The 246,707-nt window shown below is 47.8% G+C and overlaps 7 protein-coding genes and 1 long non-coding RNA gene across 17 annotated transcripts; 3 read left to right on the top strand and 5 right to left on the bottom strand.

Annotated features, from left to right (window-relative positions):
• The first annotated feature begins 3,884 nt into the window (after positions 1 to 3,884).
• LOC144159442 (uncharacterized) lies at positions 3,885 to 7,276 on the top strand. Its single transcript, XM_077690933.1, has 3 exons — positions 3,885 to 4,079; positions 5,079 to 5,103; positions 5,805 to 7,276. The coding sequence occupies exons 1-3, from the start codon at positions 4,041 to 4,043 to the stop codon at positions 7,037 to 7,039; spliced, it is 1,299 nt and encodes a 432-aa protein (XP_077547059.1). The 5' UTR covers positions 3,885 to 4,040; the 3' UTR covers positions 7,040 to 7,276.
• A 3,506-nt stretch (positions 7,277 to 10,782) lies between these two features.
• LOC144159441 (uncharacterized) lies at positions 10,783 to 27,893 on the bottom strand. The gene is made up of 8 exons (XM_077690932.1): positions 27,722 to 27,893; positions 26,983 to 27,072; positions 26,815 to 26,877; positions 25,387 to 25,527; positions 23,410 to 23,475; positions 18,498 to 18,575; positions 17,556 to 17,624; positions 10,783 to 10,979 (listed from the first exon to the last, which is right to left on the bottom strand). Exons 2-8 carry the CDS (start codon positions 26,987 to 26,989, stop codon positions 10,828 to 10,830), a joined length of 576 nt encoding a protein of 191 aa, XP_077547058.1. The 5' UTR covers positions 26,990 to 27,072; positions 27,722 to 27,893; the 3' UTR covers positions 10,783 to 10,827.
• Positions 27,894 to 36,918: 9,025 nt separating this feature from the next.
• LOC144159439 (uncharacterized) lies at positions 36,919 to 76,840 on the bottom strand. 5 transcript variants are annotated; one of them, XR_013320295.1, is made up of 11 exons: positions 76,693 to 76,832; positions 76,423 to 76,464; positions 75,695 to 75,729; positions 75,491 to 75,535; positions 72,050 to 72,081; positions 71,837 to 71,879; positions 71,616 to 71,661; positions 71,411 to 71,447; positions 71,212 to 71,248; positions 70,677 to 70,713; positions 70,192 to 70,507 (listed from the first exon to the last, which is right to left on the bottom strand). XR_013320295.1 is itself a non-coding variant. In XM_077690930.1 (10 exons), the coding sequence occupies exon 10, from the start codon at positions 38,728 to 38,730 to the stop codon at positions 37,900 to 37,902; it is 831 nt and encodes a 276-aa protein (XP_077547056.1). In that variant the 5' UTR covers positions 38,731 to 38,845; positions 53,023 to 53,218; positions 71,411 to 71,447; positions 71,616 to 71,661; positions 71,837 to 71,879; positions 72,050 to 72,081; positions 75,491 to 75,535; positions 75,695 to 75,729; positions 76,423 to 76,464; positions 76,693 to 76,840; the 3' UTR covers positions 36,919 to 37,899. The 5 variants fall into 5 exon arrangements, 2 of the variants coding, with proteins under 2 accessions (XP_077547056.1, XP_077547055.1); XM_077690930.1 differs by lacking the exons at positions 70,192 to 70,507; positions 70,677 to 70,713; positions 71,212 to 71,248 and adding exons at positions 36,919 to 38,845; positions 53,023 to 53,218 and having other exon boundaries at positions 76,693 to 76,840; XR_013320296.1 differs by lacking the exon at positions 71,212 to 71,248 and having other exon boundaries at positions 76,693 to 76,833.
• On the top strand, positions 47,170 to 56,312 carry LOC144159440 (uncharacterized). Its single transcript, XM_077690931.1, has 5 exons — positions 47,170 to 47,285; positions 50,184 to 50,229; positions 51,855 to 52,048; positions 54,655 to 54,868; positions 56,012 to 56,312. The coding sequence occupies exons 2-5, from the start codon at positions 50,193 to 50,195 to the stop codon at positions 56,224 to 56,226; spliced, it is 660 nt and encodes a 219-aa protein (XP_077547057.1). The 5' UTR covers positions 47,170 to 47,285; positions 50,184 to 50,192; the 3' UTR covers positions 56,227 to 56,312.
• A 2,539-nt stretch (positions 76,841 to 79,379) lies between the features above and the next one.
• Lana (laminin subunit alpha) lies at positions 79,380 to 170,696 on the bottom strand. Its single transcript, XM_077690927.1, has 66 exons — positions 170,541 to 170,696; positions 169,078 to 169,342; positions 168,466 to 168,612; positions 158,156 to 158,392; positions 156,764 to 156,934; positions 156,329 to 156,542; positions 155,024 to 155,233; positions 154,350 to 154,528; positions 151,441 to 151,534; positions 148,829 to 148,966; positions 147,792 to 147,929; positions 146,628 to 146,762; positions 145,902 to 146,036; positions 143,058 to 143,222; positions 142,094 to 142,252; positions 141,407 to 141,663; positions 140,829 to 140,952; positions 140,168 to 140,319; positions 139,500 to 139,727; positions 139,030 to 139,254; positions 137,208 to 137,438; positions 134,360 to 134,527; positions 133,658 to 133,870; positions 131,949 to 132,078; positions 131,170 to 131,498; positions 129,425 to 129,495; positions 129,105 to 129,249; positions 128,782 to 128,922; positions 128,209 to 128,388; positions 127,676 to 127,774; positions 127,505 to 127,588; positions 126,896 to 127,014; positions 126,414 to 126,528; positions 125,217 to 125,330; positions 124,840 to 124,967; positions 124,431 to 124,517; positions 123,863 to 124,074; positions 122,267 to 122,367; positions 121,681 to 121,861; positions 121,312 to 121,455; positions 120,343 to 120,494; positions 118,085 to 118,189; positions 117,580 to 117,691; positions 116,407 to 116,574; positions 115,583 to 115,773; positions 115,185 to 115,301; positions 114,539 to 114,696; positions 113,837 to 113,963; positions 113,288 to 113,381; positions 111,891 to 112,007; positions 111,272 to 111,457; positions 110,738 to 110,892; positions 109,599 to 109,784; positions 107,271 to 107,401; positions 103,520 to 103,667; positions 102,016 to 102,312; positions 98,423 to 98,578; positions 97,743 to 97,849; positions 96,976 to 97,093; positions 94,667 to 94,978; positions 93,563 to 93,839; positions 92,675 to 92,952; positions 92,356 to 92,601; positions 84,085 to 84,238; positions 81,332 to 81,556; positions 79,380 to 80,702 (listed from the first exon to the last, which is right to left on the bottom strand). The coding sequence occupies exons 2-66, from the start codon at positions 169,318 to 169,320 to the stop codon at positions 80,440 to 80,442; spliced, it is 10,923 nt and encodes a 3,640-aa protein (XP_077547053.1). The 5' UTR covers positions 169,321 to 169,342; positions 170,541 to 170,696; the 3' UTR covers positions 79,380 to 80,439.
• Positions 84,848 to 90,531, top strand: LOC144159438 (uncharacterized). Its single transcript, XR_013320294.1, has 2 exons — positions 84,848 to 86,351; positions 90,360 to 90,531. It is a non-coding gene; the product is annotated as an uncharacterized LOC144159438 (long non-coding RNA).
• A 4,490-nt stretch (positions 170,697 to 175,186) lies between the features above and the next one.
• Positions 175,187 to 187,868, bottom strand: LOC144159435 (tRNA selenocysteine 1-associated protein 1-like). Of its 3 annotated transcripts, none has more exons than XM_077690925.1 (10): positions 187,612 to 187,781; positions 187,239 to 187,336; positions 187,057 to 187,156; positions 186,735 to 186,790; positions 186,152 to 186,255; positions 183,403 to 183,550; positions 181,930 to 182,197; positions 177,756 to 177,876; positions 176,865 to 176,926; positions 175,187 to 175,298 (listed from the first exon to the last, which is right to left on the bottom strand). In XM_077690925.1, exons 1-10 carry the CDS (start codon positions 187,639 to 187,641, stop codon positions 175,221 to 175,223), a joined length of 1,065 nt encoding a protein of 354 aa, XP_077547051.1. In that variant the 5' UTR covers positions 187,642 to 187,781; the 3' UTR covers positions 175,187 to 175,220. The 3 variants fall into 3 exon arrangements, with proteins under 3 accessions (XP_077547051.1, XP_077547052.1, XP_077547050.1); XM_077690926.1 differs by having other exon boundaries at positions 187,239 to 187,362; positions 187,612 to 187,751; XM_077690924.1 differs by lacking the exon at positions 187,239 to 187,336 and having other exon boundaries at positions 187,612 to 187,868.
• Positions 187,869 to 198,711: 10,843 nt separating this feature from the next.
• Cno (adherens junction formation factor afadin) lies at positions 198,712 to 244,649 on the bottom strand. 4 transcript variants are annotated; one of them, XM_077690920.1, is made up of 24 exons: positions 244,290 to 244,649; positions 242,154 to 242,346; positions 240,456 to 240,491; positions 237,736 to 237,845; positions 236,925 to 237,008; positions 235,787 to 235,955; positions 232,996 to 233,153; positions 232,786 to 232,906; positions 231,476 to 231,708; positions 229,495 to 229,775; positions 228,922 to 229,043; positions 222,473 to 223,284; positions 222,005 to 222,232; positions 221,588 to 221,907; positions 221,091 to 221,320; positions 218,891 to 218,991; positions 218,033 to 218,178; positions 217,042 to 217,333; positions 215,487 to 215,617; positions 214,461 to 214,524; positions 211,087 to 211,266; positions 208,366 to 208,461; positions 206,477 to 206,926; positions 198,712 to 200,043 (listed from the first exon to the last, which is right to left on the bottom strand). In XM_077690920.1, the coding sequence occupies exons 1-24, from the start codon at positions 244,398 to 244,400 to the stop codon at positions 199,702 to 199,704; spliced, it is 5,010 nt and encodes a 1,669-aa protein (XP_077547046.1). In that variant the 5' UTR covers positions 244,401 to 244,649; the 3' UTR covers positions 198,712 to 199,701. The 4 variants fall into 4 exon arrangements, with proteins under 4 accessions (XP_077547046.1, XP_077547047.1, XP_077547048.1 ...); XM_077690921.1 differs by having other exon boundaries at positions 231,476 to 231,696; XM_077690922.1 differs by lacking the exon at positions 240,456 to 240,491 and having other exon boundaries at positions 244,290 to 244,648.
• Between the last annotated feature and the right edge of the window lie 2,058 nt (positions 244,650 to 246,707).

Below are 246,707 nucleotides of genomic sequence, written 5' to 3'. Positions count from 1 at the left end.
CCGTCAGAGGGTCATTCAGCTAATCGGCTAGGAAATATGCTCCATCGCAAATTACGACAAACGTGTTTTGTTTCGTGCGCACCGTGGACTGCGTCCAGCTTTGCAGGTCATCCTTCTTCACATGTAGAGTGGAACGGCACTAATTTTTTAGGTACATTTATAACTTGTACGGTCCCACTTCGATTACAACCCTTCTTTTTAAGAGCAAATTCCGAACAATTTCGGACCGAAATCGTATATTGCGCTTAAAATTTCTCTTCCGGTTGATAAAAGGTCATGGTGCAGTTGACACATCGCATATTTCTTTTTTTGTGGTTACGCGACAAGACAGACACAATCTGACCTTAGCCCCCCTACAGCAACGAACCAATTGTTTAAAATATTCCTTTTTTCCTTGGACAACCGCTGAATTGGGTAACCTATATAACGACGATGTTACGCAAAGTGCACTGCCTGCTTTTAAAGATTCACTGCGGTAATGAATGCTATTTATTTTCGCACTTCGTGTGCTTTTGATTGTTGTTAATTACTTACCATAGGTGTTTGTTTATTTGTACCAGCCCTGCCATGATTTCGTAAAAGATCGCAGTGTCAATAAATAAACAAACAAATAAATAGATAGATAAATAAATAAAACCTGTGTACTTATTCCTTGTGCATTCATTTAAAGGATCATAAAGATTGATTGATTGACTGATTGATTGATTGATTGATTGATTGATTGATTGATTGATTGATTGATTGATTGATTGATTGATTGATTGATTGATTGGTTGATTGATTGATTGATTGATTGATTGATTGATTGTGCAGTTTAACGCGTCGAAGTTTCACCTAGGCTATGAGGCGCGCCGTAGTGGAGGGCTCAAGATTAACTTTGACCGCCAGGAGATCTCTAACGTGCGCCGAAATCTCGACACACGTGCGTCTTCCCATTTCGCCGCCATCAGAAAACAGCCACCGGGGCCGGGATCGAACCCACGCCGCTGCCACGATGGCAAAATATGTGTTGACTCATTTAAAAAACTGCTTTTCCCAATGACTTGAAACATATATGGTCTCGGTAATGGAGGGGGAAAATTGGCGCAGCTTGCACTACTAGTGCAAGGCTGGGGAAACAGCAGAGCTGGATTCGTCCCACGCGCGAGCCTGGACGACGCCGCTGTACACGAGCCTTTATACCATGTGTTGCGCAGTGACGTCACGGGTTGACGGCCGCCGGTGTGGCTTGGCCGAGCCATACCGAGGCTAGTGAAGCGAGCGCGAAGCTATGCACAGCTGCGCCAAGGGTTGCCGGGAACCGCGAGGTGACGTCATCGCTCCGCCAGGTTTTTCGGTGCGACAAATGAATATCGCTCGGCTTAAACACGTCTGCTGTTAAAAATAAAGCAGTGGCGACTTTCCAGCCACTTTTGTATGCAGTCCCTATGACGTCACAGGGACTTCAAGCGATTGGCGACCGCCGACATAAGTCACCGCGAAGGAACGTGACTGCATGTTTGTGATAGGATCTCGAGTGCTGTTTGTTGGCATCGCTTGAATGGTAACGGAGAGATAGCACACTCACAAATGTGTTTTGAATATTGCTCCTACCCTGTCAATGCCCACATTGTGTAATGGGAAGTCGTTCGCCATTTTTACCATTTTTACCATTTTTTGGCGAAAACAACGCCCTTCGCATTCGGAATTGAGTTAGTGAGATACCGAAGTACAGTTCTTTCTGAATAAACAAGCGTGTATTTTGTCTTAATGCTGACTTTAACATCTCCTGGAATTGTCGGTTACAACTGCTAGTGAGACTTGAGTCTGAGTTTGAGTTTGAAGTTTTTTCAACATCATTTCAAACATACACCACTTATTCAGTGATTGAATGGAAAGGGGTGGTGAAAAGGCAACTTAATGCCCGACAATGCACCGATCCCCGCCCAAACCACAATAATGCACAACAGTATGTTTGTCTAAAGCATAAATACATAAATTCAATACAGTGAAAATACAATAAGTGTATCATATATATAGCGAGGAAACGAAAAGAAATAATTATAACCTATAAATGCACTCTTTACACCTAAAAGCCCTAAAAAGGTCCTCTAAAAACAAAACCATAGTTGTGAACAGTAGTGAGGAAGTGAAAATTTGCAAACAAGTGAACAGGATTATGCCTGGTTTGAAAAAATTTAAGGCCCAGTGCGTTTCCGTGAAGGTACACGAGATGCACAAATCTTAAAAAAACAGCATGTTTGAAGCATAAATTCACAATCCCTCTTTCTTAAACAAGTATAGAATGAGGTGAGTTATAGTATTGTAACAAATGGATGGTTAGAAACGTTTAGAAACGTACTGGATGGTTAGAGACGGCATTTTCGTATCAGCAGGTAGATAATGTGTCCGTTTAAGGAGACCAAGAGCTCCACTAAAAAATTACAGGGGATGCCTAGAACTTTCCCAGAATGTGAAGGTGAAAGCCTGGACCTCCTGTTCATCTCCGCTTTCTGTTGAACTTTGCGGCCGCGTCTGCTACCACTTGACCAGCCCCCTAAGACCACCGCCACCACTCGCTAGACATCGCCAAGAGTAACCTAAGCATCCAGCATTTAACATTTTCATCTCCATTAGAAAAACAAGCGTCGCCCCCGCCGCTGCTGCTGGGAATCAAACCCGACGCCTTGTGCTCGGTAGCGCAGCCCCTTGGCCGCCTCAATCGTTTGTTTGGAATTACAAAATCTTACTGTTATTATGCACCTCGCATGCATGCAGTGCTGCTGGAGGACACTTATAGGTTAACAAATGTATACTGCTTAAGTCTGCGATAGGTATCGGCATAGAGTATTTGCTGTAAGCGCGTGCCACTGTATGCGCTGATTTATCAACCACTGCCACCATATTCTGCTTTTAGCTGTTTCTTCCAACGAGGAATAAGCCCTAATTTTGCATAAAATGAAAGTTTTGCCGAGTAGGCTATTACAAGCGGGGTATCTCCGGCGACCTCGAAAAATTAAGCTCGGGGGACCAACTAACGCACGTGAGTATCGCATTACACGTGAAGGCCATTTTGTTGAAAACGATGTCCCCTGTTTCAACCAAAAGTGAATTACTGTGGTGGCTCACCAACTAAGGCATTGCGCCGCGTGAGCACGAAGTCACTGTTCTGATTTTCAACCCCGGCGGCCATTTTTTCCCTGGTCCAACAACAGCAACGCCCGTTAGACGGGACTCCGGCACATGGTAAACTACCCCAGGGGTTCTAAATTCTTTCGTAGCCCCCACTACAGCACGCCTCGTGGGCCAGTGTTGGATCGGCGCATAAAACTCCAATTTAGTTTGTCGGCTCATCCAAACAGTCCACTGGCCCCAAAAAATAAAGTATCAGAAAAACCAGTCATGAACCTAAAAACTCGTTTTCTTTTAGAGATTTTAGTTTAGAACGCGTAAACCAATCATACGTACCAAGGGTGTTGAAAGCAGCGTACACGACTAAAAATTCCTTTAAATGTTGAGGTTGTCTGTTTCACATCCAAATCTTCAGAACCTGTGGTATACATCTAATGGCCAGTGAAAGGTCTACCTTGGTTCACCCCTCACGTGTCTTGAGGGTCATAGCTACCTACGGAGGCTCATCAATCATTCTACAAACGTAAACAACAAGAAAAAAAGAAAGGAGAGTCATGTTCCAACGCTACCCTGCTCACATGCGCTGTCATAAATGACGAGCGCGAAGTGGGCAAGGATTTGGCCGCTTGATTTTTCTTTTTCACGGAACCGCATTAAATGCCGATACGCTATTAATAGCAGGCGCGTACCCGTGATCCAACAGCTTGCTATCAGACGATTTATGACGCGCCGGGCAGTAAGTTTATGGCCAGAAGCTCCCGGGGGACATCTGCCCAGTGCAGTCGGAAAGCCGTAAAACGGCGGCCACGAATCAAACAGCGGCTGCGTCTCGATCACGCCTTACGAGCGCCGCAGAGGGTATATCTTAGCCGGGACACTGGGACCGGGGCATCACTAGGCGGCAGGTAGAAAGCGGCACAGTGACCAAGATGCGGACCAACGCCCTTCCCTTGGCGGTCGCCGTTGCGGTAAGCTTGGACAGCACGCTCGCTCCGTGTCTTGCAGCTTCTCGGAGTTGTCGAGAATGTGGCCAAGCAGGGCGAGGTGCAGGCAAAGGATACGTTTCGAAGCTAATCTCCCACGTCGGGAGAGGAAACGCCGATCAAGGACTCCGATTAGTATGGTTCCAAGCCAACTGCTGTTTTCACCTTGCAATGGTGGTATAACTTGAGGCTGTGTGCTTGGGGACTACGGCTGTGGCGAAGGATGTGAATGCGAACAGTAGGGATGAAGCAGAAATCTCGCACGCCATCAACAGAAAAATTCATGGGCATTTTGTAGTTGCTTTTCATGTTGGCGTTGAAAGCGCTCTCAAAAAAGTGGACGGGAACAGAACAAAAAGAGACGTCGCTGCCATCGCCCCTGTGTTGAGAGCGCTTTCAACACCAATATAAACATCTACTAACTAGCCCAATTGTCCGTTCTATTGTACTGGCTTTCCTTATAGCAAGTGGCAACGTACCCTCAAAGCAGCTCCATGTGAGCTCTGTAATGATTAGGTTTCATAGATAGGCGATTCCTTGGGAAAAAAACAGACCTAGGGTCTCTTGCATAGATGAAAAATGGGGGAGCAACTTTAAAGAGCCTCGATTGGCTCGTTAACCAATTAAACACTTAATAAAGAGTAAGATGCACTGGAATGACAACAGTGATAGCTATCTTTGCAGATTCTTGTTTGTGAGTTTGGGCGCTACTATGAAAGAAAAATTAGTTGGAACGCGAGGGTTTGTTAGACGTGCGTCAACACTATACGGGGATACGTTCAGGTTATGCGGTAGTGAATACAAAGTCTTTGCTAAGGGAAACGGCAAACTGCGCAGTATATGTAGGGATCCCGCTAACTAATAAGTGATCACCCTTTACAACCTTGGACAGAGTCAAGGCGTAGCTAAATCAGATGTCGCATTGACGTTCGAACGTGTGACATATTGCTTGTACGACCTCAATTTTAATTTGTTTCATTGCAGGTTTTCGCCTGTCTGCTTGTAGAAGGTAAGACATGCCTTTGATAATTATAGTTGAAATTATCCTCGCCATAGCTTGTTTGCCGCATTGACGTGTTCGAAAGTTCTACCGCCTATATACAATTAAATCCAGGTGCGGGTGGATCAAGCGTTGACTACAGCAGAATGTATAAGAGAAAAGAAGGGCCATTCGCTTTACGACGTAGAAGAAACGTGATTAGAAAGTTCATGCTGTTAAGCAAGCCTATGCATTTTAGCCCAATGAGATCAACCACGAGCTGCAGCACAAAACAGGGCAGAGAAAACGAAACATCCCTTGTAAATTGTGCCAGTCCGCGCATGATCAACTGTCTGAGCATGCAATGACTTGCCCAACGCCACGAACAATTAAGTTTAACTCTAGTAGAATACATTATTAATCTTGGCAGTGTAAAGTTGAAAGCACGTTAGCTCAACATTGGTGCTGTACAAAGTGATAATTATAAACGAGTTTTAATGACGCCATGCTTCTTTAAAACAGCCCAACATCTATTTTAGCCAGGGCTTCTACCCAGCAATATTCAACAGTGGATTTGGGAGAAACAGTTTTTCACACACTTACGTAACTGTTCAAAAAGTAGCAAACTTTTTATAGTTAGGTGCAATTCGCGAACATAATTTCAAAGGGACAGAATAGGTAAGCTTGTTCAAAACGTCCTTGCAACGAAGCTGGTTTTTGCCCCCAAACAGGACGACAGCTTAACGAAGAAGCCCGGGAAGAAGAAAGGCAGTTCCAGCAGCAACAATTCCAAACTAAGGGGGCCATCAAGGGCGGACTCCTTCAGCAGCAGCAGCAGGCATCCCAAGTTAAGGGAGCTATCAAGGGAGCCATCAAGGGCGGACTCCTCCAGCAGCAGCAGGCAGCTCAAGTTAAGGGAGCAATCAAGGGAGCTATCAAGGGTGGTCTCCTCCAACAGCAACAAGCTCAACAAGCCGGCTTCAAGGGGGCCATCAAGGGCGGACTCCTCCAGCAGCAGCAGCAGTCAGCTCAAGTTAAGGGAGCTATCAAGGGAGCCATCAAGGGCGGACTTCTCCAGCAGCAGCAGGCATCTCAAGTTAAGGGAGCAATCAAGGGAGCTATCAAGGGTGGACTCCTCCAGCAACAGCAGGCATCTCAAGTTAAGGGAGCTATCAAGGGTGCGATTAAGGGTGGACTCCTTCAGCAGCAGCAGCAGTCAGCTCAAGTTAAGGGAGCTATCAAGGGAGCTATCAAGGGCGGACTCCTCCAGCAGCAGCAGGCGGCTCAAGTTAAGGGAGCAATCAAGGGTGCGATAAAGGGTGGCCTCCTCCAACAGCAACAAGCTCAACAAGCCGGCTTCAAGGGGGCCATCAAGGGCGGACTCCTCCAGCAGCAGCAGCAGTCAGCTCAAGTTAAGGGAGCTATCAAGGGAGCCATCAAGGGCGGACTTCTCCAGCAGCAGCAGGCATCTCAAGTTAAGGGAGCAATCAAGGGGGCTATCAAGGGTGGACTCCTCCAGCAGCAGCAGTCAGCTCAAGTTAAGGGGGCTATCAAGGGAGCCATCAAGGGTGGACTTCTCCAGCAGCAGCAGCAGTCAGCTCAAGTTAAGGGAGCTATCAAGGGAGCCATCAAGGGTGGACTCCTCCAGCAACAGCAGGCATCTCAAGTTAAGGGAGCTATCAAGGGAGCAATCAAGGGTGGACTCCTCCAGCAGCAGCAGCAGTCAGCTCAAGTTAAGGGAGCTATCAAGGGAGCCATCAAGGGTGGACTCCTCCAGCAGCAGCAACAGTCAGCTCAAGTTAAGGGAGCTATCAAGGGTGCGATTAAGGGTGGTCTTCTCCAACAGCAACAGGCAGCTCAAGTTAAGGGTGCCATCAAGGGGGCTGTGAAGGGCGGTCTCGTCCAGCAGGCTGTTGCACAGCAGTCATACCAACAAGCTCAAGCTCAACAATTCGCTGGTCGTTAAGCCATAAGTAATTTCCATATGGTTGTTTGTTATTAAAAATAGTGAAAGGACGCGTTTAGGTGTTGAAATAAATTTTTGGCCATGAAATAGGCATACTTTTTGTGATGTTTGTATCTAAAATAAACCAGGTGTTTTGGCTTGCTTAGCTCTATTCAAAGTGGCATGACCTCAGTTTTCTTTGGTATTACCTGCCGTTCCTTTTTTATACTGTAGTACTGTTTACAAAACCACCTAATTATCTCAATTTATTGCTTACTTATGCATTTTCATGATCTGTCGTTCATCTCAGAATCAACTTTCTCTTTTCTCTCGTCATACAGTGTCAGTGCTAAAGTTTGACAATACATCTCCGCAATGAAAACTCGCGACTCAAGTCTCAAGAATCGCGTAGGAGCTGTCAATACACACCGTTCTTCAATTATATTTAGTTTGTCTTCAAGGGGAATCAATTGTCTCCGCATCAAGCCGCAATCAGAAGTTTTTGATTAATCAAGAATGAGTGATGACGATTCCTAAAGGAAGACTACCCGCATCAGGCGGAGCCTCAAGTTCGCGGGAGAAAGAGACGGGATGCTAACGCATTCTTAAAGATCCACCGATGGATCTTCAATTAATTTCTATTTTATAGGAGGTACGTGAAGTAGTCGGTTAGAATATCAAAAGAAAAAAACTCTACAAGCTAGTGTATATGCATCACGGGTAGGCAGTACGAATAATAACAGCGCCTGCACAGTTTCTTGTCTTTCCTTCTGCTATTCCTAGTTCTGCCTTTTCCTAGAATAAGGTACTTCTGCACGAATTTCGGAACTAATATTATTCCTTGTTAAAAGTGAGCTCTAAAGGACAGAATAATTGCTCAAATCTGCAGTGCATTAAGATGATGACGAAATGCTAAATCCAAAACCTCTGCGCATTCAGAAACCAGGTACAGTGAGTATATGTCGAAGAATAAGGAAACGCTTAAACAATGAAAGGGAAGTTTTGCTTTTCTTGCACTGGCTTCCCCACACTTGAGATAAAGAGCAAAGAAATTTATCAATGGAGAAAGCGTGGGACTATTTTCAGTTTCGGGTTCGAAGGTGCAAGTTTGGGCGAGTTGGTGAATCATGACGGGAAGAAGCAGCGCAAAGACCAAGGACGAGAGAGGCACTACACCGCAACGCTGACTTCTACTAAATGTTTATTATTCGAATCTGCAGCCTACATACCACAGTGATCACAAAGATACTAACAAATTGACAACAACGAATACAAACAAATACACAAATATAATGTGCTCCTTCCCGTTTGTCTCTCTCTCTTGGCGCGTCACTAAAAGAAATCTCTGCGATGAAGTTGGGATTAGGCTCAGCAATTGCTTGTGCTTCAGCCTTCAAGTATCTTTCGCGCCATCTGTTGGCTACTCCTGGCTAAGTCTTGCACAATAAAAATTCGCTTGTGCAGCCGCAGGCCCGGCAGCGAATGCCGAGATGTCATTCTGAGGCTGACGTTCTGAGCCAGAAGATGACCAGCATTTCCAAGACTGTTAATGTTTTTCTCCTCTGTAAGCCCTCAAGTAGCAGCTTGCTCGCGAAGCAGGTTGTCCAGTAGTTTAAAGAGAATTTCTTAGTTTTGCGCTTTGCAGACCAGGAGGATAGCTTCGTAGTATTGGCGCGCAATCTGTACGGTCGATCCCCCCCCCCTGCTGTTCAAGCTGTGTTAATTAAATTTAATTAAAAATTAAATCACAAGCGACGATGCTTTGTGTAGGACTGAATATGGGTCACCTACATCTGTATAGAAAGTAAGACAGCATTAAAAATCTTGATGCCCATAGATCTTGAGGATTAATATCTTGAGGACGGAGTTCGTAGAAGTTTCGGACTGCGACACAAAATAATTTTAACCAACCTCTGAGACAGTTTCCATATTTTTCTATGCTTGAGCCCACTTGTGGTAAGAGGCCAGGAGACATGTTTAATATACCGTACTTACACGATTCTAACGAGCCCCCGATTCTAACGCGCACCCGATTTTCCTGGCACAAAAACCGAAAAAACGTGCACCTCCGATTGTAACGCGCACGGAACTTTGTGACCCAGACAAACGAATGCGGGAGAAATGGACGATTTATTTCCCGAAGTAATCTCACTCATCTCACTCCTCGTCGCTTTCCGCTGGCCACAACATCTCGTCCTCGGTGCCGTCAAGAGCGTTCGCGATGCCACACTTCTGAACGAACGTTCAACAATGGTTGATGGGATCGTGGCCCACGCCTCGCACGCCCATCCCGCGAGCTTCTCCAGAGGCGCACGCTTCAGATGACCGCTCGTTTTGAACGCGTGAGAGCCGCTGCTGCCTTGCTGTTATCAAGTGCGCAAGTGGAACGATTTGACAATTTGTGTGAACGCCGATAGAAAAGCCTAGGCGCTTATGCTTCCTCCGTTCGAAAAATTGTTGCTAAAGGCTTTGGCGCCATCTTGAGATGGTGATGGCGATGGGTGGGACGAAATTTCCGCTGTTTCGGCAGTTTCGGTTTCGTATGCGATTCTAACGCGCATGCGATTTTGCGGCCTATTTTTCCGGAAAAAAGGTGCGCGTTAGAATCGGGTAATTACGGTATCTGTAAACGGAAAAGGCAGAACCTAAAGCGCCTCTTGATGTTTGTTCCGTACTCCGGCTTACAAAAAAAATTCACATTCGCCTCAAATGCAGTCATTACGGGTAAAAAGCAAGGATGCAAAGCTTTAAGTCTGAAGTTGAATAACAATTCATCGTGGCCCGGGATTCAAACCCGCGAACACCACCTGTCCGATCACTCTACCAACCAAGCTAATGGCTATTCGCGCGCGATGCGAATTAATCGGCGACGCGAAGTGACACGCAGGTTACCTAACCAGTTTAGGGCGCTCAAGGGCTCCGAAAGAAGGTAATGACGTCAAAGTCGTATTTGCAGAAAATTCCTTCTAGTCTCCCACATGGAGAGCGGATATCCTCTTGAGTGAACCCAATCATCAGCAGTGAGCAACCAGTGAGGCACAATGTATTCGCGGGTCACCGGGACGTCTGTGTCCTACTACCAGACGGGAAAACTGAGCAGAATACAACTTCTGAACAATTTTAGTAAACAAGCCGAAATCTCTTACACAGTGGAGTTATTTTTATCTTCCCCCCACCCTCCCCACCATCAAAAAGCAGGGAGAGGGAGTCACACCCGTGACCTCCTGCTCAAAAGCCAAAAAACTTAGCCACAGAGCCGAGACGGCTTGTCGAAGGCGTGATCTCGACAGTGCTTATATACGGACCAGTGCTACCGAGGCAGCGAAATTGCGCCCGTGTCGCGGCTAAACCCATTCCTTGCCGGAGTGCGGCCGCGACGTCGCTTTTTGCGGAGGGAGCAGTTATTTTGACCATGAAAGCGTGAAACACGAAGAGTGTTTATTCTACTTTCAAGCTGTCTCGTACATAAGTTTGTTTTTGGGAGAGCGGGAAACTAAGTATTATTCTCCTGCTGCTCATCATCATCACTGGGCCAGCCAACACTAGCTGATTTAAATCCGCACCTCAAATGCTCGCAAAGGCATCTGCATGATTTGTAGTTTTTACAATTACTGTTTCAAACAAATCTTTGGGGCGGGTTCAGTGAGACGATAAGAAATTTGGCCTTGTGTTAGCCGTATTTTGAGTAGAGTATGTGCAAACCCGTTCCTTGTGAAAGAATAGGCTGCAAACCGAAATAAACGGGCACCAAAAAAAAAGCTGCATTTAACATTTTTATTTGGTGTTATGCTAGTGGTAACGTTGCAACATCAAAATAGAAAAAATTTTTCAATCATTTCCATGAGCTTGTTGTAGTCACCGAAGAAAACAACCTTGATAAATCCTTCCACAACCTTCATGAGCTCGTTTTCCAGGTTACACTTGTAGACGATGTAGTCGTGTAGCGACGAATGTACTGACTCTGAAACATGTAGTGTGAATAAATATAGCGGGGAAAGGAGGAAAAATAGAAAAGGTTACTCAGAGTAATCCAGACTGCTTCCAAAATTAGGAAAGGAAAACGGGATGTAAGTGCGGGAAAAATGGCTATATACGGTATTGGTAGGTAAATCAACATTCACGTCTGCGCCAAATATTAAAAACCATGTGCTGTTTAACGAAGATCGTGTGGCTGATAATACAGGGTGCTTAGTTCTTGTTTGTAGTTCTTGTTTGTAGCTTGTTGTTTCCTGATATCTCGCTATCTCTTTATTTATTTTTGCTTTTTCATCCTTCGGCACAGAAAATAGGATTAGTATAGGCTGCTCAATATGTAAAACACAAGGGACTAGAGACACGAGCTACACGTTACCTGCAAGCACGCGATTTCCACAGCACTAGCCGATGGACTGCGTGAAACTTGTATTGCGATGCACCACGAAAAAAGATAAAACAACAAGTCGTAACAAAAGTTTTCAAAGTCGGCCTTTTCTGCTTCTTATTCCGAACACTGCAAACTTCCCGTCAGTGCCTAAAATGTCTTTAGCGCTGACGTGAAGGGCTACAAACAACGTCGAAGACCCTTTTTTATACGTAAGAGTACCCGGCCGGGCTGGTCATAATCTTTATATTCATCTTAAAAATAACCGCGCGCTAATTAACGGGGACAAGAACACGTGAGGACAACAGAAGCGCAGGGCGCAGGTTGCTTGTGTTGTCCTCATGTTTTCCTGCCCTCGCTAATTTGCGCGCGGTTGTTATTTTTAACATGAACCACTACTAACTCGCCGAACTTTCAAGCCTTTTAGAAGTTTTATGTTGCCTCTATTTGAGAGAAAATAAACCTTGACTGAAACATAAATAGTGCCCATTGAATGGCTTTTCCTACACTTTTTCACCCCACATCACCGCTCGGGTAATAAGAGGCACGCAGCCCGTCAGCTCGACTGCGTTCTACTTATGCATACAGTTCTTCAGCAGGTCATTTGGAAAAATTACCCAGGCCGTTGCTATTCGTCGTCTTTAGTATACACGGGCTTTTTCGTATTTTGCCTCCTCCAGAAAAACTGCCTCCGCGGCAGGGCATGGAACTCCTCAATAGCGCTTCAGCCAATCCAAAGTGCGCAACTGTCTAACACCAGCACTTTTATGGCAAACGGACGTAACTACGCAACAACATTCTTGCAGTCACACGTCCCCTGAATGGCAGTGTAGAGTCATCATCGTCATCAGCCTATCTACGCCCACTGCAGGAAAAGGGCCTTTCTTCTCCAATAACCCTGGTCCTGTGCTAATGGCGACAAATTTATCCCTTCAAACTTCTTTATCTCATCTGCCCATCTAACTTTCTGCCCCCCTGCCGCGCTTGCCTTCTCTAGGGATCCCCTCTGTTACCCTCAATGACCAACGGTTATCTTACCTTCGCATTACATGCCCTGCCGACACCCATTTCTTCTTCTTAATTTCTACTATGTCCTAAACACGCGCTTGTTCCCTGACCCACTCCGCTCTATTCTTGTCCCTTAATGTTACACCTCTCATCTTCCCGTTCCATTGCTCGCTGAACCATCCTCAACTTAAGTTGAATCCTTTTAGTGAGCCTCCAAGTTTCTGGAAATAGGTGAGTACCGGTAAGATGCAGCTGTCATACATTTTCTTCTTCAACGACAATGGTAGGCTGCCATTCATTAACTGAGAATCCCTGCCGGATGCACTCAGCCCCATTCTCATCCTTTTAATTACCTCTGCCTTATGGTTGTGATCCGGGGTCACAACTTGGCCCAAGTAGATATATTCGCTTACCAGTTCCACTGCCTCGCCACCTAACTTAAACCGCTGTGCTCTCCGGAGGTTATTGATCACTTTAGTTTTCTACGTGTTGATTTCAGGCCCACGGTTCTACTCTGCTTGTCCAGTGTGGTAAGCTGGTAAGCACGTTCTTCAATTCGTCCCCCGAGTTACTTAGCAAGGCAACGTCATCAGCAAATCTGAGGTTACTGAGGTATTCTCCATTAACCCTTACTCCCACTTGTTCCCAATCCAACGTTCTGAATACTTCTTGTAAACATGCTGTGAATAACATTGGAGAGATTGTGTCTTCTTGTCTGACACCCTTCCTTATAGGTATTTTACTGCTCTCCCTATGCAGGATGATGGTAGCTGTAGACCCATTGTAGATATCCTCTAGTATTCTTACGTTATGCTCGCCTACACCCCGATTTCGCGATGCTTGAATGATTGCTGATGTTTCGACCGGGTTCGAATGCTTTTCATAATCTATGAAGGCTATACACAGGAGTTGAGTATACTCTTCACACTTCTTTATCACCTGTCTGACCATGTGAATATGGTCCATTGTTGAACAGCCTTTACGAAACCCTTCTTCTTCCTTACGTTGACATAAATCCAGGGTTGCAGAAATTTTGTTAGCGATTACCTTGCTAAAAACCTTGTAGACGGCTTACAGTAAGCTCATCGGCCTGCAATTTTTCAAGTCCTTCATGTCACCTTTCTTATGAATTAGGATGATTTTCGCGTTCTTCCAAGATTCCGGTACACTTGCGGTCATTAGGCATTGCATGTACAGGTTTGCCAGTTTTTCAAGTACAATTTGCCGCCATCCTTCAGGAGGTCTGCTGTTATCTGATCTTCACCAGCTGCTTTGCCCCCTTTCATTTCTCTCAAAGCCTTCTTTACTTCTTCTATCGTTACTGGTGGATGTCTATCTCCCCTGAACTACTTCCTTGTTTGGTATTATCCTGGATGTCGCGGCTACTGTACAGATCTCTATAGAACTCCTCGGCTACTTTAACTATTTTATCCCTATTTTTGATGACATTGCCTCGCTTGTCCTTTTAAGTGCATACATCTGATTTTTTCTATACCTGGACGGCTATTCACTGCTTTCAGGCTGCCTCCGTTCTTCACAGCATGCTCGATCTTCTCCATATTATACTCCCGTATATCAGCTGTCTTAGGCTTATTAACTTTAACTTCGCAAGCTGCGCCAGTTCTATTCTGTCAGCTGGGGTGGAGATTGTCATGCTTTGCCGTTTCCTAATTAAATATTTCACCTCCTGGGAAAGTTCACCAGTATCCTGTCTAGCTATCGTACCTCCGACTTCCTCTGCACACCCCGTGATAATGCGCGTAAGATTGTCGCTGGCTTCTGTGTCGTAAACTCCGCTTCCTCAGTAGGAGCTGAATATCGGTTCTGCAGCGCGAACCTGAGTGCTGTAACTTTACGTGTTACTGTTAGCTCATTGATCGGCTTCTTTCGTACTAGCTTGTTACGGTCCCCCCTCAAATCTAGCCTAATTCGAGATTCTACCACACCGTGGTCGCTACACCTCACTCTTCCGAGCAGTTCCACATCCTGCACGACACCGGCGTTATCGAACAGTATGAATTCAATTTCATTTTTATGCTCCCCATTCAAGCTCCCCCACGTCCACTTCCGGCTCTCCCGTTTGCAGAAGAAGGTATTCATGATGCGTAGATGATTTCGTTTTGCGAACACGAATAATAAGTCTCCTCTGGTATTTCTACAATTCAGACCATAGTTCCCGGCTGCCTTGTCTCCAGCCTGCTTTTTGCCTACTTTACCATTAAAGTCTCCCATAAATATGGTACACTGGGTTTTTACTTTAGCCATTGGCGATTACACATCTTCATAGGAGCGTTCAACTATCTGGTCGTCGTGGCTGGATGTAGGCGCGTAGCCCTGTACCACCTTGATCTTGTATCTCTTATTAAGCCTAATTACAAGGCCGGCTACCCTTTCTTTAATGCTACAGTATTCGTCTATGTTGCCAGTTATGTTTTTATTGACTAGAAATCTCACTCCCAGTTCTCTTTCGTCCACTAGACCACGGTAACATAGGACGTGTCCATTATTTAACACTGTAAAGGCTTTACCTGTCCTCCTAACCTCGCTAAGCCCTATTACATCCTATTAATTGCCCTCTAATGCCTCGAACAACACCTCTAGACTCGCCTCGCTAGATAAAGTTCTCGTGTTAAACGTTCCCAGGTTCAGATTCCGATGGCCCCCTCTGGTGCACCACAATTCTGACTGCCGCCGTGGTAAGTTGCTTGGCAGCCACTGGAGACTGAGGGCCGAGGGTTAATTAGCGTAATCTTGGGAGGTTGTGGCCATTACTAGACCAGGGTGGCCAATCCTGCTCTGGTGAGGGAGTGCGTTACCGACAATCGTCACCGGATCAGGCCAGACCCCAAGCCCCCTTTCGCAATTCCAGCAACACGCGGATTTTTTTTTAATCCGGTGGGAATTGTGCGGCACCGGAATTTGAACCACGGTCCTTCTGCATGCGAGGCCATTGCTCTACCTTTACGCCACCGCTGCGTCGTCACTGTAGTGTGCCCAGTTAAAAGATGTAACCACTCAAATAAGTCACTTGTATTTTTACCGATGCTTCACGACTACTCTATCTTCAGTAAAGCGTAGCGTAAAGGAAGTACAGTATTAAGATGCTTGAAAAGAAATGAAAGAATGGTAAAAAACAAATAAATGAAAGGGTGGCACAATATCTACTCATCACTTCTTAGTCGTAAAGTCTGCCACCAGGAAGCGGTTAATTTCAAGAGACCCAGAAACATGTTCCCCTTCGGTGTTTTTTGTGACATTGCTGAAGCGCTAAAAATTAACGGACATAACAAAGATGACAGGACAGGCGCTATCCTAGAATAAGCTTTCTTGTGTCCGTCTCTTTTCTAGTGCTTCAACCATGCCACAAAGTTCATACCAGCTCCCGAACAGCAAGTTCTTCTTAACTACCTTTCAGTGCTCACTGCACACGTTACTGAGGGACAGTTTTCAAGGTTTCTGAAGCTTCGTTCTGTTGCTTGCTGAACCGCGGTTCGCCGTCCTCAGATGACGGGGTCATACGCAAAGGACACCAAGGAACAGTGGTGCGCATGTGGAGTGTGGTTTAGCACAAGCAACTCTTACAACTTGCAAATCTCCCATTTAAAGTACCCGGAAGCGACATCAAATATACTCTTTATCGGAGAGCCTGTTGTCATTTTGCGCATTTCATTTCCAAGCATTCAAGTGCAGCAAAAATATTCGGACGTTCCTGTGTCTGCGTTAAAGATTTCAGTAGAGATATTATTTCAGGTGCGAGCATGCTTGGTGTACAGTGCAACGTTTGGTAGACGGTTCTACCAGGTTTCCGAGAGATCGGAGCCATTTCGTATACCCCTATGGAATTTTGGAAGATATAGCAGCTTTTGATAACAAAATAAACGAAATTCTAGAGATATCTACAAAGCGGTATTCGTATTTGAAGTGAAAGCTTGCAGCATTCCAAATATCGCGTTTCTTAAATGGTTCGGATAAGTCCCCCACTTAGCGCGCCCATTTAACCGAATAACGTTCGAGTAACGATTGCGGGTTGAAAAAAACTCGGAGTATACGCAGCGGCGTTCTGAGAGAAGCGGAAAATACTACTCCCATTCTTTATGTATGCGCACAAATTTTTTCCCTAAAATGGACAGCGTGAATTCCATCGTTTTTATTGCTCACGTGTCGAAGTACAGGAAATTAAATACCGAGATCGCTTCTGTTTTGAGCAAAGGTCCGCTGCTTTTTCTCTCCTTTTTCCTCTTTGCAAAATATTTTAGCTTCAATTCTGCGGACGGCCCTTCCGATGCGGAACTCGTCCCAATGTCAGGCAGGGACAGGCTGTTGTCGTACACTGATATCATCGGTCATTACCGTTTAGGCCGGGCCCGCTTTCCACCCGCGCACCCATCCCTCAGTAAACGGCATTCGGTGGTCTGGCGACTGCTACAGACCCACTCGTACCCAAATCCCCTAGTGTATAGCTATTGCTACCCAGGGCGCTACTCCCCCCAGTGTCATATATGTCAGGAACGAGCGGACCGGGCGCACATGTTATGGCAGTGTCCGCAGGCGATCACAAATGGCCGCAAAATCACTAACAGTGCGCAATGGGAGACCGTGCTGCTCAGCTCCAGCCCGGAAGATCAAGTCTGGGCCGTCCAGCTGGCTGAGGACGCTGCTAGAGCCCAAGGGCTCACGGCCGACGACTAAGCAACATAGCTGTCAAATTGAATAAAGTTTACTCTTTCTCTCTCTCCATTCTCCACGATCCAAATATAAATTTTAAAAAGGGTTGTTAGATTGATTTTGTTTTGCTCCTCCACTCAAACTTAACCCAGTAGGGAGGCAATTATGCGGTTGATGTTGCGGGACGTTCCCACTTTTTTAGACAAATTACCCCACAAAAGGTATCCCACTACAGCCTCTCTTAGAATACACCATAACCTGATTTTGAGCCATTTGTAAACATTTTGCTCTTATATCGTTCGGTTTCGAATCATATTTCCTAATGTGAGACCGCGTTCGCCGTACAAGGGCACAATGTGAGCTAACAAAACCAGTTTCTTGATATTTTGTGGTATTAACACCTTTTTAGTCGTGACAAAGCATGCCACAGCCAATTCACGCGGTCCGTGTTAACTGTGAGAACACAACTCGGGTCCAGTTGAGGTATCTACTGTCCCATCTTACCTAGTTTCTGAGCTGCTCTCAGGAACGTCGATACAGAGATTTCGGAACGGCCATCTGGGAGGAGGTCTTCTAAAGTAGAGAAGTTCAAAAAGGCGAATGACAGTTAACTTTTGTATTTCTCATCTGGGGCAAGAAAGGCGAAACAGCTGTCAATTTTATGCTTCTCGAGGTCGCGGGAAAATTCGAGGAAAAAGCCGCTGTTTCGGGTAAAATACAACTTGAGCTGACGGTGAAACACGGTTGGAGAAGATGGGAGGACGCAACACTAAGAACTAAATATTTCGTCTTTCACCCCCAATCTCTACATGGATCTTTTGATAACGTTCGATTAGTTATGTCTAACTTGGCTACACGTATACACTTTAGGTTTCACTAATGGATACACAAGGCATTCATTTTTGTTAACAACAAGGGGTGCTAGCCTTGTACCAATCCTACCGTCTTCACCTAAAATCTTTTCTGTCTGTATGCGTGCAGGAAACGCTCTCGAATAGCGACGCCCTCTTCGGAACATAAACATCCTACAAATTTTCTACAAAGCGTTTTTAGCGGATGAACGCATGTCCACTAAGATGAAATTTTGAAGCGCCAAAGGATTTTTAAAGCCGAAGATAATTGTTATCTCGAAGATGCAGCTGAGCGTGTTGACTTCTCGTGATAAGTATCCTTCCATATTCAACCTCTCATTGCAACTTTTTTGTGCCACATAGGACAATGTGCGTCAAAAAATTACAGAGCCAGGATAATAGTGCTGAAAAGTATGTCCTTTGGCATTCAAAGCCCCCAGGGGGCTTTGCATTTATAACCGCTGTGAATCATAAACACTTGCCATTTCTAACTTCTAGCGGTTTACTGCTGAACACGCGTTTCTAACAGCAGCAATAAAACTTGGTTTCATAGCAAGATATGTATAATTTAATAGAAACTTGTTATCTAACTCACCTTCTTCGTGTACAAGTGTCTGGTTGGCGTATGCCTGCGACGCTGCTGGCACCTCCTGAGTTGTTACACTTGACGAACCTGGTCAGAGTGACACCTCATTTTTTTTAATGTATACAGACGTCTCTTGTGCACCCTCCCCGAAAGCTTAAGCGCTACAAAAGGTAATTAATGCATTTCACACCACTACGGCGTACAGTGGCTTTCTATGTGGATGGCTTACAACGCCTGTTATCGTCAATTAGCTTTTTGTGATCCGAGGATAAACCTAAGCCTCCCACAGATGTAACGAAGATGCGCTGCTCGTTTTCTTCGTAGGTTTTACCCGTTCTCCCCGGCGTGAGTGTATTTACACTAAATATGGTTGTAGGTAATATGAGCGAGGCTATGCATCACTGCTGTGCGTAGTGACTGTCGTAACCTCGTAAAATCGTCAGAACTTATGCACGAGAGTCGGCAGAATTTTTTTCTTCTTGAGTTGGGCAAACCCGTTGAACAGCGGGGGAAAGGGAGAGGGCTGGAGGAAGGGGCAGGTGCCGGCGTGGCTTGTGGGAAAGGGGGGCAAGTTCCCCTTCTGCACCCTTCCTGCCGACGCCCACGAACATCTGTTAAGGTAAGGCGTAATTTGTTCATTAAAATCTAATTCATTTCGTAGCGTCCAGACAGCTAGCAAGATGAGCGCTAATGTTTAGTGTAGCCCGGTGGCTCGCCATAGATGCTTTTCCCGGCGCTTTCTTATAACAGCGTGCCGCCTAGCAAGACGGAAGGACATGCTGATCGTTCTCTGAGTATATGACGAGCCAAGTATATCTATAGTTTACGCTGCAGCTTCCGGTTTATGTGCTCTGTTTACTCAAAACAACGCTAGATGCGTCACACCACCAAGATAGACCATTTTGACAAATCATGGTGAAAGATATGGAGCCGCCGCAGCCACGACTGCCCCCTCCCCCTTTTCGGATTTCAAAAGTGCTGGGAGACTCCAAGATGAAGTCTCCGCGATGAAGTCTCCACGATGATATTGCCAAACAATTACCCTCGCAGCCGAAGTCGCGCATACGCATGTTTCGATGCGCATCATTTGTGTGTGTGGCTTTCTCGCACAATTTAAGTAATGTGCAAAAAGCTGACTTTATATGCGTGCTACGGGAAGCCAGATGGGCGTGTCATGCGGTAGAGACACTTTTTTTGCGTTGACGGCAAAGTTTGACAAAAAAAGAAAAGAGGGTGTGTCATTAAGGGACTCGCGGACTCCCTGAAGTGCCCTCACGGATCCATTGGGGCTCATGGACATCCATTGGGAAACCACTACTGTATTTTAAAGGGGTATACGACGGCATCACCTATAAGCTGCAAGCTGGAGAGCGCCGCGGTAGCCAGGGAGCAGAACCGCTCCCGCGTAACCGTTACAGCGCCCTCTTCATTTCCCTACCTAACGACGATTCCCATTGTGCACCCTCTTTTAATTGGACGTCATAAGTGTCCCAAAAGAGTGGCCTATACTTTAATACTCTAATACTTACAAAATATGCTTATATACTTCAATGGTGTGAAGTTTTGTACACCTTCTGCAGGCGTCTTCCCGAGGGTTGAGCTGAACTTTTGGTAGATAACCTTGGCCTTCTCAGACAGTCGTCAGGTAAAAGTGACACTAAAGTGTGGACGCAGGTTGGCCTATATAGGTTGATTACAGCATCGTGAATACAAATATAAAACTTGCAGCAGTAGCAGTTGCTTATGAACGCAGAAAATTCAAAAAGCATGAAAACAAGTATCACCGCCTCATACACTTTCCCGCACTGCTTTTTGTGACATCACGAAACTTGAATGGCGAGGCACTCGATTGGTGGAGCTTGCCTAAGCGTTTTTTCTTCTTAAGCAGACACTGAGGCAGCAAGGACATGCCGTTGTAAAATAAATGTATGCGGGAACTTTTTCGCACCATGTGCTTTTTAGGGGACACAAACATCAGCTAGCAAGCACTCTAAACTAGCATGCCTCTCCCCAGTGGGTAGGCTTTGTTTCAGTTTCGATTTCTTTTAAATGTTTTGCTTTGCGTACGAGTGTTGTTGGTGAGGTTAGGTACGTTTCAGAAGCCTCTTTCTCCTCCTTACTATTTCCTACAAGCACAATCAAAAGATACGTGCGTGCGGATGAACGCGAAAGCCTACCGTACCTTCTCACCACTATCGCATATATATGCAATAGCCAGTGACAAGATCAGAAATTATTAGCCCAATCATCTTGAAACTGGAAGCCGACAGCTGCATTTAGCCATTACGCGTGTATTTTCGACACCTTTTACCAGAAGGCAGCATCTCCTTGGCAAGCTTCACCGGGGTCATCAAGCCCCCCTCCCCCCCTCAATCGGCGGGGCTTGATGACCAACTTCACCAGGTCGTCGACATACCAAGATGGCGTCAAAACACTTCTTCCATATTTGCTGCCTTTGTTTGCGACAGAAGTGAAAGCCAATGAGAACAGGCACTCAGAAGATAGCGGCAATCGAGTGAAATTGAAAATTGGAGCTCTACTTGTTCTGGGCACTGTGTGACGTGCTCTTCAATGACACAAAAATTGGAAGGTAAATGGTAAAGAGAAATTCCAGCTTGAATGATTTATTTCTAATCAAACGAGGCATCGTTGGTCGTCGAACAAGAGCCAATAGAGCTATGAAACGCATTATCTTTAGGGTAAAACAAAAATCTGTTCACTCCTAAATCAGTCGCACCACAAACCCGACATAAAAGAAGTTAGTAATGGCGCGAATGTTTTCAGCAACCCTACCGAAATAGCTAATGCTCTTAATGACCCTTTCTGTAATTGCAGCTCTAGCACATCAGATTTTGGACCTTGAACTCGCTGTCCCCATTAATTCTACTTGCAGCCCACATCAACCGAAGAAATAGTGCGAGTGATCACAGCCTTAAAAAGCTGTGGGGCTGGCTTTGACGGAATCCATGCTGCCAGTGTAAAACTTGTCGCCAATAAACTTTCCCCTCTAAGCGCTCACGTCATAAACAATATTTTTAGGTCTGGCATTTTTCCGTTAGAAAAGTAGTTTCTTCCATAAGAAAAGTGCTCGTGGTGGCCCAAAAAACTATCGCCCTATAGTTGCCCTTTTTTAGCAAGTTAAGAGAAAAACTTATTGTAATGAGGTGTGGAAATATCTCTCCAATTTTAAACTGCTGACACCCTTTTAGTTTGGCGTTCGGCCTAATTTCTCCGATGGGGTTGCTCTTATTGAGGTAACTGATTTCATAAAACGGTCAATTAATTGCTGCCTATTTGCAGGGGCCATATTTGTCGACCTCACAAAAGCGTTTGATTACATTACTCCCGAAATTCTTTTTTCGAAAGTAGAATCATTGGGTGTCTGTGGGCCAACATTAGCGCTCCTACGTTCATACCTGTCAGGTACACTTCAGGCTGTAGAATACAGTGGCATACTTTTTGAGCACAAGGCAATAAATATAGGCGTCCCACAGGGTTCCATATTGGGACCACTATTGTTCTCGTTATTTATTAATAATCTCCCATTTTATTTAAAACCCTCAAAATGCATCCTTTACGCAGATGACACCACGGTTTCTTTGGCTGATAGTGGCCTCTCAAACCTAACTAAAAAAATAAACGACAATTTAATTGCATTATCTCATTGGTACCGAAACAATGGGTTGTCTATAAACCCTAGTAAAACCAGTTTCATAAGTTTTCACTCCCATCATATGCAAATTACCTCAATTTCCTATGTCCGCCTTGGCCCCCATTTTATCTACCCCACAGATAACACCACATTCCTAGGAGTGGTGCTCGATAAACATTTAAAATTTCACTTGCACTTTAAGTCACTCATTGGCAAATATGCATTTGGTATTCATGTTTCATTAGAACTCGCGCATACTTTTTTTGCTCTGTCCATTCTTCGTTCTCTTTACAATATTTTACACACAGACATATAACATATTGCCTAGGTTCGTGGGAAAGCAGTTATAATAATCATCTATCATAGCTTGTTTCTTTTCAGAACCGAGCCATCCGCATCATTCATTTCAGCCATCCGAGAGATTCTGCTCAACATTTAAATTTTGACCTTCAAATCCCACCCATTCTTTATGAAAATGAAATAAAAATATGCACTTTGTTCTTCCGCACCAGAAATAATGAATTGATACGCAACTGGTTCGACCATTCGCTACTGTTTAGCTCCAGCAGCACCCATTTTTTTTAGAACAGAATAACCTAATTCTACCGACTACGGCAAACAAACTACCGTATTCTCAGCCATTTAAATATGGAATGAACTACCCGCCCCCTTTAAATCGATTCGCTCTGCCCATTTATTGCGAAACCAAGTGAAATGTTTTCTACTTTGGCATAATACAGAAACCTGCTTGCATTGTTATTTCTAAGCTTTTATATTATTTGCTTTAGTGTTTGATGTGCATTCGTTTCTATTGCTCCCATTAGATTTGTATATATACTGTTGCCTGCCCACCCCTGCTCGTTCCCTGTTGATGTAGAGTTTACTCGCTGCCTCCTCTAACGCTGTTTGCTTACGTACTCGCTCATAGGAGGTCCCCCCCACAGCTTTTTTTAACTACAAGGTCTCCTTCTGCATTAGCATTTGTACGCACATTTTGAACATGTGAAATAAACATCCACTTCCACTGTACTCTTTATGCGTCTCTTTAAGACAATGAGCAACGCGCTCGAAGTCTCAGATGTGCATTTCGAGATGCTCTCCCGTAAATGTACCTCTGCCAGGCGACCACTTGGGACTGATGTACTTCACATCTGTGCAGCGTTGAGGTTGTAAGGAATATAAATCGTGCCAATTAATTTATTTATCTAAAGAACTAACACGACAAGAACTAGTCGCACGACGCCGAATCGTAACAAAACAAAACATTACCCATTTCATTTCGCTTCCAACGCATTTGAGTCTGAGCGCAGTGTTCCTCCGGGTACAACAAAGCACCTGCGCGATCAAGAGCGGAAAATGTATTGGGCGAATAGTAACTGTACAGCAGGTTTTTTTTTTTTTTGAAGGTAAGTGAGCGCATTTAAATGAATTATATATTTTCGTTGTGATTTTTACGAAGCTGCGGAATGAGAGTGAGTGTGCGTGGCGCCCTCATAAATTGTTTTGCACGCATTCTTGTAATGCGCGAGGCATGAGTGGAAAGAGCGATTACAACATCAACGGCAACGCGACGAGGGCGAGCGACAACGTTATAGCCTTCCTGGCATATGTTTTATTACGGTTCTGTGACCAGAGTCTGCGGCGTTGTAGAGAAATCGCCAGAAAGTTGCTGGGAATTTGCTACAGCTTCATCCGTTTTCCTTGTAATCGCGATTATTTGTCTAAAGTTTGCGATGAAATTAGTATTAATGTTATCGGGAGAAGGCAGCCTTTTGAATGAATCAAACCTGCACATTTTTGTCTCCATGGCCCATTTAATAACGTGTATTAAACTCCCGGGTAATCTCTCAGCATGACTTACGTATTCCATACTTCAAGCTGGCAGGGTTATAAAAAAATAATTAAAACTCACTTCAGCATCCCTTTGAAGTAAATCGCGACAAAAGCAAAGAAGAGAATAGAAGAGGTTTCTGGTGCGCTGAAGAAAGCACGCAATGCCACCCTGCAGTCGAGATAACTAAGTACAGCTTTCGAGGTGTTTCAGGCGAGACGAAAGAAGCGAAAGCGCTAATGCGCTCTGCCGTAGGGTCCCTTTTATTTTAGGCGAAGCACACGGCGTGCACCGCACTGTCAGGCGTCTTAGGAATACAGTTAAACCTGGATATAAGGAAGTTGACAAAGTTTCGCAATTTTTCGTTACATACAAGTTTTCATTACATGCAGGTTTCCATTTAAGGCTCACGTGAATGAAGCAGAAACGAAACCTAAATGCTAGACATCAGTGACGATTAACTCTCCCTTCAAGGATTCATTTCACATAAAAAACTGCGTGATTTCCGCGTGCTGCTTTCCCACGAGCTTAGTCACTACACGGCCCTCCAGTGAAGCAAGGGCACTTACACCAGTATTCACAAACATAACTGAAATATCACTTCTGTCTCCACTTTTGCATTTGGCCCTTTTCGGTGCCTTAAAAGACGTTTCAAGGACCAAACGTATGCTGAAAGGACGCATCTTCGCTAACTTGATGCTATTTTCCGCACTCAAAATTGGGGAGGGTGCTAGCCTGGATACTGTACTGGGCGGCGATGTCATTCTTTCTCGTCGGCGGAGGCGGCATTTAAAACTGCGAGCTTGCCTTAAAAAGGCAAAAGTTTCCGTTTTCTGGCAGCAGAAATCATCACCGAAGAACCGACACCACCGAAAGCAGTGGAGACGCGCGACCACAAGTCGACTCGAAGGCCTAGCACCTAACCGGCTCCGCATTCACACGTGGAAACGCACGGTAGTTTGCTGTGCGGGCGTAGTTCGCTAAATTAGTGCATTTCTCCAGCAGATTTTTTCAAAAAAAGTGCAAAAAACAATGGCTCATCAGCGTAGCGAATTCGTTATATCAAGGTTAGCCGTCGCAACACCTTAGTTACACAGAGGACGCAAAAACATGGGTTTCAATGGGGTTGGCAATGGGGAATTGAAAAAAATTGTTAAATCCAGGAATTCGTTACACAGAGGTTCGTTACATCCAGGTTTAACTGTAAATCCCACGTCATCGAAACCTACTATTTCCTGCGAATAATTGGTTAAAATGATTCGTTTAGTCCACTAATCGAATAACCGGTAGGTCGTTCGTGTACTTGACCCCAGTAACTATGCAGGTAACCTCATGTTCTTGCCTAATCGTAAATACGTACTATCGACAGGTGCTGGCGCTGCCGTCTATATTAAACAGTCTGTTTACACACGAACCGATGGCTCCGATGATTCTGTTGGCCGCCCTTGCCCGGTCTTCGTCTTTTATCGCTGACATTTTCCTCGCAATCTTGGGAGATATTTTGCGGATAAACTTGCAGACGGCTTCCCCGAAGCGAAGGTAGCGGTTTCGGGAATCTGTGAGGAGGAGGAGAATGTGCAGCCGATGTAACTTCGACATTCAGCTTCAAAATCACCTTCAGACATCGTCCCCGCCAATGATGCTTTGTATACAAATTGCTTTAGAAGAAGCAGCGTGGACCAGCGCGGGATTTCTCTGTCAACAACATAATTATTTCAATATACAGTCAAATCTCGTTACTACGAATTTTAATAAAGCGCATATTTTATAATAACGCACGTAAGTCATTTCCCCATAACATCCAGGAACATCAGTATTACGCATTCGGCTAAAAGTAACAGTGCCGCAACTCTCGCGTGAAACAGAAACCGCCATTTCTCTGTGTATTCCTCGAGTGCAGCAGCTATCATCATCACCATGTCGAGTGCGAACAGATAGCGCCACCACAAAGCTGTGGTTCATAGCGCAGTAACCTTGCAGGCCTAGCCGCGTTTGCCTCCTTTCTCCCTCGTTGTGTTGGGTGTTGGGGGCCGGTCGGTCGTTCTTCACGCTAATCACGTGTACAGGCAGGTATTTCTTTGTTGTGGGTGATTTCGCTGCGAAGTTCGCGCGAGATCCAAAGATGAATGCAGCTAGTCACAAAACAAAGAAACAAAACGCGAAACAAGACGACTGAATGAGGTTCACCGAACAGAAAAGATGAGATCGTGTCGAACGTTGATGTTTTAGTGCACATGAACAAATTCCGCACTTTCATTACTCGGTGCAATGGCGTACCCGATGAGGTATTGTACAAGGTGAAATATGTAGAGGCATTCCTAACCGGTCGTGCGTGCTGCACGCGCCAGAAGAAAATAGCTGATTTCTCCAAATAAATCAGCTTTGAAGTGAGCGCAACATATTTATTTGAGAGTTTACCCTCTACTGCTAACGTACGTCATTTTCATTCCTATAGGTTCGAGCACTGGCTTATAACCGCCGGTTTTTTATTACAACGATATTTCAAAATAAAGAAAGATTTTCGACGTTCCACCGTGATTTGTTATATCGAGATTTAACTGTAGCAACAAACAAAAAAGACCCCTCTAAGGTAGCCTTTGGTTGCGGCATAACGTAAAGGTTTGAATTCTGAAAAATGAGTTTTCAGAAATGCCCGCTTACTGTAAAGCTTTCTTGTGGGGAGCACATATACTAACTTTCTCTTATTGAACTTATTTCTGATCTGAAGGCCAAATAGCAATGACGAGGTATTATGACGCCAGCTTAAGCTCCACTTTAGTTCTACTTAAGTGGGGCTATTAGCTATTAGCTCATTTATGCATTCACAGAAAGTCAACGCTCACTCATCCTGACGATGTGAAGCCTCCGAAGCTTGGCCATGCTTGAAATCCCTTTCCAAGCTTCCGCTGAAATTCTCAAGGTTGAAGAAAACATTGGAAAACATAATTACACATTGTTAGGAATGCAACGATCAAGCGCCACCATTTGTGAAACTAATGTGCACAGCTTACCTTTCATTATTTGCGATTCGACTCTCCGCGGAACTTCTTGATCAATCAAAATTTTTTGAACTTTGTCCAGGTAAGCCCTCCCTCTGGAAACTTGAGAAATACAACTTACAATCGCAGCTTACACATACTCTCCAAGCAGGCTTCTTGTTTCTACTAATATGACACCTATCTTAACATTGACTCGAACGTTACTTGGAACATTGCTTTATTTTTAACGTTCTGTGCACCGACTAATCTTTAGAGAACTGGTAGAGGCCTTTGTGATCAAGAAAGGAGATAAATGCATCAGTGAGCCTTCACTGGCTTTAACTGATAAAGAGATAGCATTCCTAATTGAGCCTGAGATGACAAGTGTGCCAGAAGGAGTTCTGTGGCGATCACGGGTTTTTGAGAGGGTGAGGGGTGACCCATCTGCGCCTGCTCCGTTTAGGGTGAAAAGGTATATTTACGAGAGTTCTTTCAATAAAATTCTGTTGTAAGTCCAGTGACTGTCCTTGTACCTTGTCTCTCCCTTGCGCAGCGTGCCTCTTGACTGATTTTTTTTTTTCTGAACATCATAAACCAACAGGCCCAGACTACCACTTTACTAACCTACTGAACGTAAATTTATTAAACGGTTCAATAGGCATAAAGATGAAGTTTCGTATGATACATTCGACTAAAACTCAACTGTTTCAGACCCACCGACTAACTGAATGAGGGCTTAAAGAATTCCAGAAAATAATTGTGTTCAACGCACCGAAGGGGGAAGCTCTACTTCCATGGCCAGCCAAAATTTGGATAGTTTTTTCTGGAACAAAAAAGTTGTTTGTTGCATCTGCTGAAGCGAATACCTTGCAGGAGGGCGCATCGCTATTGTGTAACTGTTGCTTTTTTGCCCTGAGGCTTGTTCTGCTCTTAAAGCGAAAGCGTTACCCGTCGCCCGCGACGCGCTCACTCAGCACGTGCGTCAGAATAGAAATAAAACACAAGGAAAAGCACGTGCATCAAAAATCTCGCGTGCGGTCTCGGCTGGCCTTTAGCTTCTGTGGAGGCAGTGCCACAGCAGCATTAATCCTGCAACAAGCAACTGCAATGCGTCTAATGTCTACGTTGTATACGCTTAGCGTCGACATCAGCAGAAGAATCGTCGACGAATCTAGCCAGAAGGGACGCTTTCGGGCTTTCATGTTATACCAATGAGCTTGGGCATCCTCAGCAACTCATCTCAAGTAGACGGCTCAGAAAGTTATCCTGGAATATCTGACCATAGGTTAAAAGCATGGCCGATCAGCACAAATCCTTTGATCCGCCATGCTGCCGACTGTAAACTTCAACGCCCTTATGACAATTTCAGCGCACTGAAAGACATATTGTCACTCTTTTCAAGTAACTAGACTCCTTGACACAGCGAAGGACCAAACTTCGAGCAGATCAAATGAAGTGTTGTGTTGTTACCCTAATCATATCATCCATGCATGGTATCACTTGCGTAGATTATGTGTCCATAATCTTAAATGACAGCAGCCTCTTCGTACGTGCTAGGATTTCACAGGACCGCTGCTTGTACACATACTGCCCGTACAAAAATAAGGACACTTTCTTTTTATGCCTGCTCACATTTTCGTTAATGCTGCACGTTGTCAAAAACAGTTAAGACATACCACACTGTGTTACGTAATCCAATATAGGTGAACAAAACTCATTGCAGTCGCGAAGTTATCGTAACCCTGGCTCTTGTTAAATTGCTCTCTGAATTTAAAATTCTATACAAGAAAACAATCAATGTACCCCAAGCAACCTCCAGCATTTGGGGTCACCAACAATTTCTATTGTTACGGAAAAGATTCTAATTCTTAAATAAACACAAAATGTATCACGTGATTAAACTTCGTCCACTATCTGTGGAGACACGGCATAGATTCTAATTCCTAAATAAACACAAAATGTATCACGTGATTAAACTTCGTCAACTATCTGTGGAGACATTTCAGAAGCAAATATCCTTACCATCGGACAAGTCATCAAAATCTGAAAAAATGATGTGTTTGTTACCATCAGTGATGCAGCATAAATTCAAAAAATTGCTTCAGATACGTGTTAAAAACATCATACGTGGTTACCATCTGGCACAATGTCTTCTTCTGAAACAAAAAAGGCAAATTATTGTTTTAAAAAGCCGTTTCGGCAAAGCAATTTTTATCGTGCTTGTTTAAAATCGTTATGGGGTAGCTTCAACACAAGGTGACCACCAGCTGAACATACATTTCTGTCCTCGCATTTAGAAAGTGGCATCTCGGCAGAGCACAAGACCGCGAAATGGGAGTACTTCTAAAAGGACGTCCATGTAGCTAAATTCCACAAAATTAACCTCCCTTAACTCATTGCTCGCCTGAAGACTCGAACGCATTAGCTGTGTAATTCGTGATAACGTATGAAATAAATGAGAGAAACGAGAAAACAAATAACTAAAAAGAAACAATATTCTAAAGCAGTTGCTACAGAAATAACACATAAGAGTGGTCACACGTTGCCGACTAAGATAAATTCTTATGTGTAGACACATCGTGCAAACACAACAAAAAGGAAACAAATAAAAATCTCTTTGTTCACCGACCAAATTGGAGGCAAATCGAACGAACAGGACAGGAGCTCACCCGTGAATCCGCGTGACCTTGTGCACACGCACAAAGCAGCCAGCCATGGCAGGAACGAGAACAAGTGACGATAAATCCAGCACATCTCTTCACGGAAACGACGGCCTCTTGCTGTTGAATGAAAGGTCGCGATTATTACGAAACACATTCCCAGCGGTGAAGCGACTAGTGAGTTATGTCCTCTCGATCAACAAATCACGTCTCCGCTGTTTTCAGAGCCTTAGTGTCAAGCACTGTGCACTGATTACACGCCTAGATTAATTCTTAGTTGTGTTGTGTGCCCACGAAACATGTAATAGCGTGGTGCCTAATTTATGAGCTCAGTAACTGGTTATATAAAGGTTTATTCACGCACAATTCCCCTTCGCCATAGATCAATTAATGTGTTCCAGCTACTGTACTTGCATGCTCAAATTTTGCGGCACCCATTCAAACTCGCGGAGTCCATAAGACAACAGTGTGCCATTCATAGTACGGCCACGTCCTCCACTTGTTCACACACAACCAATATGGCGGCTTGGCCCAAGAGAAAACCACGGAAGACATTAACAAGACTTACCTTCAGCAGGTGTCAAGCGTGACGTTCCGTTTTCTTGGGGCACCTCGGCGCTACTACGAGATGAATTAGATCCAGTTCAGCTCTCAATCACTACGAGTTAGCTCGTTAATTCCTGTAGAAACTTTCCAAAGTTGATCCCCGTACGTGGGGCGAAACAAATTGAAAAACAGAAACAAAAAAAAGGAAAGGGGTAACGGGAGAAGGTGGGCCGGCCAAACGGAAAGGCCACGTCGATATTTCTGGGAACAAGCTCGTGTCGGCTACAGCTGTTGCTTGCGACGAGTACATCACGAACGCAGCTTGACCAGCCATGGGAGAAATACGACTTGTGGCCGGCTCCGAACACGTGTGACTCGCATCGAACTGCCGCCGAGGAAGCAGCCGGTAGCTGTGAAGCCGCTGCCTGCGGGCCAGGGGACGCGCTGTGCACAGCCAACAGATAACAAGACCTGCACACCGGCAATAGCTTCTACGAGTGGCCACCAGGGACGATTTGCAGAGCAGCCGAAGCCTGCAAACGTCTTCAGTGCAGGCCCTAGTTTTAGCCTAAGACTGGACGTAAAGAGACTGGTACAAAGCAAGTCCTGTGCGGGCCTTACTATCCAGACAGCTTGTAATTGCCGGAGACTAGAGCGAGCAGGCGATTGATGGAAAGCTGCAACGTGAAGCGCTCATAATGGTCAATGCTCACGGCCTGATTGATTCAAAACTCTCGTAGTTTGCGCCTCGTGCGTGCACATGGATACGGAAAGATGAATCGGTGGGAAGCGGCTTTGATCTCTGCGTGCTGCTTATGTGGTCACCTGTAAAAAAGACGCCTGCTGGGGAAGTAGAAAAAATGATTCACAGGGAATCGAGCAGCAAGCGAGGTAGGCATAATTGCTCGTGTGAAGGGGGATAAGCGTCTCGCTGACATTTGTGCTACCGTTAGCTCAAATACGGCGAAATAAATGCAACACCTTCACGGGATAGAGAACTGTGGGGCCACAGAAACTATAGAATTTATTCAGCGGTAGGCCGACAACCAAGTGCAAACATGATTGCGGCCAAATTGAGCGTCAAAACTCTAACGCGATATGTTTGAGTGATGCAGTTGCCTACACTGGGCAATGCTGTAGTAATTAGTACAATCCCCATCATCACCACCACCAGCCTACTTAAGTCCACTGCAGGACGAATGCCTCTCCCAACCTCCATTCGCTGCTTTCCTGCGCTGCTCGAGTCCATTCATTCCCTCCAAGCTTCGTTATTTCAGCCCTCCATCGAATTATTGGCCTTCCCCCTCTTCTAGACCCGTATCACAGTTGTACCCGTTTTATAACGTGAGAAATGCAAATAAACAGAAGAGCGATTTACTTGCTAGTTACTGCAGAAGTGTTCGGCGTCAGAACCTTATGGTAAATCAGAGCTGGGAATAAAGAAAGGTGCAAGATTCGATCCACCCCTACACAGGCGTCGAGCATCGCATCAAAGATCATGACCACCACGCCCCCTACCCGCGCACTCGTGCTGTAATGCAAACATCCTCCGGATATTAACTTCGGCAAAAGTCAGTCAATTTATGTCTACCAACCGCTCCCATCCCCCGCAACCAAGGGGGAAATGATCACAGTGGTGTCGGTCGTGTACAAGACTTTCAGGGAACGAGCGCTTGCGACATTGGTTTTGTGGAGGGCTGTACACTTGCGAAAGGGTTAACCGAATGGTTGGGATTGAGTGAGATGATCGCGATAAAGCCAGAAAAAGTAGCCTCCTGCAGACACTTCGTTTTCACTCTGGAATGGATGCACGCGTGAATGTGCAACGAATGAACATGACTGTACTGCTCTACGCGTCGGAGACTACACCGTGTACCCAAACAGCACCCATTAAAAGAGTGTACTACTTGTCCCCTTTTCTCCACGAAAAGTTCTTTTCCTACCGGCGCAGGGAATTCCAACACTGCGCACATAGATGTGCGTGGCATGGTATGTAACCGCATGCGCTAGCGGTGTTTTTGTGCCTTCGAACTGAGATAACTCTCTGCTCTTCCTCAAAGCGTCAAACCTTACAAAAAATCAAATTATGCAAGCTTCTTATTCGTGGTTCGGAACAGCTAAGGACGCGGGAGTTCGGCAGAGACCGATTTATTCGGACCCAAACCGAAGAAACCTGTTGGTACGTGGTAGCTTCGTAATCGGTTGCCGCTAGCATAGGACGTGGACATTGATGCCAAGTCGGTATGCGTTCCGTGATATGTCGCTGATTTAACCCACAAATGGCCCGTCGCGGACATCTGACTGGGCAACTTCATTCACTTGCTAATAAAACACCACAGAAAAACAAATAATGTCCTGTAGGATGCTGCAAAGTTTATTTATCCAGTAATGCCTCAACGAACTGTTACCGTTGTGTCGCCCACAGCTTGCTTATCTGAAATGGGTGTAAAACAAACATGGCGGCAAAGTTTTCGAAGTAACCACTAAATCAATAAATTTCATGAAGGATACGAGGGAGAGCTTACTTTTCCGCTTAAAAACCTTTAGATTGGAGATAGTTTGCCAAGCTTTAGCCAAGGCGTCTTTAACTGAAAAGGCAAGAAAAAATCATTACCACATTTTTTTCTTATAATCGACCAAGTCGATTAAGAAAATGTAGTCCAATCAGCTGGTGACACATCTGGCGGAACATCCCGTGCCAAGAAAATGAAACTGGGAAAGTCGTCTACCGTAACACTCACACACAGCAAATATTTGCATCAAGGATTAGCCCAAAACTAAACAAAGCCTGCGCGCACCAGGACTATACGTTTCCATGTTTGCCTGCTCGCTCGCTCGCTCGCTCGCTCGCTCGATCGATCGATCGATCGATCGATCGATTGATTGATTGATTGATTGATTGATTGATTGATTGATTGATTGACTGACTGACTGACTGATTGATTGATTGATTGATTGATTGATTGATTGATTGATTGATTGATTGATTGATCGATCGATCGATCGATCGATCGATTGGTCGATTGATTGATTGATTGATTGATTGATTGATTGATTGATTGATTGATTGATTGATTGATTGATTGATTGATTGATTGATTGATCGATCGATCGATCGATCGATTGATTGATTGATTGATTGATTGATTGATTGATTGATTGATTGATTGATTGATTGATTGATTGATTGATTGATTGATTGATTGATTCCTTTCTTGCTCAGTCAGATTGTCGCTTTCCACATTCCATGCACTCTACGACTCTCTAAAGGGAAGGTCAAGTGCTATTTATTGCCAAAGCAATAAAGGCGCCAAGTGTCTATATTTTATATTTGTGAGCACACTGTGCGAGATTGAGTCTCTAGATTACGTACCAGTTTTTCCAGCTGCTGCGATATCGGAAAGCAGCTTCGACACCTTGTTGACATCAATAATAGACGAAGCGGTGTCCGCTGTGAGAAGATGACAAGAAAAGAAGCCTGTATAACTTGGCTCGCACGACGCCCCACGTGGCCACGGCAATCACAAAATCTCGGTAGTGAATGAAATCAAGGTATGTTCGCCACTTTCCCTCATCTCTTGCCGAGGAAAAATTTCCGTAAGCAAGTTGAATGAATCAAAGTTATTATGTAATTCAAATTCTGTGGTTTTACGCGCCGAGGCCACACCTCAGCTACGAGGCACGCCGTAGTCGAGGGCACTGGATTAATTGTAACCACCCGGGTATTTTGAACGCGAGCCAAATTCTCGGTCACAGGGCGGTTTTCTGTTTTGTTTTTTGCCTCCATCAGAAAAAATTCAGTAAAGCAACCGCAGAAAAGGCGGAAACATCGTTCGCTATGAAAGTCGTATATATTACTTTTCTTGGTTTTGAGAACAAGTAAGTCATCGAAAAAAAAAAGTTGTAAAGCACTCACCAACATTCCGTTTTTCCCGGTCTTCCGCTAAACATGATGCTATAACTGAAAACCAAGATGATAAAACAACAAATCACTTATAGCGACGCTTGTACTTCTTGCTAATGCTTAAGCCTAAGATGCAGTAGTCTTCTTCCATCCCGCAAAAGGTTTTAGCACTTACCTTTATGGGGCACGCTGGTGTGTCAAGTTATAAACAGAGCATATATTTTAATTTTTATCGCTTTTGTTCAACACATGCCGCTCAGAAGGCACAGAGGGCGCAGAAAAAAGTCCGGAGCTAACAAGAATTTTTGTTGTTTTTTTGTATGCGTGCGTAAATATTGGTAACAAGAGATTTTTGTTGTTTTGTACGTGTGCATGGGTACTGGTAACAAGAAATTTCTGTCGTTGTTTTGTACGTGTGTGCGACTACTGGTAATAAGAGATTAATGTTGTCGTTTTGTGTGTACGTGTGAGTATTTTGTGCGGCGTTTCAATTCATGCTCTCAGTGAAGCCTGAACGCACTTTGTCTGCGCATAAGTTTGAGTTTGGAAGGAAATGTGATTTGTTTTGCCTTGCTGCAAAGTTGTCATGTGGCTTCACTGCCTAAAAGAAATGCTTCTGTCGGTAAAACTTCGTCCGTCTTGGACTGAAAAAAACATCTATTTATAGGTATTTCTTGCGTGGTTGGGTGGCACTCCACCGGAGTCTTGTGCAGTAGTGTGCTACAGCCCCCGACGGGGTTCAGCACGAGTGGCACCCTTGTGCAACAAACGAACATTCCTGTGCTTCTCTGCTGCCTCGCGTGGCCGCTGGACCAGACCGATCTGATCTTCACAGCGGACGCTTGCCAGCAGTGCCTCCCATCGCTCCGCATAACGGCTTTTGCTCTTTCCCGAATTTTCGTTAGGCAGAAGATAAGGACACATCTATCGGCCTGTTCAGCGCTTGTTCAGCATTTCCGTCGTTTGCGCTGGCGGTAATCCTCCAGTACCAATGTTGCAGAGGTTTTTATCAGGTACACTGAAGGCAAGGAATAAATTGACTTGTGTTGACCCAGTTCAGATATATTACAGTAATCGACCTGTTACACGACATCGGCATCGCAGAGACAATTTAGGAATAAATATAGTCATTCTGCCAGACCATCTGGACAAGCGCGAGCACGCACAGCTTCATGTTAACTTTTTTTGCTTCTTCCTTTTTCCCCCTCTCTCTCTCCTGCCCTACTTCCTTTGGGGCCTTTATTCCTTCCTCCCCATCCCTGCAGAGTAGCATGTAAGCGACAACATGCCGGCAAACCTATCTGCTTTCATCTAATAATATTGGGCCGAAAATATTTTATAGGCCAGAAATCGATGAAAACCTAGATGGGTGACCTCGCTCCATCCCATTGATTGCTCGAAGACCATTCGTGTCGTCACAAATCGTCGTACGGTTGTATATGACTATGAGAGCCATGCTTTATGCAGCATCTAGTTTTGCAGAAAGGCTTTACCGAAATTATTGACATCCTGGTAGAAGCTAGGACTTGTTGCGTACATTTAGCTTGAACAATTTTGCTTGCTGTGGCTGTCCACTATGTATATTTTCTGCTTCATTAAGAATTAGCTTTAAACATTTGGTTTGATGGCGCATCTGAACACATAAAAATGTAAGTTCCAGAAAGTTAAGGGCGCTTTAAAGGAATATGAAACTAATGTTTCTGTTAATGATTACTTCTTTAGTTCAAACATTGAGCCGACCAGCTCTGTTGCCATAAACGCTAGTGAAAGGAAGCGGGAAGTCATCAGCTGCAGCATTAACAGAGACAACAGGCAAACTACCCACGATGGCTGCATCACAAAAACGACAAATCCGCCTAAAAGCTTCGAAGTCTGTCTCATGTCCTCTACTTTCTAATCAGATGTGCTTCTTCCAAATATCCATACCAAACACATAGGCCCTCGATTCTGCTGTATTCTGCCATCTGCTGATTTTCTTATTTGTTCTCCGAGACACCTGTCTGAACATTCTATGGGCATTCTTAGCATAAATATAATGAAAGAACACCTCACGTAATTGCTTCAATAATAGGACGCACTGGCCCCGACGCCTGGTTGACCGAAGTGGCTGCGGTAAAGCTTGACGATGCCACCAACAGCGCACGTATACAGCGAACAGCGTTGTCTACGATGCAGCGCAAGCTCCATACCCCCTCGTTTCCCCTCATTCTTACTTCCCACCATGACTTATGGTCTTTCGTTTTAATAAAACGTTTCCCTCACCCACCTAATATTTGCAGCATTTAAGGTGAAGTAGCCACCAATGCAAAGAGGAAATTCGACACCTCGGCGAAGAGGTTTTGCAGGCTAACCAATTAACGCTCACCATGCAGGCAGATGACGACGACAACGAAGTACCAACACTGCACGCGACGCCAGCCGGTGCGAGTCATGGTGCGAAGCTGTGGATATCAAGATGCCGAAACAAGGTCACGCTTGTTAGTCAGGGGTTAGCCGGCCGTCAGAGGCTGGACACGCCGGGTCGGCTTGGATCGGGGAGGGAGAAATGCGCGAGCAGGGGGACGTTCGTTTACGACTCGCCAGCGAGCAGGAATAAATATCGGGAGAGAATGGATAAAAGAAGAGAAAAAGAAAGAGGTCGCTGCTCAACGGGTCTCGTTCCTGGCCGGCTCATATAAATGCGAATATCCCACCTGTGTCATCACGATAAGGTCGTCAAAGTGCCTCCCCTCGCGCTATGCGCGCAACGAGACGATTGCCTTGGATCATGCGTGTTGCACTTGGCCATCCAAGTTCAATGGGTGACGGCCACGACGACACAACGGGGCGGCCACCGCATGCTTTGTTCCCAGCTGCACACAGAAATGACAGTGAAGTACGATAACGTCAGACTCGCAATGGACAGATCTAGGCCTTCCAAGACGCGCTTTTCGTTTTTAAGAGGAATTAAGTGTTAGGTAGCTGAGTTCCAAACAGCGCGCAAAAACGGGACGAGGGGCGACAACACACGATAGCAACTGGTGGTTTTATTCCGCGGCCTGCCAAATATTCCGAAGGAGAAGAGGCAGAGGAGGCGAGGAGGAATCATTACAGGAAAATTAAACACAAACACAATACAAAAACACCGGAACTATATACGTGCGATGAACACTTCCTGAGCACTGCAGAAAGAGCGCAACTATCAGCGCGTGGCAAGAGGCGATGGGCAAGGCAAGGCAATCACGTATAGTGCAGCTAGTTTTTTTGTTGTTGTTGTTTATTTAAGAATACATATAGCGGATTTCCTTACATTGTAAATCTACAGATGCCTTGCTAACGTAATCGTTTCCTGCCTTGTGAATGAGGTATGCTTCGTAGACTTCACGCTCGTGCTGCCTTTGATATGTTCTTGCAACCCGTGTGTCTTGGCATCTGGGCGAGCATCCATTTATTGCCTTTGTTAGGTTGTCATTTAACCTGTCTTAACTAGAATTAACTAAATTAAATTAACTAGATTAACTAGAGGTACGGAAGAAATAAGAAAATTTCGACACAGAAATTGAACTCCAAGGCCAGGATAGGAGCGGTTGGAGGTCAATGGGAGAGGCCTTCTCCCCGAAGTAGACCCAAATAGGCTGTTGATGGTGGTCATGATTAATGTTCGTTACAACGAGTCACATGAGATGAACTCTTCATAGATTATCTTACAACACACTACATAATTTTTACGTACATTAATAGCATTTACGCCGTAATAAAAGTCGAATTAAATCAACCTTGCGTCGCAAGCGTTTATGTTACTGGCTCACTTTATTTCAGAACTAGGCTCCTGGGGACGGAAGCTGTCCAACACTTATAAAGTCAGCGGGCAAGGACATCCGACACCTTCAGGTGTTTCGCTATGGCAAGCAAGCATTCGTAATTCAGCGAGTCTATCTGTGTGCCGCTACCCGCGAAGCACTGCAGCGTGCGGCAGAACAGTCCGGTAATGGAGAAGAAGTGAAGGCGGATGAATCGCTTCGCCGAACGCACAGCGCCCTGCGCCTCTTCCTCCGTCATCCCGGTAGCGGACATAAGGCGTGACAGCAAGCAAGCCTTCGACTCGATCTGCTCGAACACCTCGGCTTCCGACCTCTCGAGGCTCGGCTTGAGCACAAACCAGACGGCCCGGTGGAGACGCGACACGTTTCGTTGAAGGGCCACCCCGATGTTCGGATGCCAGCACTCGTTGTCTTTCCAGCGAACGACGGAAAAGTCTATTATGCTCCTGTTCCGCAGCAGTCCGCGACCCAGTGCCGCCAAACACCCCGGCTGGGGATCAAAGTAGCACGTTATGCTAATTTGGTTCAATGTCTTATTCTTCTCCATCAGCTGAGCCAGCAGCAACCCCGCCGAAGTCTTGAAGTGGCAGAAATTGAGCGTCAGGTCCGTGACGCTAGTGTTCGAGCGCAGGCCAAGCGACACCTGGGCAGAACTGTCGGGGTTGAAGTCGTTGCTGGTCAGCGTGACACGCTTCAGCGACTTGTTCTTCTTCAGCATGTCCCGCACGCTAGTCAAGCTCGCCCGGTCCGCGTTCAGCAGTTCCACCGTCAGGCCCTGGACGTGATGGCTCGAGCTCAGCGCGCTGCAGAGCTCGGAGAAGGACTCGGCGGACGCGTCCACGGGGCAGAGCTGCAGCTCGACGGGGCACATCGACTGCCCGTCCGACAGGGCGGCGCACAGGCCGGAGACGTCGCTGTTCAGCCACTGCGCCAGCCTCACTCGCCCGTAGCACCTGTCGCTGGCCAGCTGCGCCGACAGGGCTTCCCTGTGAAGGTCCGCACGAAGGCTGATCAGTTAAGCGTATAGCGCGCCGGCGTATCCATGCACAAATAATTGTATGCCGAAATTATTCATATTCTCTACCAATGCATAAGCATTCTTTGTGGTTGTCCTGGAGTAGACCGAGCCTCGCTAAAGTCGGCTTCACTACTCTACGCGATGCGTTGCTGGGAAAACACTTGTAGAAGTATGTAGGCCCCATGTACTGCACGCCGACTATTCTCAAGGTCGGTTTCACTAACATGCTAATGCATTTTGTCACGCGTTTTTGTTTTGTTTTATTTTAATTTTAAATCGAAGCATTCTACGGTTAGGGTAACGCATAGGGTAAAAGTGCTTTCGCAATAAATAAAAGTGGGGTTTCGGTGATGGTCTGAGTCTGCTAAGTGATATACGAGAAAACCAAGGCGGTTGAAGAGAACCGTTAACGCTGTCGCGTCATACCCTTAGAGTAACCCCCCCCCCCTCCACATACACACACACACATACACACTAACCCCTTAAAGCTTCTTTTGTCGCGCGTTTTGTCGAAAAGAAAGCGCGACGAAACAGCTTCATTATGAATGTCATACATTTTGTATAACAACTCTTTAATGAAGAGTTTCGACCCCAACCCATTTTTTATGGAGCACGTGATTTTTTTTTTTGTTTCTGAGCAGCGATAAGAAATCGGGCAGGTAAAGGAAGTGAGTTAGATAAGTTTACGACATCATACTGTGTTACCTGTACCTTCGCCGCCAGACAACAGAAAAGGCCACGTTTTGTTCGTTCAAGCGACGGCATTAAAATGCAATACCGGAATGTGAACAATCAGGTGCGTTACAAACAGTGTTGCGGAATGGGCGTCCCCATTCCATTCCAATTCCATTCCGGGGAATTACAAGTTGCCTAAATTCCATTCCTTTCAATTCCTCGGAATGCCGGAACATCGCCCATTCCCACTCCGGGAATGGCCGGGCAGTTCAATTCCATTCCTCTAATTCCTCAACGTTTTATCGGGTGATTATCAAGTTACCAATGAACCCACCGTTAAGCTGATGTTATTATACGCGTTAAAAACAGCTAAAATACGCAAAACACATAACAAAGGTCGAAAGATAGTGGCTTTGTGGCATATCTCGTTCAGTGCAATCACCCTAATAATTCCCACAGGGACCGTTCTCCAGGTAGTTATTATAGTATTTGCATGGTCAGCACGTCTTTACGAGTTGTGATGCTTTAATATTGTTTAAGTGTGAATGTGTTAAAGCTAACTTGACGACATGTTCTATTTTTGTGCTGACAAAAGAAGGGTTGAAGAAGACATTATATTCCTTAAGCAGTTAACACGCGTATGGAGCGGTCGTGAGCATGGTTAGAACTATAATTTTGTTAACGAGGAACACAACCTTCTGATCTGGTGGTATCAGTTGGAAGAATTACCGCTCGAGCACCTTGTCCTGCCTTTGCACCAAATACGGATCACGGGCCGCACAGGTCCTCAGCACTCACGCATGTCAAGCGCGCCTTGAAAGCACAGATAGGTTCAGAACTTCCTGTGTTTGCGTGTGCGCAGGTATGCAATGTCGCCCTTGCCGGAAAGCTTAGTTACGTGCGTCAGGTATCATCCACTGCGCACGAGCGAAAGTTCAGGCTGTGGTTAGAGTATGCGTGACCTTTGTATGGGTGTCTCAATGAGAACCAAGGCGCAGGGAGAATGGAGAATTGTTTTTCTCTCGTTAGTGTATACTGGGATACTAATACTAATCTGCGTCTTGTTTTTTTTTTCTTTTAAAAATTTGGAGATTGTTCACACCTTAGCACCACGCAACCTTTGGCTCTAGCTAACTGAAGAAGAACTTAGAGAATGCGTTGCGGCCTTGGACTCAGCAAAACTGAGTCCAAGGCCGGCGTAACTAATTGTATAACTGAGGCCTGTATAACTAATTTGAGGTGTTGCATGCAGTGGAGTAGCAATGAAGGTTCCCTCAAGTGTCCTCTGGTCTGGGCGATCAACCGAAAGAAAAGATGTAAAGAAAAATGATAACGATAATAATAGGACACATTCGGTAGCCGGTAAGTCTAGTGTTGTGGAACTCTCTACGCCAGAAAAAAGTGCGTAGGTGTGCTCGTTGATATGTTGTAGGGTTTAACGCGCCGACGCAACGCAGGCATGAGGCGCGCCGTAGTGGAGGGCTCCGGATTAATTTTGACCACCTTAGGCCGAGATCTCGTACACACGGGTGTTTTTGCTTTTCGCCTCCATCAGGAAAGCGGCCGCCGCGGCTGGGAATCGAACCGTGACCTCGTGCTCAGCAGCACAATTAGGTCTTCTCGTGAGTTTTATATGCTGCAATAAAGGTCTCACGCTACCGTGAAAAGTAAAAAAAAAAAGTTTATTTTGGTTTCATTCATCAAAATTACGTAACAAAATGGTGTGAGCCAAATGGGCGCTTCGCCGTTCAGTTCTCAAAACACGAAGTGTAAATGATAGCTGCTTCAACGATCAGTTCTAAGAACAAAAAAAGTAAACTAATACAGTTGCCTTCTGCCTGTGTGTTGCGCTTGACAATCGAGCTGCTTAAAAGAGGTGTTTGAGAGCCGGTTTCGCTTCGCTGTCTGTCATTAAAAGAGATGCCGTGGAAAGCACGCGTTCCACGCCAGCTGACGTCACATTTACAACGGAAACTGCCCTTGCGAGTCGGGAAAGCAAGGGAAAGTGGCTAGCGTTCACTTTCCGTTAGGTCGGAACCGTTTAGGAACAAAGCTTGCAGCGTGCAGCTTGCAGGCGCAGGCGTGACCGCAGTTCCAATCACATGGGCTCTCCTGTTTCGGGTGGATTCTCGAACCAATATTTTAGGCCTTCGTAGACGCTGCTTCGGGCAAAGGCGTCCGAGTGTCTAGACAGGAGGGCCAGTATTGCAAAACGTCCTGGAGGAGGAGGGGGGAGCGCGAAGGAAGATGAGGTGTAAGTTGATATGCGAAATTTCGCAGTGAACACAAGCACCGAGCCAGCGTCCCGATGACGGTGAGGCGAAATGCGATCACAGAAGGTTCCGGACGCAAAAAACAAAGGTGAAGCGTGGGGAGACAGCTCGCAGCCGCACCGCCAAGGTAAAAAATCACAAAGCGAAGTTGGTGGGAGAGATAGGGGGGGGGGGATGCCACCGCGATAGTTCCCCACGACGAATACCAACGGCTTAGAGCCGCGGTTATTATTCGCAGAATCGTGATGAACTTCGTAGCAGCGCTGTATTTAAGGACATAATTGTAGTAGAATCGCTGCTTATAAATATACCGTGCTTGTAATCAGCCAATCGATTTTAACAGTACTGAGTTATTGTTAAATTCAAGGCTCCGGCTTACTAATGTTTGAACTTGGGCTGGTGGGAACTTTTGCGTATTTTTACATTTTTTGGCAAAAACAGCGAGTAGAAGGAAAAGTGCGCTTTATTTCGGGAAAAACACATGTAATTCCATTCCCATTCCATTCCGGGCAAAAGGAGCTTAATTCCATTCCCATTCCATTCCTTCAAGTATTGTCGCCATTCCATTCCCATTCCATTCCGGGGTCGCGAAAATGTGGAATGATTCCGGATTCATTCCAATTCCGGACTGGTAACTCCGCAACACTGGTTACAAATGATTGTAGAAAATTGCGCGCAGGCTACAAAAATGACATCGTCTGTGTAGTGAAAGTAGACTTATGGTTCAAGCAGATACGAGTTTACACGAGTTCGTTCTCAGCTACGAGTGAGATGTTCGGTTTTGTCGTTGCGATTGTGAATTTGTGGTTTCCATCGCAATGTGGAAAGTTAGTGGATAAGGTGAGCCAAATTCGAAATAATTCATCCAGAACTATATCGATGACTTTAAACTGACCCTTTGGGGTGTGTTGAGGAAAAGGGAGCGGCCGCCCACACGCGTGATCAGTGTTTACCGCGAGACGGGAACGCGACCGTCATTCGCCGCAACCCCACTCGTCACTGGAAACTTGTCATATGGCGACCTGTCGTCTTCATCGAAAAACAAGAAGCTTCGGAAGGGGCATTTTATCGTCATCATGATTTTCGTCGCGCAGTGGCCTTGAACCAAACGCGGATGCAGACCGGCCTTTCAGTGGGTATGAAATAGAGGGCGGGTGGTTGGAGCCATTTTACAGCGAAGCTGTTAGCCTCTCTTTGAGCGGAAAATTTCGTGTCGTAAATAAAAAACCCAGCCGGAACCCTGCAGTTCTCGCCTAACACGCCGAGGGCATGCGTCCGGCTAATCAGCATCAACATACAGCTTAGAGCTCGGAATTCGTCTACGGAAACCACAAAACAAGCATCGAAACCGCATTAAGGCTGATAAGGCGCCTGTGACCAATGGACCCCTCCCCCCCCCCCCTCCCCCCATGTGTTCCTGGTGAAGATTATGTTAGCAGATTATGTTTGAAGGCTAGGCAGGACTAGTGTCACTAAATAGAGCGGTTCTTGCCCAAGACTCCGAGCGTCAGGCTAGGCAGGACCCAAAATTCGCCGCCAGAGAAGCCGAGAGAAAGCGACAAGCCCGCCGAGACGACAATAAATATTTCATACCCTCCGCCATCAGCATTTTTTGTGGTTTACAACAGCTTCGCTGGACATCCACTTTCGCAGGGCGGGATGGCGACCATTTATTTATGCAACGCAGGTACAACAACGCTAACCCTAAACTCCGAAACAGGTGCGTGGTGCCAGCGTGGTGCCGGCACCGCCTTGAGAAAAAAATGCCATTATTGTATTGATTTTAAGCCTGTTTCTGAGCTATATACAATGAATACATAGAGAGAGTGCATACGGTCCTTATGTTCATTTAACATTTCTATGTTTTAGTTCAGCGGCAAACGGACTAATTAATGCGTACCTGTGGACTCATGAGTCCACAGTACTGCTAGTACACGGAAAACTACACTGAAAACAAAGATGCAAAGAGCAAACTTACCGTTCAGGTATCGTCGCTTCAAAGAGGCCAAACTGCAGAAACCGAAGCGTCGTGTTGCCCTTGAGGGATTCACATAAGGTTCGAACTGCCTGGACGTCGACGACGCAGAAATGCAAAAACTCGAGGCGTTGAAGTGAAGCATTCTTTCTCAGACCCTCGGAGATTAACTTAGCACCGTCGGAATTGATATCGCAACCGTCAAAGCTCAGAGAGCGCAGTCCCCTGTTCTTTTCCAGCATAGACTTGAAAATGGCGCCAGTTTCAAGTTCCGTGAGTCGCAGATCGTCCTGAAGCACAATCATCGCCAGAGACTGGAGCCGGTTGTTTGCTTCGAGAGCGTTCACAATGCCTCGGAAGGCGCTCTGAGAAACTTTGCAGCGAAGTTCTGTCAGGGAAGCGTTCATCCTCAGGAGGTCGCTAATGGCCGTCGCTATTCTTTCGCAGTCGCAGAGCACGGAGAGCTTTTGCAGGCTCTCGGCGGATCGCAGTAGCTTGGCGAGATCGTGCCGCGCAGAAAGCCCCATCCTCGGCTCAAATGCCAGCTCTTCGAGCCTCGTGCAGTTTGATATGGCGCCCATGAGGATGTCCGCACTCCTGTACGGAACACCTCGCTTCGAGACGCCCACCCTCCTGACGGAGTAGGCATTCTCGAGAAGCGTTCGAGCGACCACCATAGCGAGGCCTTCGTCCACGCCAACGTCCAAGAGGACGAGGCTTTCAAGCTTGTCGCGGGCCACCACGGCGTCGAAGACAGGGATCCACCCGAACGGTATGTTCCCTGCGAGGGAAACGCTGGAGACATTAGACGAACGCGCGGCCACGGAATCGGAAACTCTTGAGCCGTGTGCGTACAAGTGGCCTTTTCTGAAGTCGACCGCCACAACACAGTGGTGCTTTCTTGGCAGCCACAGGGTGAAGTAGTGCGCGGTCTGGCAGGTGAGCGTGTCTGTAACGGCTTCTCTCACCCGCGTTACCAAGCACAGTCTTCCAGGCTGTTGCTCGACCAGCTCTAGTCGCAGGAGATTGAGAAGGCCGTTCCATTCCTCTAGGTCTTTGCACAACCAGCAGCCATCATCGGACACAAGCGCGGTGCAGTCGCGGTCCATATCCAGCCTGGACAGCCTGACGACCATTGGATCTCCCATGCTGAACCGCTTCTTGGTCCACTGAACGCTTGTGCGTTTCTACCCCTCAGGTGAACAACCGGGAAGGATTCCGCGACTTCCGCACCAGCTACGAACCAGCGCGGCTGCCCCGAACGAGGCCTCAGCTGAAGACGATGAAAACAGTGTTGGTTATAATTTCAGCGATGACGATGGTGATTTTTCATGTGAACCATTTCTTTGCGAACGCGCTCCTCCCTGTAATTCTTGGGCCTGGTTAGGCGCGGGATGGTTACTCACTCCTCATTCACCGGGCACTAAAAGTTGCATTTTAATCGACATATGATACCCATTTGAGTCCCTGCGTATTCTTGTTTTCGGTAGCGAAAGGTGTTTTGTCTGTTGAACCCTTCCTTTCTCAGTGATTCCAAATGGAATCACATTGTTTTGGTCTCTCTAGCGCATAGAGAACAAAACCAAAACTGCTAGATTTTTTTAATAACCTTTCAAAGATGAGTTTTGCGATATACATCATCATTATTGTAGCGTATTAGCGGAGCCGGATGCTACAAAGAAGAAAAAAGCTAAGTGAACACAAAATTATGACGTCGAAGCTAAAAGAAGCAGATGTCCTAGTTGTATTCCCAGGCTTGTAAATCCGTAAATATTTGCACTGCGGAGTTCATATTTTGCTTGTAGGCTCATTTGGTCATAAAATTTAGGAAAACGGACAACTTTTTTCCGCTCGAAATAACATTTTTTCATTGCCAGATGTCTTCATATATTGTCCTCATTATTAAATAAGTAATTGCTTGCACTAACAGCTCTATTTTTCTTTTATGGGCTTGGGGGAGCTGTAGAATTTAGTAGAACACAGAGAAAACGTTTTTTTTTTGCTTGAAAAATAAATGTCCGGACTGAACGCAAAAATATCGGGTGCAGCTTATGAATTGTCTACACAATAGGCAGAGCCAGGGATGTGCGCCACCTGAGAGAATGCGTAGAAAATGACCGCACCCGCGGTACTGGCCAACACGGCGATCAGTAAGGTGACGGTGTAACTTCTGCTCTGTCCTGTTCTTGTGTCGTGTTTTAGCACAATGATTAGGTACGAGCGTAGATCTGATGATCATACGCCACGGCAAAACATTTGACCGAATTTGAAACTAAGTTTACCGTTTGGTTAGTAGTACAGCCTATTTTAGTATAAACAAAAAAAATTCCTCGGAACATTTCAGTCTGCGTACGTGCTTTGAAAGCGAAAGTCTGGCGATACCCAGAGTTCTCTGGGGCGGCTGTGCACCTCCTCTTCTCACGTGCCGTCACGTTCAGGCGTCACGTGGCAACGCACTTCTCTTTATGGCAGGCAAAACGCATCTTGCCGTCCTTCCAAGCCGGGCAGTGCGAAAAGTAAATTTGCACGGGTGGCACGTTAAGCATACAGTTGGCTAGCGACTACTTAGCTGTTTGATGCTGATAAAACTCGTTCTCCAAAGAACAAAACTGGGGAAGTTAACGTCATCGACGCACGGCCATAGCTCGATGTGGACGTCCTATAGAGTAAGCCTAGGCTTGGTACCGATCATGGCTCGACGAGATTGCAGGGTGAGTGTCTTTGACGTCACTTGGGCTTTGCACCGTTCTGCATTCCGCATTTGTTCAGCGTCCCAGCCCAGGGTGCTTACCAACAAGGTGTCGGCAGTGATCAAGCCAAAGAAATTTGTCGTGTGGTTTTTTATTAGTGGACAGTCATGTGCAGTCACAAGGGAAAGTTCCATGCACTTGCGAAAAAAGCCATTATGAGCCATCCAACCACTTTTTCTTGGGGCTTCAAGGGCGCAGGAGCGAGGGAGGCGGGTAGACGACCGCTTTGAAAACACTGACATCTGTGCATATCTGTAGTTTTCGCTCTCTCAAGATTTCTTATTTTCTTTGTCTTGTTTTGTTTTGTTTTTTTCGGGTGGAGCTTAGTGTCTCATTCGCAAAAAAAAATGCCAACAAGGTTTCATTAAATTTTTAAAATGCGCTTAACGAGGCAGCGCGAAGAAAGAGCAGTAACGCGCCATCGGAGACTTTCCTCCAACGAGTGTGCTTAAGGCACTTGCACAGCACAATCAGCGGAGATAACTCGAGAGCCTCCCTGTTACCGCAATGTTAGCCCGCGCGTTTTAAGTGACGTGTACTGCCCGAGATAGAGATACAAGTCCCCAAAAGCGTCGCCGACGTCTCCGAGAAGCGATGCAATCGACTTTTGAGACGTCGCGGTTGGATTTCGAGTAGGCGGGGAAAGTTGGCAGGGAAAGTGGCGGCGCCAGAGGAGAGCGCAACTCTCGAGGCGGCTGACCAGAAGATAATACTCCGGCCGACGCTCCGCATCACGTAAGTAAGACGCTGACTTGACTCACGACTATCCTCAACGCAGAGTGAAACGGGTCATTTCATTAAAAGTCAATTGTAATACGCGAGTAAGCGTCAGAAAATACCCGTGCTTTTTTAGGCTGAAACCACCTTCATAATTTTTCCTCAAAACCTTCCTGAAAACCTTCGCTCAGCGGTTCTTCACGCTGTAAAGGCAACCAACGCAAAAAATCATGCCATGCACTTTTGTTTTCTCATTATTTTTGCAAACAGTCAGAAATAATATGTGCTAGCACTCTTATTTGGTTTCGACAGGGCATTGATCTTGGCATAAGCTGCGCCTCCCGCAGACAAGGACGAGTGCGTAGATGATCGCAGGGCCGTAGCCAGAATTTTTTTTCGGCTGGGGGGGGTATGGATTTTGGGAAGGGAATAGTTTTGCTGAAAGCAATAGTAAGTATTGCTTACGTGCTGCCTGGAAAATATTTCGGGAGGGATTCGAACCCCCAAACCCCCCCCCCCCCCCCTTTGGGTACGGCCCTGGATGATCGCTCCTTTGAGATAGCGTCCAAGGGGCAGAGAGGGTTCGAATTTTTGGTACGTGTGTGGTTCCTGCGTGCCTCCATGTTTGAGCAGTAATTGAAAGAAGTATAGGCAGATACAATATTTTTCTCCTCGGGGGATTACTACAGCATGAAATCCGTGCCCGCAGCCCAAGATATACGGCCATGTGCTTACACAGGATCACCGAGCATAATACGGTCAGGATAATAATTGATTGATTGTGGGGTTTCACGCGCCGACGCAACGCAGGCGATGAGGCGCGCCGTAGTGGAGGGCTCCGGATTAATTTTGACCACCTGGGGATCTTTAACGTGCGCCGAAATCTCGAACACACGAGCGTTTTTGCTTTTCGCCTCCATCAGAAAAGCGGCCGCCGCGGCCGGGAATCGAACCCGCGACCTCGTGCTCAGCAGCTCAACGCCTTAGCCACTGAGCCACCGCGGCGGGTCAGGATAATAATGAGTGTGCCATATCCGCAATGCAATGGCTACGCAACATGCCTTTTAGCGCGCTGCTGCGGAACACTATCAGGAATTTGTTCTTTCCACGTATCTCATTCCTTGCTGTAATTGTCCGAGGAATATCTCGATTGATTGTAGGGTTTAACGCGCCGACGCAACGCAGGCGAGGAGGCGCGCAGTAGGGAGGCTCCACATTAATTTTGGCCACCTGGGGATCTTTAACGTGCGCCGAAATCTCGTACACACGGGCATTTTCGCTTTTCGCCTCCATCGGAAAAGCGGCCGCCGCGGCCGGGAATCTAACCCGCGTCCTCGTGCTTAGCAGCAGAACGCCTTAGCCAATGAGCCACCGCGGCGGGTCCGTAGAATATCTTGATCTGTTAAATGGGCCTAGTGACTGTGTTTTCTGGTAGCGATATGCAAGAGCACCGCGCCCCTTCCCAAACCTGCATTTAGTATTTTCCCAGCGCTACAAAGCCACTCGTTATTTCAGCTCCGTTCTTCGGCTTCAATAAGTACCGTCACCTGTTAGCCGCTTTTTCTACCCTTATTGTCAGCAAACCGCAAGCAACTATACAGCCTTTCACACCAGAATTTTCCCCCTGAACTGTTATCGTAGAACACAATTTGTGTCCGGTTCTTATCGAAAACTCATGCCCGCACCGCCATCACCCCCGCTACCCACTCCTTACTATAGGCTACTGTCGACATGGGAAACGATTAGCGGGACGCCATCCTTTGCACGTGGTATCAACAACATGTGCACGCGGCATTCGAAGATCACCACGTGTTCCGTTCAGGAGTGACACTAGATTTCTTTCGCCAGGTTTTGCACCTGCACGTCAGCTTTCAAAAACAAAAAAAAACTGTAAAGAAATTATGAGAACTGTCTACAAATGCCTAAGCACTGTTAGGCCGCTTCGCCCTTTCCGTTTCCCCAACCTTACTTTTCTCGGTGACTGTGAAGAAATGCGTGTCGCCCTATCCGGCGCCTTCGATGTCATCGTATCAACTGAGACGGAACGCCGGCCGGATCGCTGCTTCTGGTTTTTCCGGGACGAAGCTGCTTCCTAGAGCCAGTCGCTTGTTATTTATTACTTTTTATTGTTCCCCTTTTAGTAACTGCCTCGTCGCAGCGGCGTCACACTTTTTTGACACCCTAAATTATATACTATTATCCTGTCTATCAAAAAGTAAATTTTATTCACAGCAGCCACACAGAAGGCTTCTCTGCACACACTCCAGCAATGAGGGAAAGTAAGCTTTCACGGCTGCCGGACGAGAGAGAGAGATATATACATCAGTTTCTTGTTGTTGTTGCAAATGTTTCTTATAGATTGTAAAACTACCAATCGTCTGTATTCACAGTATTACAAGAAATGAATGCCTTAACTTCGCCAATTACACGTTTTTGTGCAGACGCAAACCGCTGTACTCTTCGCTTTTCAGGCGGATTTCGCTGGGGTACTTGGCAAAGAGTGCTTACACATTACAAAAGTAATCTCAACAGCACCCGGTCAAGATCAGCCCTGAAGAGCAGTCGCTTACTGTAATCTCAGCGCTATCAGCGCGAGGAAGATCTCATTTCGCTGTGGCTTTTCCCCCTTTTCGCTGTCTTCGTCCAAGTGCTAGCCAAGAGCAAGAAGAAAAAAAAATTCAGCGTGAGGGAAGAAAATTTCCAGCAGTTGTCACATGAGCATGCGGGTGTTCCCCTTCAATCTCTATTTTTTTTTTAGTTTGAGATGGTCCAGTTATTGACTTGCTTCAGATATTTCCATGGAAGTATTCCTAGCAGAGAGACCTGCTCCCTGCGCTTTATTAATATACCAGTAAATTGTTTATGAGACATGCTAGTTATTTGCCAAACAGCCATTTCATCGTGTTTCAATTCCAGACGCCAAGAATGTTCGCGCACGTTGCGGCAACGTTTTTGTTCACAGGTAAGATTACGCACTTTCCACTAACAAGTGCTGTGCTCCAGGTTGCCTTGCTAAAATTACCGTTTCTGTTGTTCGAACACGTGACATCTCGTCGCAATCCCAACCTAATCTAGGTACTTATCAGCCAAATGTGCGCTTTCCAAGCAAATGAGTAGCTCAGTCTGAGTCTTAATGATTGTCGAAGCTCGATACTGGTGCCGAAAACATCCATACTACCTTCGTGCTAGACGGTACGGAATAGGCAGATTCGGGGTAAAGCGCATCATTCATCATCATTCATATCATATCTATTTTAACCGCCTAATTAATTGCACAGGGCAGCGCAACAGCTGTCGCCATTGCGGAGATGCTGCAACAGGTCTCAGCGTTTTAGTCAATCTATGAAGCAGGCGCCTCATTGCAGCCAGTGGTCGCACTGTATATTGTCGAGGGACCCATATAGTACGTGCACGATGTTCCACGACGAGAACGACGATGAGGACGACAACGACAAAATAGCCGGCGCGTGTCTTGCGCGGGATGTCTTTCCACCCCCATGTACAGTCATGGACAAGTTAAATGCGAACATTAAAATATGACCCATAACACGCAATATTGAAAAACACTGTTCGCGGAGGTCCAATAGTGGCGAGCTGTTGGTATATTTGGAAAGCCCAATCCCCAACTTTGTTACTGTTATTAACCCACGCGTCAATTTGACCTGCATGGAAAGAAATCGCACTATTTGTGCGTTCTGTTTCGTATTTCCGTGATCGCGTTTCATTTGCCCATGAGTGTACACTGCGTGAGTACAACTCATCCTTCTCAACCACGGTTCCTGTCCCTTCCGTCCTGCGGCCACGTGACACGCCTTTCCCAGTGTTTTGCCGCCCCCTAGCTCCACTACAGAGACAAACAGTAGAACCGTGGGTCTGAAAATTAATATACAGAAAGCTAAAGTAATGATGACCAATAACCTCGAGACAGCCCAACAGTTTGGGATAGGCGGCGAGGTATACCTCGCGTATAGTGGAAGTGGTAAAAGAATATATCTACTTAGGCCAAGTTGTGACCCCGGATTCCAACCATGAGGCAGAGATAATTAGAAGGATCAGAATGGGGTGGAGTGCATACGGCAGACATTCTCAGATAATGAATAGCAGCCTACCATTGTCCCTGAAGAAGAAAGTGTATGACAGCTCCATCTTACCGGTACTCACCTACTGGGCAGAAACTTGGAAGCTCACTAAGAGGGTTCAACTTAAATTCAGAATGACTCAGCGGGCAATGGAGCGGAAAATGATAGGTGTAACATTAAGGGACAAGAAGAGAGCGGAGTTGGTCAGGGAACAAACGCGTGTTAAGGACATATTCGCAGAAATTAAGAAAAATTAATGGACGTGGGCCGGGCATGTAATGCGAAGGCAAGATAACCGTGGGTCATTAAGGGTAACAGAGTGGATCCCTAGAGAAGGAAAGCGTGGCAGGCGGCGGCAAAAAGTTAGATGGCCAGATAAGATCAATAAGTTTGCGGGGATAAATTGGTCGCAGTTCGGTAGTGCAGGAACGGGATAATTGGAGATCTATGGATGATGATGATGATGATTATGATCTCCACTACATTGCTTCCTCAATGTGGGTTGCAGCGGTGTGGTGGTGTGCCGGCGCGAGCCCCGCGCACGTGGACTTCGCGGTCGACCAGCTGCTGGGCGCCACCAGCGTGGACGTTCTCTCGCTGCCCGACATTTCGTTCGACGTGGACAACCAGCGCAACTGGACCTTCTCGGGATACGTAGAGTTCCACCTGTACAACGGCACCCTGGTCAACCTGAGACGAAGGGTATGTTGTGTGCACGCGAGCTGCTTCGCTACGCGTGTGCGCCCGTTCTTCTTAGTCCGGGAGACGGAATTGTACACCGCAATAAAAATTCCAGGAATATTTTTTTTTCTCCAAAAAGAGCGGAATCGCTTGCCCGTCTCAATTATGACAAGCACGAGTGTTGCTACCTCTGAAAGTGTTTTGTCGAGTCACCTTTTGTAAACCTCCCCTGCTTGGCCAGCGATGCCGCAGCAGTATTTCTAAAAAAAATAAAATTTAACGCAGAGGCCATCTTTGCATGTTTCCTTTCTTTTTTTCTTTTGTGCTGCCCCTTTCATAAAGAATTAGCCGCTACAGACACTTGGTGGCACTGTGCTGCTGAGCAGGAGGATGCGGGTTCGATTCCCTGCCGCGGAGGCCGTTTTTGCGAGGGAAGCGTAAAACAAAAAAAAATGAAGGAAGTTCACAACTAACGCGTAAGACTTGAAGGTAGCGAAGCTGTAGGCAACCTTCACGACCATCACGATGGCTTTAAGTCTACGATTGCAGCCGATTTGCTTCTTCACTGCCGATACGGCCTTTACTCCATTATCGTTGCCACAAGTGTGAGCTTCCTTCATTTTAGGCCGCAGCCCTTTGGCGCCCGTTCGTGGGCTGAGCCGCGTCGCCGTCGTCGTGACCGAGAGAACGATGGCAAGACCGACAAGTGAAAGAAAGCGAAGGAGCACAGTGTCGCGAAACTGGGAGGGGAGGGCGGTTCACCGTGGCGGCACGAGCGCTCTCCGAAAGCGTGCGGTGGCGGAGGGGGGCTGTTCCCGCAGTATGCTGTGCCCACAGGAGACGCTCTACTGCGCAACGCTTGGCGAAAACGTGAGAAGGGCGTGCGCGTGATGATGATGTGCGTTCGTTTAAGACGCAGTTCGCGGCCCCTACATGAGACGCAGTTCGCGCCGCCGATGCAGAGCCTCGCTATAGTTGCCGTCGAGAGAACCCACCAGTGAGTGCTGTCTCAGCATGCTTCAGCCTCCAAGAGTGAGTGCTGTACTGCGAGTGAGGCAACCGGTCGTGTGCTTCGTCAGTCGCTGTAGCTAAGCGAGCTGCTAGGGCGGAAGCCCAGCACCACCGACGTCAGAACCCTGAGTGAGTGCTGAACCATGAGCGAGGCAACCGGTGCATGTGCGTCGTCAGCCACTGCAAATGCAAGTTTTCTATAACCATACAAATATGTCCGTCTGAAATTCCTTGCCTCAACATATTTTGCACAGTCAAAACACCTAACCAGTTCCGTCCAAATATCGCATTAGGGAGTATCGTAATCGCCAGCCATTTTTTTTATGAAATAAACATTGCACATGACCTTGGAGAGGCGTACGCTACGAAGTGTCTTTCTCGTTACGAGCAAGTGTTGCCACGATTACGGCGAACGCTGGAGATTGTTTTTGCTTTTATTTTTTGGCCAATCTTGGCCAATCTCCCTAGTGGATATATGCTTGGCTTGACGAACGTGCGCCGGGGACGCTGGGCGGTCGCCGCGAGGCCCGCACACACGAGCGCTCGGCATTTTCTTGGTATATTTTTAACTGCCGGGCGGTCGCCGCGAGGCATGCGCTCACGTGCGCTGGGAATTTTCTTGGTATTTTTAACTGCGGACACCAAACCCTAAAGATTTCCTAAACAGCTTTGCTGTTACCACCCGTGCGTACGAGATTCTGGGGCACGTCAACATTACCATGCGGTCTAAATTATTCCGTAGCCGCTGTCCCTCAATGCGTAAAGATATGCTCTGACTTTTTGACATATCATTTTCGAAGCGTGCCGGTGGGGACAAGTAAGCGGGGCGGGGAGGCAGCAGGATGAGCGAATTTAAACATCAAATATTTACAGCGCAGTGCCCACAAGGACGAAGAAATAACGACACATTACGAGCGCTGCGCTACACTTTTACACACAGTGGTACACAGCGCTTGCCGTGAGTCGCGTTTCGATTGAGTGTGAGGTTTAACGCGCCGACGCTACACAGGCGATGACGCGCGCCGTAGTGGATGGCTCCGGATTAATTTTGACCATTTGGGGATCTTTAACGTGCGCCGAAATCTCGAATACATGGGCGTTTTCGCCCCCATCAGAAAAGCGGCCAGCGCGGCCTCGGGTCGTGCTTCCTTCATCCTTGTGTGTATACTGCGCTGTCACTGTAACATGAATTACCGCTAGCCCAGCACGTTATTCGTAGAATTCAAAAGCCCCATGCAGCCAGGCAGGTAACCTGCCATCGGTTGGACCCAACGCAGGACTCCTTGTTCTGTTTTGTTTTTCCGTTATATATCTGTTATTCGCGAGTTATTTAACATGTCCTATGGGAATGTCCTTAAAATACCCTCACCCGCCGTTGATTCTAAATACAGTTCTCTCTCTCTCTTTCTCTCCCTCTCTCTCCACCCCCACCCCCTTCCCACCCAGTAACGTAGATTTCCTAATTTCCTTCTGTTTATAAAGTACTTCATTTTTTGTTTTTTTGTTTTTGTCATTTAGCTCCGTATTCCACTGCTTCTTATCGTTCGTCCCTTGTGCTGCCTTCGTGTTAACCAGCTGGTCCTTGCTCAATCAACGGAGCTGCCTCGCTGCCGCAGGTGCGCCGGGTTGGAGAGTGCGGCGTCCGGGGCTCGGACATCGGCACGCCCACGGTGGAGCTCTGGTGCAACCTGAACCTCCGCGGCGTGGTCGCAAAATACGACGTAGAGGTGATCGTCGACGACAACGCCAGCACGGTCGTTGCCGACCTGCTCGTGGACACCGGCAACATCTTCCTGAAGATCGAATCGCGACAGGAGAACTGCACCGAATGTACGTTCACGCGAACACGCTTCCACATCACAATCGCCAAGCATGTTTATTTACTCAGCTTGCCGATTTCATGCCCGGCGACTGCAGCAATCATATAGTGTTTGAAGGTCGTATACATACCAGCATAAAGAATCTTTTTTTGTTTTTGATCTTTTATTAATATCGGTTTAATTGCAAACTGAGCCATGTTTTCATAAGTAAATGAGCCTAAGTGTTGCAGTTGGATACTGCAAAGACGCGAGCGTCATCCGGAGTGGAAAGCAGCCGAAGAGGGGCGTTTCGTGTCTCGCGTTCAGGTGTGGTTTTTCGGTGCTGCGACGTCCAGGAGTTCGCTTTTAAATCTTTGTTTCAACAGAACAGACGCATGGTTGAATTTCACTATGAGTTGTACGGCACTGAGTGGTGTCAATATTCTTCACGCTACGTCGGTATAAAATCATTCCTATAGCGGCGGACGACTGCCTGCTGCTTTACACTTCGATAATATCGTCCGGTTGCGCGCCACGCGCTCTTCCTTTTTCTTTTTTTACGGTGAAGCTGGTATTGGTACGTTGGTAGGAATTTTTCGGGTCGTTCGTTCGTGAAAAGAACACACGCTGTGTTGCAATCTAACTTTATTATTCAAGAGTCGATAGCTCTTAATCTAATCTTGTGCCGTTGCTCTCGCACCGTGCTCTCGCCGATCTGCTGACAACAGCTCTGCCGACCGCCCCCACCCCGGCAGGTCTGCAGGGCAAAATGCAGTGTACTGTTCACGCGTCTTACCTACGCAGCTGTGCTTGAACAAAGTCGCCGATATCATTAAAAATAAAAAAGTTTTCCACCCATTACAGATGCGCTAAGGATCCAGGCCGGCTAAAAAGTCCAATAGTTGGTGGTTAGATGGGTTAAGCTACGCTACGTATCCACAAATTCACTTCAATTTCCCTTTTAAAAAATATTACACAGCAATTAATGTTAACAAAAACGGCGATAGGCGACAACTCGCGCGCCTCCGGAACTTTGGGCATTTTGGTATACGTAGGCATTCCGCATTTTCCTTATGCACAAAGTATAGGGCGCAACAAAATTTTCACGGTGCCCTTCTGTCGTTTACTATCGATGCCACTGATTCCTGCGCCGTTGCCCCTGTCGACTTCACAGGCTCGCAGTTCACGGACTTCCAGGTGACCGATGTGACCGCCAGACTGAAGCCTTTTGGAAAGACCCTGAACCACCCCTCAGACGTCCTGGAGAGGTTTGGAACCGAAGTGGTCGCGAGAGCGCCGAAGCACATCGCATACGCCTTCAGCACCGCTTACAAGCGCGCGCTGGCCGAGAAGATAACGCCGCTGAGAGCAACAGACTTCACCGATTAGAGCCACAACTTATCGCCATTTAAACGAACAAATGCAGCCCACAAGTACAAACACAAAGGAATAATAAAAGACGTACGATATGTACAGTTGATGCGGTGTTCTTTCAACAGCGGAGCTGTTTAGATCGACCGTTGTGCATTGTCCGCCCGTCGCACCAAAAAACCTCGAAGCCTAAAAAAAAATGTGGCCAGGGCGGTCCCGGGAATTGAACTCGGGACCTTAAAGCCGTGAAACCGGAAACCTAACCACTGGGGCACCTCAATGTACTATGGAGTTAGCAGTGTCGAGGAACAATAACATGTGAGCCAATCGGAAAGGAAAAAATTAGCAGTGGCTTAGCTCGGCTATGCCAGGATATAGGTAACGTGAGCTACGGTTCAGCAATCCAATCCAATCCAGTCCAGTCCAGTCACTGCTCCTCGCGCATGCGCAACACGTACGGCTCTCCAGGAGCCACGCGAAACGGCTATCAAGCGGCTCCGGCGCAGCGTCAGACTTTGCTACTGCGCAGCGGAGGCACACAGCTGGACACGCGCCGGCGCCAGTGCGTCTGTCGCAACTATGACGTCACTCCTCTGGAATGCCAGGACCGGCGAATGTGCAGACCCAATTCTCTACACACCCGTACTCCAATGGGATTGGATTTCCAATCCAATACAATACAATTTAATCAAATCCAATGCAATCCAAATTAATCCAATCAAAATCCAATCCAATGCTTCTCGCGTTTGCGCAGCACGGTCCTTAACTGCTCAACCTCGGCCAGTGTAGCTTACGCTACAAAAATGCATCCTGTGATCTGTATCGAACATACGTCTCTCCAATTATAACACCGGCGTCTATCCGATTGAGCTATCATCGCATTCCGGGCGCACAGCATTTCATCTGGGTTTGTAGCGCGGGCGTTGGCTTGGGACTTGGCCGCCGGTCCTAGAGCGTGCTGACGCGGTCCACTTTGGGGAGATGTGAAAGGCTGCGGACGAAACGATCCGGGCCTGCCAGTCATGGAGAGCAGCGGCAAGTTCGGAAATAAATGCGAGACGCAACAGCCGGGTCTACGACGAGGGGAGAGGGGCCGCCAGCTCATGCTGTTTCTCCAGCCTTGCACCACTAGTGCAACCTACGAAATTCTTTTTTTTTTTTTTTGCTATGCATTTCTTAACGGTGTAGAGATAAAAAAGAGCGTCAAACGGACACCAAAGGCTGGTTAAGTTTTAACATCAATATGAAACCCTTCGTTGCTCATCGCCTTTTAGAAGTTAAACGACAAAGAGTGCTGTTTGTGAATAATTGAATTTAGTAATTCTACCTCCCAAGTACCGCTTTTTCGCGACGTAAAATATATATAGTGCGCCACAAAGCGAGCGCAGCGACCGACCCTGTAGCTTGTAAAAGGTGCTGAAAATACCTGCACAGCTAGTCGAAGTGGTGACTAGTATAGTTGGTGAGCAGCAGTCGATCGCGCTATATGCTTACGTTTTCCGGCGGCAAAATTGTACACCAAGGCAAAACAAACAACGCCCAGCGTTGTATTAGTGGAACAGCCTGCTTTAAAGCCAAAAAAGTACTCGGCAGAGGATACACGTTTAACATTTGCATGAGTCGAGCCCCCACCCATATTTCTCAGTTCAGAAAAACGCTTGAAGAAGCTCCACCAACGCCGTCGCACGAGTCTCAATTTGTGCCGGTTGCCGTTTCCATGCTTTTGGCATTTTCTGCTTCAAACTGCTGTTAAGCCAGCAATGCATTTCTGTTCCTGTTCCTCTGAATAATCACCAAGAACTGTGTAGGGTGTATTCACAGGGATTTGGACCACGCGACGGCGCTACCTGCGCGACGGCGACGACGCCATATTTGAGGTCGCACTCCGCCGCGCGGGCAGTGCGTTTCCCCACGATAAACGTGGTTTGTGGCGTGGTGCTGGCAAGAACGTTCGTGTGGACGGTGTTTTTTCTGCGTGTTTCGTGGTTTGGAGAATGCCTTGTCGCAATGAGTAGCTAGCATTGTTTTCGCTTCGAAATTCCGGACTGTGCTTGTCTCCTACAACCGCAGACCCGAAGCAGGCGCCGCACGACAAAATCAAGCGGGCCGTTTTTGTTTTGTTTTTTACTTTCGCTGTTTCGAAGCGATGTGTAGGGCAGTGCTTGAAGACGGTCTGTCTTCCTTCGACGAATTCTCAAAGAAGCTATCGATACTATGGCTAATCGGTACCGAATCTGTTGGAGCTCGTTTCATTCAGGTGGGCCCCGGGACGATGGGCATCGGAGCTTTCACCTCGTCACATGTTTGAAACATTACGCAGTGCTTAAAATGTTCGCAAAGTAAGGTAGCCGGCGTACTTTGTGGATGAGACGAACCATACTGGGCGCCCAGCCTCAACATGGGCTACTTCGAGTGTTGAGGTGAACGCCCGTATACATGCAATGTCGCTTCCCAGGTAATTGCGGGCACCCAATTCTTCGTCACCTCCGACTGTTCTCTAATGACCAAGCGTGTTACGTGATCAGATACTAAAGCTTGACCGTGGGTACAGAGTTTGACTGCTTCAAAAACAGCGCAGAGACGAAAACGTGTGCAGGGACTAACTAGAGCACTCTTTGTCACTTGTTTCAGCGCTGCTTTCGAAGTAGCCAAAGCGTGTTTCATAATCTTGTTCTGCTTATAATTTCCGATTTGTCTTTACCGAAAGGAAAACACTTGAAAATCATCGGTGGGATCTTAGTCGTCGCCACCAATTTTATCACGTACTTACCTCGCGACGGTTTCCACCCAGACCCTGTGCGTAAATTGTTCCGCTTCATCAGGAGCTCAAATGGACGACCTTCGTGCGTTCAACGCACAGAACACTGTCCCCAGAGCCCCTCACCGTCTCTCATATTCCTCAATAAGTGCGCAACGCCTGGGTGGCACGGTAAAACCAGCTCCTCATCTCACACGCCACCACCACATCAAATATCCTCGCCGCTTTTGGAGAAGAAAATTTCTCAACTCGAGCCATGGTCCCTTCAAGCAATGCAGGAAATAAGAAAATCGGCGCAGGGGGGGCGACATCGAGACAGCGCGAAATCGCCGAAACGGACCGGATTATGCACGCCGCTGTCCGCGCTGTCAAACCGTCGCACAGTTGCATTCGTCGCGCGAAATCATACCGTTTCCAAGCGCTGCCCTGGCCTCGTTTCGAAACAGCAAAAAAAAAAAAAAAAAAAAAAAAAACCGGCGCACTTGCTTTCGCCGTTCGGCCGGCTACTTGGCGAACTTGGCGAAAAGTTGGCGTAGAAGATTTTTTTTTTTTTTTCATGGCGATTTCTGGGCCACATGGGACCTAGCCGCCCAGAGGACCGTCCAGAGTAGACGCGGGCCGCACCTGCGCGGAAGAAGTGTGGTGCACTCGCCACAAAGGTACTGGGACCAACGTTTCGAGATGAGCTCTTGAAAGACATGTCTGACTGGCGCACCATATTGACCAATTGTGGACGACAGCACCGACGTCTCATGCACAATAGAACAATGTGTCGTGGCGCGTTTTTTTTTTTTTTTTTTTCTAGCAGCAAAAATTACTTTCTTACAGCCTTTCTTCGCCTGGTGCCTGTGACTGATGCATGTGCGGAGTGTCTACTTTTTCAATTGAAGGCGCTGCTAGCTAAACGCAAACTTGACATCAAATTTTGTATACGCCTCGAGCGCTGCTTGTAGGGGCACCACTGAAATCCCCCTAGCGGCCCGTTTCGAAAGTCGTCGCAGGAGGCTTCGGCCCGCTCACCACTGTCGCCGCTGCTTTTGCGACACGTTCACGACTGGGGTGAACCGTTTGTATGCGTTGGAATTACATATTATGTGGAGCAGACACTCTGTTCGCAAAGGTGGTGTATTCACGAGAGTGTAACTGTTTCTGACGCGATCTTAGTGCGGTACATTCGGTCCGTATAAGCGCCAAGCGTGTTTCACCGCGGCCGGCGTCGCGAAACCTGCATATACATGGAACTGATTGTAATTCCACTGCCCGGATATTTCCTAACAGTATCTCCGTAAGCAGTGTTTCTTCAGGTGGTCATGCTACGGCTACACACTACGATGTAAATCGGTTTTGTGCGTTTGCATAATCTATCAGAGCACTGATACCTGACCACGCCAGTTACGCTTCATACCTCAGGTATTGATAACTACCCTTGACAAGCCAGTGCGGCATAAATTTCACGAACATTCTACGAAATAAGTGTGACGGATAACGCAAAATTCTACGCGGGTATTAGCACACAACAAATTTAATGCTGGGTCGCCTTGTCGCAAGGACAGCGCTCGCAATCGATCATCTGCTACATATATCTTCCGCGAGCAGCACGGAGACGGGCTTATAGAGTAATTCGCGTCCGCGGTTAAACGCTCCTTCAAACTGTCATCATACGACACAGTGAGCCTGCAGAATTGATTTGCTCTTTCTCTCTGTTGAAATTAGGGGTTTATTTATTGAAAATAAATAGTAAATTTTTTTTAGATGCCGCCGATGCCTCTGCCCTCGAACTTCTTGAGAGGATTGCGGCAAATGAAGACAATTCGGACTTGGACTTGTCAGACTCCGAAGATCCGGCGGATGGCGCGGAAGCGAATGAGCAGTGCGATGGAGTTATAGGTAAACCTTTGTGGACGTTGTTCGCTTGAAAACTTTACTGCACCCCCTTCTGTCCCCTCAGATAAATTTTTATATTTATTGAAGATGAAGAGGAGCAGGATTGCCACTACGACTCGGACACCGATGTCAATGACGGTGATGACGGTGTTTCCAACGCAGCCATGCCTTCTCGCGAAAGGTGGCCTCGGAAGCAAGTCTACGCATCCGTCCTTCCCGACCTACCTGACGCACCGTCGTCTACGGCCGACGAAAGAGATGGCTGGTATGCAAATCAGTACTGCACAAGATACATGGATGAGCAGGCATTTGAACGTCTCCACGAAATGACAGAAGTTTCGTACCTCCAGCGCACAGGACGGTCGTTAAACTCATCTCCTGGTGAAATGAAGGTAGTCCTGGAGCTGCATTGCTCATGAGCTGCTTAGGTTATCCTCGAGCGAGAATGTATTGGAGCCAAGGAACGCGTGTCGCCGCTGTAGCCGATAAAATAACAGGGGATCGGTTTTTTCTCGTACGATCGAACCTCAAGGTCGTCAATGACCTCGCTGTTTCAGACGAAGATAAAAAAAGCTGATCGGCTATGGAAAGTCCATCCTCTTCTTGACATCAGAAACGCCTGCCTCACTCTGCCACGCTCCCCAAACATCTGCGTTGACGAGCAAATTATTCCCTACACCGGCAAGTGCCCAGTGAAGCAGTTCGTTCCTGGGAAGCCCAACCCAACAGGCCTGAAGAACTTTATCTTGGCAAGCCCTGAAGGCCTTGTCTTAGATTTTGAAATCTTTCAGGGGAAAGGAAGCCTCGCACAAAATAAACATGGAATCGGCGCTGCCGTTGTGCTGAAGCTTGCAGACACTTTACCGTGTGGAAGCTCGCTGTATTTCGACCGATATTTTACAGGAACGCATCTTTTTTATTTATTTACTCTTGTACCCACAGCGCCTTTCAGGCATTACAGCGGGGGTCATTGACTTCTTCTTGAGTCATTGGCTGAAACGAAAATTAGAGGGACAGGGACAATCATGAAATCACGGCTTCCGAAAGGGCTCAAACTAAAAGGTGACCAGGAATTGCGTACGGAAGGTCGTGGGGCAATGTCTCAGTGTGTCAGCACTGTCTCTAACATATGCATCACGAACTGGTATGACAACAAACCGATCGTGTTGGCCTCCACCCACGTGGGGATGGAGCCTGTGGATGATTGCACACGATTTTCAAAGAAAGACCGAAAGAAAGTTGCTGTCAAGAGACCAGCAGTCGTCGCAGAGTACAACACTTACAAGGGGGGTGTTGACCTGTGTGACAGAATGCTGAGTTACTACCCCACTACCATGCGCACAAAGAAGTGGACGATTCGGACTCTCGTCTTCATGATGGACCTCGGAATTGTGAACTCTTGGCTGCTTTACAAGCAAGACCATCGAGAGCTGGGCACACCGAGAAAAAACATCATCAAACTGCTGGACTTTAAAGGGACACTGAAGTGAATTTGTCAAGCTCCGGTTTTCACTTTATAAGCGACCCCAAACCATCCACCCCCGGCGGCGTCGGCGTCCGCAGTGCTCCTCTATATTTAAGAAAGAAACAGCATCCGGCGCCAGGTTTCGATCCGAGGACTTTGCGGGCCGCAGCCCGACGCTCTACCGAATAAGCCACGGACGCGACGCTGATATCGGTGTCAGAACGCGCCTTATATCTTTAACGCATTCAAACTACGTCGTCAGCGGCGTGCGTTGGCGACTCAGCGGCGTTATAGCGGCTTGATAACTGCGTGGTGTACACGTGATACTACAAACCCGATGGAAGAGATGGAAGAGAAGGCGGCGAGGCGGTGGGCTGCGGGGGCCGAGCGCAAACGCCGCAAGCGGGCCGACAACCGTGCATTCGCACTTTCACATTCTCCCCCTCGGGGAAATGCGGGGGATTTTTTCATCGCGCGTAGTTTCAGTGATACTAAACGGATTTTCATAATTCTTGCGGGAGGAGATTGCTGGGACGATAGACTTTACTTTAAAATGCATTCCGAGTAGTCGACGGTAAGTGTTGCAGGGTCCCTTAAAGGGGCCCTGAAAGGCATTTTGAGCACACTAAATGAAGTAGCGCAATCGTTAGATTGGGTCGTCAAGGTCATCTGGGCCAAGTATTATTCTTTTACGCGCAGCGGAAAGCTCACACTTTTGTTGCAAAGTTTGTCGCTTTTTTCTCACCCTTTCCTTCGTGTTTTTGGACGCCGCCATCTTCACATGTCTACATCATCGATTCCCAGATGTTCGTCATGAGCTAGACATCCTGCTATTGGGCGGCTTTTTCACGCACTTCCGGCAAAGAGATGAGTCGTCTGCTCAGCGTCGACTCGCCGGCTGATCTGCCAGCGTAGTGCCGGAGTGCTTGGACATTTTACGACAAACGAAACAAGTGTAAACAAACGCTTAACCGTTCGTATTGAATGCAACACGGCCATAACACGACATGGATATTCTCTTACCGGAGTACGTTCCATAAAGAAAGCGTTGAAGCCCCGTGGCACTTCTTTCGTGCAATCGCAGAGAACGCCCTGAGCCGAATGCCCGGGCTTGACGGATACATTTTTTTCCACTTCAAAACAATCCAGAGATGCGTTTCGAACGAACACAACGTCACAACATGCGTTGCAAGTCTGAACCGCGATTGACAGACGATGGGTTGCCTCCTCCTGCGATGCGATGCGATGAGGCTTTGAGGGGGGGGGGGGGGGGGGGAGGGAGGTAGGAGGAAAGGGCCCGAAACTGTCTGGCGAAGGGTGCCGACACCTTATCAGGCCTGTGGGGGAGGGGGGGGGATATGAAAGGAGGGTATAGCGGGGGAAACTAGTAGAAGAGATGTTGATGATGCCCGTCGTGAATTCGGCACTCACCTCGCGCGCGGTTTGCGGGGACGAACAGCAAGTCACTTAACTCTGGCGCGCAAGCCGAGATGGCTTTTAGCCACGCACACTGCACATACCCCATGCGAGGTTGAGTCGTACGTCGCTCGAGAAAGATAATCCAGATCATGGGAAGCACTACCCACCCGCAGAAGCACAACGTCGCATTTCATCGCGAAACAAAGGCGTCCACAACACACACATCATCGCCTCCTGTAATGCCAAACGCATCTCAAACTTCCTAATGAGAGTGAGTGGTACGTCTGCAGTGCCCACATGTCGCGAGGTGGGGCCCCGAGCTGAACCGGGATCACGCAACCGTAACTGACCTCTGGGGCGGTTTCTGCCTTGTTGCCAAGGCAACCGATGTTTGCGATCGTCAAAGAAAGGCGCTCGCTCCAGCGCTAGAAAGCTCAGAGCCGCGCCGGAGCATGTTTTGCCAACGTTGCCGCTCTCCACCACGCGTCGCCCCAAGCTGAACTGGTCACATGATTGAAGCGTTTTGTGCACGGGTTCTGTATCGGCTTAAAATGTCTTTTTCACATGGCGCCGGCAGGAATTACCACCACCGCAAAATAAGACCCGGCACCAGCGGGGCCACATCTGATACGGCGCTTTAACAGTGCTCGGTGCATGAAAGGGACCGAGCGCAAGATCCTCCCCCGCGGCTGCGAGTTCGCCGCCGATGAAAAGTCACGTGCTGCACTGCAGCAACGCACACCGCGAAAGGGCAAGGCCAGGCCACCGCACACATGCGGCCAGCTTTTTCGTTCGCTTATCCATCCTTGAGCGGAGTGCGGAATTCATGGTGTCAACAAAACTTGCCCGTAGCAGACGGCAGTCGGAGGAGCGTAATGCGGAAGTACGTCACCGCTGACTAGCGCAGCATCATGGGAGGGAGTGCTCGCGCGCCGTCAACAGTTGAAAAGAGGAGGAAACGCGGCGCGACGATAATGCGCGGTTTTTGATTTACGATTTCTCAGCTAATACTCATCGCTTTAACAAAATTCTTGCGGGAGGAGATTGCTAATACATTGTCTTATTTGGTTACATGTACATCCATGCATCGGCGGAAGGTATTTCAGGACCCCTTTAAAGGTATTGGTTGTGTTTCATAAGTTATGGGCTTCGACGTAGCCTAGTCAGTGTGTGTATGCAGCTGTATAGATTGTAAATAGATGTTCTGTGTGCTGTTCTTCTGTCGAAGTTTTGTGTTGCCTCAAGTGACTATACGAAGCCTTGCCGGTTTCTGTTTGTATGTGTACATATTGTACATAAATGTTCTGTGCTGTCTTTTTTTTTCTGAAGTTTTGTTTGTGTTGAGTCAAATGACAACAAACTTTTTTTCTAAATCGTATAGTCATCGCTCGATCTTTTTCTGCGGCAGATATGTAAACCATGTGACGCAATACAGCTGTTTCTGCTTCGGAGTTCTTCTGACATGCGTACAGCAAAAATGTCGAAACATCGTACAGTTGGGCGGCCAGTAACGCCCCCTGCTTTCCGACCCCGGTGACCTTCCTGTGGCGCACGGCCTTCGTGCTGGTATTATGCCTACATTAAACACACAACCACGCCGTTCTAACCTGAAATGTCATGACTGTAAAAAATGTCCACGCGGGAAAGTAATTCTATATTCGCAACACATAATTTCCACACACAAAAAAAGTAATTTTGGGCTACTTAAAATTTACCATCGGGCTATTGCGGACGTGATTTGGCAGTTTGTGGCTTGAACGATCTGTCAACCCTGTATCCACAAAAGCGCGCGCATGGCTAACTGCGGCGTAAAAGCTGCTTCGCTCCGGTGTTTTTTTTCATAAATTCTAGTCAACCCAGAGCTTTAACCTCGAACTTACTGTTCAATGCTTCTGCAGTACGCCAAATCGCCGCATACCCAATCAACGAAACAACAGCATTGTTTTTTTAGGAAACAGGAAAGCAATCGAACTGCGCGATGGTGGGACTCTCGCTGTATCACTGCTTTTCGCTAGTTACTCTAAGTGGTCTTCGATAATTGCGTGTAGGTACTAATTCCCATTTTTAAGTTATCGGTCATTGACCTCGTCAGGTCAGATGTGTCATGTTCGACTTCACAGGGTACGCGAGACAGACGCCGGCAAGGAGAACGATAGTTTAAAGGAGCCATGAAGAGAAAACACAAGTTTGGTTCATTCAAAAGATTGTCTCGTTAGAATCATACTGACACCACTTTTAACGTAAACTTCGCTCAAATAAGCTACATAATTGGGAAAAACGGGAATGGTCATGCGACCCACCAGCTCATTTCCCCCAACAGAACCTATGATGTCACATGAGCTAAGCTCTGCGATTGGCGGAGGCTGGCAGAAGCAGACGCAAATTAGGTAGAGCTTACAAACTAGACGAACGAGCGATTTGCGCTTAAATTTAGGGCACATTCTTTACAAAGCAATAAGAATGATGGGACAAACAGTGGAAGTTACGAAAGCACATGTAAACGTAGAAGTACTGATGCGTTCTGCTGTTCGTACTGCGCACAGCATGCTTGGTTTAGCTGCACAGCATACGGGGATTGGGGTTGTCTCAGACGACACTGGCCGATTGACGCAAGCAACGGTGTCTTACGTGACCCCATTTGTCGAGCGAGCACTGTTTCAGGGAACGAATATTTTCTCCCAGAACAAAAACAAGCCAGGTTTAAATGCGGGCAAAAACAAACCAAACGCTTGCCACGGTATGGTGGCGCCATCTAGGTTCGGGTAACGTAAAGAAACGCGGGAACAAACCAACACCGCTGTACAGGGTGGAGACAACCTTTGAACGGTCCCGTGCCACCGCAATTGGGCCAACGGGCTCAACGCGTTATTCTTTTCGTTTCCCACGAGACCTAGCAACGCGAAACAGACAATATGATTCAAACGTCTTCAGTAAACCGCGTTGCGGCGATAATTTTAGCGCGTTTTTGACACAATGACTTGCTTCGGCGGCGAGCGAGCAACCCAAAATGGCGGCGCCAGTGTAAACGTGTCTCTACCCTGTACGGCGGATGCGTGAATGAAGGGATTCTAGGCTGCAGAGCGGTCGGTTCCTGTGATGTCATTGCAGACCCCGAAGACAAACGATTTAGCGGGAAAATCAAAATTTTGACTTACATTGTTTAATTTCTGTGTATAAAGCATCGTTTGTATCCGGACAAGCGCTGGGACACTATAAAACACGAAATCTTTCGAATAAAACCAACTTGCATTTTCTCTTCATGACTCCTTTAAGACTCGTGCGAAGCAGCGTTAACAGTTTCGAAATACTCAAGTTCAAGCGTGGTTACTTCTGCCAGCGCCACTCGCCCGCGTTGTGGAGTGAAAGCTCGACCTTTGATCAGTTGTATCAGAGAGCAGACATCTCCCGTTCAGTTGCAGGGAGGGCGTCGTCATGGCGCCGTTGTGTAGCTGTATCCACGGCCGGAGTCGAGTCAGGCCGTGCGTTATGACCAGGGTGTCTAGCAAATTGCCTAATTCAATTTCCCTGACTTTTCCAGATTTTCTATTACCATTTTAGTTAAAATTCCCCGACCGATACAACACGCGCCATTTTGTGGAAATGGTCCGTGAAGCATATAAAAAGCGTAGAGAAAACATTCTATATCATAGGGAAAAACACATTTGTTGCAAGTGCCCTAATTCACAAAATGCACTTTGATTAACTTTAGTTTGAGGTTTGCTTGGCTTCAGTTACGGCTTCAGTTTATTTCATCTTGCGGGATAGAAGCTTCAAGTTGCGCTTCAGCGGGCACCTTTTGCTTTTTTTCTTTATTGTTCTGGATTGACATGCAGCGTGAACCGCAAGTAGCGTTTTTGCACGCGATTCGGGCGCGTCGGCGTTGCGCGTGCGATTTTTTGACGCCCGCGTCGACGATTCGCGCGCGCGGCAGCTTGCCTGGCTACTTGCACCAATGGGGAGCCGCGAGCCTCATGGCGGCAGTTTCGAACCTCTCGAGATTATAGGATTATAGTGCCAGTACATTCTAGGCACTATATCGAGACAGCCGGCTGGCTCCGCCAGAGATGTTTAGGCTCACCACCCCGGCAGGTATTGCATGCATAGGCGCTTTCAGTAGCGGCACGGATGATGTTTTATGGTACCGTTTTCGCCCACATTAGGCAGTTTTAGCATATCGTTACCGTGTTTGCGTTACCGTTTACCGTGTTACCGGAAGCGCTGGTGACGGTGAAGCCTGTGCTGGCAAGTTACCGTTCGCGGTAACTCTCACGCTGCGCAGTCTACTCCCGCTAACACGGTAAACGGTAACGTAACGATATGCTAAAACTGCCTATTATAAAAGCTCGTTTACCTCACAAGCAACTTCGTGCGTGCCTTGTGCGGCATTTTAGAGAGCGCTTAGAAGCGGTCGCTCGAGCTCCCGTAACCACTTCGCGGTTGAAGCCGCCGCCAAGTTGCCGCCGACGGCAGCAGCACGCGCAGCGTGCGGGTGGCTCCGCGGCAGCGTCAGCGCGCCTGTGACGTGCGCGGCGCGTTTTCACGAGCAGAAAACGCCCCAGGCGGTTCACTGGGTTCGCGCTTTGATTTTGTAATTCTGGCTCCTGCATAAGTTCTTTCAAGATTAGCTCCCAAAAAGCGCAGCATTTTAAAATTCGCCGAAAAAAAAGCCCGTTGTGCGTGCGAGCCCACCCAGCAACCCAGAGAGAATATAGCAACCCAAGCCAGCTGCGAGCTGCGTGAACCGCACGGCAAGCTTCTGTACGAGATTCGTGCGCGGTATTTTCACGGCCGCGTAGACGATTCCGTGCCTGCGGTGGCTCCTTTCCTGCACAAGCAAGTGCGTTTGAGCCTTGAGTAGCATTTTAAAGGGCGGTTAGAAGCGGTCGTTAAACTACTCCGCGGCCGGTGCTGCCGCCATTTTGCCGGCGCCTGCCGCTCGGCACGCATCTTGCAGCAGGTGGTTTCCGCGGCGGCGTCAGCCAGCGCGCATGCGTGCGCGCCGCGACTTCGCTTGCAGAAAAACCAGAAAATGTTTCATGCGGTTCACGCTTTAGTCGGGCGCGAACGTGTTGCGTTCGATAACTTCTTGGGGGCCTCCAATACTGGTTTCCCCTATTCTAAAACTGTGGGCAGACCCCGAAGTAGAAATTTCCTGACAATTTCCCGACTTCCCTGTCGCTAGACATCCTGATGACCCTTTGCGAGGGGAACTGATTGCCTGCCTAGCAAGACGTCACGATTTCATGAGTTGAGGAAAGCTTAGGTGAAACCGGAACCGCACTTTTTCGCATTTTCCGATATCCAACAACGAAACTGGTATGCAGTTCAAGGTCCCCCAGTTAAAATCCACACAACACATTTTCACGACCCCTTTGACAAAGTTGATGCTGCTGCTTAAAAGGTGCCCATTAGTGTCTCCCAATCACGAGCCAGAAAAAAAAAATTGACGCAAGAACTGCTACAAGAGCCCCACTCAGATAGCCAACCTCCGGTACTGACACTTTGGGATACGCTGCAGAAACGTCGCAAGCTTAAAGGAGCACTGACACCAATTTTCGGCGTTAATATTATTGCACAGTTCGCTTCCTTCACTCAACATAATACCCTGGCTGAAATATGAGCGGCCTGCAAAGCGAACGTAGTTCAATTGGATCTCATTTATCGCGCCGACGGAGCAGCGCGCGGAGCGGCACTTACAAAGCAAATGGACATGAGCGTGACGTCAATCCAAGAGCGGAAAAGAAGTGACGCGAAAGCGCTCGTCAAAAACTCGTGACGTCCCTTCACGCGCGCGACCCCACGAGCGGCGAGCGGGCGCAACACCCTCTCAAGCGGGCGCCGGTGACGTCCGCACAAAGCGGTGAGGTCTGTCCGGGAGTCTGTCATATGCGCCGTTCGGGATGAAAGCGTGGGAATTTGAAACAAACGATTTTCAGGCCGTTCAATGTAATTAACTATCGCGCGCTGAAGTATTTGAAGGGCTGTTTCGGGTTCGCCAGACCATTAAGCATCGATAAAAACAATAAAAGTGCAACATGAAATTTTCGTGTCAGTGCTCCTTTAAGATTTGTAATTTTTGAACCTGCAACGTCTACGATTCTCACTAAACGCACAAACCACCCACAACGAAGCGCAATTTCCCTACCACTGCAGCGGCGGCCCACTTACCCCTGCCATCACTTCCTAGTGGTATTCACAGCAACATGTCGCTCGTCGCAGAAAGGCATAAGCGAGGCCTGCTTCGGCGTGCTTATCGGCATCTGGTGCTAGGCAAATTAATCCTTTAAATCGGGTGGACATCTACAGCAGTGTTGCACATGTACTATGCAAAACCGGCACGAAGTTCTGGTGTAGCACTCCCTGAAGCATCACGAGTTAAGACATCAAGACATGTCAGCAACTGCTGAACAGCCAGTTGGCCATAGCCAGGCAGCACCGACATAAGAACGAGAACAGATTCAGTCTAAAAATATTTATTCCCATCAAGGAAATGGAGCAATCAGTGGGCCAGGCCACCATCAAGGTTGCAGCAAATCTTGCACCAGTCAGACCCCGTTCAAAAGAGAAGTAGGTTTTATTGAATTTTGCAGAATAACTGCAAGCACACATTCAGTAATCCAGCTTTTAGTTTAACTCCAGGCTTTTAATCAGGCAGCTAACATGCAAATACTCGCACGACTTCAGCAGCACTAAAAGAATGTGAAGTTACTTTAGCAATTATCGCCCTGTCGAATACTTACACATGAAGAAACGAAGTCCTAGAGAAGATCAACCTGCAAAAAAAAAAAAAAAAAAAACTAATGAGCAACTCCCAAGAACAATACAGCTGGCAGTGCAACACAGTAAGTCAGAACAACCGAATCCTCACATTACTAGGACTGGGGCGGTAAGGAACATCATTGCAAATTAGGTACAGTGAGCATGAAGCATGGCAACACTTACCCATGAATAGCGCATATGCACAAGGAAGCACACCAACCTGCAAGAAAGATTTCATAATGAGCAACCGCAAAAAAGTAAACAACTGGAGCTTCCACATGTGTCGTCAGAATAACCGAATCCTCACATTACTAGGACTGGGGCGGTAAGGAAACATCATTGCAAATTAGGTACAGTGGGGTCCACTGTTAAAGGGAAACTGCGAGCGCGTGGCCGCTGCACTACGTGTGCCGGTGCCGTGAAGTGGCGAGAATATGAGACAGCCGGCACATGCACATTGACCGCATGAGGCGGGAGAAGCCCCTCTGTCATGTTGGAAAGAAAAGGCTTCGCCCAGCAGCTCACATCCTACGATTGCGAAAGCGGAGCGCTGTAGCAGACGACAGAGAGGCTTCTCCCGCCTCATGCGGTCAATGCGCATGTGCCGGCTGTCTCAGATTCTCGCCACTTCATGGCGCCAGCACTTCGCAGGGCGCAGTGGCCATGCGCTCGCCGTTTCCTTTTCTGTACAGTGAGCATGAAGCATGGCAACACTTACCCATGAATAGCGCATATGCACAAGGAAGCACACCTACCTGCAAGAAAGATTTCATAATGAGCAACCGCAAAGAAGTAATTGACTGGAGCTTCCACATGTGTCGTCAGAATAACCGAATCCTCACATTACTAGGACTGGGGCGGTAAGGAAACATCATTGCAATTCACGTACAGCGAACATCAAGCATGCCAACACTTACCGGTGAATAGCTGAAATGCACAGCCAAGGGCTCCAACCTGCAAGCGAATTTTGTAATGAGCAACTGCCAAGAACAATGCAGCTGGCAGTGAGAGACAACACTCAGAACATCGAATCCTCACTTTATTAGGACTGGGACGGTAAAGTAACATCACTGCAACAGAGTAGTTTCCGTTATAAAAGATTACAGACATGGAAGCACGCACCTGGCACCATGAGAAACCACCGCAGGCTGCCAGCTTAAAGATAACCCTGAAAACAAGCCAAAAGGCACATTTAACAAAGAATGCTACTACAATTGAACAAATCAGAGCAGACCATAAACATCAGAGAGGGCAAGTACATTTCCACATGCAAACAGTATGGATAATACTCAATCATCACAGTAACTTGAACAAGATAATTCACCAAGGAAAATAATCCTCACCCCAGGCTTGTTGCACACTTCCGAGTAAAGACCTAGCCAGGACCTGAAACACCAAACAGGGACGAGTTAGGCAAGTGGCAGAAACAAAGCAAGAAAATGCACACAGCACAAAATCAGGAAACACCGAAAAGTTGGAATCACTTTTGATTCATACGAACGAGACAAGAAGTCATCATAAACACAAAGCAAGCAAAGACAGGCAGCGACCTTTACCTCAGGATGCCTGAAGTTCTCGATGCTTGCCACTGCGAACAAAAAAAGAAAAAGGTTAGAAACTATGCAAGGAACTGTTTCACTGCATAACGGGAGTGCACGTTCAGTATATCCAAGTGTCCGCACAGAAATCAGACATATGCTTGTCATTACTCATCACGTTGCTAGTTCACATGTAGGCAGCAGAATTTGTAGGTCTCAGACAGCTTGCAAATGCCAATGAAGCACTGAGCCAACTGAAATGCGAAGTGTTCAGTTATTTCTCAGTCCACCTTATTTTTGTATAGATCAGTTTGCAGCCTCTCATATGCAATGGACCTTTTTCCAGTAGTAACCGACGAATCTGCAGGCTCCTGGTCTGCCATTCGTCTGTAGTCCGCTTGGGCAACAAACACTGATGCAGCCTCAGCTTGTTGCTCTGAGGGCAGCTATGCTTGTTAGCGCTTATTTTTTCATTTTCAACACAGAGAGTAGATGCGAAAAAAAAAAAAAAAAGCCATGCAAACCTTGCACATAGCAGAGGATAAACCAGCAGAATTGACCTGTGTGCAAGTGCTTCGAAGCAGGAGCAAGCTGCCATTAATTTTAACCCTATACTGCCACACCCAGAGACAAGATGAAGGTAACGGAATAAAGCTAACATGGCTATAACTTGCCCACGTGACAAACAAAAAAATGTATTTAGTGCAGGGAATTCAGCAAGTAAACAGCAAATCTACCCAAGTTCATGTAACACGCGCATGGACGCCACATTGTTTACAAAGCCACCCCTAAGCATGCTTAACCAACCACAAAGAAATCAACAACAGGGGTGAGACAGCTGAACCAGATTTGGGAGCAGCGAAATTACGATTCTGGAGCAGAAGAACCTTGATTTGGAGCAGAAGAACGAGTTATTATGTCACCTCAGAAGCCTAAAAATTTTCGGCCACTCGGGTGGGGGGCGGGGAGAAGTGCACTTTTTAATCGGTTTTGAAACAGCCTTTCAGTTTTCTACCCGAGTACACAAGGAACAAACTACACTACCTTTTTCAAACCATTTTTACATTCTTGGGCTCTATGCACAGATAACGCGGAGTTCGGTTGAAAATATCGAATTAATAAACTAAGCAATTTTAAGGAATTTTTATTTTCCCGTGAATGCCGAAGTTGTCATTTTTGTAATCCCAGACTCGGCGTTACGCACAAAAGAGCCTCAGCAAAAGTTGCGCAAAGCAAGGTGACAGTCGTTGCACCCCACGAGCCCTTCCATTTCAAGCCCCAACATAGGCGTTCACTACGATCGTAATTGAAGTATTGGTATGTCTTGGTATTAAATTTCTTATGGCATTAAACTTCTTGCGGCATTAAATTTCAATTCAAATAGATGAACCATTATTACTAGCCTGCGATAATAGCCCGTCCCGCCATCGAACACTGCTTGAACATTTGGCGGTGATGCAGCCTGCGCCGCCACTTCTGCAGTGTCCATAGTCGCAAGCTCACTGTCAATAGCAGCGATAACTCGGCGTAATAACGCCGTAATGAGTCCCGAATTTCACTTCAAGCACGCACCGCGCCTCACACTCGAGGCCGAAACACGGTGATATCGCGGGTACCCCGCTGTTTTTGATGAACCCTTGTCTTTCCAGTCGCGTAACTTCCCGGAATAGGTGAAACGACTAAATGTAAACCCAGCCACCCCCATAACCAAAACCGCTGTAGAAATCGGCAAAGAGCACTCTGCCTGAACCACGAGATGCTGCTTCGCCCAGCGGCCATGTTTTCCAATCTTCACCACACCAAGATGACGGCGCCCAGTAATGTCGTTTGTAGATGTGGCGCTCCCAATATTGCAGTTTTAAAATCAACTTGCACAAGTAGTTCGTGAAAACTTTATATGGGAAAACTTAAAAAATTCGCACAATATAACATGTGTAACCTGACACTGACTTTCGAAAAAAACTATCCCGTGGGCAATTTTATGCGGGTTTTTTTTTAATTATCAATCAATTAAACCTTTGCAAACAGCATCACCTTAAAGGTGCTGGAAAATTATGCCGTCAGTAAGCATTTTCTCCGACTGAAATTGACGGGAGCGTTAAAATCCTTGGCTCTCATACTCTTTCGGAGCAGTTTGGCGCAATTTTTGCAATTTTCAAGCTTTTGGAGCATCCTGGTGCAGGAAAACGAATTTGTATCAAATCTGCGCAATATGCGCAGCTGTCTCACCCCTGCAACAATAAACTTTGGAGCTTCGAAGAGGGCATTTTTGTGGAATCACCCCACCCCTTCAGTAGACATGAATGGGTATCAAAGCAGGCGGACTTGCGCTCAGAATCCACAATATCCGGGTAACTGAAGAGTTAAATGCGAAGTGTTTAAATTAGTGATCATGAAGTCCTCACACCTACTCTGCTCTCCGCAAATTACGTGCTCAGCGACCATGTCAACAGCATCAAAATTACAGGGGACGCTTAAAAAGTTTTGAGAATGCCATGGCAAAAGCAAAGTTGGAACTTGTTTTGATCTGCTGTTGAGCTTACTGATGAACTTTGACGCAACGCAATCAGTCAAGTCACCACTGGACCAGCCCCCTCCCAATATCATTTTGCTTGCCATCACCCAAGACCAACCCGTTTGCCTCCACCAGCACCTTTGCCCCTCAAGGTGGTTCGTTTTTAGCCTGCACTAGCAGCAGCCTACCCTACACCCAGCTGCGGTGTCGCCCTTCCACGAAACCTTCAGACTTTCCTCAGACAGCACTGTTTTAAGTGCGAATGCACTTTATAAGCGACCCTGAATTCCGGCGACGGCCGTCTGTCCACATAGCAACAGCTGCGGGTGCGCACGCTCCTCGTCTTCCTTGGCAACGGGGGGAGATGGGCGCGCGCTGCCTGGCCGCTGACATGGCACATACCCACGTGGGGGATTGGCCAGGAATCTCCTCGTCTTCCTTGCCAACGGGGGGAGATGGGCGTGCGCTGCCTGGGCATTGACATGGCACATACCCACGTGGGGGATTGGCCAGGAATCGGGCGTGAGAAGGGCTAATGCACCCGCTTAAAGGAGTACTGACACGAAATTTCAAAGCTGAGATCCGCTCTAGCAATCAAGTACAACGACAACACAAATAGGTGTCTGTGAATAAATGCATCTTTCTTTCTTTGTAGTTGTGTGTGTGTGTGTGATCTCTCTTTCGCGAACATTACCGAACCGCGCGACTCGTGCATTCGCACTTTCACATTCTTCCCCTCGGGGAAATGCGGGGAAATTTTTTAGTGCATGATCACACCCCACACAATTCAGTGCACCTCGCGATTACTTGGATCTCGCGCGTTCTATGAAACACCTGGAATTGCACCTGCAAAATGCTGCAACCCCAACCAAATTTACTGGTCAACCAGACCCTAAATCGACTAAACACTACCTACTTCACAACATTGATCAATACTGACTTACCTAATCACAAGCATCAGCTCTCGCCAGGATGGTACCAGCACTGACCTGCAAACAAAAAACAAGCGGTTAGCGACGAAGCGGCTGTGCCAACACTAGCAAGTACAACATGTACGGTCAGAAAATTTCACGTCGTCAGTTTCTTTCAGTGTGAGCTAGGAAAATCATCACTCAGTTGCACAGAAAACGAATGAGAAAGTCACTCACCCTTGAATGGCTGCCAAGCGCAGGCACCACAGCACCTGCAAACAATTTCACCGTGATCAGAACCTCGTGAAGGCAAGCATGCGAACACGCAACTTAAAGCGTGCATCAGACGTTCGTTCTCCCCACGTGCATTCGTCGGACAGGGATAACAAGTCGCATCATGTGCAGAATAGCAGCTAAAAAAAGATCGCGTCAACACAAAATTTAAAACGTGCGAAAAGAGACGTTGCAACATGGTACCCAGTTGCCACGTGCTTCGCAAAAATACATTACAAAAAGCGCCTAGCGACTTTTCCAAGTTAACAATGGCCCTTGCAACCAGGAAAAATTTTATGCACGCCTTGAGCAGACCGTCACTACAGATCCGCTCCAAAGCACTAATCGTGAACGTAAAAATAAGCTCGCACGCCTCGTCCTTTGTGTGCACATCCAGTTAGGCAACACGTGGGCCGTTACAACAAACGAACTATCGTACAATATATGCCAAAGGACTGCACTGGACATCGCGCCACAGTTAATGCTTTATTCTCTTTGTCGGAGCAATTAGCAGATCGGGCGCGGTCGTGGCCAGGCATTTTCAGTTTTTCTTAGACGCTTACAATGTGTGGACGGATAAAATAAAATAGCCTTCGCAATTTAGGTAATCCTCTTAAGTACGAATTATTAAACAGAAGTTACAAAACGCGTGCCGTTCCACACTTGTTGCACAATGAGCATTGCCTGCTTACCCACGTGGTGGCCTCTCGATGTGTTCACAAGCAACTGTACACCTGGAATTTGAAAAACGGCACTTTTAAGAATTGGTTACGCGTGGTAGATACCATTGTAAGTAGATGCGGACTTCAGTGTAACACATTCCTTCAAAATAATTAGGAACAGGTCTGTGGAAAATCATCACTGTCAAGCTACAAAACCGATATAGATAAACCGGTAATAACAAAGTATTGCGTATTAAAGTATGCAGCATTACCAATGACGAGGCTTGAAAACGTTCTTACCTAATCATATTTCAAGGATGCCAACGGATTTCAAAAGGTCCAGTTCCCCGGCAAGCCAGGTTCACCGCCATAACCGCACACAACCCCTGCGGCAACCGCAGCCGTGCAAGAAAAGAACGAACGACGGAACAGGAAAGAGTATTTATACTAAAATGGCCGAGTAGCATCTCGGGAAGGCTAAGTACGTCACATTTTGTCACGTGGGTTTTGTTACTGACGATGAGGATAGTATAGGAATAAAATTGTATGCAGTTTTTTATAGCTTATTTAAATTAAAGTAACTGCCAGAACTATAAAATTTTTTTAGCTTTATATTAAAAATAGTGAGGGCGCGGACGCAGACGTTAGCAAGAACTGACCATACAAGCGCCAGATTTAAAACTGAGTTTATTTAAAGAGATGGTGAAGCTGCTTGCGGCCTGTGGGATCTTACACACTGGCGCGTTTTCTGGCGTGTGCAAGCTATTTCACATTGCGGATGAAACCTGCAGTTCTTGAAAATCGTTGGTTGGGGCACGCCAGTTTCATTTCTGTTATGGGTCGAACTGTCCGCCCCAAACATCCTCCATGGCCCCAAACTACAAACAACCCCCTCTCCCCCTTGTACTCCCACTTCCCCCACTTGACGTAGAGTCTTCCGAACACAATAAAGGTTATACCCGTGCCACACGTACACGAAAATTACATTAAATGCTTAAGGCCTTAAAAAACCGAATGACATTATTTCCTCTAATCATGCTTGCATGCGCGGGAATCCGTGCACACCCGTTTCGCACATACATAGCTAATCAGGCCGCAGCTCTGTCCCCTCTTTTTAAAATAAGGGGAAGCATAATTAAACGGAGCCAGAAAAAAAATAAAACCACACAGTAATAATTTAAAAAAACATAGGGACATGAAAATTTCAAGCGGAGGTGCAAACCGAATCGGGAGTTTTTAAAATTAAAGACACCATGATGAATGAGATAACGAAAGTATCAGAAAGGTCCTGCGGCGAGTTCTAATATACATTGCCAGCATCATTAAGACAGGAAACAGTACTGAAAGAGCAACAACTTGATTTGCAAGGCTCGAACAGTAACTGCACTTGAAGTGGAACTTGCGCTCTTAGTGATGAGGGGTAGAGATGACGGAATAACCGTAGATCACCTTAAACATTGAGGAGACGAACTAGAACTGCTTGCAGAATTATTCCCATAATTCCTCAGTACCTTAAATTTAGCCTGCAAAACTGCCAACATATATTTTACGAGAAGGTTATGCCCAAGAGCACAATTATTACAGACCCATCAGCCTACTCTTCACCCTATCTCACTCATATTGTGTGCTGGGAAACTAGTACACAAATTTAAGAGTTAACACATAACTGTTTGGCAGCATGCATCAAGGAAGATGACCTGCTCAAAAAACCACTTTGGCTTCTGTCCACACAGGATGTAAAACATGCACCACCTCATGTCCTCTCACAAGCACTGCATCCCACTCTGGACATCACGGGCATTTTCAACGTCTCACACTCTGCAATACTTACACGACTCACGTCTATTGAATGTGGACAGCACATGTATGCCTACGCGAGGGCCTCCCTAAGGGACTGAACAGCAACAACTGGCCTTGGCCATCTGTGATTGCCCACTTTCAGGATACAAGCGAAAGGTATGTACCCCACAAGATTCGATCATCTCGCCGCTATTTAACATTCCTACGAAGGACCTCCCCATAAATTTCAGTCAGTACCACATATTAAACACACTTTATATGCGGATGGCCTTACCACCTGGATATCCAGTGGCTCCATTGCAAAGCTGCACGATGCCATGCAGCAAGTCGTCCATTGCAGAACAGCCAGTCCACTTGCAGGTGTTGGGTCTTGCAGTACCCCAAAACAGCTCTGAACAGTACACAGTTCTACCCCCCCCCCCCACATAAAACGTTCTCAACTGATGCGCCTTCTTCAATGCATTTCCCACCGCCGTCGAGGCCTTCAAGAACCGGGACATGCTGCGATGCTCGGCAATGAAATGGCTCACACCGTGACTTGTGATATTGCATACTGGGCCGTTGTTGAAGATGACCCATCTACTCTTCCACCACACCAACCCTATCCACTGAGTGGCTATACAGAGATCTTAGCATGCTAGCGAAAAACTCACTGCAGCCCCGTGTCAGCACACTGGCATCTCTTTTTAACAAAAACGTTGGGGCTGAGGTGATCAAATAAGACTTAACAGTGGTGTGGTAGTTCTCATTAACTCACCTTAGGCCAAGGCAGAAGAAGGCCACAAGTAATAGAAGCCGTGACATAGACAAGTGTGTTGACCTCTGTACATATTACTTTCCATGCACATTTGCAACCAATCTTTATGCAACTTCTTTGGCAATAAGAGTGGTTAAATGTTTTTCTAAAATACAGCTTAATCTAGCCTGTAATTGCTCTTGGTAAAATCGATTTTCAGTCTTACACGAAAGAGCACTGTATGCCTAGAATATTTGGAACTAAGCAGACTTTTAAAGAGCACGACACATATTTCACAAGAATAATAAAAAAAAGGTAAAATGAATGTAAATTCAGGACCTGCATAATTTTACAGCAGAATTAAGCTACATGCCTTCATCTTCCATACACACCAAACCATAGGAACACAGCCACACACAGCTGTCTGCATCATACATAACCTGGATTCCCATTTTCTTCAATTTCAAGACCAATCTTTATTCAAATGATTCTTCATGTTACAACAGCAGCCAACAGGTTTCCTGATCCAAAAGCAATCCAAATGTCCACAGCTGTTCAGTGCACACAAATCAAGGTCTCCTCCCATCTCCCCATTTCAAAAAACAAATGTAAACTTCTCAAATCATTGCACTTGTAAAATTTTGTAGTAAACATTAAAAAAAAAAGGAATGACAACAAACAAAACTCCAATTTTGCAAGAGTGTTCATGTGTACATTTTGCAGCGGCAGATTTGTTCAATAGGTGCATGCTATTTGCACAAAGTAATCCTTATTCATGTCTTTTTTATTACAAGAACAGCCAATAAGATGTCTAACAGGAAAACAAGTTAGTCACATTTAGTGGTTGGTCTGATTCATTCTAATTATGTCCTGAGCCAGTAAGATAATCAACAAGGCAAAGCATACTGAACTTTCACTCTTCCTAGTCAAGAAGAGGAAAGTCAGTTTTAAAAATGAGCCAATTTATAAAGGTTCTTAACAACATATAGAAAAGAAACAGCGACACTAGACTGAGTATAAATCTAGCACACATGCATGCACGCTAATCTACATGGGACCAGAATTGCATGTACTCTACACTATCTGCAGGCACTTTTTACGACTATTCCAGAGCTGTGTAGGGTGTTGTCTGGATCTCAACTGTCTTGGCCCAGACTTAGTCAACTTTTTGTATGGTTAATTTAAGTAGCCTCTACGTTTGAAAAGGGGGTGGTTCGGTTTTGACAACATAAAATCCAATTTGCAAAAGCAATGGTACAAGACGGAGCAACACTACACTCCATCCCGTGAACTCTGTGCAGTGCTTTGAGAGGTGCAGCTAGCATCGAGCCAATGACGGCAGCGCGAAAGCACCAGACAATGCTGCTCCTCTGTGCTGCCTCCGTTATCTCTTCCCGTCATAATTAAGCAGATGACGCGCCTCGGTCTGCTTTCTTCTGCCCATTGCCAGCAGCCCACTTTCACACCTCGCAGCCTCCAATGCACCGCACAGAGCTAGTTCCCCCTCCCCCTCAGATGGTGGGGCAGGAGTTGAGCTGGACGTTCCCGGAGACGGTGCTCTCGGCCATGCTCTGCAGCTTGCCGTTGATCTGCAGGTAGCGGATGCAGCCCACGTACTGCTCCTTGGTGGCGACCGCCCGCGTACTGCCCGGATCGGGCACCCCTCCGATGTACAGGGGGTTCATCGTGTCGGTGGACGTGACCCCGCCGCGGCCGATCGACAGGTTGCTCGCAGATCCCACGGCCAGGGACACCATGTTCTTGTTCTTCACGGCTGCGTGGTGGGGAGAGAGAGAATGCTGTGGAGCACGTCTCTGAACAAGGAGGAGGGGGCATCTGGTTGCGCTCACATATTCGTGTATTAGGCCAGGTATCCATGAACAGCAATGGAATGTCATTGCAGCACTCGTAATGGTTTTTACCAAATGCAAGTGGCACAGGAAGGTACCAAAGCATCTGCTGCGATGACCGCACCTCTGACAGGCGTGCACATACACTGCAGCTTGGCACTGCTTCTTTGAGGCAGCCATCACACGCATCCCGTGCGGAAGTATAAAAATGGGCAAGTAAGTGAGCACTTCTTTGGTGTACTGCCCATGTGTCAACTAACAACATTTTGATTTGTTTATAGGGGGAACACGTTTTCCAGAAATACACGTCCCAACCAACGTCAACATTAAATCAGTGTGGCTAGCCTTACGAGAATGCCAGGAACAGGCACAAACGCGATACACATTAAAATCACCTTGGCTAAAACAGACGAGCACAGCTCTGCTTTCGTTGTACAGGTGCTCCTCAAAATTTCCCATTGGCACTCGACAATAACTCAGCATGGCCGGGCGTTGGATCTGGAGCCTCGCATTCACAGGAGGAGGGCAATACACAACAGGGGGGCAGGCTTGCCTTTGATTGTGTGCCATTCACCGTCACAGAGGTTGCCTGCGGTGACCGAGACCTTGATGATGCCAGCACCGTTGTCAGTGCTGAATATGACGTTGCCGTCGACCATCTGCAGCAGCACAAAGTCCTTCTGGTCGTTGCTGTGCACCGCAAACAGAATGCCGGATGTGCGTCGCGGCTTTATGTCCATCTCCACCGTCATCTCCTTGCCCACGTTGTAGCTGTCGTCTGCACAGAACGGTCGCCGAACACTCGTCAAGCTTGGCCAACACAATTCCGACAGGCTACAAAGGCTCCTCAGCCCAGCTCACTAAGTCTTTAAGGGTGCACCTTTCGCAATCCTCTTCCATTTCTGACCAAGACCACTTCCCCTTTTTCACCCCCTTTTGCCCAATGACAACTGCACGATTGTGCCGCATGACAAATCACCAGCATGGTACGCACAACATCTCTTTACTTGTCAATCTCAAATGCAGTTACAGTCAAATCCCGTTACAACGAAACTGACGGGACATGCAAAAAATTTCGTTGAAGCAAAAATTCGTTGAGGCGAAATCTGCCCTAACACGCCACGGAAAGGCCAGAAAAATAGCCCCGTATATGTCCGCATCATTGGCAGCATAATACAACATTTAGAAAAAGGAGTGACACGCAATGTCTTGTTTATTCAGATAACAAACATACCAATGGTTATGTTTTTTACCTGCACGCAAATATGAGGGGGGGGTGAAGAAATGCAGGCACAAAACGTATCGCTGTACAACTAGGTGTGTCCACCGAGCTGATTACTTGCAGATAGCTGCTAGGCCGTCGGAAGCTTTCCTCTCGCTTGTGGCAGGAGCAGTGCCGTTATTTTATCCTCTCACAGGGCACGGCAGCTCCTGACCTTGGCAGGCAAGATACGCGCGCTTGCATTTAACGCAACCGCGCACTCGCGACTAAGGTAGGATGACTTGGCTTCAAGACAAAACACGCAAACATGATTTTTGCTCTTGGCTATGAAAAATGGTAGAAGGAAAACCGCAAGGACAGCTGCTCACAATGCATACATGACGGCGCCACGCCAGCTGCGGAGCACATTCGCGCGATTTCAACTGGATACGGATTGGCTGTTGCTCCGGCTGGACGAACCGGGCCTGCACCTCGTGTAAAGACGGCCAGCCGCATCGTTATCACCAGCAAGCAATGGCGTTTGCCTATGAGTTTGTTTTGTTTTGGGCATAGAGTTTCTTACAGTATACACTAGAGAGGAATGTGGCGCTAGCGTCTATGCGGCTCCCATCAAGGTCGTCTGTGTCGTCATGGACAGCCATTATACATCGCGTTTGCCTTAGTTTCATCATTGGCTTGGATTGAAACGTTTTAGTGACCACAAATTTAAACAAAGTGCCACAAAAACGAGAAGAATAGTGTTCAATTAGGTAAGTGGAAAATAAAAACAGACTGTTTAAAAACTAAGAAAAAAAGAAGTAAAGCGTATTTTTGCCGGAACGGTTGTGCCTGCTATTCCGCAGGCCAATTAGTTACGAACAATGTTATTATTTGGGAGGTAACTCATTAGAGACTGTGATTTTATTAATTTTACCATTATTTCAAAAAAATAATTTGTTTGAAGAGTTTCGAAAGTTTTTTGAGCGTGCCTATGAAAACGTTGCCTTCGTGCTGAACCGGTGCACCGCGACCGCCAGCTAGTTTAACAAGAAAAATGAAAACATGGCGTTAAACAGTCATGGACGATGACAAGATAGGACGCATACAAGCGCCCGTATCTGTCGTATCTTGTTTTCGTCGAAGTACGTTTTGTTTCTTCGTTTCGTCGGCTGCAAATTTTGCAGTGGCATATTGCCCGCTCAGTCATACATCCTTCAACTGCGGCATGAGCAACGTCAGGTGTGATCACGCATTGCCTGCTGTTTCTCTGAACACGGCTACCACAAAAACGGGAGGATTTCGGCTTCCTTGTAGCTCGTAAACGTGTGAATGCATAGTGAAGAAAGCAAATCCCAAAAACCGCTTAAGAATCCAGTTGTCATGCCAAGCCCAAGCCAAAAAGGATGTATTCCCATGAACTCCCATGACGACATGGCTTACGAGGCGCAGTTTCCTCTCTAGTATACTTACTAAGAAACTCTATGGTTTTGGGTGGTGGTGTGCGTGCGGCGCACGTTTTCGGTGAAACTATCGTCCTGAACGTATAGAAAGTTACAGATAGCTGGCATTATGCTTATTTTATTGTAAAACAAATGTTCAAACCCAGCCCCAATGGGCGTAAATTTCGTTGAAGCGAAAGCAAGCCAGACAAATGGTTCGTTGTGGCGAGGACTTAGTTACATTGACTTCTATGGCTAACTGACAGGGAATTGGAAATATTTCTTTGAAGCGGAGTACGTTGTAGCGGAATTAGACTGTATACAACTTCATGGCTGCACATGTGAGAAGTGGTTGCTAGACGACGCATGAAGCATTCTGCAATCAGTCAAGAACTTGGTTCTTGGTGAATCGCCCCTGATTCAATTTCCTGAGCACATGTGACACATGGCATTTTATCAGTGTGATTCCAAGCGCTGGTGCTTAGAGGATGGCCTGGTGCAAAAGGGCAAAGCAAATGCAATGCTTAATAAATGATATCAAGGAACGTAAAGCATGTGCAGTAAACCCTGAAGGATGACAATTTAAACCGTGGTGCCACCGTGTCACATAAGCGTGCCCAGCAGTGCGACATGCAGTAGACACGCTGAGTGCCCAGACCTACTTACAGAGGATGAGGTAGCTCTGGTTGGTGCCAAAGAAAGTGCCGCTCTCCACTTTCTGTGAGCAGCCTGTGACTCCAACGCTGACCCTTGGTCGCACCATCTGCCGGTCCTGCACCTCCAGCTTGCGGATGCATCCCGGGAAGGAACTGGTCACTCCCTGCCAAGCCAAGCCAAGCACACTCCGTCAGAAATCATGCCACTGGCGACTCAAAAGTGATAAACTTGCACAGATGCAAAACCAGTCTAGGAACTGGAATCGAATTACTAAAGCTAGCTAGAGATAAAAATCTGTTGGAACAGCCTGTCCTTAATTATTAACAATTTTATACCTGCTGTGCCACAACAATTGTTTTTCCTAGCACAGTAATGAACCAAAGAAGACGTCCGTGTAAATCAAAGTGAAATTCATGCATGTGGTAGAATTCTGTACACTAACTCAAAAGAATGTAACAAATAACTGCATTTCAGACTTGCTCATGACAGAAATGGAACAAACGTGTGATGGCGTGCACGCCTGTCTAATGCCAATGGGGCTCATACAGTCACATATCTTTCTAAAACCCCGATTCACCCAGCAAAAACGGTTAGAACTCTGGAAAATGGACATGGATGGGGCATGGATGGACCAATACTTCAGTTGTTTAATAAGAACCAAATTGGGTGCTTCTTTGTTTTGTCTTCCTTCCAACTCAAATATAGTAGCATTGTGCAGCTAGTACCTAAACATCTAACATTGCCAAAGGGACTGGCTCAACTATCTAAGATCATGCCCCTAGTGAAAATCTTTCAGCTGGTCTTAACTGGGATCAACTGGTCCCAGTGGGGAATTAACTGGTCCCAGTTGGGAATTAACTGGTCCCAGTGGGGAACTAACTGGTCCCAGTTGGGATGCAATTGGTCCCAGTTGGTAGGCGACTGGTCCCAGTAGGGTAGGTGAAAAGGGGCAACTGGTCCCAGTTGGGAGGCGACTGGTCCTAGTTGGGCAGTTGAAATGGGACAACTGGTCCCAGTTGGGAGGCATGGTCCCAACTGGGAATCTGAAAGGGGCCAACTTGTCCCAGTTGGGCTTAAGCTGGTCTCATGTGGTAGGCATGCTTATCGAATGTAGAATCAATGTATAATGTTACAGATCATTGTTTCCTCTGAATTTGCGCAAGCTTTTACAAAGCAGCTTTTAACCCGAGGTACCCTTATTTAACAAAATCAGACGTCGTAAAATTGCCGTTCTCGCGCACCGGCGGGTGGCCCAAACTCTCACCGTTTCCTGCCGTTGCATATTGTTTTCTCCTCCCTCGGCTTTGTAAATTATCATCCCTCTTAACTTCTCCTCCTGTGTCCTCATCCATTTATACTTTTCTTCCAGCACAACTCCGCAATACCCAGTCGACGCGTATGATGTAGGGGCGCGCTGGCGATCGAGACGGCCGTCGTAGGGCCGCGAGAGGGACGGTCGCGACGGCGAAGGACGGTCTCGCGAGCACGGTAGCCGAGATGCGCGCTGCAGGGAATTAGAGTTTCGGATAGGGGGGAGATTTCACGACGCTTGCGACGCGCCAGAAAATTTTTTTTCTTGATGTGCGGGAAAACAAATTAGACAAGAGCGCTTTTACCGGGCATACAAGCAAATACAAGCATAATCGCGAGGAACGCCAGCTGGAAGCAGGTAGCAGACAAAAGTGCAGATGTCGCGGCCACAATTGCCGTGGCAGAAAAACCCCGTCATTAAGACTGCCTTCAACGTGTGATTTTTATGAACTCCGTTTATGAGCATGGAGGAAAAGCTTTTCTTTCCGTCATGTTTATGAGCCACAGTAGCGTCCATTTTGATACGCCACTACGATGTTAAGTTAGCCGTTTTAGAGGCGTTCAATCATCGTGTATCCAAGTAACAAACTGGTGTACAATTTATATTTTAAACAAACCTAAAAAATATTGCATTCTGTAATTTTTGACATTTTGTTGGGCTAATTAAATGTTAAATGACATATTTATTCAAAATTTTAGTCGTGCGGTTTCTGTAGTTTCGTACAAAGGCAAATGGCGCCGTACAGGTAAAACGTGATCGCAGTAATCATGGTAACGCTACTGTTCTCTGATAGCCTACGTTTAAATATTTCGTGGGAGCACTATAGATTATATGCATAAGCTCTATAACAAGCAAGTTGTGCTTGAGGTCTCAAGGATTTTTCCCCAGCAAGGTGCAGCTATCGCAAGTTGAATAAGACTGAGGGACAAAGGATTTTGCCTCGGCTGGACTCTTGACATTGCAGGTACAGGTCCGCGCAGAAGTAAACGGAGCACGGGAGCGGTGGCCGAACTGCATCGCTGCGCCGCGTATGGGCGCCGACGGGAACCATGAAGCGCCGGTCAAAGAGTGTGTTCGCACTGCCCCCGCCGCCCTATCTGATATGTTTAATCGCCGCTCTGCTGGCGTGTCATGCTCGGCGAGACTGTCTTCAAAAGGCAGCGCTGGGCTATAGAGGGGCGCTGGTTGCATTGCCGCTCGCAAGCATCAGCGGCGACTGAATCCGCTGCTCACGAGCTGGACGAAGCTGCGCGCGCCCGGAAACGTTTGTTGTTGCGCGCTGTAAAGGGTGGCATAAAATTGTAGGCCGCTGCGGTTTGGCACAGCGTGTCATTGCGATGTAATTAATAGTAAGCCGGCAACAAAATTGCCCTGGACAAAATAGAGAGCACATTCACAGGCATTTTCGTTGTTCGGAAAAAAAAATCTCTCATCCGACACTGTTTTTTAAATTTTGAGTTCGTCCCAAGTTATTGCTGCCGCTCAGTCCAGGTCTGTTCTGAAGAAAGAGGAAAACAATCACTGCCTGCTATTATAGCGGGCCTCATAGGGCGCATATTTTGTTTTCGCATTAAAACCGAAGTTGTTATTTTTAACGAGCACCATATATCAGTTCAGACAGTGTTGTCAGATTTAAATTAAACTCCGCATTGAATTGAAAGATGGCTTTACCGCATGACCCCAATGTCTTGCAAAAAAAGCACCGCCAGGGCCCTAAATGACCGAAGACGAGTACAGCGAAACCTCGATATATCGAACAGCGTGGTGCCCGCGAAATAGTTCGATATAACCAGAATTCGATATATATAATCACGAAGAAAACGCGTCATAAACTGGTACAAATCAATAAATGAACGAATTGTGCAGTAAATACTACCTTGGTGCTTCAAAGTATTTATTCTTTTGGCTTAAAGTACCGCAGCAGGGTAGCTGGCGTGTTATACACGACTTCCTCAACGTAGTCCAAACGTTCCACAAGCAACATGCCGGTGCCTTTTATAGCGCTGCAGTAGCGGTGCGGTAGGGCCACAACCGCTGAAGCCTCGGTCGAAGTCGGGAGCGGTGCACTATCAGCGCTTGCGGGTACAACCTCGGCAGCGCCTTCGTTTGTGCGCTCAGTAGTAACCTCTGCTAGGATCTCCACACCCGTCAACTCTGCCGTCGTACCGGTGCTGTCGTCACCGCCAACTAAGTCATCAATGCACATGCTTCGTGGCTCAGCCCCAACAAAGCGCTCCAGCTGGTCCAGGTTTCTTCAAGTTCGCATTCTTCTTTTGCACCGTCTAATTCAGCTTCGGTGCTACCGATGCGAAGCAGTCGGGAATGCCCATCGCGCCACCGCTATCCTCGATGGTACTGCGGGATAGCCCGCCGCCTGTCAACAGAGCGCGAGCAGCCTGGCAGTCTGGGGTGGCGGAGTTCGATATATTCATTTCATGTCCGTCCCAGTTCGAAATAAAAAATTAAAAATGCATGTGATTTCCCGCGGGATATACAGTTAAACCTCGTTATAACGAAATTGAAGGGGTGCCGCGATTTGCTCGTTATAGCCAATATTTCGTTATAGCCATAGCCGACATTTACTGCAAATATTATGCATTGTAGTTACCTAAAACCATCCTAAAACAAAAAGCGGGCGAAATAGCATCTCGCCGCACGGCGGTAGTCAGTAAAATAAACACATTCCCGAGGTAAAAAGGAAAAGTCACGAACCTACTTTATTGCAGTTCAAAACTCGTATTTCAAACAGACTTGGCTACGAAGAAGTCCGTAATTGGACGTTGATGTACCCTCCTGATGCGAGCGATGGCTCGCTCAGCTGCGGCCGCTATGTTCACGCCATCTTCGCCGCCCTCGTGCGGGCCGAAGTAGCGGCGCAGCACGTCCACCGCATCTAGTGCCTCCGACGCCGTCCTTAGTGCTTCCTTTCACGCCACGTGCAACAGCGCTGACGATGGACTCTCGGTTGCTCCCGATGGTGGACAGCGTACTCGTCCACACGTCAGTCTCTTGCCACCTTACCACGGAGTGCACCTTACCTTCCTTCGCGCCCGATGCGACGGCTTTTATCATAGCCGTCTTCTGTTCAAGCGTGATAGTCTTTCGCTTTCGCTTCCCGCCTGTTGCACTCGCGTTGTTGTAATCACGCGGGCAGTACGACGATAAAGACTGCCAAAACCCACGCACCCTCAACTACGCAGCGATGTCGGCGATACGAACAGGGGAGGAGGGGGGACAGGAAGGCGACGCAACCGCGCGCGCCGTGTGCATTGGGGCTCTTCTCGTACTCACCGCAGATAGTCCGCGGGTAGTCCGAGGATTCCCCGAAGCCATAGGGATACATGGGAAAATCGAACGTCGGACTGTTTCTCGGGGAGCCCGCGGTGAGTCCGAGACTGTAGATCGAAGGGCCCCATTGTCTGCAAGCCGTGAGCAGCGAGAGGAGGGTGGGAATGGCTTCGCGGGCGCAGCGTCCGCACGGCGCGCCATCCAGCTTCGCGCGCGTGGCGGGAGTTTTGAACTGCTAATACAGTTGCCGCGTCGCGCACTGTCTCAAATCCGCGTTGCGCACTGTTGTAAAATTAGCTCAAAATTTGATTTCTCGACGAAATTTGTCCGTTGTATCCCGTAACGGGCAAATTTTACCTCGTTAAAACGAGGTTTTAAATACATTGGCTTCTATGGGGACTTTCAAGGGGAATTACGATTTGCTCGTTATATCCATTATTTCGTTATAGCCCGTCTCGTTATAACGAGGTTTAACTGTAGAAAATGTTCGATATAGGCAATAATTCGATTTACCCGTGTTCGATATATCGAGGTTTGACTGTATAGTCGTCATGACCGATGATGACCATACTCGTCATCGGTTAATTTTGGTACAAAATCTGATGACGGCTATCCTCGTCAACAGGAGCGAAAGGATTAATGCGACAACAAAATATGCGCCCTATGAGGCCCGCTGTAATAGCAGGCAGTGATTGTACCTATGCTTTACGGCGTTCTCTATCACAGAATTTCCACCACATGGACATCTTTTCCCCCTTTCTTCAGAACATACCTGGACTCAGCGGCAGCAATAACTTGGGACAAACTCAAAATTTAAAAAACAATGTCGGAGGCGAGATTTTTTTCCGAACAACGAAAATGACTGGGAATGTGCTCTCTATATTGTACAGGGCAATTTTTTTGCCGGCTTACAATAAGTTACATCGCAATGACATGCTGTGCCAAACCGCAGTGGCCTACAATTTTATTGCCGCCCTTTACAGCGCGCAACAACGAACGTTCCCGGGCGCGCGCAGCTTCGTCCAGCTCGTGAGCAGCGGATTCAGTCACCGCTGATGCTCGCGAGCGGCAGTGCAACCAGCGCCCCTGTATAGCCCAGCGCTGCCTTTTGAAGACCGCCTCGCCGAGCATGACACGCCAGCAGAGCGGCGAATAAACATATCAGATAGGGCGGCGGGGGCAAGTGCGAACACACTCTTTGACCGGCGCTCCATGGTTCCCGTCGGCGCCCATACACGGCGCAGCGATGCAGTTCGGCCACCGCTCCCGTGCTCCGTTTACTTCTGCGCGGACCTGTACGTGTCTCTGTTTTTTCTTTTTTTGTGTGCGTGACTATCATGAACTGGTCATTTAAGTGGTGCTTGAACTTTAGTTCTACAAATATACTGTGCTCAACAAACGTGTTTTCTACGCGCTTTCGTTCTTAATTGCACCGGCGACCGCTCATGAAGGAAGTTGACTTAAATTTTACTTTATTTTGATTTTATTTTCACAAACCACACGTCCTAGGTATGTTTTTTTGACGCTGTGTCTAAAGGTACGTCGAACGTACGCCGATCCTAGAATCTAACGATATGTCGGACGTACGCCGATCCTAGAATCTAACGATACGTCGGACGTACGCTGACCCATAAAATCTGGTTGTCGTGCTGCATATCTAAATTGCCATATTACACATTTTCAGAGACCGGAGCCTAGGGGGCGGATGCTGAGAACAAGTGCAAGCCATTCTTCCACCTCACCCTCGCCTGCTGATACGGGGACACCATCGAAGCAGAGTGAAAAAATCGTTGTGAGCCAAGCAAGCAATGAGGAGGAACTATATTGATGCAGTTTTAATAAATGACACCAAAGAAGCTCTGCTGCCTTGTGCTATTTGTTGGTGCTACCTGCTTGCGCAGTCAAGTGCAGTTGGGAGAAACGTCCCGCTGCAGATGATTGTGGAACGGGGAGTGCCAGAGATCAGCTGCAAGTGGAGTAGGTGAGAATGGCCGCAACTGGTCCCAGTTGGGACCAGTTGCGGCCATTCCCAGCTATTCCACTTGCAGCTGGTCCCAACTGGGACCAGTTTCAACTGGTCCCAACTGGAATTTATTGCAACTGGGACCAGCTGTAACTGGTCCCAACTGAGATTCCCAGCTGGTCCCAGTTGGGACCAGTTGCAACTGGTTCCAACTGGGAATTGTTCCATAACCCAGTTTAACTGGGACCAGTTGGGACCAGTTGGATTCCCAGTTGAACATTTTCACTAGGGGCAGCCATTACCTTGCCATGACAACTATCAAAACTGCATCCATGAAATGTGAGGAACAGAGAGCTGGCAACAAATCCAAGTGCAACTCCTAGTTTTGCATACTGGGCCCAACTGAAACTCTATTTCTAATCATAAAAATCAAGTAAAAAAAATTGAGCAACACCCATAATACACTGTGTTTTGTGGCCATGCCACTTAGTCTTAAAACATATTTTCTTTATTGAATGGCCTGGTTCCTGTATGTGTGGGGATTGCAATGTTTCCCACGCCAACACTTCTGTGCATCTTACCCTTTCTGCTTGGTTATGCATGCTTATGTGGTTGTACGTGCATACGTATGTTGGGTGCCGATGACCATGCGTGGGGACCACGAATATGAATGCCCACACCTGTTAGAAATCGGACATACACTTGCCTCTCCCTCCCCTCTGTTCTATCACCCTGCTCTCCAATCAGATTACATGAAGCTTGATGTCAAAGCCTTGAAGCAACGGCACACAGACTTCTATGTAGAAACGGAGCAGTATCCGGAAATATTTCCTGTGGCCAGAAGGGTAGAAAGCAGTAAGGTGTTTGAGGTGCAAGAAAACTCCTTACATAGGAACCTCTGCGATGGTCAATCCTCACAGTTTTCTTTTTGTTTGTTTTTACATAGGGAAGCAGGTACTGAAAAATTGTGTGACTACGCACAATTCAAACGAACTATTCAAACGAACGACCATTCAAACAAACTTCCAGTGCGTCATTATACAGGCCTTGCAGCCTTGCTTACCGTCACTCCTCCCAGATGGCACTACCATATTCAGCCGTGAACTGTTGTCCGCTGGTTGTTTGTTTTATGACTGTATCTGCACCTGTCCTGTTTTTGTTATGGTAGAAAGAAATCGTTTCGTGAAACATGGGGTATGCTTGACAAACAGGGTCCCGCAAGACAACGTCGCTTATGCCAATCGGTCAGTGTCGTGTAAAACAACTCCAAAGCGGCGGACTGCTGTGCAGCAAAACAAGCATAATGCGCCCAGTACCAACAGCAGTGCACATCGGTACTTCTACGTTTACGCGTATTTTTGTAACTTCCACTGTTTACCCCACCATTCTTACTGCTGTCAGATGAATATGCATTATTAGCACAAATAGCTCGCTCGACAAGCTTATAAGCCGTGCCTAATTTGCGCTTGGTTTCGCCAGCCTCAGCCAAACGCACAGCTGGGTACATATGACATCATAGGTTCTGTTCCGCGACACGAGCTTGTAAGTCGCACGGCCATTCCCTTTTTCCTAGTTATATAGCTTATTTGAGTGAAGTTTGCATCAAAAGTGGTGTCAGTATGATTTTAACGAGGCAATCTTTTGAACGAACCAAACCTGCGTTTTGTGTGCATGGCGGGCCCTGTAACGAAGAATGCACTGGGGGTCCCCTGCTCACCCGGAGGTTGTTCTTGACGAGGGCCGAGACGTTGCGGGGCAGGCCGCCCAGGTAGATGGGGCTCTTGGCGTTGATGGAGCTGGTGGAACCCTGGGAGCTGCCCTGGGCAGCCGTCGTGTTGTCCACGTACAGCACGCCCATCTGGCCCCGCCGGCTGAACTCGAGCGAGTGCCACTCGCCCAGGTTGTACACCTCGCTGGTTGTCAGCAGGCCCGGCCCCGTGCCGCAGTTGAACATCACGTTCACCTGCGAGCTCAGCAATGAGCCCCTGCAGTCGACTGCGGCGGCTGAGAGGGAGGAGGGGGGAGGTGGCACTCACCCGGCCCTGCTTCATGAAGATGGCGATGAAGTCGACCTTGTTGGCGTTGGTGATGTAGAAGAGGATGCCGTCCTCGTGGCGGGTGCGGAACTCCAGGGAGACGGTCGAGTGCTCCATCAGGCTCTGGGCCAGGTCCTGGGAGACGCGGAACTCCAGGCGGCTCTCGGGGCTGTTGCCGAACCGCAGGCCCGACTCGGGGCTCACGTCCACGTCCCGCGCGGGCTCCAGCGGCAGAACGCAGCCGGGCAGCGGGCCGCTCCCGGGGCTTTTGCCGGAGCCTGGTTAATTGAACGGGGGGCAGGGCATCACATGTGACAGCCAGTGTCCGTGAAATGATGCACGGGTCACTCCAGCCTACTCCTCCAGCCTCCCTTTTAAACGTCCCAGGGTGAACAGACTGAGGAGGTCATAACGTGTAACCAATGTACTCCTGCAACAGGTGCAAACATGAAATACCCGCCTCCATTGCTGCATGAAACTCTCCATTCACACCGTAACTGCCACACAGAAAGATGTACTCTGGGGCAAAATGAAGCCACCTGGGCCACCAAATTGCCACTCCTTCAATTCTTACAGCCCCGTCCCTGAACCCAAGAATATTGCATGCAGCACTGTGGTTTGTATTATGTCTCTGAGCTGTTTAGTCAGGTATGTTGCTACAAAGATGTGTTCCAGAACCCTCACCCCAGCAAAGGCCACGCAGGAAGCAGATTTATACGGCAGAGGAAAAGTAACTTCACGCATGTAATCAGTGGGCATAAAAAGATGAGCCCGGGGCAAATAACTGGGCTTGCATCAACCTTGAACGTGAATGTGGGGAACCTCAGGAAAGTTTCAAGTTGGGCAGGTTGGCAGAGCAGAATAAGCCCATTGTAGAAGCCAGTGTACCGTCAAAGAAGCTCGTCGGGTCCTCGGTGGAGGCCCCATCCTCGCCACTGTCCTCGGCCGCCAGGGGACAGCTGGTGAGGCCAGCGTTGAGCCTGTTGGCAGTGGCAGCAAAATTCTGGAGGGTGCCTCGGACAGTGGCGTCCCCTATGCAGCCCACAAAGAAGGTGCGGCCATCGAGCTGGAGCTCTGGGTTGGCCCTCTCTCCGGGTGGAAGGCCTCCGAAGTAGACCGGGCTGGTGGTCAGGATGTACACACGCTCCGCCACATTCTCTTGCACCTGGGGGCCATTGAGGGAACAGAACAGGGTGCGAGGTGTTTCAAAGGGAGCGTGAACAGTTCCTACAAAAGAAAAATTGGCTTTGGCAATCCTATGCCCCCCTCCCCCCCTCCCCCCCCCCCTCCCTTTACCTATTCCCTGTGTATGAGTTTAATAAAAAAGCTTATATGAAAAACATTATTGGATTCAGCAGGGGCTTGTTGCCTACGATTCGTTGCCCCTTGCCTTGCGTCTCGCTAGTATTGCATTTCCAAGCTGTAAACTACAACAAACATGGCCTTACTTACCACCCTGAAGACGTAAACACATGCATTCTCAAATGTAGTCAACAGTAAAAGCAGTATGTAAAAAAAAAAAAGAACAAACTTGGCTTTTTTGGATCGCTAGTGTGACAGCCTTTCTTCAAGACACAGCCGAATTTTCTTTTTTTTTTTTTTCCCCCTGTGATTGTCAATGGTTAGGGCTTCAGGTGAACACCAAGAGGGTTGGTATGCAACCCCATCGTCTGATAAACTGCAGGATACATCCCAATGGAGTTTGTATCCCTTGCGCCGTTCCCTGTTGCTGTTTTTTCTACTTGCACTATTTTATTTTACATTCGTTTTTTTTTTACTTGTTGCACTTGCTGCACTGGTGCAAGCAGTGCGGCATATGTTCATCTGTTTTATTAGAACACAGCTCCAGTAGCACTCTGCACTGGTCTGGACCAGTTCAGGCAAAAAAAAAGTCTTCGGTATAGCATGCAGCCTCGAAGAACAGCCAACTCTTCTTCCTCTCAGCAACGTCCCCGGCGACAGAGAAGAGGAGGAGGAGAACAACGCCCTCACCACGACGGTATCGTCAATGTCCAGCCGGAGGCGCGTGGAGTAGCTGCTGGCGATGACGTAGTGCCAGCGGCCGTCGTCGTAGGTGCCCTCCGTCTCCACCCTGCCGCCCGGCCGTGCCTGCAGGAAGAGCCTGCCGCCACGCAGTCCGACGGCCAGGAAGGTCGAGTGGTCCTCGTTGGCGGCGTACAGGATGAGGCCATTGGGCCGCTTGGTCCGGAACTTGAAGGTCAGCTGTGCGTCCTCTGCCAGGTCCGTGAACGGCATGGCCACATAGCCTGGGGACTCCGCAGTGAAGGACACCACCCGGGCCACCTACGGGGTCGGAATACGGTGGTTGTCAGATCTCTGCCCTGCTCGTTGCTCACTTGGTCTCTGAGCTCGGTCAAAAAGAAAGTAGACTAAACGCCGTAAGCTATTTTCCCACGAAAAATAACATTAAGTGTTTAAGGCCTTAAGATACTGAATGACATTATTTGGGCGGACAGTGCTACATGTGAAAACGCAAAGGCAATAAATGTGTGAGGCATGATGGTGATAATGACAAAAAAGAGAAATGCACTCATATTTTAGAAAAATGGCTTCCAAGGTTTAAAAATGTTTTTTGTGAAAGAAAATGCTGTGAGAAATAGTGTTTTCTTAAAAAAATGGTGTGAGCCGTTTCTAAAAGTAGCTGCAGCAGCTGCCGTCACCTGCCAGTGGTAGCCAAAGCGGAAAACTTCAAAACGACGAGTAATTTAGGTGTTTTGTGTTTTGCCGCTGTTTTAGTGAACTTCGTCTTCTTCAGAACTTCGCCACCAACAGTGCACAAAAAATCGTCTTATTTCAATGCTGAGCTACATTTCGTGAATACCCTGGTGCTTAGAGTTATGTTGGTTTCATTTGGTGCTCATCGCGTTCGAGAGTGGGCAGATTTAAGGCGTTTGTGAGGGCGAATGAGTTGTGCGGAACTCCTTAAGCCAAAAATGACACTAGAGCAAATGGCATTAGATGTTTGCATGTAGCAGCGAATTAATGGCATTGAAACTTAAGGCATTACGTACTTACAGTAGCCGACTGTTTTTTTGGACTTTAAACGCACGAGCTTTTGTCTCTTGTTTTGTGAGAAATTATAGTTGGCATTATAGTTGGCATAGAGAAATTAGTCGAGTGGCATAGCACATTACCTGACTTTTTCGGCTAATTCCCCGGGTAAACGTGCTACAGACTTGCTCAGTGCATCAGCTACTCCTAAATGAAATAAGAAAAGCTGGTTCATCTTCCTTACTTGCTGCCATAAAGGCAGCTTGCATTCCCCCCTTCTGATTCCTGGCTAGTTGTTGGTCTGGTATTCCGGAATTTAAAGCACAGCTGTTGGCCAGGCACACCTGCCTAGGAGCCTCCCCTCCCTTCCACCACGTATCCTAAAGAAGGAAAACTTCCAATGTACAATGGGAAAGCTAAATTAAAAGTGGGAAGGATGAAAGGGATGGGGGGGTAGAATAATTAGGGCCATAACAGGACTGATAGGTACAACACAGAGAGAAAAAGTTAAATCCCTTCCATCTATAATGACAACGATAATTTAAATGCGAAACTTTCTTGTGTGCAAAAATCGAATCACAAAGTGCCAAAGTCAAAGCTGTTAAAGTCGGAGTCAGAGTCGGAAATTCAAAGTCACAGCATCAACGATCAAAGCACGAACTGCCTGCGAGTCCAAGTCCAAGCCCAGGCAAGAGCGAATGAATGCCTCATGAGAGAGCCCCCTTCCACCACTCATAGTCGTCGTTATACCATTGCCGTTGTTAGAGAGAGAGGATTGGAACTTTGTTTGAAGAGAGAATGTGCTAAAGGCTCGGAACAAATGCTGAGCGACCCGAATGCGATGGTGGTACAATTGGATAGACATCGGCTCTGCGCATACTGTCCCTAACAGGGCTTGCTTTACCAAGTGGCATGGGCATGCCAACGCACCCCAGATATGCCCCTCCCCCCCCCCCGCCCCCTTCCTTCGAGCAGCGGAGTGCTTCCCTGGCCAGCCCACACCCGGATACCCAGCTCAACCTGGTGGCCCGAGCAAGGACAGCCAGTCGAAGCCAAGGAATCCCGGACTAGGAACGCCTTTCACGGGGCAAGGCCCATAACATCAGCCTCCCCCGGGCAAACCCAGGTTCGAATCCAACCACAGGAAGATTTGTTCCTGTTCTATCACCAGCACCATCATCATCACCATTGTGTAAAGTTGGCTTTCCTGCAGTGCATTCTGGTTACGCCACCAGAGAGACCACGAAAGGTTCACTTGAAAAGAGAGGGTGCTCGCAAGCTGTGCTCACATCCTCGGGGCAGCCGGTGGTCACCCCCAAGGCCTCCTTGGTCTTGTGCAGGTCCACACGCCGGGTGTCCAGCTCCAGCTCCTGGATGCACCCTTCGAAGCTCGCACGGGTCACCTCCCTGAGAACACAACAGTCTTATATACAGAGCGGAACTTTTCCATGCTGCTTGTGATCTCTAATCTGAAACTCCCCTTGCCGAGCACATGCCCTCTTATACGACAACTTTTCTTGCCTACCTAGTTGCATTTGCCAATGGTTTTAATAATGGGCAGTCATATTTATTAGAAAAGCAGGAGCAAATGCCTGCTATTTTTACTCACCAACAGCTACAGCTACGCAGGAAGTTGGCTTCCCTGCAGAGCAACATATCCTTTTTGGTTTTTCGCATGGAACCTTATTCTTAGGTTGGCCTTTCTAAGCAAAGTAAAAGTTGTGGCAACAACCTGACACAGGAAATTGTGTGCTACCCAAGATAGCCATAAGGGCATGCGTGCTTAACAGCAAACCCAACTTCATGCATAGCTGCAAATCTGCAAGAAGTCAAACAACTGGCATACACAACACATTATGTGCACAAAAAAGGCATTTTGCCATCATATGTTGACATCCCTTGTAAAGTCTGATGCATCATGGGCCCTTTTGCAGGCTACAAATTGAGTAGAAGGTAAAAGGGGCATTCATGCGCAATTCCACAACTTTTACCACTAATAACTTTGAATAACCATTTTGCAGTTGCGTTGCAATTGAAATGCATAAATATAACTCACTGGTGGCCATGGAAAGTTCGGTGGCCCCCAACAAAGATTTCGTCAACGGAGCCAATGCCCGCCTCAGTTCCTCGGTAACTTGTCGTTTGCGAATCATTGCCACCAACCTATTGTGGAAAAGATGGGACACAATAACGACATCAAACGATAAGACCAGGACATAAGCACAGTAGCTGTGTTTTCGGAACATGCCAAAATAAGAAGCCGAGAAAACATGCTGGAACTACGACACTGCACTGCCCGAGACAACACGCAGAGAACTAATACTGAGCAGTTTCAAGGAAACTGCTCCTATATTATGCCACAGAATCACAATTTATGCATTGGGCACACTTCTGCATTGGCTGGCCAGGTGGCAGCAGTGGCTGCTGTTACCACAAGCTCATACTGCCCCGAGTCATCCCTTTCGCTTTGGATGCTAACACAGAGTCCCTGTCATCTGCAGCCCCCGCTAAAAATCTGTGCAGTGCAGACTTGGCTTACAGTTGGCACTGTAAGCTCCTACAAGGCTGTTTTGCTTATCACAGCTTTTATGACTCTGTAAAGGGTAAAAAAAAAAGTTTTCCAGTTCAAAACTATGAACTCAACCGGTGGATGCTCAGGTTCTAACACGCTACAAAAGAGCAGGCCCAGACTAGGATGCGCATGAAGAAGGGTCCCCTTGTGAAACAGGAGCTCACCGTGAGGTCGGCATCTCCGCGGAACTGGGCGGCCCGCAGCTGGTGCCATTTGCCGTTGTTGTAGGCCGCGTTCGACTTCACTTGCGTCAGGCCGCTTCCCAGGTCAAACTTGTACACCACGTGGCCATCACGCAACTCCAGGGCCATGAACTTGGGCTGCGAGAAAAAGCCCGTTCGATTGCTACATGCCCGTCAAGGTTCCTTTATCTTTTTTTTTTACCCGGCTCAGAAGCTGTCGATAAATTTAGATGATGAACTGATTCCCGCTGGTGCAGCGAGTTCTCATGCACATTAAATAAATTCAGCTCTCTCTCTGCGCTTTGCATTCGGACCACACTGAATTCTCCCCCGAGAACAAAACCTCCATTTTTATCATAAAATTCGACAAAAAATACTTTACATGTCAATTCGTACATCACGATGCATCGCTGCCACTGTCATTACCTATTCTTCACCACAGAGGGAATGGCTCTATGTTAGTAACGAGGTGAATGAGCATTTCACTCCACTTAAAGGGCTGCTGAAGAGCTTTTCAGAAAAAAAATTACTTGGGGGCATTACCAAGCTTATAGTTTTATTGATGCTGAATTCGAGAAACACATTGATTTTATACACCCAAACCATCTTTTTTCATCAAAACAAAGGACCCCTGCCCGGAGGCGTGGTCATAGCTCTGGCTTCCTTTCACAATTGGCTGGCAGTAGATGAAGTGATATTTGGAAGTGCCGGCCGTATGGGCATGCACGGCTGGTATGTGTGCGGAGCACTTCCACGTGCAGAAAACGCTTCATGCTTTCCAGCTTGCTTGATTTCTTGTTAACAACCCACGAAATCTACATACTTAGCTAAGCTGTCGTCATAGCCCACAGTGTTGATCGGGAAAACGAGCAAGACGTTTGGGAAACCCAGGGCACTGCGGTAGCCTAAATCTTCTTGTCCCCTTATAATAACGGATCAGGAACTTTGGGCACCTTCGTGTTTAATTGAGCCCGTTGCTTCGTGCATGAAAAATAGAGCACCCGACAACAAGGTCGGCACCGACTACTCGTGAAACCGCTCAGGTAGGAAATCTCTAGCATCTAGGAGTCGTTTTAGGGAATCACTAAAAACACAGCAGCATTATGGCTAAAAATTCACGTGGAGGCAACTCAAGACAATAAAGGTTAATAAAGGTCAGATTACACACACGCTAATTTGGAATTTCACCCTTAAAACTGGGAAACAACGAAGCGGCAACGCATGTCGCTGGTCATCGGTTTTTCGCTCGTCTGGCAGTGCGTGAGTAAGCAGTGGGCCAACTTAAGTGTAGGGTCAATTTTATTGACACATACCACAGTCCCCAAGCTATAAATGCCGAAAAATGCTTACAGGCATAAACTGACCAATGTATTAATTGTAAACAAATAGATTTTTACCCTATTTTGAAAGCACTTCAGTAGCCTTTTAAAGCAGTGGTTCTCAGCCATGACTCCCCCGGGGACCCCTTTCGGGCTTGCGGTAGGGATGGGGGACCCCACGATGGAGCGTATGTTGATCGGGTCCATAATGTTAAACAAGTTGTACTGGAATCTATAAGCCTTATAGACACCCATACGCTGCCTTTTGTGGGTCTGTTTTTTTTTGTCTTCTCATAGCTGGCGTGTTGTGCACAAATCAGATGTTAAAATATGTGCTACGCGGAGAAGCTAAACGTACAAGTAATGCGGCAGAGTCAGCTTTTTGTGTTGCAAGGAAATGCTGGCAAAATCGAGAAAAAAATGGCGGGGGAAAAGTTTTGAGGGAAGCTTCGCGGACCCCTGAAATGCTCTCGCGGACCCCCTGGGGTCCACGAAACCCCATTTGAGAACCACTGCTTTAAAGGAATACTGACACTAAATTTCTCGCTTTCGGTTTTTATGCTGCAAGGGATACCTAGTGGTCCAGCAATTACAAAAGTCGAATTAAAAACGGTCAGCCGCCAGCATAGAATTAATTATAACGCATTTATTCCAATCAGTTTCAAATTCGGTCGTCGCGCGCCAAACGTCCATTCAAATGCAAGACGCAGAATGTGACGTCTCGGAAACCGTGACGTCAGGGACTTTTGCCGCATCGTCTGCTACGATTGTACATGGTCCGCACTCGCCCGCGCAGTCGACATGTCGTCTGAATCGTCAGACTCTGATGAGTCACTGCCACCCGACAGGCAGACAGACAGAACAACTTTATTTGGCCAGGCGATTAGGCCGGCGACATCTTCGCCGTTGTCCGTTTTTTAACATCATTGCGGTTCGAACCGGTGCAGACCGTGATAGCAACAGCTTGTCGCCACTCTTCTAATCAATCTGATCGCGAAAAAGAAGTTGCACATGGGAGAAAATAGATGTTAGTGTGGTGAAAAATTGTGCTAGGGGTTGTTATCAGCGCTGAATTTAAAAGCGGCGTTCAGATATTTGCCGCGATGGTAAGCCTACGCTGACCGGCAGCGGAGGTTCGGCGCTCCGACCCAGCACTGCCGGCACCGCGGTGCGACGAGTGGCCGAAAGATGGCGCCACCTGCGCGCTAGAATCAAAACAGGCCACGGCAGATGTCTTGGTCACCGATCGCTGAAACGGCAATTATCGCCAAAATAAAGCTCCATATGTGAAAAAGGGGATGACAGTGTGGTGAAAAGTTGTGTAAGGGATGGTCATTCGCAGTTGTGCAGATAGCGGCGATCAAATATTCACCACGATACTAAGCCTAAAATTCCCAGCACCCAAGCTGACCCGAGCAACGCCAAACTCGCTGGCTTGGGCGACAGTTCTTGCTCCCGCCACCGCGCACAAACTCAGTCCACGTTTAGCACTGCATGTCATCGCGTGGAAAATAATGCACCTTGGCGTCGTCATCAATTTGCTCGGACAGGCTACCACCAGCAGTACTTCGCATTCCGCGAGCTTGCCATAGCACAACTTGGGTGAGCTCAGTGACCGCCGCGTCGCCGCAGTGCGCATCGACACTGCGCAGTTTTCGGCACCAGTGCAAGGGAACAACATGCGCCGGCCACGAACTGAAAAGCAAAGACGTCGAACACACAAAGTTTACAAGCATTGGTCACACAGCTACGCCCACGTCTCCTGCCCAAACGAATACCACTGACAACAGCAGCGCAGGATATCGTTTCCGGTTGCAAAAACGACCATATGACGTCACCCTGAACCGGCGAGACACGCCGGCCAATGTTTTGTCACGTCGAAAGCGATTTCGCTAGTGCTGCCGATTTGTGGAAGCTCGCGGCCGGGACAATCAAAATCGATTTTAGATGTGATTCTGGCCTCGGATCGCTGCAAAAATTTCTGTGAGTCATCTGTACAAACTACTGAAGCCAATTATATCATTTTTTAGGCGTCAAAATTTGGTTTCAGTACTCCTTTAACACACAGGGGTGGCCAGGTAATCCCAGTTCAAAGTGGAATCAGGTTGCCCCAGACAAACGACACCAGATGAGTAGACAGCAGAGTAGAATGACCCCTCGCCTCACGAAGGGGAGTGATGTGTCATGCTCTTTCCCCCCCATGTGGGCTCCTCCTTTGAGAGAGAGGAAGCTGCCCCTCCCGAGTGGCTTGCTCACCCCGTTGTGTATGAGGAAGAGCAGGCCCTCGCGGGCATAGGTGCGGAAGGTGAGGCTGATGCTGATGCCGTCGGCGAAGTCCCGGGGCTCCCCGCCCAGCAGCGCGTAGCCCGTGCCGTCAAAGCGCAGGCCCCCGTCCACGGGCAGGTCGGTCAGGGTGTCCCGCTCCTGGCAGCCCTCGAGGGAGCCGTGGCGCTGCTGGAAGTTCCACAGGCCGATGGGCAGGCCCCCCCACAGCAGGTCCTCCAGGGCGCCCTCGAAGCGACGCACCTCCTCGTCCTCCCACCCCACGTACCCCTGCACCCAGCACAGGCGGACAGGGGCACACCCGTCACTGAACCGCCCGAGGGACGATGCGCAGACACTGACTGGTGCACAGATGGGCTCATGTTTGGGCCGCATCACTGCCGCCAATGGCATGCGCACCGCTCGGGGAAACAGGAACGAGACAAAGGAGTGTGCAACCGCTCCCCACATGCGCACACAGTCTGTTTTTTGTTTGCTTTAGTTGTTGTTCCTGTGTCCCCGAGCAGCACACTGCCATTCGCGATTACATGCAGTGCAAAAGAACAACTTGTTGCTGGGCGACTGGGTGCATACTTGATGACGCGGTTTCGTTCAAGCACTAAGAAAGGCGGACACAAGAAAGGTGACAGGACAAGCGCTCCTGTAGACTTTTCTGTGTCCCTTTTTTAGTGCCACCTAAACCGCGTTGCTAAGCAGTACAGACTAGCAGACATCCACACAATCTGTATAAAAATTGCCCTCGGCAAAGGGCAGCATATTTCTGCATAGACTGCAATAGTTACACACCATCAGATGGTCACACAATGGGCTTATGTCGGGTAAGAAGTACAGCAGTCAAGCTGGTGAGCTTACGGGGAAAGTTAACGGGAAGGCCACATTCTGCGGCACTAGGGGTGCTTAACATTGGTGAACTGCCAGAAAATGCCTACAGGGATTACAGAAAATTTGTCACCCAAACAAGTAGAATGCTTGTAGGGTGTGTGTAGGGTGCAAAGAAGTAGTGCATGAAGGGCCAGCATTGTCCCTGTCAGTTTTTGTTACCATTTAGTCCTTTGTTTCCATGTTGAGCTGGTTCCTTCTAAACTTAATATGCCCCAACTAGCCCAGCAACAAACTCGCTTGAGAAAAATTTCAAGGGCTAAGTGTTGACGGTCAGGGCAGGCAAAAATTTCATGTGACAAACACTTGGTGCACCAAGGTAGTGTTGTTCAAAGTGAAACAGCAGCATGACTTCATTCGAGCATCTAGACTGTTCTTGGCAGCAACGTAATGTCATTGTTGATCTGGCTTACTTTGTAATCCCGACTGTTCCTGCCTTTAAGTGTAAGCAAATTACGAGGAATGTTTAACCTGGAAGACTGAGGAGCTGACATTTCGTAAATCAGAGATGCAAGGCCACCAAAGAAGCACAAGCTTAAAATCAGCATGCACGGCGGTAAGTAACAGGCGAGCGTGGCACATGTAGCATGGCACGTACTTGTGCACTCGCAGGCACACCTCCCAGGTAAAACTGGGACCGCGCCTGGTCCAGGTTGAACACACTGGTGGCGCCCTGGAGGTACTTGGTGTTCTCCGCGTCGGGCTCCCCTTCTGTCCGCACGTGCAGGGTCACAGTCTTACCCGTCCTGAAACAAAACGCCACACAAGCCCAAACTTACACCTTGACTGGATCCCTGACTATAATCTTCGAGGACAACTGATGACAGCACGTACCTAAAAACACACTGCAAAAAAGCAAGTTTTTTTTTTTTTGAATTATACTATGTGAAATCTCTGCCTCACATTATTTGTGGATCCCTAATACTTCAGCCCAAAATTTGCAGCTACATTTTCGTTGTTGCTTGGTGCTATCATCACCAAATCCATAGTGGAGAAAGCATCATCTTGCGGTGGCGTGGGTAGGCTGCTTCCTACTTTAACGGGTGCCATTTTGGTCACGCCAACTTCATGGCATTCTTGTATTCGGAATTGGCTTATTTGCCAGTAGTGTATCTCGCATGATGTCAGGAGCATGAAGGCAGTGCCAGCTGCTTTTCAGAGGAAAGTTATAACAGCTGCTGAGAACATCGGGTATGCCCCAGCGTGACAGTTTGGTGTCACCGAGCGCAGTACTCACAGGTGGAGGAAGCAAAAGGAGCAAATATTTTAAGTGCAGAACACTTTAGCGGCTCGCCTTGTCGTCGTAGCTCGCTCGCTGGACCCAAGTAGAGCCACACCACGTTTCGTCGTAGTGGCTATCGTCGCGGCATAACCCAGAGGCTTCGAAAGCCAAGTGGTTTATTTAGTCATAAGCGTGTGAAACTCGTGAAATGCGGGCGCTTGTCATACATCTCCCCGTTGTTTAGCACAAAGAAAAGTACAGGTACATTTGAGGCAAAATATATGTAATTAACTGGCAGCCCCTGTGTTCATTTAGTTAGGAACGCTCGTTGGGTTGGTTTTTATGACAGTAAGCGAAAAAAAGTGGCAGTGCAACGCCGGCATGAGCGGGAAGAAAAGCAAGCACAAAAAGAACAGAACTCCCACTGGCGCAGTTTTAGGCAGGGGGCACGCGAGCACTGTGAAGGCGGGAAATTTGAATTGCATTGAGCGGTAGCAGTGAGCGGATAATGGCGCTACAGTCCATTATGGCGAATCACTGCTCTGCACTTCCGAAAGCGTTCACATTGAGTGGAACGGCTTTGATTTTTTTAAGCAACATCCTGGGAAGTTTCCATAAGCTGAAGAACACTGGAATCCTTCCTCAGATCGGATAGGAGCTGATTGTGTTCATGCAATGTCAACGGGCTGCACACCTGCCTGTGAATATCGAGCTGCTGCAAGCGAAGGCAAGAGAAAAGACTACTGTGTGAAGCTTGCACTTCACTTCTGGAGGGAAGACATCCCAGTTGCAACCGCTGGACATTCACATTAACAAGCCTTTTAAAGACCGTATCAAGCGCTACTACTTAGACTGGGCGAGATCAGGAGACATGGATGTAATGGCTACCGGACGGCAGAAACGGGCCTCTCCAGTGGTGCGTTGTAGCTGGATCAGAATGCTTGGGTTAGCATTCCCAAACCTCTCGTCAGTCACAGCTACAGCTTTAACAAATGCAACACCTCAAAGGCACTTGACGGCACCGAAGATGACTTTCCGTGGGAAGAGATCTCTCACAAGAAACTTTCTGAAGACAGCGCCAGTGAAGCGGACGACATTTTGTCAGCACCCCTCTCTCATGCACACACAAAACTGGCTAAAACAGCTTTGAATGACAGATCTGCTCCTCTGCTTTTCTTTATACCTCACTTCACACTCTGTTTCCCACCTGCCAGCGGCTACAGACCTATAATGTCATTGCTTTGAAGCATATTCTATACTCGGGGACAGCTTTCTGTGGCAATGCAGTCAAGGTGCAGCTGGAAGTGGTTCAACGAAAATAATTTGCCAAGTGTAGCCTAAGCAATTTAAAATATGTAGTTCTTGTTTTTTTAGTTCTGGGTTGATAATGGCACTAAATTATTAACCAAAATATGTGAAACAGAGAGCAGTATTTTTAGACTTTTGGGTTATTTGGTTGTGGCGTTAGCCACTGGCATCACATAGGTTCTTTTGAGGAAAAAAAAGGGGGGGGCGTCCTTGTTGATGGCAGCTTCCTTTCTCTACGGTAGGTCGCCAATTCATTCACACATAGGATTGTCAAGTTGCTTGAGAACCGAAAGCTCTCAAAACAAACGAAGCAACTTATATGCCCAACATGTATGCCTAAGTAACAATAGTGCAATCAGGACTATCCATCGTTTCCGCATTTCTTTCGGTCAGCCGGCTTGCTAGCGTAAATGAATGTACCGTACTTACCCGATTCTAACACGCCCCCGATTCTAAAGCGCACCCGATTTTTCTGGCAGAGAAACCTAAAAAACTTGCACCTCCGATTGTAACGTGCACAGAACTTTGTGACCTAGAAAAACGAATTTGTGACCTAGAAACGGGCGATTTATTTCCCGAAGTAATCTCACTCATCTCACTCCTCGTCGCTCTCCGAGAGCTCCTTGTCACCTTCCGGTGACTACAACACCTCGTCCTCAGTGCCGTCAAGCGCGTTCGCGATGCCACACTTCTGAACGAATGTTCAACCAGGGTCGATGAGACCGTGGCTCACGCCCCGCACGCCCATCCTGCGAGCTTCTCCAAAGGCGCACGCTTCAGCCAACTGCTCGTTTTGAACGCCTGAGAGCCGCTCGTAAGCCACTCGTGGAAGCGGCGCACCGTCGTTGCCACTGCTGCCATTGCTGTTATCAAGCACGCAAGTGGAATGATTTAAAGATTTGTGAGAACGCCGATAGAAAAATCCAGGCTCCTGGGCTTCCTGTGTCCGAAAAATCGTTGCCAAAAGCTTTGGCGCCATCTTGAGATGGCGATGAGTGGGACGAAATTTCCGCTGTTTCGGCAGTTTTGGTTTCGTATCCGATTCTAACGCACATGCGATTTTTCGGCCTATTTTTCCAGAAAAAAAGTGTGCGTTAGAATCGGGTAAATACGGCACTGTCGCATGGCTCAAGGCAGAGGCTTTGCGTTATGCCCTGAAGTTCCCAAAGCGTAAAACGGCTTCGTTTGGAGACTGGAAGACCACCCAGAGCTACGGAAAGACAAGAGTGCAGCGGTACAATAGTTCCACCCTTCAACGCACTTAACACGATCCAAACAGGATTTGAATTCGTGCTGTAGCGTGTGTGTGCTGCTCTTTCGGTATGCTGCACGTGCGCTATGTAAGCACGCTATACATGGCCCTGGTGCTGCCCAGTTTTCAGCTCCAGAAGAGTTTACATATCAGTGCATTCCCCCAAACCTACAGCACTGGGAAAATTCCTATAATTTCTGGATGCTACAGAGTTGGATGCTATTGTCCATGGTATAATTTATCAAGTCTGTCCAAGTTCTCCAGTCAAAGATTTGGCTTGCGTTGAGAAACAAATGAAGCGTAGGGAAGGAGATGCCAATATTCCTGCGTGCTAGATGATCGTGGTTCAGCGCACTTAACCACGGAGGTCACGCAAAGAAACGAACTGTAGCAAAGGCGTATCTGTCACACCGAAACTGAAACTGAAGGCAGTTTATCGGGAACTACTTTGGCGCAGTAACACAATGCAGTTTGCTGCCTGCAGTTTTCTTTTCCATTGCCACAGAAAGTTGTCCCCAAGTATAGCTGTGTTCCCCGTTCCACGAAGCAAAGAACGTGTCACTTTACCTGTCAGCGATGACTTGATGCCACTGGTTATCAGCGACATATTTGCTGCTGCGAATCTCCTCTGTTCCATCACCAAGATTCACCAGCAACGTGGGGTAACCACCTTGCAGCAGGAGGGCCATGAAGTCGTTCTGAAAGCAGATTTTTTTTTTTTTCTCTTTCAACGCTTACCGAGCTCCAAAACAATTTGACTGCAGAAGTTGTTGCTATTGCACATTGACTGCGGTGCCACTTTAAAAAGCCAGCCTTTTCGTTTAACAAATGGCAGCCTTCCTGTGCAGCAAAGTCACCTAAAATTTCCTCTACCAAAGCTTGCAGACTGAGGTGCAAGTCACTTGGACCTACCACATGCCTGTCGCAACTTCTGAGCACGAAAAAGAATACTAGAATAGAAAGTATATTCTGCATTCTTTCGCTACTGAGTGCGGTACTTTCCTCACAAATAGGGGCGCCTCCTCAACTTTCTGACCGCATGCACTCAAACTACTGCAGGGATCAGTCCAATCCTGTTGTGTGCCAAGAAATGTCATTAACCCTGCCTTACGCTTTGTCTCATCCTTTTCTTATTGTTGTTCCATCTGTCGTTTCCTCCAGTCATTTTTTTAACGCTTAGCGAACATACATGAGCTACAATGTCCACCCCCTTTCTCCATTTACGTAATCCTCTTGTTATTGCTGTCACCGTGTTGTTTTTCTTCCGCAGCAATTACAGTTAAACCTGGATATAACGAAGTTGCGAAAATTTGCAATTTTTCATTACATGCAGGTTTTCGTCATGTGCAGGTTTCAGGTTAAGGCTCGCATGAATGAAGTAGAATCAAAACCGAAATGCTAGATATTCCTTACGGCAAACTCACCATTCCAGAATTTATCTCGCTTATACCCGTGCCACACGTACACGAAAAATGACATTAATTTGCTGCTACATGCAAAAATCTAATGTCATTCGCTTTAATGTCATTTTGGTTTAAGGAGTTCCGCACAACTCATTTACCTTCGCGAACACCTTAAATCTGCCTACTTTCGAACGCGATGAGCACCAAATGAAGCCACCGAAGCTCTCCGCACCAGAGTGTTGACGCGGAAATGTAGCTAAACTTCGAAATATGGCGATTTTTTGTGCACAATTGGTGGCGAAGTTTTGAAGAAGACGAAGTTCACTAGAACAGAGGCAAAAGTAAGAACATCGCGTTACTCTTCGTGTTAAATTTTTCAGATTTGGCTACCGCCGGCCGGCGACGGCATGCTGAAGCCACTTTTAGAAACGGCTCCCACCATTTTTAAGCAAACACCATTTCTCATTATATTTTCTTTCCCAAAAAAACAGTTTTAACGCTTCTAAGGCGTTTTTCTCTACATTAAAGACTTCTAAAATATGAGTGAATTTCTCTCTTTGGTCATGATCACCACCATGCCTAACACATTTAATGCCTTTGCGTTTTCGCGTGTAGCACGGCCCGCCCAATTAATGACATTTGTTATCTTAAGGCCTTAAACACTTAATGTCATTTTTTGTGTACGTGTGGCACGAGTATTAGTCACTACACGCATCACTCCAAAGAAGCAAGCTCACTTACTCCCGTATTCACAAACGTAACTTAAGTATCGCTTTTGCCTTTTCGACACTTTCCAGTGCCTTGACGCATTTCAAGGGCCAAACTTGTGTGGAAAGGACGCCTTTTCACGAACTCAGTGCCCTTTTACGCACTCAAAATTGTGAGAGTGTGCTAGCTGGAGGGATACTGTACCAGGAGGCGACGTCCTTGTGTTTCCCCGGTGGACACGCGGCATTTACAATTGCGAGCTTGTCTTGGAAAAGACAAAACGTTTCGGTTTCTGCAGCAGATATCACCACCAACGAACCGACACCACACAGCAGTGGAGACGCACAACTGCAAGCCAAAGGCAGGCCTATAGCACCTAACTGACACCGCACTCACACCTGGAAACACACGGTATACTTTGCGGTGCACGCAAAATTCGCTAATTTGGTACGCTTCACCAGCCAATTTTTCAGAAAAAGTGCAAAAAACAACGGCTCATCAGCGTAGTGAATTCGTAACATCAAGGTTAATCATTGCACAGCCTTAGTTACATAGAGGTCACAAACCCATGGGTTTCAATGGTGCTCGCAAAGGGGAATTGAAAAACTTCGTTAAATCCAGGAATTCCTTACATACAGGTTCGTTACAATCAGGTTTAACTGTATGACCACTTGCAAGCTGCTGTGTCTGCAACACCCCCTTTCCTTTATGCAGTGCCTTTGATAGGACCCTCGAGGGAAAATGATGAAGGTGAGAGGTGAGTAGGTCGACAGCAGGCACTGACCTCGCGTGCGCGCTTGGCCCGCGCCTGGGGGGGCTGCTGGGTGTTGCCCAGGAACCAGACCGTGCTGTCGGGCTTCTGGGTCTTCAGGTACACGGAGAGGTGCGTGTAGGTGGCCGCCTCCTGCAGCTCCTCGGGGTTCTTCAGCTGCAGCCACTGGTCACCCTTGAACTCCATGCCAATCTTCACCTGTGTGGGGAGTGCACGGCAGCATTTAGTACATAGTACCACACGGGCCTCCCGTTAGCTCTGACCTTCAAGAGAACCGTTCTGCTTCACCCAACTGCGCTCACAAGACTTTTTTGAGAAAGGAGCAGCCTTGTAACGTCCTCTGGTTTGCCACCTCAGTGTGCAGGATGCCGTAAGATGTTACAATGCAAAAATGCTCCAGCTGCTCACAAAAAATACTATGAGTGCCAAACAGGAGAAGTCAACAAGTCTGCAGCAGTCACAGTAATCACAAGGGACATTCAGAATAGTTGGCCGTTACACAGTGAATATCAAATAGGTAAAGACTGCTTTTCCAATGCTAGCATAAATGTGTGAGATCTTATCTTTCTTTCTTTTTTGCACTGGTCCCACCAGCACTCATGATGCAGACTTTGCGCACTATGATGCAGACTTTGCGCACTATGCCACCTCAGTGTGCAGGATGCCGTAAGATGTTACAATGCAAAAATGCTCCAGCTGCTCACAAAAAATACTATGAGTGCCAAACAGGAGAAGTCAACAAGTCTGCAGCAGTCACAGTAATCACAAGGGACATTCAGAATAGTTGGCCGTTACACAGTGAATATCAAATAGGTAAAGACTGCTTTTCCAATGCTAGCATAAATGTGTGAGATCTTATCTTTCTTTCTTTTTTGCACTGGTCCCACCAGCACTCATGATACAGACTTTGTGCACTATGAGTTGTTCTTCGCATTGAGCTCTTGTGAGCTCAGCTGGTGCGCACATGCTGCACACAAGGTCAACCCGTAGAAGTGGTGAAGGCTGTTACTTGGGCTGCCTGGTGTCTACAATGAACTAGAGTGCGACATGTGGAAGGCAAGTGCACCCAAACATGTCTTCCTGGGTGAAGATACTGTGCGCAATACGGAGTTGGACAGCCGCCCTTTCTAGTCAATGGCACACGCACTGACCCTGTTGGCGTTGTCCCTGGCCAGGGCCACCTTGCGGCGCACTTCTTCCAGCATGTTCTGGATGTCGGCAGCCTGGTCCTTCATGGCCTTGTGCCGTTGCAGCATCCGGTTTGCCAGCCGACTGAGGTCCGGCTCGGGGGCTGCAGCTCGGTCGACTGCGCAGGACAGGAAAGCAGAGTTGGTGATCACAAGGCAAGTCAAAGGGGACTGGAGTCAACCACCCTGGTGCCAACATATGGCCTTGGCTTAGCACTGCGATGTGCGTTCATAAAACTTTTCTTTCGGAGCGCCGAAGCCTGGTAACATCGAAAGCATATACAATTAAATGCAAGTATTTGCAGCTAAAGCAACAACTGCAGAAAATGCTAAAAAAAGGGACACCAAAGAGTGACAGTTGTGCTCCTTTCAAGACACCAGCCCAATTCAGTTTCAAAAGCATCCCTCGTGCATTAGACTATCGCACTTACAGACACACAGCCTTTCCCACGAGGCATATATCAGGCATTATTGGGCAGAGAAAGAAGCACGACCCACTGTAGTTGCTGGCAGCCAGCAGGGCCTGCTGGTAGCCAACATTGTCGCTGGACAGCGTCTGGGCGTGGGTGTTCTCGCCAGGCAGCCGCTCCAGGATGGCGTCCACCTTGTCGGCTGTCTCCTGCACCTGGTTGGCCGCCGTGCGCGCCTCATCCACCGATCCCCGCAGTGCCTGCTGGCTCTCGTCTGGGTAGGAAAAGGATGAGGAAGAGGAGGAGGAGGAGGAGGAGGGAACCACGGCATCCTCTGACACACCGGAATCGTAATGCACCATTCGCACTGCTCTCTGACTTGGTTGAACGACACCACCTGTGGCACTGGTGGCTATTTTCCCAAGGTTGCGTGGCCTTGCCCGAGCAACTGATCACCATCAGCACTTTGCCTAGGCAGCTCGCACTCACTTTTTGTCAGATAAAGCAAACAAACACACTGCAGCTGGCTGAGTGTCAAATTGCTGCTGTTAGCTGAGGGAGGGCAGAAAACGGTCTCAGAACTAGAAGTAGAATGGTTGCTAAAGGCAGACAGGACAAGATACAGGAAGCCCTATAGACAACCCCCAGTGCTTTGAAACCAAGGCAACAGCAGGAACAGAAGCTAATGGCGAGTTCAAGAGGCTTACCAGTCTGCAGTTTGTCCATGTCGCGTGCCAAATCTGCGAGGTCCTTTGCATTCATCTTGTTGTGAATCTCGATGGTAGCCAGCTTTTCCGCAGCATCTGTCACCCTCGACTTCATCTCTAGAGGGAGCAGAACGTCTAATAGGTTTTCAAGTCACACTGCACAAGCACACGAAATAATTTTAAACATTGCTGGCACTCCAAAGTCCTGTTTCAATTATTTCTTTTTTCTTCCTCTCTAACTTTTTCTCATTCCCCACTAGCTGTTTGTGTGTCATCAAAAGTAATTACAACACGAGCTCGCAAATTTTTGCCTCCTAGTGTGTGCATATAAGTACTTTCAAATTCAAGAACCACTTCCAGGATCACAGTAGCTGCCACACAGCCATTTTGTGGGAGAATGAATTCACTTATAAATTATTTCACAAATCCTTATTCTCATTATTTACTACGGCAGGGGTTTGCAACCCGTAACCTACAGGGCAGTACAGACCCTGGCATGACGTCAGAACCCCCGATCCCCCTGTTACTTCCTATCTGAAAGCCGACATGGCAGTTTTGACCTGAAATGGGATTAGACTGGAACAAAGAAAGATAGCCTCCAGTTAGCATTGTCCCCATCTTCACACTTTGCCAGATAACGTCTTCACTATCTTTCTCGGCACAGGTCCAAAAAATCCCCCCCCAAATTGCCGTCTGGCCCCGGTGTGTCGGCTTCAATGCAACTTGGCCCTCCGCCTTAAAAGGTCCGGACCTTTGCACAGTCGAACCTCGTTAATTCAAACTCACGTAATTCGAAATTCTGATTTATTTGAACTGACAGTGCACTCCCGGCAAAGTTATGTGTATTTAAACGGCTTTCGTTAATTCCAACTTATTTTATTTCGAGCAATCGGGCACCTTCGAGTTCGAATTAATGGAGTTCAGCTGTACTAAGGCATCCCTATGGCCATAGCGCTCCTTGTCTGTAGTTACTGTATCAGTGGTGCGGGCCAGAGAGACATGCCAGCATGATGCTCACAGTGTGTGGGTGATGCGTCATTTTTTTTCGGCACTTAACTAGCAAAAGTTACTGTGAAAACTCAAAAAATTGTGCAACAATATCCGGAAAGCATGACTGATGGCACTGCACCACAGGAACACGTGCAACATGCTGTGTTTTGGCTTTACGCCATGTGTTTGTGATTGCCTCCGGAAGTTCTTTTACTTCCGTATCTCTCCTTTTTGCTGGTCAAACGGGAGCTACTTAACTTAAGGGGTGACATAGGTACTCTGTCTCAACACTAATTAGGGGATTCTAAATATTTGTCGCACGACAAAAACAAAAACAAAAAAAAAGAAGGAAAGAGAGAAAGGAAGAGACTTCTTGAGGCTGAGTGCACGGTAATGCAGCCACCCACCGTTGTCGACATGCTCTTCCAGATCCATTGCCTCCTGACGGAGCTCCCTACTCCGCTCAAGAGAGTTGGAAGCCCTGTCGATGATGCCAGCCGACTGCGACACAGAAAATTCGTCAGGCCGTTTAGGAATTCGCTAGGTATCAAGCATACAGACTGCAAAAAGACTAGCAGCCACACAAATTCTGGAATGAGATGAGCGCTACTTTTAATGCAATGAACGCTAATCTAATAAGCAATGATTTTAATACCGAACAGTTCCCCTGCCCTCTTCTTGCAGGTCATCCTTATTGACAAGAATGAGAGGAAACTGTACAGCAATACCCTGACAGGGCTTGATATACGTAAAGCTGAGGCTGGATAATTGCAGCACAGACTAAATGCTTACAATGTGGATTACCAAAAGAAAAATTTAAGTCTGGAACATCCTGAAATTCATGATACCGCAAGATTTCACGACTGCAACATTCTGTGCATATATGACACCCCCAAGGCATCAAATTAAGAGTGCAACAGGAAAAAATGCAAATAAGGTGCAAAAAAGATTTATACCTTGGACTGGGCATCGTCTGAAGCAGTCCTCGCAGTGAGTGAATAATTCTGGGCCTCGTCAATTATCTTGGCAATCTCATCGTAGGCCAGTGCTGACTCAGAGAGCTGCTGTGTGTCATACAGGATGCTGCAAAGTGAACAAAGTGCCAATTGAAAGTTACTCTGGAAAAAAAAGAAAAAAAGATAGCTCTACAGCTAAGAGGAGATACTACACCTGATGGCATTCAGGAAAATTTAGGAACAGAATTAGTGCAAATTACAGATCTGCAAAGTCCTATCAGTTTTAGTCCCCATTCAAACATATCGTTTAGCATGCCCATTCCAAGTTGCAAACTATATCGAGAGAATCTTGTCCACAAAAGGCAACTTGCTTTACAAAGGTTTAAATAGTGTGTTCAAAGCATGAATGTTATGAATAATACACAACTATTCTCATTGCTTGCAACTTCCAGTGGGGTTTTCCGATTTACAGCCTCAAACTTGCGGCGGACAGCCCGCGAGTAGTCTGAGGATTCCCCACGCCATAGAAATATAGGTGAAAAAGTAATGCTGGACTGCTTCTCAGGGAGCCCGCAGTGAGCCCAAGACTGGTAAATCGAAGCTCCCCTGTGTCTGCTAACCAAATTCTTGCGACACGGTCAATCCCAACTGACGTTGGCCTTCGTGGCCCGCCAAGGGGTGCCCGCCTCCCCGGGTGCTCACTTCCTGCACTCCTGTGCCTGGTCCTGCAGCCGCATGGAGTGGTCAACCGCGTCGCGCACCAGGGGCTCCACGTCGTCCGTCTGCCGCTTCAGATTGGACAGGGTGTCCCGCAGGCTGTCCACCTCGTCCCGCAGCCTCTTCTCGTTGTCTGCCAGGGCCTGCAGTCCGAGGGCCTCCCCACTCAGCACACACGCACCACTCCCAGTCTAAGGTGTCAGCTCTCTCCCTCATATGTTCAGTGGCTCCGCCTATCTACCTTTCAAATGCCTGTTACAGTGCCTTTTGCGATTGTTTAGAACATTTACAAGCACTGCAACGTCACTGTCAGGGACTGTGACATAGTTATGCCTTTCTATGGAGCATCTAGTATGTATGCCTTTTGTCTAATGCACCACATGGAAGTTTTTTTTATGTTTTTAGTTACTAAATGAACAGTTTTTGTCAAATAACAACAAAAGCAACAAACACACTAGTAAGGACAGCTCAAGATGCAGGAGTGACCCTGCATTGATTGTCCTTGCATGGTTGCTCTTGTGAAAAATAAGCCACGGGTCACTGTTACACTAGCGTGGAATCCATTTACAATGCCCGAGCACAGTGGCTGCACTCGAATCTGCCTCAGCAGCAGGCAAGTGCGCGCACTCACGTCCAGTGCCCCGTCGGCGTCCAGGTTGAAGCTGGGGCACTGGCGCAGCAGCGCCTCCGCCTCCCTCAGCAGGTCCTCGGCCCTCGAGTGGAGCTCCTCACTCTGGGCGACGAGGCCCTGGAACGACAAGGGGGACAGCTCAGGGCACGGGCAGGACCACTGCGGGCAAGTCAACCAAGCACTGGGAAGCTTTTGTGCCGACAATCTCGGCTCCACATTTTAGCCCCCAACTGTTGAATGAGAACAGCGACAGGCCCCTCCTTCGAAGTTATTGCAGGAGTCACAGGAAGGGAAGCACGTAAAGACCCCCACGTTTCCATCTTGGAGAGCTCTGATGTGAGCAAGCGGAAACGTGAACCTCTCCCCCCCCCCTTCTGAAAGAGCCCCTTTCCACGCACCCTGACAGGTGAGCTGTTGGCCTTGTGCAGGAGGCCGGCGACCTTGCGCAACATGGTGTTGACCCTGGCCGTGTGGTTGGACAGCTCGTGCAGCCGGTCTTCCAGGTCCTGCTTCATGCTGCGCTTCAGGTCGGCCAGGGTCGCGTTGTTCTGCGCCGCCGGCAGCGAGAACTGCTCCGCACGCTCGTAGGCTGCGTTGGGATGGGAGGGAGCAACATGTCGGGCACCGAGATCACGCAAAGGAAACTTGCGCCGACAGGCTTGTCGCAAGCATTCCTGTTCTGTGCCAGTTAACCACGTGGTGGGTGAAAGAAAATTGTTAATTGGGGTTTTGCAGCCCTGAAGCTGGGGCTACATATCCCACATTGATCTGGGACACTAGGTAATCCTCATGCGGGGCACCAAATATCCTTTACGTACAAAATAATTCGTTTTTGACCCATCCATCAGAAATACAGTCACTGCTGCTGTGGATCAGATTATTGCCTCGTGCTTCTTGGTGCAAGGTTCACATACCGTCTTCCCCCTCCTCTCCACTCTGGTGCGCCTGACAAACGGCTTCCATTGGTCCCATCCCTTTCCTTTCCCTTGCCTCTTCCTCTGGCTCGTCATGCCATCTCTCAGTAGCTGCCCTGTTAGTCGGGTGACCTTCCCTGTTCTGCACTTCCCATGACATGTCCTGCTTCTTAACACTCCACTTCTCCTTTCTGCTTTAGGCTACAGCAACCTCCTGTTTCCTCCTAATCCCAGACCACTGACCAGCTGCGCTCATCCCCCGATGATGTCACCCGGACCGTAACAACAAGAGCGAGTGCAGCCCCTACCCAGGCGTGCCTCGTCGAGCTCGTCCTCGGCCTCGCGGAAGTGCGGGGTGAAGGAGGTCTGGTTGAGGCGCTCGGCAATCAGCCTGGCCTCACGTAGCAGGGGCTCCAGGTTGGTGGCCGACGACGTGCTCAGGCCCTCCGAGAAGGCCATCAGGTTCGACAGGATGTCTGCGTGCACCCAAAGGGGGAAGGGGGACGAGATTACACCACCTCACACAACAGGCGGCACACGCAACTCACACAGCCACTCAGGGCAAGCAGCATGCCTTCCTTTATCTTCAGAGGACGTGCACCACTCTGTGCATGCTCACCACAGAAGTAAAGTGGCCCAATCTATGTCAGCCACTTGGCCCAAGAGAAATTATTTTACCAACATGCTTTCTAAAGGCAGTATGCCTTTTTACCTTCTACCACCTCGAGTTTTTGTGCTGTCTTTGTAGCCAACAGCAGAGAAGATGATGTGCAGTACACACGCAAAAAAAAAAAAAAGTTTTTCTATTAATTTGTAATGGCATAAATTGGGCTTTAATTGCTGGAATAAAGTTTGCTATATTTCTTTTGTAGTACACCCATTTTCTTCACATATGTGAAGAAAATGTATGTGCTAAAGAACAAATGTAGCAAACTTTACATGCTTCGGTTGCTTCACCAGAGCACATGAGTAATGCCCTACCTCAGTGAGGAGCCTTTTTCACGGGCATGGCTGATTTGCACCACAATCGTTCATTTCACCAGTTCCCTTCGTCATGAATGCATGCATGCACGTAAGTGCGCATGTATGTCTGTGTGTAGTGTGTGGGATGTACATTAGCAAGGCAGAAGTTCACCTCATCTTCACATGTGCACACTATGACATCACAGCTCCTTCACGTCATTTTCAACCGTGGTCCGCTCCTCATCTAGGAAAATAACTTTGCCAACCTTTCTGATGGCAGCCAAGGGTTGCCAAACAATCAAGTGCAAAACAGAACGAGTCTCACACATGCACAGCAGGTACCAGTCCCAATTGGCCAAAGCTTCCGCCGAGCTGCGACTTCATCTGTTCATTTTACGTCCTCAAGTTATCGCTTCATATAAGTGAACAGTAACAGTTGAATTGGCATTCACAGTAGCTGACAGGCCTCACACTTTGAAGCTCTCAATTGAAATAAACACCAACGAGCGACTGCTCACCATGCATCTCCTTGATGGTCTTGTTCACACTGGACTCCTCCTCCATGGCAGCCATCTTCATTGCAAATGCGGCATTGTCATTGGTCTTGGTCGAGGACAGGGTCACCGATGTCTGCGCACCAGAGGATAGCAATTGACACCTGGTCAGCTTGTACGATACCGCAGCAATAATCTCGTGAACACTCTTTTGTAGAACTTCAAAATGCTGTGCTCCCCTGACTTTATCTCCTGTGTGGTTATGTCACATAAAGACAAAGTGCAACTCGTTGCCTACAACTTAATAAATGACATGGCCGAAACATTTTAACTGAAATTCTATTTAATTAGTCCAACTTTCATTGCAGAAAAATAATGTTAGGCAAAGAACATTGGTGGGAAGTGATTGCACAAGGCGAACCGTCCGCAGATCATAGAATTCTGCTGCTTCAGAGTAGGTGCACTGAAGACGGCAATGATCGGACTGAATTGACAGTAAGCAGAGGATATGGAATGAAAGCGTGCTTACACTCTTGCGAATGCTGTTGCCAAATAACTCCAGGTCGCTGACGTTCTGTCCAAGCGGGCTGACGTCCTGATTCCCAGGTTCCATTCTGAACGCGTCCAGCTGAAGCTGCAGAAAGGTTTCACAGCCTTTACAAACAGTTATAACCCATATTGAACACATTGTGCTAGCATACAATGAATTTCCCCTCAGTTACAGTTTTTCAGTCTAAACACTGCATAACCTTAGGGACCTGAAAATGCTCCAAAGTAAATCACATATTCAAGAATTCATTTCTCCCAGCACAAATCACTTGTAAAAGGAAGTGGATCCACCAGGGTCCTCTTACCTAAAGGCCAACTGCACTCAAATTTTTCTTTGTCCAAGTTTGATCCAAATAAGTTGTTGATGCTCTAAAAATCCCCTTGGCGAAGTTCTAACCCCGATACCTACATAGCACAATAACTGCAAACGTTCGAAGTAGCTTTGAGCAGACGATGTTTGCACCTAGTGGAGAGTCGCCGAAACAAGTTCCGAGTGGCCTGTGATGGGGAAGAGGAACCTGTCCCGTGGAGCTCGCACTTCTCCTGAATTGTCACCGTGAATTGCAGTGCGCAGGGATGCGTTCACTGGGGGTTCATCTGCTACACTGTTGCGCTGTACCGCCGTCGGCATCGCATGTTTTAAAACTAAGCGCATAGGTAGCAATACCTGAATTTTTCAATGCAATAAAAGAAAATAAAAGACAACAAACTACACAAGCACTTGCGATGCTTTGGGAGTTAGCAGAGCTTGTTGTTTTGAAAATATAATTTTTGCTCATAAAAAATAGCGCGAAACGCGCACTTATCTGTTAATTTATCATTCCTATTGCATATGTCACAGAAAAAAATTATTTCATAAATCCTTGACCCCTTGCACTCCCGCAGGCAATATTTGCTGTATCTGGGCTGTCTTCACGCCACCTCCACCTTAGACATCTTTAAAAGTTGGACGACCTAAGTTGAGTTGTTCTATGCGCCGGTATACACATTTGTGCTACTTTTAAGTGCAGAGCACTTTAGGCGCTCACCTTGTCGTCCTAGCTCGCTCACTCAACCCAAATATATAGAGCACCAAGGCAGCATCCCGTGGTAACGCTGTTGTTCGCGGCGTACCCCAGAGGCTTTGAAAGCCAAGCGGTTTATATAGTCATAAGCGTTCGAAACTCGTGAAACGCTGGAGCTTGTCATACATCTTCCTGCTGTTTAGCGCAAAAAAAAACTATAGGTACCTTTGAGGATAAATATACGTAATTAACTGGCAGTGCCCGCGTTCCCTTAGTTAAGGACGACTGTTGGGTTGGTTTTTACGATAGTAAATGCAAAATGTGGCAGTGCAACGCCGGGACATGTGGAGGGAAAAGCACAAAGAGAACAGAACTCCCTCCTGCTGGCGCAGTTTCAGGCAGGAGGCGCACGAGCACTGAAGGCGGGAAATTTGAATAGCATGGGGTGGTAGCAGTAAGCGGAGAACGGCGCTACAGCCCATTATGGCGAATCACTGCTCTGCACTTCCGACAGCTTTCACATGGAGTGGAACGGCTTTAATTTCTTTCCTCCCTCGCCAAGTGAACTAAAACCAGCCTTGCTCGTGTTAAGAACTTGGGAAGATGTATAGTGCAAAAAAAGACCAAAAAAAAAAAAAAAGCAGTCGTCTGATGACATTTCAGACAACCCTAATAAGTAATCTGAGACAAAAGAAGTTGTAGCCTCAATAAAACGATGTTGTGTACCAAATTACTTTTTTACATTTTTCGGCTACAAGGTAAAGGGGTCGGCCAATATTCCGGCTGACCTATATTCCGCATTATACGGTAGCACTGGGCAGCAGTGGTTCCTTTGGTGTGCTTAAAATGTGGTTGTAACTGATCTCCTCAAATAAGAACTGGGAATGATAGTGCTCAAGTACGATGTTTACTGCACTCAGGTACAAATTAAGAACGAATAGCTCATGTAGCGCATCACTCCTTTGAAACGACAAACTCATGACATCAACGCCCGCGTGTTTTGAAAGGAGAGTGTGCTTAATGCATGATATTGTCTGCTTTTTCGCACAGATTCAGAGCAAAAAATCCTGAAAGCGACTTGTGTCACCTTCTAAATACTCGCAGTAACGCACTCGTTGTGCCATGTGGAGAAACAGCCGGCTGTGGGAATGAGGCCCAGGGGCAATTTCCATTGCAATCCTGAGTTGTGGGGAACTATGGAAACTGAAGCTCCATTATTTTTTAAAGTACAGACCTGCAGGTCCTGTGCCGACTGGTTGACCACCTGCAGCCTCTGGTTGGCCAGATAGGTGGCCGAGAGGCCCTCGACCTCCAGCTGGATGCTGTCAATGATGCTCGCCAGCTGGTCCGTGTCGTCCAGCAGGGCGTGCACGCATTCGCCACACTCTGCACCAGAGTCAGAAGAAAGCGACGCCACAGCTGAGCTGAAAAGCCCAATACGTGTTCCTTGCGCAAAACAAACCTAAACCAACCTTGGGGCATGTCTGCTCATATGGAACGCTATATGGCACACAGTATTGAGAAGCCGAAATGGGGCATTCCTGTCAGTAGTGACACGAGCGACTCAACCAAGAGTGCCTGCCTGTCAGCTATCCTTGGAAAGTCATAATACAGATTTTTTTCAGTGACTGTAGGTGTTGCAAGCAGTCAAAGATACTCCTGCATTGCAAACAAGCTGCCAAACGTGATAATGTCTGCCAAATTTTCTGTTCCACTGCTCTGCCATCTTGTCTCAATAAAATTATCCATAATTTTTGTTTCAATTTGTGCACTAGTACATGAATGCACAGGTGCTTGAAACATGGACTGTCTAAATAATCTTTCCTTTTTTCTCTCCCACACAGATATGTTTAGAGGCTCCATGTACATTGATGCAAAGATACTAGTACTTGACGCTACTCCATTCCATTCACAGCCAGTGTTACATTTCATAATTCATTCACAGTCAAGAAGTAAACGTATTTCCCTGCCTTTTCAAAAAAATAATTAAGACATCATACGTGAAGTTCCTGATCAATGCAAGAAGTAAGGGGGCTGTGTGGCCTATCTCAATTTGGTGCAAGCAGGGCTCAAAGTCTACCAGTACAAGGTGCCCCAAAAACCATTCATTTTCACTCATACTCGAGCTGATCCTTTCATGCAGCCACTGATCGACGGAAACAACAAGGGGCCCAGTTCCCGCCAGTGCCGCACCCACACTCACCCTGGCAGCCCTGGCGCTCCACGAAGACCCATCGGTGTGGGCAGCTGTCGCACTTCTCTCCAATGACACCGGGAAGGCACTGGCACTGGCCCGTCTGCTGGTTGCACACGGCACCCGCCGAGAACTTGGCCGCACAGTTGCACGCTGGGCAGGGCAAGAGATGGAGACAACACGATAAGAGCTCACTCTGCTAGCGATTCCCCAGTACATAGTCACTCACAAAAGGGCCGACAAGCAAAACAAACGCTCAGCTTCTTTTATTTTCCTCCTCCCACTCTCCCAGACCCGAAGGCTGTGTATCGACAGGACCCCAGCGTCACGTTTTTCGCACCAGCAATGAGCTGCTCCCATTCTTCACCCCGCACTCACAGATGCAGCCGCTGGTGGAGTAGCGCCAGAATCCCGGCTCGCAGGCCTCGCAGCGCAGGCCCCCGGCCCCCGGCTGGCAGGGGCACTGGCCCGTCTGCAGGTCGCACTGCTTGGACTGCGAGGCCAGGCCGCAGTCGCACGCCCGGCAGCCCTGGCAGCTGTCGAAGCCAAAGTGGTTGGGCTGCGCAGGGGAGGGGAAGACGTCGGGCAGCGGATTAGCTTGCGACACAGTACGTCACACCTTCTTTCTCGTCACTGTTTCAGCAAGTGTGATAAAAGTTCAAACAGTCTATTGAAAACACATAGCGATCGCCACAGTGCCCACTGGCGATGTGGCTGGCTAGGCAGTGTACAGAAGCACTCACAGTACGTCTTGGCATGCCAAGACATATATCGCAGCTGGGCCACTGAAACTCAAACACTTACTAAGAAACAAGGTGCGTATTGATCGAACTTTTACAAGAAGAGATTTACAAGGTCCCAGATGAGCGTCCATAATGGAGCCCACCCAAAAGGTGGAGCAGCCAGCAGAAAGAAGAAGGTGTTTGTTGGGGGTTGGGGATGGGGATATACAGCTACAACTTACAGCGCACTGGTCACAGAGCTGGCCAATGACGTTGTTGTGGCAATTGCAGGTTCCCACAGCCGGGTCGCACGAGTAGGTCCCACACTTGTTGCAGGAGCACTCTGCAACCGGGGGTGGGGAGAAGCAACGAAAGAGAGTGCTGATTCATTTGAAAAGTGGATTGTCAGCTTGTGAAATCCTCAAACATGCATTGCCAAACATCATTAAAAAACCCAACACTGCACAGCAGAGGACTGAGTTTCCTTATGCTCCAGTTTTCAGTGTCTTCAAAACACCCGGTGACAGAATCAGGGACTGAGTTGCTGGTACTAGACCACAGCGCTTGGAGAGGACAGAAGAAGTGACAGATTGGGTGCTGACTAACAACAACGAGTTTATTTTTCCGTGGCAGAATGTTACCCTCTGAAAGAAACACAAAAGAGGAAAGGAGAAGGCAAAGATAAGGAGATTCAAAGAGCACTCATATCTACACAGAGGGAAGATGCGCGAAGATGGGGTCATAGCTTAAGATACTAAGTGTGCTCTTTTTGAAGCCAGCCAATAGATAGTCAATAGCGCAAGTCAATAGGGGCATGCTGACAGACGATTCCTTTCACTCGTGGATTATATAAGCTTTGAAGGTCTCTTTTGCACACTGGTCTTTGTACTTTTGAAGAACACATGTCTGGTCAAATTTGGTCGTGCGCTTGTACTCTGCACAATGTAGGGTGAGATTGCGGCCTGTTTCTTTCTTCAATGTTCCCGCAGCCGGCCATTCAGACAAACGCCCTGTTTGGCCCGTATTGGACTTTCTGCACGTCAGCAGAATGTCATAGACAATGCCTGACATGCATTCAGCAAATGGCCGTTTGCATTTCTTTCAGTAGGATCTCAGGACGTTTCCTTTCTCGTTCACTCTGCTGCAAAGCTTGCTTAATTTGTTGGGAGCACTAAATGCGCGGGAGACTCCGGCTCGAGCTGCGACTTTTTGACGCCGGTGAGAAACACCACGAACATACGGGGTGACTGCTAGCTTCCTTTTTTCCGTCCCTTTGCATTCTTTCACACGTTTGTGGCAGCGTGTTTTCCTTCAGGTGTCTCAGACAACCTGAAGAGCGTGAGTGTGGGGAATCCTGCCCTTGTCAGCCTTTGTGCCTGAACAGCTGGAGTGACTGGTTTGCTGACATAATTTGTCTGTTGCTTTTTGTGCACACATTATCATTATTGCCCACAGCCGGTGACAAAGGTCCAAAGAGTGCAATTCAGGTACAACTCATGCAGAATTGAGCACCCTGTTTTAGGCAATCTTCATTCGGCAGCTCTTTTGACCACACAAAGCAGGACAATTTCCAAGCTGAACGTTTTGCATTGGTACACGCCAAGATCGTTCTTTAGATTGACTCTGTTTTTTGTACTGCAAGTCGTGTTTTCTATCATGCCGATTTCACACCAATTACACGCAGTCACTGCCACTGGGTGCACAGCATGCAAACGTGCCTCATAATTTTCTACTTTTGTCACTTTTGCTATTCCACTGCTTCTTGTGTTTCGCTCGTTCAGTGCACATGCCTCCCGAATGCCCACAAGACTGCCCCTATGAAGAAGAGCGGCACTCACGGCGGCAGTCCTTGACCGAGATGGCGTCGCCAAAGAAGCCCGGTGCACACAGCTCGCAGGCGGGACCGAAGGTGTTGTTCAGGCAGAGCACGCACTCGCCCGTCACGGAGTCGCATGACGCCGGATTCTCGGGGTCGATGTTGCCACTGCACTGGCACGGCTCACAGCTGCTGCCGATCACGTCCGGCTGGCCAAAGTAGCCAGCATCACACCTGAGCAAACACATGTTGGACAGTGGTTCAGCGACTGATCAGTAGCTCACTCAATTTCGTGAGAGCTTGGAAAGACGTCTCACGATTATTTGAAAAGTTTCATGAAGTGTGGGCACTGAGAATTTAATCACAGCATGCATGAGCTCCCTCCTTTTATGACACACATAATGTAGCCATTTGATTGCGAACGAGGGAGAGGCAGGTGTAATCATTGGATAGGTTAGGTACACCCAGAAGTGCTGCTCCATATAAAGGAAAGCCCGGTAGCTCCTTGTGCAAAGGCAAAGCACAAAGGAGCTTAAAAAAATGATCTGCAGAAAATTTGAGATGACTTCTGCTTGGTGCAGCACACTTACACGTCACACCGAGCTCCGTAGTACCCCTTCTTGCAGTTGCAGCTGATCTCCTGTCCACTTGGAGACACCTCACAGCTTTCGGCAAAGCTGCGCACGCCCAGAAAAGAGCAACTAGTAAGTGCGAATGCAGTACAAAAGCATTAAGAAAGGACCACAAGTGCTAGAATCTTAAGAATGCCAGTAGAAAACACTCGCACTGTTCTAAAAGCAGGAGATTATGCCCCATAAAAAAGGGCTAATATATATTAACATAGCTTGAATGTAAGCAGGCCGCGCTCCTGACGGGACTGATCAACTATAACCCTACATCACCCCATGTGTGCAGGCTCTCCATCGTATCGTCCTGTTCTCTGCTTAGTTCTTTAGCCTAGATTCCATGCATGTCCTGTTGTGCAAGCAGTGGACCCACTTGTTCGATGGGAGCGGAATGGGGCAGGCGCAGATGAGGCAGTCGTCAGGGTTGCCCCTGGTGGCATCGCCGTGATAGCCGGGCAGGCACTTTTCACAGTGGTCACCATAGGTGTTGTCTCGGCAGCTCTGCACGGAGGAAATTGAAACGCCCAGCGAGCTGACTTCATTGCACCGACACCAAGCAACAGGTAGGAAGAGAGATGTCCTAATTAGCCAATGACCAACGAGGTCAGCCTGTGCAGTTCACTTTTTCAAATAGAGACCGAAAGCAGCAACTGGCCCTTTTCTTCGATGCTTCGTTTTCTTGGCAATTTTGGCTACCACTTAGAACAAGCATTTCAAACTACTGCCCAGCTGATAACGAAAAGGACTCACGTGGCATTTTCCAGTGACGACATCGCACGTGTCACCATGATTGTTGCACTGGCAGGGAACGCAGAATCCAAGGTAGGGGCCCGTCCTTGAGCGGTAGAACCCAGGTGCGCATTCCTGCAGGGGGAAGTGTACGTAGCACTCAAGTCATGACTATTCAAATAAATCAGGTATTGTGCAGAGAGATCAGAGGCCAAACTCACTTCATGAGCACAGAGGATTTTCCACAAACTTTTTCAAATTTAAAGTTTGAAGTAAATAAAATACATTAGGCATAGAAAAGGCAAAAATTTCAGTTTCTTTACAAGATGCGAATGATGTAACATATATATATATATATATATATATATATAAACAAAACTTCGAACAACGGCCCTGACGAAGGCAGATCTCTTTGCTGAAACGTTGCCATTAATTGTGGTATCTACCTTGATTGAAGTTTTCTGTTCTTGTGTTTTCTACCATCTTCCAAGTTTTATTGCTCCCTATATATATATATATATATATATATATATATATATATATATATATATATATATATATATATATATATATATATATATATATATATATATATATATCCACACACACATAACACATACACACATGCACATGTATATTTTTGTAGGCAGGTTGTTCCAAAATATGCCCAAAAAGCAGGTTTTTCATGAAGGGTATAGGCATGATATAATATTTATGATGAAAAACTTTGCCTCGGCCATCAAATCTTGCCAACTCACCCACTTATATAGTGCAACTGCTTTTGGGCATTTATACTCTTTGTTATTTCTGCAACAACATCTAGTTGCAAATTACAACCTTCCAACGAAAAAGGAAATATTAGAAAATGCAAAATTAAAGTCATAAGCTTCACTGAAGCACTTGGCAGCCAACTGGGATATTTTGTTGGTTTTTAAGAGTATATTCTAGCATTATTCTTGTATGTTTCCATGTGAATTACTAGTATCCTGCCTTTAATTTTAGAATGAACACTGGCAACACAGGTGAATAAATAAGCAGCTATCCTTATTTGTGCAAGGCTGCAGTCTGCTTCAGAAAGAAACTGCATCTGTCTGGCGCGTATAACTCAAATACCCTCCGACAACACCTTTTGAACTCGTAGCCCCAACATGAGCATCACAACGTCAGCTCATGACGCCAATGAGCGGAGCCCGAAACAAAGCAAGGCGAAGTGCTCACCTCGCAGGAGGTTCCCTTGTAGTTTGGCGGGCAGTGGCACTGCTCTACGGTCAAGGCTTGGGCAGCATCGGCAATGTAGGACGACAGGGCGGTGTCCAGCGCCACGTTGCTCAGCCTGCGGATGAAAGAGCAGGGCACAAGACTCGCAACTCCCTCGCGCACAACACTTCCTGACGGGTAAGCTCGCAATTCCACTTTTATTCCGTAGTCTATAACCGACTTTTTGCAGATAGCACTCAAACTTCTTTTTGTATCTAGTTCAATACGAAGGCCTGCGCAGACACTGTGAAATCATCGAGGCTAATTTGCAAATAAATATAAACTTCACAGGTGTCATTGCCTGGCCTTTCCTATTCCTTTCCGTACACTACGAAAATGACCCACTGTGTTCTGGTTCGAGATTTATGACAGACTCTGAGCAAATTGTGGGCATGTGTCACATGCGAATGGCGAACAGGCAGCAAGTGGTGCTGAGCCCGTACCTGACTTGCAAGGAAGGCTGGAAGTAGGAGGCCCGGATGTAGAGGCCGTCCAGGTTGACAAGGGCCACCATGAGTTGCTCGCGTGTGACCTTGCGCCCGCCGAGCTGGTGGAACTCACCCTGTTGGAAAAAGGGCGCGGAATGGTTAGACACACATGCACTCTGCAAATCAAATCGTTACTGTCAATCATCCATCATAATATGGGTAGGCACGTGTAAGGGCTAGCTATAACGAACTACTTATTAACACCAACTGGTCAAAAAATTAGCATGTGTGGGACAGAAACCTGCTTAGTTCACTTTAGTCTTCGCACTTGCCTTGACAGGAGAACACATACAAATGAATTTGAGGGCTTCAGATAATCCCGAATGAACATTCACAACTGGCTAAACTTGCATCCTTTTCAACCGTACTATGCGACAAAGTTTTCCGGCACGTTGGCCTTGTCAGTTTACTTGAACTTCAGGGTCACACTACCGTGCCCCATTTCAATACTAAATGACAAGAACCAACTGTGCTAAGCATTTTCTTCACAAACCTTCGGCGTAACACTGTGGTAATAGTAGCACAAACTGCAGGTGGCAGATGGTGAGAGTGACGCGGGCTTACCTCAACCAACTTGATGCTGAAGTCGAGCGGAATGCCGGCAGCGGGCTGTTCCAAGTGCTCGTGCACCAGTGTGAAGTTGCTGCCCTGTGGAAGAGAGAGACGCGCCAGGCTGCTGAATCAAGCCACACGTCCACAACAACACCAGTTGCTGGTGTGGGCAAAGAAACTCACAGAGAGGATGATGTCGGGGCCAATCACACTGCCGAAGTCCACCGAGTTGTCCACAGTGGTCAGAAGACTGAAGGACAACATGCCACCATAGGATGTGACCTGCAAAGGGCGTTGCATCCACGTTAGAGTAACAGCGTCGCCCTGTGCCTGTAATGCGAGTGGCTTCCTTTGTGGTGTCAACCGCACTACTAAAAGAGGCACTCCAATAAGAAGACATTATCCAATTTTTTGAAAAAGTGGGGTTGCAGCTTGTCAATTAGAAGAAGCATTTTTTGCACACCTTTTTCTATGGCCTCATTTCACTTCGTACCACGTAGTCATTGACATCTATTGTCATACATTTCAAGTGTAAAAGTTGTTGCATCTACAAACTTGTGCAAACCTGCCACTGTCCTTTTGTGGCAAATTGATTCCAAGTCATCGTTGCCACATTTTTGACAGGATCAAACCATCAAAACGTGAGCACACATGTTTAGTAGATGCTAAAAAGAGTCACAGGCAATCTGATGGGCACGGGAGGAAGAGCACATCACCTTGTTTCCCAGGTAAGGAGCGGGTGCAGCAAAGTAGACCAGGGAGCCCACGGAAAGCGTTGCGGGCGGAGTGACCTCCACGCTGCTGTGGGAAGCGGACACACGGGCATTCACTTCTTCCCGGGTCAAGTCTCCCACCACGTTGATGCCCACGGCCGTCCAATCGTCCATCTCCACAATCTGCACCCAGTGCATGAAAGTTAAGACGCCATGCTCAGGACTGGCATCACCTACTCTCCCGTTTGCACATACAAGGCTGAAGCAGAGCCCTGTGAGCTAACCGCAATTCTATACATTTGCATCAAATGTCGGCTGATTTGAGGCATGCTGTTCGCATTACAGATGTGAAATTTTGTGTGGAGATCCCACCCGCACGGCTACCATGTAACTTTTGTACCTCCCAAGTGTTTTTGGTTAGCAGAAGGCACAATATAGCACAAGACCTGATAATAACAACAACCAAATGTCAGTATCTTTTCTTTTTTCTAAAGCAGTTTTGGGTATGACGCAATGAAGACTGTTCCGTCTCATGTTAGCAACCTGATGAGCCGTCACATGCAGATCAAAGCCCACCTGGCTTCGGAAGAGCAGCGCACTGTTGCAGCGATCGGTGGTGCCAAAGCAGAAGCACTTGGTGCAGCCCACAGGGTTGCTCTCCTCCAGGAAGAAGGTGCCCGGCTTGCAGGTGTCGCACGACTCTCCTTCCACATTTTCCTGAAAGCAGAGCACACAGAACACCCTCAGGCATAAGACTGCAGTGAAAAAAAAAACGCACAAAAGCATACGCCAAGCTGGCCAACCTTGCTACAAAGCAATAACAGGCGTGGATTTACCATGCATTCTCTGCTTAGTATGGTACAAAAGCCAAGGTAAAAGTAGCGTGAAGACCAAGGCACCTTGCAGAAGCACTCGGCAGTGTCCTGGCTGCAGATGTCCTCAACGGTTCCGCGCAGGTCGCAGTTGCAGAGGCGGCAGCGAGGGAAGTCCCAGTAACCCCACTTGCACTCGTCGCATGTTCGGCCTACTATGCTGTTCTTGCACCTGGATGCATGCACCCCGGGAAGAAGGGGTCACTATACAGATTTGCGAGCACACCAAAGTAAGAACACCAACGCCTTGCTCTTTTCAGCTGTTGCAGTTATCCGACATGAGGACAAACTTTTATGCGTTGATACACGTAAACGGAATCCTTAATGATAATGAGCAGCCCACAAACCTGCACTGTCCCGTCTGGAGGTCGCACTGCAGGTTGCCTCCCTGGACACCTTGAGGGTGGCAGTTGCACTCCTGCAGGGCACATCATATAAAGTACATGATGCACATGGAAGAACCTCGCACAGTGAGAACCTTACCCCAAGTATAAATACTTTTCAAATAAGCACATACACACACCATTCAGCCACTTATATAGAACATGCACCTTTATTTGTGTAAAACGTGCCAACTACTCGCTTTCCATAAAACGCTTTCCTCCTTTGAAGTTTTACGTGCTGGAGAGCAGCACCCGTTACAATCAAAAACCCAAAATGAACAATTTGATGGCGTGTGTTTGATAATACCATAGTGGAATGCACACATTTGATCATATTTCAACTTGTGCTCCAATAAGTGTGGCTTATGTGATTAGGTCTCCCCTATGTGAGTACAAATCTCTCAGAGTCAGAAAAGCACAATATAAAGTATGTTTTCCTTTTTTTTTGTGCCGAAATAACTGAGCATCCTAGAGGGACAGACAACAAACGAATTTTTGTGGAGTGCATGTCCTCGAGCTCATACAAAAGCCAGCGTTTTATTTATTGCGGTAAACAAAGGGAATTTCTAAATAAGTTGGCACAAATCGTTTTAATTCGCCACCAAACTTTCTGAAACCTGAAAGGTGGTGCCATGTAGTGTCTATAAAGGTGACATTACCGTATGCACACAAGTAACCCTGTCAGTTTCAATGTGTGATTCAAAGACCGCATAAAGGAATAGGAAAGACAGCCATTGTGTAAGCTGCAGGGACAAGTTTTAAAATACCTTCTTCATCTCACGTACAGTTAGAAGTATGTTGCTGCACTGCTCACTGTCACGGTTGGCATAAGGCTGGCAGACGTAGAAAATCCACTTTCAAAGTTCTAGGGGCTTCAGTGAAATATGCTGTCACACTAGTTGGTGCATATCACTTGAAGAAAAAGAAGGCTAAAAAAATCTGCAGAAATTCAGAGAAATGTCTACTAATGCATTCTTATGCCGCTTGTCTTGAGTGTGAGTTCTTTACAGCCAAGTTTTGGGGTTTTTCTAGATCCTGTCCAAACAATTATGTCCATTTACACTATTTTAACAATTACACGAGGAACTTCCATGAAATCTGCATCATTGTGGAAATGCAGCACGTTACACATTTCCACATTTTCTGTATTTTTCTTATTTTTTAAGTTTTTCAAAATTTTTGTTTGACCAATTATCTTCATTTACGCTATTATAACGATTACAGGTGGAACTTTTACAAAATGTGCATTATTTTGGAAATGCAGGGTGTTACACGGTTTGTCATTTTCTGTATTTTTTTTCTTATTTTTCAGTGTTTCAAAATTCTGTTTGACCAATGATCTACATTTACGCTATCGTAATGGTTACAGGTGGAACTTCCGCAAAATCTGCATTATAGTGGAAATAAAGGCCGTTACACAGTCCTGGCTGTGGGGGGGTACTTGGCAAAGAATGCTACGCATTAAAACATGACACAAAAACGAAGAATGACGACGCAGTCTGTGTCGTCATTCTTTGTTTTTGTGTCGTGTTTTTAGCACTCTTTTTGTTCAGCAAGCCTATGAGGAAAGCTGTTTCGGTTTGAGGTGTTTCAAGTGATGCCCTTTCGTTGGGGACAGAGACCGCACACTCCCCGAAAGTCCCGTAAAAGTCTGTGCCCGTAAAGGTCGAGTCGGTGCCAGTTCCATCGGGTGTGCCCCACGCACGCACCTCGCAGCCCACGATGCGGGTGTAGCCGAAGGTGAGGGGCACGCAGGTGTCGCACTTTTCGCCCGTGACGCGTGGTGGGCAGATGCACTGGCCCGTGACGGGGTGGCAGACGGCCGTGTTGGGGCAGTCGCAGGGCTGGCACGCGGGGAAGCCGAAGTAGCCCGTGCGGCACTGGGAGCAGGTGCGCCCGATCACGTTCTCCTTGCACCGGCACTGGCCCCCAAAGCGCTCGCACTCGAAGGACAGCGAGCCGTCGATGTTGCACTGGCAGGGCAGGGCCCCGTTGTTGTACTCGGACGTCAGCGAGAACACGGCCTCCTTGCAGAAGTCTGTTGTCGGGCCCGCCACAGGGCAGAGAGGGGGAGTAAAAACACGCGGGCACGTCAAAAGTGAATGGCAATGGCACTGAAAGGGTTAGAAAAGAAAAGAAAGCAAACTGCTTCAGTGTGCTACCAGCTACGGGCAGGTATAACAAACAGCAGAGCTATTTAAGCTTTTAGTTCTGCCCTATAGCATTACCAGATAAAAATACAAAGGAAAAAGACAGAGTGCACGTGAACATGTGCTTCGTGAGGTGCGCCCGCCATTGGCCAGCTCTACCTTCGAGAACCCTATACCCAGCGTTTGTGGCATGAGCTCTTGTCAACTATCGCTGCATATAGTCGATAACTTTCACTTTCATGAACATGCAGTGGCTGCAAGGTAAAAGTGCACACCATCCATGTGTGTTTGATGTAAGAACAACAATGCAGGTTAGTAATGCCAGCAGAAGCACCCACCACTGGTGTCGGTGGGGATGTGGAAGCTGTTCTGGCCGCACTGCTTGATAAACTCGACGGCTTTGTCGAGGGGGAGAGGCCGCAGCATCGACTTGTCAAACTGGTCCTCTCGGATCAGCATCAAGTTGTCCTGCACACAACATGAGAAAGGACATCCGTTCACATCCAGTGAAATGGTGGGTCAGAAAGGCTGCTAATATGTCACTCCAGCAGTGGACACCATTCACATTAGCAATGACTACAATCACATCTCAGCCTGACTGTTTTCTACACAGGAAGAATCACTTCAACCTACATTTGCACAGTTTCCCCTAAACTGAATGTGCTGAGTAAACTGCTATGCCCTCACTTGAAGGACAGTCCTTGCTGTTATGATAGCTAGGCTACTGTTATGATAGCTAGGCTAGGCTAGGCTAGGAAGTACTTTGCCATGACGGAATGTTTGACTCGGCGCATACCGTATTTTCCGGTCTATAAGTCGCACCTTTGTATAAGTCGCACCCCCTCAAAATGACAGTTTTTCCGAAAAAAAAAAAACGTATATAAGTCGCACCGGTGTATAAGACGCACCTGTTGATTAGTTAAACTGATAGTGAATCAGATCATTAGAAAGTGCGGCGAACGTACATGGTTGCGGCAGCCGCCGCCTATGAACGCATCCCCCAGTAAGGTGGGCTAGATACGTGCATATATCGTCCAAAGTCTAGACAGAACTAACTTCTCAGAAATGGTTTATTGGTACACACAGATGGCATGTACTTACAGATGGCGTTTAGGCAAAACCATCGAAGTCTTCTCCTCCGACTCGCTAACAAATAATTCAGTATCTTCAGTGGGAGTTCCGCCGGCGCATCACTGTCGTCCTCCCACTCTCTGATGTCTTCGCCAACATCGTTACCACTCGCGGACTGGATTACTCTGGCCTTTATCAACCCGGCTACAACTGTTTTGGTAGAAATGGAGTCCCAAGAGTCGGAGACCCATTTGGCCACCTTTCCAAACGTCGTGCGTCTCTTGCGTGCTGTCGTAAATCAGCGCAATAAAGGTGTCATGGCGGACGGAAGTGACGCGAACGGAAGCAGCCCGAAAATCGAAACTTATCAGCAAGCTGTCATTTTAAAAATTGGCAGCACGTTCACCTTCTTTAGAGTAACACTAATAATTTATAAACTGCATTTTGTTTTTGCAACCCTTAATGTTACTTTGAATTTATTCTGAACTGTAGTTACTGCGCATGGCATAAAGTCAATAAAGTGGCGCGTAGTTGTCGCAGGCCATTATCATTGTTTTTGACTAGAAAAGGCTGCAAATTCTTTGGTTCAACGTCCCGAACCGACATATGGGCTATGAGAAATGCTGTAGCGGTGGGCTTTGGATTCATTTAGACCATAGAGCTGTGTCTCAACGTGCGCTGGCCACGCACGGCCGCCGCGAACCGGGTTTATTCCATACATAAGTCGTACCTGTGGATAAGACGCACTAACGAAAATTTCAGAAAAAAAACGCGACTTATACACCGGAAAATACGGTAACTTCAACATATTCACTTCAGGAAGACCGTAATATTGAAATTTATAGGGTGCCAGAACACAAACAAATGAGGGTGACGGAGAGAGTGCAGCAGCTAGACCTCACTCTTTTGTTAGGCCTGATTACAAGCACGAGCAAATGGCAGAGCATGGTGCCGTGCGTCGTATGGCCTGACCCACCAGCCAGACGGACTTCTGGTCGTCGGGCACTTCCAGGTTCAGGGTGAAGTTGTCGGCCAGGTAGAAGGTGGACGCTCCCCCGGCCTGCGGGTTGAGCAGCACCGCCCGGCAGCCCGAGGTCCAGGGGCAGTGCTCCAGGGGGAGCCGGGCCTCTTGGTAGTGGGCGGCCGAGCTGTTCAGCTCCGCCTCCAGCTCGAAGGCAGGGTGCTCGGGCTGGGCGACAGTTAGGGGGCACCGCAGTCATGCACTCCAGCTCAGGAGTTCAAAGGGAAGCAGCTGGAGAAGGTATAAGCTTGGGAGTGTTGGTACGACATTCCTGGAACAGCGCAAAAAGGACGTGGATGAGACGTATGTCTTGTGTCTTATCCACGTCCCTTTTGCACTGTTCCAAGGAGAGAAATCCATTCCGGTTTAAGATTTTGATGTGCCGCTGGCCTAGTCCACTGATGCTATGATCTTTTTTAATCTTCTTCCGTGTTTACTCCACACATTAGAAGCACTCTGCCTGAATGACCCAATCACCAATGCTCCTGTCTCGCACAACAGACTTGGGTTTTAACTTTGATTCCATCGCAGGCTCTAATTTGCTTTGTTTTTTTTATCGGTGTACACACTATCTTTTTCAGGGTATTATAACTATGGCCATTATAGCACAGGCAGAACCTTGCGGGGAGGCTAAGTCATGCCACCCGCAGCACGCACCTGGAAGTAGTGTGCCACAAGGACATAGTTGCCCGGCTCCGGCACCAAGTCACCGAGGCTGACACTGGGATTGTGGCGGTCGAGGTGGACCAGGGTGGCCGTGCTGTCCTTTAGGGTGGACGGGAGCTCGCTGGCCACTTTGGCATTCTCGCCACTTTCAAATTCAACCTGCATGCATACGGGAGGCAGGTGCACTCATCACTGTGGGTTGGAAGGAACAAGAAGTGCAGCAAAAGCACCGCCTCAGTGGCGCATTAAAGTTCCCGGCACGTGAGGCAGTTCATTGCCGAACAGGCCCACGAGACAGTACAAACCGAATGGCGCGCACACCACCTTGCTGTGTTGGCACGAAGCAGATGTGGGAAATCTTGCTCTCTCGCTTTGCACACAACCTGCACTCGCTTCGCTTCAAGGAGTGACCGTGCTCAGCTACCATCTACGGGCACACGGATGGCAAAAATTTGTGGTCCTACAGTGATAAATGTTTCATGTAGACAGGAATATGAGCCAGTGAATCGTCGCCCTACCTTACTGTGATGCTATCTGGCCACTGTCTTTCACATGGAGAAGTTGTAAAGGCTCTCAGCTACGCCAAGTTCATTTGCGTGCTGCTCTCGTGAGCTTTTAGCAAAGACTGCACATTGTTTTTTGTGCTACCTTGTGTAGTGTGCACATTCTGTTCTTAACCAGGAATGCATGCCTTAACCATGAACCAGGTGAGCGCCAGGTTTGCATGCACAGTCCTAGACAAATGAAACGCAGTCATGATAATATGAACCACAAAACACAAATAGCGCAATTTCTTCCATGCAGGTCCAATCGACACGTGCCTTAATTACAGTAACAAAGTTGGGAAATGTGGCTTTCCAAATACGGTCCAATCCACTTATAACGATACTGTCTATAACAATATATGTATCGGATATAACAAAGAACAACTATGGCACCGTCCACTTATTATTTATTATTTATTACCACTTATTACAATGCTCCAGTGCCGCGATATCAAATATAACTACCGTAATTACCCGATTCTAACGCGCCCCCGATTCTAACGCGCACCCGATTTTCCAGGCAAAAAACCGAAAAAACTTGCACCTCCATTTGTAACGCGCAAGGAACTTTGTGAGCAAGAAAAACGAATGCGAGAGAAACGTGCGATTTATTCCCCGAAGTAATTTCACTCATCTCATTCCTCGTCGCTCTCCGAGAGCTCCTTGTCGCCTTCCGCTGACCGCAACATCTCGTCATTGGTGCCGTCAAGCGTGTTCGCGATGCCACATTTCTGAACGAACGTTCAACCATGTTCGATGGGATCGTGGCCCACGCCTCGCATGCCCATCCCGCGAGCTTCTCCAGAGGCATACGCTTCAGCCAACCGCTCGTTGTGGAGGCGTGGGAGCCGCTCGTAAGCCGCGGAAGCGGCGCACCTTCGTTGCCGCTGCTGCCATTGCTGTTATCAAGCACGCAAGTGGAATAATTTGACGATTTGTGTGAACGCCGAAAGAAAAGCCTAGGCGCCTAGATCCGAAAAATTGTTGATAAAAGCTTTGGCGCCATCTTGAGATGGCGATGGCGATGGGTGGAACGAAATTTCAGCGGTTTCGGCAGTTTCGGTTTCGTATCCGATTCTAACGCGCATGCGATTTTTCGGCCTATTTTTGCGGAAAAAAGGTGCGCGTTAGAATCGGGTAAGTACGGTATTGAATCCAGTTACAGCGTGCACCAAAAATGCGAGCTGCCACCGGCTCTCCGCGCCCCTGGCATGTGCTGCGATGCGCCTTGCGTCCTTATCCACCCCTCGCAAAACGAGTCGACCTTGCCGCTTATGAGGATGTGAGAGAAGGAGGGGAGCAGTTTTCTTTGCGAAACCCTCTCCCGGAGGCGCTGCTTTGGCCTTGTACTCGCGCCCAGTTTTCGCTCGCTTGCGCCGCTGCGCTTTCACTTGTGCAACGTGCCGCTGCCCTGAATTTGGCTCGGTGCCTCTTCAAATCCCTCCGTTTTTCCATGGAAGGGACATAAGGGCCGATATTTTGGAAACGTCCGAGTGCCTCACAGAAGAGGCGATTGTTGCATGGATACGTGCTGCGGACAGCGGGGAAGGTGACAACTCTGACAACGCAGTTGCACAGCCTAGCGTCTTCAGAGGAGGCCCAACACACGATACAGTCCCTCAGGGTCTTTGTTTCCACCAAGGACGCTTCGCTCAGCTAGGCGAAGCATGTGCCAGCTTCGTGAGCAGCAAACAAAACTGGCTGACTATGGCTTGTTTTCCGTAAATTAGTAGTAGTATGACCTTGCTCGCATGCGAATAAAATGTTTTGAGCTCTGTTTCACGTTTTTATTTTGTAGCCCACTTATAACAGGCTATAACGATAGAACTTCCTCGGCACTTGGATATTGTTATAAGTAGACTAGACTGTATACCAATACATAGCGTGCTATTGTTGTACCACCATGGACAGTATATGTATTTCAATTATGCATGTTCTGGTTCATGTTTTCGTGTTTGCATTTCATTTGTCCATTACTGTACATGTTGGCCATGAGTATCAAACAAACAATTGTGCCTTGGCACTTCGGTCTTGTACTGCAATAGCAGAGTACCACTAACTTACAGCCATAAATGAGGCAATTGCACTGAACTGATCAATGGAACTGAAGAATGACGGCAAAACATAGGGAGAACAACAAGCGCAACAATCTCGTGTGCAGCTACCAGTTAACAAGGTTTGAGGCAGCCACTTGCTTTCTAGCCAGCACAACTTTAGCGCTGCCATTTTCTAGACGCCTGAAGTGGAAACAGCTCACGTGTTGCTGCTAGTAAAAGAGAAACCGTTGCACGTACCTTGGCAGCAGGTGAGAAGGCCGGGAAGGGCAGTCCCTGACACTCGCCCTGACGCAGGACGCACTCGTCGCGGGGAAGCAGGTAGTCCATGTGCCACTGAGCCGCTGGAACCGCCACAACTCGCTCCACCGCCAACTCACTGTTGGAGTCTTCGCCGAGGTCGATTGTCACATGCACCGGCTCATCCTTGAGCTCGTATTCGAGTACGCGGCCAAGGTGGTCTATCACGACCTGCGTGGCGGAAGTGCAGCCCAGGTGTGTGTCCTCGAAGATTCTTTGGACTAATACGGTAAAACGTTGCTTTGCAGCATGCATGCTGACACATTCTGAACAAAGGTTGAGCTAGGCTTGCTCAAAGCTCAAATCACTGTTGTTGACATCCATGTTATGACTGGTTCGACTTCAAAATTATTTTGCAGAACTACAGTGTTCACCTTTGCCCCAGGATTTAATTAATACTATGTGCTCACTTTGTGCAAGTTTTATATTTGTAAAAAGCAACATCTGCCTTCTTTATTAAAGTTTTGCAGCAGCCAATTCACATGCTCCTGGTTTTACATTCCTTAAAAATTTATTGAACATTAGTATTCGGTAACTCTATGCAGTAAGCTAACAAGGGTCCCTGAGGGAATTTCAGTGACCAGAGACACCTCATTCTTTTATCCCATTTTAATGCACGTTCTTTTGTCACCTGAACTTAGCAAGCCCGTTGCCTAAGCAAGCATGTGTTGACCTTTTTGCACTGCTAAGGGGGGACATGGCTCGTAAAACTTTCTTTTAATTTCTAAGTAAACTCTGTGAACCTTGCCAGTTTTGCTGGTTTTTTTGTTTTTTTTTTCAATCATTTCAAATATGCCACTATTTTTTCAGTTGGTCAATTAGTTTCCAAGATAATTAGAGTTAATTAGTCATTTTTGGAGGAACAATAGACAAAACAGTGTTAGACATAGAGCTGTAATCAACATATTTTCCAATACTACGAACCCTGGTGAGTGCAATAAAAGATCAGTTTTTTGCTGCGCCACTTGGAACTAATTTTACATCTCATTAAACTTTGGTGTTAGAAATGGGCATTAAAAATGGTTCCTTGCCACTGGTGCCACCAAAGTTTAATGAGCTGTAAAATAAGTTCCATGCGATACCAAAAAACTGATTCTTTTATTGCACTCACCGGGGTTCATAGTATTGGAAAACATAAGGATTACGACTAACACTGTTTTGTCTATTGTTCCTCCAAAAATGACTAATTATCTCTAATTACCTTGGAAACTAATTGACCAACTGAAAAAATGGTGGCATATTTGAAATCAGCAGAAAGCAAAACTGCAAAATTGGCAAGTTTTACTGAGTTTACTTAAAAATTAAAAGGAGCTTTAAGAGCAGTGTCCTTAAAAGTGCAGGAAAGCCAAACGCACCTAAAACGTGGACAAAAGAAAACACGGTGACGGCATGGGCACAGCTGCCTTTATAATATATCCCACAGAACATCTACCCCCTTCAACCTCACAAAGTGTGTTGTTGGGCTAGTTGGGTGGGAGGTCCCATTGAAATGACTAACAGTGTGACAGGGAACAACGACAAGAAAGATGACAGGACAAGCACTTGTCTTGTCGTCTTTCTTGTCGTCGTTCCTTGTTGCACTGTTAGCTATTCGAATATGACCTCCCATCCTCCTTAGTTCTGTGCGGACTCTGTCAGTTTGCCAGTGTTATAAGGCACTCGAGGCACGTCCATGCTTGAAGGCAAGAACACCGATGTAGTGCAAATAACCGTAGTCCAAGAAGACCTCCCGGCATCTGATATGAGAAGAAAAGGCCCTTACCTGTCGGCACACCATGTTGTACTTGCAACGGTGCAGGTTGACCTTGCCCGTAGCCAAAACGTCAGGGCTGGAGAGCACGACGTCTGCAGGCCGGGAGTCGTTGCTGTCGAGCGAGTGGTAGAAGAGGACAAACACGTACCGCCCGCCCGGCGAGGGAGCCTTCAGTTCGAGCGACATGGCGTGCTGGTCTTCCGTCATGTGCGCCATGGGCCCACTGCGGAGCTCCTGCGAGGGGGCAGGGAAGCGACAAAGATTTCATGGTGTGATGCTATTCAGCAAAGACCGGGAGTTGTTGCATACTGCTAGTAGTCACACCCTAAAAGTGAAACTCCGAAAGAAAAGAAGAGGGACCTGGTAAATGGATTAGGGAGCAAACACGAATAGGTAACATTCTAACCCGTCTTACAGCTACCCAGTTGCCCCAACAGCATTAACCCAAGAGACAAGAGTCCGATCCCAGCAGCACTTACGTTAAGGATGTCCAGATCATCGATGAGCTCAACAGGCCTGTTCTGTCCGTTCACTTGGACGTAGCCTGCCTGTGCAGCCGAGACGGGCACTGCTCCATCCGGCAGCGTGGGATAGCGCAGCTGGCGACAGGCAGCGTTGTGTGGGTGGCCCCGTAGGCAGGGCTGCTTCACCTCTTCCTGGAGCAAGGTGGCTTCGTAGAAGGCTTCGGGCAGGAGCACAATGTAGTCCTGGTGGGAAGGAGAAGGAAAAGGTGGGGGGGGGGGGGGGGGGGGGGCAGCCGTCACAACCACGATAACTACCTAGAGTGGAAGATTCCACATGGGCTGCAAGGATGCCGGATGTGTGGTGGTATTTTGGGAGGAAATCTCTTCATGCTTCAAGAACAGACCTCGGTACTTTTTAAAGAGGTAAAGATCAATGTATAAAATTCTCTGTAATGTAGACTTTGTTGCAGAATGAGCAATAACCTCTTGATCAAATTGGGCAGAGTGTGTGTATACCCTGCACAGTGTTTTCTGTACGTACAAGTCCCTAAGCTAGAAAGCATCTCCATTCATGGCTGAGTGAGGAAAGGAAAAAGGGAACAAGCTGCGAGTGCCACAGGCTCTCCGAGAGTAGCTGCTTGTGAAGAGAAGGGCAGTGCTAAGATAGGAGGCACGTAGCGCACCATAAAGACCGGCTTCTGGGCCTTGATGGAGAGGGTCCAGCGTCCCGGGTTGAGCACGAAGGGCAGGGCGGTCACCCCATCCGGTCCCACCACCGCCTGGAAGCGCGGCTCCTTGCTCGGTGGCAAGATGAGGATCTCGCTCTGCTTGGTCTCTGCAGACACAGTGCAGCGCAGGCATTTGCTGAGACTGTGTGCACCAGAAATTCACTTCTCTTTGATCTCCCAGTGTAGAGTTTCTAAGCTACCATGTGAGCACACCTATAATGCTTTCCAGACCCATGGGGCATTCAAACGTAGCTGCTTCTCTCTTATATGAGGATCTGGATGTTTGTATCATTGAATTGGATGCGTAGTAAAGACAAGTTTGACGCAACAGATCTGACTCAAGGAACGCAAGCAAGCTAAAGAAAGGACTCCTGATCACTTTCACTCCTTTCCTCCAGCACGCATCTCAAAGAGTCCCACCCATAACTGCTAAGTTGGTGATCTGAAGGTCCTGCCACCTACCGCAGAAAGCACTTAAAGTAAGAGAAACGAAAAAAAAGGACTAGCACCTGACCAGTCCGTATTCTCTCCTTCTGCTACATTATTTTCCTTGCTGAGAACTTATGTACCAGTTATCAGAAAAAGAAAGAGTCTACACATTGTTCTATAAGCTCACCTCCGTACGCGTCGGGAGTGAAGGTGATGTTTGAGTACATGTTGTCTCCGTTGAGGCTGACATAGCGGGCAATCACCTGGTACAGCCCTGGCTTCTGGATGTGCAGGTCCAATAGGATCTCTTTCTGCATGGAAAATAGCCAGAAGAAAATTTGTAGGCACAACAGACAACCAACGCAACAACAGTTTGTACACAATACAAAAAATTCTTTTCCCAACACATTGCATATGACCCCCCCTCTCTTAGGCAGCCAAGCAAGACTGCAACAATAACAAAACTGGCCGTACAATCCAATCCATGGTGTCCTTTGTAAGCCACCAAGTGCAAATATGAGACCGCCTCTACCATCTCACCCATTGTGGTGTACAATTGCAAAGCCAGACTCCCCTTTAGGTATTATTGCATTAAACCCCATGGCTGCCCCTGTCCCAACACCTACCCACCCCATGTTTCCAATGAAAGTTAGTGCAGGTTTAGTGATAAAAACACAGTCCCGCCCGCCTCTCTGGTCTCTAACCTGTGCTAACCCTTATTGTGAATGCTACGAGCCAACCAGCCCAGCTGCAGCACATGCCCACCTGAATGTTGGAGAAGATGGCGTATCCCCTCCAGGAGAAACCCGGGAAGAGCTCCTCGTCGAAGTCGAAGCGTGCGTTGACCCCGCTGGGCGTGTGTCCGTCCTCCACCTCGTACTGGAACTGGTGCAGCGAGGGGAAGTAGTGTGCCTGCAGGGGCTCCGAGCAGCGCCGGCCCGTCACCCGGGGGCGGCACGGGCACTGGCCGTGCCGCTGGTCGCACGTGCCCACCACCGAGCCGCCCACGTCGCAGTCGCAGTCTGCGCGTTCACACAGCAGCGCTCGCACAATGGCCACGCCTAATCTCTACTTCCGTCGATCTTTTTTCAGGCCTTGGAAACACTTTGGTGTGGAGGCCCCCATCTTTATCAATAGGCTCTTCTGGTCAGATTACTTGCTTATTGTTTGAACAGGCACCTCTACTTCTCACTGCGTCCAAGTTGTCTGCAAACATGCAACACTTATATTAGCCGAAAACAAATTATTTCCCTCATGCATACAAGGACCACACACACGAGGTCAGAAACTTTTGGAGTACGGAAGATATTCCATTTGAATTTGCAGCTCCCTTGCAGAATTGAAATTCAATTCGCACTCGGACAAGCGAAGACACATCCACATTTGGGTTGGCTGCCAAGTGCTTTGCTTCAGACATATTGATTTACCTAATGCGCTTAATAAAGAACGCACCCTGGCAGCCGAGCAGGTCGTCCTCGCGAAGCATGAAGGTGCCATCCACGCAGGCGGTGCACTGGCGCTGTCCCACGTTGGGCTTGCACATGCACTGGCCGCTCTGGCCATCGCACACACCCAGTCCTGCCAGGGTGCCCGGGATGTGGCACTCGCACTCTGCGGGAAGAGGTAGAAGAGGACGCCACATTACTTATTTAGTGATCAACACTCTCTGGTTGTGATGGCTCGATGGCGAGGACGAGCTTTCACAGTACATATTTACTTTGGGCATTGTTGTCCATAAGAGATCAGGTTGATCCAACCTCTTTCAGATTAGGAATGACAAGGCAATCGGCCTTAGGCATTACTTTCACAGTTAGTAGGGAACAAACTTCTTCTTGACATGTTACCTTAAGTTGCACTCGGGCAGACATTATTACTTTTATTTGTTAAAAACCCATATAACTACACATTGGTTTGCTTAGGAGGATGTTAGAAGCATATGGCTTCCTCCTTTTTCAATTAGTAGCTCAACTTTCAACTCCTCCTGATCCACTTTTCTTAAAATAATCCTAGACACCAATAAGGATTGGGTCAGAACCGCCTCATGCACAGAATCTCCTTCTAGAAGACTGTACGACTGATCGGACAAGAGTGGACTTTGTGAAACTGAAAGATGTCCTGCTTAAACGTCTCCTATTTCGATACAATAAAATACATTTTATAAAAGTGTTTTCTCATGTTCTGCTAATTTTCCACTAGCTGTGATAAAGTTTACACTTCACACCTATTGCATAGGTCCTAGCTACCTTTCGCAAGGGTTCATAAAATCTCATCATCTTGAACTTGTCTTGACAAATGCTGCAAAATACGATTCCATGCAATTCCATCATGTTATATGCACTCCTGCATAGCCACAGTGCATAATGGTGCAGTTTGTGCAGACGAGCACTACCCCTCAAGCACACGGGCCAGTGGTCACCTTCGCAGCCGTGAGAGTTGGAGGGCTTGAGGTTCCAGAAGAGCGGTCGACACTGGTCACAGATGCGGCCCGTGACGCGCTCCTTGCACTCGCAGAGCTCTCCACTGGTCAGACTGCCGCAGCCACCAAACGTGGGCAGGATGCCGGCAGGGTTGCAGTTGCAGCCTGTCACCACCAGGGACGAGAGAAAAGAGGGGGTATGGGTGTAAGGCACTGGTCTGGGCGTGTGTGCCGATTGTAGAGTTGGTAATGTGACTAGTAGCAGCTGAGCCCACTGGACACTTTTGTCACCACGCCTATTCTAGTCGATACCATGTTATCGATGAATACAAATTCAAATTTTGATGACCTCCGAGCGCTTCTCAACTGCTAACGCCATACAAAGGGTAAAAGAGAAAGTATTTCATCAGTTTCACTTTCGAGTTGCTTTCCTCTGCCGTGGGGGGATTTTTAAAGGTCCTCAGCAGTGGAGCCAACCTTTGTTTCACCGTGTCAAGAAACTGCTTCGCACAGTGGCATGATAGGCACTAGTGCTTATATTTTTGTATGTATGTAAATAACTTTTGTATTACAGAGCTCGTATTTGCAGTATTATTCCATAAGGGCCTTGTATTGAAAGTGTATATTTATATTTTTATATGTTTACCCTGTACAAAGCAGCATTGAGGTTTTCTTCATTTTTTTTGTTACTTTTTTTATTTTGACAAGTTTTGGTAATATTCGTAATAAATCTGTTGTTTGAAATTAATACTCTTATGCTTCCTCTATCATTTCATACCTTCATTTTCTGTGGCAGGAAAAAAATATTTCTCGAACTACCCAAAAACAACTGATTAGGGGTGTGCGAATATTCGAAAATTCGAATATTCGATTCGAATTTTTAGGTATTCGATTCGATTCGAACGGCACTTTTATTGTTCGAAATATTCGAACCACCCAAAACTAAAAAAAAAAAAAAAAATCAGAGCGTGTCTGTATCCGTGTTTATTTACAGTGGACTCTCGATTATACGATTCTGGGGGTGCGAATTTCGGGATGATACGAATTTCCGAAAAGTCCCGGCTAAATTGCATCGTTTGCAATGGGAAAAATTTCGGCTGTTACGAACGGACCTGCGCGGCTCGGCGGAAGATACGAACGAGCCGGCGAGGCACCCGACTGCCGAACGAGCAAGTGACGGCTCTCGCTCCCCTGTTCGTCACTCTTTCTACAGAAACGGCCGGGCTGTTGTTTTCTGCTCGCGAAAACGCTCTGCGCACGCCCAACGCGCTGACACCGCCGCGAAACCACTCCCACGCTGCGCGCGGCGCGGCCGGCGGCGTCAACATGGCGTCGGCTCCAGCCGCGAAGTGGCGCGGGCGCTCGTGCGACCGCTTCTAAGCGCTCTTTAAAATGCGGCTCAAGGGAGACACGAAGTTGCTTGTGCGGTAAAGGAGCTGATAATGCATGCGAAAACGGTACTATAAAACATCATCCGCGCCGAGTGAAAGCGCCCATAAAATATTTGCCGGGGTGCTAAGCCTAACCATCTCCGGCGGAGCCAAGCCGGCTGTCTCGATCTCATCGCAAGTAGTCAGGCTCCTCCATTCTGCCGCGCGCGTCGTGCGTCATTTTCTGACCGAGGTAGGCGCTACCGCGGGCGCGAAATCGTCGATGTGGGCGTGAAAATACAGCGCTCGCAGAGCCGAGGCGAGCGAATCGCGTGCAAAAACGCACCATGCGGTTCACGCTTGGCTGTTGCGGCGCGTAGCGAGCTTGGGCACAGCGAGCGAGGAGACGAGCGCGAAGCTTTACGTGCTCCAGAAAGGACTGCTTTGCGACACGGGGGTTAAAAAAAGCAGAAAAAATCACGAATTTCTTCACGCGAAAGTAGGAAAAGAAATAAACGAACATTTTTTTCAGCGCTAAATTTTTTGGTCTGTGTTGGTTCATACGAATTTCGGATGATACGAATATTTTTCGCAGTCCCGCGAGATTAGTATCATCAAGATTTTACTGTATCAGCGCGCGGCAATGTGCACGGGCTCGGGCATGCCAGCTACTAGTCTCTCAAGTGAGCATCTGTTTTTGGTATCTGGTAAAGTGGTGACGAGCAGGAGGTTGTCACTGCTCCCCGAACATGTCGAGCAGTTAACCTTTCTCCATGTTAACATTTAAGTGAGTGCCGACCTTAACCTGTTCAGTGCAATGGTATTGTGTATTTCCTAATTTTACTTTGTGTGATTTGTTGTGCAATAAAGCTGCAGTTTTTGTCTCTAGATGGTGAAAACATTAATTTTACAAAAAATAATAAGTATTCGTATTCGAAAAATATTCGAAAAATATTCGATTCGATTCGAACTTTGTTTTTATTATTCGAATTCGCTTCGAAATGAAAAAATTGATATTCGCACACCCCTACAACTGATTTTTCCGCGGCCACGAAAGTGTTAACAAACTCACTTGTTCCCTCTAGGTCATGTTCAGCGGTATGTTGCAGTCTAACATGGGGTAAATGCAGCCTGAAAGGCTGCAAAGTAACCAGCGTACAAAGAAGCCCAGACATAGGTGCTATCAAGCAACCGACCTCCTTCCATTCTGCATGTGATGTGGCACCATTTATTAATGTCTCTACAGCTGATTTTCCACTGCTGTGTATTCTCTGTGGTCCCGATTCCTTTCTTACGAGCTCAAAAAATGATCCGCCCTATCCTATGTGGTCCATGTCTCAGTGCATTCAAGGGCATCATGAATAAAATAAACATGCACACAAAGCTCCATTTCTGCCGGAAGTATTTCACACGCGAGAGATGCACCATGAATACGAAGTCGGCTGGTTTGCACGAGAATGCGTGAAAGCCGCACCTTCGCAAAGAGGGTAGTTGTAGAAGCCCTTTTTGCAGCTTTTGCATTTGTCTCCGTCAAAGCTTGGCTTGCAGAAGCATATTCCATCGTTGCCACAGGAAAGGCCAACAGCTCCGTACGGATCACAGTCACAGGCTGAAGGAGGTAGAAAAACAATATTAAGAGGCGGTCAAACACCTTAAAAGTCAGCACCTGCAGTACTGGTGTAGGCACACATTCCAAAAGATGTTACAGCCCGCACATATGAAGAAAGCACCTCATACAAGTTCCTGAAGTAAGCCCTATCATGTAAGAAATAGGTACTCAAATGTGAACAATGTTTACATGTGAAGAAATGTGAAGACAGCATAGTGGGGCTCCACAATAGACCTGTGGTGCCGCAATCTACCTTCCTGCACCCGATTGAAAACACAATGCCACGACAAGGTGATGAAGAACTCGCTGTAGTAAACTCCCACAAAGAATATAAGCGCACAGGTGAAGTACATTTAGTTCATTTTATAGACAAGGTCAGAGATGACTTGTCAGAAACTTTAACCAGCAGTTGTTTTCAAGGACATTGAATTCAATGTGCTTCAATTTCAATCGTACAAAAACAGTGATAGAGATTAAGAGAAAGAGAAAATGGCCGCTGAATTCAATAACAAGGCTCTTTGCACGCCACAGGCCAATACGACCTTCCGAATACGGTTGGTCCTGCCGAAACACAGATGAGGAGGCACTCACGGTGGCATTCAGGGTAAGAGAAGTATCCTGGAGCACACTGGTCACACTTCAGGCCCGTGAAGCTTGCCAGGCAGGGGCACTTGCCCGTCACATCGCACACCGGACTCAGGGAGCCCTTGGCGTCACACTCGCAGGCTGCAAAAAAAGTTAAGCAAAGCACCACACTATGCCAATAACTCAAAAAAAGATTTGAGTACTTTCCTCCTTGGCTTGTGTTTGAAGAGAAATGCACTCATAAGCTACGTGACAAACAAAGCCACATCACTTGAGCTTTTCGGTTTAAATAACCTGGGATTTTGCTAGGCTCTCGAAAAATCTGTTTTCTTTTATCAGTTTAGTGCTATTGTCTGGAAATATTGCCACTACTGGATTTTGCCACCATTACATTTTGTCACTATTTTACGGGTGTGGTAATGTCGCCCGTAAAAAAATGCGAAATCACTTCACACAATCCAGATTAACTGCAAGGCATGTGTATACCTTCGCAAGGATAAAAGAAGTGCCAGCACAACGTCAAGCTGGTGTCAAAGAATGAGCTATCTTGTAGTCCTCCAAATTAAAAAGTAGTCTCCAATGAAAAGAATCAGATTGCTTTTAGCGCAAAAAATAAGTAGGCACACAAAAAAGTGCATGATCCTACACAATTCAGGTACTATTTGAAATTCGAGCCTCAAATAATTTTTCAGGTCATGTCCCAGCTCATCTGCTTATGACATGTGCTACCTGTTTATTGTAGACCTGCAGAACGTAAGTCAAAGAACGTTTTCACATGTGCTGAACCCTGATCTTGTCACCTTTACATTTTTATTGTACAGTGCATGAACTTTAAGGTCCCCCGTTACTTTGAATACACAGGAAATGTACAAGAGAACAAAAACACAGTGATAATAAACAAGACCCTTCATCGAGGATGCTGCACAGCACATCCCAGCCCTGGAAAGCCCCGGTCAAGACATCCCTGAATGCAGCACTATTCTCTGGCAGTCCCCAGCAGAGAACACTTGCAACTGGATGAAGTCCAGTGCAGGGTTTAGTTCAGCCCGAAGATGCTTAGCAAACATTTAGACATGACCCACAAAAGCACGAGCTGAGTGGACACTCCAGAACTCTCAGCCTCAACCTCTCACTCATGATGACGAGAGCACCAGGAGAGCAGCCACTCACGAAGGCAGTTGGGGAAGCCGTAGAACCCCGGGGCGCACTGGTCGCAGCGGGCCCCCCCGTACTCGGGCTTGCACAGGCACTGGCCCGTCTGGTTGCTGCAGATGGCCTCCACCGTGCCCGTCGGGTCACACGCGCACACTGCGCAACAGAGGCAACATGCAGCAATGAACAGTGCACGATGAAATCTGAAAAGATCAGCACTTGGGTTACACATCCACCACTTCCGGCAAGAAGGGTGGCGCCCATTGCCACCAACAAGTCCCAAGAATACCTAACTTTAGGAACGAACCAAGAATGCGAAACGTTAAGCGACAAGGTTTATATTTCGGCCTCTTGAGACAACAGGACTTGCCCCAGAAGCAGGAAACATGGGGGCTCTTCGATTTACACTCTCGGACTCACCGCGGACTCACCGAGAAGCAGCCCGGCGTTCCGATTTTCCCATGTATCTCTATGGCTTCGGGGAATCATCGGACTACCCACGGACTATCCGCGGTGAGTCAGAGACTGTAAATCGAAGATCCCCATGGCGGGGATGAAGCTGTTCAGGTCACAACATAGTAGGCCCCCTCACACTTGTGGCAGCTGCTGCACATGGTGTAGCAATATTATTATAGATACCCCAATAAAATCTTCCAGCACTAATTGCACATATTCCCAGCTAGAATTTCTCACAAAGGTCGCAACTAGTACACACACAGTCTGCTTTGTTTGACACCAAGACTGACAACAGCACTTCCATGGTTATTTTGCAATCAAACGAGAACCCATTTTCATCTCAGGAAGCATCGCCTGCCAGATTTACCTGGTCTCGTAAGAAGCTTATCTGGCTTTTGCAAAAAATTTGAGCAATAAAATATTCACAAAAGATAACTTGTCTCAAAAGGTCTCATTAAATAATGTGGCTACACCTTTGGGTGCATGCTCATTGTCTGGACAAACTAACGCATTTCAGAAAGGCTCCAGCCCCATGGAGCGAGCAGTGCGCTACTCGAGATAAGTGCCCAAAAAAGTGGAAGAGGCCCGGGGCTCCTCACGTTTGCAGGATGGGTAGTCGTAGAAGCCCACTTGGCACTCGAGGCACTGGCGGCCGCCGTAGCTGTTGCGGCACTGGCACTGGCCCGTCATGTCGTCACAGGTGCGCCCCAGGGCAGCCGTTGGGTGGCAGTCGCACGCTGCACGGCATGATGGTCATCAGCAAACTGCAGTGCATACATCTACTCCACGGTACAATGTTGCAGAGATGCAGCGGTGGCAACATCGAATTAGCTGTGGGTACGAAACTGTAGACAGTCTGGCATTAAGTGCCTGCAGTTTGCCCCTTCCCTGGCTGGAAATGGAGAGCTGATGAACCTTGACACACAACTCATGTAAGGACAACTTGTGGCGAAACTGGGCTTCTTAACTCTTTCGGGACCGCCGCAAAAAGTGATGAAAAAGGGAGGTCTCGGTACAAATTTTTTATTACATAAAGCAAAGGCACCATCCTGCCTTAGCATACACCAAAATGCAGCTAATTATATGTTCTTTGACATAGAATACCAAGTTTTCCTTCAACACTGACGACAGAACCATGAAAAAATCTGAAAGTAAGAACTTCGTAAAAAAACTAAAGAAAAAGATAGAAAAAAGCGCAAATATAAAAACATTAATAAAGAATAAAATTATTTCAGGATATACAAAATCCAACACAATGCTTTGTTTCTTTATCGCGAAAGTTTGATGCGGCTAGGTGTAACTCGTTTTTTGTTTTGTGTGTGATCTCTTTGGCACTAAGGCCTTGGCTACGTCGTCGCCCCGGTACACGCCTGGCTCTCGTCTCGGCGAAAACTTGACCAGTTTCTGCGCTGGTGGCAGGAGATCACTACCATAGGTAGTTAACACCCTAGCGAACAAATATAAACCAGCCAGAACATATTTCAAGCGCACAAACCTACTCTAGAGCCAATTGAAACTAAAACGAACACCCACCTTTGAGCGCGATTTGATGTTCCAGGCTGATCGACACCCGAAACCTCACTCGAGCTGAAATCCGATCTCTAAAGCCGCATTCCGACTCTTCACTGCCACTCTCATCGTTAAAATCCACAGTAGAAGGCAGAGATATGCGAGACGAGACGAGGCGGATTTCTTATCGCGCTTGCGCGAGTATGACGCCATGTTTGTTTACATTCGAAACCACTGCCCGTCAGAATAAAATATCTGATGCGTTGCCACCTGGCGATAAAAAAAGGAACTTCACAGAACAGAAAACTCCAGGTTTCAGACTATCTCCTAGATGTCGCTAGGTGTTAAATCGAGCGAAAATTTGTATTCTGCAGGCTCCCGAAACCATCGATCATATGTGATCGATCGCCTATGGAGCGGTCCCGAAAGAGTTAATAGGACAAGAGCAGAGTACGGCCTGCTTTCCTAACAATGCCTCCTTCAGTTCTGTGACGCACGGCTTTGGCATTCAAGCTAAGCGTGAACTCTCCATGGGCATGACCCCATAACATACACGATGTAATTGCACGTTAATTGATTATGGACACATTTGGTGAACAGTGCCTGTCATGCATACTTCTTGCTGTATCATATCCTGAAGATTGAACCAGCTCATCCAACAACACATTTCACTTTGTCTCTCAACGTTACGTCTGCCCAAGAGGCACATGCACGATTGTACAATGGTGATTTCACAAAAGGTAGGCACTGGCAACATGTTGTATTCAGCAGTTAATAGGCAAGCATATTGCTAGGGCAGCATAACTCATAAAAGTTAAAAATTTCAAATACAAAGTGGATGGCACTTGTTATTTGATCCATATTTAATACCAGAATTTGATATCTGGTCTTAAAATACAAATCAGTATATGTCGAGCTTTTGGGTCTACTGCAAATACTTATACTTGCGCAAAAACTGAAATTTAATTATGGCCCAACCAATCAAACATGGACAAAACCCGACGTTTCGAAGCCGGCTCGGCTTCTTCTTCAGGGGTGACTGGGGCCACACTGCAGCTGCAGTGCGACGTGGAATCGCTGCATATACGTAGCTAGCTGGAAAACATGCTCTAGCTCCAGAAGTATACCTCCGAGAATGAATCACACCAAGGGCAGGCACACATTGGTGAACGTGCATGAAAATGGAAGTGGGAATACACTCGTTTATTTACTCTCATTCACGCTTATTGTGGCCCCAGAGTACCTACATTTATGTACGATACTGGACATTTTGAAAAATGTGATGATACAATAATATGGCAAAAAGCTATTTAGTATTCGATTCAGTAGTCAAAGCTACTTTTTTCTTTTCGAATATTTGTATTACGTATATGACTGAATTAAGCAATTCACCTATTGAGCCCACCTCCCCATCTCTCATGGCCTGGCCATGTGACTACACTAATGAACCTTTTTTTATGATGCGCAAGCCCACTGCTTCAAGGCAACAAAGAAAGAAAGATGCATAACCCGTTATGCCCGTCGTCTACTCTTATAGTCCTACATTTTTTCGGGCTCTATTTTTATAGGGTACGAGGCCCAGAAGAAAGCTATCAACGCCGCCTGTTCAGCATCCACAGTCAATTGAAAAAACAAAAGTGATCTCGAACAGAAATGAACTGTACACCACTCGAATCCTCTACAGAACAGAAACCATGCTTACGTTTGCAGTTGGGGAAACCATAGAAACCGGCAGCACAGCGGTCGCAGTTCTTGCCCTCATAGTAGGGGCGACATGGGCACTGGCCACCATTCACCTGGGAAAAAGACGGCAATAGTTGTACAGTCGAACCCCGCAATAACGAAGCTGCTGGGGAAAGCCAAAAAATTCACTTTTGCAGGAATTTCATTGCCACGAGAAGGAAACATACATGACAGAAAAATCGTCCGCAGACCAAAAATTTATTCCCAATAGTCGGTTATGCAGTCATCCCTCATTAACTCGGAAGTCCTAAATTCGCCGAAAATTTCGAGATAAGCGGAGTTTCGACTTAGAGGGGGGCAAATACATGGTGCCTATGGAAGGCACAGTGAAAAAAAGTTTCGCCCTAACCGATATTTCGAGATATCCGAGTTCGAGTTAACGAGGGATACCGTACTTACCCGATTCTAACGCGCACCTTTTTTCCGCAAACATAGGCCGAAAAATCGCACGCACGTTAGAATTGGATACAAAACCGAAACTGCCTAAACAGCTGAAATTTCGTTCCACCCATCGCCATCGCCATCTCAAGATGGCGGCAAAGCTTTCAGCAACAATTTTTTGGATCTAGGCGCCAAGGCTTTTCTTTCGGCGTTCACAAAAATCGTCAAATTATTCCACTTGCGTGCTTGATAACAGCAATGCAGCAGCGGCAACGAAGGTGCACCGCTTCCGCGGCTTACGAGCGGCTCCCACGCGTTCACAACAAGCGGTTGGCTGAAGCGTATGCCTCTGGAGACGCTCGCGATATGGGCATGCGAGGCGTGGGCCACGATCCTATCGAACATGGTTGAACGTTTGTTCAGAAGTGTGGCATCGCGAACGCGCTTGAAGGCACCGAGGCCGAGATGTTGCGGTCAGCGAAAGGTGACAAGGAGCTCTCAGGGAGCGACAAGGATTGAGATGAATGAGATTACTTTGGAGAATAAATCGCCCGTTTCTCTCGCATTCGTTTTTCTTGCTCACAAAGTTCCTTGCGCGTTACAAGCGGATGTGCAAGTTTTTTCGGTTTTTTGCCTGGAAAATCGGGTGTGCGTTAGAATCGGGGGCACGTTAGAATCGGGTAATTACGGTAGCTGTATATTATTTTGCGAGCCTTGACTTGCAGCAGCTTCACAGCTCCTGCGAGTTCGCCTTCTCTGCACATTTTTATCCTTGGTCCAGAGCATTGAGTATGTCTGAGCATGCAAGAGAAGTCCAGCTTCCTCTGATGACGAACTTCCAGACAATGGCACCTCGTTGTTCCAATGCTATTCACAAAACTAGGTGAGCACCACTTTGTTGATGTCCGGAAAGGCCACAGCCGTCACTGTTTTGTTTTGTGCACAAGAGCCACTCCAAAATTGTAGAGCAACCTGCAGGTGGTTTTGAACGCATCAGCACTATCCTCCCCTCCTCCACTTGGGCCACTAACTGGAGAAATGATGGCTGCCTTATTTTGTAGCTATAAAAACTTCTGCCTTTCGGTGGCAGAGGCAGGCTTATTATGAAAGTCGACAGGCCAATTGCCGCACACAAAATGAACGCACACACGCTGTTCAGCGGTAGCCATCTAGCGCAGCCCAAGCTAAAACCATGCCGTGAGCCACCATGCGCCGCTTTGTGGTGGTGTCACTGCAAGGCTGCCTCCACAGCGACCTGCTGCACAGTCTTTTTTGTAAACAAATATTGCAGTGGCCATGCAAGCGTGCTGTGGAAGAAGTTTATGTAATTTGAGTACGAAAAAAAATGCATTTGAGCACTTTTTGAACAGTGTTAAACACAAATGGGCAGGCAAAATGCCGACCTTGCTTGATACTCATTTCGTTAACGCGGGATCGCTTTGCAAAAACATTTTCGTTGCTGCGACTCGAGATATGAAATACATGGGCTTCTATGGATGTCCACTGGGGATTCGAAAATATTTCACTGCCGTGGGAATTTTGTACTGATGGGATTTCGTTATTGCGGGGTTTGACTATACATTAATTACGCCCATGGTTTTAGTGGTGTAATGTAAACGATGATGAAGTGGCACCCCATCATTAAGCCATAAGTGGCAGAGAGGCCAAAATACCGTATTTACTTGCACAATGAATGCCCTTTTTACTCCAACAGTTGACATATTTGGGCTGCATTCATTATGTGAGGTGAGCATTTCGCCCTCCCTTTTTTTTTTGCACTGCAAACACAGCAGGAGCAACTTTTAAAACTGATTCTACCAATTTCCCACCACATTGAAACGAATGAAACAGTGCAGACCTGCAGCCAGTGCTGGGTATTGAATTCAGTTATATGAGGTACCCCTTTACAGAAAACGTGCCACAACTATCTTCTAAGGTCCACAGAAGCCACTCAAAAACTAGGAACTGAATTGCTAAATTACATACATGTCTGAATTGGCTTTCTCCATGCGGAGTTACCTGCATTCCCCCCATCGCAAGTGCATTGCATTATCAGCACTCAATGTCAAAAAATTTGAACGCAGAGCAGAATAAGAGCACATAATAGAAACTTTGCCCGCCGTGGGAGAAATGAATTAGGCTGCTGTGTTCCAGCAAACAACACGAGAGCAACATTCTGCAAGTCTCTGCTCCTGCATACATTTTTATCATTTGCAAGGGGGCATGCGTTCATTATTCTAGGTGCAAAATGACGGTGCAGGTTAATTACCAGGTTACAACATTGCAGACATTATATTGGAGGCTTGATGTTGGTACCTTTTAGCTTAAAACATGGGTTGATTTAGGCGAATATGTAGTAAAAAGGTTTATTTATAATGGGAAGTGCCTCTCACTGGTGCAGATGTGTGGGCAGAAAAAAAAAAAATAATAAAGGCACGTCCCCAGCGACCCCTGCAGCAGTGCCTGGTGCAAGCCCCGTCCACTGACCTGGCAGACACGACCCTGGGTGCCCTCTGCGTGGCAGTCGCAAGGTCGGCAGGTGGGGAAGCCATAGAAGCCCACGTTGCACTGGTCGCAGTTGGGTGGCAGGAACTCTGGCCGGCACTCGCACTGGCCCGATCCCTCGGAGCAGTTGCCCGTGTTGTAGGTCAGGTCGCACTGGCAGGCTGCAACAACCACGCAGTCAGCACAGCACTGTGCTTGGCATACCGGAAGAGTAGGTATGCAGGATGGAGAGAAGACAGCCACTCTATCCCCGCTGCACCTGCCTGGTCTCCTTCAAGAAGACATTCCTGAAATGCCGACTTGCGCTGAATTCTTCCAATTACAGACCAACTAGCCCAGCAAAAAGTTCCTCCACCAACACCCAGACTCATGTTTGCAGCAGTGCCCTACATTTCCTTTTCCCATTAGCAGTACACTGAGACTGTGCACAAAACTAACTTTTCGAAGGTGTTCAGAACATCTGCTTGATATTAGCCCTTTGCAAAAAAACTGCACAAACTGAATGTCCATCCCACAGCACTATAACAACAAGACCATCCTTACCCTGGGCAACCGTTCATAGCAGCCCCAACACCACCTTAATTAACATGACGTTAAAGGCGTGAGGCCCAACTCTGCCCCTCCCCCTTTGGGAACTGTGGCCGCTGCCTACGTACGCTGGCAGACGTCGGTGGCGTTGAGGGGCTTGTTGTAGGGCCGGAAGAAGCCTGGCTTGCACTTGTGGCAGTTGATGCCCTCGGTGTTGTGCTGGCAGTTGCGGCAGACACCGCCCCCGTCGTAGATGCCGTGGATGTTGATGCTCAGCTGCTGCTCGTCCACCTTCTCGTCGTAGTAGCAGTCGTTCGTGTGGCCGTAGCAGTTGCAGGCTGCACCGCAAAGCCAGAGTCTGAGCACAGGTCGATGGCACTTGCCCAACATGCACATCCATGCCATATAGAAGCATGCCGTCCTGTCCTATCTGTTCTTCTCTGTTTTCGCCATTTCTTTCATGCTTCGTTCCATTGTATACCATGGTCCTATTGTGCTTTTATAGGTCAGGTGCGGCTTTTTTTTTTTTCTCAGTCATTTCACAAGGTGATGAGTAAAACTAATATGTGCCACTAAATGCAACTTTACATAGCTCAGGCGCTTCATTTTTATGAAGTCCTCTTTAAGTGTTTCACAACTTGGCAAGGTAAAACGTGATTTGCTAAACGTAACACACCCCGAACATGAGTGTCGAAGGTGTCGAGGTAAGTGCTGACTCGTAGGGCAATCAACCACAACAGAGCTCAAACAGACAACTTGCTCTCCTTCAGTATACCAGAGCTGCAACTATGTTTAGCATTTTTGCAGTATGAACCCTTCTGCCCTTTTTTAAGCACAGCCTGACCGGTTCTCCTGGCTGGCCGGCTGCAGTGTCCCTTCCGGTTCATGGCTGTTTGCGTGATCCACTGGCAGGTGCAGTGTCGCCTTTGGCGGAGCTATTTTAAACTTCTCAAACTAATTAACAATGCATTTCACCGGGTCATGTCCCTGTAGTTGGTTTGGTGCTACGCACTGTACGTTCAAAATAAATTTGGCCGAGATGGAATTTGAGTGCAGTTGGCCTCCACCATTGCAGCCACAGATGAGTGGCCAAAGCAAGCAGGCAGTTAGTGCATGCATGATGTTGGATTGAAAATTATTGGTGAAAATGAAACTTTCACCACATAACCCATGGGCCAGAAAAGAGGGTGTGTGGAACGCGAAACCAATTTGAATTGCTGCCCTTAGATTTAGTACTGTAGCAGCTTCAGCAGCTGCCCACAAGATACTATTTTTTCACCTCCAATGACAGGAAGGGAACTGGCCCCCGACCCTCCATCCCAAGTGGCCATCCCCTTTTTTTAACCGACACGCAGTTATGATGTCTCGCGGACATCCCAGCAGCACAGTTGAAAGAGTGGTTGCAACTGCACAGCGCGTGTATGTACACTGACCTTCGCAGACGTTAGGGTTGTCGATGCTGGCGCGCTGCCACTTCTTCTGCGTGAAGCCTGGGCAGCACTGCTCGCACTGGGGCCCGCAGGTGTGGTGCTGGCAGCGGCAGTTGAGCTGGTACGGGTTGGCCGGGTCCGTGATGTCGCACGTGTCCGCGTGCCCGTTGCACACACACCGGCCGCCAATGTTGATGTCCTTGATGCTGTAGAAGTACTGCACGGGGGGGAAGAGGGGGAGAGGACACCCCCGGCCATGTAGTGGTGGTACGTCCTCCCAAGCTGAGAGTCCAACCCAACTTGCCAGTTCTCTCGTTGGAAAAAGTTTTCCTCTCAGGGCAAGAAATATACTAACAGCCCCCACAATTTAAAAACATGATAACACGCCACAGTGAAAACACTAAGAATGCAGACACGTTCATAAGGTGATGTAAGTACCCTTCGGGTGACGGTGGGGTCCTGGCGCTCGACAGACATGAGGTGCCCCAGCAGGGTCTTGGTGCGGAGGAGGCGCATGCGTATGTTGGTCGCCTTGGTCCACTCTTGCAGCACGTGCGAGTAGGTGAAGTTGTCGGCACTGGGCCGGCCGTTGAGCAGGGAGATCACCATCTGCACGTGGGGTGGTGGTGGCGGACTCTCTGTCTGGCTACTTCCCAGCACCAGCATCAACAATGCTCAATTCCATGCCAACAGAAAAACCTATCCTTCACTGCACAATGCACGAGAAACACTGCAGCCTGCTTACAGCCGTTGTCAGGCGTACATGGCATGATAATCTCATGGCTGTAAATAGCTTCGTAATAAATATTATTGTTCTAAATAATAAATAATAATACCGTATTTATTCGAATATAAGGCAAGGTTTTTTAAAAAACCTGTAGTCTCAAAGTCATACCCCGCCTTATATTCGAAGCTCAGAAATATTTTCTTTACTCTCCGACTGCACCCTCGCCTTATAATCATGACCGCCTTATAATCGAATAAATACAGTACATATAACAAGGAAATAGGTTGTACCAATAATAAATAATAACATTTGTAGTAATAAATTGCTAATAATATCAGCTTGTAAATAGTATAAGCTGTTGTCCAATGTATTTGGCATGACAAAGCTTGGAGGTACCTGGCATGTATCTCATAGCTGCCAAGGGGCACAGCTCAGTCACTAGGTTAGGCTAGGCTAAAATAAGTTAGGTCGTGTGTCTGGTGGTTGGGAAGGTTGCCTTCTAATTGCACACACAGAATAAATTAGTTGAAGAAGCAGCCCAATGCACTGCATAAAGAAAAAGCCGAAAGGCAATTACACGCATACTGTGACAGACATTTTCTAAGCCGAATGGACCTTTTTCCAGTACCGCTCTGCGCATGCGCTACTCTCGCTCCAAGCGACTGATCCGCCATTACTGGGGGAAAATTCTAAACAAAACGACGCCACATTGGATTAGCCGATTGCGAACGCCGAGCCAGCTAAATGTTGCTCCGGTTTCTGAGCCCTGAAAGCGGCCGACAGGTAGGCGCTACAGCTGCCATCGAAAAATTTCTCTGCCACAAAAACCACGCGTGGCACCTTGGATGGCTTCCTCAACTCCGCAGGGCAGGTGGAAAAAAAGGGGGCGTGTTCTTCTACAATCCCCCAAGTGTGGTTCAGGCAACCGCTGCGAGAGGGCTACGCTACCGGAAAAAGGTCCATTGTAGTGGCAGAATTTAATTTATTTTGAACAAATAAATCAAGTAGTCCAGTTTAAACTCATTGCTGTAAAAACCAGAAGGGAAAGTTTCCCTTTAGTGATGAAAATATCCACAGCCATAGCGACAAAAATGGCCACTTGCCTCTCCTCCCTCGAGGGGCACCACTTTGGAGAACTTTGTCTCACAAATGACCGAGTCATCCCGGGTGATGTGGTTCTCCACGTCAGAGCCAAAGAAGCTCTCACAGTCGGGCTCACTGTCAGCAAAGTACTGCCAGGCCTTGTACGTCTGGCCATTGTCCGTCGACCGCTCAAGGACCCACACACCTGGCCGTGGGGAGTTGGCCATCTTGATGAAGACATAAGCCACGTGGAATTCCTGCGAGTAGCGTGTCATGTGTTACCCCCCGTGTCAGTCAGTGCATTCGATGCTCAAGCTTAGATGTCTTCAAGGTATCTTCACAAGTGCATCAAATCTTACAAGAGCAACACTGAAAGGCATATACAGATCAACATGTATCTTATACGTACTACACGGAAACTTTCAATTAATAGTTGACTACTTACTCATAAATGCCCCCAATGCATAGACAATGAACCACTTGATACACAATGCATTCGAAGGCCTTCAAAAGGCCTTCAATATGGCCGTGAGGCGCAGGTATTAAGCACAGCAATGTCCCAGCGAATTTTCAGATTATCGTTGCCTTAATAAATAATTCCACAATTTTTGTAACTCAACTTCAGGAACATCAATATCCTATGCGTGCTACAGCTCTCGCCAGCACTATTCCGAAATTTGACCCACTGTTCCAAAACTTCCATCAGAAATCTTCTACATCCTCACATCTGATGATGTGAGGACGTAGACGTAAACATGTGATGGTTTACACACAAACACTCAGGTCGCCAGTTGAAGATGGGCAGCCACAATTCAAAATAATTTGGAGTTTGTGTGAATTGAAATCCTTATGTGGTTATTTTCATTGCAATAAAAATATTTCAAAGATATTGCAATTATTCAGGTGATATTTTAATGGAAAACAAGTCAACATGAACTTATTTGCACAATCAGATGCATGAACAGCAGGTAAAGTACAAAACGTACTTTCAGTTCATGTTTCAGTGAGTAGCATTATTTTTGACGGAGAATTGCGCATTGCCCCTTTCAACGGTTCAGGCATGCTTTCCTCTCCTCACGCCTCCAAAATTGTTCACACCTCTCTCTTTTTTTTTTTTTTGCTCATGTCAACTTCTCAGCTTCACTGTCCGGTACCACACTCCGACGTCGGTACATAAATCAGCGCGTGCTTCCATCCCATTACCCCAGGTGTTTCTGCTTCCCTACACACCAGCATTAACCTGCCGCTTTCACTCTGATTAATTTTGTTGGTCACTTGCAGAAATGGCTTTCATTTCATAAACTATGCCCAGATTGGCAGGTGGCCGATAGATAACATCGTGCATGCATCATCTTCTCCGATTGAACAGAAGGCGGATGAAATTAGGGCGGATGAAGATGCAAGGTGTACTGCAGAATTGGTCAGTTTATATGTTTTATTCGTATTCTGAACATCGCTCTATGGATTTTTCAGTTTGTTCTTTGGTTTTGGGGGTAGATATGTTTGATTTTGTCACATCATTTTTGTGAAAATTTTATTTTATCTATTTTTCTTTTTTTGTTGTTTTCAATATTCTGTCCAACCAATTACATCCATTTACTCTATTATAATGATCAAAGGTGTTACTTCCGCCAAATATGCATTTTTGTGGAAATGCAGGGCGTTACACGTACGGTCCTGGCTGTGGCGGTACTCGGCAAAGAACGCTGCGCATTAAAAGGGAGGTGGTATGGGCAACATTTTCATTTCGTTCAGTTCATTTATTCTTGACAGAAAGTGAATTCAGCGAACGCATGCATCAAATAATGATTGCTTTTGGGCTTACGATCGAATTTACTCTGCCCGCCGTTACTAACACCTCGCCTGCGCTGCACAAAACTCGCGGCAAAACTGGGCCGTACATTGGTGCGCGTCATTCAAGGACCGGGGGCCGACAAACGAGCCATTCGTCAATTAGGGCGACCCGGAACCACCCGGAATTAGCGGCCCCTCGTCGCGTGAGCAAGGGGCGTCCTTCTCGCATTTCATGCAGTCAATTAGCCGCATCCGGAGCTCGGCGCACCCGCGGCAGCAGCGGCAGCACATTTCCGTTAGGGAGGAATAAGCGCGAAGGATCTCTGTTCAGCGAAACGCAAGAGGAATAACTCCTGCATGCCGCTCATAATTCGAGCGAAATCGAACGTTGCGAGAATTCGCACGTGGCGGAAAGAGTGTGATGCATAACTGGAAGCGAAGCACAAGCCCATCGCGGCGGCCGCAGACATTATGACTCCCGCGTGGCGCAACGGGAAACTCTTGGAAGAGTGTGCACTCAGCCATCGGATCGAAATGACAATATATTTATTTGCGTATCCGCGTTCATCAATGTGTGACACTCTGGTTGCGACATGCACCATCGCGATCAGCAACCAATACAAGCCTAAATATTTGTATACACGCCCAAATATTCATCCAAAACCGAATATGCGAATTAATGTACCGAATTGATTTATACGAATAAAGTAACAAGAACTACCACCCACCCCCCGTAATCACCCGAGGTAAAGTGAACTCTTCTAGTTCACTTTACCCGAGGCGCATGCACCCAGAGTGTAAGAATATCCTTACACCATGCATACACCCTCCGGCGAATACACTCCTTTTACTCCTGAAGGGTGTAACTGTAGAGAGTTACAATGGTGTAGTAGTACACTTGAAAACGTTTATAGAGAAAAAAAGGGGGAGGGAGTTGGATCAAGAAGTGGAGCAACGGGCGGCCATCATATTCCGGTAGGCCGTGGGCTGTGGCTGCGCAGTCTACTCAGTTGAGCGGTGTGTATAAACATTTCACTACAGCGTCAAGTGTACATGTTAATCTTTGCAAGTCTGTCTCAAAGTCCATCACTGTCGACGCGGGTTTGGCCAATATACCTTTCCCATTTGTCTCGTCGTTCTTCGTTTTTGTGCCGTGTTTTTAGCGCTCTGTTTGTTAAGCGATATGCACCAACTAGCGCAACAGCATAGTTTACTGAAGTACCTTTTAGGCAGTGATAGCAGCCGATTGAGTGGGTCGACCTCAAATTTTCTGCCCCCGTTATATATAAAATAACACCAATAAAAATACCCCTTGAACTGCCTTGACGCGCATTCTGTGTTGGCATGATGTGCTTGTATATGTGTTTTGCTGCGTATACAGTATTATAACCTTTCTATGGCTTCAGTATAAATTTTCTGCCGACGCCTGCTGGTAAGCCCCCAGTGCTTCACCGTGATTCACCCTAAAATATCGATTATTTTATTTACTTTTTCTTTCATGAAATCCATGTGAAGAATGAAAATTGCGTTACTGTCGACGCAGACATCTGATTTCTAATTTCTTTAAAGGATATTTGTTTTTGTTTGCAAACTAAACAGTGGCATCTGAATTCGGCGAGTCAAATATAAGTCGGATCCTACTCCAGACTTCTAGTACTTTTAATGCTTTGTTTGCCCTTTAATTGTTCTACCTCTCGTGCTACTTTTTTTACCAATGTTATATCGTCAGCAAAAGCGTGTGTACAATACCCCGTGGGTGAATTTGCAATTTAGAAAATATGTAACTGCGACGTTTAAAATAATGAACTTGCGGTGACCCCTTTTGATAAGCTGTCCTGATACATAATTCCATACCTATCCGCCCGTACTATATATGTACAAATTTTCGATTTCAGAAGAAGCTATAAGCCGAGATGGTTGGATTTTCTAGACGTCGAGCAACCCGAACAGTGCATAACGTTTGCAACCATCTCGTCGCCGCGTCGGTGGTTTCGAAATCTGCGCGATTCGGCAGAGCAGCTTGAATTCCAGCGCAAAAGCGTTGCATCCTCGTCACAAGTTCCTTCTACGGCCTCCTCGGCAAAAGACGGAGAGAGATACGCGGAACGGCGGAGCACCGAGTCGGTCAAGTCGCTAACAGATAAACTGCTGAAATCACACCGCTGAGCGGCATCCGGTGGTGGGCCGAAGATAGAGCTGGAGGAGCCGAATGCGACGACCGATAAGGACGCGTCTTCAGACGCTTCGCCAAGAAGCCGTCTGCTTGCAGTATCGAGAGAGGTGGGTCTCGCATTTCGTCGGGTTGCGCGACGAAGAAGGGGATGGATGAATGGGCGGGGCAGCCGACGGATCGAGTTTCGGCTAATAAAGACCCGTGAGAGCGCTCGCTGCACATGGTCGAGCTCCGAGGCCTCCTACTGAGCGCGCGTTACTTGCGCATCCAGCACCGCCCGATGTTTTGGGTGCAGTTTGCCGAGGCAGATTTCGAAACCAGTTTAGTTTTGTAACCTGGTGCTGATAAATGGAATCATAAAGTGCACCACGCTACTGGTTGGGATGCGAGTACAAGTCAAGGGTTTGGCAAAACGTAGGGAATCACGCTTTTAGCGCGAATTTCTTGCGCCCCTTTGCGTGTTGTAGCATTGGTCTCTATTACCACTATTACTATACCTCTTTGCTTCGGCTTGAATATTCAACACGGCTGTGAACATGCGCTACCTTACAGTTGCTTCCTCGCGTCCTCATGGAATTGTACTTGACATGTATAGTAAGCTGGCTTTATTTGTTGTTGTTGTTGTTCTTTTTTTTTTTTTTCGTGGCGCATACCCACTTGGGGGATTGACCAGGATCGGGAGATATATTGGGGCTAATGTGCCCGCTTTAGGAGACTAAATTTTGGAGGAAAACAAAAAATGTTGATCAGAATAATCGCACTACAAATACAGGAACTTGTAGAAGAAAAACGTGCACTATGCAGGAATTTGCAAGAAAATGCTATGCGGGAATTTTCAAAAGGCTCTTCTTTCGTCTGTGTACAAGAAGAGTGGCTAACAGGGTAGGCGCCTAGTCTCTGAGACGTAGGTGTGGACGGCTGTAACCAAATTCCTGTGAGGAAACCCAAGCGAAATGGCACCAAACGACAGTAACACCGGCATTGAAAGGGTAAGTCCAAGGCGCTGAATTGGCTCCACGAGGTATTTTCTTCTCATTAAAGAGAAACCGCGGAAATTAAAGAAATGTAAGAAAAAATGTTCTATGGTTTCTGGTTCATCACAAAGAGCACAATGACGAGAGGAGGTGAGCCCAGCGAGGTGCTGCCGTGCACATAGAAGTTGAGCTGCGGAGCTCTACAACGTAAGCTATAGTTCATATCACAAGCTAGCTGCAGCACTGTGGAGGCTACATTGTTATCAATAGTGCGCCCACTGAGGGCGCCTAATCCGCTGTGAAGGGGGTCCTGAAAGGAAAATCCCTTCTCCCCTCTCGGCAAGTGGCACCGCACGGCCCCGGCGCCTTTTGTCGCTTCCTTCGCGGTGAGTTAGGCGCCCTGAGGGGGACAACAATGTAGTCTCCACAGTGCTGCAGCTAGCTTGTGATATGAACTATAGTTAAAGTAACCTCGCATTGGAGAGATTCGCAATATCGGGAGATCCACGCATATGCCAAATGGGCGTAATCATCTAAGGAGGTGATATGATACCCTCCTGCCACCTCGCCAGATGTTGATGCCGACGTATCCGTGCTTTGGCCAGTATGGAGGGAAATGGACAGACGTCGATCGGAGGGCCGCCTAGTGATGACCTCGCTAAGGAGTATGCTTCTTCATTAAGCCATAAACCCTTATGCCCAGGCACCCATATCAGGCGGATTTCTCTTAAGTGGGAAGGAATTAAAAAACCAAATGTGCGAAGAAGAGCAGAATTTTGGGGGGATATCAAAGCGGAGCAAACAGCTATAATGAATTCCAGAAGGGTATGCTGACGGGCCAGTTGGTACATTGTTAAACTAAGAAAAACAGCGCAACGAAGGGACGAAAAAAGGTAAGACTAAACACAGGCGCTGTGTTTAGTCTTACCTTTCTTCGTCCCGTCGTTTGCGCTGTTTTTCTTAGTTTAGCTATAATGAATCAGACACAATTACGATATTTAATATCTGGGGAGGTAAGTTTTTTAATGCTATGACTATTGCCATAAACTCAGCATAGAAAATTGGCGTGAAGTCCGGTAGGCGAATCAAAAGTGACCAGTTGAGTTGTGGACTGAAAATCTCCACACCCGCTCTCTCCTCAAGTTGAGACGCATCAGTCGCTACAACCACGTATGAATCCAAGCTAGTCAGATAGTCGTTCAACAGACCCGTTAGTAGACGTGTACGCAGCATTTTCGCATTGTTAGGAAAAATGTTATTAAAGGTTGGGGGAACAGGGAGAGCTTCCCAGGACATCTGCATAACGGACGGAATGTTAATATTAAGGGGTGAAATAATGTCTGGGCATACACACATTGAGGGCGGTATTGGTGGGGCCACCACGAGTTAAAAAATATAGCCGGTCGAGCCACCATCAGCGACAAATCTCTGCTGAGGGGCGATTCGAAAATCCTAAGTATCGTCAGCGCAGTTAAACTCTAGTGCAGGCCGCCGGGACCCTAATACAGGATGTTATTAGTTACGTATTTCGGAAGGCCGAGACACAATCTCAGGGCACGTCGCTCCAGTGGTATAAGCGGATTGAGTTTGTACATTGGAGATCCTGAAAAGAGAGCACAGCCAAATTCTAAGATAGGGCGCACGTACCCGCGGTAAAAGAATATTAAAGAGTCTCTTCTCATCCCAAAATTCCGGTTGCAAAAATTTGCTCCTTCCCGCGAGCGCGCACGCAGCACGCGCAGTCGACATCGACAAATTAGCTAAAATCTCTGGCTTGCGTTTGGTCAGCATTTGCGTCTTCAGAGGCTTCGATCTCCTTGCCCTTTTGCTCCAATAAAATGTACCCCACCTTTCAGCTGCCCCTTTCAACTGGATAAGGCCAGCGTACCACACGATGCCCCCAAAGTGCTCTGCGAACCCAGCCGCCCGGAAGCACCGATGCCTCCTGCCTGTCAGTTTTCAGGAGCGGCTGCCCATCCCGCATGGAAGAAGAAACAAACGCTTTCCTCCTCCGTGGCATCGACGGCGTTTATCTTTCGCCCCCTCCTCGCAAGACGGCCGCGCTATTCCCAGAAACGGTCCCGCCGCAAGAAAGGGGACCCCTACGGAAGCGCCGAGGAAGAGCGGGCGGCCGTTTTGGGCCATTTCGCCCGTCGTGGCGGCGGCTGCGCACTGTTGCGAGAGCCCCACCCTCTTCGCTCCATCCCCCACCCCCCACCCCCCACCCCCACCCTTCCTTTTTTTTTTTTTTTTTTTTTTTGGTCAACGCATCACAAAGTGTGAAACAAAGCGTGGTCTGCTGGCACTACTCTCTAACCGCACGTTCAGAGCCCGCAACAACTCCTCGGAGTGCTGAAAGACTGCTCGTCGTGCTTTCCTGTTTTCACGCAGACTTGAAATCGGATCGTGCCACTTCTGTCGAGACGGGGCTCTTTGTTGGGCGTCACTTCGGTGCCGCGTTAGTATCACATATTGCACTAAAATAGTGCAACTGTCTGTGCAAGCTTTAGAAGACAAAGCACTTTGCCCTAGTAATGCGGCGGAAGTAACCGCAGTTCGTTTAACCATTCCTAAGCTTTATTGATTGATTGTGGTGTTTAACGCGCCGACGCAACGCAGGCGATGAGGCGCCCCGTAGTGGAGGGCCCCGGATTAATTTTGACCACCTAGGGATCTTTAACGTGCGCCGAAATCTCGAACACACGGGCGTTTTTGCTTTTCGACTCCATCACAAAAGCGGTCGCCGCAACCGGGAATCGAGCCCGCGACCTCGTGCTCAGCAGCGCAACGCCTTAGCCACTGAGCCACCGCGGCGGGTCATTCCTAAGCTTTAACCGTAGTTATTGCAAACTGCGGTTTTGGCTGTTACACGCAAAATTCCAAGTGTGGCGACAGCAGTCGTAGTCACGTTGTTGTGAGCGTAACAAAATTAAATTAACAAATTTCCAACCTCTCGATAAAAAAAAAAAAGAGAAGCAGTGTAGACAAAAGGAAACACCGTTAAAACAGTTGCTTTAGACCCAAGCGCAACGCACTCGCGCGCGGAATTTCAAAAGAGGGACTTCCCCAACAGCTCGCAACCGGCTTGCGTCGGAATGTCGGTGAGCCCCCCCTCCCTCCGCACCCCCCCCCCCCCCCCCCCCAGCCCGCCGTTTAATAATATCCCCAATACATTTCTTTTATCATTTCTCCTCTATAACCGAATCACTCCACCGTCGGCTTGGTGTTGGGAACTTTAGGATTAGCATCGCGGTGGATATTTGACCACCCGCCGCTATCTCTACAACTGCGAATTACAATCCGTAGCACATTTTTTCACCACACCAACATCCGCTCTACCGCATGTGGAACTGCCTTTCCGCGATCACACTGGTTTCGAAGAGCGGCGGCAAGCTGTTGCTGCCGTGGTACGGGCTAGAGCCACTAAATAAGCTACGCTTTATTTAGTGACGCTAGTGTGGGCCGGTTCGAGACGCATCGTGGGCCGTGCGGGCAGGTGCGCCGGCGTGTTTGCAGGTACGGTCGGTGTGCGCGCGGATCGCTTCCGAGTTCTGAAAACGCTTCTTTATCCATTTCTTGCGAACGATGCGCGGTAGTCACAAATTTAGCACAGCTAGTTAAAGCCACTAGATCAGGTTTATTTGGTGGCTCTAGCCGGATTTTTCGAGTGGATCGGGAAACGAGCCGCAGCTATAGTGCCTGGCCAGTATATTCTAGGCACTGTACCGCAGCTCTCGTGTCCGTCGTGGTCCCGCGCAGTCGCGCTGAGTGCGAGAGCGACGCAAGCACGCAAGGAGCTCCTCTTGGGGCCAGCTTTGGGGCGCCCGCTATTTCGGCTCTGTTAGGACCTTCGTCTCCTCCGCACGCCACGTGTTTTTTTTTTTTTTTTTTTTTGCCTCCGCTGATGCTCCGACACTTGAATACGATCTGACTTGCGCGATTTTTAACACTGCGGGTGCGGCGACTGCGGTTAGCGTGACAGAACTGAGCATGCCAAGCTCGGTTTGCGTTAACCATGGTTATCAGGATAACCGCAGTTTCACCTGTCGTGTGACGCAGCAAACTGCGGTTTTGTTTAACCGCGGTTTTCTTAACCACACGAATCGCTACACTGCCGTATCGTTTTATTTAGAAACAAGGTAACTTCGTAGAATTTTTCATGTTCCCGTAATTTATAATTAGAATTATTATCTATTTCGGATCAAATTCGAAAAGCCCCAATGGTTGAGCAGAACCCATCCCCCCTTCACGCACGCGCGCGCGCGCGTACGCTCGGGTAGCTTTTAGGGCAAAAATGTAGGCGTAGGCAAGAAAACCCACTTATGTAACGCTAGAAAAAAAAAAAAAAATACGGCCGCTCCACCATGCAAATGGCTTAGCACGCGACAGCACGGTTTGCGCACCATGCCATGGCTCGTGTGACTGCAGAATAGACGCCCACCGCGCCTACGGTCGCCATATAAGAGAGTTTTAGCAGTCCGTCTGTTCCGTCGTTTACGTAGTTACCGTGATTTAATCGGGACCCGACTGCGTCTGCGGGAGCGGAAGGGCGAGGAGGCGCACCCCACTGTGACGAATGCACGAGCATGGCGAGGGCCTGCCCCCGGAACGAATCCTCCTACAGCGTCGAATGCGCAGACGGGTCCCGGTCAACACGGTAACCACGTACAACACGGAACATACGGACTGCTAAAACTCTCTATCGAGTCGGGCACGCGACACTCCTCCCACGGGATGTTTCAACAAGGCCAGTTACTTCGTCTTTGCAGACTCCACAGAAGACGCAACAAACGCTGAGTTACCACGGCGACGGCTTCACTCACAGGAATCATCTGATAATTCATTCCTTCCAAAGCACGCCATACAACCCCGTCTTGCTGTGTCCCCACTGTGGTACTGCACCCTACCCCACGAAACAGCGGCAGGCTGTGGTGGCGAGTCTTCAGGCCCACATCACCAGATCCCTCAGCGGATGCCTGGACCTATAGACGGCTGATTCAGCCCCGCCTCATACCGTGTTTTTAAGGCAACGTTTTCTGTGTATCGCTGTTGGCGTCGTCCGTCACGCAATACGCGCTGCGGTAAAACCACCTTTACACAATGGGCTTCCACAAAGGGCGCGTGCGATGAGCGAATACATATCAAGCACCTAAAGGAAAGAAAAAAAAAAAAAAAACCTGCGTCCCTTGCGCTGTGAAGTAGACGTCTATCCGATTGCGCCATTCCGACATGGAAGAAAGCTTCGCATTTTTAAAATCGTTCTGTTAATTAGGAAAAGGGGCTTTGATTTTTTTTTATAATAACGCTTCGATCTATCTATCTATCCCACACGCACTACGCATACACCGCGCGCGAAGAGTCGGTCAGCTCACACAGCGTGGCGGCATACCTGTCCGAGGTCGACGGTGAGGTTGACTTCGTTGAAGCGGGTGCCCCTGGAAAGCGGCGGGCTCTGCCACCACTGCTCGGTGCCGTCGATGGCGTTCTCCGGAGGATGGGCGCGCCGAGGGTCCGTGAGGTCGCAGAAGTCGCACACCTTCGGTCGTACAGAGAGAGAGGCGACAGCAGAAAGTCTCTCGTCACGGGCAGTTATCAAACAAGGCGTTTTATTAAATTTTACGCTAGCAAGGGTTCCCGCAGCGTGCTTAGCATTTGCGTGGTTATTGAAACAGCAGGATGCACGGTCTTCGGGCAGCGACCGGATTTTTTTTAGTCGTGCTCCCCGCAAGGCGCTGTCACCGATTGTACACAATGAGTGAAACGTTTACTTCGAGCATTAGGTTCCGCCCGTTCGTTTTTACCGTTCGTTATGCTTCAGCTGTCTGGTGATACTTGAAATGAAGGTGTCTGTTCCCTGGGAAACCGCTGCTAACAAGGGGGCCGGGTGAGAAAGTTACGTAACAAGCAACAGTTAGGAGTTTGCAGAACTTGTTAGTGCACCCTGCCCGCGTTTTTTCCCCCGAGGTGGGGCTGCCCACTGCGTTTCCACGTTGGTGCGCACCTGTCCTTGGATGAGGTTGATGTTGGGGCTGTCCTGCTTGCCGAGGTTGGCGCCCACCAGCTTGCAGTACAGCTCGGGAGAGTTCTGGTCGCCGCAGGTGGCCGTGGCCGTGATGTTGCGTCCCTCGGCCAGGTTGAAATACGGAGGGTTCAGGATCTGGCCCCGGGCGCGAAGGGTGCAGCACGCGAGGAAGAAGAGCAGCGCGCCGGCGGTGAACGCCGAGCGCCCGCTGACGGCCGCCATCTTTGCCGCCGCCGTGTTAGGCCTAAGGAAGACGCAACAGGCAACAAAACGTCTTTTTTTCTCGTTTTTACAACGCTTCTGTAAGCGCCATCTCTCTGGAGGGTGGTAGAGCGTGAAACATACCTAAATCACTGGCGGATAACCCTCCACCCCCCTCACACAACATCTTGAACCTTCACTATGCCTATACGGCGGGATCTAGGTTTTCTTTCCCTGTCTTGTACGGAACCACGTACGCTTCCTAAATGGTTAGTACTATACACTGATACGTCACAGGTCTCGCGCAGCTGAAGGGAAAGGGGGTACTTGTCGAATGCGCACAACAAATGTATTTGTATAGTTTCGTAGTTCTACAAAGGATGATGTACACCGGAAGTTGTTCATCTAATTCTCAAGCAGACGCCCGGCAATTATTCATTCAAAGTTCAGTAAAAACGTATTCTCTCCTGTGGACGCCAATGTTCTCGGTATGAACCGTTAAAACCTGGTGCATCCGAATGCTTGTTATTCGATTTAACGCGGTTGAGCTTAAAGTAATGACATAGAATACTCCTAAACTGCAAAGATAATACAGGTACAATAGCTGTGCGAAACTACCCCCTATGATCAAGAACATGGCTACTTGCCCCATTAAAGATTTTTGGCGCAGGCTCGTTTTTTTTTTTTTAGTTGCTTTGGTCCCACAACTGCACGTCTGCTTTAAAAAAAATATGTGAAAGCGTGAGCATTGTTTTTGTAACCAAATAGCCATGGGGGAGCGGGGGAAAAATTGCGGGTACGCCAGTGAAAACGCTACCACCGTGCTTGCATGGTTTCAGGGTGTACACAGCACGAAAGTCACGGGAAAAAATTGACGAAGGAACGAAATAAAACATGTTGTAGCAACTAAATAAGCATGCAATCAGACAAGGCACTTTTTCCTAACTACCCACTAACTGCGCCTTCCGATTTAAGTTACACCTCTTATACGGAACCAGAAAAGAATTCTGGGGCCTAAGCGCTTTCCTCAAATGTGTTGACGTCGTTGACGCTTCTCAGGATGCACGCATGCAGACGTTTGCTCCTGAAGGCGTAACCAGTATATCCCATGCGAAACTTCGCAAAGCGGGGCCTGAAGGCGCAAAAAATTATAACATATACGCAAATACATTGACCAAGCGGTCTTCCCGGTTCACTTTCCCGCTATGTGTAATAAGAATCGCAGCTATGAAAGGACTCACGTTCGTCAAGTGGCGTGTGTATTCTCTCGTAGCTGCTGCTGTTGCGCCGGCTTTCAGCAGCAGTGGACGGCGGTATGCATTGTCAGCCCCGCGTGCGGGCGGCTTCTGAGGGGACCGCGGAGAAACCGTTCTTCGACAGCCACAGCAGACGAAAGGAGGAGGGGGAGAAAAGGCGGGGCCCGCTCCGCTTGCGTCGTTTTATACTTTCGCTTTTTTTCTTCCTCCAGAAGGGGGCCCATACAGGCCAGTAGCCGCCGCCGCCTTTCGTCCGTCTGCTCTCCTCCGGGAGGAGGCGGATGAGGGGAAGAGCCGAGATAACGAGCGGGGAACGGCGCTGGCGGCCCGCTGGGCGTCACAACCCGAGCTGATCTTCAAGGTCGCGCCCCGGAACGCATGCACAGCGCGGCGGTGGTAGTGAACTGTAGCGGTGGCCCGCTGTACAGGCTTACTCGCGCTCGCATCTTTGCTCTATCCGATATCACAGGAGAGCGGCATGTTACGAATTGCGACGTGGATAGCCGGACGATATGCTGCACGAAAACGATGCAGAGGGGAAGATGAGCCCTCGGGTTTCTGTCCGCGGTCTAGGGGCTTCATTCCCGCCCCTCCATGGCAGCATAGCTAATACACTGCTACTTTTCTTATTATAGCATTACTATTAAAACGCGCTTTTTTTTTTTTTGCGATTGCCAGAGCAGTGGGTTCAAACAACGGACGTTACGGAGGCCGTTTATGGTTGCAGAAAACGGCTATAACTCTCGTTTTATTGAAACTAACTCTAAACCAACTATATGAGAATTATTTTAGAAATAACCCTAAGGAAGTGACGTGTGTGTCTTATTCCACCAATGTAGCAAATCACCGTACATAAGTAACATAACACCAATAAGTTTCGCTGGTCTTCCATCGCCACAGTAGCAGAGGGGCTCTATAATTTTTTCATAGCAGCTGTACGTTACCAAACTTATAGACGTTCAAAAGGAATACGTTAAGAACTACTTACTTTTCACTCGTAATTCCCACATGCACACAGAACTTTATATGCAGGGTTTCATATAGCATATGTTTCCGGAGAGCTGGCAATGGGTTGGTTGTGATCATGGCCGTAGCCAGAAGTTTTTTTCGGAAAAAAAAAGGGGGGGGTGGCGGGAGGTTATGGACTTTGGGAAGGGGGTAGTTTTGCTGAAGGCAACAGTACGTATTGCTTACAGGCTGCCTGGAAAAGATTTCGGGAGGGGTTGGAAGTTAACCCCCAAACCCCCTCTCTGGGTGCGGTCCTGGTTGTGATGTCCAACAGCCAGCGATCACTCTCAATTCACGCTACGAAAACTGCTTCAGGATCTCGCGAGCAAGTTCGCACTGCAAGCTCAGAGAACCCCAGTAGCAGCAGCTTCGCAGCAAGAAAAGTGCTCCTACCACGTCCGTCATGCCATTTCTAAGGCCCAGTGCTCAGGCAATGCCTGTATTGTTGCAGGTGATCCAGCATCCCTAAAAATACTCCCGCATTCGATAAACACCGTTAGAACAGTGACTGATCCATAGGTGCCGAATGCGCGGCGGGTACGGGGACCAAGCCCACTTTGGTGCTTGAGAGAGAGAGAGAGAGAGAGAGAGAGAGAGAGAGAGAGAGAGAGAGAGAGAGAAGCTCTTCATTAAAAAAGGAAATGCAGAGGTTTGCCAACATGCGTACGTCGACATGCTACTCTGCAGGAAGGGGAATGAGGGAAAGATAGATGAGTAGTAAAAAGAGTATAGAGGAGAGGAGAAAAAAAAAGATGGGGTCATATAGAGGGACATGTGGCGTAGCATAGACTGTTCACTTAAAGGTGGGCTATAAAGTATCAGCGACGCCAATATCGTCAAGATAGCCAAATAACGCATCCAGGACTTTCCGTTGAGATGACGCAGAATGCCATGGTCCAAGTAGCAGGCTCAGCGTAATTGGTCCAGGATGAAGACATGTCATCCTCTGCTTCTAGGATGAAGACATGTAATCCTCTGCTCTAACCGGCTCCTTGCGTCAGTGTAGGCGGAGCACTCTAGCAGGACATGCTCGACGATTTCGGGGGCGCCACAGTTGTCGCAATGTGGGCTTGGACTTTGGCCTATGCGATGTAGTAGGCATTAGTGAATGCCGCATTGAGTCGCAGTCTATGAAACAGTGTTTCCCGCCGGCGAGGTAGTCGTTCTGGCAGCCTCAGTGTTATCTGTGGGTCAATTGAGTACAGAAAGTCATGATGATGTTCCGGAAGGGGCCATAAGCGGTTTCTGTCTGCTAGAGCTAGTGCCTTGGTCATAGTTGAGGCATCATTTTTTGTAAAGAAAATCTTTTTTTCATTTCTAGGCCCCTGCGTGCAGACTCATCTGCTCTCTGATTTCCTACGACACCACAGTGTCCAGGGAGCCACTGAAGGGCTACGCGATGGCCAGCAGCGTAAGCAAGATGGTGCAGGTATTTTACTTGCACTGGATGTGGTCAGCAATTTAAAAAATAAAATAAAGGCAAAATAAAGCTAAAATGGTGCTTTTGATACTTTTAAAAATTGTCTAAAAAGCACCACTTTAGCTTTATTCTGCCAGCAAAAACGAGGGTAAAATATGTTTTAATGACATCTAATTTGAAATGACCAATGAGACTAGGAAACACATGTGCCACAACCAGAGTTTCACCTTTCCATTATAGCCGGAATGTTCTAAATAAATTTACGTTGTTTTCACAGAAACCACATCTTTAAAGGGTTATTGTACGGATTTTATTGGCGCAAGGCCAGCTAGGGCAAAGAGCACCAAACAGATATGATTAACACAAAAAGTAGGTACTACAACCTGTAAGCCAGACAAATAGTAGTAAAATTGAATAAAGGCAATGGTGATGGCTGGTGATTAGGGCCAGTTTTTGATTATGCATGATAAGAAAGGAGGTTTAAAAATTTTACTTCCGATAAATACTCAAAAACACGTTTTATGGAAACCATGACGTCGTCACACAAACAAAATGATGGGTGGAGTGGGATGTGTCGTCTGTAGAGTTGGGAAAAGTGTGTGTCATGTTGTGTCGAGTGCCTTGCATTGAATGAGTACCTATGTGAACTATGGATAGGGCCTCTCCACATTTGACACACAGCGGTCTTGAAGATCCCGTCAGCAGATATGAGCGAGTTGCATGGGTGTGCCCTATCTGCAGCCTGGCCAAGGCGACTTCTGTGTATCTGTTGCGTGTCTATGGTGTATGGTCCCAAGTGTGGTTTTATTGCATGTAATTTATTGTCTGGTCACTCCAGTGTGTCTGCCTTGTTTTGCGAAGTTGTTGTCTGATGTGTGGCTTCATGTTGGTGTAGGGTAATGTTATGTCTACTCAATTCAAGAGTGTAGCAGCAGCGGTCATTTGATGTGCGGTTTCATTCCCTATCTCACAGTGGCCAGGAACCCAGCACATTGTTCTCGAAACTTGCTGCATATGTCTACATAAGAGCTTTAAAAACAAGATTGATTACATAATTTGTAGAACGTTTCCTGGACAAAAGTGCACGCACAACGCTAAGGAAGTCCGTGTACACAATGGACTTTGATGACAATGTGACGTACAACCACAAGGATGCCGTATGCTTCTGCCATGAAGATACTGTAATGCACATTCATCTTTCTAGACATAAAAATTCTCTCTATGCGCAGCACAAGAGACAGCGGTAGCAGACTTTGACGAGTCACTGTAAAATTCTGCACATCAATACTTGTCCTGTAGAGACAAAAAATGCTGTAGAATCACAATTCCTGGTGCCTTGCTTTTATCCAGTTGTGTAAAAGATAGGTCGCACCACACGGGGCGGAGATGCCCTGGTGGTATGAACTCGTTTGGGCGTCTTGTGTACGTCTAAAAGGGAAACCTTGAGCTCGGAAGCTTCCTCTTTCACCCTAAGCGAGAAAGGCAGAGAAATGGATGGACGATTTAAAAACAGTTGTTGTGCGGATGTGTTGCTAAGGGTAGAATTTAAAGGATGATCAGTCACAGCCACGATTTGAGGCATACAGCAAGTCCTCTGGTGATACAGGGACCACTTATTGCACTCGGCGTAGAGGCTCTCAACACGGTTAGTGCGGAAAGCGCCACACGCAAGGGCAAAGCCCCAGATCCAGGCTGGTAAAAATACGTAACAGGAGTTGCTTGTTCGTTCCATCATAGGACTGGTGCGACAGGGTTTTAAGAATGTTAATTGCTTTAAGGCATTTGTGTTTGAGTTGTTTAATGTGAGGGATGAATGTGTTTTTCATCAAACACTACATCTAAAAACGTGCGTTCCTTTTTGACAGGAATTTGCATTAGCACTCTTAGCTTTATACAACCTACGCTTGGTACCAGGGGGCTCAAAATCAGGTGCGTTAAGATCCTCAGTGTACTAACGCATCAAACCTCACAGTAACTGTTCGGGCAAGAGTCCTTGAACTGATATTATCTCACGAGTACCAACGCACTGTGTCTACTGGCATGTTTGCACACATGCTGTGCCCACAATGGCACCTGCGCCTTTGCAGGAGCAATTAGCCCAGCAGTTGGTATTTGTCTAAACAATTGAGACAGGCCACCAAGAGGGCAACAGAGCCCTAGGTACTATGTACCCGTTCTTGCAAAGAGAGTAACAAGCAGAAAGAAAACAGGTACAACAAGTTTATTTCCCCCTCGCGTCACTTGACAGAGACCAGAGGCGGGTCCAGTCCCTCGGTTGGGAGCCAGCGACTGTTGTCGAATGCCGAGTACAGGTCCTGCATTCCAAGAACACACAGAGATTCACACCACAGGATTTTACACTGCAGCTCCTCAATGAACACGCATCACTCTAGACCTCCCCGGCCCAGCAATCAATTTCAAGCACAATCAAGTGACAGGGAAACGTGTCTGAGCTTCAGTGTGCCCAACCTCTGTCACAGGGGAACCTCTCCCTGTCGAGGAAGAATAATTGAGAGAGGACAGATGCACGGTGCAATGCACAAAGCAGTCAACAAGAAAAAAAATGTAAGAAAGTTAAAGGGACCCTGCAACACTTACCATCAACTACTCTGAATGTATTTCGGGGTAAAGTCCATTGTCCCAGCAATCTCCTCATTCAAGAATTATCAAGAGCCGTTCACCATCACCTAAACTACGTGCAATGAGAAATCGCGCATAATTGTTCCGTCTCAACTCGACCGCGGACAATGCGACGAAAGCTGCGTGCTCTCTCCCAGAGAAGGGGGCGGCTCACGGTTCTCTTTAGCAGCCTTCAATACATCACAGGTTGGGGAGTTTTCTTCTGTTCTCCACAACTTGGAGGGGTCTATTTCCGGTCTGATGCCACAGAAAAGCAGGCATGGCTGCCTGCTCGCAAGCAAGCGCTCAGGCTGGTAGGGCATTTTTGAAGCAGTAGGCATTTGTTGAGTGCTATCGTTGAAAGGGAGTATTGAGTCCATCACTCAAACTCCGCACGCACTCAAAACACAAAAAAAACACCAAAACTATGCGTACAGGTGCAGGCATAGAAGTGGTTGGCACACAGCGCCGTTGACGGCGGATCATTACAGGAAATCCGAGAAATTAGCAGCGAAGGTGATCCGCGACACCCAATAGGACAGCCACGGCCCAAATGCAGTCGTTTAGGCCACGCCAGGGGTGCATAATGCGGAGAATTGAAAGGAGCGCGATTGGTTTTTCCACGTCTTTCACAGCAATTTGCGTGCTTACCGTTTCACGTGCGCGTGTAATATTTGGCTCAGGTATTTCTGGCAGTGTAATCTAAACGTCATGAAGGTTTACTTGCACTGCACAAAGAGTGTTGCACGGTCCCTTAAAGAAAAGCACTACAGAAGGGCAATGGCTCTGGTGACTTTCTATGCCATCCATTTGTGTGTATGCCTGAAAAAGACATTTCCAGCCAAAAACAAAGACACTGCACAGCAACATCCATGAAAACCGTGCCCTGGTGATCCATTGGGAGCAACACATTGTCGTACCAACTAGTTTGGTCATCAGACAGGCAACTTGTATGAAAGTTTCCCATGTTGCATGCCACCTCATTTGACAACTGTGTGCAAGTAGTTGGTCCGCAGAAGTGCCTGCTCCAGGTCAGGGTCGCTTGAAACAACACTGGCTGCTAACAGACAATGGCATGTTACTCTCGGAGTAGACCAGAACTTCACTGGTAAACACGGTTGAGCCCGACATTGTACGAAGTCTGAGCCCAACTACTCCAGTTGTTCGGACCAAAACTTGCGGCTACGTAACTCCATGGCTCCTGTCAGGCAAGGCCCCGTGCAGTGCATATCAGATAACCCAGCCCTGGCAATGCAACTCACCTCGGAGCGGGCAAGGAGCAGCTTGTTGCTGGCCTCCACGTCAGGCATGCCCATGTCATGGTCTGCAAGGAAACGATGCATCAAGTGCCAGCCCGCCCGCCTACTCATGCTCAACCAAAACATAACGTGCAATGTGAAACGAAGAAGAATAAAGTGTGCACATGTATGAAAATGCTGTGCCACACTCCACGGTCAGGCTTCATACCTTATTTACTGTTTGTAATTCGTGATGAAGCAACCAGTTAACGATAATGTGAGGCACACTAACCGTTAAATGTCTAATAAGCTAATATGCAGCAAGGCTGGTTGCAGCCTATAAAAGCCAATGACATAACGTTAAACAAACTAAAAACAAGGGCATTCTTTCCTTCTCTACACTAGCTCTTCAGCAGTACACCGAACGCAAGCAAAAACTGCATGTTTACGTGGGACACTGGTCACCTTTGATGACTCCTCACATTTTGCGGCATCCGCTATAAAGTCACCCTTTTGATGAAACGAACCAGGCTAGTATTTGATTAAACTGAACACAGAACTTGCACGAAACTTGTGCGGAAATCCCAAAACTATAAGCACTTCGTGTATATGACCTTCGCTGCTAGTTATTCAGTGGTTGCAAGAAATCTTGGGCACACCATTAATCAATAGAATGAAAGCTACCAGGCAAGCTGCCACCATATGCACAGTTCCCAATTGCCAACTCCAATATTGAAGCCCCCCTCTGTCAGCACCTTTGGTGTGAAACAAACCACCCTGTGTAAACATTGCGCATTAAGTCTACGCTGCGGCTGACCAACAGGTTGAGCGCGATTGCTGGGCTACAGAAACTTCAGTAAAATCCGGCAGTGGCTGCACCCGTAGGCACACGACCCCGGGAAGAGGCTCGCTCACCTTCGACCTCGTTGTCCGACTCTGCACTGGCAGCCGGAGGAGGCTGGGAGGGCGGCGGGTTGGAGAACTGGGGCGCCACCGCCGTGGCCGCCGAGTTTGCCGGATCCTCGTAGGGCACGGACTGCGCACGGACACAGCGGCTCGGCCAGGGCGCAGACAAGCGCCTACTACAGCGGGTGCGATGCCCCACTTCCCAACGAGCAAACACAGCAAGGTGGCTGCAGCGGGCCTACACCTACCCACATTGAGGCCAACCGCCGCAAATGGGTGCTTCCCTATTTCAACACCAGCTGAGTACCCCAAAATTGTTGCCCCATTTTCTCGTCTTTCTTTCAAATCTGGTTTTCAGTGATCTTCAGTTGAGCACGAGAAGCAAATCAGTCGACCCAAGAACAAGAGTCACACTCACTCCGCATCTACACAGCTTGGCACAGCCTACATAAACATGTCTGAACGTCTGAAGGAAGAATAGAATTTGATGTTTTGCAAAAAAGACACGGAGAAAAGAAAAGCTTAGAACAGGCCCTAAAGTGCCATCAGCTGACACCGGAAACGCTATTTTAGGAGGTCTCCCTTTTTGTTGTACTTTGCCCGCACTCGCCACCTCCTCCACCGCTGGAGATTCACTGCTGCCTACTTCATCTGCACCTGTTGACTATTGAATGCCGGCACTAACATTGCTAAGACGTCATTGCCAGTAACCATCTGAGAGGGTGAACAAAATCTGACTCCTGCCACACTTCGCCCATTGTGCCAACGGCTAGCAAGGCCTCTCTAACTCTCGATGCAAAAAAAAAAAAAAAAAAAAAAAGTGTTGCAACTGTAAATTGGCAGCTCCAAGCTAATGCAATTCCCTGCTGCACTTGTGTCACTCAAAGTGATCTCTACAATGTCCCTTTGTTCAGCATTTCTAATCCAGCCAAATTTTGTCAGCATGCAAAAAACATGCACTGATTTCCAAAATGGCAGCTTCAAAACTGTGGAACAAACACGCCTATGCAAGCAAGCCCTCAAAATGGCCTCGTTCTGGCTTCTAAAATTATGCCCACAGCATGCGCTACTTTACTACCCCAAACCAAGGCCTGGATGCCTTACACTCTGGTGCGTCAAGAGGAAAGGAAAAACATGCAAAGCAACCAACGTGATTGTAATTAGGACAAAATGGTTTCAACGTACGTAATAATAATAATAATATAACTGAAAAAGAAAAAGAAAAAAAACTTAAGTTGCAAGCCATCTCTGACAACGATCTGTCATAGTTATATAACAGAAAAGATAAATCCCTGGTCAAACTTCTTCACTTTTTGTTTCTCCAACACCCTGCTATACCAACCACATTTCTTTTGGGGGGAGGGAGTTTACATGTAACATTTCATTTTATGAGTTCTCTCTATAATCTAAGCTCCAGGCATTAAGCCAAAGACATTTGTAGAATGCACAACCTCCAGAAAATATAGGGTCAACAAATGACAAAAATGACTGGATAACATTTAAACATCATTTGAAAAAGGTGATGCTTCTGTTGTACACAACATACCAACACAAGAGCTCTGCCCTGCTCCTCACAAATGTCCCAATAAAATGCGGCTGCACGCACATAACCGACACCCACTCCTACCGTCACTGTTCATATGGTCAACCAAACCTTCAGCCAAGGTGAACAGCAAGCTTGTGGACTAAGGGAGAGACAGGGCGTCGCACGGGGTGTAGGGAGGGTACCTAATTCTGTCCCTTAAAGGAGCCATGAAGAGAAAATGCAAGTTGGTTTTATTCGAAAGATTTCGTGTTTTATAGTGCCCCCAGCGCTTGTCCGGATACAAATGGTGCTTTATTCACTGAGAAATTAAACAATTTAGGTTAAAATTTTGATTTTCCTGCTCAATCGTGCGTTTTCGTGGTCCCAAGTGACATCACGGGAACCGACCGCTCTGCAGCCTAGAGTACCTTCATTCACGCATCCGCCGTACAGGGTAGAGACACGTAACGCTGGCGCCGCCATGTTCGGTTGCTCGCTCGCTCGCCGCCGAAGCAAGTCATTGTGTCGAAACCGCGCTAAAATTATCGCCGCAACGCGGTTTACTGAAGAAGTTTGAATCATATTGTCTGTTTCGCGTTGCTAGGTCTCGTGGTGATGGTGGTGGTGAAAAACGTTCTTTACTGAGCTCAAGGGGTAGGGAAAGGGGTGTGGTCAGCCTCCTTCGTCCAGGAGGCCGCGGGCCTGCGCTGCATCCGTGGCTCGTTGCACCAGCGCGAGTTGACGCTCCGGCGCCGAGCTGGTCAGCGCAGACTCCCACTGCTCAGGGGATGGGGATGGGATGGGGTGAGGGTGGTGGGGACAGGAGTATACTAGGTGGTAAGTTGAGAGTGGAATGTCACACTGTGGGCAATTGTAGGGGAACAGAGATGGGGAGATGTGGGACAGGATGGTGTGGTTGTAGTATGTCTCGGTTTGCAGTCGCCGGTAGATATACGCTTGATGGTTGGAAAGAGTGTGATGAGGAGGTGGGTATATCCTTCTTGTGTTTGTGTAATGAGAGAGAATGGAGCTGTATGTGAGGTCGAGTGGGGTCCTGTGGGATAGGTGGGGCTTGTCCGGTTCTTCCTGGCCTTGCTGTTGGGAGTGCCCGGTTGAGGAGGTCGCGGGCTACGGCGTGGGCCGCCTCATTCCCTGCAAGGCCGGTGTGGCCTGGTGTCCAGATGATGGAGATGTCGATGTCTTCGGGGAGGTGTTGTAGGATCTGGATGGCTTGAGGGGGTGCGAGGCCGGCTTGGTATAGGCGGCAGGCTTGTTGGGAATCCGATACGATGTTCAAGTAGGGTTTTCGTTGGTGGGTAGTGGTGGCGTGAGCGATGGCTAGCGCTTCGGCCGTTGCTACAGGTAGGTTCCGATAGGAGGCTGCAGTTGCTATTTTACCAGTTGAGTCGAGGACTACCAGGGTTGTGTGCTTGTGGTCTGTAGATCGAGCAATGTCTGTGTACCGTGTGTGAGGGTCTGAGCTGTGTCGTTTTTCAAGGAGCCTCACCCTGGCCTCTCGGCGTCCCCGGTTGTAGATAGGATGCATGTGTTTTGGAACAGGATGGACCTTGAGGCGTTGACGGATGGTGAGAGGAATACGTTGCGGTGCTTGCTGTGAAGAAGGGGTAGTGCGTCCGATGTCCTGGAGAACTTTTCTTCCTGCTGGTGTCAATATGAGTCTCTGGAGGTGTGATGCGCGCTGCGCTTCCAACAGTTCACTTAAGGTATTATGCAGACCGAGTTTGAGGAGACGATCGTTAGATGTGTAGGTTGGGAGGCCGAGGGCTGCTTTGTAGGCTTTTCTGATGGTGGAAACGAAAAGAATAACGCGTTGAGCCCGTTGGCCCAATTGCGGCGGCACGGGACCGTTCAAAGGTTGTCTCCACCCTGTAGCGATGTTGGTTTGTTCCCGCGTTTCTTTACGTTCCGTAACCTAGATGGCGCCACCATACCGTGGCAAGCGTTTGGTTTGTTTTTGCCCGCATTTAAACCTGGCTTGTTTTTGTTCTGGGAGAAAATATTCGTTCCCTGAAACAGTGCTCGCTCGACAAATGGGGTCACGTAAGACACCGTTGCTTGCGTCAATCGGCCAGTGTCGTCTGAGACAACCCCAAGCCCCGTAGTGCTGTGCAGCGAAACCAGGCATGCTGTGCGCAGTACGAACAGCAGAACGCATCAGTACTTCTATGTTTACATGTGCTTTCGTAACTTCCACTGTTTGCCCCATCATTCTTATTGCTTTGTAAAGAATGTGTCCTAAATTTAAGCGCAAATCGCTTGTTAGTCTAGTTTGTAAGTTCTACTTTGCGTCTGCTTCTGCCAGCCTCCGCCAATCGCAGAGCTTAGCCCATGTGACGACATAGGTTCTGTTGCGGGAAATGAGCTGGTGGGTCGCATGACCATTCCCGTTTTTCCTAATTATGTAGCTTATTTGAGCGAAGTTTACATTAAAAGTGGTGTCAGTATGATTCTAACGAGACAATCTTTTGAATGAACCAAACTTGTGTTTTCTCTTCATGGCTCCTTTAAGTGTAAGAGGGTTTTAGTAAGGTACACTCTTGCCTACCAAGCATTCAGTCCGCACCCCAGCCCGACACAAACAGGGAAAAAAAAAATAATAATAATAAAATAAATAAATAAAATAACCCTAAAGCTCACCGCTGCGGCAGATGGGTCGGTGGCGGCGGGCTGCGGGTACTCTGGCTGCTGGCCATAGTACCCTTGGTACCCCTGGTACCCCGGGTAGCCCGCATAGTACTGCTGGTAGCCCTGCCAGGGGTTGTAGTAGTTCTGGTAATTGTAGCCGTAGCTGCCGTAGTACTGCTGGTAGCTCTGCTGCCCGGGCGGGGTGGCCATGCTGCTGATGCTGCCGCTGCTGCTGCTGCTGTTCACAGTGGTGCTCGCAGTGGTGCCCGGAACGCTGTTCCTGTTGGCACACCATCGGAGAAAGGGGCAAGAAGGGAGGGAACCAAGCAGGCCTTGAACATTACTGCAACTTTAAAACCTCGCCCTTGCGTACAACCTGTTGCTGAACTCTAACCCATAAGAGACGAAATGTTGCCAATACTGACAAACTTTCGCATTTCCCGCTACACACCCCCAGCAGTGATGTCATTGCAAAGGAAGCAAAAACACACCAGGCAGTGGGGCTCTTTGATTATCAGTCTCATGGACTGTCCAAGGCGCATCCACTGTTTTCCTTTTTTACATGCATCTCTACGGCAACAAGTATTCTCGGACTTCGAACCAACCATCCACAGTGAGACCAAGACTGGTAATTGAAAGCCCCAATGTGTGAACATTTTGCAAGCATCCAAAGGGCATAGCGAAGCAGAACCAGAGGCATGACAAGAAAACTGCACAACCATGTTTGTTGTGGTGGTAGCTTTTTGAGCGTGGCAACCAATCACACAAACTAGTCCCAGTGATGCTACAGGGGTGGCGCATCAAAGTGACTAGTGAGTCACTACTCTTTCATCTTGTGCAGGTTGAACGTGCGGAAATTACGTCAAAACTCGCATGATCGTTACTGACATGGCAAATGTTTCGTACGACCCAAATGTCCACTTTGTCTTCATTGTACATTCAACAATGCCATAACGTGTGTGCTAAAAGCAAGTACACATCATTGCCTTTGCAAGGCCACAAGTATGGTTTTTGCTTTTCAACTAATGCGAATGTAAATTTTTCATTGATGCCTCATGATTTCTTCTTAAAAAAAAAAAAAAAAAAAACTCATATGCAAGGCCAGGACATCAAAGAAGTCCGTTTTGAAGTCTGTAACTGTCTTTTCTTCTGTCCCCATCTAGTGCGCTTTTTCCCATCCCCAACTAGCCCAAATTTCTGCATTGAATGCCACATTGTGTGTAGTTTTTACTATGTGTTGGCATCCAAAATGAATTGCACTGACCATTCTATGGCCCAGTGCAATATTTATCACCAGGAGTTACTCTGACAAGTAACTTTAGACCCTCCCCTTTCCTTTTCATAATCAAAACCAAGTACACTTTACTATCGGGGTAACGGAACTGGCTGAATATGGTAGGTAATGGTAGTGGTGGGAAGAACCCAATGCCGCCCGACCCCTGCAAAGGGCGCGAGTAAAGTGAGCGGGCGGGGGTGGGTGGCTACCTTTTGGGGGTGGCACTGCTAACGCGAAGGGCTTTGCCGCCCAGCCCCTCGAAGCCATTCATGATGTTTAGCGCCTGCTGGTGCTCCTCTTGGTCGCCGAAGCGCACAAAGCCATAGCCGCGACTCTTCCCGCCTTCGTCCAGAACCACTGAAACAGCACACACCGCCACGAGGGGCAGCACGCACCCGGCACAGCCGCTTTGACACCCACTCGCCTTGGGGGCCCCCCGGGGACCCGCCACAGCCGAGGACTCACATCGGCCGCACAGGGGGCCGCAAAACGCACACAGCGCCCACCCTGTACAGCTAGCCAAGCGATAAGTTTTTCCCGTCATTCCGTATTGCGGCTATGTCCAAATTGTGATTCACAGCTAAGTTGCCAAGGAAGACCTGAGGGATTCTTCACTTCACTCCAATCAACAGGTCGGAGGTGATTTCATACACAGCAACCTTCGCAACATGGGCACTCGCTGCATACAAGTTGCACAACGTTGCCCCAGGGTGAATGGCTTTCTTGGATACCCTAACAGTTTCCTACCTTCCTCCTCAGACCTAACCAGAAACCGAATCCACCTGGGTCAGAGAAAAATTTGGACGCCACCACTGCGACTACTTACACGAACAACGCCACTGCTTGCTAATTTCTACTTCTGGTCAAGTTCCGGTTGACATGGGACGTGAAGGACATGCAAGGAAACTAAACTGATGCGCTCATCACATGGTCTTTCGATGTAAGAAGCCATACGTCCCACCCTGCCAGGTTCAACAAAGCATTCCACGTTCATCCCAAAGAGGCAGGGCCCGATGACGAACAGATGCTTTTCAGGACATTTCTCACCACAGATTTGGATTAGAGCGGCCCGCCCCCTGTGAGGCCCTGCGAGCCCTCTGCTGTAGGGCCCCACGAGAGAAACAAAATGCACACAGCACGCGAGGCTTTGCAGCCCGAGAAATTGCCACAGAAAGAAAACCGAAATGTCGGGGGGCATACATGTCTTGCGTCTCCACAGTCAGACCGCCGTCATGACACCTGAAGCCGCCAATCAATCAGCGTCAGTAAGCACATGCACACAAGGCCCTTCGCTAAAGAAATGCACACAGCGTTGTCACCACGCCGAAGAAGAAAGCACAAATTCACACAGAACAGGTGCAGCTTTGTGCACAAAACAGGTGCTTACTATCAACAGCTGCCGATTCCGGTCTGCAGTGGGCCCCAAAAGGTTGCCTAAGGTGTTTCAGAACCACACATTCAGAAAATCCACTGCCCGCATTTGCAACACTCACATTAACATTAACTCATCACTTTTCGCTGAAAAAGAATGGCAACAACATTTCGTGAAACAACTGAGAGTTCATGCCGCTGAACCTCTCAAGCTGACAAAAAAGTCCTCAATGGGTACCGCCTCATTGAGAGAAGTTTTAGAAAAACCTGCACATGCAACCAAAATTACAATTTAGCTTTGTATTGACACAGAAAAGAAGGAACAGATAAAATCAAGGAACTGTAGCTAACAATAAAGCCAGCTAACAGCATGCAGTGACACTGCAACCAGCTCTGTAGGCAGCTCCAGGCCACAGAGGGTGTAACACTACAATACAGAGCGAGTGAATTCGTGCATTGACCGGGCAAGTCAGTTAGAAAGCCGAGTGCTGTGGCTCTCAAAATAAGGGCTCTTTCTGAAAACTAACACTGTGTTGAATAGAAAGAGGGTAGCTTCTGAGAAGTACGACATTTCAAAGCCCCCTTTCGACAGTGGTACAATTGGAAAAAATTACATTAGTCACAAACTGAAATTGCATGCAATTTCCAAGTTTTCTCCTGCCAGGACTGTGCGAGGGCAATTCCAACATTGCCCCTTTATTGTCACAATTTAAAAAGGATTTTGTTGGTAAACATGCAATTAATTGCACTGAATGCATGCAACTGTCGAGTTCTGAACAGTGGAAAATCAGCATCAGTCCAAACTCTTTTCTATGAGGTCTTTGGCTGCTGGTTCTGACACACAATCTTGCACACTGGCACACAGCTCAGCACTAATACCCTTGTCACATGGCAGATCGAATGACATTTAGAAAATGTCATTCGCTCTAAATGTCATTAATTCAGCGCTACACGAGAGTACCGAATGACATTCAGCGACTAACTCGAGGTTCAGGAGCAGCCAAATGAGTAGCTTCCACAGAAGTGGCACGTCACTAGAGAAGATAGCTCAGTAATCAACCAAAGAATATTGTTTCTAAAAACTGTTAGTAAACTTATATTTTTTCCCTTCGTGTTGTTTTTCAAATAAAAACAAGCGAGTATTAACAAAAATGAAACTCTCATCCCCAGCCCACGCACTACCCTAATACGGATTTTTTACTAACTTGTCTAAACCAGTGCTTTTCTTATTTTTACTTTTAAAAAATATTCCGTTATGTTTTTTTAAAAAAATATTAGAATGAAGACATTCTAGATGCACTTGAGATATAACATTGCGGTTTTGCGAGCTCGCTAACCGTCACCGCTATCATTATCAAATGACATTTGTTTAGCTGTGTAGACCCGCACGGCCAAACTGAATGTCATCAACAGCTAATGCCATTCGCTTTGAACAGGGGTATAAAACGGCACATCAGCAATGCACCTCGGGTCCCCTCCGTACTGTACAAGTTAAGCAGTGGGCATTCAACAGCTGCGGAAAAATTACAGCAGAGGCTGGCCTTCTTTTGCCTGGGCACTCAAGTGCCTGCCTCATCAGCATCTTACCCTTGGCTGCTTTCACTGACGGAAACCTCGAATGAAATGCAGTGTAGAGGCCGAGGTCATCAACCTCTGTAGTCAGGTTCCCCACAAAGGCAGAGTATTCAGCCCTGCAAGCAGAAGGAAATTCCCCAGAGCGGAATGTTAGTCTAAGAATCATGACCGTTTGAACGCTACAGACAAGCACTTGTTTGGTAGTAGTAGATGCTGTTTGAGTACACATTTATATTGCACACTGACAAACGAACAGAGAACCTCGCTCCGCTCAACTAGTTAGTTAAATAACTGATAACTACTGAATGCCAGCAACTTGATCCTCCTGTACTACCTTCACAGGTATATGTTTCTGGTAATGGCGTTTTCAAGTGCCGAACATGCTTGGTACCTCCGACATGGCCTCACGAAAGAGTCAGGCGTCCCCCCTGCATTGTACCGCTGTCCGCCACCAACTGTCGACCATTCAGAGTCCTTAGTCGTTTCAAAATACATGCTACACATGCCACGTCTTTCTCCTCACCTCATAAAGGGCATGGGGCACTGGTTGGTGGCAGGGCACCACAATGTGGACTCTGAAATATATAATACTCACTGCTGTTGCGCAATGTCCTTGCTGTGACAGGCGTGGTTAAGCTTGAATTTCTTGCTCTGTACGACAAGGGAGAGTAAACAGGGAGAAAGATTGCCGCAAGGAATTAGTCAACGTGCATCAACCAGTAGTCCAGACGCACTCTCGAGCACTGATTACCAAGTCCACTTCAAATGTCAATTTAGCACAAGGAGATGCCTGACCGAACATACGCCCGGTCCGGCTTCGATTAAGCTCTTTCAAGCTAGATTGCCACCCAACCTGGAGATGAACAAAATAAAAGGAACGACAGGTACGACATCCTTTTAGCTGCATTCGCACTCACAGGATTGGAGCCCGGTATCGGCTTGCCGTCACACTTATGCAGTACCCTCAGCGCTGCAGCCTCGTCAATGAAGTCCAGGAAGCCGTATCCCACGGGAAGCCTGCGAATGCAAGCCGCAGACAGACAGGACATCAGCTCGTCGACCGGGTGGGGCCCGGGAGGCGGAAAAAGAGGCCACTTACCCGGTCAACTTATTTGTGATGATTTTCGTGGACAAGCATGCTTCCCCCATCACGGCGAAGGCTTGCTTCAAGAATGCCTCATCCATGTAAGGCTCAATCTGGCGAGAACACACCAACGCGGCGACTACTGCGGGCTCCAGCCTCGACCACTAAGCCGCCAATTGACCTCGCTGTTAAAATTAGCAATTTCTAGGATGCGTTGTGCTTCGAGCATGCGTTACGTTTCCGTAAACGGCATCATTTAACGAATTATGAAACTCAACAAACGAATTTTGAGCTGACCTGCACTGTGCCGGTCAGAATTTTGCGCGCTAGGCCTACTTTCTGCGCTGCTTCATGGTTTGTTCTAGTAAAGATGAAAATTTTTACTTACGTCTCCAATCCAAAGCGTTCCTTTAGACATAACGCTCTTCTGCCGACCTTAATCCTGCGAACATTAATTATAGAAGGCTTCTGCTTTACTTCGTTTTCTTTCCGGCTCAGATCCTGCGCCGCGCGCACAACGCCACAACAATGCTTTGCTTGACTTGGCTTTTCCTGGCTTGGAAAGTTACTTGCCTTGATGATGACAACAAATGACGACGATGATGATCGAAGCCTCACGAAGCCATGCATGAAACAGAATGGGGTACTTGGTGTGAAATATTTATTGCGTAAACAATATATGGCGCATATCGGCAAAATTTTGCACCGTCAGGACAAACAGAGCATGGAACAGAGAACGCACGGAGGGTTTTTTGTTTCTTTTTCCCATGGAGAACGGCAGGGCGAGTGCAGAGAGAGGTGACGTCCATTGGCGGTGAGATGTTTGAGTGGCGCCCCCTGGCTCTGACGTCAGCTTAGGGACTCGCGCCGCGGTCGTCTGCTACACTCCGCTTGTGAGGGGCAGCAGTGTCTGTGCTAGAAATCTCCGGCTTTGTTGCTGTAGTGCATTAAAAAGTGCATTTCTAGTGCTTCAGTTATTTTGCCAGCTTCTGACGCATCTGAATAATTTGAAGCTGTATCCCCCACAAGTTTGCAACACATGAGGAGATAGAGAACAACTTTCTTCAGAGCATCGGTCAGAAGATCGCGCGTAACTCGCCCTTTCTAGCTTATTCGCGAGGATCAACGCTCAGAGCCCCTCGATAAGAATTCAAAATGCGAAGGCTTCCCTGCAGAATTTTTGAGGTGCTCATATGAAGACCCAACAGTCTAATGCTGCCTACCAAGCAGCGCGGGCCCCTACACGCGCATCGCACGTACAGCAGGAAATAAAACCGCTGTCTTCTATTTCTTTTGTTGTTGTTTTCTTGTATCAGATGAATGTATCTTGTTATTTTTTTGTGCCCGACGCATTAATTTTTCTGCACCATCCTAAACGTCTTATTAGAAGGCTTGGGGATGTTTGGGAGTCTCACAAAGATACTGTGGATATTTTGCTTAGGTTGTAAGGAATACATTCCCTTTTTCACAAATTTGCTTTCACTACGGCTGCGTGCAAGAATGCGCATATCCGCAGCGTGCTTTGTTTATTCACATGGAAATACAATGAGGAGGTTTGTGCTGCGCCACCGTGATTGCGCCCCAAACAACGTTGTCCACATTACTCGAAGGCGGCTTTTGTGCCCAGAATTTGTTATCATACCATTGTTATCATAACGAACTGACTCTCAACCCGAACAATGATGACATGATTACGGTGTTGAAGGCATTATATACTCGCTAACTAACGCAATAAATAGTACACCTGCAAATAACACAAGAATCGAAACCGATGAATATTTCTAGGCAGGTCTTTATTGTTTTCCAACCATTCCAGGCGCAAAGAACAAATCCTATTCTACTCGGGATGGCGTTCTAAGAATTAAAGAAAATTGCTTTTACTCTCTTGTCCTTGACTGAGGACCCGGCCCACTAACCAGCTCGATTTCATTGTTAGATAAAGTTTTCTCCTCCTCCTCTTCCTCCTCCTCCTCTTGAGTGCAGTTTTCCTGTAACGCATATCCGAATATCGGGAGGATATGGCTGTGGAAAATGTACCGAAATATCCCTCCAGGTCTGAACAACCAGAGTGTTATTGTATCTTTAACGTAGACGGGACTCGTTTTGCTCAATGAACCTACTGGTTAGAAGCTTCGTACAAAACCAGCGCGCGCCTATACACACAGTGGGTTATTTGGAACTCAACCTATAGTTTTTGCAGTCTATAGTGCAGGTCGGCAAACTTTCATGTCATGACAAAGAAAAGTGATGTGATACAATGTGACGTGATACTTTCGAGCGTTCGGCAAGGTCGCAAAAACTGTTTTTCCATACATATGATTACCGGGAATCATAATGCATGCCTTCTGCCAAAGCTGATAGCCCTGAAGGGCAGAATTTGTTTTGGTCTCTCATTTTCGCTGCTGTCGGTTATTATTGCAGCTGACTGTTCCCTTTTCGAAAAATTGCTTAATACAGAAGCTGACGCCTAGCTCCGACTCGTCGCGCTACGCACACGACCGGCTTCGCAAGGAAGGGGGCGACGCCGGCAATGTTTCTTCCGTAGCGGTATCTAAAACTATACTTTAACTCACACTTTAAGCCTATTATTATGATAAAATGTTACCCACACGCCAATTCTGGTGCGGTCAAGCATCGGACGTTGACCGAGCGCAAAGAAACAGCAGGGAGAGCGAGCCTGAGTGAAGCAGACGACAAATGCGAGAATCCCTAAGCTGACGTCACGGAGGCGTGCTCCGCAGCGCCGCCCGTGTTCGCGCTCACCGCCAATAGAGTTTCTCACTAGCTTACTTGTATTAGAGTGAACTAGAATACTTATATTGAGAAACTCTATGGTGACGTCAAGCCGAGCTAACAGCAGGGGCGCTGCCTTCGCGAAGCTGCCAGCCGAGTCGTACAGGGAGGGAGGGTTGGTTATTTATTTATTATTATTATTTTTTTTTTTTGTGGTTGGGCGGCATTCCACTGGGGTCTTGTGCCACGTACGACAGTTCCCGACGGGGTCAACAGCTGGGTCGTACCCTTGGTCCAGAGCCCCAACGGCCTCTGCTGCATTGCATGCCCGCTGAATCAGAGCTGGCCAGCAGTACCGCCCATTGCTCCACATTGGGGTTTGTGATTTTGGCACAGCCGTTGCGCTTCGGCATTCCCATGAGACATACTTTTTAAAGCGAAGCTTTGTACCTGTACCAGCCAAGGGTTCTGTCACGACCGTCGGCGTCAACAGAAAACTTCCGCGAACAAATAAAATGAATTACTGGCACTGCGAGTAATCGAACATGGACCGAATAGAAAAATGGAGTGAGAGCCCATTGTCTTACCTACGGCGCACGCGGAGACGGGGGACACGGACGGTATAGTCACCGAGCACAGCTGCGGGTTTACCCCTAGCTGCGTTCTTGCTGAATTCCACGTGATAGCGTCACGCGACCTCTCACGCCACTGTGCGCTCTGCCCACAGCACGTGTAGTGGCCATGTGCGCGCCAGTGTCCATTTCATCCTCGAAGAGTTCGGACTTGTGTGCAACATCGACACCAAACAACTACCATCCGTGTAACATGCATTGACTCAACGTTCACAAAGAATATAACTGCAGTGAAAATGCAAAGTCTAAGTATGTACGTATCACACCAATCATAAGGCCATTCTGAACGTCGTACTGAAGTGAAATAATAAATAACGTGCACGTGTTACAGGTACAGTGTAACGTGTGATTAATGCAAGCGGGTCGTAGTAACCCGTGGTAAGTGCTGTATAAAGCTTCACTGCCCAACCACCTCCACAGGGTGGATTGGCCTGCACTTTTTTTGTGGCTGAGTTTCTCTTCTCGCCACCTGACGCGACTGGCGTCCAAGCGCAAAAGTAAGAAGTGAGTGCAGACCGCAGAGATGCAAGAGAGGATCGAATGGCATTGACCGAAATGAAATGCCAATAGTGGTCAACAACAAAATGAATGACAGCCAATGCCGCTGCCTAAAGGAGCCATGAAGACAAAATATAAATCTGTGTTATTCGAAAGATTTCGTGTTTTATAGTGCCCCAAGCGCTTGTCCTATATGCAAACGATGCTTTATTCACTGAGAAATTAATTAATTTAAGTTAAAATTTTGATTTTCCCACTAAATCGTGCGTTTTCGTGGTCTGCAATGACATCACAGGAACCAACCGCTCTGCAGATGATTGGGAAGCCTTGTTTAACGTTAGTGAACCTAGATGGTGCAACCATACTGTGGCAAGCCGCTTTCTGCTTTGGTTTCTTTTTGACCGTATTTAAACCTGGCAATTGTTTTTGTTCAGGGAGAAAATAATCGTTTCGTGAAACATAGTGCCCGCTCGACAAATACAGTCGCGTAGGACACCGTCGCTTGCACTAATCGGCCAGTGTTGTCTGAGACAACCCCAAAGCCCCGCAATCCTGTGCAGCTAAACCAAGCCTAGTGCGCGCGCAGTACCAACAGCAGTACGTACGCATCGGTACTTCTATGTTTACGTGTGCTTTCATAACTTCCACTGTTTGTCCCACCATTCTTATGGCTTTAAAAAGAATGTGCCCTAAATTTAAGCGCAAGTACATAGCTCATTCGGCAAGCTTAAGTTCTGCCTAATTTGCGTTTGCTTTTGCCGCCCTCCGCCAATCGAAGAGCTGGCTGGTATGACATCATAGGTTCTGTTGCGGGAAATGAGCTGGTGGGTCGCATGGTCATTCCCTTTTTTCCTAATTATGTAGCTTATTTGAACGAAGTTTATGTTAAAAGTGGTGTCAGTATGATTCTAACGAGGGAACCTTTTGAATGAACCAAACTTGTGTTTTCTCTTCATGGCTCCTTTAAGCAAGCAAACGGGACCACTGAGATGATCACAACTCAAAGCACGGTTGGCTGGTGTGCGAAGGACGCACAAGGAACGCAATGCTGTGTGCTGCTAAAGCCGGAGCAAGGCTGAGCCCCAAATTTCCAAGGGAGGGGGAAGAGTTGCTCACGCATTTCTAAATATCCAGAAATGAAATTACTATTTTCATTAATTTAAATCCAAAGTTTCATGTTAATGCTCTTTTACTGACCATGACCTTGGCACAGAGGGCACGTACGGACACGCGAATGGCAGGTCAGACCCAGTCATGACGACACAGAGGGAAAGGCGTCTAAGGAGAGGACTGTACTTTTTTTCCTGTATCTTTTTGTCACTCTTACACTGCACTGGAGATGAAATGGTTATGGTGGATAGAAAGCTTGTTCAAAAAATTACACAATAAGCTTTAATTTGAAAAAAAGCCCTTATCAAAAGATAGCAGAAAAAATTGGCTCCAATCCACACTGTGAAGGTGGTTGGAAAGCAAAGCTTTAAACGTCACCCATAACAATTGTCCATGCGACGTCACGTGAATTCACACACGTGGCTCTACAAAGAGCGAAACAAGAGATTCTGCCAGCCGTCCTGAACACAGCAGCGTCGGCGGCCACGGCCGGGCTAGAGCGAGGGACTCCACCACCGTAGCCCGGCCGTGCGTCGGCAGAAAGAAGACGGAGAGGAGCATCTTTCGAAGGGTGCGACAGTGGAACCTAGCCATCCTGATGTGCTAGCTCGGGACTACACCACTGCACGACACAAGCATAGACACCAAAACAATTCGGCGTGTGAGCTTAGTGATTCCCATTTATACCGACTTAAACTAGTTAGTTTAGAAAGTTTGAGAATTATTAGAAAGCTGAGAGAACTTTTATAATCGTTATTTATCAGGACCAGTTGCACCTTCTGCCTTTTGTAATACCTCTTAAAACACAACCGAATTGGTATTCATCAATTTAGAAAACGGAGTCCCTTCCGTGGCAAGGAGTGCGCAAAAGGCAGCGTTTCTCTAGCGGCCAGATGTCTGTATCTGGTCTCTACATTTTGTTTTCCTGCCCTTCAAACCAATCCTTAACGTATCTTTGCCGTACGGCCACTTAATTCCGTCAGGTCCGGGCTACCCAGGAGGTGCTGTCGAACAAGTTAATCAAGCCGAGCGAAGGCAGCGCGCAATGAATGCAAAGCTGTGCCAAAACAGGCCCAAAACAACTGCCGCTAAAGCAGGTGACCCCCCATGCCGCGAAAGAACTGTTGGCTGGTAGAGGTAGAAAGCTTTGCTTAAAAAGAAAATCTGCGTAACAGTTTGGTTTTTGTACCTACATTGATCAAATACTCTAAAGATGCATTGGTATCTGGTGCTTGGATAGACTTGGATATGGCACAGTGAACAGGTGATTTGAAATTTACCCCCTCAAACACTAGCACATTCATCTGTGATGGCAGCAATGCCTCATTTCAAACGAAATTGTAGCGAGATACCGAAGCCTTTAAATAAAGCGATGTCGTATAATGTCTTCCTGGCCCCTTAAAACGCATGACTCAATAACGATGATGGTTTTGACATGGACAGAACGATGATCTGATATATTCCCTGTAGCAGGAGATGTAAGAAGAACTGCAGAAGGAAGGCAGTGAAGCTCCAATGCAAGGCGCATGATAATTATGCGGTGTGCATGTTGCACCTCATATGGTAGAAGCCAAAAAGTGCATTCGAGCGAGACTGTTTGAATGCCGAGTGAATTTTGAGTGCCCTTCTCCATTTACACTTGGTCCCTTCATCAACTGAACGAAATCAGTTGTGTTGACAAAAGCATAAAGGACAAGCAAGAATGTTTATGTTGACAAAGTGACAAAGAAAGGAGGCTAGGAAAGCACACCCCATCTATGTCAAACAAATGCAGAGCTTCGAAACAGAGAGCTGAAGACTTTTTTTTTTATTAAATTTTTTAACTTGGAAGCAGCTCCTGGACCATAATTTCATTTCATTTCATTTATTTCATTTATTTTACTCACAGCGCCATTCAGGCGTTACAGAGAGGAGTGGGGTAAGTAAAAAAAAAAAGAGTACACAACAAACATTGAAGGGATCAATAAAGATGATTCGCGAGAGCAGACGTGAATTTCTCCAGTTCACGTGTAGAAACGATGGCGGCAGCTGAAGGCTGTTCCAGTCCACACTGGTTTTCGGGACGAATAAACCAAAATGAAGGTTGGTGTTGCTACTTGGCACACCTACTTTTAAATGGTGGTCAAGGCTGAAAAGAGACTTAGAATTTCATTGTTGTAAAAAATTTTGTGAAAAAGGCACAATCATGAAATGCGGCGTCGAATAGTTAGAAATGGAATATCTAAAGTTTTTTTCTAAAGCTGTCTAAAGCTGTTCTAAAGCTGTTCGGGCGTAATTGGATAAAATGAAACGTGCCGCGCGATTCTGTACAGATTCGAGGTTTTGGATTAGTGAGGCAAATGGTGGATTCCACACTGATGAGGCATACTCCAATTTGGACCGAACTAGTGCTTTGTCACTAGTGGCAGGTTATGGATTAATTTGGTCCACCTGGAGATCTACTGTGGTCCTGTCATACAGGTGTTCTTGCTTTCGGGCTCCACCAGAGAAACAGCCACTGTGGCCATGAATTGAATCCGCCGCTTCATACTCAGTAGTGCAACATCTTCTTAGCTGCCGAGTGTTTGCAGCAAGTGTTAGTTGTGAGTCCACGAAGCAGAGGATCATCTAGACAACATGCAGTTGTGGAGGGCTTTGCAGCTTCAAACCACTATTGCCGACATTCACACTGCGCTTAAAGCAGCAATTGTCAAAGAATTTTTCCATCCGATAGATTCGACTTCCTACTGCTGTGATCCCCACAGCCAACCCCCCCTTACTGTGCCATTTCGAGGAAAGAAGTGGTGCACGTTCTGAAAGCCTCAAATGAATTGTATCTGGTTCTTATTCTGTCCTTAATTTCTGTGCACTATTCATACCTCTGCATTTTTAACTAAATAACCTGTTTACAAGCTTTAACCAATCTTTGTTCATGGGTATGCACCACCACCAGAAAGGAGAAGAAGAAGAGGAACCAAACAAGCTTCATAGGAAACTAATCGATTTCTGCTGTGGTTAGATTCCTTTACGCTGGCAACTTATGCAGTTGGTTTTAGGTCTTCCCAATTCTTTCCCTCTCTCTTTTTTTAAATCTTTTTCCATACCCCTGATGTTTGGCCGATCCCCTGCTTGGGTATGTGCCATTAACCTAGGAACACCATCATCAGCAGCAGCACCAGCGGCGGCAGCAGCAGCAGCATGCCACGACGCAAGATGACATCCAAGCCCAAACGGTCTCGGTATGGCATTTTCTTGCAACCTGCCTCGATGATTCAAATCTGTAGTTTTGACCTATCATGAAGTGCATAGGTTACCTTCATCGGATGAAATTGTTTGGCAGCTGAAGTTGACCCCGCAGACAAAACTTGGGGGCAAAGGGTGGCAAAATAGGCACTTGCATGGCACCTTCACTAAGGTCCCTACACTCTTTGTTTAATGCGTATAACAAATACAAAACCCTGCTGATGCTTCAGTGAGCAAAACTAACTTTCCAGAGTCCAGTTCACTGTAGTCTGCAAGCAAGCACTTCCGCTGAATGTGAATTTCAGGGCAAACTGAACGATGGTAAGCGTTCACTGTGTTGTCGCCCACCTCGGCCTACTTTTTCCCCCAATAATCAAACTTTTTTTACCCGTCACACGTGGTGCTTTGCAAGCCTGTCAATTTAACCAACTAACTGCTTGCAGTGCTCCAACGCGGCCAAAGAAAGCTGCAACTGAACCAGGCAAGGCCAGTGGCACAGTCTGCTGGCCTGTTCAAGGCTTCTTGGGACTCCTGTGGAAGGCAGTTCTGTTTCCTGTAGTCACATGCACTGCAGTCATGGGATGTTTCTGCAGCTATTGCCGCCGAGGAACCAACGAAGAACACGCGCTGTTGGTTCATTCATCCAACACTCCATCGGAGGGCCTCTTGGCGAAGGTGAGGGTTCGGTCTTTTGGAACAGTCTTGAGCACTAACCAGCAAAGTAAACTTCTGGCATGAGGAGGCAGACAGCCTTGTCTCATGAATGCTGTTTTGTGTTCCCGTTTGCTGGTTAGTGATAAACATCTGAGGATGTTGTACCGATTAAAAAGTCTGCTCATGCGCCCTTTTTTCACTTTACGAATGCAGGCAAACAGGATGCTGGCAGCAGGATCCACTATTCCAAGGAATGTGTACAGTTACACGAAGGATCTGCTCGGAGGCTCACGCCCATCAGGCGATGCAGATGTCCACAGGCCACTCCTCGATAATTCACAAGAAACCCTGGATCAATCGTTGGATCGGGAATCATCCGGAACGGCAAGCTCTACACCTGACAGTGTGCTGCCCTCTGATGATGCAACGCTGCCAGAGTTGCTACAAGTGGACGAAGAACCGATTGTCAAGGGTCAACATGCAACAACTGAGGCAGGCAAGAAGCCAGCTGTGAGGAGGCAAGTTGGCGCACCTGCAAAGAAACCACCCAAGCCAAACAAAGCAAACCAACAGTCCACTCGCGCAAAAGGAGCGGGGAAGGAGGAATCAACTGGTAGACAAGATCAGAAAAAGAACAATCCCACTGGGAAACTGCATGCCTCAACAGGAAAGGCCAACCCTAACCGAACAGAGGCAGCAGATGGTTCTAAAAACAAGAACAGAATTCAGGCCGCTCAAAAGAAAACGCAGAGAAATCAGCAGCAAAAACGCCTCGCAGAAGGTAAAGCTGGAACATCAGACTCTGCGAGTAAACAACAAGGTAGCTTGAAGCCAAACTCACCGAAGCCACAGAGACCCCGCCAAGATGCGAGTGATGAAAAGGTTCGCAAAGGAAAGGAACCGGAGGACTTTTTGGATAATAAAACTAAACCACCGCAACCTAAACCTGGGTCAAGTAGCAGGCCTCCAGTAAGCAATGAGAACAAGACAGAACCGAGTAATAAGTCATCAGCAACTGTGCCAAACGCATCTGCATCCCAGAGCACAAACAATGTTGTGCCACCAAAGAGTGCTAGGGCCGACCATAGAGACAAGCCAAAGCGAGATGATCGGGCTCCAGTGAAGAAAGGCACTGCTGTGGCAGGCAATTCCACTGGAAAAAAAGAAAACATATCAGAGAAACCCCCCTCATCTGGAGCTACAACACAAGGTGACAAACAAAGAACAACAGAAGACAGCAGATCAAAGGTCCATAGCAAAGATGGTGCTGCAGCAGCACAAAATGTAATCAAGGGAAACCAGCAAGAAGGAAGCATAGCGAAAAAGGCCCCCATGCTGAAGCCTGGCTCACAGAGAGGCCAAAGGACAGATGACAGCAAATCGGAGACAGTTTCCAAGAAAAGCACAAATGATGGGCCACAATCTACGGTTTATACCAAAGGTGGCACCAAGAGAAACCAGCAAGAAGGAAGCGTCGGAAAAGAGTTGTCCATGCCCAAGCCTGGTATACAGGATGACCAAAAAACAGAAAATGGCAAATCAAGGACAGTTCCCAAAAAACCCACAAAAGATGTGCCGAGTTCGGTCCAAGACACAAAACCTCAGAGTACAGGAGGGGGCACTGATTCAACGGATGGGACGTGCCCGCAGTTACAGAAACAAGGTACAACGCTGGATACCGTGAAACCTCTCGGTCCTCAGGAAATTAACCAGTGGCCACAAATGGTTTCTGCTTGCATAGAGGGCTTCGGACCGGCAATAATAATTAACGCCCATAAAGTCGAACCTGGTGCAGAACCCAAGGCCCCGTCAACAAAGAAATCCCTCTTGGACGCTGTCCACAAAATCATGCAGGCCTGTGCCAAAATGGCAACGATCCTCGAAGGAGACAGTGTTGAAATAGACCCTGCACCGTCCAGAGCAGAAAGACCTGCTCCAAACCCTGCCCCCATCAAGCCAAAGTTACCAGGAGTTTTCAAAGATAACCAATACAAGGCCCAGCCGCCCAAAAAGCTCCCGTCTGACATCGGGACAGAGCAGGGGAAAAGCTGGGTTCCTAGGAGAGCTACCCCGTCAGAAAACCCAACACCGGGTACTCCTACCCTGGTTCTAGGCTCGGGTCCGCTTCCATGGTCAAGCAGAGCAACTCGCAAGTTTTCCTGGCCACCAAAAACGCACGAACCTCCCTTCAAAGTCAAAGACCAGGCTACTCAGACTGAAGAATACGAACAACTTTGCTCCAGAGATGCAGCAACTGACTGTATAGATCTCTTAGCAGCTGAAAGCTCCTCACAGGCCCCAAAAAAGCCTCCACAGAGAAAGGTGGTGCAAAAGGACCCTGCAAGAAACACAGTCCACCCAAAAGTTCTGAAACTAGACCTACCCATAAACAACGTCACCTCACTTGTACGGCTCATCGAAGAAAAGACACTTCAAGGCAACAACGAACCAGTCTTCCCAAAACCAATTTCAACGCTAAAGATGATGAACACACTTCAGCAAGGATGCCGCAGCACCCAAACGCAGGGCAAGGTGCAACCACCAAGCCGAGGCGATCAAGACTTGCCCTGCCAGCGGTGGAGAACAGCCAGAGCTCTGAGGAAGGCAGACTCCACACCACAGAAAATCCGTACAACTGCTTTCAGGTAGCTCTTTATTCGGCAGCTGCACTATAATAAAAACAGGCACTCTGGTAACATAGTATGTGATACAAGGCAACAGCTCGTAGGGCTCACAATGAGGGCATATCATTTTGCGTGCTGCAGGAACGGTCATTCCTGCAGCCCAAAACAGCTGGCCCCTGTTAGCTGCGCTAGGGTAAAAAAGAGGCACTGAGGTGAGAAGACAAGCGGCGGCGTGACAACCGCCCCCACAAATACGACAAGTGATAAAGTGGCTTTGCAGTTATTGTGACTCTCTCTCTCTCTTGCAAAGGCCAGCTTTCACTAAAAGCCTTCACAAATTGGGAACATGTCCAGGCACTGGGTTCACCCATAAATGCGGCAAAAAACATGCACCAGAAATTGGGAAACAGTTCATCGCCAGTATTCTCGCAGCCCTCTTGACACGTTAAAAGAAAAAGACACCAGTAATGTCTAACATGAGTAATAAACTGGACGATACAACCAGTAGTAAAAACAACCTTTGCATTTTGGTCCTTGACTAAAAGCCTCTCCGTGGCTTGTGATGCTAAGCTAAGTGACAGCTGCCCTAACATGCTAGTGAGTTGGTGAGTGTCGTAAAAAGAGTCATCCGCCATAAAGACTTACAGCTGGCAAAGCTATGCAAGTTCATCAGAAAGACACAAAACGGCAAGCATGCTAACTCGTTTCAGTATCCACGGAAGTGGCAGCGGGTACAACAGTCCAAAAGCAGCCACGTTTTCATCACTCAACATCAAATTCCATCCGGTCAATGAGGACAACACATAATGGTAACAACAGTCTTAAACTGCACAACTTTGTCGGAACAACATAATCTGAGTTAAACACTCTGTCCCTTGATGTACAAAAAGAAACTCACATTGGTCTGTGGGGGAACAACGCAACAAGGGCTCTGTGTTATAGCTGCATTTGGTAGAAAAAATATACGCTTCTTGATCGTTTCGGGGCAGTATTGTACAGGGGCGCTCAGCGGTTGGGCGTGGGCACCCCGTTCAGGGTGGTCTCGATCTCTCGCTGTGCGCGCGAGATCTTCATCTTGTCGCGCGGCGTGTGCTCCTCGCCCGTCTCGCGGGCAAACATGCGCATCTTCTCGCGGAAGGTGAGCTTCTCGGGCCCGGGCGGCCGGCTGGGCTGCTGCAGGGCTCGCTGGCGCTCGATGCGCTGCCGGGGGTCGCGGTACACCTCCTGCGCACCGATGACACCCGGTGTGGAGGCGACCAGGTAGCCGCCCGGCGGTGCGCTCAGCACGGCGTCGATGTCCTGCAGGGTGTAGCCAGAGTCCTCCTCCTCTTCGTCCTGGGGGCAGACCTGCAAGGGTGTGGGCGAGCAACGTCAGAACCACCCTGGCATGGCCACATAGAGCAGTCAACGTTCTCTTTTGCAAGTATTTCTCAGATCGATCCATGCACAACAAAAGGCGAAACATTTTGTGATACAAAACTGAAGTGAACGTACTGTGCCGCTAAAGCTCTTTAGTTAATACGCTAGCTTGGAGCTCTTCAGGGACCATCGCAAATGCAGTTTGTAAGATCGCAAAGACCCGTGATCTGGACGGTGTTAGAGGGGCACTGACACCAAATTTTGGGGTAATATTATTGCACATGTCACTTCCTTTACTCAACAGAATACTATGGCTGAAATATGAGTGGCCTGCAACACATGGAACATACTACTTTAAAGGGAAGCTGAAGCGCTTTCCAAAAAATTTGAGTTAGATTAACAGTTATAGTTTCTTGAGCGCTGATTCCGAATATCACATTGAAATTTATCGTACACGAGTCCAAGTGGCATTTATCTTGCAAAAAGTGCGGCCCCGTTTGAAAGACGCGCGCTTTTCGTCTTTTGACGCCCCTGATTGGCTGCGCCCGTCATGACGTCAAAGGAGGACACTCTTCGGCCGCGCGGGTTGTCGGAAGCATTGCGAACGATCGCACGGTTGCCTTTGCGGCAATTTAGCTTGCAGTTTAATTTTTGCGCACGACTGGAAGTTTGTTTTATAATTTCCCGTGCTGTTGGTTCAATTATCTTGGAGCTTAAATGTGCTTTACACGACAGAGAACCCCAAAGCAGTGACTGTGACGTCGACTAGTGGGTTCCATCCAAATATTTCTGAATTAGGCAACCAGCATAGGGGGATTTTATACCTTATGTTAATATTAGGTACTGCCTTAACTCTTTCTTATTATACACAAAACCATTTATGCCGAAGATTAATGGGCGTTTTATAAACAATCTACCAGCGAAAAGCACGTACGTGCACTGCGCGAAAAAATAGCGTTCATGCGCTGTAAACGTATATGCGAGACACATCTTGCCGGTACACGCATAAACCAACAAGCAGACTCTGCTTCCGCATTTCCTTTGTTCTTTGTCGCCCACCCCAGCCTCGTTACTCATCCCCGTACACAGACCCACACGCGCGCGCCATTTCGCCAGCGGCGCTACGGTGCCTCCGCGATTGCTAGCTGCACTTCGATGAGTGGCGTCTTACTGCTTCACATGCATTTATTCTGAAAACACTGCAGTATACTAGTGCCTGCTCAGCATTATTGGCTGTAGTAGGGCTTGATTTTCGCTTGTGCGTTGCGCATTTTGCTACAATATTACGGCTACCTCGTTATAATTAACAGACCAGTTGGACAAGGCAGTTACGTTGGAGTTACGTTACTTTAGGTAACAATCACCAAACGTTTGTGATAATGAATCGTTGGCCTGTTTCAGCATTTCTAGATTTAAGCATTTACCGCGCTAGTCGGACAGAGGCCGTATATTTACTCTTCGCTCCTAATTTTTTTAGTATCATCATTATATATATCACTGACTATCACTGGAGCACACTTGAGGTTCAGTGACAACAAGTGCTTGCCAGGTTATAATATGCAGCCACACGGAATCTTGGGCAAAAAATTAGGCCCCCGCAGTGAACACAAATTATGGCACGGGGGTGGTTCGGAGTAGTGTTTTTTTTTTAATTCCAGACAAACATCACCTTATCGTGACATGTATACTTGCAAAATAAGTAATCTGGTTGTCTTGGTTCTTTTACTTTGTAGGAATACTGTTTACCTCTTAGCCGGGAGAGAACTTCTATCAGGATTGGCCCCTTGTTTTAGTTTCGCCAAAAAATTGTTTTTTTGAACACTATCCTGAGCTCATAGGGAAAGAAAACCGACGCGTTTAACGAAACAAGTATTTCCTGAACAAATGTGACTTGGTTTCTGGAATGGAACGAAACATCCCCGGCCAAAGTACAGCAGTATTCCCCGTCCTTCCTAAATCCAGAATCTAATGTGAACATTCACGTCCGTCGCATAAAAAAAAACCGCATTGGAGCGGTTTACAAAGTATTCAACATAGTGTAGTATATTCTTTGTCATCAAGCACAGCCACCTCGGCTGTCACTTCCGTATGTTATCAAGAATCCCGGCGTGGCATTCTTCTGCTTAGGAATACAGCATGATAACGTATGCCTCGTTTGGCGTTCGTGCATACTTTTTGAACACGAAAATTGTACAAATGAGTGCTATCAACCACAACAACAAGTATCATTCACAAGGAAACACGGCGAAAAGAGCATGGTCAAGGTGTCTGATCCGGCCGGAAGTCCAGGTATGACGTTTTTCACCTGGTTTTCGCCCGCGTGCTTCGGTCTTCCGGCATCGCGCGGCGAGATGGGGGCGGGGCATCGGGCCACTTCTGTTTGCTCATGGCGCCGCTTCTATTGCATGTATTGCGAAAATATTTCGTACACATGAACTATTCAATGTGTACTTGCTGCTAGTCAAGTTTTCTTTTAATTCTAAAACCGCTTCACCTTCCCTTTAAGGGGGCACATGGGTCTTTGATCAAAAACTTTATTTTTACAGTTATTATGATAAAAATTGGGGGCACATGTAGTTTCTCATTCTGATTGTAGATATAAAATTTGTTTTTGAGTAAAATGATTATATTTAAATTTATTTGGATTTTTATATCCAATTTTTTGACAGCCGTTGTAAAAAAACTGCTGGAGGGATGCAGCTAAACAGGGTACCAGTGAACTGTGCACAAATCAAAGAGTGCAATAAGACTAACATTATCGTTCTATCTGGTCTGTAGCAGAAGTTACGACCATTTGAAGTTTGGGCCTGGAAGGCAAAACCGGTTTTTCTGGGTGCCACCTTTCAAGCCCAAACTTCAAATGGTCGTAACTTCTGCTACAGACCAGATAGAACGATAATGTTAGTCTTATTGCACTCTTTGATTTGTGCACAGTTCACTGGTACCCTGTTTAGCTGCATCCCTCCAGCAATTTTTTTACAACGGCTGTCAAAAAATTGGATATAAAAATCCAAATAAATTTGAATATAATCATTTTACTCAAAAACAAATTTTATATCTACAATCAGAATGAGAAACTACATGTGCCCCCCAATTTTCATCATCATAACTGCAAAAATAAACTTTTTTGGTTTAAGACCAGTGAGCCCTTAAGGGGGGACGTGGCTTTCAAAATCAACTTTTTTATTTCTCTGTGGATTTTGATGAAAATTGGCACAGCAACTGGAAATGCTTCTGTGATAACACCATAAAAATTTGAAGGTAATATTTTGATAACTTTTTTATTTATAAAATTTTCTTTCTGTTCCGCTTGTACCGAGCTCGAGCGCCTTATAAAACATGATACAAAACTTGTTCGGAGTGCTTTGCATTCCCAAATGAATAGACGAGGGCGTGACAGTTTTAGAATTTTTCTTAGAACGCAATTTTTTAGTTTTCATTTTTTTAGAGGTTAATGTGCAACAGGCATGTCGACTGTCAACGACTATTTGAATAAAAAATCCCCCCCCCCCCCCCCCAAAAAAAAAAAAAAAAAATCTGGAAAACCAAGAGTGTCACGACCTGAACTGTTCATCAAGAAATGTAATGCAAGAAACGGAATCAAAATAGATCCGGCGGTCATGAAGAAATCCCTGGAACAAGCGACACAGGTGGCAAAAAAAAAAAAAAAAAAAAAAAAAAAACTGTTTTGAGGAAACGACTTCCGAAGTTGCAACATAGGTTTCACTTATCGAAAGTCGTCACGGTTGTAGCCTTTCATGTCCTTTTTTGAACATGGGGCTTCTGGATGGCCTTGCCTTGAAATTGGAGTGCCTTTTACAGCCTTTCTTTCCACAAAACATCATTTTCAGCTCCTCTCTTCTCACCCCACGCGGCCTCTTCAGCATTCTTAAGGAGCCCACCTGTTTTGGGTCGAACTGTACGCATTTAAGATGTCCCAAGTTACAACCCCCCCCCCCCCCCCTTCTATTTCCCCTTCCCCCACTTGACGTAGAGTCTTCCTGCCACAATAAAGGCTACCTCCTCCTCTGTGAAGAGTACATAGCCCAGTTAGCAGACCAAACGGAGGGGGAGATGGCTTTCAATGCAAAGTAGGTTAGCTGGTTGGCTGTATCGCACTGGACAACTTCCCTTTGCAGTGTTGTCCCCATGGCAACAAGTGGAGCATTTTTTTACTTAAATTTGAAAATTTCTGGCTTCTTTTATGTTTTATTAGTACTTTGCCCGGCACAGCAACTTAGTACTTATACGTGCAGGTGTTCATTGCCAAAAGTTTGCATACCACAAGGATGCGAATGAGCTACTTTGAAGCTTGGTATAATATTCTGCACAACTCCAACTTTGATGGAAAGGTTTTTTTTTTTCACTGCTTTTGACGTTCAAGGCATCCAATATTTCTCGCAGCACAGTCAGTATGCCCTAAGCCATAGATTATATGCATTGCCATCAATAATTCCCCTAAAAAAATAACTTAAATGCTGCGACAGTAAGGTAAATTTTTAACACAGAGAACATATTTTTATTCCTATATTCCTAACTCAAACCTGTTTGCATGATTATTAGAAGTGCACGGGAAATGTTGTGCAAGAAAGGCGATATGGCTCGCGCGCATCGCAGCACACTCTTATCGCGACATATGGTACTTTGATTATCCCTGATATGGCTTGTCAGGTCGCTTTTAAGATTAAATCTAACGTCGCAGGCATTAATTAAAACTACTGACATTCAATAGTAACCAGTTGAGCAGACATGTGGGCATTAATTACAACTACTGGCGTTCAATAGTAACCGGTTGCGCAGACATGTGATGCTCCAATGCGCGTCGGCTATGCCGTGCGCGCCCCAGCGTTTGACGCGTCGACAGTTTCTTTCCCAAGGCTAGCGAGCCCACAATCAAAACACAGCAATAACTAAGCGTGTAAACATCGCAAATCCGACTAAAAGTTCACTTCACGAATCACGATTGCAAGCACGCACAGTGCGTCCCCCTCCGGGGTCTGGCGACGGTAGAGTCGCGCACCCCGAAGCGTTCGATGACCTCCGCCTTTCGAGCCACACAACTTCCCGTAACCTAGCTCGTGATCTCAGGCCTTCCCATCGCGATAACGTCTGTGTTGAATACCACAGACTGAACAGAAACTTGGCCGAGCGAAGCAGCGAAAATGAACTCAAACCGCCCCGTTACGCAGTTCAGGTGGCCACCATCTTGCATTGCGCCGCGACACCCAATCAGGAGGGTCGTCTTAGCGCGCCCCGACCAGAGGACGAATAGCGCTTTAGCATCTATTTCTAGCTTTGTTTGCGCGTCGTTTCTTTTCTGCCGTTCAGGTGTTTGTGAATGAACGAAGATGAAGGACGAGTGAAACCGGAAAGACGAAAGCTCGGCCGATCTAACGATATCAAAAGGGCCGCACCCGGTGGCACCGTGGCGGAGATACAGCGCTCTGAAAACTGCCGTTTTTTTCGCCCTTTTGCGCTGATAGTTTGTCATCGCGCCTGGAAAAACTATTTTTTATGCCACTTTGCGACGCTTTTCAGCGCAAAAACTTTGCAGACGCACAGAATAGGAAACATAGAAGCCGAATATGTGGGTTTCAAAAAAACGATGTTTTGGTCATTTTTCTGAAGTTGAAAGCCGCGTCCCCCCCCTTAACTGTCGTGAAGAGGTGAGTCCAACAGGCAATGCTGCTTTGCTATGGTGGGTCCCCCTTCTACAGCGCTGTTCAGATGGGCCCTGTCCGATGGCACTAGATTTTCTGCCCACTAACGCATGCACACACGGGCGTGTGGAGAGGCCATCGAGAGAGAAATGACAACGGCACATCTCAGGTTAGAGGCCAGCTCGGTTGAGCGCTTCAGCTGTCTCCTGTTTCAACCTCGGACAGTAGGCAATTGTGAACACCCTTGACCTCAAGTTTTTTGGAGTTCACAAATACATGGCTGTGCTTCTGAACCACTGCCTATTGTGCTTTCTCACCAGCAAACCTTGCTGCACTGCTGTAGGTACGGCGGTCACAAAGGAAGCCAGTGTGGTGGCCTAGGATAAGCCACAGTAACAATCCCAGCCTACGAGTTTCAACACTGAGAATAAAACGTACCAAAAACGGCCCTTGGTAACAGAAACCCTATTAAAGCTATCAAAACACACAGCGTTCACACGGTCGCCCGTGTCCCAAAGCATGTGAAATAAAATTATGAGGCCAACCAAACATACACAACCAGTCCAGGGACCTTGACTTGACCACGGCAAGCCTTGAGCAAACAAGAGGCTAACATGGCTTATCAAGTGTGCAGTGCTGCTACAGGTCCCTACTTGAAAAGCAACACACCCTTCAAACCAGCAAGGCAGGAAGGAGAGACATGGCGCACTGAGCAACCAAAGGCATCTAGCAGACGGAGCGATTCAGGGCAGGGCACTTGCCTCGACAGGTGGCGCCTCGGTGAAGGAGACCTTCTTGGAGGGTGGGGGCCTCCGGTCTGGCGGAGGTGGCGGGCATGCCGGCAGCGGGGGTGGTTGGTCTTCCTGCGGCTGCTGCTCTTCACTTGGCTGCTGCTGTTGATGATGATGTTGCTGTTGCAGCTGCTGCTGATGGTGCTGCTGCTGCTGATGCTGATGATGTTGCTGCTGATGGTGCTGCTGCTGCTGTTGCTGCAGTTGCTGCTGTTGCTGCAGCAGTTGCAGCTGGTGCTGATGATGCTGCTGCTGGTGTTGGTGGTGCTGACTCTGCTGGTGCAGCTGCTGCTGCTGCTGCTGCTGCTGGCGTCGCTGTGCCTCACGGAGCAGCTGTTCCTCGGCCATCCGCTGGGCAGCCAGCTCCTGCTGCTTGCCACTCTCCTCCAGGCGCAGCTGCCGCAGCCGGTCCTCTTGCTCCTGCACACACGCACACACACACACACAGATTTAGCAGGAAGCAGAGAAGTGGCGCGACAGCACCTTCTTTCTCCCAGGTGCGCTGTCGTGCCATGCCCCTCTGGCATCAAGCTGTGCCCTTAATAAGTCATTAGGGCGCGTGATGCGTAGAAATGTTTTAGGGAAGCGCCTGCTGCTCTGCAGCAAGACCACCTTACTGCAATGATGGACAGCTGACAAGTCCCCACCAACAAAGAACGAGGGGGAAAAGGGGGGAGGCGTGTGCCAATGCAGAAATAAGGGGGCTGACAGTGTGCATCCCGAGAAGTATTTATTTATGCCTGGCAACAGGCCCTTTTCCAGTAGCAACCTGAGCATGTATTAACCTCGTGCCCAGCACTACCACAGTACTTGTCCATCATTCCTGCCAGGCGCGCCAAGCAAGGTAAACAAGTGGGCACTGTTTCAACTCACTACGTGAATATAGCTCCTGCAGCTTCCTAGTGACAGCACTCCGTTTCTTTTTAAAACTCTCTGCAAGTTTGTACAATACAAAAGAGAGCTTACAAATGAAAGGGGCAATACTTTCGATGTTGGTCACGCTGCCAATACATGGCTGCCAGTCGGGAAAAAATAAAACTAGGGGAAAAGAATAACATAATAAAAAAAGGAGCTAGATTAGTTTTTAGACTCAGCAATGTGTACCGCCTTCTGTGGCCTTCATGTTAAAAAAAAGAAAAGAAAAGAAAAGAAAAAAGAATCACATGGCGATTACTATACTCCCTCTATGCGAAATTTGTGTGCAGAGCAAACTGCAGACTTTTTGGTCTTGGTGCATGTCTGCTGCGTCTCAGGAAGTAATCACAAGATCAGCGAATGCATGGCGGTACACTCTACTCTGCCGTTATCTCGCCGCGCTTCGCTGCCACCGAGCATGTTATTGCAAATCATGTTTGAACCTCCCGTGCAAATGTCACGTGGTTCGGATGAGCCACAAACGGAGGATGCGTAGGCTCATGGCGAAAGTGTGAGGGGGAGGCAGCGAGAGATACTGAGCTTTGGCGATGTGCTGGGAAATGACGCCTTAGCAGCACGTGCCGCCCTCCCCCTCACACTTTTGTCAGACACTTCTTCTCCGTTTTCTTTCTGCTGGGGAGCTCGTTTGCTTGCTCAGTTATGTGGACGCCTTCGCCACCGCAGCGAAACCCTTGTACCGGGCGCCAAGTCTCTGCGTGCTAAAATACCAACAAGAGACCAGTGGGTCGGGGCAGGAATTAAGTGACGAGGATGCATCGTACATGGCGCTCTTGAGCAGACATCTTTGCAAGATACGCCTGCCGAAATTAGTTGACGTGGCTCTTCCACACAAGTGCAAGGGCACACAAAGAAGTGTAAAATGGCCTCTGGAGCGTCAGCCATCATTGGAAAACAGCACGACCATGAGGTGAACAGCTCCTGACCTCCAGTTGGCGAGGAGTTATCGGGTGTGCCGGCTCCCACGGATGCTGCTGCTGGGAAGGGCGCTCCTTCACAGACTGCACTTCAGATGTCAGGTCCTGCACACAGAGAGCAGAGCCAATCAGGGCCTGCAGCACTGAGCGCAGCAGTGCAGGGATGAGGGACACCTACTTCCACTGGCAGTGCCACTCCTGTGCTTCCCCAAGCAGCAGCGTGCGTAAGGCCAGAGAGCAGAGCGTTAGACGGCAGCAAGCACACACGTGCACACACACAGGTGCACACAGAAAGCAGGCCAGACATAGAGAGCAGCTGTACGATAACCTCCCAAGCGTATGCTGCAATTCATAACGTGCTTTGAACACTCTGTGCACCCCCACCAAGGCAGAGTCGGCCCAATTCCGAAACCAGCCCGTCGTCCCCCTTAGCCATAACCAGAGCAGCTTAAGGGGGGACGTGGCTTTCAAAATCAACTTTTTTATTTCTTTGTGGATTTTGATGAAAATTGGCACAGCAACTGGAAATGCTTCCGTGATAACACCATAAAAATTTCAAACTAATATTTTGAAAACTTTTTTATGTATTAAATTTTCTTTCTGTTCCGCTTGTACCGAGCTTGAGCGGCTTATAAAACACGATAGAAAACTTGTTCGAAGTGCTTTGCATTCCCAAATGAATGGACGAGGTCGTGACAGTTTTAGAATTTTTTTTTTACAACACAATGTTTTTTGGTTTTCATTTTTTTAGAGGTTAATGTGCAACAGGCATGTCGACTGTGAACGACTATTTCAATAAAAAAGTCACAAAAAACAAATCTGGAAAACCAAAAGTGTCCCGACCTGAACTGTTCATCAAGGAATGTAATGCAAGAAACGGAATCAAAATAGACCCAGTGGTCACGAAGAAATCCCTGGTACAAGCGACATAGGTGGCAAAAAAAAACTGTTTTGAGAAAACGGCTTCCGAAGTTGCAACATAGGTTTCACTTATCAAAAGTCGCCACGGTTGCAGCCTTTCATGTCCTTTTGAACATGGGGCTTCTGGAAGGCCTTGCCTTGAAATTGGAGTGCCTTTTACAGCCTTTCTCTTTCCAGAAAACATCATTTTCAGCTCCTCTGTGAAGAGTACATACCCCCTTTGCAAACCAAACGGAGGGGAAGATGGGTTTCAATGGGCTTTCAATGCAAAGTAGGTTAGCTGGTTGGCTGTATAGCACTGGACAACCTCCTTTTGCAGTGTTGTCACCATGGCAACAAGTTAAGCATTTTTTTTCCTTAAATTTGAACATTTTTGGCTTTTTTTATGTTTTATCTTGCCTGGCACAGTAACTTAGTACTCATACGTGCAGGTGTTCATTGCCAAAAGTTTGCATACCACAAGGATGAAAATGAGCTACTTTGAAGCTTGGTAGAGTATTCTGCATAACTCCCAACTTCAATGCAAGAGCATATTTTTTTTTACTACTTTTGACATTCAAGGCATCCAATATTTCTCGCAGCACAGCCAGTATGCCCTAAGCAATGGCATCAATAATTTCCCTTAAAAAATCGCCGTTAAATGCTGCCACAGTAATGTACATTTTTAACGCAGAGAGCATATTTTTATTCCTATATTACTAACTCAAACCTGTTTGCATGAAAATTACAAGTGCACGGGAAACGTTGCGCAATACGGGCGATATGGCTCGCGCGCATCGCAGCGCACGCTTACCGCGACATATCGAACTTTAATTATACCTGATATGGCTGGTCAGGTCGCTTTTAAGATTAAATCTAACGTCGCAGGCATTAATTACAACTACTGGCGTTCAATCGTAACCGGTTGCCCAGTCATGTGCTGCTCCAATGCGCGTCGGCTATGCCGTGCGCGCCAGCGCGTTTGACGCGTCGACCGTTTCTTTTTCAAGGCTAGCGAGTCCACAGTCAAAACACAGCAATAACTAAGCGTGTAAACATCGCAAACCCGACTAAAAGTTCACTTCACGAACCGCTATCGCAAGCGCGCACACCGCGTCACCCTCCGGGGTCTGGCGACGGTAGAGTCACGCGCACCACGAAGCGTTCGATGACCTCCTCCTTTCGAGCCACACAACTTCCCGTAATCTGGCTCGCGATCTCAGGCATTCCCATCGCGATAACGTGCGTGTTGAATACCACAGATTGAACAGAAACTCGGCCGAGCGAAGCGGCGAAAATGAACTCAATGCGCTCGCTACGCAGCTCAGGCGGCCGCCATCTTGCGTTGCGCCCGTGACATCCAATCAGGAGGGTCGTTGTTCTGAGCCCCGACCGGAGGACCAACAGCGCTTCAGCATCTATTTCTAGCTTCGTTTGTGCGTCGTTTCTTTTCTGCCGTTTGTGCGTTTGTGAATGAACGAAGATAAAAGAGACGAGCGGAACCGGAAAGACGATCGCTCGGCCGATCTAACCATATCAAAATGGCCGCGCCCGGTGGCACCGTTGCGGAGATAGAGCGCTCCGAAAATTGCCGTTTTTTCGGCCTTTTGCTCTGATAGTTTGTCACCGCGCCTGACAAAAGTATTTTTTTATGCCACTTTGCGACGCTTTTCAGCGTAAAAACTTTGCAGATGCATAGAATAGGAAACATAGAAGCCGAATATGCGGGTTTCAAAAAAACGATGTTTTGGTCATTTTTCCGAAGTTGAAAGCCGCGTCCCCCCTTAATGGCGCCATTGCCCCGAGGCAGACCCACTGTGGTGACCGCACCTGCTCCTCCTCGTCGTCATCCCCCCCGGCGAGCTCCTGTGCACGGCGCTCGAACTCGCGCTCCAGCCGCAGGGCACGCAGGCGCTCCTCCTGGCGACTGCTGCGGCTGGGCAGCGACTCCAGCTCGTGGAGCTCCTCGTCCCGCATCTGGCGCACCTCCTCCAGCCGCTGAAGGCGCCGCTGCGCGGTGGGAAAGGGGGCAGAGAAGAAGGGCAGCTTAGTGAGGGCGCACACTTCTCCGCAACGCCACCGTCAGTGGTCGCAACAGGGCCCAACGTGGGCTCTTTCTCTCATGACCTACGGAAGCGAGCCACTGTGGGAGGCCATCGAGACTACCACATTGGTCAGACTGCACAGGGCTCCCTTAGCAGCCCCCAGTGAGGCACACAGGCTGGTGTCAGCACCCACCCTTACCCCACCACCAGAAAGGCAGCCACCACAGCCACCAAGTTAACGGGCAAGTTGATGAGTCCCCTTATGAAATCGCGCTCCATTTACCATATTTAAGCGCGAGACACATGCACGACTAGAGCATGCGATTGGCATGCGACTGATCGTTAGGACCGGTTCTGGCATTGTACGGTCATCAGAGGAGGCTCACGATGGGCGACTGGCAAGCCAGGTGCGATCGCACGGTCGTTGCGCAGTCGCGTGGCTGCAGCCCATGAGAGCCCGAAGGTGTCATCATGATGACGTCACTGTGAACGTTTCTTTCAGAGCCATGAGTTTGTGTAGTGCAAGAAAGGGACAAGGACAGAAGGAGGCGACGGGTTCAAGCGCTAAGCCTCTTTCAAAGCCTTGAGGAGGCCCTAGTGGCAGTTATGAGTATTTTGAAGGGAGCAGCACACTGCCGAAAATACAGACTCCTGGTAGACACATGTTGCCAGCGGTAACAACAGCATGGACGAGTGGAACTGTCGGTGCTCAGCATCCCCACACCGGTTTACTAACATAGAAAATTAAATATATATAACATAATAGCACTATTATTTTTACTTCAAGCTGATAAATGTTTCCTTTTCCTGCTCGGATTTCTCTTGCACGTATCTAAATCGTCCGGAGTGTGCCTAAACAGAAAGCAACCATGGAGTGAAAACAGTGGGCAGAGCGATGCCAACAATGCATCGCACGCATCAGAGCATGTGTCTAAAATTTACACGTACAACTAGTCGAGGCAGCCATATTTCCGACCAGTCGTGCATCGCATCTGATAGCATAGCTGTGCATGTGTTTCGCGCTTTACTCAATTCTAACGCACACGTTTTTTCCCTGGGAAAACATGTCCCAAAATTGCATGTGTGTTAGAATCAAGTGCCAGCCAAAACAGTGCTAGCGGTTGCGTATCGCTATCGACATCGCAGTGCAACCATAATCGCACGTTTTGTGCCGGCAAAGCGCCAAAGATCGCGCGGACTGCGGTAATGCTACAACAGAAAGAAATCCATCAAAGATTTATCCCCTCGTGCAGAACAAAGGCACCTACTGCATGTCGGTGCCTTTGTTCTACACTACAGCAATGAACGCGCACACAAAAGTGGGCGCGGGCATGTTATCTGCAAGGTGCAAAGGTTGTGTGCAGCTGGGTTAAGGGGCTTCGCAGGCCTTGTGAGCGCTTCTTGTGCACAGAAAAATAAACAAATAAATAAATTTAAAAAAAAATGCACACACTAGCAGATAGCAAGCACCTTTATTTAGATTAAGGGGAGACACTGGTCTTGAGGACCGAAAATTTGGCAAAAAAAATCAATTTTCTGTATTAATTTTATTTGCAGTCTACAGGTCCCAAAGAATGTACCTGCAAAATATCATAGCTGTATCACAAGTATTCACAAAGCTGTCGCCCCTTGAAGTCGCCTAAATGACCATTTTTGCCTATGTTTGCAAACTTTGTGCCCTGTTTTCTCAGAACCAATTTTTTTCCCCACATGGTCAGCTGTCGGGTACAATATCTTGGGATGTACTGGTTCGATTTAAATCATTTTTGCTGCATTTGAAAGCTTATGAACTGAATAGCGCAATAAAACAACAAAAATACAGAATGTCTTTTTGCTGGCACAAGATTTTATGCAGTTAGCTTTACAAAAACATTGTAAATTGATGACCTGACATTAACGAATTTTACAGCGTTTGCAGAAACCATGCTAAAATTACTGCTGTGGTATAGTTGCACTCCCTGGTCCTTCTAGAGCACAAAGGGATAAAAGCTATTTCAGTATTTCATAGGTACATAGTGATAAAATTGCCCGAAACGGAGTGACATAACATGTTGCACAACTCTAAACTTACACCCCATAGACGAAAACTGACTGTATATTTGTGCTCAGGATGTTGAAATACACTCAATGTGTAAATCTCAAGCACATAGATTAAAAAATAACAAAAATGTCCTCAAGACCAGTGTCCCCCCTTAAGAGCTCAAGATAGCAAGCCCACGCTATTCTGTACTTCACCCCAACGAAAGAGAAATAGCAGTGAACGTACGTACGTAGTGCCGCGCAGTGTGCTACCTTCTGCAGAGGATTGCCACTCTGTGACAGCCTCTCGCTGGGCATTTTTTAAGTGCAGAGCACTTGAGGGGCCCGGCTTGTTGCCGCAGCTCATTTGGGGTCGCAACTTCACGCACCCACAAAGGCTTCGAAAAGAAAACCACTTCCCCTGGTCACGATCGAACCTGGGCCCCTCGCATTGTGAAGCTGTCTATCCCGTTGCACCACAGAGGCAAACGTTACTCATATGTAAAGTGTTGAGGGGGATCTTTGTGCTGCCCCGTTGCTAGGTACCTCAACTTAAGGAGAACTCAATCCAGTGTCTCTTTACAGGCCTTTTCAGGGGCTGCAGCGCCCTCCCTTGACTGCTTTTGGTATCAATGGCAGACTGATACTGAAACTAGTCAAGAGAGGGTGCCACAGCCCCTCTTGGTGGGAGGGTAGGAGCGACGCCGCCAGTGACAGGCAAGGTTATACAGGTGGCGTTGGTGGGATAGGCCTATAAATGCAACCTGCAAACAGCCCGTCTTTCCCGCCATCGCTCTGCACTTCCAACAGCTTTCACATTGAGTGGAACTGCTTTAATTTTTTTTATACTTTTGCGACCTAAGTTTGGAAGGGTGGTTCCTGCGCATAGTTTGGCTAGAGTATGTTGCGACTTGAAGGCGACGAGAGCCGCCCTAGCATGACAATAAATAAAGTTCTTGTGTCCATAAACCACTTGTGAAGAGAACTTCCATGTTTTTTCTATTTTCTGGTCGCAAAAATAGGGTGTGTGTTGGAATAGAGGGCATGCTAGATTTGAGTAAGTATGGTATTTTGGGTGCACAAATGTCTTATGGGGCATCTTGCTCACGCAAAGAAAACACAAAGGGGACCAGGTCTCACCATTTCTTTCTCCTCTCGCTCCCATGGGGAAGGACTGGCCACTTGGGACACATCGCGGGGTATCCTGCACACAGGCCAGGTGGACACGAGGGGTCAACTTCGCATCACAACATACTCGACAGAAGAGGTGAGGCATCCCGGCAGCACCTCTTTGATTGCCCAAGCTCCACAGTGCTGCACCTCCAATTGCAACCTACTGTAATGACACAACCTTCCTGTACAGCCATGCAATGGAACACTTTACTTTTCACTGGCAGCGAGGAGAAATGCTACCATGTGGGGTAACCCAAGTAAACCAAAAGCGTAGAAAGAAGCCGTAACATCTACTGGAAATGAAGGTACGAGTGAGGGGCCTCAATACTGCATTGCGGTCAACGACTGATTATTTGCACACAGTAATCTGGTGGCTGGGGAAAATGTCCCCTTCCACACACTAACAAAGACCCCGACACTAAAACGTGGCAGGATGGAACCATCTTGATAGCGCTCTCGACAAAGCCACTAAATTTCGCCAACACAAACGAAACTGGAAAAAGGATTACTTGCAGGGAAGCACAAGTTTACTACTAATGTGCGGCCGCCGCTTTTTTGCTTTGTATTGCCTCTTCTCAACAGACCAGGTCAAGCATCAGCTGGTTCCCACAGGCTGCTAGCTTCGACAGCACAGAAGGTGCAACAGCAAAGTGAAGTGGGAGCTGCCAGCAGTAAGTGCCTCAATTTCTACGAGCGCCCGCCGGGGCGAAGATTTTTTAAATAATTATTTCACTTCCCCTTGGGATTTCGACCCAGTTCTTGGCCCAGACATGCCCAGAATTGAATGGCACACAAAGTTTCACCAGACGGACTCTGCCGAAACATTGACTTTGTGACAGAGCACTGCATGCTACAACCTTAATGTAAGGTGTGCTATCAGAAGTTCTGAGATGTTAAAAATGGGGGATGGGGGGTAGATGCATTATGTAAAGAGAGGGACTGCCCACCGCTGACCGAGACCAACCCAGTGCACACCAGTAGGGCGGAACCTGCCTGTTGTTGGTGTGGCCGTTGCTGGTCTCCACAGGTGGGGGTGACCGGACGTTCATGCCCTGCGGGTGCTTGCTGGCCGGAGGCTTGGTGATCACAGCCTGGTGGTGGTCCCGCTCTTCGCGACGTCGCACCTGGAAGGCAAATAAATGACGGTGCCACGGTTACCACGACTGCCAGCCAGTTTGGGGACTGAAGCTGCAATGCAGACTGAACCCGTTTATTCACATTTATTTATTTATTTATTTGATAAGTGTCCACAAACAGCATGAAGCCTTTAATGTGGTGCACAAAAGAAACAAGTAAAGAAGAGAGATCTCTACAATAGGAAAAGAAGAGCAGGGAAAAATGTAGGAATGACAACAACGGATCAAACACCCCCCGACTGACTGACACACGGCAATTCGACAACACGAAGGACTCCACGCAGCCGCAGCTACAACATAAACCAAAACATACCGTAAAATACCGATCAAGTGCCCCACCCATAATCTGGGTATTTCAAGAGTTTTTGCGTACTACTGAACAAGCTTCCCCGCTCCCCGCAGCTCTCTGGTAACCTGAACTACTGAAACCAAAAAACAGCAACGACTAATCCAAAATCGAATCCAAGAAATTCTGTCAAAGCTCACCATTTTGTTAATGACGTCTAACAGAGCCAAATGTGCTTGTGACTTTCACTGTGGTTCGTGACACGTATTCGTTTACATTGAGGAGAAAACTGAAATTGTAAAATAGCATCGCCACGCTGGAAGGGGCAGTGGGGGTTTAAAAAAATGCACTTGCGATTCGGTAGAGATTGAAGAGGATATGCAAGTGGGACCAAAAGTATGAGAGTTTGCTGCAGAAAAACTTTAGCAATGCCAAGCTTAGGCTGGTCAGCGAAGAACTGGATGACGTTTTTTGGGAAATTTTTAGGGTGTGGCTGTGTGTAACGGAGAAGAAGCTGTTAAGATAGCACACCTTAAGCTCGGCAATTCTTCTGCATTGAGCCAGTACATCAATGCAATACAAACAGCTGATCGGTGTTATAAATGTGCCATGCCATCAGGGAAAGCTAGCAGAGACCTGAATATTTCTTGGAGGCTGTTCACTCCACTGGGAACAGCCTTAGAACACGCCATGAGTACACCTAGTTCAATATCTCAAATAATGACCAGACGAGGGTTAGAATGGATTATCCAATTAACAGGACCAATATTGTGGTTGGCGGGAATACTGTGTGCATCGCTAACACTGGCTGTGCCAAGAGGTTGCGTTCTCCAACGCACTGCATTATTTTTTTTTTCTTTTTCTGGTAGAGGGGGGGGTAACAATTTTGAATTCCGGGGCAGTTCTGAACAAGGGCCCCCTCCCCAAAATTCCATGAGCTATCCCCACCCCATGTCGAGGGGGGGTGCTTGCTCGGTATTTTGCAGTAGATGGATCCCCCCCCCAAATGCCCACAAAAGTCGCCTCTCGTCTTGCACAGCAGTCTTGGCAGAATGTGGAACTGATGCGTGCCCGATGCCCCTTGCAGGCACACGGGTGCGCTCTGCAAGTGTTGCGCATCACTCGCCTCCTCCTTCATCTCCTCCATCTTGGCCTCCTGCCGGAGCAGGTCCCTCTGCGCCCTCAGGTCCGGCGGGTGGGGGCTCCAGTGGGCCACCGGCTCGGCCGGCTGCTGCGCTGTCGTCGTCATGCCCGGGTGGTGCCCCACGGCCAGGGGCCCCAGGCTGTTCACGTACTGCTCCTGCTCCCGGGGGCTCACCAGGGTGGACAGCGGGCGCGCCTCGGGCCGCGGAGGCACGCTGCCGGCCCCCGGTGGCGAGGCGGGGCTCCACGGCAGCGGCTGCGACCCGTGGCTGGGCCTGGGCACGCACACCAGGGCCACCCGTGTCATCCCTTGCCACAACCAACAGGAGCACACTTTTAACTTTAAGCACGGGTGTTTAGTGTGCTGACGCTACACCTGCGCTACGAGGCCCACAATGCAGGAGGGCTCCAGATTAATTTGCACCACCCGGGGACCTTTAGCGCGAACAGAAACTTCTGCTCACGGGAGTTTTCATTTTTCACCCACATCAGAAAAACGGCCCCTGCAGCCAGGATCCTTGGGCTTGGCAGCATAATGCCTTAGCCGCTCAGCCACCGCGGCAGGTGCATGTTACAAGCAGCCAAGTTACACAGCAACAGTTCACATGAAAATGAAATGTCCCATAATCACACACATTTTGCTACTTTTTCACATGCCAAACGAGTTGGCTCCTTTAATTTATTCGGTGGGGCATCCATGCAACAATGTGTTTGTTTTAACTGGACACCCCATAGTTCAAAAGGGTAGTTCAAACATGCAACTGTTGCCACCTAATAGCAGCATCTTCTGATCTTGGCATTATGAACTGACCCCCAGTTCTCCTGCAACAGTAAATGGAGCTCGGCCAGCCCTGCCAAGGTCCGGGCAGTCCAGCATGACAAGTTTAGCGCTCAGCCCACAAATGCAACGGACTGCAGGTTTTCTGACTGTCCACCTCTGTAAAAAGCAGGCAATTTCCACAAGGCTCTGTCACCTCGTCATGGTGGGTGGTGGCAGCTGCTGCGACTGCTGATGTGGCAGCTGGTGTGGCTGCTGCTGCTGCTGCAGCTGCTGCAGGTGCTGTTGCTGGTACAGGCCAATGTTCTGGTACTGGCGCTCCTCCATAGCTGCCTGCCTCGGCTGCGAGTCAGCACGCAATTGTGAGCAAGAACGGCTGCACCCACTGGCCTTTTACGCAGTCACTCAACACAAGGGCCTTGAATGGCAGGAAAAAGTCACCCACAAGCCTGGCTCTCCTCTGCTTCCCATTCTCAGCGGAACGCTGTCAAACAGGATACTTAAATAATATGAAACACGAGAAAGGGGACGCAGACACAGCATGTTTGGTGGAATAAATTTGTTAAGAGTCAGCACCGTGTCTCCGTATTCTCGCTCGTGTTCCATTTGTTGTTTCAGATACTACTGCGTTCAAACAACAAGGCCTCGCATTGGAAGATTCAGATGGCAGCCACCTAAATGACCGCACCAATGTGTGCTCAATGCTCACCAGTTTTAAAAAATTTGCTGCCATTAATACTCATCGTCAGAGCTCTAAAGCACCCACGCCCACATCATGGCGCATTGTTTCTACTCGTCTACACCTGAAAAATAAGAGAGATGAACACTTGCTCTTTCACTATAACCCCTCTCCCCATCCCATCTTTTTCTAATTGCCCTAAAATTGACTCGACACAAGAGTCAGTTTGAGCTCTGCCCATCTCGAAAAGCAGGTGCTCTGCTGGCACACACGATTTGTACGACTACTTCTCAGCTTTCTTTTATTTTCTGTGCAGTAAGGTTAGCCCGAGTCCGGTAGCAATCAAAGAAGCTAGAGTCAGCAGAGCAAGCCTACCGAGTATGAAGGCCCTGGGGGATATCCTCGTGATGGCATTGTCATGGAGCTCCCAGCAGACAGGTGTGGTGGGCCGCCCCCTTCCATGGCTGCCGAGCCGCCTGCACACAAGAGATGGCACGCAAACACGCTGCGTTAGCCATACCTGCAAATACAGCACGACACATGTGCACTCCTTGTCAATGCGGCCCCAGTTTGTTCGCTACACATGCTCAGAGCTATGCAAGCAGCAAAAGATCACAGCATCTCTCGCCTGACAAATGAGCCGTGACAAATGAGGTTAGTTGTGTGTGCCAGGAATGGATGACATTTTCACTTGGCATGTGCAACAACACCATCTTCACAAGGCCTGGCACCAAACAAAGACAGGAAAAAAAAAAAAAAAGAAGAAGAAGAAGAAAAAGAAAGACAAGGCCAGAGCAACAAAGCCTAGCATCACTAAACTGTGCACTCTCCCCGTTTGCCGTCCTTCTGTGATCTTCATGCCCATGTGTTGGCCGACACAGAGAAGCAAACGAGCAGGACCTGGTAGGGCTTGCTCTATGCTGATGCAAATGCATGAACATACCATGGTGCTAGAAGCCACTCAATATTGTGCAATGAAACTGGCAGTGTAGCGGGCTTGCTTGCACCTGAAATTGCACAGCCACTTTTACGTAAATCCGGCTTTTACGTAAGCTTGCAGAGTGTCAAAATGAGAACAGGTTTGGTGTGCTGTGCAAGCCCAAACTGCCACTTATTTCGTAGGCATGAATGTGCAAATGCGAGTAACCTGTACCAACAGTAGCTGCCTTCCTTTGGAAGTGAATAATGGCAACACTGCATGGGAGAGCTAGACGCCCATACTTTGCACTGTTGTTGGCTCCTGTCTTATCAGCCTGAGGCTACCTTAGGCCTCAGCTACTCTTGGCTAATAAGATCAAAGCCATGGTGCACCCCCTTCCGAGAAAGCCACACGCATCACTTTCTACCCCAGACTCAGGACATCGTTTCATCACGGCACCCTCGCCCTCCCTGGATACTCTGGAACTGAAGGAGCTTTGTGCAGCATAGCTAGCTCTTCACTGTCTAATCATTCCTTATACGTGGAAACCAAGCCACACAAACTCTGGAAAACAATTTCATGTTCTGGTTTGAGGGGTAGCTTCCAGACATAACACCCCCCCGACAACAGCCCCACTGCTTGGGGCGGCGGCCAGTGTGGAACATGGGCTACAACAACACCTGGCCTGGCTAAGGCTGGCTTGTATGTCTCCTGTTTCGGGCAGCTGAATGTGGACCTGCTTTGAAAGGGCAGCTCGCTCACAGAAGGCCAGCTCACCTGGCTCAGCTTGCTTGAACAAACGTGCTTATTGGCAGCCCTGCTCACAGTCTAGTGTTACTCACAGACTTCAACAAGTCCACGAATAACATTCGCGAACCCTTCACACAGGAAGAAGGGTGCTTCAAGGAAAACTCTTGATGCCGGGTGAAATGTTCTTAGGTCAAAATCAGCACGACGTGCTGCAGCTTAGACTGAAAGTTTGCTTGGACGCTTCCATGAGGACTGCAAACAAGCTGGCCTTGACACAGAGCGTGGCACAGCGTATCATGGAAGCGGAAGGAGATTGCTGTCTCCGATGGCATTGTTGCAGTAGCTAGAGCAGGTGTAACTAACACAAAACAGGCCACTCCAAGCTCAATTTTCCATAGGTTGTTGCTGATGGTGTGCATATTTTTGTTCAATCCCACTAGGGATGTAACTCTGGTTTTTGAAGAGTATGTTTGTGACGCCGATAGTTGGCCAGCATACTCTTTGGTCTGGTAACATCATATAAGAGATGAAATGCCAAGTCAAAAATAAAAATATTTCAGGAGCACTACAGCTGCCTTGTTCCCAACAATTGGAAAGCGCAAATTTAAATATTTCCCTTTGCGCCGTCCAGTGACTGCTTTTATTGTGAACAAGAGCTGTGGTGTTCTTGAAATGTCATTTTTATTTTTGACTAGGTCAGTGACTAGGTCAGTGACATACCCGTCTTGCAAGGGTATGTTTCAGGAGAGGGCTAGGGTTGCCGTGCATAAGTATTTCAGGGACTTTCACTCAAGTGTCACAAGTGGCAAGGATTGGGCTGTCGTGGCAGTCGTGCTGTGACCTGCCGACTTTGCACAGCCTTGGAGCCAGACCGGACCCTTCCCTCCCATCCAAGGCGGCACTCACAGTTGAGGGCGGGTACGCTCTTGCTGCCCTGGATGCTGCGCAGCGGGGGCGGGGGCTCGTCGTGGGCCAGGCGGCCGGGGATGTCGCGCTCGCTCAGCCGGCCTCCGCCCCGCTGCAGGAGCAGGGGCGAGGGCTGGCAGAGCAGAGAGGCCAGCCCCTGGTGGATGGCCCCCTGCTTGGCCACCTCCAGCTGCACCACGGGGCCCGTGCGCGTCATCAGCTCCGCCGCCCTGTTTGTCGTTGGGGGGAGAGGGAAGGGGCAGCTCAGTCGAGGCATGTGCACTGCAAGGTATCTCATTCCGATCACTTGGCACAGCAAGCATCCCCACAAGGAGGAGGAGGGGCAACAACCCTGTACAGCTAACAGGCCAATGGAAAAGCTTGCAGAAAAGGAGAAGGGAGACGGTGGAAAGAGGTGGGGCAAGCATGTAAGCAGAACTAATAATTTACACAAAGTTGCCACCAAACCACTGACTGAACGAAAGCAAGCGGCTCACTTCTCCTGCGAGACGCCGACCAGGGAGTGGCCGTCGACGCGGAGGAGCTGGTCGCCGGCCTGGAGGCGGCCGTCCAGGTCGGCGGCGCCCCCGCGCACGACGCTCTTGACATAGATGCCCAGCCTGTCCTGGTTGGAGCCCCGGGCGGCCACGATGCTGAGCCCCATGCCCGAGGGGCTCTTCTTGAGGGTGAGGGTGACCAGGCGCGGGGGCGCCCCCAGCACGTCCTGGTCGCACATGTAGATGGTCCAGTGGCCCAGGGAGGTGGGCTGCAGCGTCAGCCGGCACAGGCCCGCCAGGCACAGGGGCTGCAGGAACTCCTGCCAGAGGGAGAGGGGGAGCTCAGGGTCGGCCACCAAATGGACCCCCCACACAGTGCAGCACTCGGAAAGAGTCCTCCTCTTCCTCTCTGCGCACCTGCAGCCCGGGGGGCACCCCGCGCAGGGTCTCGCACGAGTAGCCGTCCTCGGGCAGCAGGAAGGGCAGCGCCAGCTGGGGCTCCTCGGCCAGCTGCAGGGGCCGCCCCTCCTGGGCGAGCCGGGCGTCCTCCCCCTGGCGGGCCTCACGCACCAGGGCCTCCACCAGCCCCGGGGCCACCTGGTCCCCGGGCCCCAGCGGCTGGAAGTGCTCCAGCAGGTGCCGCACCTGCGCAGGGTGTGACGATACAGCAGCAGCAGCAGCAGCAGCAGCACAGGGGGCCAGAAAATGCACGCAGGAGAACTGTGCACGGCTGGAGAGGAACGAAGGAAAAATTAAGCGGCACGCAAAGAGCACCCCAGCACGACAGGGTGTGCCTTTCGTTCTCTGTCCCGTGTGTGCACTGTCTGAGCACCATCCGACGTTGCTCTCCACCCAGCAACCTCGTACCAGTGCCTGCACACGCACCTGGAGGGAGTTGAGCTTGAAGCAGGCATCGGCGAGCGGGGGCAGGTCGTGCTGCGGGTGGGCCTTGGGCGCCTGCAGCAGGTGGGCCGCCTGGATGAGCCGGGCCAGGTGGCAGTCGGCGGCCAGCTCCAGGCCCTGCTGCTCGGCCCAGGCCACCAGGTGGGCCAGCCGCCGCTTGAGCAGGGCCCCCGTGGGCCGGCAGGGGGCCGGCCGGCCGTGCAGCAGCAGGCTGTTGAGCAGCCACGCGTTCACGTGGTGGAACAGCCACGAGAAGAGCTGGATGGTCAGGGCCGCGTTCACCCGGCACCGGCGCAGCAGGCTCATGCTGCTCGCCAGCACGGCCAGCAGCTCGCCCACGGGCGCGTCCGAGGCCCCGGCCGCGCTGTTGTCGGGGGGGCTGAGGAAGGCCCGGGGCAGGGCCTGCGCTAGCTCCCGCCGCTGGGCGGCCACCAGCTGCCGGAAGGCCAGCTGCAGGGCCTCCGTCAGCAGGTCCTGCGCGTCCAGCGTGTAGGCGCTCAGGTGCCGGTCCTGGCGCAGGAAGTGCAGCAGCTCGCTGGCGTTGGCCAGCCAGAAGGCCAGCGGCCCCGCCCCCTGGCCCTGCTGCTGCTCGACGGCCGCCCGCACCCGGGCCCCCACCGTGGTGGCCAGGGCGGTCAGCCGCTGGGCGCGCTCAGAGGGGCTCGTCTCGGGACGGAAGTGCGTCGAGGCCCGGTACCGGCAGGCCATGTACAGCGTGTACGCGGGCACCAGCTTGAACTGGACGGAGAGCCAGTCCAGCTGGTTGATCACCGCGTCCAGGAACAGAGCCTCGTCTGCGTGAAGAGGTGAAGAGGGGGACTAAGTGAACTAGTCATCTTATGTGCTACAGTGCAACAGATCACCTCACAAGAACACACAACACAGCACAGTCACCTCGACACCTTTGTTACCTGGCAAATGAGGATCTTGCCACAAACTGCATTGACCCTATCATGACAGAAGCCCTAACAGCCATATAACTTAGAGCAATGCAGAAAACGTTTACCAGAGCTTGAAATGGGGCTAGTTGGTTTCTTACTCGGAACATTGCTGGCGCTAGGCGGGACAAGGACGACGAATTACACACAACTGGAGCGCACACTACCAACTGATTTATTAATCACAACAAACACAACTTATAAAGGAAAAATTCAGATGACGTGAAAGGTGGAGTTGATCAATCTTGCTGAAAATGAATACAATATTTGTCATGCGCATGCGCTTGCCTACGAACTGTCAAGTAGTGCCATCTCAGTTGTCGACAGTGCAATCGATGGCGAACTGATAGTCTTTTTCTTTTCGGATGGCGTAAGCTTCCCATATCTCGCTGGTGATCGTTTCTGAAGATTCAAAGAGGATCGTAGTGCTTTCCGATTTCGCAGAGCACCCATGTCTGGTGCAGTGGGCAGCCAAGTGCCCTGGGGCTGAGACTTGCTTGCACATATTTTTGTGTTCTCTGAGTCGTTCGTTAACGCAGCGTCCAGTTTGGCCAATGTAAGCCTTCTTGCATGACAAAGTTATCCTATAGACAACCCCCGAGCAGCATGCTAAACAAACAGGATGTGGCATTAAGCACATGAGTAAGTTTGTCGCATGCTGCTCGGGGGTTGTCTATAGGATACCTTTGTCATGCAAGAAGGCTCACATTGGCCAAACTGGACGCTGCGTTAACGAACAACTCAGAGAACACAAAAATATGTGCAAGCAAGTCTCAGCCCCAGGGCACTTGGCTGCCCACTGCACCAGACATGGGTGCTCTGCGAAATTGGAAAGCACTACGATCCTCTTTGAATCTTCAGAAACGATCACCAGCGAGATATGGGAAGCTTACGCCATCCGAAAAGAAAAAGACTATCAGTTCGCCATCGATTGCACTGTCGACAACTGAGATGGCACTACTTGACAGTTCGTAGGCAAACGCATGCGCATGACAAATATTGTATTCATTTTCAGCGAGATTGATTAAGGGGAGACGCGGGTCTTGGAATCCCGAAATTTGGCCAAAAAACCGATTTTTAGAAATCGCCGTTTTCGGAAAGTAGAGCTATTTTTCTACCGGTTAGCAAAATATCCAGACCCAGGAGTACGTATTTGAGCCATAATATCAATTTATAGCACCGACGCCCGCTAAAATCGGCCAAGATTCGACGCGAAAATAGCATTTTTTCGACGACTCGCCCCTCGGGTTCTACATGCGCCACGGCGTCCATCTTGGTCTCATTCGAAAGCGCGTCTTTTCGTTTTCAATTCCCCGCCAGAACCACTCCGTTTCATCCGTTGGTTGCAAGTAAAACCGGGGTAGAAAAGAGACGGATCACGCCGCCTAATTGGTTACTGACTGCACGTGACCGCAGGGCGCAACCTCATTGGCTGGGCGCCGTGGGTCGTCTGCTCGGCACTCTCATCACAGGGCAACGGCTCATGTATTCGTCTATGCGAGGACCGGCAAAAGCCCCGCATGGCGTAAAAATAAAGTAAAGATGTCTATCGATAACCGAAAGGAAGAACAGGCATTATTAAAAGCGCCTGAAATACGATTTTCTGCTCCTGTGACGACGACTTATCGCGAGAACGGCGCCGAGACGGAGGTAGGCTTAGCGCCCGCGTGGGCTGCCGAGACGATAGCGTAGCGATATGATTACGCCTGCGGGGGCACTAAGGTGCGTCTATCTTTCGATCAGCAGCAAATAGAAAGAAAAGAAATGATAAAGAGGAGGATGCCGCATGCCGACGTCGCAAGGGAAGTGTGTTCATTCTGTTATCAACGATGCTGCGGCGGTTCGGCCCGCACTCCGGCGCACGCTTCCTCGTCGGCAGGTTACCATATAGATGAGCGATTTGAGAATTATAAATGTTCGCACTGCGCACAATGTGCGTTGGTGACGTGATATACGAGTAGATTAAACCGAAAACGTGGTTATCCCACCTAGCCAAGCGCATGCACGTTACAGAACAGTGGCGGGCATTCCGTTACCAGCCCCTTCGCTGCAACTCACTTCACGCGATGCAAATCCGATTTGATTGCTAAAAATGAAGCAGTAACATAACAAAATAGCGTTTACAACTGTGGTGCACGCTCGGCACCTCAGCCCTAGTCGCCAAAGAGAGACGGCGCGATGCCAACAGCATAAAAATTGAAGCAACGTTCTGGCTTCGTTTTTGTTCAGTTTTTCTGCGAGGTGCCATCTGTAGACAGAGGATTTCATAATTTTCCCACCAACTGATTTCAGCAAACTTGATATGCTCGTGTTGAGCGAACTGCGAGCTACATTCTAGAACCTTTCTTTTTTTCATATGCTCAATAGATAAAACTGTCACTTGTAGTAAAACTTCAACTGCGATTTTCTCTGCTTCCCTTTTTTTGCATATGTGCCTAGCCTTACAGGGGTTTTGAGGTAGTTTTTTTCAAAGGATTTCTACAAGTGTTATACCTTTGAATTCGGGATAAAATGAACTGCATGCTGAAGCTATTTTAATTGGCTCATTTTGCCTCAAATAAATGTTATGAGTAATAATTAGAGGTCATTAAGTTTTCAGAAAACTGTACTTGGCATAATTAGATTAATTCTATCCAATCAACTATCTTTACAGGAATATAAATAGCTTCAGCATGCATGACAGGTCTTAAGGGGGGACGCGGCTTTCAACTTCGGAAAAATGACCAAAACATCGTTTTTTTGAAACCCACATATTCGGCTTCTATGTTTCCTAATCTATGCGTGTGCAAAGTTTTTAGGCTGAAAAGCGTCGCAAAGTGGCATAAAAAAATACTTTTGTCCGGCGCGGTGACAAACTATCAGCGCAAAAGGGCGAAAAAACGGCAATTTTTGGAGCGCTCTATCTCCGCAACGGTGCCACCGGGAGCGGCCATTTTGATATGGTTAGATCGGCCGAGCGATCGTCTTTCCGGTTCCGCTCGTCTCTTTTATCTTCGTTCATTCACAAACGCACAAACGGCAGAGAAGAAACGACGGACAAACGAAGCTAGAAATAGATGCTGAAGCGCTATTGGTCCTCCGGTCGGTGCGCAGAACAACGCCCTCCTGATTGGGTGTCACGGCCCGGGCGCAACGCAAGATGGCGGCCGCCTGAGCTGCGTAGCGAGCGGTTTGAGTTCATTTTCGCCGCTTCGCTCGGCCGAGTTTCTGTTCAATCTATGGTATTCAACACGGACGTTATCGCGGTGGGAATGCCGGAGATAACGAGCCAGATTACGGGAAGTTGTGTGGCTCGAAAGGAGGAGGTCATCGAACGCTTCGTGGTGCGCGTGACTCTACCGTCGCCAGACCCCGGAGGGTGACGCGGGGTGCACGCTTGCGATAGCGGTTCGTGAAGTGAACTTTTAGTCGGATTTGCGATGTTTACACGCTTAGTTATTGCTGTGTTTTGACTGTGGGCTCGCTAGCCTTGAGAAAGAAACGGTCGACGCGTCAAACGCTGCGGCGCGCACGGCATAGCCGACGCGCATTGGAGCATCACATGACTGGGCAACCGCGGTTACGATTGAACGCCAGTAGTTGTAATTAATGCCTGCGACGTTAGTTTTAATCTTAAAAGCGACCTGACCAGCCATATCAGGTATAATCAAAGCTCGATATGTCGCGGTAAGCGTGCGCTGCGATGCGCGCGAGCCATATCGCCTTTCTTGCGCAACGTTTCCCGTGCACTTGTAATTTTCATGCAAACAGGTTTGAGTTAGTAATATAGGAATAAAAATATGCTCTCTGCGTTAAAAATGTACGTTAATGTGGCAGCATTTAACAGTGATTTTTTTAGGGAAATTATTGATACCATTGCTCAGGGCATACTGGCTGTGCTGCGAGAAATATTGGATGCCTTGAATGTCAAAAGTAGTAAAAAAAATATGCTCTTGCATTGAAGTTTGGAGTTATGCAGAATACTCTACCAAGCTTCAAAGTAGCTCATTTTCAACCTTGTGGTATGCAAACTTTTGGCAATGAACACCTGCACTATGAGTACTAAGTTGCTGTGCCAGGCAAGATCAAACATAAAAAAAAAACCAAAAATGTTCAAATTTAAGTTAAAAAAATGCTTAACTTGTTGCCAAGGTGACAACACTGCAAAAGGAGGTTGTCCAGTGCGATACAGCCAACCAACTAACCTACTTTGCATTGAAAGCCCATTGAAACCCATCTCCCCTCCGTTTGGTTTGCAAAGGGGGGTATGTACTCTTCACGGAGGAGCTGAAAATGATGTTTTCTGGAAAGAGAAAGGCTGAAAAGGCACTCCAATTTCAAGGCAAGGCCTTCCAGAAGCCCCATGTTCAAAAGGACATGAAAGGCTACAACCGTGACGACTTTTGATATGTGAAACCTATGTTGCAACTTCGGAAGCCGTTTTCTCAAAACAGTTTTTTTGCCACCTGTGTCGCTTGTCCCAGGGATTTCTTCGTGGCCGCTGGGTCTATTTTGATTCCGTTTCTTGCATTACATTCCTTGATGAACTGTTCAGGTCGTGACACTTTTAGTTTTCCAGATTTGTTTTTTGTGATTTTTTTATTCAAATAATCGTTCACAGTTGACATGCCTGTTGCACATTAACCTCTAAAAAAATGAAAACTAAAAAACATTGTGTTGTAAAAAAAAAATTCTAAAACTGTCACGACCTCATCCATTCATTTGGGAATGCAAAGCACTTCGAACAAGTTTTCTATCGTGTTTTATAAGCCGCTCAAGCTCGGTACAAGCGGAACAGAAAGAAAATTTCATACATAAAAAAGTTATCAAAATATTAACTTCAAATTTTTATGGTGTTATCACAGAAGCATTTCCAGTTGCTGTGCCAATTTTCATCAAAATCCACAAAGAAATAAAAAAGTTGATTTTGAAAGCCACGTCCCCCCTTAACTCCACCTTTCACGTCATCTGAATTTTTCCTTTATAAGTTGTGTTTGTTGTGATTAATAAATCAGTTGGTAGTGTGCACTCCAGTTGTGTGTAATTCGTCGTCCTTGTCCCGCCTAGCGCCAGCAATGTTCCGAGAAAACGTTTATCATGTTTGTTTACATTATGAAAGCACACTCCAAAGATTGTGGGCAGCTTTTATTATGCACAGATAAGGAACATCCTTATGGCAAGTGTTTTTACAAAAACACTGATTATGCAAGCGAACACAATGAACGAGTGCCCTCTGCACTTTCAACATCAGGGCCACCCCGCAGCGCCATCTGGGAAACCGTGAAAGCTCTGACAGTGGACAGCCCCTTCCTTTCTAGAGGCAATGCACCGCGGTTTCAAAGGGGGTCTATGAAGGTGTGTTGCCTGCTACCAAGTACAACTCTCCTTTATACGAGGTTTGAACCTATGCTAGTTATGCGAAAGATAAAGGATGGGATATAAGGGCCTCCCGTCACACTCGCATAAGCGTCCTCATGGGTGCTGCAGTTATAGAAGGCAACACGAGCGACTCACGTTCCTCCCAGAGCTCCAGCACAGCCGGCAGGATGGGGTCCCCCCTTCGCTGGTCCCTGGGCTCCCCAGCAGGGGGACCCATGTGGTCGGGGGGCATCATGACACTGGGCTCAGGGGCCCTCCTGAGGGGGAAATGGCATGCCGAAAAAAGGCATTATAGACTGTGTTCCTTAACATGCAGTATCATTACTAAATGTTCTTCCGCGCAGAAATACTGCCCCTGAGGAAGCCAAGCGGCCTAATGTTTGGCTGGTAAAAGCATGCGCATTCTTGGATCAGGACAGTCTCCAATTAGATTAGGTACTTACAAAATTACAGCAGAGGAACACGTGTCATGAAACAGGTGGTCAAAGACAAGAGCTATTCACTAGCACGTCCTGTCCATTCTGTCCTGTTTGTTAGTTGAGCTAACAAGCAGGACACTGTGGTCAAAGGCACGCTAACGAGCAGAACATAGGCGTGCCAGAGGCAGGCCAGAGAGAGACTCAATGCCACGCATCTGTGGCAAAAACTCAACAGAGCAGGGACAGGAGGCAGATAGGTGTAAGAAGAGGGTGCCCCCAGACCACTCACAGCCGGTGATCCTCGTCGAGCGTGGGTGGCCGGTGGGTGTTGTCGCCCATGGGGGAGGCGGGGGGAGGAGCAGCGGCGGCCCGGGGTGGGGGTGCTTGCCAGAAGCGGAACAGGTGACTGCGGCCAAAGCGCACGGTGGCTCCGTGCTGCAGCAGCGTGGTGTCAAACACCCGGGCCCCGTCCACATATGTCTCCGCTTCGGGCTGGCTGGGCGTCACCGTCACCACACCCTCCGTGTGCGCTATCACACAGTGCCGGGGCAGCACGCCTGGCCCGGAAAGCTGCGAGGAGCACAGCCGAGAAGGCTCATCAGCATGTGGACCAGTGTCATGAAACCATCCTAGTGTCCCATATACCGTATTGACAGAGTTACTGGATATAGACAGTTGCGAAACTCCCCATAGGCCCCATGTATCGAAAGCCGGTCTTCGGTTGCCCCCCTGCGCCGGGGCAAGCACGGGGCAAGTTGACTAGCCTGTCGTCTGTCGGCAGGACGTTGAAGCAGTACTCAAGTGCTTGCAGCTGCTGCCGTAAGTCATAAAAAGAAAAGCCGCAAAAACACAAGTAGATTTTACGTAATTATTGTGCTTTAATTTAGAAAGCAATCTTTATTTTACAGAAGAATTTTGAATAATAATAGTTTAGCAAAGTTCCGTTTTCATCTCCTAGGTGCCGCGCGCGTCGACTTGCCCCTCAGCTTCCACGGAGTGGGGGGGCTAGCACCGCCCGGATTCTGAAGCGGAGTTTCGCAACTGTCTATATTGAGTAACTCTGCCGTATTGACTCGATTTCACTAGATTGACCGCACCTATTCCCATCGTTAGTATGCTATCGATGAATACAAATTCAAATTTTGGCGCTCTCCCAGTGCTTCTGGACTGCTAATGCCATCCAAATGGTAAAGGAGGAAGTATTTTATCAGTTTCGCTTTCGAGTTTCATTTTTCCGCTGCGTGGGGGATTTTTAAATGTCCTTTGCTGGCGGGGAGACGAGCTCATGTGGTTTCAGTTATGGCGTCGCCGCCACTTGCCAATGCTTCGCGCAAACGGCGAATTTCGACGAATTCCAATGTAACTGAGCTTGAATCTGTGCGTGATGGTAGCAGAACAGACACAGAGGAAGACTTCGATATGTCAGACTTTCCTATGGTCAACGAAAGTGCACCAAGTCGCCCCGGACCATCACCAGGTGTGCGCTTTCTGGGGGGCGCGCATTGTTGTAAACAGATCCGGCCCTGTAATAAAGGCCACAGCTCTTATCAGCAAGGCGTCGACTTCGTTCTGGCAAGACCATTTCGCGCCGACTGCACAGAGAGTTGAGTTTCCTCCTCAAAGACGGCCCGGAATTGACCTTGGCGTAATGCTCCGGAGCAGCGTGTTTATATTTATATTTATGTATGTAAATAACTTTTGGACTTGCACCACTCATATTTGCAGTATTATTCTGTAAGCGTTTTATGGTCATAATGTATATTTCATATTGTTTTTATGTCTACCCTGTGCGAAGTAGCACTGAGGTTATCATCAATTTTTTTTTGTTACTTATTTTGTTCCCACAATTTTTTTCATAAAATTCCTCATGCGTCTGTTGTTTGAAATTATTACTGTTGGAAAGCCCGATTATTCTTCTATCATTTTGTATCTTACACTTCAGCGTCACTCATTGTCTGTGGCAAGAAAAAAAAATTTCCTGGAACACCCAAAAACAACCGATTTTTCCACGGGCACGAAAGTGTGCACCTAAGTGGAGGGCTTCAGATGAACCCCAACCACCTGGGGATCTTTAATGTGTACCCCGAATCTCGACACATGGGCATTCTTGCTTTCCCTTTGATCAGAAAAGCAGCCACCCTGGCCAGAACCGAGCCCGCATCCTTGGGCTCAGCAGCACACTGCCTGTGCCACTGAGCCCCTGTGGCGGGGGAACTTGATGGAGAGCCACGGACCACGCGCAACGCCAGTGGGAGGGAGAGCACACCCACCTGCAGGCCCTGGCTGCCCGAGGGTGCCGAGCCCACCTCGGTCATGTGCAGGGGGATCGGGTGGCAGGGCCCCGGGGCACCCCCGCCCCCCGGCAGCACCTCCTGCAGCATGGGCAGGCCCTCGTCCGGGGGCACAGTGCCGCCCCCGCTGGGCGCCTTCTTCTTGCGCTTGCGCGGCTGGTAGTCGGCCGGCCGCCGCCGGATGTGGAAGGACAGCGTCCCTGCGGGAAAGGCTGGTCCCATAGGCAACCGCCCCCTCCACAGTGCCAACCCCCTCCCAAATCGCTGCTGCAACATCTGGGACCACTCTTACCGCCCGTTGGTGACTTCTCAAGGAGACGAAATTGCAACAGGTGGGGCAACCACTCCCGCTGTTCCTTTTTGGCCAACCGATGTGCCCTCAAACTTAGTGCCTCGAAGGGTGCAGCGGTGGCAAATGGAAAATCCACTAGCATGCAGAGTAACCTCTGTAATTTTGTCAAGCAATACCGCTTCGTTATAACACCTCCCTCTTCCCTTTCCCCCCAAAATATGTGCTCCACAGTGATATTAACCCCAATGTGCTCTTGCACAGCCCCATAGGCCTCCTTTAGCGAGAGCATATCGCAACTCCACCCGCTACACCAATGCCCCTTAACGATCCGTGCCAACTGCCAACAACTGTGCCCTGCAACAAGGTGCCTTTGTACAAGCTTTACTCGGAGTCAGATTCAACTCGCAGTTTGACATCTTAGTGAACACTGCGACAATTTTGAGCAGGTCTAGTTGGCTACAAATTCCATGGTTTCGTACACAAAGCAAGATCAGTAGTTTAGACAAGCCCGCATTGTTTCTCAACTGCACCTGAAGCCCCCACTGCCTTGCCCCTTCTCAACTACCACTACGTGCATTTCAGTCACCCTTTCACTGTAACGAAAGAGAAGCACACCCCTCGCCAAGGAATTAGATGAACTAAAAATTCTACAAGCACACTCATCACACACTGATGTTTTTCATGAAGAGGGGATCATGACAGCTGGCAGGGTGAACAGTGCATCATAACATTCCATGCTGTCCAGTCCACTCGCCCACCAACAACTCTCTGATATGAGGAGCAAAGTCGCAGTCCTGCTTCTTGTTACCCCCTTCCCGCATTGGCAAGTGGCCCGCCTCCTTCGAGGATGTACCACAATCTCACTCCTCCACCTTCCTAACCTGACGATGCGTTGCAACAAACACTTCCACTCACTGTTGTACCCCACTCACTGTTGTACCCCAGAGAGCAAGATGGTCGCGGGAGGGGTTCTCCCCAGGCAGAGAGCGCAGCGCACCTTTGATGCGGTTGTGCTGCCTCTCGATGGCCAGCGGGCAGTCGTCGTCATCAAGGATAAACTCCTTGAGGCCCGTGGGGGGATCCTGGGGGCAGCCGCCCGGGGGCGGAGGAACCAGCACCTGGGCCACAGGCAACACCAAAAGTTGGACTACCTGGTGCACACTGGAAAGCTGTGAAGTGGCGCACAGCTGAGAGTCTTCCGCCTCACCTGGACGAGGCAGTAGTGCTGGGGCTCCTCCTGCTCGAGGCCGTACTTGGCCAGGATCTCACGCACCACGTGGGCCGCACTGTCAGTCGTGGACAGCAGCAGCGTCTTGTACGGCACGTCCCTGTTCAGGGACTCGCCAAAGATGCGCAGCGTGCCCCCTGTCGGGGAGGGAGAAAGCACGGGATTGTCCAAGGGCTGGCACAAGAAGCTCGCACGAATGGGCCCAACACCACAGCACAAAAGCAGCACAGATGTGCGTGCGTCTTGGTAATAAACCGGGCTGCTTTTAGGACTAAACAAAAAAGGCGCCCCGCACGCAGTGGACTTTATGCATCGTCCCATGTGTGTGTAGCCCCTTTTTGTTTAGTTCAAAAAGCAGAGCGATTTAACAAGATGCACAACCAACTACCCATGGTTTTAGCTTTGCTGAGCACACAAGACCAGAAAGATTTGCTCCTGCAAAGGAACCTTTTCCCACGGGTACAAAGTAAGGTATAGAACAGACATAAGGGATTTGGGTATTAAAAGGCCATAACAAGGCCTGTCCCAAGAGGTATGCCATACTGCTGTGCTTCAGACAAATTTAGACCACTCCCAGTTCTCTGAAAATTCCCAATTTTACATACCTCACATACCACATGCAGTTATACATACCTCACACACACAGAAAAAAAAAACCAACACCCATAACAAAACACTGGGGTGATGAGACAGAGCACAGAAAGAATTTAGACCAGTGGGGTTACACTTCGATACACATTTCCTTCGCAAAGTACAACTACCATGCCAGCCTGTAGTGAGGCGATTGGCCCAAGCCATCTTGGAGTAGCTTTTGCGGCAGCTTTTGCAGCAGCCAGAAATAGCTTTCTTGAGAGAAAAAAAAAAAAAAAAAAAAAAGATTTTGGAGCATCGAGAATGTTGGAGCAGTAACATGGGCTTTGGCACAGGATCCACAGAAAAACCAAAACACATTTTCTGAAGCATAAAAAAATCTTCACAATATGTTTGTTACGCTATTCTGCCACACCGTAGGTAGAAAATTTGTGCACGTTCTTGATAGGTTGCCAGATGCAAATGAAACGTTGTGGCCCAGCTGCCAGATCTCTACTAAACTATTTGGTATTTTTGTTTCAAAATGATCAACTGTAGCCCACGACGATCAAACAAAAAGCAACCCACAATTTTCACAATGTACAAAACCAAACTATGCTAACCTTCAGAAACAAAGGGTGACTTTGTAACTCTCTCTCTCTCTCTCTCTCTCTCTCTCTCTCTCTCTCTCTCTCTCTCTCTCTCTCTCTCTCTCTCTCTCTCTCTCTCTCTCTCTCTCTCTCTCTCTCTCTCTCTCTCTCTCTCTCTCTCCCCCTCCCTCCCTCCCTCCCTCCCAAGAATGTGGACTGCTGCAGCCAACCTCACAAGCACGCCACGACCATAGCCCATTAGTTGCATAATACCAAAATATACTCAAAAACAAGAAAAAAGGTTCTTGTATCACCAAGTCTCTGATTTTCTTATACGTGAAGTATTCTACCCACCCGCCTGGCAGGTATTGTGCTATCTAAGTTCAAACATCCAACACAACTGCATCAGAGAAGATGAGATAACAGCCGTGCTGCAAGCATAAACTGTGACAGGAGTGTTTGAATATATACTGTATTTATTCGAATCTAAGCCGATAGTTTTTTTTAAATACTGATATATCAAACTCCAGGGTCGGCTTGGATTCGAGGATTTTAACGCACGCCAATTTCCAAGTGAAATTGCGCACAGCTAGCGCCACCCAGAAAAGAAAGTATTGTAGCCATTACTAGATGAGCCAGTAGCCACTTAAGGGGCCATAGCTGGGGGTGATGCCGCCATTTTGAACTGTGCGGATAGTAGCCTCCGTGCGGTGTGGCGTTAGGTTTTGACAGCACAATGGCACCAAACAAGCGGTGCCAAAAGTTGTTTTAGCCGCGGAGTTGTCGTCGAACTGAACGTTCAAGCCAGGCGGGACTTCGGCGTGGATGAAAAAAATGTCCGTCGTTGGAGGACGCAACGGGAGAGGATATTTGCGTGCTCCGCAACGAGGATGGCATTCACCGGACCACAAGAAGGCCGTCACCACGAAATGGAGATGGCATTGGCTCACTTCGTTTGGATGCAGTGAGCAGCTGCCCTTCCAGTAACAACGGAAGTGCTCCAGGCAAAAGCAAGGGAGCTTTCAAGGGAACGAGGCTTATCGCGGGCACACTTCAAAGCCAGTCGGGGCTGGCTACAGAAATTCATGAAGCGCTTTGGCTTTAGCCTCCGTCGTCGAACCTCAATTGCCCAGAAGTTGCCCGGTGATTTTGAAGAGAAACTAATTGAGTTCCAGCACTGCATCTTCATGTTCAATAAACGTATTTTCTTTTTGTGAACTCTGACCTCGCCTTTTTGTTCGGCCTACATTCGAGGTAAGTTTTTTTTTTCGTAGCTTCGGACTTTCGGGGGTCGGCTTAGATTCGAATAAATACGGTAGCCATTTTAACAATCGCAACACACAGCAGTTGGCTGCATTTTGCTCAGCTAGTGCAAAAAAAAAAAAAAAAAGAGAGAGAGAGAAAAGGCACAACCAAAAGGATTAGCCCAATTGGAAGCTTGGAGAGTTGGTAACACATTCAATCAAAAAAAAAAAAAAAAAAAGGGAGAAAGAAAGGAAAATACAATGACATAGAATAAGAACACGCAGAACAATACGCTGTGTGTTTTTATTCTGTGTTGTTGCCTTCTTCGCACTTTTTCATAGGAACCAAAAAAAGGTGCCACCAACCAGCCTCGGGGCTTCCCTCTTGACGGAACTGCTGCAGTTTGCGCTCCAGCTTCTGCTGTCGCCTTCGTCGCATCACAGCCTCTGGATTGGAGATGGAGCGCGTGAAGCTTGTCTCTGGAAGCTCTGTGTACAGCTTCTCCGCTATGCCGTCTCGGTCCTCCACTTGGGCCTGGACACAACCGCCCCAAGGGACCACACGTTCTCAGCCCTATTTCGTACTGGGCAATTTTTAACTTGGCGCCACTTTACCAAAAGCCATTCCCCCTCCTCCCCTCAAACAAACAGCCTTCAAGGCTTCTTTTTATTTCCGCCACCTGGCCAACCTTATTTTACCATTCTCAACTGTGAGCACAAACAGAGGGAACTGATAGGTACTAAGTAGGCTTTTCTTCCCGCCGGGCAAGAAGTTATCTCTTGGAAACGTGTCAATGACATCTTTCGAGTTTGCCAGTTCATAAAATTATGTCAGGCAGGCCTTTCATTCCGAAGATTTCCGCACTTAGCGGGCACCAACACTGCACACTATATTGATATAACTGATAGTGACAGTATTAACGGCAGGCAGAGTGCACTCCTAAGCGTGTGGTGCAGTTCCTAGAGAAGTGTCCAGCTGTGCACATCAATGCTCGAAGCATTACTAGGCACTTATCAGAGCCTGCTCCACCTGCACCACCCCAGCCTCCATCAAAAAGACCTTCCTTTCCACCTTCTGCTTCGAGTAAGAGTGAATTTGAGGGGAGCACGTGGCTCCCGCAATTTCCTTCAAGCACCACTGGTACCCCTGTGACACAGGGACCCTAAGGCCTTGCTTGTTCCGCAATTTGCACAAATGTCCCACAAATTCCCTCGTACAATTACGTCACCAAGTTATGCGCATGCATCTAGTGGCTGTTGCCCAGACTCCTTCCTAGTCTTGAACCCACTTGGTCCCTCCCGTGGGGCTGTCTGTACAGGTGTTATTTTACGTTACACGAACAATAAGTTCTGCCAACAATGTTACCTTGCGGTTTACAGGCCTCTACATTTGGAGCTCCAGCTACTGAGTGCAGGTAAACCCTGGGTGAGAACCCTCACAGTTAAAGCGCTGAACTTCCTGGCATGAATCGATGCAGTCAAGCGAGTGGTAGTGGCCCCTCACCGCTTCCTTGTTCTTCTTCTTCTTGTGTTCCCGCCGGGACAGCTTGCGGCCAAACCGGAGCGACTCCACCTTGAGGGCTGGCAGCTGCACAAGGCCACAAGCGCCCAGTCACGTCGCCTCCTCTGCTGCCACAACAATGCAGCTTTTTAAGTGCTTACAGCTACGATGGCCCCATAAGAAGCAACCATTAACAATAAACAAAGCCCAAATATAACAACAAGCAGAACTGAAACCTGTTCCTAGCAACTGTCCCAATGACATGGCAGCAGAGATAACAGCACACGTACGACACAAAAAAAGTCTGCTTGCCCCGCGAGACAATGCTCCAACCTTTCAATCAAGCTCACTTGGGAGGCTTTACGTTGGACAGCCAGGCTATTAGGCCTGATTGGACTATATGCGTAAGTGATAAGTCTATAGTTGCAGTGTCTGAAAGTGTGAACCAGGGAAATAAACGTCTCACTGGTAAATTCTCAACAATTTAGCCTTTCACCCAGATTCTTCTTGAAGCTAGGGCAACAGTGGCAATGAAGTAAACAAGCATGCATAGGGTGGTTCTGGCTTTTTTATGAGTCACCGTACTAAAATGGAGAAGTGGAAAGCAAAAAAATCCAAATGTTATCTCCTCGTGGCATGCTAACAGGGCCTGCAGCAAAGACCAGTAAATGAGAAGCACAGAGGGAGCTCTCGCTGAGCCTATCTAGACGCTCTGCAACACATCAGATGTGATTAGGTCACCCAGAACGGAGCAGAAGCCCTACGGGCCTGTGGCAAAAGTTGCGCCCCTTCCTCATGGCAGTGGCCACCTCACCCGAGACTTGTGGTCCATTCGCCGGAAGAGGAAGCGCCCCTCTCGGTCATCCTGATGCCAGCTGAGTTGAACCAGGAGCGGACGCTCGTCGGGGCCAAGCTTGCGCTCCTCTGCAATGGGGGCGGCGGCTCCATCAGTGAAGTTACAAAAAAGTTTGACAAGCTGACGCATCATTCCGTCTTAAAAGGGCCCTGCAATGGGGATATTCGGATGACAGTGATGTCACCAACTACACACCTCTTTACTGAACCATGACTGATGACGTCTTTGTATTACCTCGGTGCAAGCAATTTTTAAGTGAGTAAGGCCATCAGGAATCTGCAATATCATTTTTTAAATGTGCCTTTTCCAAGAAGCCGGCATATGTGTGTGCTTAAAGGGAGTACCAAATAATGTTTACTGCCGATAGAAGGCAACCACAACTATGAGCAGCTGCAACACTATGACAACATAAACAAAACATGTTAGCCATCAGCTTTCCCAAGCATGCAGCACAGGAGCAGGTGCAATATTACCTAGCAGTCGACTAATTTTTAGAAATACAGCGGTATTGAGCCATTACAATTCTCTGGGGTCAAGAATCTTGATTGATGACGTCTCGCTTTAGATCTTTGGCCCTTGTTTGCACAAGATATCAACATATTTGAGATGGTGAGCTGGTGCTGCCACTGTAACTGTAGTTAACTGTAGTGGCTTGAATAAGACCCACTGCACAAGTGCTTATTAATAAACGTTTGCTCAGTTTAGCTCGAGACACGCCAAAATAAACCACATTCTACCAACACAGTAACTTTCAATGCCGTGCACTTCAGCAGCGATGGCCCACTATTCACACAGCTAAATGGTTTAGCACACTGGCCGCAAGTTGACATGTATGCAAGTTTCATGCCTAGAGAGATCATTTCTTTTCAATTTTGAAGACTAAAAATCTTTCTATGCCTCTATTTTTCAAGTAATCAAATCCAAATTGCCCTGATGTCGATACAGCAATGATGTGCTCAATTGGCCGACAAAGTGCCACGGTGCCATTTGTAATCTTTATGCTGCTACTTGACACTGGCATCTGAAAAGCACTGCTGTTAAAATGAGCAAATGCGAAGGTTTCAAAAGGGCTACCATGAAATGCTCGCTTCCTGCCAGAGACATCACAGAGACTAGAGGTAGTTCCGGCATTTCCAACTTGCAACTCTCGTTTGCACGAGCGCACGTGTCTACTTTTTTCTGAACATACCTTAAGCGGAAGCAAAGAATCAATTTCTTATGCAAACAGAAGACCGTGAGAACCATCTCAGAAGCCCTTCAATGGCTGACACCCCCACCCTTCTCCCACCAAGCAAAAGTTGAGGATAACTCGCAACAAGCACCAATTTAGTGTCTTCTACTTTCTGGCAATGTAAAGCACTCCAGACAGCTTGGGAACCCACATGTGTGGGGCCACATGCTATCAGTTTTGTATCCGAGCTTCCCAAGGGTGCACTGCGGTCACAACACCTTGCCAACAAGGCTCCTAGTTAATAACAGTTTCACATTTGGTAGATACTGACATCATCTTGCCTTCACACCGTAAGCTGAAACAACAGCGATAATGCCAGCCAGGGCAAGCCCATCATTCCATGCACGCGGGCATGCAGGCAAGAAGCAACAATCACAAAGGCATCGGCCTCACAGAGCACCGAGGCGCGGGGGATTCCAACATCCCACTGGGGATCAAATACAACTACCAAAGTTCACATATTCCAGCTGTAACCTGAGACACATGGTAACTGCCACAATCCAGAGTAAAAAACAGCTTTATGTAGATGGTATTTCTGTGCACGATAACACCTCAGCTATGCAGAGAGTCACCCTTGTCCTCTGAAAGCTGTAACTGACTTTGGCCCCATTTCATGCTGCTTTAACGTGCGCCGAAAACTCGTAAAAACGCCCGTGTGTACAAGATTTAGGCGCACATTAAAAATGCCCAGGTGGTCAAAATTAATCCGGAGCCCTCCACAACGGCGTGCCTCATCGCCTGCGTTGCGTCGGCGTGTTAAAGCCTACAAACAATCAATGCTGCTAACAGCTTCTTGAATTGCACGCTATGTTAGATGAAAGGCAAAGTGGCTGCAATGATCTGCATAGAATTGGTGAACAATAGCACGGTGCAGTGACAAGCTTTGCACAGGGTAGAAATGATTGGTACGTGCGCAGTGTAACCGTTACGCAAAAATTTGCCGCAAAATTTCTGCAGGAAATATTGTACAGCGAATAACAAGAAACATGCTTTGGGTTTTGAAGTAAAGGAGGCTGAAATGTCAAGGCAGTGCTTCTACAAACAGTCCAATGACCGAAACAGCTTGTTCAGATTAGGCTCATGCTTCTTGAATTTGAAAATTCAGAAATTTAAATTAGGTTGACAAAGGGTCCACTTCTTTAAGCCTGCATTTTGAATAAGCTCAAAGTGAGCCTAGGACTGCACACCAATTAGCTGTAAAGTGTTAAACTAGTGTTTGGTCGCAAATGTCATTGCACAACCATCTCCAGTCTCCAAAGGCACTAAAAGCATTTGCATTTAATGGCATTTTGAAACAACACCAGATATAACGCCTGCAAAAAAAAAAAAAAAAAAAAACATTCACTTTGGAACAGGAGTTTGCGACAGCGCAAGGCTGCGATTCCTTGCAAAACATTGCGGGGAAAACGGAGCAAACCAAACAGAAGGTCAAGCAAGTGGCACTCACGAAATGAGACCAGGTAACAAGAAGACAAGCAAGAACCTGGAGAAAACAAGGAGGAGAGAGAGAAACAGGAAATGGGACAGAGAGAGAGATGATGACGATGATGATTATGATGAGCAAGCAAGAAAACAAGTGCTTCTCCTGGTAACTGTTGCTGGAACATGCAAAACAGATGCTAGTTGGTTTTTGTGTGTTGTCACTTTCGCTTTCAAACACAATTGCTGGAAACGGTACCGACTTAGTGTGAATGGTAGGTTTTATGACAAGAAAAAATTCCGCAAGACCTGGGATAAAATTCTACAAACTTTTTTTAGCTTGCAGTTAACGTGAAGACCTCAGAGTTAGCTCACTTTCGGCCGTGGGAAAAGTTATTGTTCCACCAAAATGCAGCCATACAGCTACAAATAGAAAGTACACTGCTTTCTCAGAATTTTGAGGTAAAAATAAAAATCTGTCTTGGCCTGGAGTTCCAACACGGGATCACGTCTGTTCCAAGGCAGTTTCCCTTTTGGCTGAGCTCCCAGTTTGTAGTTAAAAAGCAAATCAAGAACATGAAACAGTAAAAAAAGAGGGTGTAATATTTAGTAGTAAACAAACCCCTCAGTTGACAATTTGCCTTTCCCCCCGCAGTTATCTTGTCTGACAAAACTGCAGAGCTTTCCTTTCAAAGCTGCACAGCTGCACTTCAGTGCAAGGTTGTTTCTTCCATTTCCAAGACAAAGAATCAAGCCCTCAGAAACAAAGAAAAGCAAACTTGAAGAACAGCACACTAGCACCGTCAGTTGTCTTGCTTTATACCCCTGTCACACGGGCACTTCCAATCGCGATTGAGTCGATCCGGATCGGGCGCTGCTACACAGCAGTTTCAATCGCGATCGAGCGCCATCCCGCTTGAACTCAATCCTGATTTCTTGAGCGTGATCGAGGTTTCCAAGCGCGATTGGATGAAAGCGGTGATACTCTCGTCCCCGCTGAGTAATGGCACAGAAGGTGATGTCAACTAACGCCACAATTTGTATCAAGTAACTTTACCCAAATAAGCGTGCAGTAACATTTATGTAGTTCCGTATTACTACGACTGCACAAGGTTACCAGACACCAGCCGCGAGACACATTTTTAGTGCCATCTGGCGTACGTGAGAGCAACCGGTGCAACTTCGTGCTGTGTAGCAGTGGTGGCGCGTCGAGCGCGCTCGAAAAGTAAATCGTGCTTCACTTCAATTCGGATTGAAAGTGCCCATGTGACAGGGGTGTTACAAAATTTGGCCTAATCCCTTTTTATGCACAGATCGTTTCTGCACTGAATTTTAGGAATATGAAGTTATTGCCCATTCAGACTAACAAAACAAAAACTTAAAGAAAAAACAAAAAGGATGACAGAGAAACATGGAGTGTGAAAGTTTGAAATACTTGCTTTTCTACTAAACCTTCTTTTGGCGCACATGACCACAAGGATGTGGTCGTGTGCGTGGAAAAAAGATTTCCTAGAAAAACACAAAGGACTTTGTTAAGTTTGTAGAGAGATAAGCAGGCAATGATTAGAGCTCCCTATAACTAGCATACAAAACACCTAGATTCCAAAGAGACTTCTCCCTTCCTTAATTCAAAAAGCTCGTTACAGCCGAGTGTTACCACTGTCAAACGAATGACAAACTGAGTGGTTACCTAGTGGAGAGATAAGACAGCGCGCAAAAGGCTCACCCCTGTTCTCGTGGATCTCGTAGAGCGCGTAGTCCGGCACAGACAGCATGCGGATGTCGGGGCGGAACTTCTCGATGAGCGTGCCCACGACATCGGTGACGGTAGCCGTGCTCGAGACACGTATGCACTTGGTCACCACTTTCTGGTCCGCATCTTGGAAGTAGAAGCGCATCACCCCGTGGAACTCCAGGTCCTGTGGGAAGTCAGTCAATAGATGCAATGAGTACAACCGCCCTCTGCACACAAGATCGCTCTACGCATTCCACACTTTCACGTGGTTTGCAAGTTTCCTACATGGTCTGATACCCCCTCTTCAAATTCCAATTTCCCACTAGTTAACAATTCCCATCATGCACAGTTTACACGTGTTAAACTGGGTCACAATTTCCTAAATTCCAGCCAACGTCCTGCCAATGAGTTCTCTGAACCGCCACCACAAAAGTGGCAAAGCAACATGGTGTGAGGGAAATGTCATTTTTGAACACATTTTTTTTTTGTAAAACAAAAAAGGGATGCATGCGAGTCAGATGAAGAAAATTGGAAGATGGCCAACACTGTGCTAATAAAGCAATTAGACAAATGCAAGACAGGTAATACCTCTTGACATAAGAGGCAACACCACAATGAAAATGTTTGCAAGAATAGACAAGACCAAATTGTCATGTAAACATACAAGATTCCTTTTAGGTCGTGCTGGCCCAAAGAAGCACGCGAACTATCACGGTTTCTCCACTATAAACACCTCTCAACCAATTTTTGCTACTACAAAGTCTTGCCAGGTTCGCGTTTTGCCGCTGCTGCACCTAAAATCTAACCTCTCCTTGGAATAGAAATAGCAGTGCACGTCTCTGATTTCACCTCACTAGTTCATGCAGAGCTTACTCGGTACATTTTGATTGGCAAGCACAGTTGAGCACACCAGTCTCATTTTCCCATTTGCTTGTGATGCTGATGAGTGCATTACAAGACCAGCGAAACCCCAAAAGAGGAGGGTCTGCAGAAGCAGGTAAATAGTGCAGAGCAGATACCACTCGACGGCATCATTGGCCCTGGACACTGTAGGCCAAATCAAAGAGTGCAGGCTTATGTTATCCACACTTAACCAGCAGAACGCGAAATGAAAGCATATTCCCAGTAATAGGCAATCATCCTCGAAAAAATATTTACGCTTGCAGGCACAGCAATGTTTCTATGTGGCAGTAAGGTAAGCAATTAGAAAGTATAGCAAAAGGGGCTCACAATGGCCAACACACAATAATATTAGCTTATACTTGTTGCGTATAGATTTTGCTCTAGCTTATCGCAGCATCTGATGGTGTAAGTATGGTTGTTTTCTAACACAAGCCAACTGAATTCCCTGAAAGGGTTACTTTCCAGTCTGGATACAGGCCGCTATTCTGCATAAGTCACTTAATTCTGCATGAGCAACGCGTTGTTATCAAAGCTCTTTGAAGCAGCAAATGCCGCAACTGGCGCTATGCTCAGACTAACGCCACGCCTACACAGGAAATATGGGGCTCTTAGCAAGAACTTTCGCCCAGCTGATAAGATGCAGGTGCGATTCGGGGCTTAGCACAAATACTTGAATTCTAAGTCAGCACGCTTTCTTCCGCACGAGCGACGTAAGGAGCACATTTTGGGTCAGTGAATCAGGAAGCCATTGTGCTGCTATCAAAACAGATAACAGCGCTCGAAGGGAACGTTTCACGGCCTGCACATGCGGTAAGTAAAAGAACAAGTTCCCCAGCTTCGCTGCATAAGTAACGGCAAGACACTGACGAAGAACGTTGAACTTCTCGGTTCTAAAGCGTCAAGAAGCAGGGAAGATTTCACGCCACTTTGACACGGAGGTCACCAACGGCGGCGGTCATGCCCGACTGCGCACTACTACGATGACAGTGGCGTCGACGGCACCACAGCCGACGGCACGGACTTGTAAAGGCCGGAAATCGCACAGAAAGACGCCAATAAAGCGTCAATTCCGCCTGATGCAATTGCGACGAGGCGCCATCTTGACGTGACACACTTCAAGAACACACTCCCTTTGGTCCAAAATTGGCCCAAGACACTTGACAAGATGGGCGCAGGACACTGCCGTTACGCGTGGACGGTTCCGGCACATACGCACACATTTACCTCATTCGGTTCACTGAGTTCGAAGAGGTCCAGCCGATTGGCATTCCACTGGTTGATGGTGTTTCGCAGGTTGATACGCTCCACAGCCTTCAGCTCTCGCTCGGACGCCATCTTAATGCTTGCGGGGCGTCTGGAAGCCGAGTCCGTTGTCCGCGCACGCGACACAGTTCACATCACACGAGTAAACGGCTGCCTCCCATGCTCCACACCTAGGAAGCTTGGCTTCGTGTCGCAGGACGAACTGTCAACTCCATCTGAGCCGTGGTTTCGGCGAACAGGTAGCACGCAAGTACGGACCCATGGAGCTGGCAAAAGCCCCACCAAATTCCTCGCCGCTCACGTGATTTCCGTCTTCCGTCGACTCCACCCTTGAACGCTTTTTCGGCTTTGGCCTGGGCGTCGGATTTTGCGCGCTCTCTTTTTCAAACGGAATTTTCGGGCATATATGTTTGTAACCGTGAATTTAACTTGAATTTACGCTGCTATTTAGCGTCATATGAAAATCGGTAGCATAGACAAGGTGTAAAGTGCAGTTCGTGAAGCAAACGACGAAGTGTTTTGATTGTCGCGGTGCGTTCTTCGCAGCAACGTGCGGCCTGTGAGGCGTCGTCTGCTGTTGCATTCCGCTGAAAAAAATGTCTCAACATTCCTCAGTCGTGATATTAATCTCTCAACACCAGTCGTAAGATAACTATGTCTTGCAAGCTCTTAACAGCAAAAAAAAAAAAAAAAAGACGAATTTTTCAGCCGATGTTTTTCATGGATATCCTGCCAGGAATGTTGCCCTTCCATTCTTAGTTTTGGAACAAATAATGTTGTTTATCATCATATACGAGTCTTGATTTGTGCACGAACAGGGGACGATGACGGGACGGCGCGCGGAAATAATGTAGATGCGAAGCTTGTCATTCCGGCTGCCGGCATAGGCGCCGATGCATGCGAATGCCGGCGCATAAACAAGGCTCTCACGCCTGGCTCCGTGCCAAGGCCAGGCATGGTAAGCCATGTTTTTAGCAATATTTCTGTTCTTCGCTCACACCGCCGCACTGCCGCTAACGGTAGAGAGGACGGACAATGGCAGCGTCATCGTCTCCCAGTCGGTGGTCGTTTCCGAAGAAGGGAAAAGGACGAACATAAGCAGCACCATTATTATCCGCAATAAGAAGAAAACATCATCCACCAGCTCCGCCGAGGACGCGTCGACTGTTCTCGTAGCTTGGGGACATCAGAACATCCCGAAGAAGCTTACCACGTGCACAAAGCGTGACCCTCCAAAGCCCACTAGACAAACCTCCGCGAGGGCTCTGAATTCATTTTTAACTAAGTTAGCAACAACGACACGCAGCACGTACATGCGGCAAAAGGCCGAAATTTTCGAAACTACCGAAGAAAGCTTTCTCGATATTTTCAACCGGACAAGCTTTACAGGCTCTGGAAGTTCAAAAACACAGAATCGAAACACTTCCGTAGCCACGAAAGCAAGCAAAACCAAACAGCCAGGCATTGTGGCTGGCATTGCACGACTCTTTCAAAAGAAAAGTACGTCAAAGCCACCCCGTGTGTTCACAGCCCCCTTACTTGCTGCTGAAATGTTCCGCGACAGCTTTCAAATCGACTACGGCTGGGTACATCAAAAACGACTGCGGAGGAACGTACTCCCCTACCCAACCACAGAATCGGGTGAAAACGTTACTGCCAAACGAGACGTTAATCGTGTTGGCAAGGATGCCAAGATGGTGCTCCTGCTTTTGATTGCACTCGTCATCTTGGCACTGTCGGCTGTCATATCTCATCGACCTGGCGTGGAGAGCCGATACTGCATCAGGTTGCACCCAGGTGGGCCAGTCTTGTACCAGCCTGTCCCCTCCTCAGACTGCCAGGAAGCCGACAACACATATCAGTACAGTTTTGGGCCTCGTGATGAACGGTTCGTTTCGCTCGTCCGCACAAAGCTTCTGGCTTCTCGGATGGTGCGTCGCCACAGAGACAGATCAGCCCGAGGCTTTGTTCCACAGCCTTCCCAAGGGCACCTTCTAGTTGATGTAGCCACCTCATCAGGCCTCCAAAGCCCACAGCCTGCAAGTACGGAGCTCAGTGCTGAACCCTACACTGCGAACGTTGTCCTCAGCGACGTGCCTGAGGGAGTTCGCAAGTTCGTGGTCAAGGTGCAACTGCACCAACAATCTGAGTCAGGTTCTGTGAACACTTTTCACAAAGAATTGACCTTTGACCTAGATTCGTAGGCAATGTTCAAGCCTTGTTATCTACCAGCAATGTGGACAAAACTCCCGTGTTTCCGCCACCACTTCGGGGAATCAAAGCTGCTCGTTGCAAGGCGTGCCAGTTGCAAAGTGCTCTTCCAAAAGTCTGTAAAAAATAAGAATTTGTGCACATCCCAAATTTGATGCAATACCTGCC

The sequence above is a fragment of the Haemaphysalis longicornis genome, unplaced genomic scaffold, assembly GCF_048455015.1.
Source record: "Haemaphysalis longicornis isolate Haplotype H1 unplaced genomic scaffold, Haemaphysalis longicornis Haplotype H1 scaffold_10, whole genome shotgun sequence".
Lineage (NCBI taxonomy): Eukaryota > Metazoa > Arthropoda > Arachnida > Ixodida > Ixodidae > Haemaphysalis > Haemaphysalis longicornis.
The sequence above is the reverse complement of the archived record's forward strand: the minus strand, read 5'-3'. Positions and strand labels throughout refer to the sequence as shown.

Excerpts from the sequence above, each read along its gene's own strand:
- LOC144159442 (XM_077690933.1), top strand. The coding sequence starts at position 4,041 with ATGCGGACCAACGCCCTTCCCTTGGCGGTCGCCGTTGCG. Across the intron at positions 4,080-5,078 it reads CCTTGGCGGTCGCCGTTGCG|GTTTTCGCCTGTCTGCTTGT; the intron begins GTAAGCTTGGAC and ends GTTTCATTGCAG. Across the intron at positions 5,104-5,804 it reads CGCCTGTCTGCTTGTAGAAG|GACGACAGCTTAACGAAGAA; the intron begins GTAAGACATGCC and ends GCCCCCAAACAG.
- LOC144159441 (XM_077690932.1), bottom strand. Across the intron at positions 25,528-26,814 it reads GCTTCACATCGTCAGGATGA|ATTCCCGAAACCGCTACCTT; the intron begins GTGAGCGTTGAC and ends TCCTCCTCACAG. Across the intron at positions 17,625-18,497 it reads GACACTTGTACACGAAGAAG|AAGACCTCCTCCCAGATGGC; the intron begins GTGAGTTAGATA and ends TCTCTACTTTAG.
- LOC144159440 (XM_077690931.1), top strand. The coding sequence starts at position 50,193 with ATGTTCGCGCACGTTGCGGCAACGTTTTTGTTCACAG. Across the intron at positions 50,230-51,854 it reads GGCAACGTTTTTGTTCACAG|CGGTGTGGTGGTGTGCCGGC; the intron begins GTAAGATTACGC and ends TGTGGGTTGCAG. Across the intron at positions 52,049-54,654 it reads TGGTCAACCTGAGACGAAGG|GTGCGCCGGGTTGGAGAGTG; the intron begins GTATGTTGTGTG and ends TCGCTGCCGCAG.
- LOC144159439 (XM_077690929.1), bottom strand. Across the intron at positions 38,846-71,410 it reads TGCATTTCAGCTATTCACCG|GGAAGCCCTGTCGGCGCAGC; the intron begins GTAAGTGTTGGC and ends GGACCTTCACAG.
- Lana (XM_077690927.1), bottom strand. The coding sequence starts at position 169,320 with ATGGCGGCCGTCAGCGGGCGCTCGGCGTTCACCGCCGGCGCGCTGCTC. Across the intron at positions 102,313-103,519 it reads GTGTGCCTGCGAGTGCACAA|GGGTACGTGGGGTGGGAGGA; the intron begins GTACGTGCCATG and ends TGCTGGGTGCAG. Across the intron at positions 84,239-92,355 it reads TCGTCAAGAACAACCTCCGG|GGAGTGACCAGTTCCTTCCC; the intron begins GTGAGCAGGGGA and ends TTGGCTTGGCAG.
- LOC144159435 (XM_077690924.1), bottom strand. The coding sequence starts at position 187,853 with ATGCATGGCTTCGTGAGGCTTCGATCATCATCGTCGTCATTTGTTGTC. Across the intron at positions 186,256-186,734 it reads AAGGACATTGCGCAACAGCA|GGCTGAATACTCTGCCTTTG; the intron begins GTGAGTATTATA and ends TTCTGCTTGCAG. Across the intron at positions 182,198-183,402 it reads AGCAGTGCCACCCCCAAAAG|GAACAGCGTTCCGGGCACCA; the intron begins GTAGCCACCCAC and ends GTGTGCCAACAG.
- Cno (XM_077690920.1), bottom strand. The coding sequence starts at position 244,400 with ATGGCGTCCGAGCGAGAGCTGAAGGCTGTGGAGCGTATCAACCTGCGA. Across the intron at positions 229,776-231,475 it reads CGGGCAGCCAGGGCCTGCAG|CTTTCCGGGCCAGGCGTGCT; the intron begins GTGGGTGTGCTC and ends TGCTCCTCGCAG. Across the intron at positions 221,321-221,587 it reads GTCGGCGTCTCGCAGGAGAA|GGCGGCGGAGCTGATGACGC; the intron begins GTGAGCCGCTTG and ends AACGACAAACAG.